Consider the following 288,358-nt stretch of genomic DNA (forward strand, 5'->3'; position numbering starts at 1 on the left):
TAATAGGAAGGTGAAACAAATTTATAAATAGGTACAATGAATGTCTTTTTGCTTAAGGGACCATATGCAAAATAAAACAAAGCAACAACAACAAAAAACACACAGTATAACGAGATTTTTCATGGGAAGTAAATGCCAAATCAGCTTCCTTTTGGGCTTGCATTCTTTCTGAAGTTCAAGTAAATCATGTTGTGTAATTTCAGGAAAAGAGGAAAGGAAGATTATTTTCATGGAAAAATGACATAAAGCAATATAAAACAAAATATTAAGGGAAATAATGTGTGTGGGGAGGAAACAGAAAAAAGTTGACATTCCAATCACTACTATGTAATCCAAGAGGTGGTGATGGCATCTTATTTGTAGTCACATACTTGATAAGTGCACAGTAAAGATGCAGACATTTTTATTCTGTTGAATTCTTCCATGAGAAAAGGTCCTGGCTTAATTAGTGCAGGGGATAATTACATTTTGGTTCTAGCATCTACTCTTCATGAAAGCGACAAACTTTTGGTAATTTACATTAATGTTAACCAATCTGAACTTATAAAAATTAGAATAATGAAGTGACATTTTTGGTTGTGTGATTTCTTCTTACTAGTTATTAGTTGTGATAATAGTGACAATCTGGCTTAGCTTTATTCACAGTGTGCAAATTATTTAACTTCAGCCTGGCAGGTGTAACTCAATGGTTAAGTGTCAGCCCATGCACCAAGAGGTCACTGGTTCAATTCCAGGTCAGAGCACATGCCCCGGTTGCAGGTTCAATCCCTGGTAGGGGGCATGCAGGAGGCAGCCAATCGATGTTTCTATCTTGCTCTCCCTCTCCCTTCCTCTCTCTCTAAAATCAGTAAAAACATATTTTAAAAAAATCATTTAACTTCAGTTTCCTCAGGATAGTGATATAAACGTCCACTTCCCAGTGTTGGTTTGGGCTATATATGTGAAGCAGCTAACATAGAATGAACACTAGTAGTGTTCTGTGTGTCAGCTCCAGGTCACACAGACCAAGTTTCACATCTTGCCTCCTTCATCACTACCTGAGTAAACTGGGAATGTTATTTAACCTCCCTGAGCCTTTCTCCCCCCCCTTAAAGTAAACATTAAAATGCTCCTTTTGTGATAGTTGTGGGATTATAAAAGATAATTCATTTAATGTGCTTATCATAAAACATGTTATATTTAAGCACTCAAATGGTAGCACCTGTCATCACTCTTCAGTGGATTAATAATGAGTTAGCATATGAAATAGAGGTGCCTAAATTTTAGCAGACAGGCTCTTAGAGGCCTGCTAGGAAACCTATCCAGTTAGTGCAATAAATCTACCATTTGGAGAATCATCAAACTCTACCCAACACTATAAGCATCCACTTGTATGATCCTACAGTGCTAGTTCTGGGGGATTTGACTGACTTCAAAGAAAAAAATAAAAAGAGCTAAAATGATTAAAGATTAAAGTATGTACAGAATTTTGAAGTACATTTCTCTGTTTTGATGTTTAAATAATTAATTAGAAAATACATTCAATGTAAAACAGAACAGAAGTTTTCCCACCATTGGACTCAATGTAATTTAGGTCATAAACTGATTCTTTATTAAATTGGAAGCAAAGTTGAAAAATTCCATCTGGGACAGAAAGTATTATTTTCTTTATTTGGAGATTTCTTCTTGTAAAGTCTTTAATGTATTAAAAGTAACTTTCATGAAATTTTTGTGACGATTAGATTATTTTTTTAACGCCATTGATGAGGGCTCTACCCTTATGAATAAAGTACTTCCCAAAGTACTTTAATACCATCAACTTCTAATACCAACTTCTAATACCATCAGCTTTGGGGATTAGAATTTCAACATATGAATGTTTTTTGGGGAGACACATATTGAGACAATAGCAATAAAGAACAAGTGTTGGATTGAATTCTACCTCTAACATTTAACCTCATAGCTATTTTAAATTACTTCATATAAATCTTAGTTTCTCTATCTCCAAAATGGAGTAAATAATATACACTTCATGATGGTATTGCCAGGATTGGATAGCACAATGCATGGGAAAGCAAGAAGCAAATACATAGTTTAAACATAAAAGGTCTTAATACAGGCAATGTGGTCTTCATTTTATTTAAATGCCAAAATCCAGTCAGATTTAAAGTAGATAAAGATACTTAACCCAACTGTCACAATTTTCAAAAAGAAAACATTGAAACTCTTTGTTCTTGAATTTTAGATTCTTCTTTGAATTTTATGATTCCTCAATCTTGAGAATATTTGTATAGCTCACTGATGTCCAAGACAGCAAAGCTCCTAAGTAAGATTTCTAAAGTTGGGAAAGAAACAAAATCCTAACTCTATCTGAAAGAAACCTAAAAATAAAACAAGAGAAGAAGAGGGAAAGCATATTTCCAGAATAGAAAGTACCCATAAAATTCACACGAATAAAATATATTTCAAAATATCAAGTCCAAGAATTCTGATTGGAATATATTCTTAGAAAATGGAAGTTGAGTTTTCAATTAGAGGAGCATGAGACTTTGCTATTAATTTAAAAAACAATAATTCTTTGCTATTTAATATGTACTAGCACTTTAATATTTATTAACACATTTAGTTCTCAGAAGAGGCTTAGGGGATAGTTGTTCCTAGGGGTGAGGAAACCTAAACCCAAAAGTTTAAGTGACTCACAAAAGGTAGACATAGGACACAGATACAAGACAGTCTGACCCTAGTATCCCTGTTCTTAGGTATAGAGTTTAATATATCCTGTTTATTATATTATCTCTTAGTTTATATTCTAGGGGTATATTAGAACCCTTTGAACCTACTCTCAGTCCTCAAACAGATGGAGCACATACCCTATTCATGGACATTTTCCCTTTGCCTGGAAGCTTTTTGCACCACATATCCACAAAGCACACCCCTTCTTGCCTTTGACTTCCCATGTAGACACCACCTCCCAAGAGCACTTCCTTGACCACCCTATTGCGCTACCTTTATACCTAATATGTGTGTGAGCTTTTAAATGATTCTTAATGTTCTTCATGTCATATTCTAGTTTTATTGGCTTTATTCTATCTTTCCCACTATTTTGATAAACAGTGCCTAAAGCAATGAGTGGTATATTGAAAACACTTAATAAATGTGTTGAATGAGTAGGTAGTCATGAGCCAAATGTTATGTATGCTAGCAGCTCTGAATATGTTATTTCATTTATTCTTAAAACCATCCTTCTAGGCATGGATATCATTATTCCACTGTCACACATGGGGAAACCAATTTAAATATGTCAAATAAATTTAACAGATGACTGTAAGTACTTAATATCTGAAATAGGATTGAACCCAGTTCCATGATTTCAGAGTTCCAACTTTTCCCATTACTCTGCTGCCTTTTTAATTACTTTAAATGAAAAGTCAGGAAAATGAAGGTTTTATCTCCACGGTAAGCCGTTATTTTATAGCATGACAGTATGTTTTTGTAGAAGATGTCCATTAAACTAAGTGTGTAGTTTTGCAACACTCTTTCTACATACTATCAGAATCAAAACAAAGCTCTGATTGTTTTCTTCTAACCCACTTTCATCTCTCTTAGTACCTTGACTGAGATATGCAATTTAAGATCTTCATTAAAAAATAATGTGCAATTTCTTGAACCTAGGGACTTGAAGGGGCACATTCATCCTTAACCCTATGAGCCCCAGGGCCAAGTCAACTGTGAAGCTTTTTATAACAATCAAAAGTCTATTTACAAGTGGCCAAAGTAATCTGCTCTATTTCAAGAAAAATAAATGTTTCCTTTTCTTTCGTTCTTGCAAAATTATTTTATGAAGCCTTTATATTCTTGAAAAATATAATCATGATATTATCCTGCTACTTTCTTATAAGTGCTTGACTGCTTGGCTCAGAACCCATTTTTAGGGACATGCATATAATCACCTTCCTGTATGAGAATGCATCTTTGGTTAAGGATGACAGTCGTGTGATGTGATAAGTGTAGAGGTGGTCTGACAAAAAGGATTTTTGTGGCTATAGTTCATCAGAGATGGAATGTGCAACTAGTGCATTCAAATAACTTTTCCATTATTTCTAATAAAACTTGTCCTAAATTGAATATTTTAACTCTATGTAGAGTTTTTAAAAATACATTGGTGTTTGAGATTGAATCCCATAGTGAATTTTCAGCAGCTCATTTAGAAATGCATATTTCCAGAGCTTGGAAATACACATTACTTATGTGAATGGTAACTGTAATAAAATTAGAACATTTTCCTCTATCAGTATTTGTTGCCTTTGGATGAAAATATATTTATTTAGATGTGTAATAAGTTTGATTGATTATAGGGTTTTGAGCAACTTTAATACAATGTGTGAACCTGTTATATGTGAGGTATTGTATAAAATGATGTCTTGGAAATGTCTTAAGTAGGTTAAGATCATTAATCAATAGACATAGGATCAAAAGCCATAATAAAATAACATTCAATAGAGCTAAAGTTGGGCACCAAGTAAAAGAAGTCTTTTAATCCTCACAGATTTTTTTCTTTCTTTCTGGCCATAAAGATACTAAAAGCCTCAGAATTCAAGCTGGAGTTTGCCTTGGTTTTTGTTTTCATAACTTATTCTGGAAGTTTAGGCAAATCAACAAACTTCACTGGAATTCGTTTATAGAAAAAAAAAAAAGAAAAGTTTGGATACATGACTTCTAAACTGCTTTTAAATTTTAAGTGGATTTTTTGGAGATAACCAATATAAAATCTTTAGAATCTTGTATCATAGCATCTTAAATAACTGATGGGCTCTTGGGAAATATCTAATCCACTGATTCCCAAATATGACTCATTACTGAGATTGATAGATGGCTGTTGAAACATGCAACTCCTCCAACTCCACGTCAGGGATTTCTGTTTCCATAAATCTGAGGTGTGGCCATGGAAAATGTATTAATACTTTATGGGTAAGTCCAATAAGCAATGCCAATGAGAAAACTGAGGTTAAATGTATGGTTTTTCTCAATAAGTAGAATTTCTCAGAGAAGTCTTAGAGAAATATGAAATTGCAAAAAGAAATGAAGAGCCAAGGACAGGGTAAATATTTTAGTAAAATCTAAGTGAAACCATGATAATTTTTCTTGTAAGGACTATATATATGTGTATATAGTCCTTACATATATATATAGTCCTTACAAGAATTATAACTCCAAAAGGCAGGAGACAGATAAAAGGAGCTAAATAGGGTTCTAAGGTCTATGCATTTTTCAAGAATTGACAAATACCAATTTATTTCACTTTTTAATTGAATTTTTTGGGGTGGCATTGGTTAACAAAAGACAAAGTACCAGTTTGTTAAACTCAGATAAGTGTGCTGTATTATGGTAGTCACTAAGCAGACTAAAGTATGCAAAATAACATTTCAGGGAAATAGGAATAAAGACAGTAAGTAAAAGATAACAGTCAATCTTCCTGGAAGGTGAGACTGATGGACACTTAGGTAGCTTGCCTGTGTTGGCTATTGTGAATACTGCTGCAGTGTTTATGGGGATGAAAATACCTGTGCAAGATAGTAATTTCATTTCATTTGGATTTGTATCCAGAAGTGGGCTTGCTGGGTCATATGCTAGTTCCGTGTTTAAGTCTTTGTGAAACCTCCACACTGTTTTCCATAGGGGCTGGACTAACTTATATTTCAATCAATAGCGCACTAGTGTCCACTTTTATCCGCATCCTTACCAACACTTGCTATTTCTTTTCTTTTTCTTTTTTTCCCATCACCTTACCCCAACACTCCCTTGGCAAACACCAGCTTGTCCTCTCTCTGTGGGTCTGTTTCTCTTATGTTTTGTTTATTCATTTGTTTTGTGCGTTTTTTAGGTTCCACATATAAGTGAAATTTTACAGTGTTTGTCTGTCTTTGACTTATTTCACTTAGCACAATACCATCCAGGTTCATCCATATGTTTGCAAAAAGCAAGATTTCATTCTTTTTTGTTGATAAGTAAAATACCATTGTATCTTTGTTTTCTTTACTCACTCACCTATTGATGGACATCTAGGCTGCTTCCAGATGTTGGCTATTGTAAGTAATGCTGCAGTGAACACGGGTGGATATACCTTTTTGAATTAGTATATTGCTGGGTTGCATGGCATCTCTATTTTTAATTCTATAAGGCATCTTCATTCTGTTTCCCACAGTGGCTGCACCAATTTACATTCCCACCAACAGTGCACGAGGATTCCTTTTTCTCCACCTCCTTACCAGGGCTTGTTATTTGTTGTTTTTTTGATGGTAGCCATTCTCACTGGTGTGAGGTGATATCTCATAATGGTTTTAATTTGCATTTCCCTGCTGATAAGTGACATTGAGCTTTTCATGTACCTGTTCACCATTTGTATGTCTTCTTCAGGGACATGCAGGTTGTTTGCTCATTATTTTTTACATATTTTGGATATTAACTCCGTATCAAATATATGATTTGCAAATATGTTTTTCCATTACATAGGTTCCCTTTTCATTCTGCTGGTTGTTTCTTTTGCTGTGCAGAAGTTTTTTAGTTTAATTCACCATTTAATCTCCACAATCATAGTCATTTTTCAATAAGCAATATTGCCACTGTCTCAAAATCCTGACCCAGAAAATATAATTTAGGATTAATTTGCTTCCAGATTAAAACATTCCTCTGATGCACTGCCCAGTGTAATAAAGTTGCATTCTCTGACAGTCTTTAGCCCCACCCAGCTGATCTTTTGTGTACAGGAATGTGAATGTGAACTTATAATACCAAGTTATTAAAGGCATCTCTCTGCGGCCTCTCTATGTCCTCACTTAGCCCATTTCACTTTTCACTGCAGCTTCTCTGAGATGGGGTTAGTGCTGCTCTCACTTAAAGACAGCAAGACATCTTCAAGAAAAACAACTCTAGAATTCTTCCACCCTATTGAAGTCAGTTGCCTCGGAGAGGCGTGAGTACGGAAAACTTCTGAGACCCAGCTCTGCATCTTTTATGTCTTTTGGATTTCCCAGTGAAAATAATTACTGGAAAGCCTGGAGTTATCACTGATTCTAATACAGTGATTTTGCTCCCTCCTCTGATTTGTTTAAATTTATCTTTATTGTTGAAAGTATTACAGAGCTGTCAATGAATTTTGCAATGTCAGCTGTGAAGTTTGAACTGGATTATCTTTCTTCTGAAGGCCTGAGACATGAACATGCTTCCAACTCAAATTTTACTTTAACCTCTTTGACGGAACCCTCTGGTGATTCCAGTCGGCTGGAACTTCAGCACTCCAGTTCTGTCCCCGCTGGTAAGCTCAGCTTTAGACTGATATTACTGAGTACCCTAACTTACATCTGCACTTCTCTAATGTCAGATATGTAAAAGAGAAATCTCCATGGCACTTACTTTGCAGTGGTAGAGCTGATGCTAATTTTAGCTTTTCGTGTTATTTTTTCTCAAAAATATATAAATCTTTCACAAAAGGAACAGAGGGTTTTGCCAATAGAGGGAAATGTCAGAAAAGAAATTCAGTGAACTAAGAAAAATATTAATAGGTAAGTAGGTTTTGTGTGTGTTTTTTAATGCTCAAGATTTTCAAGGCTTAGTTTTATTTGGGATGATTGATAAAACTGGGGATTTTATTCATAAACTGCAAAAAAGAAAGTTCTGCCATCTTCCATCTCTTGTATTTATGTTTTATTTTACGTAATTATATGAAAGACGATATGTTCTTTACCTTCTCGTTCAGAACAAGAGAATATTCCTGTTGGCTATGTTAATTTATGACTTGACTTAGATTCTACACGAGATGACAGTATTGATAGATTCAATGTGTAGAATTCCTAGTTTGACAACTATAGGTGTTCCTTATCGGAATTGCAGTTTTCATTCTCGTTCTGTGATTTTGAGTAAATAATGCTGTACACTAATAGTTTGCAGTTATCAAAAATTCTGAGGGTTTTGTTTATAATCAACAGCTATGATATGTCAATAATGAATTAATTGTGGTTTGTAGAAAAATTTTGTAAATAAATAAATATGTTAAAAGTCCAAAAGGAAAATTTCATTATGATTTGTTTATCTTTCCCCATTAAGAAAAGTCAGTGTAATGTGAATGTGAAAGCTAAGCAAAGACTTTGCAGCTCTAATGTTACTGGACATTAATCTTTGTCCAATAAAAAGTCCTTGTAGAAATAATGAATACTGTTTTACAACCAGAGAATTCTTCTAAGGGAATTCGGCACACGTTTATTTTTAAATGTTTGAAAAGAAGTTTTATGTGACTCACAACCAATCGCTGACTTGTAGTTTGTAGATTCTTTTGTTATTACATGACTTATTTTACAATATGGGCAGTTCTATAAACAGGAGGTCACAATCTTTTGTATATATTTCTTTCAACTGTAAGAAAAGAGATCTCCAGGTTATCTTTACTAATTTTTAAACCTACAGTTTTATTAAGTGGAAACATCAGTTCTTTATAAATTAACATAGCTTATTACAATATATTTGGATAGGAAAAGAAAGTTTATAAACAAAGTATTTGCCAATGCTATCATGATTTAAATTCCTATGTTCTTGATTTAAATTCCTGTGTTCTTTTTGCCATTTTTTGTCTTCTATTTATCTCTGTCTCTGCAAATCTATTTCAGTAGATTCAGGAGTTGTCTTTGTACAGTTCACCTTCACATCTATAGCTCAAGTATGAACTCCTCCCCACAGCCAGTAAGACACTTTTATCTCAGTATCCTGGCAGTGCCTCAGATTCAGCGCAAATAAGCTCCCTAGAAATGCCACTTCCTTCTTACATTCTTACTTTTGTCAATAACCCCTAAATCACCTCTAACATTCCTTAGCATTTATTGCAGTATAAATTTCATGTTCATTAGTATGCACATTAGTTTAATATTTGTCTTCTCTACCTTTGTTCACTGGTACAGCCCCATCACTCAGTAGGGTGCCTGGCAATAAAAGGTTCTTTATGTTTTGATTCATGACAGCCTGGCTAAGGGACTGAAAGATTAGCCCCCTTCATATTCTGTAGTGCATGCACTGAAGTTTGAGAACGATGTGTTTTGTCAGTGGTCGTGATAGGTTCATTGGCAAGGGCTCCCTACAGAGATTTTCCCATTACTACATTTTCAATTTTTGGTGATAGTAATCTATAATCAACTTTTTTGGTCTTTGGATTCTCCTCCTATTGAAAAAAGTTTAAGGTAAATGAACTCTACCTTATAGACAACTTGTGAGAACTATTGAGATTCCATAGGTATGAGTTATCTTCAAGGTAGTATATTAGTGAGAGGTGTAAAAACTGTTTTTGTAAACAATGGAACATGTTTCTCGAGGCTAATTGTTTGTGCCTGTGGGTAATCCGCATCTAATGCATGTGATTAACTAAATGACCAAATAATACAGTGTAGTTTATCTTTCAGTGAATTTTCTGTGATAGGGAATATTTGTTTAAATCAAGCTGTATATGTATTTTATCTGCCAAAATATTATGTTGAAATTATCACATAATTTGTTACCTGAGAGTACCATTGTATAGGAGAGTACCATTGTGGAAATTGTCCTTCATTTGAAACTTTTATGGACCATTGAAGAGTCTAGAATCTATTTTGTCTGATCGATCTTTTTGCCCTATTTCCAAGAGTCAAGTTGTATTAATTCAAAATATATTAACTAAATATTTGTGATTGAGAGTTAGAGCCTGGGCTCTATATGAAAATGAAAACAAGATGACAGTTGAAGTGGGGAAGGGGTTCTGTCCTTAAGTCTCAGTGGTGTGGCCATAGGTACTTAACATGCATATGCAAGATTCCTAGCATAAGAACATTAAACAAAACAGGTGAATGTTCCTCTTTTGGGGGAGTTCCTGTCAGTTCAGCTGTTCAGACAAAAGCAAATTTTCAGTAAGCTGATATGAAGCAGCCCCTAGGGACATAAAGGGCCAGGAGGTAGGACTGAACATAGATACTATCTAGGGGAAAACTGAGAAAAGAGAGAAGAGCCCTGGAAGGGTGAGTACAACAAATTAATTTAAATTGTTATTGGTCAAACAGAAGTAGGAAATAGCATGGGAAAATATAGAAGAGATTGTACATTTACAACAGAAAGTTTATATGAAGGGTGAGAAGGAGGGCTTTTTAGAAGGGTTTGACTGAAACCTATATAATTTTATTAACCAATGTAACCCCAATAAATTCAATAAAAAGAAAAAATATTCAAATAAAAAGAAGGGTTTGATTCTGAATTCATCTGGAGGTAATATGTAAATATAAGAAAAAATACGAAAACACTCTGCCAAGTAGGTAAATGGATCAGTAACCCCCCCAACACACACACACACACACACACACACACACACACACACACACACACACACACACTATATGCATGTGACTTTGTTCCAATAACCACTAGACAAAAGCCTTATGTTAGCAGACTTTTGTACCCAGTTAAGTGTTTTAGCTGTTAGATATTCGGTGTCGATTTCATTGAAATATTATCAAATAGAAAATAAACTCCCATAGCATAAGAGATATGTTGTATTTCTCTTCTATTCCCCAAAGAAGGACCAGTAGAGAGAGCTCCTTGAACAAGAGCTGAATTGCTTGTTCCTAATATGACTTTACAAAGATGGACCAATTGATAGAAACCTTTACTTCCTGTGTGGAATTTTTAAATATGACTCTGATCTCTTAATGGCTCTGCCTGGGGGCCTTCAACTCATTCTGTCTCAGGGAGAGCAATCTAGGTTCATATAATATGCATACGTTGACTGCCTTGGCAGAAGTGAAGAGTTAATGCTAATGTGATACTGTTAATGCTAATGTGATACTGTAACCTCAACAACTGTCATTTCGTTAAATGCCTGCTGAAAGTATTCTGTTAGACTTTGAGTATATAATCAAAATCGTGAATTAAAAAGTGGCCTTTCTGATAACATACAAGGGAGTGCTAATGGAAGTATTGATAAGTGGTCATTGCATTACTGCATAATACCTGATGGAGTTCACTAAGCTGGAGAGAGAGAGAGAGAGAGAGAGAGACAAGATAGATGATAGATAGATATCACTTCTCAAAGGTTTCCAGGTATCATGTCTTCCTGATACGAGATAAAAAAATTTACCCTATTTTTTTGGAATAGACATTAGTACCTTTGCTTATCCAATACTTTATATAAAAACAAGGCTCGTGATGAAATATTTATGAGATTCTCAGGTTGGCATGATGAAATATAGCCACAGTCTTTATTCATAAAGCTCCTTCTGGGAAGCACTTGACAAGGAGCTAAGCTCTCTTTTAAGTAGTGGGGGTGTTTTCATCTAAAGTACGAAATCAGGTATGCTACCAATAATTTATAGCCAATTATAAAATGTACCTTACTGTAGCTTACAATATTATTCTCTTTTAAAGTACAGTAGATTCAAGATTCTCTTGTACTTTAATCAGTCTCACTTTAAATCCAATGGTTTTTTAAAGTGGGAGACAAAATAGTGGGGTTCAGGTACATACTATGAAATTAGTCAAACCCTGCATGTATGAAGTATGTTCTTATGTAAAGGTAGAAACAAAATTGAAAACCGCTATTTAGTTATATAAACAAGAGCATAGAGGTTAGTGAAGAAGCTATTCTGGAAAGAAATTTGACATTATCTTTCAAATGGATTTTATATGATGCATAGCCTGGATTCAGAAACTGTAGTTCTAGGAATTTGTTTCAAATAAAATCAGGTAAGTATACAGAAATAATGGAGCAAAGATGCTTATTGCAGTGTTGCTTTTAATAGGCAAAATGGAAAACAAATTAAGAGTCCAGCAACATTGTATTTAGTAAATAATTAAACTATAGCATACCCCCAAGAAAGCATGTTTTAGACATTGATATTATAGAAAATGTTATTAGCATGGAAAATATTTAGGCCATGACATTGAGACAGAAAAACTACACGTAGATGTTTATAAGTGAGTGAGATTTGTGCAATAAAAAATACAAGAAAAACATACACCAAAATAGTAAAATCTATTAGTCCAAGGGATAGGACTACAATAAAACTTACCTTTTTTATTTTTGCTGTTTTCTACATTGATTGATCATGTATTAATTTTACCTTTTCATACAACTTGTATGAAGGTTCTGTAATATAGTTTGAACATGTTTATGTCAGTTTAGTCTTTTAGTTTCCTGAAAGTTAAGCGAGAGACGAGCCTCTTCCAGGGCTTACAGTCTACACTCCCGTGTCACAATCTCTCTTCATTCATGTGTCTCCCCTCCTGTTTCTTTCTAATGCATACCCCTCTGGACCCTGACTTGGTCCTGTTGTACCCTCGTCCACACTGGACTCCTCACACCCCACAAATATCACATTCTGTTCTGCATCCTCTGTCCCCTGCTGTCTCACTCAAGCTCACCTCTTGAGCACAACTCCAGCATCTGTATTGCTGAAGACCCTCGTGAGAATACGGGAGCCATCGCAAGTGATTGGGAATGAGCACCCCATTCTGCCCCCCGGGCCCAGCACTGTGAGAGGTGGAAGCAGTGTTCTTTCCTCTCCCAGCATAAGTGGCAGATGTTAAAAAATGGTAAGGGATTTGGCCTGGCTCTGAAAAGTCACATTAGAAGTGTAATATTATACCTCAGTCACATGATGACTTAATTAAATTTTGCCAAGCTATCCTGGAAAGCCAACACTGTGTGTTATATCGTTTCTTATGGGAAAGATTTTCTGTCTCCTGTACAGTGGGCTTTTGGATTAACTCTGACAGCAAACACATCTGCTTGGAAGTTGGGACTGATCACTCGAGGGAAACGTGAGGCAGCCATTCCTTGTAGTGTTTGCCAAAGGGAAAATCAGTGATAAAGAATATGTGTTCTGGATTTTCAGAAGACTAATCAGTATGTTCCAAAGAGAATAGAAAAGGAAAGAAATTTTAAAGGGGTACAGACTTTTGAAGAGAAAGGAATAGGTCATTCGTGGGTAACGTAGGTTGACCACAGAACAGGGCATCATGAAGTATTCATTTGTGTTCCTATGTGTGCATGTGTTGGCTAGTTATTGCCATCCCTGCATACTTACCTGTTGCTTCCAGTATGAATAGTCTGGATTCATTTTGGGGAATTAACTCCTTTCCTACTCTTTGAAGATAAAGTCCATGCCCTTAATTTAAGCTGTGGCTGAAGTTCTGCCTTCCTTCCAAGCATTTCAGTTATTGGCCCAATAGATTCCTTATTGGTTATTTCTCAGTTGAGTCTTCTGTTACTTACAACAGGAAGAGTTCAGTGGTAGACGTGGTGGTAAATTTCCAGTTTAGGGTAGAATAGTGACAACAGACTTGCCTGGCTGGAGTGGAAAAGCCATGTTGTAGGGTAGTGTAAGTCTGGATAGAAAAGCAGGCCTCAAATACTAAATTAACAGCACTGACCAATGCGGTTGACAGGCAGCTCGGTGTTTGTGGGAGCCCCATCTTAGCCTTGCTCTTTTTTTCTAGTCAGGGCCTGGTAACATCAGGCTGGGCCCACAGCCAAATCATCCTTCTTAACTCACGGAAGCCTAACAAACTCTGGCCTTAACCTCTGCTCTCAGGTTCCTGACTCTATATTCTTTTGCAGCTAAAACATGAAAACTAAGCCTCATATAAAAGTTTAATGTGTCCCCAAGGCAACATTGAGATGTTCTCTTCCTCCCGCTAAAGAGAGATTTTTATTTAATTTATAGGGGCAGAAGGAGGAAACGGCTAATCTTAGGCTGTTTACAGAAACTCCTCCAGGGGCCTCCCACTGGCCTAGCCTGTCTGATTCCGTTCTATTTCAGGGTGGAGTCCGTGAGGGCTCTCCATGTGCCTGGTCTTTATTTCATGCAGGGATGTGTACTTGCATAGCCACTAAGAGATGTCATATTTAACCATCTGGGTAGGAACTGGGCCACAGATTCTCCCCATCTGAGAGCCTGTGGCCGCAGAGTTGCTGATATTAAGGACTTCCTGTGTTTCTATATTTTCAGGTTAACTTGGGGGCAAATCTTTCTTATATGGGGAAACGGATTTTTCTTTTCAGTAAGTGGTTTTAGGACTAAATACATGTCTTGGCAGTTGTGGTGATAATGGTTGTAGCAGTGAACATCTACCCTTCTTTATGAAAACTGTTAGCCAGGCTTCAAGAATCCTTCCTTTGCCCATTCCAGTCCCGATGTTAGTGGATAAAGCCGTATTCTCTATGAGTTTGTCTAACCATGGCATATCTTACTGTTTAGAAGGAAGACTTAAGATTGCCCAATCCGCCCAGCCGGGCGTGGCTCAGCGGTTAAACATCGACCTAGGATCCAGGCAATCAGGGTTCGATTCCTGGTCAGGGCACATGCCCGGGTTGCGGGCTGCAGCCGATCAATGACTCCCTCATCATTGATGTTTCTGTCTCTCTCTCTCCCTCTCCTTTCCTCTCTCTGAAATCAATAAAGATATATTAAAAAAAAAAAAAGATTGCCCAATCCGAGTGGACTTTAGGACTCTGGTTAGGAATGCTGGGCTTACCTTCTGGACTAGGGGAGAAGATGAGAGAGCCTGGTGTCAGAAGTGTCCGTGTAGCCTCATGATAGAGAAAAACTGGTAGAGGAAGCTGAGCCAAGAGATAGATGCCACTGAAACGGTTGGGTACAAACAAAGCTCTAACTGAAGCTAGACTGAACCCAGACTTAGTTCAGTTAAGTCCATTTTATTTTCTTAAAAGAGTTCATATCAGGATTGATGCTATTTATTTTTTGGTACTATAAAAAATGTGTTTCCCTCTGCCTCTTCCCTTGGAAAACTCCTTTTTCTCAAAATTCCTCCCCGTATTTTTTCCTCTGTGAAGATTTTTTTTGACACAGCTTGGTAGTCAGTCAGTCAATTAAAATCTCAATCATAGAACACAATGATAAGTGTACTTCTCTGCCTTCCTCACATTGTAGATCACTGTAATTCATGTTATAGTATTTATTTAGCGCCTATTCTGTGCCATACTGTGTTAAGTTTTGGGGATCTGGTGCCAAACAAGGCCAACATTGTTTGTGCTATGTGTGAATTTTTGAGCCGAGAGGCAATGTGTTTTAGCCAAAGGAAGAACTAGGGAAATGGCTAGTAACAAATGATTACACATGTTATATATTTTTTGTAGTCACACTAAAGGGGAAAACATAGTGCCAATTATTATGATCCATAGGCACCAGGATTGGCCTCTGTGTTGTAGTGTTTTGTTTTGTTTTAAATCAGTAGGAGCTGTTTCAGTTCTTGTAAACAACAGAAACATGAATTTACTGAATTAATACATGGTTCAAAACAGTCATCTCTGAAACTTTCCTGACCAACACCACCCCACAAAGATCTTAAATCTTTATTTAATATACACCTTTACCTTAATATATTTCTTAATTTTTGAGAGTTGATGCTTGGCTCTCATAAGCTGTACATCTTAGGTCTTGAAAGATTTCACAAATTGAAATTGCAGAAATATTTACTAAAGTAGATAAACTCTCCTTGAATTATAATGTCACCAAAAGTCACATATATACCACCATGCTTGACATCGTAGACTCTGGACTCAGACATCTTGGTTAGAATCCCATGTCTATCTTTTACCAGCTAGTTGACCTTGGACATGTTTTAAATAGCTTCTTGTATCTCGGTTTCCCCATCTGTATAAGAATAATGGTAGTACCTATTCATAGGGATGATATAAAGTCAAATCGGTTAATATTTGTTAAGTGATTAGAATAAAACCTGGGACACGGTACACGCTATAAAAGTATTTGAGATATACATGCAAATTTAAACTCAGATTATCACTAGATATTTGTTACTGTGCTTTTAAATTTTTAAACTTTTTAAAATTCCTTAATCATTTAGGGTGTTTGTTTTTTGGGTGCATGTATGTGTGTCTGTTCCTGTCTGAAGGAGCTGGGAAAGGAGGGGTGTCTGTGTCCATGCATGGACCAAAATGTTTAGTGGAGAGGGTCATCTCCTTTGTGACCAGTGTGATAATTAATGGACATTGAATTGCGAGCAGGAGAATCTGGGCACAGCCATGGCTGTATGCTTCGGCTATCCTAGGTTTTAAGAAACACTTTTGTTTACTTTCATAAAGTGAGGCAGCAGTCTTTATGGAGCCTATTTACAGAAATAGTTTCTTGAGGAACAGTGGATCTGGCCCTTTATGCCAAACACATCAGACCAAGACTGGCTGTTGCAGCCAATTCCAAACACTGACTGGAATGAATGGCCAGAGGAAGGACACTGTGGTGCACCTAGTAGTATCAATAATAAGCTGGCCTTTTCCTGGAGCCATTTGGAACCCTTGACAGACTGATTTTTCTCCCACTTTCTTTTTTCACATTCTGATTTTAATTTTTAAAAAATATATATATCTTTATTGATTTCAGAAGAAAGGAGAGGGAGAGAGAGAGAGAAACATCAGTGATGAGAGAGTCATTAATCAGCTGCCTCCTGCACGCCCCCAACTGGGGATCGAGCCTGCAACCCGAGCATGTGCCCTGACCAGGAATCGAACCCCAATCTCCTGGATCCTAGGTCGATGCTCAACTGCTGAGCCACGCCAGGCCGGGCTGAGTTTAGTTTTTTAAATTTTTATTGAATTTATTTAGGCGACATTGGTTAGTAAAATTATATAGGTTTCATGTGTACAGTTCTCTAATACATCATCTGTATGTTGTATTGTGTGTTCACCACCCAAAGTCAAGTCTCCTTCCATCACCATTTATCCCCCCTTTACCCTCTTCTACCTGCCCCCACCTCCTTTCTACTTTCCGTTTTAAATGTACAATCTCTTGAATTTTTCTCTTCTATATTTTCCCATGCTACTTCCTACTTTGTTTGACCAACAACAATTTAAATTAATTTGTTGCACTCACCCTCTCAGGGCTCTTCTGTTTTCTCACTTTTCCCCTAGAAAGTATCTATGTTCACTCCTACCTCTTGGTCTTTTATGTCCCTAGGGGCTGCTTCATATCAGCTTACTGCAAATTTGCTTCTGTCAAACAGTTGAACTGATGGGAACTCCCCCAAAGGGCAGTATTTTTTTAGAAAGTAACTAAATGTGCAAAGCTCTTAAGAGAACTCGATGTAAATAAACCTCCAATGTCAGGAACCGGCCTGAGAAATGAACAAACCTGAGTTCGATTGGTGGGAATGAAAGAGACAGACAAAGTTATGGGATCAGGAGGACTGTGCTCTAATGAGGAGCAGCCCCAAATGGCTTCAGTGCCTTTATTATATAGTAACAAACAAGTGATAATGTGGTGAGGGTGATGCAAAGTAGTTCCTTCAAGGCGGCATGAACACTCTTTCAGAGTAAACATCCTGCCTCCTGCGTAAGTCCAGACCATAGTAATATCTTTATCTCAGCTCCTCATGGGAACTTGTGGGGAGGGTCAAGTCCTTGGCTCCAGACCCTCAGGTGACGTGGACCATGTCCAAACAGTCACTGGCTCCCAACATTCCAATCTATTAAAGATAATTTTTTTCAGAAGAAAAATATTTAAACCCATAGCCCCATACCATGGCACATGTTTATTTTTATGTATAAACAAAACTGAGGAGAAGAGGGGAGAGCTGGTGTCCTGCATCATTGGAAAACTTGCTTCTAAGTTGTCACTTTTCGTTCCAGCTTGTGTGTTTGCCATCTGCTAGATCAGTGTTTCTGTCTTGGTACCATTGATATTTCTGGCCAGAAAAATTCTTTGTTGCAAAAATCTATCCTGCTCATTGTAGGGTGTTTAACAGCATCCCAGGCCTCAACAATGACAGTAGGATCCCCTATCCCCTGCCCAGTTCTGACAAAGTGTCGCTAGGCAGTGCCAGATGTCCCTGGTGGAGGATGCACCACTGCACATCTAAAAAATTCTTTTCCAGGAGCTGCTTAAACCTCTGGGGAAAAGAGATGGTGAGATGGGGAGCTTTAAGATAAATATGAGTTAGAAACTTGGGTAGAACTTCAAAGAGTTATACTCAAGGTTTTGTGTGATCTGAGCCTGCTTAATCATTCCATTTTTGTGGGTGGTGTTTGTTTTATTTGAGTAGAAATCTGCAATGACCAGCAGTGCAAAAGGAAGTCATATCTTGTTTTTATTATGGCAAAATAAACAAAACTCTGCCTTGGAATCTCTCAGTTTTTTTCAGGATTAATGTCAAATTTGGAAGTACCTCTCGCTTTTTATTTATAAGATTTGGTCTAATATGAGAAGCACAGGAAGCAGTAGTGCAGTTTGTGGATGTGACCTAATCAATAGGCTGCCCTGAGATAGTGACTCCTGAAAGTAGTTGGAGCAATGGCTATTGTGCTAGCTCAAATGGGGACAAGTGTGCTAGGCTTCATGAGTAGAGTATGCAGAATGAAAGAGGCCAGAAGACAACCAAAGAACCAAACCAAATGCTAGCCATAGGGTATACTATGTAAACCACGAGAGGGAAAAACAGCAAGAAATAATGAGCTCAGAGACTGTAATTTTCCTAAGGATACAGTCTGCAGCGAACCCCTGGTACCTCACAGATGGCATGTAGCATGTACTTTGAAATGTTTGGCGAATGGTAATGGCCAATGAATGAATAGCTGCTATTGTTTAGGGCCCAGGGCCCAATGAAAGGATCAGAGAAATAAACAGGGAGAACTGGGTGTGATTGAAACTCAAGAGGGACATGCATAAAACAACCTGGAAGCCACGTAGCAGGACTACTGAACCATCCTCTACAGCAGGGGTGGGGAATGTCTGGCCTGTGGGCCATATGGGGCCCAATAAATCATTTGGTCCGGCCCTGCCAAGGCACCCGCAGATGGGACTCAAAATTCAATAAATCTAGGAACTTTTTTCTTAGTTAATTTTTAAGGTGATAATTTTGTCTGGTCCTCGAATGATGTTATAAATATCCAAATGGCCCTTGGCAGAAAAAAAGTTCCCCACCCTCGATCTAGAGTAAAGAAAGCTTTTGACAGGGATGAAATCTGAGAGATCTGAAGTATGAGAAGGAATGAGCCTGCAAAGAAGAAGGCTGTGCATCCAGTTGGACAGCACAATAAATGATAAATGAGGAAGGAGGCATTGAAAAAATCGATGTGTACAAGGCACCGAAAATAATACTCCACATCTGGAGCATGGGATACACGTGGGACAATAGCAAACGATAAAGCAGGAGACATGGGCAAGAACCAGACACCTAAAGTACTTAAATTCATAATACATACTAACTTATACATTAATAAAAGCCTTTGGATGATTTTAAGCAGAGACATGACAAATCCAATTTCTTCTGTGCGGTAACTGTTTCTCACCTCTTGGCTCAAGTGCCCCTAGGAGCAGTTTTTGCTTAGGTCACCTTAGTATGTACAATCCGTTTAAGACTCTTTTAACCCCTATGTTCATATTGGGTCTTTTAATAAAACGATGCAAAATTGTTCCCTGCTACAATTTTATTTTCATATATTGAACACTTCTTGATCAGATGAAGTTTTCTTTAAGTCATATGAACAAATATGGCAGTTCACCTTTTAATAAAAGGCAAAAAGACCAGCATGGCATATCTTATTTTAGTTAAATGAATTTTACAACTAACTTAAATATATCATCCTTAAATCTCAATATATAAAAATTCAGACTAAACTCTGAAAAAAAGATGAAAATTTATACTCCTGAAAATTTTAATTACTGCCTCATGCATTTACTATCATTTTATGACTAATTATTTTCATCAGACACCTGCCTGGGTTTAGAAGCATATTTCTTTGGGAAACTGCTTTATTATGTGAGGTCATGGCTGGCTCATCTGTCTACTACTGCCATCTGCTGGTAATGGTTGAGAACACATGTTTACATCTTTTAGGTTCAGGAGATGTTTAAGGTGTTGATAAATAATAGTATTGTAAAATTAAATCCATTTGTAGAAAACAGAAATGAAGTAATCAGTGATTCATCTGATTACTTTCCCTTGAGTAGAGGGGAAGTAATCAACTTTCATTTATATACCCTGAGCCTTGTGAGGAAGAAGACAGAGTCTTTATTTGCGTGATTCTCCTCATATTTCCCATGTGCTTCTGGCAAACAGCTGTCTGCAACCATACCACCCCCTTCCTCTAGTACCTTATAGTCCTTGTCAGCATAGCAGTTCAAACAGCTACTTCCACTTGTGTGCAGTCAATAAGTTGAAAAGTTTTGGTTTTGAGTTTTAAATTTTTAAAGCAATAAAATATTTTAAAAGGAAATATGTGTGTATTTTTCATACCTGTGAGAGTTGATGGTGTGAGATACTTAGGAGTCAAAAATCCCAAATCATCATAAGTATTAGGTTCATTTATTCTGTGCCCCTTATCAAGTCAGAAATAGGGATACAAACGGTTCTAAAAGACTTTTTAATTTGGGAAAAACATATATGTTAGCCTAAGTCCAGTTATTCATATTTCAGTTTTAATTATTGAAGATTTTCTCTCTCTCATTGATCCCTTCCTCCCCCACTATTTCAAACATGGTAAGTTAGAATGATTAAGATATCTGGCAAAACTGGATGTGAATTACAGTGTTCACTCATGTGATATTGACAGTGGGCTTATCATATCTAAAATCCAGGTTTTTCATTCTATAGAATTCTCTTTAATTATATTAACTTTGAGTATATTGTTAGGATTTAATGTAATAAACTATGAAACCTTTAAGTAGAGCATCTGGAATAGGGTAAGTTTCAAATTATATTTTTCCCTTCTTTAAAGCATTTGGGTAATTGAGGTTCAAATAAATTTTAATTTTTAAATGGTTTGCTTATTTTCTTTTTATCAATGAGTATCATGTAAAATTTTATTTATTATATGATTTTTAGTTATACTTATGCCTTTGTCAAAATGTTCCCTGTTGCAATACATTTTATTTAATTTTACTTCAAAATTTTGAAAATAAAACAAAGTCAAGATATGTCATAATACATAGATCTTAAGAAATTACTATATTTAAAAAATGATTCTAAAATATATTTGAATTTTTTCTCTTTCTAAAAAGTCACAAGTCATAGAATAATTTAAAAATATATTTGTCTCTTTTCTTATAATAACAGTGAAGAGCTTTATTCTTTATATCATTCAGTGTAGGTACAAGGTTTTATCATAGGTATTTATTTTCTTTGTGAACTGACAAGAATTAATAATAGAAAAGCTATACATGCCCAAATGCATGTGTTAAAATTTAGATGTCAGTCTCTCACTCTAACAAGTGTTCTGTACTTTATAACTTAACACTTTGCATGCCATTGTTTAAACCTTCTACCTTGTACTATGCTTAAATGAAGGTGTTTATAAATGTCTTAAATTAGTGTGACTAGTAATTTTATATTTCTATCTATATTATAGTCAATGAGAGCACCCAAGATATAAAGTCAATGAAAACACTTTAAAATTTTAAAACACTGTAAAATGCAAGCTGCTATGCCTACTGATGGAGAGAGTCATCTAATCCCTGAGTATACTTGGGAGATTTCAGCTCTGTGTTGCTGGAACAATGTTCTGTTTGTTGTCCCATATAGAAAAAGAGCTAGATGAAAGTAAAAATTCTGTCCTATTGAGACCTAACTCTTGTTTGGATAAGTGATATTTCTGAGAACTCATTAACAATAGAAGGACAAAAAAATACCTCTAAGAATCCAGTGTTTCCTCCAGAAGTCCAACCTGCTGCATATATTGATGGGACTAGAGATGACTGAACTGAAACAGTTGATATTAGAGAAAAAGTTGGGTAGCTTGTTCACATAGCTTTACCACACAGCTTTATTTCATGTGTGTGTGCGTTTTGTGTTTGTTTTTTGTAAAAAGTAAGTCCAAGAACTATTCACAGATACTAAAACTCTCCTCACAGCGACAGATAAACGTGATTACTTTTAAAAAAGAGTACCCATTTCTATGAAGATTTCAGACTAATACTACAATATGTCACATAAAATTTCCCTATTAATGGTACATTTTACAGAGTAAAAATTGATGTTTTCTACAAGACTAAGTATATATTAACTAACCCTTTATGATTTTTTTCTTGACTAATGTTTCCATGGTGTAATATTTTTTCCCCTTATGTGGATCAGGACAAAACTCAGAAAGATGCTTCGCTTAACATTGTTATTGATCAGAATGTAATACAATGACACTACACATTTACTAAGCACTTAGATCGGGCAACTATTTAACACATGCTTATGAAATAAATGCTCATTACTGTGCAAGGTTACTTGGAAATAAAAAGAAAGTTCACTTTCTGAAAGTAAAATGGAAATAAATGATTTGATAATCTGTTATAGTTCTTCCAGGGAGCTCAGAGCCAATATTGAAGCTGGATTACTGCCGCTCTGTAGGTTTATGAGATCCTCATATGTGAGTTGTTTACTGAATGGTAACTGCCCCTTTTCTCTTTGTTCTCTGTTAGATTCTTGTGTTTCACTAACACTCCATGGGGATATATCTAATCTGTTAGGAGTCCATTCCTGTCAATTCTGAGTCTTGCAGTAGTATTCAGATGCAAGATTAAAACTGGATTCATATTAAACCTATACCACTGGGCCTGTAACCAGTGAATAGTCATGAAATCGCTGTCCATAGAAAGATCAAAAACTTCAGAGTTCCCCGTGTAAGATGACTAATCCTTTACAGACTGAAAGGTGATGTCAATAAGTTCAATATGAATATATAGAGATATTATTTGAGTGAATACCCACTATGGACATTGAAACTGTCTTGTCAACATCTGCCCCACTGCTCCTCCACAGTGACACCTCCATGGAGTTGGGTTGCAGTGACTTCAGGGTGAACCTTGACTGACCAAAAACTGGACCTTGATTGTCCATTCTTACACAGTGAAAGATTCAGGGAGCCCAGGCCTAATGTCCATACGTGGTGTTTCTCTGGCCACAGGACTTGAATCAGTGCAAACCCCAGAATTTTATATGGCCCTTGGGTGATAAACATGCTCTCTTCTGTCATTGAACACAGAAATATATTGACTTAGTTGTGTGTTTGTATATCTCTCTTATATATATGTATATGTCTGTATATACAAATACACATACAGAAAGGGAGGTGGGCGGAGAGAGGAATGGATAGAAGTACTCAGTAGCATCTAGTCATTCACAGAAAGGTACCACAATGTAAAATTTATTTTGTATCTCCATTTTACAAAGCACTTTCACAGGAATATTATCTAATCTCTGTAACACACCTATAAGGTGTAAGTATAAGTATTACCCCATTTTACGAATGAGCACATTGAGATGTCAAAGGTTTCGTGTTTCATCCCATGCCACAAATAGTAGGTCACTTGACTACTGCCCACCACGAGGTGATATATGAGAATAGACAGTGAATGAACAGAAACTCCAGAGAGGGAGAACCCAGCATACAACAGGTCTTAGGGGAGTCTGAGACTGTGAGAGAAACAGAATAACCCTTTAGATGGGGAACACTAAAAACAACCAGAAACTAGAAAGAGAGATGACACCCTGGAGCTGAACCAAGATCTGATTCCAGAATCCTTTACCCACTGAGGCACTGCCTTCATTAACCTCAAAATAAATGTCCCCAGTACCAAAGGAAGTAAGGATTAGAGACCACCCAAAATTAAATCCACTCAATCATTTTTGGTCTTTATTTGTTACATGGCTACAGACCACTTTCGTGCACATAATGCACAGATTTCCCTTGGTTATTTTCACTTTTGTGAGTTCTGCAGGTCCTTGGCAGAGCCTCCTTTTGGTGAGTGGATTTATGAGGCTGGGGATGCTCTTTGAAGTGTCTCAGGAGAAAATTACTAAGGTGCAGAAGCCCAAGAAGAGGGTGTGCCTTTCCAGAAAATAGGCTTTGAATAGAATAACATGTCAACGAAACAGCTAATCTTACACATCACATAATTTATCACCAGCCCCTCTTAGATTCTCTATGTGCCAGAAAAGAGCCTTCCATAGAGAGCAAACATGAACAAAATAAGAGAACTTATCTTTTAGTATGTTATGAGGGGCTGAAATACCCGTTAAAGGGCATGTCAAACTAGAACTATCAATTTACTTTTCAACCTGTCAGTGTGGGATGGCTTTTCACCATTTTCCTTTATCTTCATTGAAAAGACAACACTTCTATATGACTCCATTACTGATCTAGGTGCCTGTCTGTTGCACAGGTACCTAAAAATTAGCCTTTCATCTTTTCTTTTTCTGTCTTCTGCTCCATCAAAAAGTACCTAGTTTCTCTTCCTTACCTTTTTAAAATCAACCACACTATGAAAGGTTTTCTGATCATGACAAGAAGCACATTGAAGGAGACTCAAAAATATGTTTACTCAGTTGCAAAATAATTTCTTTATTATTCAGAGAGACACCCCTCTTTCCTTGCCCTTCTGGTCCCCCACATTTGAACTTTCCTCCTTCCCGGGTGTTTGTGTGTCTCGCCTGGTGCTCCCCACCTGTGGCAGCACTCTTCTCTGGTGGCGTGACCCTTAGCTGACCGTGCTGACTCCGAGCTACTCACTTTATTTCACCACCAGCAGCTACCAAGGCACCATGAAGACCAAATGTCCCAGTATAGATGGGCCTTAAGCTTTACTTCATCAGAAACTCCGTAGAAACCTTGGCATTTTGAAAGAAGAAGAGGGGATTTGTTTCTGGAAAATTAAGGGTAATACCTTAGCTTCATAAAGGGCGCTGAGAGCATGTTATCAAATAAGTTGTGCATTTAGTTGTATTCTGAAACTTTTAGGGTAGGATTCAGTAAGTGTTCATAGATCTTAGGATAGTGTGTGCTCTGCGTTACAAAGCTGACCAGAAGCACAGCTGTAGCAGAATGGTCAGGGCTATGAGGCCTTTGAGCGTGGAACTTTGAATCAAACGTTCAAGTCTAAGAACCAACGTGACCGTCCATGATGGCAGGTGCTACAAATCTGCAGTGACATAAAGGAGGAAGACAGCTGTGCAGGGCCTGTGCTGGCCTGAAGCAAAAGAATAGTAGAGGAATTTAGCCCCCAAGACCTTTCAGGACATGGCCCATCCTGACCTTTATAATATCATCGAAATGATAAGGATGTTTTCCTTTATTAATTCCCAACTTCTTATGATGCCGCGAAATTGCATTTTCTCACACTCCCATTTTTGTGCATGTTCTCTTTCTGATCAAAGCAATTCCCACTCTCTCAACACCCTTCTTCAGCCAGCTAAATTTCATGAAGACAAAAACCAAGTGGCCCATTTGACTTTTACTCCGTGGAGTTGCTGTTCCCCTGGGGCCCGGTAACCCACAGCGCTCGCTTGAGGAGCGTGCCTTGCAGTTGATGTGCAGTCAGTTTGTTACCCTGAGCACTGTGGGAACGCAGGGCTTGGTATTTTATTACATTTGCTTCCTTGAGTGACATGGTGCTGGAACTGTAACAGGCGCTGATGGGATGCTTGCTGAATAAGTAAGTGGCTGAATGAATGAGGTTCCTGAACTCTGCCTTTATTGTCACTGCAGTGTGATTTTCTTCTACCTGGTTCCCATCCTCTTCATGCCAACACCAGCTTTCTCTCAGCTAGTCCTTACTAACCCTCTGCCTCTTCCGTTGTTCACTCTGTTCCACGCTTACTCTCCAGCATCCAAAATATAACTTCGTTTCTTGAGATCTACCTTTTAAAAATACTAGTCAATTATGTAGTTGCGTCCAAACCCATCCCCCGTTCTGTTATGTATCACATGAACTCACCTCTCTCGCCAGGAAGCTTCTGCAGGCACTGGCTGAACACTAGGCGGCGTGAGGGAAGAGACCAGGGAATTTACTCCCCCCCCCTTCCCTGCATGGGCTGCACTCTTCCTTAGTTCCAGCTCCTGCCTGGCAAGCGTGTCATACTTCCAGCTTCTACTGGGCTGCCGCCTGCCTTGATGTCTAGTAACACTGTCGCTTCCTATTGTTGTTTTACTCCATGAAGCCTTTCCTTCCTAATGTTACTCATGTCTCGGTAACTTTATGCTCCCTTGTCTAGCTTCTGTGCTTTAACACAACCTGAGTATTTGGCTCACTGACTTAAATGTTCTTTATTTTTTAATTCTTAGAGTAGTGTTTTGTTGTGTTTTGTTTTCTGGGTGGACCTTGACTAATAAAGTGAATTTAGAGATATGGGAAGAAAGTGGCTAAATATTTTCTCAGTATACTTTTGAATTACAAAGAAAATGCCGTATTGAATGACTTCAGTGACCCTACATAATTCATTCCCATCATATTGATTTGCGTAGTTACTGGAAGTTCTGTGGAAATTGAAAAATAGAGTAAGTGGAAAGGAAAGTGACAATGGGCACATGATTATCATTTTATACTTACAGTAAATAACGTAACTTCCTTCTCCGTCAAAGACCTAAATTCCACCAGAACAAGTATTACTTCATGATTCTGTAATCCCAGGTTTATTTTGCTGAAAGTAAACCAGTCACATGTAGTTTCATGTAAAATAATTCACCTTCATTAAAAAGATTGGAATTAAAGACTATTGGTTCTGTGCTTTGAAATGCCAGATAATATATTTTCTTCAGCTGCACAGGGTCATGTGGGCTAAAGTGGTAAAAATAGATTTCCTGGAAGATTCTGCAAGTTATTCAAAGGAAAAAAATATACAGCCCAGTAGATTTTGTAATATTTCCAAGAAATGAAACTAGGGCACTTAGCTCTGACTTAACTAGCAGCCCAGTTTATTCACTAATTTTAATTAAATGAATCAAATCACTTTGAAGCTTTATCAGGTATCCTGGCATGGAAATGATGATAGCAATAATACTCTCGTGTACCTAGGTAAAAATTTGGCACCATATAATCCTTGAAAGAAGTTCAAGGAAACACACAAAAAAATAAAGTGAACACTACAATACCCAGACCCAGGTGGAAATGTGCCAACTGCTCTAGTTCCATTGTTATAATACAAATGAAGGACCTTTGTTTTTATACTTTTTGCATGAGAATCTTTACCTTTGTATCAGTAGAAGAGGGACACTCGTACTATTGTTCATTGTATTAGCATGCTAGGGCTGCCATAGCAAAGTGCCACAGACTGGTGCTTTAAACAACAGAAATGTATTTTTTCACAGTTCTAGAGGCTGCAAGTCGAAGATTAAGATGTCAGCAGGATTGGTTTCCTCACAGTGTTTCTCTCTTTGGGTTGTAGAAAGCCATTTTCCCCCTGTGTCTTAAAACAATCATTCTTTTGTATGTGTCTGCCCTAATTTTCTCTTTGTATAAGGACAATAGTCATATTGGATTAGATCCCATCCAAATTACCTCCTTTTAAGATAATTATTTCTTGAAAAGTCCTAACTCAAAATAGTCACATTCTTAGTTACTGGGGATAAAGTCTTCAACATATGAATCATGGGGGAGACAATGCAGCCTATAGCACTCATATAGTAATTGAATTTCTTTTTTGGAGATCATGTATGTTGGACTTAGTGGTTCTGGTACTAAGTACGAAATAAAGAAAATAGGAGACAATACAAAAGAATAAAAAAGTAGAATTGCTTCTCACTATGCTATACTCAGATATGTACTAATGTGACTTTTTCCCCACATTTTTGTACATTTTCTGTCAATAATAATTTCTTCTTTGATATTCTACTTTTGTTGATCTGAATCCAGTGGTTTCCTTTGTGTTGCTTTAGCACCTAGATGTTTATCAGCACTGATAGGCTGTCATCTTGTACAATAATTATATATAGATGCTCTTTGGATTAGGATGGGATTATGTCCTAATGAACCTGTCATAAATTGAAAATATTATAGTAAGTTGAAAATGCATTTCATATACCTAACCTAACATACCGAACATCATAGCTTAGCCTGGCCTACCTTAAATCTGCTCAGAATGCTACAGATGGGCAAAATTATCTCACTGTCACTGCCCAGCTTCACGAGAGAGTGTTACCATGTATCCCTAACCTGGGAAAACATCAGAGTTCAAATACTGAAGCACAGCTCCTACTGAATACATATTGTTTCCACACCATCATGAAGTTGAACCATCGTAAGTCAGGGATTGTCTATACATCTACTCCTACATTAAACTGAGGGTTCCTTGAGGACAGGGATGAGTTGTTTCATCCGTATGTCATCATTGCTTGGGTTGGCACGAAGTAGGTCCTACGTTAACACAATTTCTTGACCCAGCAAGTATAGTTTAGCATCCTCTTTATGGGAGTCATAGAGGACACTGATGAGAAACATCAGACAGTCCCTGCTCTACTGAAATAGTTTAATAAAAATCTCAGAGCAGTAAACACTGCACACATCCCTACCGGTAGCAACACCACTACCCATAATCAGGAAAAGATATCCTTTATATTTTCTCTTCTAGACATGTAAAATTTTATGATGAGCATTGCATTCTTTAGGCATGGATTTTCTTCCATCTTAGTAATCCTGTATAGTACAAGTAATTGTGAGTTCAAGACTTGAATTTTGTAGTGAGTCAAATACTTTAAAATGTAGGGCCAATTCTCAAAGTTCAGGTGGGTATAAATTCATCCTGAGAAGGATGCATGACAAGTTTTAAATCCAAAAACCTAGAGATGAAATGGTTACAATTCAAAGGATGGCAATGATGAATGAACTAAATGTCAAGTAAACCTTTAATTCCAACTGAGTGGCCTACTTCACAAGCTACACCATGGAGGGGGCATCCTGTCATGTCAGCCCATATTTACTAGAATCCTTCTGGGCAATAAAGAAAGTATTTCAAAAACACTCTTTGCCTCTCATCTTTGGGATAAAATTTATGATCCAATACAATTTTGTATCTAGATGTTTACACTGGGATTCATCAAATCCCTCTATGAATGATCTAGGAGGATTTTTTAGTTTACTCGTGTAAAGTTGCTCAATTGCAGAAATGAAATACTTTCATATTTGTTCATACCTAGCACTTTATTACTCTGAAATCTCTCCATTTCTCTTTCATCACTTCCCCTTTCCCTATGGTTTAGATTTTAAATGTTTATTAATTAGAATTTATTCATTAATTTATTTTACCACTATTCCCGGCACCTATTATATGCCAGACAGTGCATGTAATTCCTACTCCTTTGGAGCTTGAATCCAAGCAATTAAAAATTAATTCAAACAACAAGTGTAAATATTTCTAAGTAAAGAGTATTCAGTGGTATTCTAAGATGACTTTCATGTTTAAAGTCCAACTTGAGTATATATAGAAGTCACCTTCATGCACACACCCAAATCTGCAATGGCTTAAACTAAATTTACCTGGGATTTTCCCATCACTCTCCAAAGCCACCAAAAGCTTTTTCTTTGAGAACGTGTCGAGGCGACACTCTAAAATCCTAAATGCTTGATGTTACCTAAAATATTATGCCAGAAATTCATCACTGATCATTTATATCACAGGGCAAGTATTTCAGTCATAGAAAATTCACATGCAGAGACCCTTGTATTTTCATATGGATATGAAAAAAATCATATCTTAAAATATTATTTTTCTACCTTATCAGTTTCCTTCATCTATGTTTCACCAGGTAATTTTGCAAAATTCCTTTGCTTATGTTTTATAAATGTCTTAAAAACATTACTATCAGCGAAATGTATAAAACAATTATTGGATACAATCACAATTGTTTCTATATTTTTTTCTTCTTTTGAAAGTAAGGACCAGAAATCCCTTTTCAAATTCGGCAGTAGATACGTCATTCTAATGGGATTGATAGTATCAATGTCCAGTCTCTGGCAGTTTCAACATTTACAAAGTGGAGGCAACATTATCTATCCATGTGATTTTTGTGAGCATTGTAGGAAATAATGTATTCAAAGCTCCAAGGATGGTGCCTTGCAGATAATCCAAAAAATGTGCTCCTTCCAGAGACCTCCGGCTAACAGGTTCTTCTTAGAGGCAGAAAGACTGTGTGTGAGGATGCTGAAGGCCATTTTCACCTGAAAAATTGTATCTACTGGAGTGTTAAGCCAAAGGTGCCAGCCTTGACATATTTATATAATACTGCCTATTGGCACTTTAAATTATCATCTAAATTAAGAGGAGATTGCTAGAACTAATGATCTGAGGGTCTTGTTTGCCATCTCTGTTGGCTGCCAAAAGAGTTACAAATCTCCTAGTTCCAGATCAGTGCAGCCACAAGCACTACATTATGCTAAGCAGATCCCTTCCCTAAATGATTTCACCAACAGCGTGATTTTCTCCACAGTCCCACTCATCACCGTAGAGCTTTAATGGGAGTGGAAGGGAGTAAGAACAGCCATGGCAGTAATGCGACGAGTATAAATGACATGGTGATGGTCAGAGCACCTCAGAGGAAAAACTACTCCACAGGCATACATAGGGGTCCCCACAACTAACAAGCTCAGAGTCGTGGGGGAGGCCCCTCAACTCGTAAGCGCTCAGCTATTAAGTAGTGTGGATCCTGGCCAAAAACTTCTGTGTGATCTCTCGGCCCAACCATAGACAACGCGAGCAGCTTTACCCAGCAGGCCTCACGAGGGGCAGCTGCCCTTCTCACACAAGGTTTGGTGCCTTGTAGTCGCTGAAGGAAGGGGCACTCGGCTTAGGTCCCTCACCCTCCGGGCCCGCCATGCTCTTACACACAGTCTGCTTTCCTAGAGGAGGCACTTCTGTTCCAGGGCCTCTGGATCAGGGACCCCGAAGATACTTTCTGCCCTCTCCGGTTCAGGGGTCAGGGGTCAGTAGTTGGCCGCTCTCAGCCTTTCCCCACCTTCCCTCGCCCTTCCCCTGTGGGCTCTCAGCAGCGAGGTGACCAGGCATGTCTGCGGTCCCGCCAGTCCTATCGCAGCGCTCTCCCCGGGGAAATGCGGAACGGGCCCAGGGGCAGCGTTTCCTCTGGTTCGCGTCTCCCGTATACTATGGCAGTAGAGGGTTGAAGCCTTGCGTGTCGCTTTCATTTTGGCTTGTTGTCTTAATTGGCGACTCCAGTACCTGGCAGCTCAGCGTTCCAGCCCCTGCCAGTCGTCATCCTGCCCCAGGGCCTGGAGGAACCAGGTGTTGCCCAGAGCAGGCGCAGGATCCAGGGTCAGCTGATGGATTCAAATTCACGCTCTGCCACACTGTAGTGTTGACAGCTGTTGTGCGCTGAAGTGTGCCCTTCCCCTCCCAGGACTTCAGAATGTGCCCTTATTTGGAGATAAGGCCTTTAACGTGGTAATTAAATGAAATAAGGTCATTAGGATGGGCCCTAATCCAATATGCCTGTTGTCCTTATAAGAAGACTACATTAGGACAGACACACACGGAGAAGACTGCGAGGACACGGAGAAAACAGCCATCTACAAGCCAAGGAGAGGCCTCAGAGAAATCAACCCTGCAGACATCTTGATCTCAGACTTGTAGCCTCCAGAACTGTGAGAAAGTAGATTTCTGTTGTTAAATTTATTTCTGGATAAATTATAAAAATAGAAATCCCATAATATACAAGGCTTCGCAGTCCATTGGAAAGTAGAATTACTAAGTGAAGATCTGTTCTGCACAAAGAATTCATATTTGATGAGAATACAATCTAAAACATATACCTGAAATTAAACTGATACTGCCCCTGAGAACCATCACTACCAGCCTCTCCCCAGAGCATCCTTCAGTAAGAGATGGCTTGAGAATGTTCATCTCTTACTGATATTCTTGATTACACATTTTTTATACTTCTGTACTCATATTCTTGTGCAAAAAGCCTAAAGTCAGTTTATTTCTAAGTTTGTAATTATCATGATCTACCTTTCTGTCTGTCTGTCAGTTTTTGCAGCCATTCATAAGAATCTCTCTTTATCCTTAAAATACAGACACTTAAGCTGTTTTAAGTCTTATTCTTGATAATCTAGCATGTTCCCTTGGGACACCATTGCTTTTTCATAGTACATATCTTAGGTTTTTCTTTCTCTCATCTTCCCCTCCAAAAGAAAACACTTCTTTCTCATAAACCTTTAAATATCTTTGTTCCATATTTTTCTAATTTCTACTAAGAGCAAGACTCTAGATGTTTTGAAGACTTCATCTTTGTAGTCACGTTTCATTTCTAGTTGTTCATTGCCTGTGTCTTCTCTACATGTTTCTCCTTTTAATGTGTCTCCTTTTTCTTTGTTGTTTAATTACATGTTACCAGATTTCTTGGTCTCTGCTGAATTTATAGCACACAATACAATGCCTGCCACCTAGTGGGCTTAAATATAGATATCCATTGACCGTGTGTGTGTATACTCATTAATTTATTATGTATAAAAATAGTAGCATAGATTGTGGCGATGGTTTTGCCAATGCACAGTTATCTTCAAACTCATCAGGTTGTATATATTAATTATGCATAGCTTTTTGTATGTCAAAAAATAAAAATCAGAGGAAAAAATGCTAAATATATAATTTAAACAATTTTTTAGAGTTAGCTGAAAATGCTATAATTTATATTTACCCCCATAAATATCATCATGGATTCCAGAGGTATTTTTTAAGTCACTTGATTTTTAAAGGTTATTTGTGTGTGTGTGTGTGTGTGTGTGTGTGCGCGGCTTTAGTCACATTTTTGTGAGGCTGACCAATATTGTACATAAAAAAAGAGAAGGAAATCTTTACTTGATCTCTTAGCCGACATGCTACTAAATGACAATTTCCAAAAAAAAAAAAAAAAAAAGCTTTCAATTTAATAACAATGGCCAAATCCACTAAAAAGAAGAGAAAATAAGTCATATTTCATTTTTATGCTACAGTATTTCATGACTAAACTCTGACTAGAGTAAAATATGATTCTTTAGAGAAGCCTAAAAAATCTAGAAACTTTTCCAGGATTTTTATTTATTTTTCATAATGATGAAATTCCTGACCTTCTTTTGACTTTAAATGCTGAGGCCCATAATTTATAAAATCCTACAAACATACCTGTAAAAATGAATTTACAATGGATTCCCTTAAAGGAGAAACTATTAGGAAGTCTTCCCTACCTCCTCTCCCAGGACAGAAGCAATCTTTTTCTCAAAAGTCATATTATAGGTTGGAGATGAGTTTTTCCCCCATGGAACTCTGACAGTCAGGCCTCAGGATACCGGAGGAATGTTCTAGCATGGCTGGTTTCAGCTTAATACAGGGGGCTTTCTGACCTCTAGTCCAGTAACTGAGGAATAAGAAATAGTGAGGGAATTAACAGATTCTAATAAACCTTTACATGCTCCCCTCCTCTTCTTAGCTAAAGAACCTCAGAGTTAAACATATCTTGATTTTAATCCTGACTTGACTGTTTTCTAAATGCATGATCTCGGATGAGTCGATTGACCTCTCTGAAGCTGTGTTCTGTCTGATTTGTAAAAGGAAATGACAATATCTTCCTTACCGGTTTGAGGGAGATTAAAATATAGTAATGTGCATATAATGCTTAGCAGAGTTTGTGACCAAATACGAGTGTTCCACGCAAGGGAGACTTTGCCTGCTTTGGGAAAATGCGTATTTGTATGTGAGCAAGCAGATGACCCTTTTAGTCCGCTGCACATAGGAGCCGGACCGACCAATGCGCCCACACAGGCATCACCCAGGTATCCCAAGTGATGCCACACGCTTTGCCCTGTCCTCAAATGTCACTGCAAATGAAAAGAACCTCCTAAGGACTTTGTCAACCATGCAGATACCTAGAGTCCACCTCAGAAATTCTTAGATCTGGAGGGGAACCTTGGAATTAAAATTTTAGCGACTATCCCCAGGCGAGTCTGAGGCAGGTGGCCCGTCAGTCCCCTTTCAAGAAACTCAAGCCTCGTTTTTATAGGCGAACTTGATGTTTGTGTAAAGTTTTAGCTCTTTCCAAAAAGAATCCAAAGTTTTCATCCAAAATGAGGCTGTCTGCGTATAGACTATCTTATTTCAGTCATGCTTATATTCAAATGGGGATTCAATTTCCCAACACGTAAGTTCCCATAAGGTGGCCACCCCTCCGTGGTCATATTTTAGCCGCTATTTTCTGTTACAAGCACTTCCCACTCTGTGCTATTTCTGTTAGAATTACACCAGGTTAGAACATGTTTTCACAGTCAATTTAACATGTTTGAAAATGCCTCCGCTTGTCCTATATAAAGGCAAAATTGGTTAACCTAACTCACCACCCTCTTGAGGTCACCTCCCTCAGAATGACACCCTTTGCTTCTCTGGTTTTCACTATCTTTGGGTTTTGATGGGTATAATTGGTCAGCTTGGCTTCAGAGTCACTCAAATGACATTTCATCTCTGGCATTTGATAGACTGACCTGTCCTTTTACAGTAATGGGGTCTCCATGACCTCTGCCTGGGTCAAGGTCACCTTTGTTGCTCTGTCCTGCCCTGAGTGAAAGCAGATTGCTAGCTGGTCACAGTATGAGGTAAGCTTGCCCTCTAGTGGTCGCCATTCAAATTGCACTGCAGGGGTTTGGTTCTGCCTATATTAATGGGTTGGAGGACAATTTAAGTGAGAAATAAATGCATCCACACACAAAATAGATATTTCTCAGTTTCACCAAATAATAATTTATTGGTGTGAGGATTTTTCTCATAGTATTGTTTTGGATGAGATGTCACAGACTGTTTCAATAAAAATAAGCAGTTAACAAATGTCGTAAGAGTGCATATGAGTGTTTAATAAAAGGGCATTTCCATTATATAGATGAAGGGAGCAACTTTAAAGGAGAGAGAATTATCAATGATATATTGAGCATTTAGTGTAGATAGATTCTATTGTAATATATCTCATTTTTATTGATATTAAGGAATCGATTTTGATTCCCAGAATGTCTGAATTCTCATCTTGTCATCTAACCCCTTTGTTAAAAACCCTCATTAGATCCTTATTGCCAACAAGTGAACGTATAAACCTCTTATGACAACATAAATAAGACTGTCACAATTTGGGTCTAAACAGTCCTCTTAATCTTTTCCTACTCCTTCATTTTGGATTCTGAGATCTTAGCCAAATCAAACTACATGTATCTAGACAACTTATCTCCAATCATACTTCTGTGCTTTTCCACATTCTGTTCTCTCTACTTTTCCCCTTTTTTCTTCCTTCCCTCCTCCAGATATTTGTACAAACAGAGGATTCCTTCTTCTTGATTTAAATATCATCTCTGTAAAACTTTCCTGAGTCTTCCTTTCCCAATATGTCTTAAGTATCCACTACATCATCAGTTAGGACAGTAGACTGAGTTTTTGAGGATCTTCTTAAAGCCTGGTGGTGTGTGCATGTGATTAAAACATAGGTAAGATTTCTAGGAGTAAAAGATTGATTTAATATGTAAATTAGCTCTGTTGTATCTCCAAATATAAACTCGTGGGTGTACTCTGAACGTAATTCTACCTATGGTCTTCCTTCTAAGACATTGTTGGTGTTCTCTGTCATTATTACAGCCCAGCATCCATTTTCATTATTTGACCAATGGCTCCCAGTCCCATTGTTGTAGTAATGACTCCAAGATTCTCTTTCTGGACTTCCATAAACTCCAGTAATGTGCTTTAGATATGACTGATGAAAGCATCACACTCTTCTGGCCTTTGTATTGACTCAAGAATGGACAAAATTGAGAGCTTCCAAGTCTTCTGGAAAAGAGACTTGTTTTTCACCACCTATGAATCCTGAAAGATGTGAGGAGTGGAACTTGACCACTCTTGCTACCACAAGAAGCCAGCATTGTGATAATAGAGCAGAGAGGCAGACAAATGAAGGTGTTGCTGATGTTGTTGAGAGTATAAATTAAGGCATGACTCAATAGGACATACTTTGGAATGTGATCCAAAGAGTCTTTTGGAGTCCAAAGAGTCATAATTGATTATAAACATTTTATTATTTATCCTTACTCAGACCTTACTATTTATTTTTACTTAACTGTGCTCAAACAGCAAAAAAGCAAGCAGCCACCAATAGTTGGCATAAACGTACCATGGCTGGTTTGGACCTCAGTGTCCTGATTCTGAGATGATTGAATTTTGCACTGGTGTCTCCAAGTTCCCCAGTGAATTAAACTTCAATTACCCATAGTAGTAACTTTCTAGTTGATATGTTCTTTATTATCTGCCTTCCCTATGTCACTTCCCCACTTCTCTATTAATGTTCTCTATACCTTCCAAGCAAACTACTTACATTTGAAATTTTGTCTCAGGAACTTCTTTTGGGGGAACCCAAACGAAGACCAAGACTGCGGGGGGACATGTAATGTCTGTACTAAATCCTAGGATTTGTACATTGGGACCCTTTTATCACATAAGTTGCTATGTAGACATGTCTACTTTCCTATGTTTATGCTCTAGTTCTTGGAGATCTTCACATGGCACCCAAGGGTTAGTTCAGGGGAGTCCCAGTGTCCTGGAAAGAGGTAGCTTTGTGTGTAGGGAGCTGGGAGAAATTGAAGGCATGAAAGTGTGTCTGGTGGCCAAACAATAATCCAGGAGAGAGAAAATAAATGACTCATCGCTTTAGCCTCTAAAGCTGTTTGCTTATGGATTCCTATCTCAGCTAGTTCCCTCCAAGTGGTGAGAGCTATCAGGCCTGATAAGAGAGAAATTAAAGGTGCTTCACAATTATGACTAAGTCAGATGTATTATTGTATAACATTGGAAATTATGTTGTTACACAAACAGACTGATACCTCTCTCAATTGCTTTTTTTTTGTTCAAAGTCCTGGAATTTAAAAAGGTGCTCTGAAGATACACAACTGTAAGGATCTTTGCAAATCATATGTTTAAAAAGGATTTTATACCTAGAATATATAAATAACAACTACAATGTGACAAAAAAGGGCAAACAACCTAATTTTAAAAATGGGCAAAGGACTTAAATAGGCATTTCTCCAAAGAAAACATACAGATGTGCAATAAGCACATGAAAACATACTCTGTATTGTTAGTCTTTTTGCAGTGTGCAAGCTCTGAGTCAAGTGCAATCCAGAGAGCGTGCGAGTGGGGTCTTCCAGGAATCCACCAGACAGGTCAGATGGCGACACTTGTAAGGGAAGGAGTCCTTGAAGGGGATCCAGCCCTATTCTGCCCTCCTCCAGTGGCTGCCAGGCTTCTGACTTTCACTGTGATTTGGGGCCGTTGTGTTTTTTTAAGATGTTCAAATAAAATGTATTTAGTTACCCATTCCTTTTTATTTTTCAATCACAGTTTCTATTCCATGTTACTGTGCATTAGTTTCAGGTGTACGGCATAGTGGTTAGACAGTCATATACTTAACAAAGTGTCCCCTCTGATAGTTCCAGGGCCCACCTAGCGCCGTCCGTAGTCATTACAATATTATTGACTATATTCCCTATGCTGTACTTCGCATCCCTGTGACTATATGGGCTGTTGTATTTTAAGGTTACCCTGGAGCTGGAGGATTGGATAGGACTAGAGTAAGTTAAAACCCCTAAAGCTTACTGTTCTTAATGAGATTTGGCCACTTCTCTTGAGTAAACTCTTCTTGGATTTCTGTAAATCTTTGGTTCGTGTCCAAAGTTCTGAAAAAGTTAATTCTGACAGTGTTTGCCAGTTTTCTCATCGCTTTTTATAAAGGAGGGATTTTTCAAGGGATCTGCACTCTGTCATTTTTATGACCATCTTCCCCAAGTGTTACGTCATGTAGAGTTAGAGCATAATATCAACATCAGGAAACTGACACTGGGACAGCGTGTGTGTATAGTTTTGTGTCATGTTATTACATGTTTAACGTTGTGTAGTCACTATTGAAATTAAGGCACAGAACTATTATGTCACACAAAGATTTCTACCTTTTTATAGTCACATCCACCCCTGACCCCCCACCTCCCGTCACTCCTAAACCCGGCTGACTGCTAATCCGTCCTGGAATCAACATCACCTGTCAGGGCAGGTCTCCATTTCCCAGGGACGGTGCCTCCATGACATCCCTGCTCCACTCAATTATTGTCAGGGAGCAGCTGACAAGCCTCTTCACACAAAAAGTGACAGATTTTAGAGCACAGCAACGGGGCAGCCAGTCTTTCATGCTCCCCGGAGTCAGAGATCTGACCAGCTAATTTCCACAGCTGCCCAAATCCGTCAGAACATGTGTAGTATCTGTCTCTGTCATTGTTTTATCCCCAGCACTTGCCACATCATAGTGAAGTATTAACTTCACTGTGTACCAAACACTGTTCCAAGTACTTTTTGTGTAGTGACTCACTTAATTCTTACCATAAACTTATGAAGTAATTAACATTATTATCTCTGTTTTACAGATGAAGAAGTAAACATATAAAAAGTCTGAGTAACTTGTCCAAGGTCATACAGCTTATAAATGACAGGCAGACTGTCTTCAGTGCCTTCAGATCTATATAATACTACAGCAGGCACTCAATTTCTGTTATAAAAAATGAATGACTGAGTGAATGAACAGGAAATAATTATTTTCTCATATTTATCATTGAAACAGCATTTCCAGTCCAATCTGAACTCCTGGTGAGATTAATAAAAGCAAATAATTGAAGCAGATCTAAAAGAACTCTATTCTCAGATTGTTATTACCTTCAGCTCTGTCCAAACTCCTCAGATGACTTCAGAGAGATTCCTCTTCACATTTAGTTTATAAAAAGTTATGGAAAACTAAGCTTTAGACACTAACATTTGGCAAAGATATTCTAGACGAGTAAATAGGTGTCATAACTTTTTACTCCTCTATAGTTATGTTTACTTGGGTCAACAAGGGTCAGCAAAAACATTTATAGGAGATTTTATCAAAATGTTTTGGCAAGAAAAGTATGAAACACTTATGTTTATGAAAAAAGTACATGGAATTACAGAGCCCAAGTACTAGGCTATGTGCTGATAGGTTCCTGCAGCTACTGTTGAAGAGACATATCCTTGCCTTTGTCCTTCTGTGCCCTTCCTACCGCTAGAGCGAGGCAGGCTTAACAGCAGCCAGGTGGCTGCCTCAGGATCCTCGTGGCTGTCGGAAGGCCTGCCCCAGCCCAGCATGTGCGTCTGAAAACAATAGCTCAGCAGTGAGGAAACCACCTACATCAGCCCTAATTCATTAGCAGCCACAGAAAAAATGCAGAAACCGTTATTCTGTTACATTGTCTTTAGTGAATTATTTAAAGCATTTAACAACTAGTCCAACATAAAGAGTAGCTCATAAATGCTACTGCAGATGAAAACTAAAGAGCCACATCTTTGTGGGAGAAAAGGCGTGACATTTTGAGAGGGCCTACTCAGCGGCCTGTGCTGAATAAGCTTTAAAGCACAGCTCCGTCTTTGAACCTATTCAGTAAATACTTAAAAGCAACAATTCTGCCGGATACTAGAAATCTATCATCAGAAAGACAGACCTGGTACCCTACAGTCTAATAGGGGATAATAAACAAATAAACATAATTGGTTAAAATCAGTGAACATAATACACAATTAAACTAATAATAACTACACATTGTAATGAGTGCTCTGAAGGAAACAGGGTGCTATGAGAAAAAAACTGAGGGATTGGAGACCAAACCTAGATACAGAAATCTCTAAAACATTACGTAAGCTCAGACCTGCAAGATGAGAGGGAACCAGACATAAGAAAAACGGGAGAAGTGTGGTCAGGGGGTGGGGATTCATTTGTGCAAAGACTTTGAGACACAAAATACCATAACCAGCCTGCGCCACTTGCAGAAAAGCACTGTGCTGAGTGGAGTGGATGGGTGGGTGGTAGGAGGCAGTGTGGGCGGCACAGGCCACTCCAGATCGCTGCAGCCCGGGGGGCCAGGGCAGGGAGGGCTCTACCTGCAGTGGGAGCAGCTCACGGTTGGACCTGTGGCTGACGTGACATCCTCGCCATTCAGTCTGCAAGGCTGAATGTCGTGTGCCCAGCATGGACCATATGAACGCAGTAGAGGGAAGCGGGAGGGCAGTTAGCAGGCTGCCCCGTCAGTGCGGGCAGGCGGTGCTGCTGGCTTGCACTGGGTAATAGGTGGCAGGGGGCGCGGAGGGGCATGAAATAAATGGCAATGCCTGGTGAGTAGAAGGTGAGTCAAAGAGCAGGAGAAAGCACATTCAGACTCGACCTAGAGAAATACTGAGGGAGAAACAGATTTTGTTTAATCCTTAAAGCAACCCTGTGAGTGTTTCTGTGCTCATTGCCTGTGTATGAAAGTGCATCGTAACGAGAGAGCTTTGACTCGTCTCCTATCCTTCATTTGAGAAGTGGAAAAAATATGACTCAGTTTCTTACTGGATATAGTGCCTTAAGAAATGCACATTTTGAATACTGATCTTCCTTCCTCCCACTTAGTTTTTGGATGGTTGAACTAGTCGGTCTCAAAATTTTCGGTATTGAAGCCTATGAAATGCAGAGCTATTGTTAGAGCCTCCTTGCCTCCAGAATATCCACTAGGGGGCGCTACCACAATGCGTTTTATTTTCTCTTTACTAAAGCGCTCAGGTTTTGATAACTATGGTAAAGTTAGTACCAACTAGTAACCCACAGACTTAATTAAACTTCATTCACTTTGTAGTCTTTTAGAAAATTGTATGTGCATTTTGCACAAGAGACTAGCGTCTTGATCAAAACCTTTTGGAAGGAAGAAATGTAGGAAACAAAGGAAAATGTGGGAAATGAAGGGGGAAAAAGAAACTTCTTATTTACATCTTTGGCAACAAAGTATCTAAGTTAAACTGTAGTGGAGGAAGACTCTAAAAATATTTTAGTAGTAAGGTACATGAGATTATATAAAATTTAATTAAAAATGTGGTTATTACCTTAAGATGTATAAAACCATATTGGTCTACCTTATTCAGTCTGCTGTCTTTATTGTTTATTCTATGTGAATATCTAATAAATAATTAAGAACAATTAAAGGGTCCTTTTAAACATGACCCCCAAATCTGTTTTTTCTATAAGGGCTTACATTACTGAGCATAATTTTTTTTTTTTACCATAGCAAGTTTTTGAAACACTTGAGTCATAGAGGATATCTCCAATTTAATAAATAGCACAAAATAAGCATAAACATAACAATAATAGTAGCAACCATTTGGGTGCCAGTTGACCTGCTAGTCATTTTACATGTAGAATCTTATTTAATAATTTCTGTTAGATCTGGAGAGTTGATTTCATATGCAGGACAGAGCAACCCTGGGGTGTCCCTGCCTTTGTCATGGACTGAATCCTGAAATGCTGCATGAGGACGGTAGTGGCAGAGCAGTGGCCCATGGAAGGGCAGGAGTGATAAAGGCATCACTCAAAGTGGAGTCCCTACAGCGCCAGCAGATGAGCCCTTCCAGTGAAGAGAGTGTTTCTAATTTTGGGGTTGCCTTCCTCCCAGGGATCTGACCCATAAGGTGTTGTGAGCTCCGACAGGCCCTTGGATTTCATTTGTTGCCTCCTGATATCAGATAAAGTGGCAAACACCATTTTTCGAGTGGGCCCTGTTCCATCCTAACAGATGGCTGTTAGCTCAGCCTGCTGGGAAATCAGCCTTTTGTAGCCCATCTGAAACTAAGCAGGTCAGTTCTCCACATCCTGACATTACGATGGGAGAAATAACCCAGGGGGCTCTGAAAACAGAATGGGAATATACAACCCGGGGAAGAAAACTTTCTTAACCACAAAAGATGTGTATTTGATCTTAACATTTTTGTATTCGGAGCAGATGAAAGAAATCACTATATATATATATTTTTTCTTTTTTTATATCTTTATTGATTTCAGAGAGAAAGGGGGAGGGAGAGAGAGAGATAGAAACACCAATGATGAGAGAGGGTCATGGATTGGCTGCCTCCTGCACACCCCCAACCGGGGATTGAACCCTAACCCAGGCATGTGCCCCGACCCGGAATTGAACCTCAGTCTCCTGGATCCTAAGCTGAAGCTCAACCACTGAGCCACGCCTGGCCGGGCTGAAATCACTATATTTTGGTTTTAAGGCCTGGCAAATGTCAGTATTTAGCTAAGGTTGTGAATTATGGCTACACACTGAAATCATTTGGGAAAATGTTAGTAGTCTCAGATGCCCAGACAATATTTCATACTAATTAAATCAGTATTGTTGGGATTAAAACCCAGGCATCAGTCATTGTTTAAGTTTTCCAGGGGATCCCAATGTGCAGCCAATTCTGAAACTCGTTGGTGTAGTGAGGTGTTCCCCAAACATTTATGTTATAAGAATCACCCCAGGTTCTTGTTCATAACTTACATATAAACAAAGGAGACAGGTTTCACTATGAAAAATATTATTAGCTTCCAAGGCACGTAAGTATGGTTTTTCTCTTGGCCCTTGATTATCAAGACCTGGGAGCTGGAACACTTGTAAAGATCATCTAGAATTCCTAATGTTATACATGAACCCTCTCTAGGGCTACTATAGTTCATGACTGTTCAAAATATACTTAGGGCGCTCTAGAGATAGGAAGCCACAATAAAGACAGCTCATTCCATATATATAACTAAAAATTGTATTGGTCCACATATTTACAAGGTATACTTTAGGAGTTGTTTCTGAGATTACTTCCTATAAATTAAAGTTAGCAACCACTGGCTGTTTATGTTCTTTCTTCTGGCCAACTACACCCCCTGACTTCAACTATTCCACATGTGAATTCCTTCTTAGCCCCTGGTATTTATGTATTTCCTTTTGTTACCTTCGGATATTCTTGGGTATTCCCTTTTTACCCAAGCGACGTCTATCAGGAACATTTTACATTTGCTTTCATAAAGAGGATATTTTTTAGTAGTGAGTGTTTCTGTCAATATCAGGAGTAACCAGTGAGTGTCACTGTTCTAACACAGACAGCTGCGAATTGGTTTGTTGTCGTGTAATGATCAACAGCAGCCTTGCAGAAACTCTAAAAACATGAAATTATGAAGAACGGAGGCAGTGGGCTGGATGAATCAAGGGCCCTTTTATTCTGCCCACATCAGCTATTGTAGATTTGGACAGATTTATGATGCCCTTTTTTTTTCTTCACTAGTTAACTCCAGTTTTGCAAAAAGACCCTTTATTTTGCTTTCCCTTCAAAATGAAAGACTGGTCATTTCCCCCAAAATGCTGCTATAGTTCATTTATTTTTTTATTGTCATAAACTTTCACATGACTACTGGTAGATATTATTTCTGACTTTATTGCAATCATTAATTAAATTGACTATATATATTAGGGAAGGATGATAATTCTGAGTATACATTTGTACCAGGTTTCCTGCCAGGGCCTCCGTGTTTATTATTATTTTTTTAGTTCCACAACAATGCAGTGAGGAAGCTGTTATCCATGCCATTGTGTAGAACATGAAAAAGGGGTTGAGGAGCATGAATAAGTGGACTTACGGTGATACAGTAACACATCTGACATTACAAGCCAAGACTGACACCAGACCCCCATTTTTCCCACTACACCCTCCTGCTCTCAGACTCTACATGCCAAAATGGGAAGCTTGGAAACTAGGATCGCAGTCCTTGAACATGTTGGCATTTTAATGGACTCCATCGATATCACCTCTGTCTTCCCTGCCTGAATTCTGAAACAGTTGAGAAACAGAGCACTAGAGACCAACAGATGGATCTGCAAAGGTCAGTTATATAATTTATGAAAGCTTGGAGACTGGGACTTTGATGTGAGGCCAAATGAGCTTGCCCAGTTTCCTCTCCTTCTGAATCTGACACCTAGCCCTCAAGTAACCGACATAGCTGGGAAACCTCAGGCAACCCCCGTATGTCAGATAACAAGCTTTGTGCCAGGAGAGGGGAGAACAGACAAAACTGAAGAAGAAAGAAGAAGTTGCTGAACCAAGCATTCCTAGCTCCTTTTCGTCCCAAACTTGTAAATCTTAGAACTCAGATAAATTAAAAATTTCCCAAGGGAAGAGAGGTCAGAAGAGTACTCTACTGAAATCTCTACACATGGAAATAGGAGGCTATGGAAAAGCCGTTCCCTGAAGCAGATGTGTTTTTATATCTGCAGTGCTGAGCAAGGTTATTTCAGGCTTTGTCGCGCTTGCTGTCATATAGTAAGTTCAAGGACTTGGACTTCTTCTCTGACCGAAGTGGGAGTTCACCGAGTGAAGGGTTTCAAGCAAAGGAGTCATGTTAGCTGGGTTTCACTTTTTTTTTTCCTATTTTTTTTTTAAATTTTATTATTGTTTAAACTATTACAGATGTCCCTTTTTCTCCCCAATGACCCATTGCCCCCCGTTCCTTCCCCCTCCCCAGTCCCTCTCCCCACCATTGTCCATGTCCTTGGGTTGTGAATATATGCACATAAATTCTTTGGTTACTCTCTCCCCCTCCACCCACCCGCCCTCCTCCATCCCTCTGACATTCATCAGTCTCATCTATGCTTCCATGTCATTGAATCTATTCTGCTCATCAGTTTATTAAGTTCTTTAGATTCCATGTATAAGCGAGATCATGTGATATTTGTCTTTCGCTGCCTGGCTTATTTCACTTAGCATAATATTCTCCAGGTCCATCCATACTGTCCCAAAGGGTGTGAGATTCTTCTTCTTTACAGCTGCGTAGTATTCCATGTATCCTAAGAATCCTGAAACACTAATCAGAAAGGATATATGCACCCCGATGTTCATAGCAGCACAGTTTACAATAGCTAAGATCTGGAAACAGCCCAAGTGCCCATCAGTAGCTGAGTGGATAAAAAAGCTGGGTTTCACTTGAACTTCGTCTGTCTCATGCCTGTTCACTCTCCACCCCAAACCTACCTTCAACGGAGGTGGGAGAACTGTGGGCAAATATGGTCTGAGGGCAGTAGCAGAAAGTTCATCTGGGAACGTTTAGTGTGAACGTGATTCTTCCAACCAAGTGGAATGTGAAAAAGACAGACGTGACATATGCTGGGGTTAAGGAGAGCCATCTGGACTGGAGGTGTGCATTTCAGAGGTAGGTATGGATGGATAATATTTAAAGGCATGAGAGGATGAGATCACCAAGGGTAGGAAAGAAAGAGAAAGAAGAGAAGGCAACGAAGATTGATCCATGGGCCTTTCCAGAGTTAACATGCCCGGAGATGAGAGGCATGCACAAAGGAGCCTGAAAAGGAGCACGTAGTGGTGCGAGAAGAGCCCAGACAATGTGGGGCCCCGGAGGCCAAGTGAGGAAAGTGCAGCAGGTAGGAAGTGACAAGAAATTATGTCAGATGCCCCATAATATATCAATGAGCTGGAGGCTAAGAATTGACGCCATTGACTGACAACGAAGAGGTCACTGGGGACTTTGGTAGTCTTAGCTGAGTTATAGGACAAAAAAGAATTATTGTAGAACATTTAAGAAGAGGAATTAGAAATAGTGACTGTTGACTACTTTTGTGGAATTTTGGAGCAAATGAAAACATGCAAATTGAGGAAAAGCCACCAGGAAAACTAGAATGAAGAGGTTACTTGTTTTGCTTGCTTTTGGTGTTTTCAGGAATGGAAACAGCAGGCTTGTATATTGATGAGACTTACCAGCTAGAGGGAGAAGCAGAGACTGGGTTTGATTCTGTAAGGAGAGACCACGGGCAATTATTGGGTTGACGTCCTGAGGTCGCCGAGAGGGATGGCAGCTACTGCGTCAGTAGAGGAGATGGGCTTACTTGGAAGGAAGTTCAGTGAGTGTATCTGAGTGTCAGACACGACGTCAGAATATACGAGTACAGCTGCTGCTAGGTGGTGGGAGCTGTGGAAGTTTTCTTCAGATTGCTTAATCTTCTCAGTGAAATAGGAAGCCAAATCATCAGCTAAGAGTTAGGGTTGGAGGAGGTGTTGAAAGGCAGAGTTTAAAGTGAGGGAATAAAATATGAAATAGTTTTGTAAGAGAATGGGAAAACAAGAGAACCGGGGAAATATATTCTGACTGTTAGGCAGCATTACGTACCCACTGAGGTTATTGTTATGAATTTGAAGGAGATCAGTTCCCATTTTTGGCATGATTTTACCTCCAGTTGTGGTTTAGCTGCCCAGGTATATGCATGGAGCATGGAGTAGGTGTGATAAACACGCACACACGCACACCCCTCATATTTTAAAAGAATTTTTTTCATCTCCCCTATTCTATTCAAAAGAAAATTTTAATACTTATGGTTATGTTACATCTCTATCAGAGATGGTATTTTTAAAAATAAGAATTTAAAGGCTTGATACCATGTCTCTGAGGCAATTGCTAATATTTTTCTTTCTCTTGGCTTTTTCCTTTCAATATTGATCCTGATTTTTAAAACAAAAATATGAACAAAAAAATAGCACACTCAACTAACATAACCAAGTACATAAAAATTGAAAATGATTTTAGTGATCAGTCCCATCTCTCTATTGCACATAGGGAAGCTAAAGCCCAGAGGAGAGAGGTTGGTTGATGGTACACAAGATTCTGTACAATTCTACCCATGGAATTTTCTGATTGAACTTTACCTTATTTGTTTGCTTTAGAGCCAGATCACATCAGACTCTGCCTTATGTTATGATAGGACCAGGTTGTATTACTTGTCCTGATCTTGGCAGTCATGCAGGAACAAACAGCTAGGAGCTTTCATTATAGATATTCTTCTGCAGAACAGGTGTGTTGGAAAAGTTTTGTGATAATTCCCAGCAGATGCTCAACCTGTCTTTTCTTACATACTCAAGAGCCCAGCTGAGCAAAAATAACTTATCCTTGCATAATATCCCTCCTATCGTTGTTAGGAAAATGGCACTACTGTTGCCTAGTTACCTGTTTATTTTCTTAATTACCGCTTCATAATGTTGAGTTTCATAAGATACAGCAAGTCAATAGAAAATCCAGAATTACCCCTGTGATTAACTTTCTAATTTGCATTTGGAATTTTAAAAATCTAGGTACATGGATTCTTGTCCTATCTCATTCATAGCCTTGTAACCTTGGTTGAGTAACTGAGCTTTCTGGGCCTCCAGTTTCTTAACCTAGTAAGTGAATAAAATGGACTTGATCGGTGGTTTAAACATTTTAAAAATAGCAGCATTCAGGCTGAGAAATAAAAGTAAAGTGAATTTTGTTTTTATTTAAACCGGAGAATCAGAGCCAGAATGGCTCAGTTGGCCACTCCCCGAATACCCTCCCACCTTCCTAAGTTTCCTTGAGAAAGCAGCACAAACCCAAGTGCCCCAAGGATCATCATTTTGAAACTGCTAGACTAGGTGATCTAATATCTCTTTGAGTTTGTTATACTAAAAACATATGGAATGTTAGATGAGAGAGACGGAGACAGAGAGAGACAGAGAGAGATGAAAGTTTTAAAAGATGTCTGTGCACCTATAGATACAGAGACCCTTCAGTACCTTATGTCATAGACTGTTTTACCCCCCCTCCCCCCAAAGAGAAAGAAGCTCGCAGGGAGGTTGAGGTAGACCTTTGCCTTCTCTTCTCATTTTTAAGCCCCATAAAATGAATCTGTTAGGAGAATCGAATTTTCAAGGTAAAAAGTGGTGTAGAGTGATTAATATCACAGCTCTAATGTGGGGAAGAGAGTGATGATTCAGCCCCGCTAAGCTCCAGGTACTGGGCAGAGGCTGCGAAGGCACCTGCCAAGACCCAGACAGTATGCCAGTCCTCACATGGCATCTGTCCCCCCCAGTTCCTTGCATGCAAACTGAATATTAATCTGATCCTTGGGAAAGTGAGGAGAAAGGGTCCTTCATATAGAAGTGGTAGAGGCACAAAAGTTCATTAAAAAATAAAAGGAATGGAAAAAGCCAAAATATCTCTGATTATTCCAATGGATAAGCAAAGGCCCTTAAACAAATACTACTTTCAAAAATTTTTAAATACTTATCTCGCTATACAAATAACAATGTACAAATGCCAGAATGTATTTTAAATCATAAAATAACAAGTTTAAAATATAGCTATCTATTTGGAGATTAGCAGTTTTAATATTCTGTAATATTTACTTTCAGCTTCTGTATGAACATAGGTATATATCAATAAGATTATGACGATACCATGCAAAAAATTACCACCAGCAGTATGTAAAAATGTCTTATGATCAAACCCTCACAAGTATTAGTCATTAAAGATTTTACAAAATGTTGGTTGAATGATACCATATGCTTGTTTTTATTTCTTTGATTACTACTGAGGATTAATAATTTTTAGCATTTACATAATTTTTAATATCTTCATATTTTAAGATTGCTTTTAGAAAAGCAAGCTTTCTGTTTAGCTTTTTTTGGTGACTTAAGCTAATTGCTTTTTACATAGTTTACCTGAGTACACACAGCCATGGCCAGTGTAGCTGAACCTCTCTATGGTACTGTAGAGTTAAGGATTCACATGTAGCGTAATTAGTTCCTGTTGAGGAGCAATAATGTAGCATTACCTTTTACCCATTAAATTCATGTTATTTTATTATTTAAAATAAATTTCTCCAAACTGTGGACATTCATTATAAAAGTTAAATGTAAACATATGTATTTAATAAAATGTAAAATTTCCTGTTACCTTCCAAAGCTCCTTATCACAAGTAACCAGTATTACTGTGCAACGCATAGAAGTTCCTTAGTCTTTCCAATTCATATAATACAATAAATGTATACAACAGGGAGGATTACAAATGGGTCATAGTGTAATCATTATTGAAACTTACTTTTTCACTTAAGATTATGTAATAATTTCTTTCCATATTAGTACATGTAGATCCACCTCATTCATTTTACTGGCTTTAGAGGATTATGAAATGGTGACATACAATTTCTCTTAGGATTTGTTTTCAATTTTCTAGTGTTATAGAGAGTGTGACAATAAATATCCTTGTGCATCTCTCTCTTGGCTTTGTGAATGCATTTCAGTAAAGAAGAATTGTGGAAGGAGAATTACAGAGTTACAGTGGATATGTGTTGTATGTTTTTAAATTACTGCTAGATTTCTCCCCTAATGGGATTTGCCAGTTTAAAGTCATAGAAGAGTATATGACAGCACCTGTCCTTTGTATATAGTTAATGATTTCGTGTAAAAGACAAGATAGTTCAGTTTTGTTGACTATCACATGATTGGATTGGACACATTTTTCTCAGCTTCCTTGTAATTATGCCATTCTCTGCATTTGTTTTTCTGGAGTTCTGTAAACAGGATTATCCAACCCCAATTTCCTTTTCTTTCTCTCACAAAGCCTTTGTCTATTTTGTTTCCACATTATCAATCCATATTTCTCACACCCGAAGTAACCTTGTAATATACTTGTTCTATCAGAATCCTTTATACAACAAATCTTCAGATAATATTGTGTCATTCAACGTCATTCCGTTGATGAGATGCCACAGGAGCTTCACTTTTGTAAGTTCTATCCTTTGTAAAATTGGTTTCATTATATGTTCTTTTACTAAAAGTCTCAGAACCCATTGATGATGTTAAGTAAGGACTTACTGTACTTTTGAAGTTCAACTTAAATCCTATCTTTACCTGAACATATTTAGCTCAAGATTATTTTGGCCATTCTGAAAAAAATATGACATTTGTCTCCCCAAAATATTTTTATCTGTTTTATCATATTAATAGCACAATTGGCAAATATAACTTTCCTTCCATGAAGACCCAGAAGTGCTAGGTAAGAAAGAATAATAAAGAAACCTGGTTTTGGGTCTCAGCTCTGTGACTTCCAAACTGCATATCTTTTAACAAGCCCCTCACACGTAATGTCTGTTTGTTCCTCTGTGAAATAAGTAGGGTTGGATTAGATAGTTTTGAAGTTTTTTTCACTTTATGATCTATAAACTGATATTTAAAGACACTTTATACAACATAGTATAACATATATTCTACAATAATACAGGCTCTACTATTATAACATAGACTTGATTATGTGTTTATCTGGTGTATCAAGCCTATGCCTTATAAGAATAGTCTTATAAGACTATTTAAACCTCAGAATCAAAATAATAGACAAATTACAGAATGGTGTTTTTATTTCTGTTACTGTATAAAACCAAGTTTATTTATTTGGCATGTTGGTAAAATGAGGGGTCACCTACATAATATAATAACTGAATAATGTTAGGCAACTTTTACTGAAGTGAAAAGTAAAAAGCTTGCTAAGCACAAGGCACTGTGCCAAACATTAGTAGACTGGGATTGGGAATGAGGGTACAGAGGTGAATCCAGAGGCCCAGTATCTCCCTTCAAGGAAACAGTTGTCTAATGAAGGAGGCATACTTAATATGAATTAAGACTTATGCCAGGGACTTAACATATACAATTGCTAATTAACATGAACAAATTCTAATTTTTACAACAACATTGCAAGGTGGTTATTATTATTCTTACAGAAGAAAAAAAAAAAGTGAGGTCAGAAATCTTAATCTCCCCAAGATCACATAGCTAGAGAGATGGGAATGTATTATCCATTACATCTTACTAGGTTTCTTTTGAAGCTTGAAAACATTTCTGTAGGAATGCTTATTTAAAAGGAATGATTGTCTCTAAATGGAGGTGAAAATTGCCTTTGAAGGTAGTCTTAGAGCTCTATATTAAAAAAGAAATTGCTTTTCCGTTCACTTGGTCAGTAGACAAGGTGTTCTGAGTACAAACTGACCAAAATTCCAGAGGCAAGGAAGAGGTTCAGGGAATTCTGGTGATTTTGTATGGATACAAAGAAGGGCAGGGGGTGAGAAAAGGGAAAGATACAGCTTTTAAGGTTGGGTAAGAGGGATATTAAAAGAGTGTGTTACTCACCGAGGGAAAACGTGGTTGGAAAATCTAGCCATCCTAAGCTCTGTCAAAAATGACAACTAAATCAGCTTGCAGAACAGCACGTAGAACCTACCCACCTGCTTAGTTTCTATGCAATTAACTGAAAGTTGTCTTCCTACATACTTTTTCATAACTAATTTGACCTGTACCACATAGCAGTTGTACAGCAGCTGTAGTCAACATGCAAAGCTCTTTCCAATGATAATTTTCTACTGTCTTTCTGGTCTACTGAGTTTCTAAGCACATTTTTTCTTGTTCTTTTGTTCCCTCTCACAGGCTTGCAAAAATACTCATCTCATCGTGGGCTTGAGAAGAGTGTGTGGGCTGACAATGGCATATATAATGAAGGTGAGGTCTGTGGATGGACTTTCAGGCAATCCTACCACCTTTGCTCGTTAGTATAATGGAGTAGCAATTTCAATCTTTGTGGGTTGTGAAAATTTAACATAAATTTGCAGTATCATATTATTAATTATCGATGTAGCTCATCATGTAGTTTGCAAAGCACATTCGCATCTGAAATTTATTTTGTTTCATCCTGAGCTTCTAGTGAAATTGCTTTTTCTTACAAATGTCTAATACAAGATCTTACACACAAAAATCTCACCAATTGTTTTAAGAAATGTATTTACATTATAAAATAATAGCGTGGCAATCTCATAGTAAGTATTAATAAATTATACAGCAAAAGACCACTGTGCAAATTATTTAATATATATTACCTATAACTTTTAATATAAGATATTTAATGTAGATTTTATATGTTAACTGTTTAACTTATATAGATATGAGCACACGCATATGTATATATAAAACAGAAAAATGCCCTAAAAACCTTTAGAAGTTAATAATAAACACACACAAAATAATAATAGTAATAATAATAAACCCACAAAATAGATGAAATCAGATAAATGCGAAATATACTTAACAATCAACTACTTTTTGAGGTGGCCCAGTCATCAAGAGAACAAGGCTGTCGGTTTACCAATTGATTGGTTATTGGTTAATAAGCAATTAAAATTTTAAGGTTAGACAGAGACTAGATCATTCAAAAGGTAGATAGTTCAAGGAAGAAAACATAAAAATGGAGAGGCAAACATTGGCAATACTTGTTAGAGCACTGTTCATGGAAGAATTAACTCTGGCCCAAGAGGTACCTCTGTCCCAACACCAAACTGAGATGAGTACACTGGCCCATCATAGCCTAATGCTATTAACCTTTCAGATCATCCCCTTGCCTTGTTCTAGGTTTGACAGAATCTGTTTTCCAGTGTGTGTGGTGTACAAGTGTGTGTTTTGTAAAATGTATGTACTGAATGTATGCTATGACTGCTAGTCCCCAGAGCAGTACTATTTTCCCTAATATAAACATAATTTTATTAATATTTCATTGGTATTATTTTATTACAGGTTTATTGAGATATTACTGACATATAATATATGTAAGTTTAAAGTACACAATGTGATGATTTAATACATGTATATAATGTGACATGTAATATACACATGTATTAAATAAGGTTATATAATAAGATTAGTTAACACCCTCATCCTCTCCCATAATTACCTTTTTTAGTGACGATGACCTTTATGATTTATTCTCTTAACAACTTTCAAGTATATAATACAGTTTTGTTAACTATAGTCACCATGCTGTACATTAGGGCCCCAGAACTCACTCATCTTATAGCTGGAAGTTTGTACCCTTTGACCAGCATCTCCCCCTTTCCTCCCCACCAGCCCCCGGTAACCACTATTTTACTCTGTCTCACTGAGTTTGGCTTTTTTAGATTACACGTATAAGGGAAAACATAAAGAATTTGTCTTTCTTTCTCTGACTCATTTCACTTAGTGTAATGTCCTCAAGGTCCATCGTGTTGTCACAAAGTGTAGGATTTTTGGCTTTTTTGTGATTGAATAATATTGTATTGTACATTTGTATACATACTTTATCCCTTCATCCACTGATGGGAACTTAAGTGTTTCCGTGGCTGGGCTATTGCGATAATGCTGCATTGAATATGGAGTTCAGGTATGTCTTTGATAACCTGTTCCTATTCCATTTTGATATATACCCGAAAGTGGGATTGCTGGATCATATGGTAGCTCTATTTTTTTTAAGTCTTAGGAACCTTTGTACTTTTCCCAATAGCAATTGTGTCAATTTACATTCCCACCAATGTGCACAAGGGTTTCCTTTTCTCTACAGCCTCTTAAATATTTTTTGTCCCTTGTCTTTTTACTAATAGCCATTCTGACAGATGTAAGGTGATACCTCACTGTGATTTTGATTTGCATTTCCCTGATGATTAGTGATGTTGAGCATCTTTTAATGTTGCTGTTGGCCACTTGTAAGCCTTTGGAATAATGTTTATTCAGTTGCTTGCCCTTATTTTAATTGTATTATTTGTTCATTTGTTTTGCTATTGAGTTGTATTAATTTTTTATATATTTTTTATATTAAACCCTTATCAGATAGATTGTTTGAAATCTCCCATTTTACAGGTTGTCTTTTTATTTTGCCGATTTTTTTGCTGTGCAGAAGCTTTTTAGTTTGATGAAGTTCCATTTGCTTATTTTTGCTTTTGTTGCTTTCACTTGTTGCAATTTTTTGTCCTATCCAGAAAAACGTTGTCAAGACCAACGTGAAGGAGCTTTTTCTTTATGTTTTCTTCTAGTAGTGTTACACTTTCAAGTCTTCTGTTTAAGTCTTAATTCATTTTGAGTTAATTGTTGTGAGTAGTGTGAGATAAGGGTCCAGTTTCACTCATCTGCATGGAGTTAGTCATTCCCAACACTGTATGAGGATTATTAACCTAGCCTGTGAACTTGGTTACCAGTTACCAGGGGTCTACATTTGAAAAAGTTTCTACTTTCTTCTGACAAAGTGAGATTTCTGAAAATCAGTCTCTCACCACATGTAAGTAAAACCCACCATGCCTCTTGGCAACCAGTAGGCCAGCTTTCCTCTGGTATAAAATTTGCTGTTATTTTCTTTCTTTACTATATAATGTTACTCACCATTTTGCCTCTAAATGGCTTTCTTATATTTAGTGGTATATAAAGAATTTATCAGAAGTTTTCACATACCCAAAGAAAAGATGATGAAATGGAAATTAGCAAGGAGAAATGGTAAAGCGATGAAGACTCACATGAATAAAAACAGGCTCTTGGATAATATTAATGACAGTAAGCATATTAGGAAGAACTGGTATTTACTGAGTTATTTTTATGTGCCAAGTGCTGCATTAGGATTTTTGTCTGGGTTCACTGATTCCTCCCAGCAAATCTGTGAGGCCAGGACTATTATCGTGTATAGATAAGGGAATGAAAATTATACGTGTGATGTAACTTGTCTCTGGTCTCGCTACTTCTGCCCTCATAGGGGCCTGAACCAGGACTTCAAACCAGATCTGTCTCCTGAAAAGACAGAGCTCTTGACTGTTCACAGATATTGGCTTGATCCTAAAAACTAGTGACACAAAATTTCTACTTACTGTAGAAATCAGAATTAGAAGTATTCTGATTACCAGGTGCTGTATGAGATACACTGTTAACAGTATCCATCCACATTCAAGGCCAGGTTTGGTGACTCTAAAGTTGGCACTCTTTCCACAATTCTGGCTCTTTTAAAGTACTACTGCATTAAACATCAGACACCTATAACTAAGGCTCAGAGGAATAAAATGTATTCAGGCTCATCCCTTAGGAAGTAATAGAACAGAAATTCTAACTGAGATCTTCTGAGCTGAAGACTGCGTACTTTCCTAGCTGTCTCCGTTTGGAAACCAAAGACCAAGCATCATGCTATGCGTAATCGTCACCACACTAAAGGTACAATTTGGTGATGCATCTGTTAAAAATAATAGAAAACTTAGAATAGGGCCAGTAATTGGGGAGACATAACTAACTGGCATAAGATAACCAGAGGACAACTCATGGTTCTATATAATTAAGTGCTGAATGATTTAGTAAGGATGAAGCAGCTCAGAAGAGACTTCGTGGGATGAAGCAGCTCAGAAGAGACAAGGGGCTCCTGTGTTCAGGGACCAGGTGGCATGTCACCTAGGCTTCAGAGGACTTGGATGATCAACAGCAGGTGGAGAACAGTCCTAAAAGCAGTAACAGAGAGAAGTATTTTCAGTTATTTTTGTGAGGCAGGTAGAGGAATGTATCCTGAGCCAAGCTGAGAGATCGTACTGGGGAATAGAGAGAAATCTGGTAGATCAATTAGTTTTGGCAAGATTGTGAGACTTCTTTAAATGTTTAATTTTGTTTTACCCATACATCTACATAAGTTTATAAATGCAGAAATGTGTGCTTTGGAATGTATAGTGGTTTCCTTTTTCCCTCTCTTGGCTCCCTTCCCTTCCTTTCCTGTTCTATGCAGCCGCGTGAGCCCCCCCCCCCCCATGTCAGCAGCCTGGCCTGTAACTTCCTATGTATGTTTTTCCCTGTGAAAGGAATCAGACTTCATAGTAGGATAAATCATGATTTACCATATTGTTAGGTATGAGGTTTGTTTCCAGCGTTTTGATACCAAGAGCAATGAGGCAGTAAACACCCTGACATATAAGGCCTTGTTTATGGCTGCGTTGCTTGGACAGACTTGCAGGAGATGGGTTATTAGTTAAAATAGGCTCTCATGCTTTACAGCTCCAAAGCCACGCATGAAAGAATGCTTTTCCCTGACCCCTGTGAAATGGGCACCATGGCTCCTTTCCTTTTGCTAATGTGAAAAGCTTACATGTACACCTTGTCATTTTAATTTAGGTATCCATGGCTACCAGAGAAAGTATTTTTCCTGTTTTAAATAATTTATTTATTAGATTAGGATCTAATGTTGTGGTCTATAAATACTCTACATTTCTCTCTTTCTTTGTTTTTATTCCCTTTTCCTCTTTTCTCCTTTTTGGTCAGTCAGGAAAGCAGAGTGCGAGATTCACTAAGCACTGTGGAGGACGGGTTTGTTATAGGAGGAAGAACTTACTGAGCTAGCTATAAGAGTTTCGATTGTTTTAACTTTCCACTTTCCCTTTCTCATTCTCACAGCCCTCATATCCTCCTGTGACATTGTTCCTCCCCCCACTTCCAACTACCTGGACTTGTTGAGAGAATTGACAACTAGTAAGAATTAATTTTATACCGTTTCCTTCCTTTTCAATATCTTTTTAGAGTTCTTATAATAAGTATCCCTGGAAAAAGTATATTATTATACGCTTGAGTTTAATCAGATAAATAATAGACAAACATTTTATATCACTATATTTTACTCTTAGGTCTCTCTCCTGATTCATCTTTTTTTTTTTTTTTTTTTTTAGTTGAGTCTTTTCTTAAGTGTTTAATCAAACAGAATATGTAAATTATGTATTTCTCAAATTATTGCAGATCCTCAGATGTATTCCTGTACTTGAGAATAAGTTATATCTTGCCTAGGTATGTGATTCTGGGATGAAGTCACTTTTATCAATCTGAAAAAGCTGTTCTAGATTCCAGCATTACATATTAAAAACTCTCATGTCAGTCTCTTCTGTTTTCCTTCATCAACATTTTACTAATTCCCAAGTGACAAAGTACAATTTGGGGATTGGAAAATATAGTCATTAGAGTTAACAGGCAAAATTCCCTGAAAAGGACCATATGCAAATCTTGTTTTTATAGTGTAAAATGTAATGCTATAAAATTTTTTTCAAATGTTCAACCATTGTTTTACAATAAAGCACCACAAACTTGGAAGACTTAGAGCTGGGCTAATACAACCATCTGCTTTCTGTTCTTAAGTGATTACAAAGATACACTGTTTCTTCTGGTATAAAGCTTGCAAAGACTATATCTATCCTGGCTGAACTTGGCACATAGATTCTAAGTATATATGAAGAGAGGAAGAATTATATTATACAAGGTGGGGCAGAAGTGGGTTTACAGTTATTCGTATGGAAAATAATACAATCATTAATAAGTAATAATACAAGAATAAACTCTGTTTTTCTTGTACTTACAGCTCTAAACCTACGTTTGCCCCACCCTGTATGCTATAAAGTATGATTTTCTGAAAGATTTTCAAGTCCACATGACGTGATCAATTACTCAGTGAGGCTGACCTAGGTATTTTAGATTTACTTTAATGAATGCAAAGGCTATATTGTATATTGTAATTGACAAATTGATTATTGATTCATAAATCATTTCAAGTTGCCAGTATTGATTTTTACAGTAAATGTAATGCTGTCTTATTAGTTAAATCATTAATTCAATAATGCTTTCACCCTGTAACTTTTGTTTTGGCAAGCTTTTTTTCTCTTTAACACATTAAAGCATCTAACTTCAGACTCCACTCAAGTTCAGATTCCCACAAAGCTTCTCTTTGTAGCTGGAACCAAGGGTGTTTTCTGTACTGTTTCCATTTTTTTCCGTCGGAAGAGAAAGTGTAATAACCCTGGTGAGACCAGCCATAGGATCGTATTTATGAAGTGAGAGTACGTGACCCTCTCTCCAGCAGACAAGGATCCTAGAATCTGAGGGGCGGGACAGGCCTTAAGGACCATCTAGTCCATGGCTGACGGCGTGCCAGTGTATACACTGGGCTAAGTGTGTAGGCTCTAGACTCCCCAAACAATGCCCTCCTTCTGCATTTCTCTGCTGGGTTGAAAAGGGAGCCTCCATGACTAAGTGCTGATTTTTTCCCCAACTTTAAATCTGAGCTATCATTTGGATTAAAATGGCATAATGATATTTTGTATCCAGATCATTTTTTAATACTTGCCATCATTTTGCATTTTTTGTGTGTGTGTGTGTTTTTAAAATATATCTATATTGATTTCAGAGAGAGGAAGGGGGGAGAGAGTTGAAACATCAATGATGAGAGAGTCATTGATCAGCTGCCTCCTGCACGCCCCCAACTGGGGATGGAGCCTGCAACCCGGGCATGTGCCCTGACTGGGAATGAAACTGTGACCTCCCAGATCCTAGGTCGATGCTCAACCACTGAGCCACGTCCAGTGGGGCTTGCATTTTGTTTTTTTACATTTATTTTTCTAACATAAGTAGTACTGTACGTATTTTATGGTTCCTGTGAACACAAAACTTCTTATCCAAACCAGGACACTTTTTAATGTTCCAGGCTATTAATTACACTGTGACAAAAGACAGCCTAGAATCCAAGGGCCCTTTAGGAGTGAATGCAGAGTAAGGTTAAAGTATGGGTAAGCAAAATGAAAACAAATCAATATCTACGCCATGCACACTTAGCTGTATTTTGAGTTTTATCATTATAGATATAGCTATGCTATATAATATTTTGCAAAAACTGATCGTACACTGCAATATTTTTTGCAATCTGCTTTTATTACTAAACAATGCATAAGGAACCCTTATTCCAGTAAACACAATCCATGCACACTATCTTTCTAAAGCATTGCTCAGTTTTACATTGTGAACCTCTTTGGAAGAATGACAAGCCAGCAAACACATTCCCTGCTCCATCTGCACTGGCTATGTTCAAATGGAGACCACAATATATTCACAACTGGTCACTCCAGCTTCTCAGGAGTCAAGAACATATTATTTCTGAAAAGTAAATAGGTTACTACAAAAGCTACCTTCATCTCCACCTTCCTGTTGGCAAACACCCAAACAATCAGTACAGCACAGTCCGAGACCAGTCAGCCAGAGACGTCGAGCTATCAGAAGACATTGGCCATGAACAGCTAGCAGTGCCCCACCCAGAGCTCCAGCTGAGCACCAGCTTTGCTCAAAAGCATGGCAGTTCTCCCAAATGTGGTATAGTGTTGGTATGACCAGAGGATCAGTTTAAGTGCTTACTTTTCCCACTCTCAACTGAGCAGACATGGAAAATAAATCAATAATTATTACATTCTTAATTTTCAAAAAAAAATCACAGCAAAAGCAGTCTTTATGTAATTATCTGCCTGGAAGAAATAAAATCACAAAGCAATGCAAAGCCACAGTCTTGCATGTAAACCTTGAAAGGCAATTAATATATTGGACTTCTGTTTGGAACGTCCCATTATTAGACTCCTTTGACAGATAAAAATCAGTAATCAAGGATCATGGGAAACCCTTTATTCAGTAAATGTCTATATGAATAGCTTTTATGTGTCAAACCACCTTCCAGTGACTGAGAAATAGAAAAGTGGGTTTCTGGTTGTGAGCACATGAAACACAGAGTTTACTCTTCTATTATTATTTATTAACTATTGTATTATTTTCCATACGAACAACTGTAAACCTACTTTTGCCCCACCCTGTATATATAAGACATAGTAGAAACGTGGTAAAAATGGCCATGAAGTGGGGTTATTCATAATCTGTAGGAATTAGAGGAGGTTAATTCCCCATCTAACTGACTTTATAGTGGGTGGGTGTGGATCAGCAAGCCTTCATCCTGGAGAGGGCATTGCTCTGGGGCCTTGAAGGAGGGCAGGGATTGAGAAAAACTCTGTGCAGGATAAAAGTTTTAGGATGGGGATTCCAAGTGGCAGAAACAGCAGTGGAGAAGCCTATGAGGAAGAAAAACATTGTCAAATCAGAAGTTTGTAGCGAGTCGTAGAGACAAGATTGAAAGATGCTGCGAGCAGGTCCTGGAGCTCCCGACTGGTAGAACAACGCGAATGGCCTTGATTCGAGGGCAACTGGAAGAAGTCACTGTCAGCTTGCAGCAGGGGGTAGATTAAGCTGTTGTTTAGCCCGCCATTGGCTACTTAGTCCTGCCCGTCGGTCTCTCCCGATGCCCTCTTCTGAAGCAAATCCTTTAGTGTTCCTGTCTATTCAAACTACTATGGGATAAGACCACAGCAGACCGGCTCCGAAGACGGTACAGGCCGCTGTTTTACTCCACTGCTTTCCTGAGTTTTGTATCCATCAGGAATGCCATTTGCGAAGACTTCTCTGAGCATAGGGTCTGGATTTCTGCAGGACTAACCTGCTTAATTCTATTGTTGTACTGTCACAAGTGGCCAGGAAAACAGACTTTTTGGGAAGCAATTGGTAAATTCTTCTCCACCTTCCCATTTATCACAACTTTTTTTTTTCTCAGAGCTTGTATTTAATATGGTATGGCTAGCAACTAGAACCAAGAAAGTACTTAATATATTGATATAAAAATATAAATAAATTTTAAACATATAAAATATTTTAATATATTTTTCTTGGCTTTACAGAAGAAAGAAGACAACTGCTATGGGCATTAAACAAGCATTTCTCTGGAAGTCATTTAAAAATTTTAACTTCATTCCTTTCTTTACTTAATCATCAGTAAGCATCTATTAAGCTTGTGTGGCAGGAACTATACTGGTTTCTGAAGAAACAGATACTCTATATTTAATATTCTCTCAAGAAGACCATAGCCCCCCTTAATAATACCTCCCAGGGAGATCTCTCTCTCCTCTGTTCCTTACTCTTTGCGGATAAACCCATTACTAATATGACTTGGCTCTTTCATTTCACCCATTAATACGTTACGTAACTGGGTTCTAAAAATGAAATAACTGCAAAGAGAATTTCTATCTTTGTTTCTGTCTCCACTTAGGCAATGAGAAGCAGACACAGCAATTTCAATTTCAATTAAGTCAGAGATTCAAGGTGCAAAGAGGTTCTGACAGAACTCTCAGTACCTATGTTAGAACACAATGCAGGGAAACTCACAATTGCCTAAGCTGAGGGTCCTATCAGAATTCATTTTTAAAAATTACATATATATGTATGTGTGTGTGTGTATGTATGTGTGTGTATATATATATATATATATATATACACACACACACGTATATGTAATTTAAGTGTAGTTGGTCTACAATATTATATTAGTTTCAGGTGTTCAATATAGTGATTCGATGTTTATATACCTTACTTACAATGTGATCACCACACTAAGTCTAGTAATCATGTTACCTTGCAAAGTTATCACACTATTATTGACTATATTCTGTTTCACCTTTTCATGTAAAAAACAGAGTCCTTACCTCTCTGGGAAGCAAAAGTTAGTGTGGAGCCTGATAAGTTAATTACTTAGGAGGACAGGAGACAGGTGTTGAGCTGTGGGAGGGCGAATGCAGCAGAAAGCTCAAGAAAATAAAAAGCCAGGGTTCAAAACTGAAAAGGAAAGAAAATTTGGAATTGTAGAAAGATAGATATGGAGGTACTTTAAAAATATGTAGATAATAAATATAAAGCCAATATATATCATTTATACAAAGTATGAAAATGATGAAAAAATATAGAGGTATTAAAAAAAATCAACCTTAATCTTAATTTGCAAAAGTAATTTTTCTGGGCATTTTGATGTTTCTTTACATTCTTATTTTTTCTATTTTACAAAGCAGTCAAGATCATATTATATATGATACTAATTATGCTCCCTCACTGAAAATTATAAAAAATAAATGTTTTCTCATCATTAAAATTTAAAGATGTTTGAAACCAAAAAATAGTAATAAAAAAGCAAAACAACTCAACAATCAGTTTCGCCTTCCTTAGTGAGGTTATTTAACATTCATTCCTAATCTTTCCACAATGGAGATGTTAGTATCCAAATATTTACTTTTATCAGATCAGAGGAAGATTTAATTTTCAGGAAGGTCTTTGCTCAGATCTCTTTCTGCACTTTCTGTTTCCAAAACATACACACTCTCTCTCTTCACACACACACACACACACACACACACACACACATTTCCCCTCATCTTTGCATTGCCTTTCCTGTAAAGCAGATGGTGCTTGAAATTCCTAGGCCCCTCCCAAAGCTGTTCCTCTCGCAACCTTCCCTAAAACACTGATTTTAAGACAAGCAAAGATGTTCTTTGATTCCCCTGCTAGTCAATCTGTCAGTCTAGCCTAAAACATGTCTAATTAACAGTAATCAACTTTATGGGAAGATAATGTAATCATAAGTGCAGAGGTTAGGGTGCATTAGTAATAATACAAAACTACTTTTGAGGGGGAGGGATTAATTTCTAAAGTGGTTCAAATTCTTAACTCACTTCCAGCTCCAGCACATGCATCCCTGCCTCCTGCGGGGTTATGGGTAAGGGAGATGGTTGGAGAAAATCAGACATCTGCAGAAAGAAGAGATTTAAAAACCTTCTGAGATGGTTCCTCTTCCTGGAAGTGTAGAGTAGAATTAGAGCCTTTTAATTCTTTCAGCTGTTCCTCCTGATCAAGAATTGAATTAATGCTCACGTTTCAAAAATATTTATTCTAATCCCAGTGATTTAAAGGGTTTTAAAAAGATCAGATCCTGAGAGGTCATAATTATAATACATAACATTTATTGGGCATTAATTTTCTGCCATGAACTACACCTTAAATACATAATCTAATCCTCACCTACAAGGATTGGGTTGTGTTAGAATCTAATGAGTTGTTGAGTTGTATGAGAATTTTATTAACTGCAAATGAACAAAACATAACAAAAACACCCTCAGGCAAGTTATTTATTGCTCTGGGTTTCAGTGGCCTCTCCTATAAATTATCTGTAAAATGAACCATTGTGGAGATAGTCTCTGAGGTTTGTTGTAGATGTTCAGTTGGAGATAAACTTGCATGGAGTTTGTTCTTCATAGCCAAGTATTTTTGTGGTGCCTGCATACTGTGCTCTTACTGATTTTTCAATATTTTCCTTCTGGAGGGACCATTATCATTCATTAAAGAAGGCTGCACATTCTCTGCTACACTTCCCACTGAGAGTGGGATCCATTTTCTCTCTTCTTGCTTCAGATGACTTCAGGCCCAGCTACAGAAAACCCAAGAGAGACTCTGAGTCACAGCCCTCACAGTGGGCCTAGTCAACATGTGGAGCACCAGGAGAGATCATTTCCTGTAGATCTGAGCCTCTAGTTTCGTAGTGGTTTGTTACGCAGCCATGTAAAACTGGAACATCTGCTTGTTCAAAGCTGTATTTCCTCTGCTGCCCTTGTGTCGTGTACCGCAGGTGAAATCAAAGCCCATCCCATAGTAGATTAACAGCCTATTTGAGGTTCTGAAAGGCTTGAATCTCTGCATCTTTCTCTTCTGCCTTTATTTGGATCCTTCACCGGATTCTGAGTTGATCTCTCAAACTTTCAAAACTCAGGAAACCATAGACCATTTTGCCGTGTGTCTGTTCAGTAATAGGTTACATTTCCGGGAAGGACTTAGGGGGTTTGAGTGAGGCGGCAGTGACGAGGGGAAAAGAGACTGTCCTGAAAATGTGTTGAGCAGACTCCTAATCCTGTATTGGCTGCTGAGGTCTGGCCTTCGCGCTTTGGCTCTCAAGTGCCTTCTCTTTCGAATAAGGGGTTGGTTTATGTGATCTTCAGAATTCTTTGTTGCCCTGGGCTTCAGCTGCTTTTATAATATTAGAATGATGGTATTCTACCTACTTTATAGTTCTTCCATGAAGATTAATGAGGTATACTGAACTGCGGGTTTTTCCCCAGCATCTGTAATAAATGGTCCATCCAGTGTCACTGTCATGTATGATTCAAGGTCTCTACAGCTGAAGCCCAAGGGGAAACTCAAGTGTAACGTCCTAGACATTCAACATCGCGCATCTAGTAAAACTGTTCTTCTGGAGGAGTGGAGGCTGTCCTTTTCCGTATTGAAGTTTGAGGGAAAGGCGCCAGCCGTCCCTGCACCTGCGGCTGCCCCCGCAAAGAGCCCCGCTTTGCCCCTCCGTAAGCGCCAGTGTGGACGGACCCACGTGTAGGAAATCGGCGCTCGCGTCCCGACCCAAACCGGCCTCCAGGCTTGGAGGAGGCAGTGGCGAGCGGCCCTGCAGGGCGCCGGGGCGGGCCGCCAGTCGCCGCGCAGGGCCCTCCCCCGCGCGTCCGCGCGCCCCCTGCGCAGCGCCCCCACGCTGCGGCGCCGCGGCCGCGCGGGCCTGTTCGCGGGGAGCCGCGGGGAGCCGCCGCCCGCCCCCGTCGCCGAGACTCGCGGCGCGGCCGGGACTGACGCGCGGCCGGAGCAGGTGCGGGACTGCGGCGCGCGCCCGCCGCTCGGGGCCGCGCGGAGCCCGGGAGCCTCGGCGGGTCCGGCCGCTCGTCTGCGCGTCCGTCGGACGGCGCCCCAGCCCGGGGGGACGCCCCGCGGGACAATGGTCCACCACTCGGGCTCCATTCAGTCCTTTAAACAGCACAAAGGTCAGTTGGCGTCGGTCGCGCGCCGGTGACTCGCGCCCCGCTCGGCGTGCCCTTGCAGGCGTGTGGGAGCATCCTTCGCAGGCAGGCGCTGCGCAGGGCTGGCCAACTCCGCGAAGTTTTTTTTTTTTTAATCGTTCTTTGTTTTAATGCCTCTTCGCGCAGCATCGCAGATGAGGCTGAATCGCGAGCCTCCGCACGGTCCGGGGGAGAAGTGAATTCGTCATGCCGGGGACTTGATTTCAGGGGAATTTCTGCTGAAACCGGGGCCGCGCGGCGCCGGGGCTCCTACCTGCGCGGGTGAGGCTGGCGGGCGGAGGGCCGGGCGGCGTTGGCCGGCCCGTGGCTCAAAGGCTGCCGGGCTCCCGCCAGCTCGTCTCCCGCGAGGCTTTCACGCAGCCCCAGGGAAAAGAATTTTTGCAGAGTTCGGGAAGTTGGCCTGCTGAAGGGGCTCAGAAACTTCCTTGGGAAACTTTCTTTGTCCATGCCCTGTGCTTGGTTCTGGGCTTCAGGGTCTGGCACTGTGCAGGTTCTGTTTCTAGGAGCTTTGTGTTTTCTCTCCGCTTCCAGCTCCTTTTCTCCCTGAGTGCAGTGATGCGAATCTGGATGTTCATAGTCCAATCAGGTTTTCCAAGTTACCCTCCTTACTCTTCGCTCCTTGGCCCTTATTTTGTTTAAAAGGAATTTATAGAGTGCATTCATATTGAGGCATATTCCCAGTTTTCTGGAGTTTGTCTGAAAACATTTATTAAACGGCAACGTTGTCATTTTATCATATTATTGCATTAATAATGGTTATTATGCCATAGTTGACCATATGCTATCTGAGATATGTAAATTCTGGAATGGTAAATTTGCTGATTCACAGTGAAGTAATTATTTACTTAAGTATTTCTATTCTTTCTTCCTAAATGCCATATATATATATATATATATATATATATATATATATATAACTTTGCAGGGTGACATGATTACTAGACTCAGTGTAGTGATCACATCCTAAGGTATATAAATGTTGAATCACTATATTGTACGCCTGAAACTAATATAATTTGTATACTAACCATACTTAATTAAATAAGTAAATAAATAATTATATATGTCAACAGTTGTTTCTATGTAGATATTTGACTTTTTTAGAAAGCAACACTGGATGGACACACCAGGGATAATTAGTAGGGATTTCTGTGTTAGGCAGAATAGTAGACTGAGTGAACTTTGAATTCCATAATTTTATACTCTGTTTGAGATCTCCTAGGCTCTTTCAAAAATATGTTGAAGTTGATAGTGGATGAGAGTGAAGTGAGAGACTGTCCAGGTAGACAAAAACTTCAGCTCATGTACAATTCCACTTCAAATCTAAAAGTTTCAAAGAAAATTAAATTGCTTCAAAAAGTTGTGTTTTCTTTAATCATTATTTTAAACCCATAGAAAATTTCAAAATGAAGACAAAGATGATAGGAATTTGGCTCCAGCTTCATACAATTACTGTCTTCCTCTAACACATGACTATGGGTGATTCATTTCTGGGACCTGGAACCTTGAAAAGGCCCCCACATAATTTATTATGTATGGATACATATTATGTTTTTAAAAGCAAATAATTGCCAACTTTAGGACCAACTGTTATTGCTCAATGTGAGTGATAAAAAAATTTGCTACTCCTGGCACTTCATATTGTTTCCTTTATGATGCATGATGAGCCATTTATTTTCAAGTCTTTCTTTACTTTTTGGCACAAAAGGCAACTTTAGCAGAAGGATAAATATGGAGAGGAGGAGGGATAGGAAAGATATACCATTAAAGTGGTTCTGCTTAATTCCTTTTTAACTCTGGATGGGCATTTGAAAACGACATGCCTGAGGATTAGACCAGACTGAGGATTACCTATTTTAATTTTTCAAAGAGAAAGAAACAATAGTCTAAATACTTTCTGACCCAGGAGACTTGAGACAAAACATTTCTTATTTCACCATAACATTGACCTGAAAACTACACACTAAAGGTGGAGAAAATTTTCTGTTGAAACTCTCGAATCCTGATTTTTAAGCTTGCCTTTATAATTAGCTTAAAAGTGCTTAACTTCTTTGGGCTTTGGTTCATATCTAATATGAAAAGGTTTAACTACTGACCCTTTTGGCCTTTTCTGTGTCTCTTCCTCTGTCCTATGGGGAAGGGCAGGTGGCAGTGTGACCGTGGAGATGATTTCATCCTGGGCCAGATAAACAGGAAAGCACTGCTTTTAGTTCACTTTTAGGAAATAATTGAGCTGAGTAACCCAGTTTATGGAGATTATTTTTGCTTTAATCAAGTGAAGTCAATGTATTTTTTTAATCCTCACTGGAAGATATGGTTTTTACTGATTTTAGAGAGAGGAAGGGGGGAGATAGAGAGAGAGGTAGAGAGAGAGAAAGAAACATTGATGTGAGAGAGAAACACACCCTGACCAGGGATTAAACCGGCAGCCTAGGTATGTGCCCTGGCTGGGAATTGAACCCACAACCTTTTGGTGCACAGGACGACGCTCCAACCAATTCAGCCGCCTGACCAGGGCTCAGTGTATTTTTTTAAATTTTTATTTTAAATTTATAATACCTAGAAATAGCCTGATATAGCCAAAAGCATCCTTATTATAAGACTTCAAAAAAACAGACACACTGTATTTAATCTCACTGAAGGCACGGAGATTTACAGATATATGTGTGGGTGCAGTAATCCAACCCTGATCCACACTCTGTCACTGATACTACTCAGTCTTTTTCAACAAATCGGTATAGATGCCAGAATAGTTATCTGCAAAATGAAATACTATATATAAAGCCAAATCAGCCCATTCGTTTAATCCATGGTCTTCCTTTTCAGCCCTGGAATTTAATCCTCCATATTCTATTTACAGATTATGTTCTTTAATATTTCTCAGCCTCAGTTGCCATTTCTGTGAAATGAAGATTATATTTACATTGCAGATTTGTAATGTACTTCGTAGTTGCCTGGCACACAACTGGGACTCAAAACATTGAGATAATTCTTCTTCTTTCTCCCCCCCCTTCCCTCTCCCCCCCTCCCCCTCCCCTGCTCCTCCCCTCCTCCCCTCCCCCTCTCCTCTCCTCCCCTCTTGTCCTCCTCCCCCCTCCTCTCCCTTCTCCCCTTCTTCCCCTCCTCCCCTCCCCCTCTCCTCTCCTCCCCTCTTGTCCTCCTCCCCCCTCCTCTCCCTTTTCCCCTTCTTCCCCTCCTCCCCTCCTCCCTCTCCTCCCTTCCTTCCCCTTCTCCCTCCTCCCCCCTCCCCTCCTCCCCCCTCCCCGCCTCCCCACCTCCCCTCCTCCCCCTCCTCCCCCTCCTCCTCCTCCTCTTCTCAGGCTCATTCATGTTTATTGACTCCTTAGGAGGAAAATAAATCCTTAGTAGTTTCCTTGTGATTTTCTGCCTTGTATTTACTTTTTTCTCACTCAGTTTTATTTCTTTGGGGTTTAGCTTAAGGAAAACAGTGGACTACAGATCATCAAAAGATAGTCACACACAATAACCTTGAGTTAGCATCACAAACTGCACAAATTATATGCCCATTCCGCAGGAAAACTCCCAAAATTCCCATAGAGTAAATTTATATATTGAATTCATTTTATAATTTTAAACTTTCATTGCAAATAAGCGGTGTGTATTCACTGTCCACTCCGCCCAATCTGCCAGGCTCTTGCTGTGTGGCAGGCACTGTACTTAGTGGTGGCATTATCAAGAACCCTTCCATTCCTGGACCTGTTGCTGCCAAACCTTCTTCAGAGAACTTAGCAAAGCAGGAAGCCTGAGAGCTTTGCTAAACGCAGCCTTTATGAGAATTGTAGGCAACTCTACATTTTTCTAGAAAGATGTTGAGATTCTGTTTCTTGGCACTGCCAGTTAAGTTGTTTTTTCTAAAGAGGACATCTACGTACAGAGAGGGGCAAAAGTAAGTTTACAGTTGTTCTTTTGGACAATACACAATAATTAATAAATAATAACACAAGAATAAAATCTGTTTCTCATACTCACAACTGTAAGCCTACTTTTGTCCCACCCTGTACATTTTTGTATTTTTATCACACTTTAATTAAATTCTAGATTGTTTTCATAAGAGGCTCAGTAATCCAGGAATTAAAAAGTGAGAATCTTTGGTGGGTGGGTGGGCAGGGGGCAGACAGAGGAGTATTGGGAGGCATGGAGGGGATTATGCTTAGAGACTGGGGGTGTGTTTGCCTTCGCCTCAGCACATTGGAGGAACACATTAGCTGGCAAGGCAGCAGGGATTTCTGGTGAAAGTCCAACTGTGCTTCCCAGCCTGGCTTGCTCTGTTTCACTTGATTTATGATGGATTCATGCGTCATACACAAGCGAGCGAGAAAAGGACAATACTAGTTCTGGCTCCTGGTAGCTCTTATTTACCAATACATCTAGCAAGAGTTTCAGTGAAGTCAGAGGTCTCATCAACACAGCCTGTCCCAAGGCTTGGGCTTAATGGGATCAGCTGAAGCTGTCAGATGATTCATCATTATCCTGAGGGACATTTGTTTAAATGTGAAAAGAGTGCTTTTTAATAATTCGACAGAATCAAACACTTCCTGCTCGAATAAGTTGTTTAATAATAATAATCTTTACACTTACATGAGGTGTACAGATCATAAAGTGTCTTCATTCCCTTTTTCTCAAAATAAATAGTTTTCTATTGCAGGTACTCACCTGTAAAGTGTTTTAACAACCATCCTGCTCTGTGTCCAGTTCCTACTTCTTAATACCCGGGGACTGTGTTGGGAGAAAGACCTAGTTTCAGGATCTCTGATACTCACTTTTTCAGCCTCCTTTGCCTCCTCAGTGATATCTTCAGGATCTAGAGCCTTCATATACTCTTACCCTGGTGAAACCAGAAAAAAATCTGAAGCCATTACAGAAATTCATTCACACATGTGTATTAACTCTCTGGTATTTTGACAGTTTGTTCTTGTATTTGACTAATGAAGAGAAGGCATTGTTTCTTGTTATAATATTACCACCTGTATAGGGAAAAAAAAGTTGGGGAAGAGATTTTAGGATCAGAAATTATATTTCTCTTAGGCTATTACTGACTAGCAGCCTGGATTATTAGAAAGTATCCAGTGTCTCATTTAGAGCCTGCAAGCCATCTGCCCTATCCTTCATTTCTACCCTTTCCTTCCACAGGAGATTTCCTAGGTATTTAAAATTCTAATTCCCCACTGATAATCTCTCAGTAAGGACAAGCCAAACTATGGAAATAATGTAGAGATACTTCAATCTCCAAAGAAAATACATATATCTGGGTCCATTTCTTAAAATATCCTGTATATCTCAAATGGCTCAGAGGACATAATATATTTTTTCTAAGTAAGAACATTGATGTTTGAAAGAATGACTTTGAATTAGCAGAAGTAGTATTTATTAAGCTATAAATATATACTCTCTACTTAGGAATGAAGAGAAATGGTCAAGTTTGAAAGAAATTCCATCCCAAGTAATTATAATGTAAAAATGTGAGTATTTTTAAGCTACCTAGAAGTTCAGTTATCTAAATCATCACAGTTCTTGAGGGTTCTAGGGAGCTGAAGATTTCATTGAATCTAGAATTTAAAATTATACTCTGCACATGGATGTTAATGGAAAAAAAATCTGGGGCGAGATGATTATATAAATCATGTTACCACAACAAATCCAAATCTTTAAAAAAGCACAAAAAATTCAACCGTTTTCTGTTTATTATTTTAGTGTTTTATAATTGTGCAAATGTTTAAAAACTATTGATGTAAAATTAGTGGATTAGTGTCAATTGTTGGACCTTGATGAAAAGAGCATTGACTCAAAGTTCCCTGTGATTGAGCCCTGTAGCTTTGGGCATTTACCTTTACTGAACCATAGGTTTCTCGTCCAAAATTTTGAAATTATAATCCCCTTCACGTTCAGGATTATAGTGAAGAAATAATAATAATCACAACAACAAAAACAACAGCAGCAGCTAATACTGTGTGAACACAACCTACTACCAACTGTAATAAAAGCTTAAAAGTGCACTGCATAATTTCTTACTCACTAAAGCTTTAGTAGTTAAGTATATTATTTTTCCTTTGGAGTTTGAATACAGCCCTTCCTGACTCCAAAATCCACCTTTCTACCTGCTCTACATGCCATAAAGAAGCCTAGTTGCTGCAGGTTCTTTGGAGGAAAACAAAATGTAAATCTCACTTCATCTGATTCCCACCACAGCTGTCTTTATTGTTTTACTTCTCTCCAAAAATATCAGAGCTCAAGGCAGAGTTCTGTGATTTCCAAGCTTGATCGTGGGTAGTTGCTCAGTGTCCCTCCTGTGGCCTCACTAAAATGAAAACTTCAGATGGGATAACCCCACACTCCCTTCTGACTCTGTGGTTCATCAGAGGGTACAGAAGTGTGAAGTCATATTCTAAACCTGGCCATGCATTGGTACAACCAACCCAGCTGTTTCTTCAGTTATTGCCTTTCCTCCTGAATTGCACTGTATAACTTTTTGCAAAGCGGCGATTACTTTATATTCTGTTTGGTTTCAACCCAACCAGCATGTAAGACGCCTGCACCAGCTGGAGGATCCAAGTTCACCAAAACATGAGTCACTATATTCACATCCTCACTATAACTGAGATGCAGTTGGCCGTAGAGGAGAGGACTTCCCATGGGTGCAAGTGGGTGGATGTGAAAGTGTATTGCTGAAAGTATTTTGCAAATGCACTGCATTAGTTGTGATACAAAGTTAATGGGCTACTCAAAAGGCACTTCCAAACTTGTACATACAGTATTTTATATCTGGCCTTGAAGCACTATTACCAGCACTTCAGAGGCGGGGGGTGGCTACTCTGCAAATGCATGCACAGGGCCTGCTTTAAACACAGCTTCCATCACTGCCTGGTATCTTGAGTAAGTTGTTTCATTTACCTTAGCTCATTTCCTTCAACTATAAGATCAAGGTTTTCCAAATCTACAAGATCTAAAGAATCACCTGGAGTTCCTGTTAAAATACAAAATGTTCAGTCCCTCCTGACATAAAATCTCATCTCCAAGGGAGACAAGGAATCTGCTTTCTTAACAAAACTTCATCCTGTTGGATTCTTACAATTGAGACCATTTAAAAAACAATTTTGTAAAATAACGTAACTATGTAAACTCTGAGTGAGATAATGATTTTAAGTGAGTAGAATAGAGTAAGTTGTAAATAAATGTTCTGTTTTATTAGTAGAGGCGAACTATATAGATGCCAGAGACACTGAGCTATGTACATGCATGGAGTACTATGAAAATATAATTTCAGTGTGTTTCCCATACTCGCTGTAATACCCCAATCCTTCCTTTTTAAGGACTGATGAGGTTCCTCAGTGGGAGTTTTTGTCTTGCCTCATTTACTGGACATTTCAGTAAAGGAGTTATGAAACTTGTGACCAACTCTCAGACTTTGTCTTCAGTGGCTCTATTGTGACCCTTGTAAATAACCCCAAACACTGTCAATTCTTTATCTTCGCTCTAAGTATTTTAGTTCCTATTTTTTACTATATAACTTTTTGCAAAACAAGGGGCTTTGGTGAATTCTCTTTCATAACAAAATATCTCAGAATGTCTTTTTTAAATGAAATACCTCTTAAAAATTTTATAGCTCTCCTTGATTTATGTAAAGAGAAGATATACTTGAGGTTTGTATTGTCTTATAATTCATTGTTATAATGTAAAGTCATTCTGAGAAAGGCAACCTGTGAAATATGAAGCAGGGATATGGAATCACATAAAATTAATTGCGTTTGAATCCTAAAACTATTACATAGTGAGTGATCTTGGCAAGCTAATTTCAGTGAATTTCAGTTTCCTTATGTTTAAGATCAGAATAATGTTATTAAATGCTCCTTCTTTGCCAGACTCTGTTTAAACTCTTTTCTTTGTAGTAACCCACTTAATCTTCATGAGAAGAAATTTCTACTTATTTCATAGATGAGGAAACTGAAGGACAGAAAAGTAAAGCAAATGGTCAAGGTCACAGGGAGGAGTAGTGGAGCTAAGATACCTGTCAGGTAGTAATGTTATGAGTTAGCAATTGTGTATGGTAAGTTCCTCCTACAGAGATTGCTATATAGTAGGTTCAATACTTGATAACTAGTGTTTTTTATAAAACACCAATACTCTTATCTACCCCAACTCAAAATCAATGAGATTAAAGATTGTCCATTACTCAGCACACAGTTTTTGCTTTTTGCCTATATAATCCCAACTTATCCTCTTGGTTACACCAACATTTCCCAATTTATTTTTCAAATAATTCCACCAAAGTTTAGCTGATTTCAACAGCTCAACTTCTTTTTCTGTTTAGGTAAAGTGAGTTGAATTTACTAGCATTGGCTCAAAATTAGACCTATTCAAAAGACATAAAAATGTATTTTAGCTGTGAAGTGGTAGTTCTCACAGATATACACTTGTAGCCAGTGGTATTCAAGGATTTGTTAGTCTACTTGCCTAAAATATCCTTGAGTACAGAATAAACATATAAAGATAAGACTTAGCATAAGAGAGACAGATATGGTTAAGAACTCGAGTGCAGGTGTCAAACAGCTTGGGTTCAAATGATACTTCTATATGATTTGCTATGTATGTATGATTGTATGATCTTTGCCATAGTTCTTCTCTAAGTTTTACTTTTTCTCCCATATAAATTGGGGCTAATAGTGTTGATTTGAGGATGGCTTTTTATAGTGTACTAAAAAAAAGACATTTACCAGTCTACCTCTCCCCCTTTCTGCTATTTTTTATCTTAAGAAGTTCTAAGATCCAGTTCAATATATGCTTACAGTGTTAATATTTCTATAAAACATTGGTCAGGAAAAGTCAGATTGAACACACTTTTCTTACAGTTTAGTACTTAGACAGATTTCTGTTAAATCATGGCATATCTATGAATTTTAACATAGCAAGTATTTAAATTTAGGAAACAAAATTATCTAAAAATAATCCCCACATGTTAATCTCTCAATTCACATTTATTTCTGATGTAACACTAGTAACTTCTGATTATTTATGACCTATTATTATGCCTATAAAAATTATAGAGCAGTATTATTCATGGACTCATGGACCGTGAGTGTGGAAAATAGCAACTAAAAAGAATTTTACTCAGGTAGGGTTCAAATTACATCTTTCTCTTCATTGTACTTTATTCCTGTTATAATATGAAATAAAAAGTTTTAAGATGTCAGTCACTGAAAGCAGACAAAAATTAGAGGTAAAACAGTCAATTCCAACCTCCCCACCGAGGAGAAAGCCGTTTTTGAGCACACTGCCTTTGGTATAATGCCTCCATCGGACCCTGTGTTTTGAAAGCTCCTTCTCCCTTTCTCCCACATTGCTCCAAAATGAGTGAGTTGGTGGTTCAGACCACATCGAACAGCTTGCAGTTAGTCATAACTCTCACCAGATGTGAAGAAATCACCCACTCAGAGTCCCTTATGCCCATTTAGACAACAGTACTCTAGAATTCAAACCAGGGCCAGCAGTTACTTTTGTATATACTCCATATAAATTCATGTTTTGCTAAACTCATTTTTATTTTTATTTTTCATATGCTCTAAAACCACTAAATAATAATATAATTGAACAACAAATTATACACAAGGATATTCTGTCTATATATAATGTTCAAGACATAATTTTTATAATTTTCCTCATATAATCGGAGACCTGCATGGTCCTTGAGTTCCCCATTGTCTAGAAAGGCATGATTTGATATTAAAAAGTGAAAAGGGGTGGGGGGACTCTGTCTTTCTATGCTTCAAAGCTAGTCTTGAAAATACTTTCCATAACCACTGGAAATGTAACAAACAAGGCTTCCTATGAAATGACCTAATATTCATTCCTTCTACCAAGATAAAAATCCTTGATGTGAATGGTTCCCAACAAATATAAAGCTTATATTTGAGTTTTATTTCTGCTGTGAATTTTTTGTCAGATTTAAGTATTTTCTTCAGCTCAGTAAATGAAAAGATGTTATCAAGTGTTTATTGAGCACTGTTAAAAATACCTGTCTTAAAGCCACGGAGGGCTGGTAATGAATTTGCTGTGAACCATTCATCACTGTGCACTTGGTGTGCATTAACTCCTCTAATTCCCTCTCTCAAGAAAAAAAGATAGGAAGGTACTATTGGCTCTATTTTACAAATTAGGAAATTGAGACACAGTGTGACCAGTAGGTTACCCAGGAACATAGATAATGTTTAACAGCTGGAATTTAAACCAACAGTAGAGCTGTAAGACTTGTTTTCTGAAGCAGTATAAAAGGCTTGTCAGGGTGGTTGAAAGGAGCTGGTGATTATAGTTCTGGGCCTACAGTGTGTCTATTAATGTACTGTCCATTGTTTTATCACGATAGTTCTTATACTAACACTTCAAGGCGGAAATCTGTTTTACAAATAAAGGCAGCAGACTGAGAAGTAAGTTGCACCCAGTCACATTGCTAATATGTGACAAACCTGGGAGTAAAGCTCATGGATGTGCACCGTGAGGCACATTATGTTTAAGAAGAGTAGTTCCTTCCTTCCTTATGTTACCCTGAAAACATTGGATTAGGAAAAATAGTTTATTGGTAAATAGTCATGATGGACACTCCAGGATATGCTCTTTGTATGTCATACAAAGTGGAAAGGTTATGGGCCTTTGTGAAATTCGGTCAGTTACAAGATACAACAGCGATACCAACAAAGAATCTTTCAGAATTTATGTTGCATCTTATATCTCACTTTTTATAAGATGACCACAGTCTGTGCAGATGGTCTTAGCATCTCAGAAAGATTCTTTTCCAATCTCGTGCTATTCTAAGCCACCTCCTCCCAGAATCCCCGGGTGCCTTTAGTCGCATAGCCTTCGCCCTACACTTTCACATCTGCGCTTGGTATTTGTTATGCTCCTTCCTTGGATATGGATACTGAGCGTGAAATTTATGGGTACTGGGATATGGGTACTGGGATATGGGTACTGGGATGGGAAATGACAGGGCGCCAGAAATGATGCGGCTCATCCTACACCCCAGGGCTGTGTGTTTCTGCAAATACTTATTGAATATTACTGCATTCCAAGCACTGAGCTAGATATTGAAAGTACAAGAGTATATAAAATTTGACATCTGCTAAAATGTCTGTCCTTCTCCATCAGGACTCATGGTGTTTTAACATAGGTCTCTCTCTTAGTGGATTATTTTTATTGAAGAAATAGCTGTCTTCAGCTTTAGTCATAAAAGTGCTCTGTGGTCAAGGAATTACTTAACATTTTGAAAGCAAGCAAAACCGCTTTAAGAACACGTAAGTCATCCTTACCCTTGAAGTAAACTCCTGAGAGCAGATCCAGTATTGAAATTTAAAAAAATGTGCTGCCCATATTAATAGTTTGGAAGTATTTTTAATAACATTTCACAATACCTAATTAGTATAAGGAGGTAGTATAAGATGGTAGTTGCATACAAATTCTTGATCTATTGTATTACCTACTAGCTGTGTCATCTGACAGCTTCAAAAAATATATGGTAGTTGACTCTTTCATCTATAAAATAATAGTTACTTCATATAGTTGCTGTATTAAGTATGGCGATTTATGTAAAGCAATTAGGAATCCAGTGATGATGAATGAACAGCAGATGTTTATTAGGTATCTAGCAAGTGCAATGTCATATTGATGCTGTAGAACAGGAAAAGCAAATATCTGTATATTCCAAATGATCTCGACTCTCTTTTGTCCAATCAAGGTCAGACTTCAAAGTACTTCATATGGCATTCTCGGGACAGAGTTCACGGGGAAATGAAACCTCTCTGTGAAGCTTTTTATAGCGTCACTAATTCACCTGTGCCTGTTCCACGGTGAAAACTTCTCAATATCACATCTTCCCGTATGCTCTCCTGCTGGAATATGGCCTGCCCTTATCAATCCCTTAACGATAGATAGCATATTTTTCTGCTTATTATTAGTACTTGCGAGAGGAAGAAGGTAAAGACAAAAGGGTGGGGGGAAGAGGCATCAGAGCAAAGCAAAAATGTTTGGGATTGTATTTTATGAAGCAGTTGTAAAAATAATCCAGGAATGTCCTGTTTTGCATGTTGGAGGTCCAGGAATTGTTTGCTTTTCTTGAAAACTAGTGGATTGTACAATACCTTCTACAAAACCAAGTGTTCTACAGGGAGCAAGAAGTGGGTCTTGGGCCAAAAGACTGTGGGTATGATTAATCAGTAATCCTCTGTGGCCTGCTTATTGGGTACCGTTTACAGAGATGGAGTGGAGACAGAGGTTGATAGACTTTGAAAGAAGCCATGAGCTTAGTATTATAGTGGATTCTTGTATTAATAAATATTGTTTAGTTGATGAACTTAGACACATTAACAACTCCCAACTCAGAGGAGATACTTTATTTTATTCATAGCATTCACTTTATCCTTCATCTGTGCATCATGTTGGTACCACAGGTACAAATCACTTTAACATAGCTTAGAGTTTGACCTTGAAACTGAGCTTTAAAATAACATTTCAAAATTTAAAATCCATGTTTAAATTCCTTCTGTAGCCACCTTATTAAAATGAAAATGGTAATATATAGTTGATTTAATAGTATATTATACTCGTACAACCGTTTATGGTGTATAACATCTCAAAAATACAAGGATCATGCAGTATCACACACACCTCAAGGACATGGAATCATTATTATTTTTAACTAGCATTTTCCACTTTGCTTTAGTAGATGGTACTATTTTATAGGAACACCTACTCACTGATATAAACCATGTCATAATGAGAATTGTTTTAAAGAAACTAGTGAGTCAGTGAAGAAATAATCCTCCAGTCCAGTCCAAATAATGAAGCAAGTCCAGCGTTAGGAAAATCTCTGATATTAGCAAAAACTAATGGTTCAGCACAGTGACCTCCTTTCTTAGTGGAGCAGAGTGCTCCTCTGGCAATACCACTTCATCATAGAGCTTCATTAATCTGAAAGAAAGATGAGAAGAGTGATGTGGGGAAGGCAGAGAGGAAAGGTAGAGAGAGAAACAAAAAATAAACTGCTTTATGGGCAGAAACCTGAAAAACAAACCAACGTTTGAAGCCAGTCCACTGTTGATACTAAGAACCCAATTTTCAAAAATATTTTAGAAGGACTGTGGGTAAGAGTAAAAGCCATGTTTATTCTCCTTTGGAAAGCGTGAGTGAGACACGTCAACATGGGATGACCCATCAAGCATCGGATGTGGTGGGGCCTGCATGAGTGTTGACTTGTGACCTGCTGGTCTATGACCTGTTATCAATCACAGCCACTCACCAAGTTTAAATGGGCTGCCTAGCGGGAACTTTATTTGTGCAGTTTTATTTGCGCATGGCCTAAATTTAAAAATAATATTTTTTGTTTCTGAATTTCAAATAATCCATGATCATTGTAGAAAATTTGACAAAGAAAAATTACCTTTTATAATTGTGCCTGTTAAAACATTCTACATTTTAAAATTATAATTAGATTCTGATTTTCTAGTTTATCAGTATTTAGGCTTAATTTATTTATTATTTTTCTAGTTTATTATTGTTTAAGCTTAACTTTATTTTTAGATGCATCCATTTAAATATTTTCTATAAATTTCACATTTTTAGTTCTATATATTTTGATGGCTCTCTCAGTTGAAAAGAGTACAAGTTTGTGAATTTTTTGCAGAAAATACACAGATATATCTGATAGAATACATTTTCTTCATACCTTCATATGTGAATGAAAACTTTTTGACTTATAGAATACTTAAGACAGGAATGATGTCCTCTAATTTTTGTAATTTCTCCATAATCTAATCTAATTCAGTGCTATGACTTAGATTCATAGCCAATGAATTCAGGCCAATGTTTTCTTTATTTGGGGTAAGCTGCTTAAATTCTTATAGATTTTCTCATTATCAATAAAATCGAAATTTCCGACAATTATGTCTGAATATTGAATCTCTTTCTGTTGTTTTTGTCTGATGTGTAGGGAGCCCTTTTGAGCTGAAGAATGTTTCTTTTTCAGGCCCCGGAATTTATTGTAGCAATGCTCTTATGATTATTTATGATTCTTTCATTCTTGCCTCTGTTCAACCATCAAAATTAATTGTATAAACTCGGGGTTATACTCCTTCCAAATTTATCTTCTCTCTTGGTATTCTCATCTTTTTTGTCTTTTTTCCCCTACATTCTGGTAGTGCTGCTTAAGATTGTTATTCTCCATCAATGATTCATTTTTTTCTATCAGTAGATTCTGTTCTTTATTTCTCCTGAAAGCATTTTAAATCTCTACCAATAAATCATTAGTGACTTTAAATTATTTCATCAGTTTACCTAGCTTTGTTTTCATTTTAATGTGTTGTGACAATATTTTTTGAGAATGCTGTTTTTATTTAAGGAGGAATTGCAGGTGTTGTCTATATTCTGTTTATTGTAGCATGTCTTGTTCAAAGTTTTACTCTTCTGCAACTTTTGGGACATATTAGTCTCTCTTCTACTGAAAAAAAAAAGGGTCCTTATACAAAGCAGGTGTTTGACCTAAAGCATTTTGAGAGAATTCTCTCTATTACACCTTACATTCAGATCTTAAGGTGGCTGACTGTTTGCTCTCGGTTCATTTGTCAGTTCAGTGACCTAGAATCATGAGATGACTTGGGAACCTGGGTCTTTGCGCAGTCTCTCTAGGTGCCATTTTTTTTCTTTTAAGTGTTTGTTCAGTCACCTATGCCTCGGGCCACATTGACTAATGAAAAATTCTTTTGACCTTGTTTCTACTTCAGGCAAATTGTGTGTTTCTGTCTAATTTTTTTCTGTTTCCTACTGTATCATGGTAAACCCAGTAGGACCAATGAAAAACGCCACTTCCAGTGTTTTTCTGTTTGGGATGGACGTACTAGCCCTGGGCTGTTGCTTCTGATACCTAGAGATCAAGGGATGGCAAAAGTCTCACAATCTGCCCTGTCCACTTCTCCTTGCCTTTCCACTCAAGGGATATTAGTCAGCTCTAGCCAGAATCCCTTCATCTTTCTTCCAGCAATACACCACCAAAGATCTTTATTTAATAATCTGGCTTTGTCTATTCCAAACCTCTGTCCTAGTTTCTAGCCTTGAGGTAGGAGTGAAGACTTACCTTCTACTTCCTCTTTCCCTCTCCCTCTCCCTCCCTCTCATCTCTTTGGTCATTGCATTTGGAATTTCTGGTAGAAGGAATTAGATGCCTTTCCTTAACCAGTGACTTCCCCTGAATTCTCGTTTTATAAATTTAACTGAAGAACTTTACCAATATTGAATTACATTTGTCAAAATGGATGTGCCTTGCCATTTTAAATTTTGTTTTAATGCTTCCTGGATTTTAACATTCTTTACTATTTACTTTGTTTTCTGTCTTCGATATATTAAACTTCAGTTTGCTTGTTTTCAACTTTTTCAGTGATTTGGAAGGTATGCATATTGTTTCAAATTCTACTAATGGTCTGGCCTGTGCCTGCTGTTCAATAAATATATCATTCACACCTCTCTCTCTTAATTATCTTGATTACATTTGTCCATCCAAGAAGTTTTTCTGTAAACTTGGAAACTACCCCAGTTTTCACATTTCTTCATAATTAAACCCAGCTACTTTCCCTCTTCCTTGAGCATAATCGCAGTGAGTTCTAATTGCATGTTTACTTCCACTACAACCCACAAATAAACTGTAATCTGTTGAGATCAGGTTCTTAATTAATTTTTATCACCAAAATTAAATAATTGCATAACAGTAAATATTAATTTAATTTTACTTTTGAAAAATGGTTTTGCAATGGTGATGGAATCCAGGTTTCTATTAAAAATACATTATTCAGTTATTTTTTCTTTTGACCATAATGCATTAAAATAAACGATTCAGCATGTGAATAGAAGCTTATGCAGAACTGCACTAATTAGGAGGTTTTGCTAAGACTACAGTTGCTGGTTTCTCATGACACACTTTTAAAAAATTAAAGTTAATATATATACAGGTTTTGTCCTGCAAATCAGCAGAACAAATGGAAACTGTACTTGGAAGGGATTTATCCTTTATTGCAGCAGTTTTCTACTAGTGTGCCACAAGAATTTTTAAAACATGTAATACCTGACTCTTTAGTCAGGGGCACTGACTTCTTTTCCCTTAGATTGTCAAATAAAAAAATAAAAAAAGACAGTGGCCAACACAGTAGCCAGCAGATGTGAATGCCCTGTCTTGAACCATAAATATATGTCATATACTAGAGTTGCATCTTATTGGTCACATCACATAATAAGGTTGTAGCTGATTGGTTAACTCTTGGTACCAGAAATCTTTATGTACAAGTATAGGCACCTGATTTTTTAAAAAGTTACTTTGAAGCAAAAAAGGTAGGTAATTACTATTATTACTTTTTTTTGTAAATCAATCAAAAGTATACCTATTTTTTTTTGTCAGATTGGCAAGAAATATATTTTTGGGTATGCCACAAGAGTTTTAGTAATTAGTTTATTAGCCATGAGATGAAAAAGGTTGAAAATTGCTGCTTTATTGTAATACTTGCAATAAAACATAATTGCACTTAACACAGACATGTCACCTAGCTGCCTTTAAAATATAACTGATGGTAGAATTGTAATGATTTAGTTGAACCATTGCTGTTTGTGCTTCTCCCTTATGGTTGCCAGGCAAAAAGATTAGAGAACATTTGCAATAAACATATCTATTCTGAAGGAAAGCAAAGGCATGGTAATTAGGCTTCTGGTGTCAGCTGCCAACTTTGGTGCTTGCTGCCCTGGTGATTGAGAATGTGTTATTTCTGAAAATACTGTTCCTACTACTCTAAGCATGCCCCAGGTAGTACAGTGGAAAGGACTTACATAATTGTCAGTAACCATTCTTCTTTCATCCTTTAAAACTTTGATTTCTTTTTGCAGTACCCCGTTTCTTTAAGATTTTCATCTCCTCTCCTTAGCTAGTTGTTGTTCGGCTCTGCCTGTGGGTGGTGAATCCTGTTCCAGATTTTTTGTAAAATAACTCCCACCCCTCTCTACATGTATCCATTAGAATTTAGCAGAACAGTAGCTAATTCTTGGACCTAGTGCTTGATTCAAGGGGCAGGAGAGTTATTGGAACTGGACATTGCTGTCTCATTTACCATTCCCTCTTTCAAATAGGAGTTTTTAATATGAGGATAACAATTAAATGTGACCAGATTGAAGCTTCTGTCACTGATGTCCATGGCAGAAATTTCTCATTGACCATGGCCATGGATCTTGAATCAAATCTACTCATATTATTCTCATGGTAGTGCTCCAAGAAACCACAATTAATCATTAAAAAATACGTTGTAATTTTTGCTTTGAAAGAAAATAATAATGATAAACACTTTGCCTACTGTATGTCAAATAGTTTACTTGGAGTTTTGTGTATATTATCTCTAATTCTCACAGCTATACAAGGTGGATTGTGTCTTTCCATCATTCAGTCATAGATATTGAAGCTTTGAAAGTTTAAGTAACTTAAATTTAGATTTCTTTATGAACTCTAGGACAGCTATATCTGACCCCAAAATACCTCTTGTTCCATTAAGCAAGACAATTTATCTTAACTGAGTGGCTGGTGGCAAGCAAAGGCTGCAGATTTTTGAGCAGCTGGCCTTGTGGCAATTATGAAATGCTAGCTAGGGCTGACCTATCCAGAGGAATTCCACTATTGATTTTAAACGCATGAACAAATTGTGCTTCTGGTGTATGCCTCAGATTATCAGTCCATCTAAATTAATTTTATCTTTGGGAGAAGGAATTACCTTCCTGTGAATTCCAGTATAACATTACACTGTTTTTATTTTTGGGGGGGCTGCAAATATTTATTAAGCAAATATTAGTAGATTGCTATAGCAACTAATAACATATTTTTACAGATTAACTTGCATAATTTTGCTTGTTAGTTCTCCCATGAGGGAAGGTCTCATGTGCATCCTCTTTTTAATTTTATTATCAGCATTGATGGATATGTTTAATAAATATTTCTTAATATTTAGACTAGATAAATGTATGATCTGGAATCTTCCCTGAAGACCCTTACAGCTCAGTTGGTGGAACTAAAATATGCATGTATCAATCAAGAAAAAATAATATAACCAGTATTTGTTCTACAGTGAGTAATGCTAACTGTTAAATGCATTTGTCAAGAGAATGGGAAGCCTAGGTGGGGTGGCATAATCTTAGAGATCAAGTTCTGTCATCATCCAGATATGGAAGCTGTGACCTAGAGAGATTCAATAACTTTCCATAAATCATCCTATTAGTTAATGGCAAGACACTAACTCATCAGGTAATCCATGTGCAAATATTAATTGATTGATTCCCACTTTTAGGGCCTGTATTAGTCAGGGTTCTTTTCAGCACTGATGTAACAAAAAAGCACAGGCTAGATGGCATGAACAAAAGAAACTGAGTTATCATAGTTCTGGAGGCTGGAAGTCCAAGATCAAGGTATTACAGGTTTGGTTTCTCATGAGGCCTCTCTCCCGGGCTTGCAGATGGCCATCTTGCAATGTCTTCACGTGGACTCTTTTCCTGTGTGCATGCGTCCTTAGTCTCTCTTCCTCTTCTTGGAAGGACACTGCTCATACTGGATGAGGGCCCCTTCCATAGGACCTTACTGAACCTCAGTTACATCGTTCTAGGCTTTATCTCCAAGTACAGTCACATCGGGCTTAAGAATTTCTCACCGAAGTTTCGGGGGACACAATCCTGTCCACTGTGATGTCCAAGTCTGTGTTTTCTGAGGACATGTCCTTGATTTGTTTTCCCATTCTTGAGGCAACCTACACCCTTTCCTAATGAATTTATCTTTTCTCTAAGTCTCCTGTCAGCTTCAGTTCTTACCGATAACTGTATTTTCTCATGTTCCTTAATGTAAGTTGAAACAAGAAAGAGAGAGAGCTGAAACCAGTTGCCCTACCCTGTCCCTCAAAGGAAGAAGACACAGGCCTCTGAGAAGAAAAGAGATTGTCTTTTCAAATTTCAAGCACCTCCTTTAGGTCCATTCAGCGACCAGGGCAGGCCTCAAAGGACTGCTTCTAGAGCAGGGTGTAGCGTGTATTAGTTTGTATTGTGCCCTAGAAGAGGGGGGCTAGTGGAAACTAATTAATATCTGCAGTGCACATGTTTTAACCACATCCTTTTGCACAGTTTCAGCATGACAGCAGGTGTCATGTGCCACCTTATGTGAGTCCACATAGCCCCAGGGTCCTGGGTACGGTTCCAAATCCAGCAAGCTGAGGAGAGGAGATTTTCATTTGTTGCCCTCCACACACAGCGGGTCTGTGGGCAAACAGTGCCATTTCTGCGTGTCTGGCCCCTGTTTGCTTTGAGGACCTTCCAGAATCATGGGACTAGCTCCTACTCCTGGCGTCTGACAACCTCTCTCGTTCAACAGTGCACCCCTGCCAGTATTTTCAGTAATCTCTGCAGTAATTCTAAAACGCCGTTGCCATCTGTCTAAAAAGGCCCATCTTTCTGAATCTTCCCATTCGTGCCTGCAAGGCCATCATTTAGAGACAGAAAAACCTCTGTACTGATCCTCTCTCCAGTTGAAATCCTGAACTCTACAAGTATTAAATTCCACCTGAGTGGCAAGAAATCCTGGTGACAGAGAACTCTTGTCCAAAGGTGCTGAGAGAGCTCTCTGTGCCCCATCACTGTGAGCACAAATATTAATGACAGAAAGCTTGCGGGTTTGATAAAGCGAGCCAGAAGGATCTAAGGGCTGTGACTTTGCTACAGGAATTGGAAAGTAACTCTAACATCGGTTTCTGAATGATCTCTGTATCAAAGTTTATGTCAAGAACCTCAATATGTGTAAACTTAATTTAAAATGAAAATTATATATTTTCTGGAAATACAGTTGGCGATGTTTGATTATCTTTATTCTTTCCTAGCTTTGTATAAAAAGTTACCATTGGTCAGTGCCCTATGGGAAAGGAAGGAAGGACAGGCAGAAGGTGGAAAGGGGGGACAGAGGAAGAAGAGAGGGAGAGACAGGGAGAGAAGAGTAATCCTTTTGTGTGCCTTTGTGTATAATACTTTATGATTCGAAAAAGCACAAAGATCTACAGTCATGGATTAGGTAAGTTTTCCTTTCTGTTCATACAAAGTAAGGTCTTGTTTATTTTTCTATTTTAAATCAGATAAGTATGATTCTAAAGTAACAGAATTTTTTTCAAATGGTGTGTGTGTGTGTTTGCGCACTCGTGCATGTGTGTTGGAAGTGTGGAGGTGAGTAGTGACAGTAAAGGTGGCAAAGAAGCCGAAGCTTAATCTGAAATATCAGATTTCAGAAACGAATCTAGGAAATCTTTCAACATCTGTGCTATCCGGATACATGTGAATCTCAAAGAAGCTATACCATTTCTCTGACATTTTCTAATTTTTTTATTCCTCCTTTAAAAAATGCTTCAATTTGAGAGCTCTGAGGCTAACAGGTATAACATAAAGCTGATTTATTTCAGGGTTTGGTGTTTTAAATAGGAAGCAAGAACACATTGTCAATTACCAGTTGTTGCGTTTGTTTATTTTTCCTAAACAGTTGTTCAAATGCCCTTGGCAACCTTTAAGATACTCCTCCAATTGGAGCTCTTATTTTCGACAGGGTCTGTTTTGTTTCTTAACAATCTTAATATACATACTCAACGCAATTTCTTTCTCTAACTTTATCCTTATTTTCTCTACTGCATCTCTGTGTAGAGAAACCATCATCTTCCATTTTCTCTTCAGACAGTAGTGCCTGCTTGCCTGCTTGCTGCTGTTTTCTAGACTGCACTCCTAGTTTGGGGTATCACTGAACCATATGTGGGAGTTCGCCTTTCCTGTGCCCTGCTGATTGACCAAGAGGGAGAGTGAAACTGAACAGATGACTACCCGCCTCATCTTCTCTCTGGCTCTGTGTACTCAGGCTACTTTTTAAAATTTTATTAATATATCTTTATTGATTTCAGAGAGGAAGGGAGAGAGAAAGAGAGATAGAAACGTCAATGATGAGAGAGTCATTGATCGGCTGCCTCCTGCACGCCCCCGACTGGGGATCGAGCCCGCAACCCGGGCATGTGCCCTGACCAGGAATCGAACCCCGATCTCCCGGATCCTGGGTTGATGCTCAACCCCTGAGCCAATGCTCAACCCCTGAGCCACGCCCAACCAGGCACTCAGGCTACTTTTTGATGTAAGGGATACGTCTATTTGTGGATGAATATTAACTTGCACTACTTATAAGAGCATATACACTGGAAATAACTGAAACCCTTAAAAATGGATTGATTGCTAGCCTTTTTGTTTTCTTCATATGAACAGTCAGACCTAAAGAAATGAAATTAAACAAATAAATGTTCTTTTTGTAAAAAAGGTTACTGTGCATTTATAGTGTCCTCAATGGCCCTGGCTGGTGTGACTCAGTTGAGGGTCGACCCGTGCGTTTCAATTTATTATCTATATCCACAGCAACAAGATTAAGCCATTGTCAGAGAGATACCAGCACTACTCCAAATACAGCCTCTCCCCTTTATTAGGAAAAACAAAGCATAGAAACAGAACGGTACAGTAAGATACAAAAGCATGTACTGAGACAACCCGGGTTCAAATCCCAGCTCTACCACTTACCCTGTGGTTTTGGGCTAACTTAACCTCTCAGTGCCTCTGACTATAATGTGAATATTAAAAGTACCTATCTTATACAGATTTTGTGAAGTTTAAAGGTGAGTAAATACAGCTATGTGTGTGAATGAATGGGTCTGGGGTCTAACACGTAATTAGCACAATGTATTTTTTTTAATTATATTTCTCCAACCTTATCCAAGCTGGCCTGCTCATTTTCAAATGGGCATTCTATAAATTGATCATTATAGATACCATTCTTTAGAGACCTTATGAACTTTGAGTAACATTTGAAAATAATTTTCTGATTCTCATGAACAGTTTTACTTTGTAATCACAAATATGTATTAAGTACCACATGTTTGCTAATTTTGTCTAAAAGATGAACATTTTGAGATGCTTTGTATAGTGCTTTCTCTTTTCATTATGCCTACTGAAAAGGAATTAATTTTTCTTGAATAAAAGACTCTGAGGAACATTGAAATTCTAATTTTGTATGTACTCTGCAACATTCTAGAATTTAAAAGACATTTATAATAAACTTTATGTGCCTTTGAAATATTATAAAGAAAAGGCACTGTACACTTCTGCTGCCTAACTCAAGAAGTACGTACTGAGCTGTTTGGGAAGCTCAGTATGTGTGTAATGGTCTGCATTAAGAGGTAACACTTGAAAGCAGACATAAAAGTTAAATAAGAAGGAAAAAAGAAGACAATCAATAATCAATAAGCCACTCACTGTTTCCTGCCTTAGGATGGTTTTGTTAAGTGTCCTCAAACTGTTCAGATCCATAGGAAGTAGTTTCGTGGTTCACAGAGAGTAGTCTGCCAAGCTCTTGGAATATCACCAGGAGTGTCTTTCAAACTCTTCTTAGTGACGCTTTACAGAAATAGGCACTCAAATTAGGCTTTAAGTATTTCTTTAGTACTGGATGGACATTAAGGTCTGGGTAATTCAAAAGAGGATTTTTTTGTGGTTGTGTACAGTGTGAATTACAGGTGGGAGGGAACAGACACAGAGAAGTGAGAGACACATTGAGGAGGTCATTACAATAAGGTTATAAAAGTGTTATTTAATAAGAGAAGAAAGAGACCCAAAGCCCTGCTGCAAAACTGTCTTTATCTTGAATTTTGTAAGAATTGGCATTTAAGCTGTGAACTGGTTTAATGGTTTTGTCCTGGGCTCAAGGCTTAGCTGTGTTACACGCTAGCTGTATAACCTTAGGTGAGGAAGACTCTACCTCATCATTAAAACAAGAATCAGAATACTGAACCAAATGGATTACTGTGCAGTTTCAGAGCATGCGAAGCGCCTTGTAAATTCTGAAACTGTGCAGCTGAAGTGAAGGGATCCAGTGCCCATACCTGTCTTTTAGGAATCATGAAAGTTTGCCTTAGAACTCCACTGAAAGCACTTGAAATTTATTTTCTATATCTTCCCTTCAGTCATTTAGTTAGGATTAATTCCTAGTACAAAACACATAAAGATAAACATCAGTTCATTCTTACTTTGTTTGGCCATATTATTTTCCACAGTGATTGGACAAGTTTTTGAGGCTAAAAGTGGTATGTAATTTTACCAGTTTCTCAACTACCTCATTAGACTTGGGTTTTAGTGTTTTTGAATGTTTCTTTGATTTTCTTATTATTAAAGAGCCTTCAGTGTGCTTTAGTTTGTATGCTTTTGATTAAACCATTTTTGCAACTCTTTTAAAAAAATATTTGTATTTTCTTCTTTTTGAATGACCTTTCCAATTACTTTTTAATTGATCTTATTTACTGGGAACTTGATGTCATTCATGTACATTATTAAATATTAATAACAAGTTAATTATGTATGTTAATGTTTTGCTAAAAATTTATTAATAATGATTATTTTACATTAATAAATAAAATAATTAAAATATTGACATTTTGCCAATCACATTTGGTATTAATATTTTCCTAGTGTGTAATTTTCTTTTTCACTTATTTTGTTACTTTTATACATATATTTAATTTATATATATAATTTTTATTTGTGATTTTTGTCTTCTTCAAAGTTAATATCACATGTCTTCACAAAGCTGGTATATATTTTCTTCTTTCACCTGTTATTTTTTTCTATAGGTTGTGTTTTATCAATATTTATCTTTTTAAATCATCTGGAGTTTATTCTGAAATGTGATAGAAAGATATGATTCTGACTTAATTGACCCCCAGACTTCCCTGACCTCTCATCTTTCTCAGCTTCTGTGACTCACTTTTTCCTGGTTGTCTTTTTCATAATCTAACTTCCTTTCTTTCTTCTCCCCTCTTTTTATTTTAAATTGACTTTTAGGGAGAGAGGGAGAGAGAGAAACATTGATCGGCTGCCTTCTGCATGCCCCCTACCAGGGATCAAGCTGGCAACCCGGGCATGTGCCCTGCTGGGAATCGAACCGGGAGCCTTTCAGTGCTACGGATGATGCCCAACCAAATGAGTCCCAGCAACCTGGGCTCTTCGCCCCTTTTCCTTCCTTTTTCCCATCCTTTTTCCTTCCTTGTTTCCTCTTCCTAGTTTCCTCTCCCTCCTCTTGTTCCATAAATATGAGCCATTATCTTAAATCATTTTTCAACTGGTCTTTCTAAAGCATGGAATGTTTTCGCCAATTTGACACACAAACCTGATCTAGCTTTTAGGGTGCCAGATGTTCATTTTAATTGCCAAAATTTCACCATTTCATTGTGAAGGTTCTTTCATATGCACTTGCTTTTGTTTATTTTCCCAAACCACTTGCAAGGCCTATAATTTTCAATACCTGGGTAAAATTCTAATGATATTTTCCAGTGATAAAATATTTTCTACAATGATTTCTAGATCCACTCACACATGGCTTGAAAATCCTTAGCAGAATGAGAATTAGAAGTCATAAAATCAGGGAATGTTAAAGATGATCTGGTCCTGACATTATTATAATAATGGGGAAACAGGCTCAAAGATATATCACCTATTTGGCTCATAACAGAGACTAGAAACCAGACCTTTTGACTCAATTGATTTTTTTCATCATGTAATACCCATAAAATCCATTCTCTAGACATTTCATTATGTTATGTATACTTACATATTATACTACTTCCTAAAAATCTCTGTTTGTAAAATTACTTATCTTTCTAGCTGATTTAGAATAGTAAATATTTTGTATATTACACTTAGGTTTAGAAAGTCAGAAAAACCACAAAACTTATGGGGTTAGAATGCTATCAATGATAACTTTGGCCAAATAGCAAAAGTGGTCAAAACTCTAAATCTCTCCTCAAAAACAGTACTGATTAATGTCTCCAGTAGTAAGAGCTGGATTGGGAAAGAAATTAATTGATATCTGTGTATTTTCACAATTTTTCACAGTTGTCAATCTGATAGGTAGTAATAAGTAAATAAATACCTTTAGTTTCTCATTCTCAGTTCATAGGACATTTAGGTGCAGCTACTGTCCTCATGTTATAGATGAAGAAGCTTGTATTCTGCCTCACACTCATCATAAGGACTGAGGAAATTTCCAATGTACGGACAATCCAGATTGTTCGATTCAGTCAATTAACCCAGAGAAAAATATTGAAGACCAAAGACAAAGTGATACGGGTATTTGTCAGACAGACCTGGGTCCCAATCTTGACCTGAATATCTGTGATCTTAGAAAAGATACGCATTTACTCCAAACCTGAATTTCCTCAGTGGTAAAATGATGTTATGAATATTTTTATTCTAAAGTATGTGATGAGTAAGATCTAGCTTAACAGCATAACCTTTAGAAGTTTGCATCGACATCATAACATGTCATATTTTTAGCCTGTTTCCTTTTCGTAAAAACAAAAGATACCTGGACTTGAAAAAAAACACTGAAATACCAAAGGACCTCAAGATTACCCTAAGAAAGCTATTTGTTTCAAACACTGGAACCAAAGTCCTCTGAAGACACATTGTAAAATGTTAAGATGATTTCTTTGTTCATTCCCTTGTGAGTTGTAATGCCTTTGGCTTATCTCTTACAACCTCTAGTCCTTGGTTTGTTTCAGCCCCAAAATGGTGAAGAAAACCTGTTCTCTTTTATTTTTCCAATCGTTATAAGGATGGGTGAAAAAAGCCCTTGAAAATAAAAGGTGCTGTATAACGGTATTGTATTACACAAGAAACGTGTGGTAAAAGTCTGCAAAGCTCAATAAATATTTAAGAAAAGAGCACTCTAAAAATACCCTGGTGCAGTGCCAAGTGGAAGCTCTGACCTACAATCCACTAAGGGAGAGTGTACCCAGAATCACATACTATTCAGGGTTCTGGGCACACTAAATTTTTGAAAAGCCACATGGTGTTAAGTCATGTATAAAGCAATCTAGAGTGAGTTTTGCAGGAAATAAAGAACTCTCAGCCAGTGTATAATCAAGGGGAACAGGCTTTGCATTTTCTAAAGACCCCTGTGAGTTTGGAGAGGAATGAAGAGAAAGGCTGGAAAGAGGTAAAAAGTAAATTCCATATATATGGGCAATGTTTTATGACTTAAAAAGTATGATCCAATATTAACAAAATGTTAATATTTGTCAAATATGAAATTTTATTTGATGGATGTATTTTCACTTCATTATGCTCTATCCCTCTTGTATATCTGATATAATTTAAAATTTTAAATTGATTTTCAAGTAAGGTCATGTGGTGTCGTGCAACATGGATGAATTATTAGGACTAAGTGAAAGTGAATGGGTAGGCATGATAAAACATAAGCAAAGCTTTCATTATCTGGTAGAGAGAGAGGCCTTCCTCACAGAGCCAAGCAGGATGTGCCCTGCAAAACCCAGAGATTTTCTTCATGTAGTTATCCTGAGACTTGTGTGCCTGGTACTGTCCACTCATCTGCCTTAACACCTGGTCCATGTTGCTCCTTATTAACCTCTAATGTCAGAAATAGTGTCAGAAAAATCTCCCTATATTTCTGAAAATGAATGTTGTAGATAGTCACTGTTGTTCCAGATGCCATGAGAGAGAGGATCACAAATAACCAAATTGTCGTTAAGTAATTGAAGTGAACTAACCAATTCACTAAGTCATGAATGTGGTGACTTTTGAACTCAGTCTAGAAAGATGACTAGAATTTGGTAGGTGGTGGGAACAAGAGGGAGATAGGCCATTCCGGGCAGATGGACTGGTAAAGGCAAAGTCATGGAGTTGAGAATATAGGGCATTTGTACATTTCTCCAGCTCAGATGTGTCCAACCCAGTTACCTGGAGAAACTCAAACTATGGAGAGAAAACTGTCTCCGGACATCCTTTATGCTCTCCTCTGGAGCCCAGTTCCACCTTCTTTATCTACCAGTCTCTTCCCGAGAGTTTCAACGAGTCTTTTTGCACTAAAGTCTTCAGAACTGTAGGTATTACTTCTCTTAGGGCTATTTTTCTTTGAAAACAGGACCGTGGTGAAGGATAGTGCTTTCAAGGATAGAGCACACTCAGCAGAATAACCTTTCTAAAACAATGCTCCCCTTCATTTAAGAGTGTTCAGGGTAATTGTTATATTTAAATGAAGTAGTGCTTAGAAGACTTTCTAGAGACATCAGACTCTCAACATGGTTAGTTCCTTTTATTTTCATTCATCTTTGAATGGACCCCTCTACTTTTGTTCATTTTCGAAAGGACTCATTCCTTCCCCTTTCTCCCCTGCCCCCGTGGCCCCAAACACACAAATATATAATTACACTTAGTGGGGCGACATTGGTTAAGTCAATTATATAAGTTTCAAGTGTACAATTGTATGATACATCATCTGTATATTGCCTTTGTGCCCACCACCCAGAGCCTAGTCTTGTTCCATCCCCAAATATTTGACCCCTGTTCTTAATGGGTTTGGCCCGGCACATTTTATCCTGTCCTTAGCACACTGGAGGGTAAGGCATTCGCCTCTTCTTTCGTGTTTCTCCTCTTCATGGTATCAGCTGCATTCCTGCAATCTGAGAGATGTTATATTGGCTTCTGGATTTAAAGTATTTACTTTCTGCAGCCTGCAAAGACTAAACTCATGATGAAACCTGATATTCCATGATTTTATGTCTCTGGGTCTATTTTGTTCATCAGTTTATTTTGTTCATTAGATTCCATATATGAGTGAGATCATGTGGTATTTGTCCTTCTCTGTCTGGCTTATTTCACTTAGTATAATACTCTCCAGGTCCCTCCATGCTGTCAAAAAGGGTAAGATTTCCTTCTTTTTTATGGCCCAATAGTACTTCATTGTGTAAATGTACATCTTTTTTATCCACTCATATACTGATGGGCACTTGGGCTGTTTCCAGATCTTAGCTATTGTAAATAGTGCTGTCAGAGGGAAGGTGGGGGTGGGAATAGATTACCCAAAGAATTTATCTGCATATATGCATAACCCATGGACACAGACAGTAGTGCAGTGAAGGTTTGGGGGAGGGGGGAGGGAGGTATGGGGGGAGTGGGCCAATGGGGAAAAAAGGGGGTCATCTGTAATGCTTTCAACAATAGAGATAAGTTAAGAAACACACACAGAATTTAGGAAGGCTTAAAAAAATGTGTACAGTTCTGCTGACCACACAGAGATGGAATCACTTCCTTGGAAGTTAAAATTCAGAAGAAAGAGACTTTATTTTAAGGGAGATTGTATACACATGTGGATGTTTACAGATGCATTATTGGGTATATCAACCTGCAGGGAAGGTGGTGGCCCAGAGCCACACTCTCCTTTAGTCTGAACCTACTACCTGGTCCATGTTGCTCCCCATTCACCGCTGATATCATAAACGGTGTCAGAAAAATCTCCCAGAAGCCAGGAGTTCTTTTTAAAGAGATTCACAGGACAGAATATTTTACTTGTGTGCGTTACAGTGAGAATGGCAAGGACGCTCAGCTCATCCTGCAGCCCCAAGGCAGCCATGAGCTACATTTACTCTTCAGCGATGAATCCTGCTCCGGCGCTGTGCTGCCCATGGTGCTCATAAAAGCAGTGCAGTGGGAGTAAAAGAAATTGTGCCGGGTTCAGTCACACATATTTTCAGATTGTCATCATATCATCCCTGACTGCTTTTGCCATAGGTACTTCATTGAAGAAATCACTTTATTTTTTAACTAGAGATAATCATTAGATTGTCTGAATGGTGTATTTTTTTTAAATCCCTAAATAAGACGATTTCAAGGCAAATATGACATTCATTTGGGGAAGACTGTTATCTGAAGATGGCTTAAATGTGTTTCCTTGAATTTGTCTAGTTTTTCAATTTCAGTATTATTACTGTCTCTATTTTTGTAGAAAAATATATATTATTTTAACCAGTTTAAATTTTGTTTAAAATAAATATAATATGAAATTAATTTCTTACTTTAGGAAGAAACACTAATGTCATAATCTATATTTATGTACCCCTTTCGCTGATTTAATCTTTGAGATGTTATTGTTGTAATTTCCTTTAAAAACAGAACAAAGGGATTGAGTTGGTGGAGAGAATTTACCCACAATGGCTCCTCCCAAGTCCACTTGCATTTACTGGCAGCTTTACAGTGGAAGGCTTAAATTGGAAAGACATTAACGTGGAGGACAAAATAAGTAGAAAATTTTGAAATAAAGGCTTGAGACTTCTTTTAGAAATAGCATGACAAAAGTTAACTACTGAAAACCATAGAATATTAACGTATTAGAATTGAAATGGCCCAGAATTTGGAAATTAATCGAAATTTAATGTTGGAGTAATCCCATGATTTGGGATTTTTTTTTCCTTTTTAATAATATTCAGTACTTCTCTTCAGAATTGTTGATGACCATTATGGTCCAGAGAATTTATTTGTTTTGTTTTTGGGAAAATTTGTTTATGACTTAGAGGAGTGATTTCTCTTATCCTGAAACCACATTTCTAATCCCACCACACACATTTGTGGCACTAAAGAAGTAGCCATGGTTACCAAGGCAGAGCCAGACTGACCCAGTGTTATTTGGGTAAGTATGAGAGAGAGAGGAATATTGTGTGTGTGTGTGTGTGTGTCTGTCTGTCTGTCTGTTTTGAAGTCATGCGAGCCACTTTAAGGCCTTTACATTTCCAGGTCTACCTCGAATATCTTTAGAAGTTCCTGAATATTCTTAGAACTGCTCTAAGGCCACTGTACCAATTGGCATATGGAAACATACCATACGCTAGACCTGCTAGGAATTTCTAGAAGGTGGTATTCCTTCTGAACTTATTCATTTACATGCAGTGTGTACTCAGAAAGGCCTTGTCAAACCTACCTGAAGATGCTACACTCAAGAGTTTCTGTGCTGTGTCTTGAACTGTGTGACCTGCCCGATTCCAGAGTCATCTGTCTGCCCACTGCTGCCTCTTTGACTGCAAAGGGCCTATAATCCAGTCACTAAGCTAAAAAGAGAGAAAGCAACTTTCACTAAAAACGTGTATCTGAATCAGGAATGATGGATATAGTTTCTGCTAAAAGAGACAAAACAGCTAGTGGGTGCCTATCTTTTGAATCTGTTTGACTTTGCATTTGTTTGCTTTTTCATTGTTCTCGCTGCAGAAATGGCACTCCTTTATCCCTCAACTCATTTTCTTTTCAAGGAATAGGGAAGAACATTCTAGAGCATTTTCTTGTTATTTTGTGTGGCTTTGGAAGAAACCTATCAAAGACTAGAAATTCCTTGAAAATCAGTGAAAAAAAGGCATGTTCCCTTTATCTTTAGACTGGGCATTAAATCTCGGCAGGACATGAGTGATTTTGAAAGCCTATAATGTCATTCTGTCAATTTTAAATACATTATTCATTCTATGATGACAAGATTAGAACATTTATTCAGATAGCTTTTAAAAGGAAATTAGGAGGTGATGAAATTCCCTTGAGGTTTTTGACATTAGACTTTGACTGAATCAAATTAATTATTCTTAAATTTCTAACTATTATAAGGATTGAAGTGCTCAGCCTTGATTTTGTGTAGGTTGGTGATTATTTTCTTACTAATTTCCATTTTACATAACAAGTAGCCTTGTTCTAGATACTAAAATCATATTCTTGATAAGATTATTCAAACTATTTTTCTTCTCTAAAAAATATAGAGGGATATATAATTTTTTGCTGTTCCTTAGACATTATTTGAATGATCTTATTTCTCTTCAGTAGGTAAGTTCCAATAATGCTGCTGAACTAGACAAATAATGTGAGCACAGAATTCCTGAGGCTTTATAAGCATTTTTTGTGTTAAAACAAAGGTTTAGTTGAGACCCAGGAGTTTATGTTTAAATCTTAAAATAGATTCATGAGAAAGAAATGCAGAGGAGATACATTCTGGCCAAACAGCAATGTTTTGTTTTGTTTTTGTTTTTCCTAACTAGGGCCTTGGCCTAAAAATTCTAGATAAAGTTATTGGCTCTGCTGAACTGGGCTCTGCTTGAAGATATAAAACAACAGCAGACTTACTGGCCTCCTAGGTTTCTTTCTTCAAGGCCTGTATCTCATTTTGAACCTTACTATTACATCCTTTCAAAGCCTTGGAAACACAAAGAAATCTCGAGGGAAAATGAAAATATATCCCTAAGGTATAGTCTAAACTGGTTCAGCTGCCTTCAAAAAGGTTAGCTGCCTAAGCTGTATGCTGTTTTTGCTTCAGTTTCACAAGTCCTAGCATATTGGAGAGAAATACAACAAAAAGGCAAGACCAAGAAAGACTGTACGTGCCAGAGTTTATAATCTTTGTCAGTGTCCCCATTGGCTTCACTGTTAAGAACCCTGGAACAAAAGTATCCATTTCCTAAAAGCCTACCAGGAACTCTGCCTTGGAAGTGGGGTATAAGAAGGGGAAGGCTTTGTGGTTGCCCTGGAGACCATCATTAATACTCCTCCCATATCTGTGAAAGGTGCTATAGTAAGAGGAACATAGCTTGGAGATCCCATGATCTTGAGTGGAGTTAATTGGTTTGTCAGTAATGAGACTGAATGTCCTTAAGTTAGTTAACTTTACTTTTCTTTCTGTTAAATATTTGTAATTAAAGCTTTGTTTTAGGATTATTGTGAGAATTAAATATATCAAATATCACCTAGGAATGCAAGGTTGGTTCAACACTCAAAAATCAATTATGATAATTTACCACACTTAACAGACTTGGTAAAAAAACTACGTGATATATCAAGAGATGCAGAAAAAAAAACAAAACATTCAACATCCATCATGATAAAACCTTCAGCAATCTAAGGATAGAAAGAAATTTCCTCCATATGACATAGGGCATTTGTAAAACACAGATAACATTATACTTCATCATGAAAGAATGTTTGTTTTCCCCCTAAAATCAGGAACTGAGCAAGATTGTCTGATTCCACCACTCCCACTCAACATTGTATTGGAAGTCCTAGAAAATTAAATAAGGATAGAAAAAGAAATTAAAGATACTCAGTTGGACAGTAAGAAATTATGCCACCTTTCTGTGCAGACTATATGATAGTTTATGTAGAAATTTTCAAAGAACCTACCTGTTCCTGGAACTGATAATCGAGTTTGCAAGTTGACAGGATACAATATCAATCAACAAAAATAACTTCATTTGTAAAGGTTTATTTGCATACTGTATGTGCACACCCTGTGCCAGGTGTTTGAAGCTGTTCCTGTGAACAAGACAAGCATGGTCCTTGCCCCTCACGAAACTGTCCTTATAGCTAGAGAGACTGTATGTTGAATAATAATCTAATAAATGAAAAATGCAAACATGATAAGTGCTATTAAAGCAAAGTACATGTTTCTAAGGGGACATGTAGCAAGGGAAATTAACATGTTTGGAGTGGACTGTGTGCCTTGGAAATTAGAGAATAGGACACAAAGGTAAAAGTAAAAATGAGAGCATTCATTTCACCTTCAGGACTTTTAAAATATATTTTCTCCAATTTACAAACCCCTTCATAACTTTGTGCCTTTCTTGCAGTATTCCGTCTTGCATTAAACTTAGAGAGCTTTTCTTGTTTATCCTAATATATTTTAATTATATGAGATAAATTTTGATTTTGCTAGTTACTCTTATTTAAAGGTTGCCTTTTATTTACCTTTGTCTCCTGCATAGAGGCTTGCACATAGAAAGCAAATGCAAAAGTATTTTAAAGTCAAGTGTTGCTTTTCCCATGTTAATTTATAAGCATCTTCAAATACTTAGTTTATGACCAAATAATGTTAATTTTCTTCTCTAGTGGTAAAAAAAAAAAGTGCATATGTTGCTTTCTGCACACAAAGGTTATGCTGAAAGCTCCTTTGAAGTTATATGTCTGTTCACGTGTAGTAGAGAATCTCTGTTCATCTCTCCAGTTCCATCCTGCACCATTTTCTCCCTGCCCAGTGCCCCAGGAAGCAGGTTTCTATGGAAGACAACAACCAGGGGTTCACAGGACCTCTAGCCACTGTTTAAATGTAACCAGTGGGAGGCAGCAGCAGACCAGAAGTTGACAAAAGAGAGGTTGGGGTATTGTAGTTCTCTGGCTGCATTCCTCTATCTAAAGCACATAGGTGCTCTAATTGTCTTTTGTTTCCCTTGCCCAAGGGGATATATCAGAAAAAAATATTGCTACAAGAAATGTCTGAGATTTTACTGTCTATGTTTTCTTCTAGAATTTTTATGGTTTTTGAGTCTAACATTAAGTCTTTAATCCATTTTGAGTTTGTTCTTGTGTATGGTATAAGAAGGTGGTCTAGTTTCATTTTTTTTTTAACGTATCTCCAATTTTCCCGGCACCATGTATTGAATAGACTATCTTTACCCCATTATATGTTCTTGCCTCCTTTGTCAAATGTTAATTAACCATACAGGCGTGGGGTTTTTTCTGGTCTTTCCATTCTGTTCCATTGATCTATATGTCTGTTTTTATGCAACAATAATGCTGTTTTGATTCCTATGGCCTTGTAGTATATTTTTATATCAGGTAGGTTGATTCCTCCAATTTTGTTCTTCTGTCTCAAGATTGCTGTGACTATTCTGGATCTTTTGTGGTTTCATATAAATTTTTGGAATATTCTAGTTCTGTAATATATGCTATGGGTATCTTGGTATTAATTTTGTTGAATCTACAGATTGCTTTGGGTAGTATGGACATTTTAATGATGTTGTTCTTCCTATTCATGAACATGGTATATGCTTCCACTTATTTGTATCTTTTTCATTTTTTTTTCACTGACATAATTTTCTGAGTACAGGTCTTGTACATCCTTGGTTAAACTTATTCCAAGCTTTTTTTTTTTTTTATGCATTTGTAAATGGGATTGTTTTTTTAGTTTCTCTTTCTGATAGCTTATTATTGGCGTATAAAAATGCAACTGACTTCTGAATATTTATTTTGTATCCTGCTGCATTACTGAATTCATTTATCAGTTCTAGTAGTTTTTTGATGGCATCTTTAGGGTTCTCTATAATATCACGAATAGCAGCTTTTTCTCTTTTGATGTCTGATGTTTTATGTGAATGCATTTTTAGAAAATATCTTTTTGTAATTATACCTCTTAGGTCTTTTTGTATACCCAAGTGAAGTTGTCATTTTATTAGATCCGTTTAAATATGTAAGCATTTATGAAGTGCTCTTAGAACAGTTGGAAGTGGTTATAATTGTTGCTTTAGAAAAATCTGTTCTAATATAGGAAATGACACATTTTCTACAGTTCTACAGGTTTAGCCTTGAACTCGAGAGCTGCGTATGCTTACTAAAACTGACATGTGACTGTGGTCTTTTTTCTAGTTATTAGCTTTAAATGGGTAGTTATCAAATATTATTTAATGGTACCATGTAAAGCCACGTAAGAAGAGAAATGGAACTTGGGCACGTAGTAGAAAAAAATGCCTAAATTTGCTCTGGGTGCACTTAATCACACCAAACAAAGATCAGAACTGATGATTATGTCAAGCTGAATGTGATGGCAGTTGATGAGGAACTTGGAAAAGAAACTTTGTACTCTTTCAAACACAGGATATCTGACTTTCAGTTTAGATTATATTGGTTGCTAGCAAAGATGATCGGTATATCTTTAGAAGCAGTAGTTCAGAAGATGAGAAAACTTCATTTACATTAAAGATATAGGGAAAAGGAAATGTAGAGCTACAGGAAGTCATTTGTTTCATCTTCAACATTTTTCTCAATTTTCTTTAAGTGTTCATTTGACAAATATTTTCAGCAGTTATGCACTTATGGAGAGTTTTCTACAGATTTTCTTACCTATGTACACATTCCTTTGAAAAAAATGTGTTAAACCTAAAAATTAGAATAAAAACGTAGGAGAAGGAATATACCGAAAACAATCAGTTCAGATGACATTCACAGGTAAGACTATACTGACACCACCGTCTGGACTAGGAGTTCCTCTTGAGTGGTTTTATAATGGCCTATGTATATATATATTTTTACTGGTTTTTGTAATATAAAGATCTGCTTTTATATATCTGTTTCCCTTGTGAGTGAGCACTGTTTTACACCCAACACTAAGTTAAGGCCTGGCTCAGAGAAAGAACTCAAAATTGTTTGAAATTATTAAATAAATGATGGAAAACTGAATGAATAAAAATTAAGATTAAAACATTTATTCTCATTTTGTGTAACTCAGTTACACACATTGTTAACTCATAGCAGATTATTATTCATATTTTTATAGGACAGTCTGAAATAAAAGAAATACAGTTTGGTAGGTAGTAGGTAGACATTTCCTATTGATACGTACCAAGCAGCACATGTTCCTTTTTCATCAAAGTATATCCCATAGTTCACTAAGACTGCGGATATAGAATTATCAGAGTTCCTGAGGACATTCAGAGCACTCTGCTTAAAATTTGTGTGATACTTATACCAAGCCAAACAACCGTAACAAACTATCTGGGATTAGGGCTCATGGGGAGCCATGGAGCGTTGTGGAAAATTCATAGGCTTTGGAATCCAATACATATAGCTTTAACATTCACTTCTGCCAGTTGCTGGATTCATGACCTTAAGTAAGTCAATTCTGAATCATTCCCTGTTTCCTTTCCCATCTCAGCATTCCTTGCTGTAGCATACAGTTACTGGCATACACTTTTGGAATCAGTCCTGTTGAATGGCATTCTTCTAGCAAATCAGCCTTCTCTACATGAGGGGCAGGACTGTCACACTGAGCACTGAAATTCTCCCTCTTGACCCCTACCTACTGGCCAGTTTTTGTACTACCCTGTGCTGTCTCTGTGCAGCCTTTTGGTCATTATTAATACAGTATGCATGTGTTTAAGGGAGGCGAGGATATAGAAAGAAGGGCTCCATTTTTTAATAGTAATTTGAATGTTTGTGAATTAGGCTTTATTTTTCTGCTTGAAAACCTAAGTGGTCCAAATCATTGTTCTCATAAGTCCCTAAGTGAACTTAAACATTCATTTCTTTTATACGGAACCTTTAAAAAAAATGGTGAAAGGCCAGACTGAAAGAGGAGCTGTTGATTTCTCAGAAATATTTGACAAAAGTCTCTAAACATGTTGCCTGAAAAATACAACAAAACTAATTCAATTAGTTCTTATTCCTGAAGCGTTCTACTTAAGAGTAGTTTCCAGAAGCAGCCGTCACAAGGATTAAAATTATTTGTTGATTTCTGCCAGTTATTTCTTATTCCAAACACTCACTTCACCTATTTGGATTTTTAGGTATGAATATAAGCAAGAGTGAGATAGCAAAAGAAACTTCCTTAAAACCGTCTCGGCGATCCCTGCCTTGCCTGGCCCAGAGCTATGTTTACTCCAAGAGCCTGAGCCAGTCTACCTCGCTCTTTCAGTCCATTGAGAGTGAATCTCAGGCCCCCACTTCTGTGACCTCAATCTCTGCTGACAAAGCAGAGCAAGGTGAGCTCTCTTTTTTTGTTCATTCCTTCATCCATTTCACTAGTATTTATGAAGCTCTTTAGGAAGGAAGCTGGCATAGGAAGAACAGTACCTGAGCCAGTTAGATGAAAGGCTATTTGTTGGCCAGATGTGTTTTCACTTCTGTCTTGCCTTGAAGGTACTCAGCCCCACCCGAAACTAGTCTATTCCATGCTGTTTGCAGAGGAAAACAGACCAGCTTACCTGAATTGTTGGCTCACTACCATTCCTGGTGAAAATGCATAAAAAAGTAATTGAGTAGAGTATGTCATCAATAATAAACTCAGTTTCCTAAAAAACCCCAAGACTTTAAATAATATTGACAATAAGCAATGAAGATTTGGTTGCATGAACATGTGGTTGGATAAGTGTTGCCAACCTAATGTTGGCACTGAAACCTAACTTAATACAAGGGCTGAAATACAGGGAAGTGCCAACCAGATGCCACATTAAAGAGACTTTGTGGCTGCCCTGAGGCACCCTCCTCCTCACAGATCTGTCTGAGACACACCATTATGTTCCCAGGAGTCAGGAGTCAAAATACAACCAGGCCACCAAGTCCAGTAGATAGGGTGTGGTTTTATTTTCCCACCCCTTTCTACTGAAAGGCTTGTGTCTTATTAGAATGTATTTTCTTACAGTTTCTTAGGGTTGCTTCTTCCTTTGGTTAACCTGAAACTACCAAGATTATCTTTTCAATAGTATTGTGAAACCACTGCCTATTATAAATAGTCTTCTTATGATCCATGTCTAATAAGGAAAGTGCCTAATTCTTCAAGAGGATGAAGGTATTATAAAATACAGTACAGACTCTTCTTTCCCTTACTTTGTGAAATTTTAAATAACTAATTTCAACTCCTTAACTTAAAAATTATTTATGTTTGGCCAGCGTTCAAATAGCGGTCACTAAGGTCCCTTTTCCAACTGTTACTATGTTTTCATTTTTCAAATCTACTAATTGTTGTGTGTTTTTTTCCAGTTAACGGCGAGAATAAAAAAGACTCTCTACTCAAATGCTCCTTTGCTGACCTCAGTGATTTTTGCTTAGGTGAGTTGCTTGCTAATATTTTCTTCACCTTTTCCCCCCTCTCTGAAGGTAAGCCGTAATCTTCAAACCTGGAACATTTAAAAAAATATGTATTCGTGTTTGGTCCTTAATGTTTATTGGGTAAATATAATATGAGATTAAATTACTGAGGTATTTTATATACAATTTGACATTCCAAAAATATTTGAAAACTTGTAATGAACAACAATCCTATAACTAAAAAAGAAGAAGAATTTCTGCCATTATTCATCTGGAAATTTCTTGCAACTCTCTTTGAATTAGTACATTTATATCACTATGTCTAGATTTACCAAATTTCAGCATTATCTGTTGTTGGCTTCCTGTTGTGCTAGATGAAGGTTTAGCTCACTTGTATAACCTTTCAATTTTTTATAGTTATATTACCGTTTTAAATTTAAAATTCTCAACTGACTAAATTTGTAACTTTAAATAGTATATTCGCACCTTTGTATCATGTTCTATCACATTTCAACAATATATCTTGATTTTTCACTTGGCATATATATTACAGCTGGGAAAATGATGCTTTCTGCAGATGGAGTTTCACTTCCTTTGCTACAGTTCCAGGTTGGCATCACCTATGTCCTCTTTTGACTATCCCTAGAGTCAAGGTCAATTGATTCCCCTTTCCAACTGTCCATCAAATAGTCAGAGTCATACAACAATATACTTACTTCATTGTTTATACCACAAACTTTTCTTAATTTTATTTTCCTAGATTATCTGATTTTTTTCCTTCTTGAGAAAACAAAAATATCTCTTTTTCTAAACATTTTATCACATTTCACTTTCTTATCTTTATGGCCTTCATCTCTTTCTTCTTCTCTAGGAAGTTCTTGGTTCCACTGACTTTTCGTTGGATTACTGGGTAATTCCAATTTCTAATGTCACAGTTACTCTTTGTTAGGTTTTCATTCTTGTATTTGTTTGTTTTTCCAGAGTATCTCCTTAAGCAACTATCTCTGCAAGTTGATGTAATGTGTGAACTTTCTAAGTTATTGTATATCTGAAATGACTTCATTTTGCTCTTACTATTGATTGGTATTTGCTTGGTTATAAAATTCTAGATTAAAAATCAGTTTTCTTTAATTTGGAGACTAATTCACTGTCATCTAGCATCAGTTGTTGCTGCTGTCTGGTTCATATTCCTTTGCAATTGTTTCTTTTTCTCTCTGTACAATTTTATTATCTTTACTTTTTGTGTTATAAAACTCTACAACCTAATGTTTAAGTGTATGTGTGCACACATCTGTGTTTTAATCCATCCTGCTCTAGAGATTGTATTCCTTTTAGTTTGTCTCCTGCCTCCTTTTCACTTCTCTATAATTTTCCTACAATTTATGCCCTTTTATTTTTTCCTTCCTCTCTTTCTGGAGGTCCAATTAAAAGGAAACATTTTTTGTATCTTGTTGGTTTTACTTTCTGTCTTGGTTCTGGGAGATTCCCTGAATTTTTTTCCCCAGATGTCTTTTCATTTGTGTGTGTGTGTGTGTGTGTGTGTGTCAGGGGGCAAATCATATATGTCATTTAATTTCCAAGGCTTTTTTGATTCTTAGAATGTAACTTTTTCAGAGCATGCTATCTTATTTTATGAATACAGCTCTAATCTCTCTAGTACCATTTGTGATTGTCTTAAGTTTTTCTTTGCTCTTTAAATTTAGTCTCTTTTTCTACTTTTTAAATTAGTCATTCTCTTTAAGGCTGTAGAATTTCCTAAAATTTCTGGTCTTTGATTGCCTATTTGCATTTAAGAATAAAAGAACAGGAAGGCTGACTCAGAGTTCTGGATACATGGAGATGACTTGGAAACTGAGAGACTGCACTTTGAAGTGACTGGCTAAGAAGCCACTACATAGATGACCCACCGAAGTCAGACTGAGAACCTTAGCCTAAAGTGGCAGTTCCCACCTTAACTGTTCTCTCACTTTTGAATTTCTGTTGTCAGACCTTCAGTGCTCTTCACCCTTGGTTCTCACTCCTGTCCTCTGTATATGTTGCCAATTTGAGACCAGACATCTCTAGGATTTGGCAAAAGAGGCTTACTCTCCATGTCTCTGCGCACATTCTAGGCTAAGTTACTCCATCAGTCAACTCTCCCATCAGAATTGTGCCTCCAGAAAAGTGTTGTAGGCTTTTACTTTTTGAAAACGATTTTAATATCATGTTAATGAAGTCTTTGGAGGAAGGAACAGCAAACAAACAAACTTGAGATGTATTCAGCCATTTTAAACTCTGCTGCTTTATAACAAGTTGATAAACTGCTCTTTGATGAGGTATTTTACCTATGGACAAAATGAGGAAACCTGTGTGGTAGAACATGTATTTTAGGGACATTTATTTTTACATCAAAAAATCTATTCCAAGAAAAATAACATCAAAAACCTAAAACATACCTGTTTCCTCACAGCTTTGTTTACAGTAATTATCAACGTTAGAAATGGTTTATTCTAGGAATAGAGGAGTAGTTAAAATAATTGTAAAACATCTACATGGTAGAATATCACAGGGTGTTAATAAATTTGTGGAACATTTAGTGCATGTTGCTAAGTGGAGGAAAAGAGCTTAAATATAAATATAAATCTCTTCTCACTTTAATTATTAATTTAAAATGTATTAGAAAAGAGCTAGCTAATAGTATCTCATGTAGCTATTTTATTCTTCTTGCTGTCTGTTTTTTTCCTTATTTTTCTCTAAACAAAATATACAACTATTATGGAATAAGAATGTCTAAAGCAAAATGTTCACATCAGAATTTTTTGGTAAGTAGGAAAAATGCTGGTATTTCAAGCAAAATAGCACACATTTCTATGCAGTTTTCAAAAGCTGAAACTTGAAACTAGTTGATAGTCACCCAGTATTTGTAGTAATATCGATACTGAAGGGTTCTATCCTGACCCTCCATTAGTAGACTATGTGATTTTTTATTTACCTTTTCTATGACAGTGACAATTTACCTGGCTTCCTTTGGCCTTTCTCTGTCATCATGCCAGGTTTTCTTTAGTTGAGCAAAATTTACATTTAAATCTGTTGCTTGCTGGACTTGCCTCTGATCTAGGCCTTTGAACTGGGGCTTTTCCTAGTCATGAACTGAATACAAATAAAATACAGCCAGGATTTATCAAAAGTGATAACATTGCGCCCTGGCACTTATTTTACAACTTCGGAGTCAGTTTATTTATAACCTGCAGAAATTAAGCTCTGAGCTCTCATCAGGGAGCCCGCCAGTGTCCGGCCCCCTTTGCCTGCATCAGCGGTTCTCAGCCCCGGCTCTGCATTCAAGCCACGCGGGAGCTTTTAAACCTCCCTGGGTCCCAACTCCAGAGAATCGGTTTTAAATGGTTTGGGAAGTACAGTTGGTATCCATACTCTTAACTATCCCCCAGGTAAATATTAAGTGTAGCCAGTTTAAAAATATGTAGCCTAAAACTTCATTCTTGGTTTCTCTCTGGGAACGCCGTTAAGGTACTTTTTTCTGATTGTTTAATGCTGAGCTGTGCTACTCACAACAGCATTCCGAATGGCTGCAAATTCATCATGTTGCTTATAAGACTGTTTTTGTGTGTGTGGCCTAGGAACAGTGCTGGCTTGTTCAGTTTCCTACTTAAAGGGAGACAGCCACAGGCAGGTTCATTTCCTATATAATGTAAAAAAAGAACATTCCATCAGAACAAACACATTCACAGCACTAAGGTCTTCCCTATGGTAATTGGTTCTGAAAGAGGTTACTATGGTTAGTTGTTTTCTGAGAAGAAAACAAAAACCTTGTCCAGAACATTCATTCAGGTGGTGGGGTTTACAGGTCACCTATCCCTAATAATTCTCCCTAATTTGTACTGATTAATGGCCTGACAGTCACTCTAGTCATGCAAACCTGTCTGTTCAGTTCCATGCTTCTTGTTTATGACAGCTCATCACAAATATTAAAATTTTATTTAAACGCTTAATATAATTATATCCCCTATCTCCATATTTTCTCCTCATTGCTCTATTATATCTCAATTATTTGACACACTTGACTTGTATTTATATCTCTCCAGACATTGTACTTTAGACTCAATACTTGAGCATTTCCCAGCATCATTCTATCATTTATTCAATTTAGAGAAACATTACAGCTCCTTATGGGTTTAAAACATGTACTCATAGGTGTTTGCCTTTATAATGAAGGTGAGAATGAAGCTCTAGCTGACTCTAGTATCACTAAGTATTCTAGGAATCCATCCGGATGTAGCATCTGGCTGGGAAATACTATTTTAGAGTCATATCTATAATGTATATTTTTAAGTCATCTTTAAGAAGAGGTCAAGCAAAATGACATCAAGTATAATAGGAGTGTAATTTAATAAAACATGAGTGTTTTAGGAATACACGGTCTCTTTCAAATTCAACAAAGTTACATTCTCTAATTTTTCATTTAGAGTTGAGACTACCAGGTTCTATCATGGGTTGGTTAATGCATGGGGATTTCCACATATCAACAGACTCTGATATAATTTTTGGAACCTGACTGATCCATCTAATTAATGGCTTTTCTTTTTTTACAGTGAACTACTTTGAACTGCCCCATGAGAATATTCATGCTGTGGCAGAGTGAACTGCATGTGGTCACTGAGGATTGATATTTCTCATTGTTCAAAATTAGAGCTATAGAGGAAGGAATATTCACAGTTTATTGGTCCAGAGCTGGAAATTTCCACTTAGATTGTCCACCAGGATTTGTATTATAATATGAATGAAATGCTATTTTCCCAGCCAGGCATTGGCCAAATCTCCATTCTAGTACCTACTAGCTGTGTAACTGTGGCATATTATTGACCTTTCTGGGCATCAGTAATTTTCATTTGAAAATTGAAATTATCCATAGTTTGCAAGGCTATTGAATTAAATAAAGAGGCGTAGCTTAATCACAGCTCCTAGCACATCATCATAGAGGTTTAACAAATATCTGTTCATTGCTTTATGTAGTAACTAAGCTTGTCTTTCAACAGCAAATTCTGCTGAGCTTAGAGATATCTTCACTAGCCAGCTGTCCCTATTATTACCAAAATGTGATTCTTATGGCAGAGAGGAACATCAATAATTTACTGAACCCCTACTGCACAACTCTCTACTTGCATTATCTCAATTCCCATAACAATCTTTTTGATCAGGTACTATAATCAGTCTTTTTTTACAAATGAGAAACCTGATTCTTTAAGAGATGAAATAATTTGCCAAATGCCATATAGCTAACCAATGGAGAACTGAGATTCCACCTCAGGAAGTCTTAGTCCCTTGCCTTCTCTCTTAATCACAATAGGAACAAAGGACTCTATGGTGAAAAGTGGTTAGTGATGTCCATACAACACTAGCTCTACAAGATGTAATACATATCAGGATGGCAGCAGCCAAAAGACAGAATGGGGGTAACATTTCATGGTAAATATATTTTGGAGATAAATGATTAAAGAAAGCTAATCAGGTTGATAGGTTTAGAATTTTTTTTTTTTTTTAATATATCTTTATTTCAAAGATAATATATCTTTATTTATTTCAAAGAGAGGAAGGGAGAGAGCAAGAGAGATAGAAACATCAATGATGAGAGAGTCATTGATCGGCTGCCTCCTGCACTCCCCTGACCAGGGACCAAGCCCGCCACCCGGGCATGTGCCCTGACTGGGAATCGAATCCCTATCACCTGGATCCCAGGTCGATGCTCAACTGCTGAGCCACGCCCGGCCGGGCTAGGTTTAGAATTTTTGTTGTTTTTTTCATTCTTTGGTTTTCTTTTCTCATTCCTTTAATTATACTTTTCATAGAGTAGCTCACAAAGCCAGGGCACCATTTTACCCCATGCCCCCAGCCACACAGACACACAGACACACACAGACACACACACACGCAATCATTCTGGAAAGTGCTGATCCATGTGACAATAAATTTGAAATCCTGATGAGACAATAATCTTGTCCATCAATCTTAGAAGCCCTGCTACTATTACCACCCTTTTTTCTTGTTAGTATGCAGGCCAGAGAAATCTGTATTAACAGGTAACCAGTGCTTGATTCTTCCCATACCCATGGTGCTGTAAAATCAAGTAACTCAAGTAACTGAAATGAAATAAATAGGGCTCATTAAGATTAACATAATTAGAGTCCAACCAACCAAAATATACATCTGTGTAATCTTGTGAAATCAACTTTTTGCTAATGTTATGAAACAGAACTCCCTAGGGAAGTGGTTTATATTAGATAGTTAAGGCATCTGTTTGCTTTCTATAAGTGCAATAGTGTAGCTTGGTGGAGTACTCATTGGTTTTACTTCTTAAAACAGTTATGGTCAAATGAGTACATGGTGATTTTGCTTTTCTGTAATATTAGATAATTTCCACCAATTTTCATGATTTTTTTCCAACAGTGTTTCTTATTAATATGGTATAAAAAAGAACTTTCAACTAATGTTGCCAGTCTATTTAAGATCATAGAAATAAGGGAATTGCACAGAAAGAGCATATTGTTCCCAGTTGTGACAGCCTTACAGTCACTGTAAATCTTTTCAATTGTGTATTAAACACATTAAATAAGTTATCTGGGTTTAATTCTGGAATTATATTCAGAACCTGACATTGTGCACCACTTTCTGCTACAAGAGCTACACCCACCGCTACACTGCGGTCCAGTCTGCCACCATCTCTTGGTAGACTAGTGCAATAACTCCTAATTGGTCTCTGCTCCAACTCTTGCCTCCTGATAGCAGTTACAGGAAACTCCAATAAAAGAAAAATTAAATCTCATCATTTCTCTACTCAAATCCCTCCACATTTCCCATTACATTTAAAATGCACTCTCTCTACTGTGGCTTCCGAGGCCTTATAAGATATCTGGGCCTGGTCTCTCTAAGCCATCCCTGATTTCCTTTTACTTACAGTGCTGCAGCCAACCCAAATTTCTTTTGTCCCTTGTTCATAATAAGCTTTCTCTTATCCTAGGGCCCTACACTGATAGAAGGAGGAATCACACAAGCTTCACTTTGTGTCTCCTAACCTTGATTTATTTTTATTTGTAGTACTTAAGTATTACCTGCAATTATGTGGATTACTTTTCTCCCTCTTTCTGTTTCCAAAGGACGTAGACTTTGTCAATCTTGTTGATACCTGTAGCCCAGAATCAAGAAGAGTACCTGCTCAGAGAATATTTTAGGATCAGTGAAAGGACAGATGAATGGATGAAAGACAAAGAGGATATTGACCACTCACATCTTTGGAGAGTCCACTGTAGAATTCACTCATTACCTTGAGATCCATGATGTCATTCATCACTGAGATGTTTTTTACTTGCTTGGAATCAGTACTTTGTTATTTTTCTCACTGACTACCTAATCTAATTATGTCGTTTTTTAAATTGTGTTGAAAAACGTTTTTGTAGAGCATGTAAAGACCCAGTAATCATCACTGTTTTTAATGAGTAGGGGAATGGTTTTTTAGCATTGCTGTTATGCACAGTCCTCCCTGACACTCAAAGTCATTTAGATGTTTCCTCTTTTCTATTATCATAGCACTTTGGATATGACTGTTTACACTCAGTTTGCTGGGTGGTGATTATTGCTGTTTGTATCTGTCTTACTCATATTGCCTAGCAGATACAATCTACTCAGTGATGGATAATAGTGATTGGGTGAATGTGTGGGAGAAGGGAGGTAGATAGATTAAACACTGACACAGTGGAAAGCAGTTTCTCTGCAGGATTTGTTTAATGGTGGGGTCACCAAGTACCACTCCTCCCTATAACTGGCCAGTGTCAGGACTTTAGAACAATGATAGTGTTATGGAGAACATAGAACCTACAAACAATAAGCCTGGACCTTCATTATCACCATGTTTTAACCACTGAGTAAAAACCACATATAGACCATTACAGGAAATTTTGGTAGAATAATAATTTTAAACACCATGGAATTTATTAGCAGTCAGAACATACAATTTCAGGTACTATCTCTATTACTAACTACTCACCATCTGTGCCTCAGTTTGCTGACTTGTGATATTAACATTATGGTTCGGTTCCTTTTCATAATGTAAATAGAGGTTGAGCTGAATTGAATTAAGAGCTTGTGTTAGAGGCAAGTAAGAGAATATATATGTTGAAGGTGATATATAAATTACAAAGTATGATAAAACTCTTAGGCCATTATGACTATTATTTTAATCTTCAGCCTCCACTACTCTGGCAGCCATGACATGCGTTATCATTAGCAACGGGAAGGTTGCAGAAGTGCAAGAAAGTGAAGTCAACTAATAAAATTACTCATGCATAGTTAACATTGTCCAAAAGTCACTTCATCCATTTCCAGATGCTCCAGCAGTTATAATATAATCTAACAGAGTAACAACATAAAAATGGCAGTGTAATAAAGAAGAATGATTGAGCTGGAGTACTCTGGCTATTAAAATTGCACTTCCAGAGATGGCTCTGAGGTTTATGTTGCAAACATAATGGCCGGCTATACTGATTCGTCCACTCAAGCTTTAAGCTGAGTTTACAAAGAAAATCTAGAAGACCTAATGGATTTCCAATCAACTCAATAAAAGTTTTAGCATAAATCATATTATTGATGAGTGTAAAAGAGATTTATAATTAAATTCTAAGTTGTTTGTTGGCATACTCAAGGTAATTGCATTGTGTCCTATCCACTTAGGCTTTACAATGGAAGATAGGGCTTTTTTGATAGCCCCAATTTACATAACTTGTTTTGTAGATTCCTAAATACTCAAATAGTGAATTTAAGGAAAGGCCAAAGAAAAGGAATATATATTTCTTCAGTACCTGGTGTTTTCAAGTCACATATATTATCCTACTTACTCCTTGGAATTGGAGGATTTTATTATTTCAAATTTTCAACTTAAGAAAATACAAATGACCCACTGCCATTAAGTTAATAAGTGACATAACCAGGGTTTTAACTTGGGTTTGCTGAAACCAATATTAGTTCTAATTCTACTACATCAGGCTCCTTACTTCAACATATTAAATGATTTTCTTAAGCTTTGAGACTCTTTTTTTTTTTAAATATAACATCTTTCTTGAGAAAATAATTCACATACCATACAATTTACCCATGCAGAGTGTACACCTCAGTAGGTTTTAGTATGTTCAAAGAGATTTGCACCCATCCCTATAATTAATTTTAGAACATTTCATCACCTCAAAAAGAAACCCCATACCTATTTGCAGCCACCTGTTATTGCCCCAATTCCACAAGCCATAGGCAACCACTAATTTACTTTCTGTCTCTAGGTTATTCTGGAGTTCATGTAAATGGAATCATACAATATTTAGTCTTTTGTGACTGATTTTTTTTTCACTTAGTATAGTGTTTCCAGGGTTCATCCAGCTTTTAGCATTATTCAGTACTTGATTCCTTTTTATTGCTGAGTAGCTTTCCATACATTGTATGGACAAACTGTACTTAATTCATCAGTTGATGGACATTTGGATGTTTTCACTTTTTTGGTTATTATGAATAATGCTGCTATAAGCAATTGTGTACAAATTTACTTGTGTGTGTTAACTTACAGTTTTATTTCTCTTGAGTATATACCCAGAAGTAGAATGTGGGGTCATATGGTAGCTCTGTGTTAAAACTCCTGAAAATCTTCCAGACCTTTTCCACAGCAGCTGCACCATTTTTCATTCCCACTGGCAGTATAGCCATCCTAGTGGGTGTGAAGGTGTCTCATTGTGGCTTTAATAGGGATTTCCCTGATAGCTAATGGTGTTGAGCATCTTTTCAAGTGTTTGTTGGCCACTTGTGTATCTTCTGTGGAGAAATGTCTATTCAGATCCTTTGTCCATCTCTAACCTGGGTTGTCTATTTATTAGTGAGTTGTAAGATCACACACATACACACACACACACACGCACGCACACACACACACACACACACACATATACCTTATCAGAGATAAGATTTGTAAACATTTTCCCCGTTCTGTGGATGGTCTTTACACTTTCTGAATGGTGCCCTTTGAAGCACAGAGCTCTTAATTTTGATGAAATCCAATTTGTCTCTTCCTTTTTAAGGGGCTATGTCTTTTTTTTTTTTAATATATCTTTATTAATTTCAGAGAGAGGAAAGGAGAGGGAGAGAGAGAGACAGAAACATCAATGATGAGAGAGTCATTGATCGAGCCCGCAACCCAGGCATGTGCCCTGACCAGGAATCGAACCCTGATCACCTGGATCCTAGGTCGATGCTCAACCGCTGAGCCACGCCCGGCAGGGCTAAGGGGATATGTCTTCCTTGCTACTGAGAACAGCAACAGTTTCATTTCTCATAAACAAATTATCCTGTTGTCTACTCCAGCAGAAAGTTGTTAAATGTTTTTGTTTTTTGTCTATATTTCTTAATAATTGCATTCCCTGGATTTTTAGACACTATCAATTCCAAGAAACATTGATGTGAGAGAGACCCATCAATTGGTTGCTTCCTGCACACACCCCAACCAGGGATCGAACCTGCACCCCAGGTCTATGTGCCTTTGACTGGGAATCAAACCCATGAACCTTTAGTGTACAGACTGATGCTCTAACCACTGAGCAACACCGGCCAGGGCATCAAACAAACAGTTTTTAATTAAGCAAATAAATGCTTAGGAATCTTGAATTCTTACAAATATCTCTACCTTCAAGTTCAGAAGAGGAGATGTCCAATAAAATTTGCAAAATTCTAATTTTATTTTCAAAAAGCTTAAGTACATTAAGTATCAGAGTTGCATTTAATTCTTATGAAAGTTACTTTAGTGTCAGTATTCATCCACTAACAGGCAAGGTCTCATGTTGGTAAATTTTTTTGGCTTACTTGTTGGATGGGTGGGTCATAAGAAAATTATACTTGTCTGAGCCTTGGAAAAACTTGGAAAAAAGAAAAATTAATATGTGTAAAGAGAGAGAAAAGGAAAAAGGATAAGAGTAGATTTAGTTGTCGTTTGTCTCCTTTTAGCCCTAGGAGAAGATAAGGATGACTTGGAGGGGTCAGAGCACGCCAGCTATGACCGATCCCGGCTAATCAAAGATTCTGTTCCCAAAGAGAATTCTGAATCCAAGAAGAGATTGCCTAAGGTAATGTCAATTAAACTATCAGTACCCATTTAAAGACTGTAACTTATAGAACCTTTCAATTTTCTCAATAGTAATCTGTATTGTGTTGGGGAGTGTAAGAGGGCACACAGTTTAATACACGTCTATGGACTCAAAGTTGAAAAGTAATGTGTAGACACCACATTTATTTTTATTATCCAACAGAATTTTTAGAAACAATCTGAAATGTAAAATTATGCAGTAATCCTTTATTTAGGGGGTTATTCCATCACTTTTAGTGTTTTTTTGAAAGGCGGTATGGTTTAGTGAATAAATGAATTTTAGTATCAAATAAACCAAGATTTGAATTTCATTTCCACTGTTTACTAATTGTGTTAACTTGAGCAGGTTAAACTCACTTAGCCTTGGTTATGTGTAAGCTGCTATGTACAAACCTCGGTGCTATAGGACAGAGAAAGATGGCAGACACAGGCAGGTTTTGCTGTCCAGGTGCTGGGATGCAGTTCAGAATGCATGCGTGTAAGTGGAGGAAGCCAAGAGCTCTGGAAATTAGAGATGACACTACATGTGGGGTAAGTCAAGATTTAGCTAGCCTGAAGCTTTATAATAGAAACCATATTTAAATATCTCAGAGGCATTGTGGTAGATAGAAAACTGATCATAATACCCTGAGATAGACCAAAAAAAAAAAAAAAAATCAGTAACATGAAGCTGAAAACCATCAAACAGCTGAATGAACAAGCGGCAACTGGAAAAACACTAGAAAAAAATCAGTTGGAGAAAATTCAGAAAGAGAAAGCCCTTCTCCAAGAGCAGGAAGATTTGGAATTGGATATTTGAAGATTCACAGAAAGAAAATTGATGACTAGAAATCAGCACAAACATATTTTCTGTTGAGTTCATTGGTGTATATGAATATCTATGTGCTCACACCTAATATTCATCTGTAATTTAACCATTTATCCAAGATTCCACATCTGTGTGAAATTATTTAATAATACCTATTAAATTGATTTTTGCATCCTGCATACTACATCGTGTCAATGTATGATATCAAAAAGGACATGAATTTTCTAGTTATGCTTGAAAGACAGATTGAAAGATAAATGTCATTGTTTTTTAGATGAGGACAGTATTCATCATATAAATAAAGACAACTTAAATTTATAAAGAAAAATTGGCCACAGTTCTTTTTTTTCTGTATCCAGTCTATTTTCAATGAGACTTTTCAGGTCCTCCCATCAAAAGGTGGAAAACTCTTGGCCTGGCCCTGGGTCTTGTTTTGGCCAATAGACTGCTACAGAAGTGAAAATGTGCCAGCGCTGAACTTTATACTCTAAAGATCTTGCACTACCATTCTTTCTGTTGGGACTCGGCCTCTACCAGGTGAACAAGTCAGAGCTGGTCTGCCAGAAGATGAGACTATGTGGTCCAGAACCTAGTGAGCTCAGTTGCCCAACTGAGCCAGAGATATGAGAAATTCAGTGGCAGAGACCAGGAAACACAGACTCATGAAAAAGTCCAGCTGAAACCAGAAGAACTAACTACCAGGCTTGGCCCAATCTACCCACAGAATCATGAGCTAAATAAAATGTGGTTTTGTGTGGTTGTTTCTTAGCAATAGCTAATGGAGACACCCATAACGTTAAAAGGTAGCCTGTTGGCTGGTATCAATGACTGCTAATAAAAAGTGATATTTTTATCAGTTACTGGGAATATTTGCAAAATTGTCCCTGAGTTTTTCACATCATGCTCATTCTATCCACTTAACCTAAATCGTGTGGTAACTAGGCGACCTATCTAAAACTTTCTGAAAATTACCTTTTTTTAAAATGCTGCTTACAAGAGTGCTTTCTTTGTGATAACATTAAATTAGGGCAAAATTCCAAGGTTACTTTCAATTGAACTATATTTGTATAGTTAGCAGCAATCACAAACACCCAATAAAAGTAGTGAACTAATTTTTTAAAAGCAAGTTCATTTCATTTCAACATTTTTGCAAAAATGTTCCATCACAGTTGTGTGGATAAGAAATCCAGGAAGCAGATCTGTAATGTAAGAAAAGCGACAATTTTATAAATTCATAGACTGGAGTACCTGAGCTGTCTGCAAGCAAAGTTCTTGAGTAGAGAAGGATTTTTTTTAAATAGTTTGGGTAAGTATCACCTTTCTCTGTCATGTTAACATAGAGAGCACTGTGAATAACACTTGAAGATAAGGTCCTGTAGCCAACTGGATGATCTTCAGAAGCAAAATCCTCCTCTGTCAAAGAGCCAATCCTCATATACCAGCTGAGGCCTCTAGATGCGAACAATGTATAAGGAATGTCTACAGTTAATCTGGGTTAGAAAGAATAAACTTGTGAAGCAGAATCCATGATTTCTGTTGTAGCCATTAGTGAAGAGTTTACTGCTGCAACTATCTCTTGGGATGCCAACAATGACTACAGATGTTGCTAGTAATGAGTGTAGGAGTATGAATCTATATTCCAAATGACAGTGGTGCATCCTGTTACAGAATGTTGGATATCAAATTAGACAGAAAAGGGGTTATGGACCAGGAAAACCTTGGCATGAATATTTTAGCAGTTCATTAAATTTAAATCACAAGGCCATTCAGTTTGACTATCAACTGGCATTGGCAGATGGTGTTCATCTTTAACTCAATTGATAATAGGAATAACTTTCTGTTAAGAGTGGACACACTGATCATTGGGCGGAGAAGGTGAGAGGGAGATGGCCTCTGTGGTCTTTTATACTGTACCTTTCATGTGTGCATTGGCTACTATTTCACTTGCCTTCGTGGCTCTTTGCCTCTAAATCATATATAGGGATTAATATTCTGAACTTGCATATTTTTCCCAGCAATTGGGGGATAATGATGACAAACTACAAGTTAAAGGACCGAACTTGACCTTATATGACTGCTTTAACTGACAAAATTATACATCAAATTAAATGTTGGTTATTTGCACTTATTGTGGTAGTTATTTTCTAAGGAAAATGTTAATACTTCACTAACTTTAGGACTTGAAATCACATTTCTTATGTCTAATAATAGCATTATGGGAAATGATACCCTAATATTTAATTTTCATATAAAATATGGACATAGAGCAAATCATCTTGGTTTATTCATCTCTCTGGCCAGTGTTTTAAGTTTATCTTCTTGCCTAGTATTGAGAAAACTCCTTTTCCAACAGCCCAAAGGATACCTGGTCTTTCTGCAGAGTCTTTGATACTGAGGAGGGTATTATCCTCCCTGTGATCATTGGAGGCATCTCCCTCCTTTATGCCATTTAAATGCTTACTTTAACCCTCAGAAGCCCATCCTAGAAATTGGTGAGAATATGTTCTACACTAGCTGACTGCTAGTGCATATTTTCCAGAAAATTTAGTATAAGATTTTCCAGAATTCTTCCACATTATCTGTGGATTGCTTAAATCCAAAAGTGTGTGTTATGATAGAGGTAACTCAGTAAAGAAATATCAATCCTTCAAAAAATGTGCAGATGTTCTCAGAAGAACTAGTCGATTATTCAGAGGGAATTAAAATATTTTTAGATACCTCCCTCACATCTTACACCAAAAAGAATTGAAGGGCTAAATAGTTAATAAATTCTAAATTAATATATAAAAATAAAATATGCATATTTTTAAGTCACATAATTTAAAAAATCACCCTTCTAAATGGCTTCTGTAAACCAGCAATAAAATTAATCATGGAAAGCTTGATAGATTTGACTATTTAGATACTAATCAGTATTAAAATTACAATAAAATTTAAAAGTAAGATATAAGCTTTTACACATGGTAATAAGCTGACATACTGGGATATACATGTATATAAGGATGGCTAATTTTCCTAATCTGCAAAGATGTCATAATTACAGAACTAATAAGAGCAAGAGAAAAAATTATTGAAAAACAATATAATTTTATTATGTCAAATGATTAGCAGTACTGATAACTGCAGAAATAAAAAGGTAAGCAATGTTCTTTTAAACCAAATTAGAAAACATTTTAAAACAAGATAAAACCCAGAATTGAAATATAAACTTTCAATTTTATTTCTTGCTGGTAGGTGTGTATATTGACCCAAATTTTCTGGAATACAATTTGACAACAAGCATTAAAAGCCTTAAAATAATCTTGCTCTTTGACCCACTCTAGGAATTTATCCAGAGAATGTAATTAAATGTTAACCCAAATAATTATGTTTAAGGATGTTTCTCACACTGTAATTTGTGAGGAATGGAAGGGAATAAAGCACTTAAATGTTCAAGAATAAAAGATGAAATTAAAAATAGAAATGCCTTCAAACAAGACAGTTGAAAGATACTCTCTTCCCCCAGTGTGGTTATATAAGGTGGTTACAAAAAACAATATATGAAGTTTCATACCAATTATATAAAAATGTCTAGCTCTTTTTCATTGAGAAAATGCTTAGAATTATGTACAGCACATTTTTATAGTGTTTATAACTGGATGGCAAAATTCAAATGGCATAAAGTTTATTTCACATTACTTCATATTTACTTCAGTTATTCTTAATTTTAAGCCACAAGTATTATATTATCTTTTCTATTTTTACATTTTACATGGATAGTAAATGACTGAGCTAAGATTTAAAATAAGATGGTTCTGTTTCCCAAGCATGTTTGTCTACTTTGCTACACTGGCTAGACAAGAGCAGTTCAGGACTTTACCTGTTTAGCCTGGTAACCGTCATAGGTAGCATTTCAGTTAGTCCCCCTAATATGCATTGATCACTTACAAACCAAAAGCTGTTTAAAGGTCTTTGTATCCCACATCTCATGTAATTCTCATAGTAACTTAATGAAAGTAGATAAGTAATAGTCTCATTTTACCAGTGGAGAAAATAAGGTTAAAGAGGTAAGTTTCTAGCCCAGTTTCTGAGCCAGGCAGGAACAGAGCTGCATTGTAGCATGTATGTCTCTTTGACTCCAGAACCCTGTGCTTCTCTGACTCCAGTTCAGCAGTTAACTGTGAGAAATACACACACATGTATTAATCATACCTTTCTAAGCCCTAAAACATTGCTCTGCAGTAGGCAGCTCTTCATTCTAATAATTGTGTGGCTAACTCACAACATCCCAGTAGTGGGTTTACCTGTTTGTAATTCACTCTTGTATTAACAAATAAGAATAGACAGGAGGTCTGTTATAAACTTAATATTAAACCTCAGCAAAAATAGGGAAAAGGTGTATATTGTTTGGGATTACATAACAATCAGTGTACTAAATATTGTCAGCTGCATCTGCTACACAGTATGGTAACTCCCCTTGTCAATCAGAAAAAATAAAAATAAAAACAGCCTACGTACCTCTTCCACAAAAGTTCCCACAGCTGCCAACAGCTGCGTCTAGGGCATATAACAGGATATCCAGGCTCGGAGATATTTTAATTATTGGAGTAGATTGGCACAAGGGATGGATCTGCAGGGACAGATCTTTAGTTCCCTCAAAAACTATACAGGAAAAAGTGTGTCTGTTTATTTAGGGAGTCTTATTTCATAACAAATACAGAAAACAAACAAGATGCCATACATGTTTTCTCTCTCCTGAAACTAATATCTTGGTAATTAGACACACAGCAGGATCCCCCAATCACCAACTTATGGGTTTTCCCCATGAGTGCTTAAGAGCTCATTTGGGAAATGTATCTCCTAAGCATCCCTGGGAAACTTTAGCTCTAAAATGAGAGCTGCAGTAACTTGTCTGCAGAAATTTTACATGTTTACAGGATGTGAAAGTAAATTCAATATATTATTAGGGTGTGAGCATACCAATTAAATTGTACAGATAATTGTTCTACTTGATGTGTAGACATTTGATCAATGATAGATTCATAGTCAACTAATTTTCTAACTGTTTAGACATGAAGGCAGCTAGAGAAGTCAGATCAAAACTAATGTCATTTGAAGACATTAAAAGTCAAAGCTACCTCATTACTCTCCCACCTCCCGGATATGGAGGTAACCAGGTTATCAGGCCCTTCAGGTTATGTGTATATCAGAAGGACCACAGAACTGAGAGTTGGACCATTAATCATGATAAGATTAAATAGTTAAACAGCTAGCATTTATTAAGGACCTTTCAGGGATTCTGTTGAAGACCTATATTCTTTTGACCTCACAACAACTCTAAAAACATATTATCTATTTTCACCCCCATTTCATAGGTGAGGAAATGGAGGCTTATAATGGAAAAGTGGCCTCCCTGTTATCATACAGTTGGGTAAGTGGTAGCAGGAGTTATACAGAAGCCACCACAGAGTTAAGTACTGTGCTGTGCTGTATATAGGTGCACAAAGGGCCATAGAAGCTACAAACCAGGTATATCAAGTGGTTAGAGAACATGTTTGCATGACTGCGGATTGATCATGTACAGTAGGGACTATGCATATTGTGCTTTCCTTGATGTTTTCTGCTCAAGAGAAAATATAATAAGATTAAGACTCCTGTGCTCAGATCCTGATAAACTGTAAAGTGCCCCTTCCCGCTCCTTGTCGCTCTTCCCCTGCCTATGTCCTTCCATTCACCTTGGCAGGCAGACATCTTACTCTTACCACATGAGTCCATCAAAGTATGAGTATTTTGAGCAGCTATCACTAATCTCAACGGAAAACAATGTCAACAAAAATCAGCCTTTTATTTATTAAATAATTTCTGATGCCTGTGGAATTAAAAAGATTTTTTTGTTGTTGCTGTTGAGGTCTTTGCAAGTTACAAATTAAGATTCCAGATGAGGGTCCCTGTCATGGGCACGATATGGTTTTACTCATCCCTTGATGCCACAGGCAATTTAAACACAGGGATCACAGTCATCTACCATTTGTTGTTTAAAAGTTTCAGACTGTTGCATGAAAAACTTTTCTATTTTGTAAGCTTACTGGAAAATCGTTGTTTAAGTCCATCGATGAGCTCAAGGCCATATCCAGTAAGTGCCTTTTCGGTGCCTATTTCAAGTTGTCCTTTGGAGGCTTTCTTGACAGAAATCAGTGTAATCCTCCATTGCATCTCATCAAGTGAATGTTAACCAAGAGGGGTCGGGCAGGGGCAAAAGATTCAGTTTCATTTATTGATTGATTTTTTTCATATTACAGTCACTTCATTATATTCAGCCCAGAGCCAATATAATGCAGTGTCAGGTTTGACAGACGCAGGACTTTTCAGAAATTACAAAGGTTTCTATTGTACCTTTCTATACTGAACAAGAAAATGAGGCAATTTCCATGAAAAGCTGAAAATTACCTAGGAATTCCTAGTGTACCCCACTCAGCTATCATAAAGCATTATGTGGCTCACCAATAAAAAAAGTCTCGTTTGCCAGGCCTCTGTTATTCAGACTGAAAGATACCTCCTACCTTTTATGCCAACCTGCGCAGCTCATTCAAATAACATAGAAAGTGCAATAAATTATTAAAAATTGACAATAAAATTATCAAAATGTCACTGACATTATAGGGCTAAATGTCACTTAGGTGAATCATAGGTAGACACTATTAACCAATGACACATGAAGGCAGCTCCCTCCGGCACCCCATAACCAACCTTCTTAAAATAAAGTAATAAACAATAGAGATATTCTTCTAAAGAGCTGAGTTGTCTTTTTTTAAAAAATCACTATTCAGACTCAGGCATTTAAAGAGTTGTCTAAAAACCCTCCAGTCACAAGCTTTGTGCGGCATTCAGTATATAACCCTGTAGCTAACGGAAAAAGCAGGCGTGGAGAGAACTTTCTGTTGTGGGGCTGAACAGTGCTTGGAAGGAGATTGTCGTTGGAGACTGTTTCCAGCAATGAAGGATTCCAAAGGCAGCTGAGCCCAGAATTTTGCTGTGGTATGTTTAAAAGTACATCAGTCTGGGAATTCTGTATTATGTTTCTGTTTTCTTAAAAATAGGTAGAGAAGCCAATTAAGAATAATTGAGATTGATTTCAGAATCGGTGATGAGAGAGTATCTGTTATTTCAAAATTTTAGAAATTTATTTTTAAGAATATGAAATACATGATCTATATTGTTATATCTTAAGCATCAGTTTGTCTTGCATGTGAAACAAATGCGGCCTCTTAAGTTTGGGCTATTTTTAAATTCACTTGAATGTTAGTTTCATTGAAATAGTTATTCACAAATTCTACTCTAAAATTAGTTCTTGATTCAAATATATATGAAGTAGAATTGCTTATAAAAGTACTTAGTTTTAAATGTTTTTAAGAAATTATTCTTATGCAGGATGTTTTAGTCAAAGTAGAAAATAAGAAAAAAATCTGAACTTGAAGCATATCCCATACCATTATGGAATTAACTGTAACTTAAGCTAGGGAACAAAAGATTCTCAACCTGGCTTCTTTATTTTCTCATGGTGTTAAAGGTAATAAGGAAATTAATTTTTTCCCATTCTGAAAGCTTTATTTTTTTTAAAGTGTCAACTGCTTCCCTTTAGAAATGAAAGGTTCAGTTTCTAAATATGCATCCAAGGTTCTATCACTTAGAATGGATAATTATTGGTATGGAAATGTGTTCTTTTCTTTAAGAAAGATTAGTATTTAAAAGATTCCTTGCATAGTTCTTAAAATATAAAAATCAGTGAGTAGGAAAGATATACTCAAATTTATTCTCTGTAAATTACTTCCACTAAGAGGATATGTAAAGTTCACATATTTTTAAAAAATGTTTATTTCAGTGAGAACCCAATAGAAAGCCACGGTCTGTGCTCCCCATAGACTGTTCTATGAAAGGCTCGACTGGTTTTCATTAGGTGAACCAGAAACCCTGTGCTTTAGAGTAAATAAAAATGGATGGAGAGACATTAATATGTTTAAGATGCAGCACTTGTACAATGCTTGTTGCATTATAGAAATTCAGCAGCATTGTTTCTTTAGTTCTCACTTAACTTTCTGGAAGCCTGATTCTGCCCGTGGGTGCCCGCTTTGTTAGGCGGTCTTCCCAGTCACACTCGACCCAGTGGGATCAGGCAACTCAGGTGTTCTGCATCCAGTCTGAGCTCTTATCTTCAACGGTGAATTTTCCATCTTTGCTGTAACCCCATTGATAGTGCTGCCCAGTGAACTAGCTCTTTCCATAGGATACTCCACATGTGGAAAGCAAACGATTCCCCTTAAAGAAAACAACTAAAAGCACTATTCGCCTCAAAGGCAAAGTGCCTGATAAATCATCCAGAGGCATTCAGTGTTTGAACCATCTTGAGAGAAGTAGGAAACAGTGTTTTCATAGTTCTACCCGATTTTAACTGAATTAATACTCAACCATTGGTATGAAAGCAGCTTTACATTTGAGGACTCTTTTCAGGGAAGACTTTGTGCTGCATAATTGTATTTAATGTTCATAAGAAATGTGCATGTTTTATAATCTTAAAAGCAAGCAGATAAACAGAACTATCACTAATTGTTAGATTTAAATATTTTAAAAAATATTTTGAACAACTTTTTTAGTCAATAAAATAGTAGATTACTTTCAGTGATATTTAAGGTTCAAATCTCACATTCTAAGAAATTTTGGCTGTGGCAGTTTTTAAACAAAGTATATATATGGTTCCATTTCTAAATAGATACTTTACAACAGTTGTTGTCAAACTGGGACTATCAGAATCACTGTAGGGCTTATTTCACTTAGCATAATACTCTCCAGGTCCATCCATGCTGTTGTAAAAGGTAAAATTTCCTTCTTTTTTATGGTCAAGTAGTATTCCATTGTGCAAATGTACTACAAAAGCTGTGGTACATTTACACAATGGAATTTGCATTTCTAACAAATTCTCCGATGATGTGATGATTGATGCTTCTGGTGCTGGTACCCCATGAGAACCGTTGCCTTAAAACTCCCCTTAATATCTCCAGTGTACTTCGGATTTTGAGAGACTTACCATGTGACCAAACCTATACTCAGTCTCAATATTTATTGATGAATAAATTAGGCAACATCTCTATTCTTGCTAAGCTTGTAGTCCAGCAGATGAGGCATAAAATAAATAAGTAAACCCACACATAAATATCTGTTTACCAGTTGTCATTAAGTGGGTCATTAAGTAGCCAAGAGGAGCTACTCAGGGTGATCAGGGAAGCAGCCTCTGAAAGATGAGAAGTCAGCCGAGGGACAAGTGGGAGAAGGAGGCATTCTAGGCATGGAGTTTGCCCTATGAGGGCCCTGGGCTGGAAGGAGCTTGGCGTATTTGAGAAACTGATATGTGGCCCGTGTGGCAGGAACACAGAGGCTGACCACCAGGATGGCCCAGAGGAGAGGAGAGAGCGAGGTAAGCAAGCACAGTGTGGCAGAGGGACTGTGCTGGGGGGCTTGTGTTTAAGAGGAGCTCTGTACATGAGGGTGCAGAAACAGTGGTGGAATCGGAATGACTGTACAGCAGTTTAGCTGAAAAATAACAGTGGGTTAGCCAGAAGTGGTTGCCGTTGAGTTGGATACATCAGTTCCCAACGTCACAGTGTGGAAACCACTTGGCTAACTAACCAAAGAGGTAGCAGTTATTTAAAAATCACAGTGGGGTTGATTATAATGATGTGGGAATATGTCAGGGAAAAAAGCAAGGAGATAGCCCCACTATAATTTCACCTGTGTATGTGTGTGTGTGAGAGAGAGATGCCAATTATAATAGTGGTATTATAGGTGATTTTTATTCCCTTTTACATGCAATTAAAAAATGTACATTATTATAAAATTCCTAAATTGAAATATTCATTAAAAAGAAAAAACTGACTCTGAGAAGATAATCATAATGGGGATGTCATTCACCTGTGAGTATGTGTGTGTGAATGTGTGAGTGTGTGTGTGTGTGTGTGTGAGTGTGAGTGTGTGTGTGAGTGTGTGAGTGTGTGTGTGAGTGAGTGTGAGTGTGTGCGCTCACACGCAGCTGCATATTCATTTCAGGGACTACAAAGGCTAGGAGGTGCCTGACGAATAAAATATAGCTCCTGCCCCTCCCCGACCTGCAGCCCGTTGAGCTGGATGGGAAGCGGGCAGGGGAGCAGTGGGCCTCGGACGTCCACGGTAACCTTCGTGCTGTCGGGCGCCTTCCAGGCGCCAGCCGCCGCCCAGCCTGCCCTAATCCGCCTTGAGCGCGCGCCCTCTCCCTGCAGTGCCGCCTCTGCTTAGGGGTGCTCAGACTCCCCTCCTTTCATTCACTTTTTCCAGAAATCAAATCACATACCACTTTTTAATGACCATTTTTAGAGCAGTTTTAGGATTACAGTTAAATTGAGAAGGAGGTACAGAGATTTTCCGTATACCCCTCCTGCCCTGCACATGCACAACCTCCCCTGTTATCAGCATCACTTACCAGAGTGGTACTTTTTTAATACCAGTGATGAGTCGACCAAAATCCCTAGTTTATCTTAGGTTTCACTGTCGGTATTGTACATTCTGTGGGTTTGAATAAATGTATAGTGACATACCATCATTATAGTGTCATACGGGGAATTTCACGGTCTTAAAAATCCTTTATGCTCTGCCTGTTTATTGCTTGACCCCCTGCTGCCACCCCCTTTCAGCAACCACTGATCTTTTTATTAGTGTTCTTACTCTCTCATATAGGAAGATGTCAAGGAAGTGAAAAAAGAAAGTAGATAGAAAGCACAATTATAATTTTGTGTGTGTGTGAGAGAAAGACTTTTCCAGAGTGTCATATAGTTGGAATCATACAGTATGTAGCCTTTCAAATCGGCTTCTTTCACTTAGTAATATGCATTTAAGGTGCCTCCATGTCTTTACATGGCTTAACACTCATTTATTTTTAGTGCTGAATAATATTCCACTGTTTGGATGTACCACAGTTTATGCATTCATATACTGAAGGATATTTTGATTGATCCAAAGTTTTGTCAGTTATGAGTAAAGCTCCTGTCAACATCCATGTGTAGGTTTTCATGGGGACATGGCTTTTTGATTCCTTTGGGTAAACACCAAGGATCGTGATTGTTAGATCATATGGTACGAATATGTTTAGTTTTTAAGAGACTCCCAGACTGTCTTACAGAGTAGCTGTACCATTTTTTTTAATTTGCACCAGCAATGTGTGAGAGCTCCACATCCTCACCAGCATTGGGTGGTGTGAATGGTCCAGATTTTGGCCACTCTAATAGATGTGTAGTGGTATCCTATTGTTGTTTTAATTTATATTTCTCTGATGACATAGGGTGGGCCATCTTTTCATATCTTTATTTTTAATATGTATGTCTTCTTTGGTGAAGTGTCTATTAAGGCCTTAGACCGCATCTTTAATCAAGTTGTTTGGTATTTTTTTTTTATTTCTCAGTGTTAAGAGTTCTTTATATATGTTGAATAACAGTCCTTTAGCAGATGTGTGTTTTGCAAATATTTTCCCCAGTTTGTGGTTAGTTTCTAATTCTCTTGATATTGTTCACAGAGTAAGATTTTAAGGAAGTCCAGATCATGACTTATTTCTTTCATGGCCCATGTCTTTGGTGTTGTATCTTAAAAGGTATTACCATACCCAAGGTCATCTAGGTTTCCTCCTGTTATTTTATAGGAGTTTTGTAGTTTTGCATTTTACATATAAGTCTGTGATCCATTTTGTATTATTTTTTGTGAAATGTAAAGCCTAGACTCATTTTTTGCATTTGGATGTCCAATTCTATCACCATTTGTTGAAGAGAACATATCACTTCCAAATGAAGACTTCTCTCTCTCTGGACAGTCGGTATACCTTTGTTCTCAAAATACCTGCACTCACTCCTCCGATGGTATAAATCACACCAAACTGTAATTTACTTGTCCTCCTATCTTTCTGACTAAATTACTCTCTCTTAAAAGATGAAGGCCATGGATTATTTTTCTTTGTAATTACATTAGTGCCCTGCACAAAACCTTACTCATAAGAGGGACTCACAGTGAACTTGTGAAATGAATAAACATGCAAGAGAAAATTAGGAAAACATTACAACTTTAGTTATGTGTGTGACCTTAAAGAGTTAAGGTAATGAAGCTTGTGTTTAAAGGAATAAAAATTTAGAGTAACTTTATTTCTAGGAATTTGTATTAATAAAATAATCAGAGAGGTTAACAGAGATATATAAACAAAGGTATCAATTACATTATGAATCATAGCAAAGAATAATTTAGCAAAACAAACCTAAATATCCTTCAGTAGAAGGTAAATAAAAAGAATGGTGTTCAGCTATTTCACAGTGCAATAGGACAGAGCTAACCTGCACCACTAATCCTCTTGTGGGCTGATAGCACAACAATAAATAAAATATGGGAATATAAAGTTGTGGTATTTTCCGCCCTGGTTCTGGGATACCCTGACCCAGCAGATCTCTTCCACTTGAGCTGCTGAGACCATCAGGCCTCAGACACCCTCCCCAAAAAGCAAGTAAAAGTTTTGGGAACCCCAGTGTTATGGATCCTTGATCTCATATGTATTTCTTGCACTTAAACAAGATGAAAATAACTCATCACCCTCCCTTGGAACAGCTTCTGTTTTCTGCCTAACTGAAGTGAAATTAGAGAAAACTTTATGGGCTTTTCCTGTTGTTTTACCCAAATATCACTTTCTTTGGGGTTCAGGTGGAACTGACCATCTTTACGTACCTAAGATAGCCAATAGAATTCTCCATCTGTAATGACAGATTACAGTTTTGGACAAGGTGTCTAAGCTGAATTCCTCTCTGGGGTGTTCTCCCAGAACTATGGGGAAAGATGCCCCCTCCATCTTTCCCCATAGAAAGGCAAACAGAAAAGCAAACAAACAAAAACAGAATTAAGAGAGAGAGTAGAGATCTGATAGTAGAGATAATGAGAATCCTGACAGCTGCATTTGAATAATCTCCAAAACCTGCTGTTCTAGAAGCTATCCAGTCTATTTCTGGACTTCTTAGAGGTAGAGAGCTAAATAATTTTTACTGTATGAAAAGTAAAAGCCTTCTGGGGTCGGGGGGAAGTTATGATTGTCTGGCTTGTATTGGATTTCTGTCATTTGGAACTGAAGGAGTTCTGGTTAATATAGATATTCATAGCATACAGTTGAATAAGAACAGATTTCGTACCGGTATGTATAAAATTCCATGTGAGTCTGCATTATGCATTGCATATTCTATATAATACATAATATATACGCACACTCATACATTTGCACCTATGTTTTGGGGAGAGAGAAGAGAATGGGAGAAAGAAAACTCTGAACTTGTGATAGCAATGATCTCTGAGCTGTTATCTCTAGAAGTACTTTCACTTTATTTTGTGTTGATTTTTGGGAAAACAAAGGCAGAGTGGGGAAAATAATAAGAGTTGAAAATGCCATTATTGAGAGCAGAGGAAGGGTTGGGACAATTGGAGGAGCAGCATGAACAAAAGTCGAGTCTGGGCTACATCATGTGTGTGCAGCAGCCAAGGCGCTTAGAAGTAAGCGGAATACATATTTTATATGTGTGTCTAGGAAAACTTCCTACTGAGAAGTTATCTGACTTCAAATGCCTTTATATCTCTATATAAGGAAAGTTTATATAACCATATGAAGGTCCATTTGTATTTATCGCTTGTATTGTCTAAAATATGTTGAATATGTTTTAAAAGACGTGTATGCATCAATAAAGCAAGTATTATTTAGAAAATTTATTTATCAAAAAATCACAAGGGGGATTGAGTGGTTAGAAGAGAGTGTTTTTAGGATTCCTAAATAGAAGCCTCTGGACTGACATTATTTAGAATTATGTTTATGGGGTTTTGTTTTTTTGTGATGTCACTGCATTGGAAAGCAGTATTTTCAAAACTGCAAATGCTTGCCAGAGTGATCAAGGTGTTTATGGGTTTGTAAATTTTCATCTTAGTCCTTAGGTAAGCTGTTCTTCCTTTGGTAACAAGAAGGTATTCAGGGTGCTGCCTTCAAGAGACTTCTCTGGCGTGAGATCTTGGAGTTGAGCAGAGGCTGCTGGCGTTTCTGACACTTAGTAAAATGTGTTTCATTAATGAACGTAAAGCAGCCATTTGTGAAAGGGAAAGGGATTCTGGGCCAGGGACAAGATTAGAGAAACGACTGCTCTTGATGAACTTGGACCTTGGAACCTGTCATCTCTGCTTGATAGGGTCTTTTTGCTTGTTTGTTTGTTTAAATATTGTTGAAAATATTACAGATGTCCCCTTTTTACCCCCATTGATCCCCTCCACCCTGCATCCACCCCGCCCCCAGGCCTTCCCCAGACCAGTGTCTGCGTCCATGGGTTATGCTTATAAACATATAAGTTCTTTGATTAAGGTCTTAAAGTGGTGCTGGGTCCAAACAGGCCAACAGGAAAGGAGGCTTTTAGTGGCAAAGTGGCATTAACTAAATAGATGTTGCATACTGTTATCAAGAATCCTCTCTAATGCTGTGTGCTCTTACTTCACCGCTACTTGATGTGGCTACCACGGCCCTGTACGCCCCATCCTGATTTGCAAGGGCTCTTTGGTGACTTATATTTGTTTGGCTTCCAAAGCCTCCAAGAAGTCAGTCACAGCAATCTTTCAGCACAAACACCAGTGCCTTTATTTCTACACCACGGTGTTTCTTAATAGCTGGAGATTAAAGAGCAACTTTAAAACTATAGCTGCCCAAAACTCTTCTTGGAAAACAGATTGCTTGTCCTATTTAAACTCGTCCACTGTGAGCTAGATATCCTGCCTTGCAATGGACCGGGTTCCCAGAGACTGTTTACAAAATCCATGTTGTGTTCTCCCTTCACCCATGCATGTAATTTATCCCCATGCATCTCCTCCATATCCTAAGGGGATTATGGAAATGGTGGAACTAGCCTGTTAGGGATTTTTTTATGAGGCTCAGTCATTATGATTTTGAGGGTCATATAAACGTTTTGAGAATGAGTTACTGAATGTGTTTGTTAACCTTCCTGTTGATTTAATTCATACACCCACCATATAGCACACTAGACTACACACCCCAAAAACTTGTAACCAACAAAGATGTGGTCTCTGTCTCCATGGGCCTCACATGTATAAGTAGTGGTGGTAAAAGGACTGAAAAAACAAGTATTTGCTGATTTCCATGATGTAAATACTCCCTTTGCCCTATTTACACTACCCATGTGAGGTCAGCTGGTTCACAGAATTTCTGAAAATTTAAAAAATTGGCTCTCATGAGCAGGTGCAAGTTGGCTCTAAATGGAAGATCCCAATGTACAGAGGCTATTGAGAAAATGGAAGCAGGGCCTCAGACTTCTTCATCATTGGGAGACCCCAAGAAGTCCCAGAAATAAGGAAAAGCTATATTTCTTTTATAATTTATTTTTATTGTTGAATGTATTACGAATGTCCCCCATCTCCCGCCTTTGCCTCCCTCTGCCCGGCTCCTGCCCCGCCCCGGCCTTCCCCACATTATTGTTGTGTCCATGGGCTGTGCATATATGCATATAAATTCTTTGGTTAATCTCTTCCAGCCCCTTTTCCCTGCTTCTTTCTGAGATTCGGCAGTCTGTTCCATGCTTCCATGCCTCTGGTACTATTTTGTTTGTTTATTTTGTTCATTAGATTCCACATATAAGTAAGATCATGTGGTATTTGTCTTTCTCTTCCTGGCTTATTTCACTCCAGCTGTCCCAAAGGGTACGAGATCCTTCATTTTTATAGCTGCATAGTAGTCCATGGTGTAAATGTACCATGGCTTTTTTATCAGAATCTATATTAACTTCTGCGGCAGCAGTTGTGCCATGTTTACTGTTTTTTCTCCATGCCTAACAAGGACAGAAGAACACTATATCAGTACTTGTGAGTACTTAATTCTATGTTGTAGGAATATTTGTCTCCCACTTTATGAATGAGGAAACCAGTGAGCACAGAGGTTGGCAAAATCCAGGCCCATGTAAGCAGTTAAGAGACAGATCCAGAATTCAAATCCGGATCTGTCTACCTGCAAAAAATAAACATTTCATTCTAGGCTGCACTGACTCCCAAAGGATGGGAAGGGAAAACTAAGATAAAGAGCAAGGCACAATTTGCAGCACACAGTAGATAAATAAACTTGTTTTATTCAAACTGTAGCATACAGGCCTTCACTTTCTTATTCATTTTATTTTTCTAATTGCTGTTCACTTCTCTGTCCCCAATCACCTGAACAAATATCTGGGGGAAGTAGGCACACACAAAAAATGATCTATAGCTCAAAGTAGCTAAGGTTTAATGATTTCTTATAGCCACGTGTTTGCCAAAACCTGGTTTTCAAAATATTTTTTTAAGCTACACAGTAACAATTGAAACAGTTTTTCATAAAGGTGACCTTACTTGAATGTGTATTAGAAAAACATAACAACCACACAAAACAGGTTCTTTTTAAGTTAACATTATTTTGGCCAAGGCTATTTTTTAAAGGAAGAGCGCAATCTAAAGAAAAAAATATTAAGTACATGGTCTGTGGCTATGGCAAAATATACACATATGTTAAATTTTGAGAAACAATGCCATATTGTGCCTTGTCTAATCACCTCCCAGATGACAGTTGTCATTTAGCTAGAGCCTAAGAAGTCTGGCACTCATGCCACTTAGTTTACACACATCAGCCACCACTTTCACAATTTTTAGGGAAGTAAATAGGCCTATTTATTACCATTTTATAAGTAAAGATGTTGAAACACTAAGTATTTATGCATAGTAACACGAGATAAGAAGTGGGAGTGGATCCTCAACTCTGGTACCCAACTACAAGTCATGTTGTTTTCAGAAAATTAAAGAAATATGCATGCTTCTACTTAACTCAGTTTCGAACATGTGGCTATGTGTGCTGGTTGTTCATAGTCTCCGAAAAGGAAAGATTAACAAGTAAAAAGGAAATGTTGGTTACCTTCACTGGTGCCCCTTTTTCGTACAAATTCAAATGGCTACACTGTTAGTTTAGCTGTGGGGCTTCCAAAGTGTTAAGAGGGTCTGCTGTGTAAGAGATTCAGGGCCTGGCTGCCAAGGCTCGCTGAGGGAGCCACAGAGGCAGGTGTTCTCAGGATGGGGAGGATCCTGGGCGCTCAGATCTGGGAGTTCTTAGCCCGCTGTCCAGGAAGCTCTCCAGGGCTCCCGCATGAGCTCCAGGGGATCCATAAACTCTCTGAAATTGTATGCATGGTGATACGAATATGTACGTCTGGGGGGGGTTTTTTGGAATATCGCCTATTACCAAAGCAGGATTAAAAACCACTGGCTTTGTCTTGACTTACTCCGCCACAGTTTAGGAGTTTAAACGATCACCAGTGGAGAAGCCTATACAAGTCCAAGTAGCCAGGGCCAGTATCTTCAGTGATACCCACGAGGACCTCATCGCGTTCATCTTTCTCTCTGTCTCTTTATGAAATATGTAACTTGGAGCAACCAGATTCATTTTGGTACTGGAAAGAACTAAGCTTCTTCTAAAACAGACATTAATGCTGCATTGTACATTTTCAGTGCCAGCTTTTCAAAGTTTCCGACGTGACCTGATGTGTTTTTCGGATGAGTAGACTGTTCGTAGCCAATGTGACAAGGTCCTCTGCTTTATGATTTTAGCAAAAGTAGTTGTCACCCTCTTCCCCTTGCTTGATCTCAAGAGTTTCTGGTCTTATTGGTGGAGCTTTAGAGAAGGAAAGAGGAACACAGGACTGCTGGGTCATGGAAATTTTCCGCAGATGTAAGGAACACAGCCTAGGGTACATCTTTTCTGCAGAAGCCAATACATTTCTCATCAGATCAGATCCATCTTGGTGTGAAGGTTATGGGAAACTTTATTCTCTGCTTTCTTAGAATATGTGATTAGTGACAAGAGTTTAAAATAGTTTGGAGCATACGTGGATTATCCCAATTTCCACATATGGTCAGGTACACAAATGATACTACTAGCAGCAAGCTGTCCAGTGCCAGGAACTTTGATCTCTAATCTGAAGGTCTGCCGTTTCAAGTTAAATATTCTAGTGAAACAGTAGCCTTTGACAGGAGTAAGGTTCTGGGCCATTCCTCTGTTTTCAGAGACACTTTTTCCCCTGTCCTATATTTTTGACTTGACAATTTTATTTGCATTTGCCGAAATGCAAATGAATTTAACCTGCCCTTGTAGAATCTGACCTTCCTGTGTTGTGCTTCCTCCCCTTTTCCTACCTGCCATTCGCCTGTTATTGAATCTAGAGCCAAAAGAAGGGAGTATCTTAATATTTCAAGTACACTTATTACTGAGTTATCCTAAAAATATATTGGGCAGACTTAAGCTGTTTGGCTTACTCACCATTTGTATTCCTGGCACCCAGCCCCCAGAAAGGTGCTTATAGAGAAGCCTACATTCGCAGGATGTGCCTTAGGGGTAAAAGCTACCTAAGTGCTCACGTATGCAGTTTACCTTTCCATTTCTGATTTCTGCTGTGCCCTGGACTTGATCTAGCAATTCCTAACTATCTTGTGAGTTCTTTGATAATTTTTAAGATTTTTCTTTGCATAAATTTTCCTGTTCATGGGAAAGATTGATCTGAATAACTAGAAATAGTGCTTCATTTTTCAGGAATATAGTCATTGGATTTGTGAGGTTACCAGTATTTTAAATTAGTGTCCTAACCACATGCTAGAAATCATCAAGTGCACCTTTATTTATAAACACTCTTTTGTTTTGTTTTGAGAGCTCTGTAAAAGAGAGTGTAGCATTCATGTGTTGATGTTGCAAGTAATTACACTGATGTTACAAGTTATTGACATGGTATTTAAGTAGTGTTATTGATTTTTTCAAACTCTGTTACAAGGTTCATTTTCTCAAACTGCTTTACAATAAAATGTCATTTAATTTTGTTTTGCATTTAAAATTTGATCTTCTAGTCTAAAAATTTTCATTTGCAGAATTTCATTGACTTCTTAGGTATATTTACTTGGTAATTCGAACTGAACACAGCAGAATTGCTGAATAAGTTCAGGCTGGGTTTAAGTAGAGTTTATGTGAAAAGTTGTCTTATGTGGTTGATGTGGAACTTGACATTGTTCACATCTCTTCAGCACATGAGCCCCGGGGTGATCATTTGTTACTAATGATGCCCCTTAGACCTCATGGAATGCTTTTTACCATATTTTATCTTGTGTTGTATCTGAAATCATGACCTAACCCAAGGTCCCAAATATTTACTTAAGATGTTATCATTTTGTAGTTTTTCCTATTACATTTAGGTCTGTTTTGAGTAAACTTTCGTGTGTGGTTTAAGTGGGGGTCCAACTTCTTTTGCACATGGATATACAGTTTGCACCATTTTGTTGAAAAGACCGTTTTCCTATTGAATTTCCTTAGCAATGTTGTGGAAAGTCAATTGGCCATAAATTTATAGGTTTATGTCTGGACCAGAACTGATGTTTGAATCAAGTCTAAAGGAGTCTAACTATTTTTTTTAAATCTGGATATCTAGTTCACCAGAATCAGCATAATTTAGTAAAGAGACCATATTTTAGCTTTCACTATTGTTATTTTTTGTTACTGAATTTTAGGCCCTATGCAGACCATTATCAACTTGCTTGTATGTTTTATGGTTTTCTACCTCTTTCTTTTATACCTGGAAACCAGAGTTTTACATACCTTCCTGCTAATTTCTCTGTGAGTTTCAAAATATGTGTGTCTTATTTGATCAACCATTTCTCGGTATTTCACTGCAGGAGGGTTTTGAAATGTCGTTTGCCATGTTGCTGGGGCCCCAGCCCTGCTGCTGTGGGTTGTGCCTCTCAAACCTGGTGCTCAATTTCACTAGGAGGATTTTCTGTCTCTGCATTTTCCCCTTCAAACTTTCAGTGGTCAAAAAAGTGCCACATTCCAAAAAGTATGTGCTTTGTAATCCAGTTGATTTGTGAAATCTGATGACACTGAATTAACGCAGAGACTGCTTCTCATTTTGGAATAAGAGAAGCCCTTGTCGCTTGTTTTCTCCTTCATGATGCTAAAGGTGCTTACTCGGGCAGAAGTAAAACAATCTCAAATGTCATCTACAGTTTTCCCCGAGAAGACCTCTGAAGCACTGCAGAGAGTGAATTCAGCTGCTGGGTATCTATGTGAGCATCATTCTTTGCAGAAATATAAACTCTAGCCAGAGTCCATTGAAAGATCTGAGAGATCTTAGAAAAGAGGCTCTTGGAGAAACATTTGGGGGGAAAAATGAGCATCATGGAATGTCAGGCCTAAAGGGCCTTTACTTGTGATAACACCCACACTTTGTCTCGTGGTAGGGGAACTGAGCCACGGGAGGAAGTCAGTTTTCTAAAGACGTTTCAGCAGGGGTAGAACCCGGGGTAAAACCCAGACTGCTTCTTTTTCTTCTTTTTTTCTTTTTTCTTTCCCCTGTTGTGACATTTTCCAGACTGATAATTTATCTATCCCCCAGTAGTTCTATTGAGGGTTTTGTGAATGAGACCATAGGCCTTCCTTCTCTCATATGGTATTTCGTAAGATTTCTTTCTTGAATCAACCTTTTAATCCTTTATTTTATTTTATTATATTTTACTTTATTTTTTATTGACTGCTTTTAGAGAGAGCCAGAGAGAGGAAGGGAGTGACAGAGAGAGAGAGAGAGAGAGAGACAGAGAGAGAGAGAGAGAGAGAGACAGAGGGAGACCCAGAGGGAGACCCAGAGGGAGGAACATGGATTTGTTGTTCCCCTATCTGTGCATTCATTGGTTGCTTCTTGTATGTGTCCTGACCAGATCGAAACCACAACCTTGGCATGTCTGGACTGTGCTCTAACAGACTGGGCTAACCTTTTACTCTTTTAAACCAGTTCTTTAAATATTCTCTAATGCATAAACCTGTGACAGACAGACTCTAGGATGGCCTAAGGGATCCCTGCCTCCTGGTCTTCAGACTGGCTTCCTTCACTTAGCAGCTCAGTCATTTTTAAAGCTCTTAAAATGTTAATGTGATTTAAAAATAAACCATGAAGCTCTAAATGCTGTGAAGTTATCAAGCACTAGGAAGAACAGGCATCTTAAGTCCTGCTCATTCCCAGGTGTCTCTCTTCCTCTCAAAGTCTTCCTGGGGGTCTGAAACTCGAGAAGTACATGAAGGTCAAGATCCGCTCGGGGTCTGGAATGTCTGCAGTTTCAATATCTATGCAATTTTGAAGCTACCACTTGGAGCAAACAGTCTTGCCCTTCAGCTACATACCCTGTGGGCAGGTGGGGCTGCAGAACCCGTTCGCACCTGCCTCCAGGGCAGGCAGGGGCCGTGGTTTGTCCCCCCGCGCTCCCCAAGAGCACATGCAGTGAGAGAGGAGGCACAGCCTGCTTCTCCAGGAGCCTCACTCCTTCATCCGGGGCTTGCAAGCTTGCACTTCCTCTGAGTATCAAGCGAAAGGGAGGGGAAGCAGGTCCCTATGGAAACCCCAGAGGGGACGAGTTGCTCTTAGGCCCCTACCGCGGAGAAGCTTTATGTTGGGTCTGGGAGCTCTGCGTCCCGCCCACCTCTCCTGCCGCTGAAAGAGCAAACAGCGCTTCTCTCTCCTCTGTGCCCTAAGCCCGCGTGCACCGTTATCCTGCTGGGCCTCGGAGACAGCCTCCGGGGGGTCTGTGACAGGCGCTGTTTGGGTTCCTCTGGTGACGCACTATTTTGTGAATCTGAAAACATTTTTATTTTTCAAAGTCAAAAAGTCAGTGTGGCATTGCCTGCCGGACTAGTAGGCCAGTCACGTTATGGGGGACCTGTTGCCAAGATATCACAAGCTGTCTCTGGGAGAAAATGAAATCAGTACCTTATTAGTTGTAAACTGATTGACTCCATGTCAGTAATGACTTTTAATCGGTAGCGCCACGCTTAGGAAATACACACATGTAATACAGAGCAGGAGTCGGGTGCAGACAGTAAGGTGAACATGGTAATAGCCTCTCATTGAATACAGGCTGTAAAACACACAAGGCAGAAATTGGGTAGAAAATTGGGCGGAGTCTGAAAAACAACTGGAGAGGGTGGGCACAGCAGGTGAGGGCTTTCATGCAGTGTCCATACGTCAGCTAATTTAGTTGGATCGCAGTCTTATCTCCTGGGAGCAGGTATTTCTTGGAGCAAGCAGCTTGGGAATTACTGTTTGGTTTAGTGTTGCTGAACATAGGTTTGGGAAGAGCCTGGTCTGAATATTGTTTAATAAAGGAAATAATACTGGTTTCAATTCTTGTACCTATGTTTTTTTAAGCCATAGCGTCTTTATCTTTGAAATGGAAGTTGAATTAAATAAGATCATATAAGGCTGTATTGAACAAAACACATGCATTTTGATGTCAACATCAGAGAAACCATGTTCAGATATTAGAATGCCTCACTTCAAATCCTACCCCATTACTTTCTAGCTTATTTCCTAGAGTAGATTGCAAATGTTTAAAGTCATCTTTCCCTATCTTATAATAGGAATGTAAAAACATATTTTTTCACATTGGATTGCCAGTATCCAAAGAAAAGTAACTAAGACCAAAATGTGTGTGCTCGTCTAACCCACACTACTAACAGTCATTGTTTCGTTTGCAGAATGACATGAATTACATAGCATCCAGTGGACTGCTATTCAAAGATGGCAAAAAGCGGATCGATTACATCCTGGTTTATAGAAAGTCAAATATACAATATGACAAAAGAAACACATTTGAAAAGAACCTCAGGGCAGAAGGCTTGATGTTGGAAAAGGAGGTAGGTGTTTTAGTAATATTAATTATGTCATATAATATGCTGGAAGAGAGATGTTTTTATGTTTCGGTGTGGAAAGTGTGTGGCATATGGCTTTATAAAATGTATAGTTATTTTCTCCCAAGTGTAAAAGAAATACATACTCTGTATAGCCCCACTTAAATATGTATTCCTTCCGTACTCTATATATTTCTGTCAATTTAAATATTTTTTAAAGTGCATAACTATTTTTACAGTTTTAAAAATTGAAGAAGGAATAATTATACCTATGCAAAGTACAAAACCCTATGAAAAGAAACGCAAAATGTTGAAAGAAGAGAGTTTGCCAAACTGTTAATGTCTGGGTTTTCATATCGGAACTATGGGTGATTTTCTTCCCAGTCCTTTTTCTCTTATGCTATTTTTGAAGACTATTTTTAGGATCGCAGTACAGTTGAGATGAAGGTACAGAGATTTCCTATATACCCCCTTCCCCTACACATGGGTAGCTTCCCCCATTATCAACATCTCCTACCAAAGTGGTACGTTTGTGACCATTGATAAACCTACGACACATCGTTTCACTCAGAGTCCATAGTTTACATTAATGTTCCCTTCTGATGTTGTACATACTATGGGTTTGGACAAATTTGCAAAATGTATTTACATTATAGCATCATACATAGTATTTTCCTGCTCTAAAAATCAGCTGTGCTCCACCTATGCATCTCTCCTACACTCCCAACCTTTGATTTTTTTTTACTCTCTGCATAGTTTTGTCTGTTCCAGAATGTCATATAGTGGAATCAAGTGTGTAGCCTTCTCAGATGGGCACTTTTCACAGAGTAGTATGCAGTTAAGTTTCCTCCATTTCTTTTCATGGCTTTATAGCTCCTTTCTTTTTAGGGTGGAATACTGTTCCATTGTCTTCCATGGCCTGGGAGGCAGGAAGAAAAAGGAAGGGAGAGAAAGATTGAAGAAATAGGAGACAGATGAGATTGAAAAAAAAATGTCAAGGCCTTTGGGTAAGGGTATAAGGGAAGAGCCAGTAAATAGTTAAAATATCAAGCATAATACAACAAAAATCAAGATTCCTGAATTATATTTAAAGTTAATTTTCTACAATTAAATTTTTACTTGTCAAAGATATTTTTACAACAGGCTTATCTTTACTTATGTTTCTAATTCTAAAAGTAATGACAATGATTTTTTAATGGTTGAGTTAATTAGGACTAGATTAATTATCCCAGTGCTAGTGTGTAAAATCAACCTGCTATGACAAACGCAGTTTGAGTGAACAAAAACATGTTTCTATAAAAAGCATTTTAACATTATGTCATAAAAATGATTGCCTTAAAGTTTCAAATTAAGACTTTTTTAACACTGTTTGTATTGAGTTTCTATTGCTGCTTAGCAAATTACCACACATTTGGCAGCTTAAAACAAAAGTCATTTGTTAACACACACAGTTCTGCTGGCCAGAGGTTTGAGCATGACCTTGGCTGGGCTCTTTGCTCAGTCTCTCATAAGACTTAAGTTGCTACATTGGGCAGGCTTTATTCACACCTGGGGGCTCCAGGTACTCTCAAGCTTATGTGGTTGTGGCAGGATTTAATTCCTTGTGGTTGCAGGACTGAGGTTCCCATTTCCTTGCTGGCTATCAGCTAGGGATGGTTCTCGGCTCCTAGGGGCCATTCTCCTTCCTTTCTACATGGCCCCCCACCTCCATTTTCAAAACCAATGATGGAGAACCTTCCTTGTGTCCCTCTGCTATTTTGAATCTTTCTTGCCAGGAAGAGTCCAGTTTCTTTTAGGGGCTCATCTGCCATGGAGGATAATCTCCTTTTCTTAACAGCCAATGTGACATATAACAAACCTAATTATGGGAGTGAATATTGTATCCTATTCACATGTCCCCAGGGTTGTACAGGAGTACAGGACGAGGACAACAGCAGAGCACGAGGGTCTTGGAGAACGTTTTAGAATTCTGCCAGTCACACTATTAAAAAATATCAGCATCATGAAGTTACTGCCCTTCTAAGCAAACAGCTTTAGAAAGAAACGTACCTCTATGATGACAAGATAGAATCCAAGTACATTTTTAGTTTAAATCTTATATTCACTGATAACTAACTGGTATGTAAATATTTATAGTTATCAGAACTATCAAATTCAGCATTTTGCATTATCACAAACATTTTCTGTCAAAGTTTCTACTATTAAAGGCCGTGGCCTTTGGTGGCAGCTTAATTCTAATCAACATTAGTTGATAATAGTTAGGGTCTATGACAGGCGGAAAGGGGACATTGAAATTGTGAAAATGTCAGCAAGACTGGATTTTTAGCTGAAAAATTGGAGTATTTCTCAGTGGACGATCCTCATTTTTTACATTTACATTTACCAGAGCTCAGCATTGAATCTGGCACATAGTAGGTCTCAAATCCTCATTAAATTGCACATTGATGTGAACAATTTTCAGATGGTCACATCATCCGCAGATAATGGTGCATATTTTAAGCCCATATCAATGAATAGGTAGACACTCTGTAACTGTCAGGGCAGTGCTTTGTTATCCAAATACATTTCCACATCATATCAGCAATTTGTCTTTACCTTAGAGTTAATACCATGAGCTGCCACATTCTATTTTCTTTCAGTTCTCTGCCACCAACTTGCAGAGTGACTTTGTAAAAACAGTTTTCAAATTTCCTCTTCTCTCGAGTGAATGTTCTACCTCTTGGGAATTTTAGGTGGAATAATTAAATAATAATGTGAAGTGCGAAGGCAGTGGGTGTTTTGTTCCCTCAGAAAAGCCTGCCTTCACAGAGCTAAAACGATTGGTGCCAGATTGGGAGCTTTTGATTGCAAGGGAGAAAGTAATGTTTCCCCCTGCCAACACCATCCCCTGCTCAGTAGCTACAAGAAAATGGCACTACTTTTCTTTTTTTAAAAATAAAGGTATAAAAAAAGAGAAGTTATGTTGAGGGAATTACAAAAGAAGACAGTTCATGCTTGAAAAGATCTATGTATGTTTAAAGTTAAAACATACAAAATTAGAAATGTTCTAGCCATGTGTGCACTTAGCCTGACATTTTACTCATTGATGATAGAGTTAATGTGGCAACATCCTTCTAAGCAACCCTTTTATTTAAGAGCATTAGATTATTTCACACTTAGAGGTTGATAGGAGTGAATTAACAGTCAGGGCTAAGCCATCTATTCATGATACTAATTTGATTCCTCATATAGCACCTCTTCTAAAATAATTCTGACTTAATTGCTTTCTTATCTCCACTATCTCTTGATTAGGTAGAAATTACACAGGATTTACTCAAAATAAGTTACATTCATTTATTCATTAAATACTTGTCAATTTTTATTTTCATCATTCTTTATCTTTATATTTAAAATAAACATATTCCAAGTAGAGAAGGTTTTTGGAAATTATACTGATGTGAAAGTACTTCTTGCTATTTTTCTCATGGTGGTTTGCAAAACGCTAGTATGTCAGTAAGCTATGAGAAAAAACAAGCAATCCGTGATCCAGAATTTTGGACATTCAGAATTACTTTTTTCACCTTCTTGTATATTTTTAGAAAGTACATACATATTAACGTGTCTCACAAGTTTTCTAGTGAGAAACCCAAAACTAACTTGACCACAGAATATGCCCCTCACTCCTTACTGCCCCCCCACACACCTCTTTTTTCATAATACTGTGGAACGAACCTTGGCAAATGCTAGTCTGTGAGAGTGCCTGCCCTATGCCGTCGGTGTGAGGCTGCCTTCTGCATCAGAGTGTTAGTCCAGTGAATGTCTCATGGTTCTCTGATAATCCTGTTTAAAAATATTGCTAGCACAACTTTGAAATATTGTCTGGCAAACTTGTGAAATTAACCATATCTAAAAGAGGGGGCCTTATGAATATCTGAATATAACATTTTACAGTTTTTAATTTTAAAAGATACATGATTTTAAGCTAAACTGATAAACTTCTTGCATACTTTTCAGTTTTTAAGACTGGAATGTTTTTGAGACGTTCCGTCTAGTAGCAGTTTACATGAACAAGGTGGCCGATGGAGCGCAGCTGCGTCTCGCCGGCAGGGTGTCTAACGGGGGCAGACCGCGGCTCTCCCTTTCTAGGTGTTCAGCTCCTCTAATCACATGAGGGAGAAGTTCTGTGGGATTCACGGCTCACAGGGCCACTAACAGCTTCTTAGCCCCATGGGCCTCAGCTATTGTGGGAGCTTCAGAATATAACTGGACTTTTTTTAAGAAGTAGAATATAATGTGAATACTATGTAACACCAAAGTAGCCAATTATTTATGGACTTATTTTAGCCTATTGGAGCACATCTAAGAATCTCCATCATTGTTTGGCTCAAAGAGGCACCTGATTCTCTGTTAATGATGTGAGTAAAGTATTCAGAACAATGGGATCCAATCTGAGATTTCTTAAGAGTTAGACCAAGGTATACAGTTTCATTTAAAGCTCCTTGGATAATTCTGATACGTGTCTGACTCTGCTTTAAAAATCTCTTGTTGAATCAAAGACACTAAAATTCTTGTGATCTCTTGATACGGAAAAAAAGTGGGCTAAAAGGTTAGAGTAAATGTGTAAATTTGACAGCTTTGTAAGATAATGGACTTGTGTGATTTATACTCCACCCCCCCCCCCCACGATTTCCATAGTACCTAGCAAGTAGTAATTATTCAATAAAACATGCTAAAAGAATAAGCGAATGAATTAATGAGTGACTAGTGGCAACTATCTATCCCTCTGAGCAAGAATGAGGGGAACTTAATAAAGTATCCTCAAGGATAACTTTAGATTCCTAATTGGCTCCTAATTTTTCTCATTGGGGATTCTGAACCTTGACACTAATCTATATAAGAAAATGCACTGACTCATACCAGTGATTATTTCTTGTATATGATGTCATTATTAAATTTTTATTTAAGATTTTTATATATTAAGCATTTTTATTCATATAAACTACTTTTAAATTAGTGACAATGATACATGTGTAGACAAAAGGACAATGTTACTTTCTCTCAAATCAAATTACCCCACATTATCATCAGCTCTGATTCTAAATAATGGTGCCTATCTGCTGTCTTTGCAGCCAGCTGTTGCAAACGCTGATATCATGTTTATTAAAATTCACATTCCGTGGGACACGCTGTGCAAGTATGCAGAGAGGCTGAATATCAGGATGCCCTTCAGGTACTTTCAAATTTTATTTCATTCTCTCTGAATGTATATTAAGATTAGTCTGGAGTTTGTGTTTTTTTGCAAAATCTTAGGGCAATAAATGTAATCATTTCAACAAGGGAAATGCTTTTCCTTCTGAAGGCTGGGAAATCTTGGACACTTCCCCCCAACCCCCTTGGCAAGCAAATATTGAGTAGACATGTCTTCCTATATTGCATATCTTGTATTATATATAAAGTGTTTCACTTTCCTCCATCATTCCTCAAAATAAAATTTAGGGGTGTTCCTACTATGTGCAAAGTGTTAACTTGCATTGAAGATGTGGACATTTATACTTATTTGGAGCTCAATGTGCTTTTTTTTAAAAATTTTATTTTTGTTTAAAATGTTACAGATGTCCCTTTTTCTCCCCATTCCACCCTGTTCCATCCCCCTCCCCAGTCCCTTTCCCCACCATTGTCCTTTATTAGCTGCTAAGAATGTTTTAAAAGGTTCAGGGTAACAACATACCAATAAAAAAGGCCTCTAGACAACGAATATGAATGAACAATAAGAGTGCAATTCATAAATATGGAGAAATTTCTCATACCTGGTAGCATGAAACAGGCTGACTCTGATAAGAGTGCAGACATCCTTAATAAGTCTTAGGATATTCATTTTTAAAAATATCAATTTTTTTACTTGCTGGTAAGGCTGCATTTGAAAGAAGACTTCTGATACATCTGAAGAAAGTAATATAAAAACCATGAAACCTATGCACTTTACCATCTCTACTTATTGATGTTGTGGCTGAAATTTCATCTTTATAATATGTTTTTTCCAAATAGTGTATACAGCTGCTGCATTATGAAACTTTTGGAAAGTTCCATTGAAATTCTCATGATTTAATAATAATATATTAGAAAATATGCAACATTTTCCAAAGTGTACCAAAGGAATTCTGGCTCCACAGGCTTAGTAGAAAAATGTCCTGTGACCAAATATGCTTCTGAATTTCTGAGTTACACAATGTTTCTTCACTGTAGGAATTTTTAGAGAAGTGGTTCTCATTCTGAGTCTTTAGAGTGCCTCAAAATGACCTGGGAAACTTTGTAAAAATGAAGGTTCCTGGAACGTACACCCAGAGATTCTGGCTAGTAAGTCTAGGATAGGATTGAGCATATACATTTGTAATAAACATTCCAAATGATTCTGATGCAGATGAGAAAGAAATATTGTCTCGGAGATTGTAAAATTTTAACAATTATATGATTTTTTATAAAACTCAAGAGGCAGTTATACAGAGCAATCTTTCCCAAATTTCCATCTGATAAAGGATTTTTTTAAAATTTGAATATGATGATGTTCTCGGGAAAATAATTTGAGATGTGCTAGAACACAGAGTTCTTTGGGAACATCTTTCCAGATCCGCTCAAATAACAGGTACAACATTAACTAACTCCTTAGTAACTAACTCCTCATTTATTTATGATGCTCCTGAAATTTGGGATACTTCTCAGCTCATAAGAGAATGTTATTCAAGCACAAACTGTGTGGCCAAGTGTTTTTATGATGGATGGCCAGTTCAGTTTCCAGCTGCCCAGTGTTCTCACAGTTAAGAACATATATATTGTCTTAAAATGAAAACATACAAGAACAACCAAGAACTTATATAGGAAAGATGCATGTCTCTTTTTAAAGATTGATGCATAAAAATGTTATCCATGTTTGGCTAATCTATGTATTTATTCAGTATTGTGATGTACATATTAACATTCCACTAAGAAAAAGTGCAGATTTATTCAGAAAAAAATATCAGAGTTGTAACCCTGCCTGCAAAAGTTTTCAGCTAACTTATTGTATAAACATGAATTTTGAGCAATGTGCCTACATTTTCTGCTTCAATACCTGTGTAGAATTGTATACGCCTATATTTTTAGCTATTTCTTGGTCTGAGTCTTCTTCCAAAGTCAATATGGCCTATATATGGGGCTTGACGTTTCAACACTACCAAGAAAATTTCAGAGAATAGTCTGCATTTTCTAGATATTATACTATCAGGGAGGACTTAACCTGTCCTCTCTACATTCCAGAAATATCAAGCCCCACTTTTGCTGTTTTTCTTTTGCTTCAGAGGCATTTCCTGGTTTCATGTCAGTCTGAAGCATGTGGAAGTTGGAATGTTGAAATGCTCCATGTGATTGAATGTTGTCACTCCCTGGTTTCACATGCACATGTGACTCTCCCAGCTGATTTCTGTTATTTTTCAGGAAAAGATCCTATTACACAGACCAGAGGAGCAAATCAACGGGCAGGTTGGTGGGTGATGTGTAATTTGTTTATGACTAATCTGTCATTTGCGGGGGAGGGAATAGAAAGACATTAGATTACCCTTAGCGGTAGTTGTAAATTTTAGGAAAAAAACACTTTGTTGATTTATTCAAGAGATTTTGAAAATGACTTGTGCCAAATTTAACAATGTTTAAAAACAGATACACCTCCTTTTTTTATGTACCATCGGCATTCCTGCAATCCTCACTTGATAGCACGGCAAGTTAGCATTTTAGGAGATTTTGATTTTAAAAATAGTTATAAAAAAACAGATAGATAGGTAAATACTGACCCATCAGAGTAATAGAACATCAGACCCAACAGAGACCTTCTGGATCATTTGATCCACACCTCTTCTTTGACAGAGGCGGTAAAGGAAAGACTAGCATTCAGCACCTTTTGAATCAAAGACCTGCTCCTATTCCACTTTCTTACCCATTTTTAATAGTGGGAAAAAATGTTCTTTTTAAAAATATTTTGGTCAAATGTAAAAGTAAACTAGAAAAATGAACACTGTACTGTGTGTCCTATGCTTTATTATCTTTTGTATTATTATTTTTTTAATTTCATGAAATGAAAATTCAGTTATCAGTTATTTCAACTGACTATTAAAGTCTCTTAAACTATAGTCAAACCTCTTTACAATTTACTTTTTTAAAAAAAAATATATCTTTATTGATTTCAGAGAGAGGAAAGGAGGGAAAGAGAGAGAGAAACGTCAGTGATGAGAGAGTCACTGATCGGCTGCCCCCTGCACGCCCCCTGCTGGGCATCGAGCCCGCAACCCGGGTCTGTGCCCTGACCGGGAATCGAACCCCGATCTCCTGGATCCCAGGTCAATGCACAACTGCTGAGCCACGCCCGGCCGGGCTACAATTTACTTTTTACAAATATTCTCTTTGTTCCCTGACTTTGCGGATGCATATGGGGAGGGTAGCAAACAAATAGGAAAGGTGGTTATGAAAGTATATTACATATTAAACTGGAAAAAAAAAAGAATATCATGTTATTTTTCTTAATTTACACTTTCAATTAAGAAAATGGATGATCTTGATTTTTTTTTAATTACCTTTGGAGAAGAAAATTATGTTCTGTGTGTGTGTGTGTTTGTGTGATCATCGTTGTTATAAAATTACAAAACCCAATTTGTGGATAATTGGAAAGAGGGAAACAAAATCAGTTATGTGCATCCCGTCTCCATTGTGCGTACTCTTCCCGGAGGTGGGAAAGGTGTTCTGTGCAGGGCTGTGTTGGCCCGTCAGCATGAGGGGGAGTTAAGGCACAGGCAGTTACCGGGCGCTTGAAGTCGTCATTTCCGCAGGCAGGTCGATAGACCAGGTCAGAGTTTTCTTACCGCTGCTGTCTGTCCTTTGACAGTGCGCTTTCGCATTCAGCTACCAGAGCATCTTCCAGATGACCCGTCAGGGCGGCAGGACACATTGTAACTGGTTTCAAAAATCGGGAAAAACCAGCGGCTCCTCCCTTCGCGGCTGCTGCCCGCCGCCCGGGGCTCACCCCCAGCCTTCGCAGCTGGCGTGGCACGGCTGGGCTCCGACCGGGTGCCTTTGACCTCTGAATTCAGATTTCTTTTCGGTTCCTCCTGAGAGCAGGAGGAATGTGTGCGTGTGGCTGCGTTTATGTCCTCTGGGAACTCTCTTTCTGGAATGGCAGTGGAAGGTAGGCATTGCTCTGCAGTGCAACCTAATCTGATTCTAAAATGTGACTTTGTTCCAGTGTACACAACTATTTTAGAAGACTCAAAAAATGGATGTCTCAGAACCCGATGGTTCTCGACAAGTCGGCTTTCCCACACCTGGAGGAGTCAGATTGCTACACGGGCCCCTTCAGCCGCGCACGGATTCACCAGTGAGTCCCCTCCTGTTTCTCCCACCACCTGCCTTAGTGTCCGTCATTATCTGCGAGTTGTCGATAGAATAAAAATAGCTGGGGCCAGCTCCATTGTTTGCCAGATAAGTCAGAGGATGTATCATTTTATTAAAATGTACACTTAGAACAGTGCTCAGTGAACATTATTAATTATCACCTATGATTTAGAGACAGTCTAGTAATGCATAATTAATTGTAACTCATGGAGTGATAGTCTAGTTCCCAATTATTTCAAAATAATTACTGTGGTAGTAAATCACTCAGTTAAAGTAACAAAAATGATGATAATAATAGAATTGCTGTTAAGTAACATGCTTGAGTAATGGATTGTTCTAATTAATAAATTATATTTAAAATTATATTTAAGTAATTGGTATATATTAGTTTAATACATTGTAGTTTAATCTTATTAAACTAAGGTGAATAAGCTTTTTTTTAGCGATTTGTTACATGCCTATCTATCTACGAACATATCTCTACTCATATATTCAGTTACTATTTATTATTAAGTTTCTACATGGTACAGAATGAAGTTGACACAGTCCCTGCTTTCACAGCTCTCCCAGTCTACTGGGTCAGACAAAAATGATAAGTTAATCATTAAACACAATAGGGTAAACATAAAGATGGAGAAATGCACAGGATATAGTATGTCTGTAGCTGCAAGATCAATTTGCTATATACGATTTTGGATTGACTTACCTTCTGGGATGTAGGAAGTTGAGAGGTGAGATGAAACAGAATTCCTGACCACCAAACATGGAACAGAGCCAGTAATCAATGGGAAGCCCTCTCCTTCCAGATAGTTTATTTATGCGATTATTTACTCTTAGAGGCGGGTCTAGAAGCATTCTTTTTAATTCCAGCTATGGCAAGTGGAGGGAAGAGTGGAAATCCAAATGACTTCCAGATTTAGAGAGAGGTTGCAGTTTCATGGAAGCTTCTTTAAAAGCTTTTTGTTATACTTTTTCAGGCTATGTGATATACCAAATTAAAAAAAAAAATCTGCTACTTCTCTTTGAATCCTAGAAACTAGGGTGATCTTTGAAAACTCTCAATCAGATCATGAAACTGTATTGCTTAAATCACCCCAATGGCCTCCCATTTACACACGATTTACTTACTTCAGGAACACTGCTTCAGTTCCACACATCGAAATCTCAAGCTTAATTCCATCTGAGTCTGTTCTTGCTGTTCTCTTTGCTAACGTGCTCGTCCCCAGATCCTCACGTGGAATATCCCTTCTTGCCATTCAGCGCCCACTCAAAACCCACCAGCTCAGAGAGAACTCTGGAAACCTTACCTCTAGTCCCTTTGCCCCAGTTACTCTCTATGACATTATGCAGTTTCATTTTTCTTTATAGCAATTTCTGAAATTATGTAACTGATTTCTTTACTTATATATTATCTGTTTTCTTTCTTTGTAATGTAACACCATAGAAAAGGAATTTATCTGCTAAAGAAATGTTTGTTCAGAGAATTCTGAATCAGTCTGATGGTAAGATAATTGGTGGAGATTCGATCTGATTCTTATAATTAACAGGACACAGAACTGTTAACTCGGTGAATCTAAGCACAAAAATGAAAAGCACAATAGCAGCATATTGGATGGGCTCTGAGTCTAATAAAATGGACAGGTATACAGATTACCATAACACAAGGCAGAGTAAAATTAATGTGTTAGGAAAGGCACAAATAAAATGCTCATTTTTATAAGAAAAGAAGCTACACCCAGAGGAGAAGATCCCGGAAACTTTTATGGCAAAAGCTAGTTCTTTTCAGCTGGTAAAAATGTGAAGGGAGGTGGTGAGAGGTAGGGGATCAGATATCAGAAACAGCAAAATCTCCAAGTAACAAAGGATGGGATTCCAAGGTGATCATAAGTTCTACAATTTGACAGACTAACAGATACATGAAGCCAGAGCTATAAGAAGTAAGACCAGCGGGGAAGTTGAAATGCAAGAATCAAGAGCCTTAGAGGAAAATAAGAAATTTATTTGCGCAGGTTGGAGAGCTGCTGGCCGGTTAACAGTAGGAGCCCCCTAGGGGTCGGAGCTGTGCACTAACGGTCAGTGGGAAATTGCAGGGCCAGTTGGGAGGACATTTCTTTGCCCAACCTAGACAAGAGGCACTGAGACCCAGAACAAGATGGATACAAGAAAGCCAGAGAGAGGCAGTTTAGTTATACAAGTTACTTTGTTTAGCAACTGTTTGAATATGGATAATGAAGAAAAAAGTAAGGATCACAGAAGACCCAGTACTTCAGGACTAAGGGTGTGAGACATGGTGGTTTATCTGGTTTATCGTTCACAAGCATAAAGCAACTGGCAACAGGAATTGTCAGCAGTTGAGTGAGGGCCAGGACGCTTCCATTTTTTTGAGACTCCCAGCATGTCATAAAGTAAATGCGAAAACAGACCCTTCCTTTCCTCTTGGGATCACCCTTCTGCTCTTTACATCACTGTCTGTCATGTGGCTTCTCCTTGCAACTCCTCCTTTGTACAGACAGAACAGGGCGTGGAGGGGAAGGGGAGAGCTATTGCTTGTTGCTGAAGTTCTGCAAGCAAGACAAGCTAGCTCGGAAAGTGTGGCCTGGGGGATTACATCAATTTTTGATGTGTTCTGTTTGGAGCTACATTGCATAATTAAAATGTGTGGGAGCCCATGGAAACTCTTCTCTCCTCGTTCAATGCCAAACAAAAAATAGAGGACACCCAGGCTTTCTTAGAAACCGAAAGGCATTAAAATGAATATTTGATAATGCCCTGTATGATTTATGTTTATTATTTCTCCACCAATTGATTTTTTTTTTTTAAAAAAAGGATGGTTTCTCTACTGATTTACTGTACTTCACATGTGTCCATTTAAAGGAGAAAACAGATGGATGACTTCCCTGGAAGTTGTTACTGTTGCCGGAGCCTGTGCTCTGCTCTGAATAGTAAGACTCCTCCCCTTATCTTCACAGTTTCATAATAAACAACAAGGACACCTTCTTCAGCAACGCCACTCGGAGCAGGATAGTCTACCACATGCTGCAGCACACCAAATATGAAAATGGGATATCAAAAGTGGGTAAGAACGCAAATTAAAAATGCAGAGAAAGTAGGATGTGCGGTTCCTGATGTTACCCAGAAATATTTTAACAACTGAAGCTTTGCCTTCACGCATCAATATGAACATATAACACCCTGAGCACAAACTCGAAACATTCTGTTTCCCAGCCTGTCAATAAAACAAACTCTTTTAAGAACACTTGGCCATATGCATCAGAATGCAAAATGTGCAAACACTTTAGAACAGAAATTTTATTCTTGAAATTGATCACAAAGAAATAATCAGACTTTGAATAACGATATACGTAGACATTTGTTCATTGTGGCTTTGTAATAGAATAAAACGAAATATTTTAACTGTCCATCCTTAGGAAATAACATATAACTTAGACTACATCCACATAATACATTTATTAAAAATGAAATAATTCAAAGATTTCTCAACAACAAATCCTTCTGAGATATTTTGAGGGGTGGGGACTTCCTTTGCTTCCTTAACTAATTTTTTTTTCTTAATAAAAAGAAAAGTTGCTCTAGGTTCATATGATCCTAAATGAGTGTTCATTAACATGTCCCCCATTTCATGGTGTGGCAAAGTATAATCATGCCGGCACCTTGCAACTCTCCATTTATTAAAGTTGTAAGGACAGAATTAGACTCTCAGCATCAGTCTCTTTCACAGCCTCACTGTCCCCCAGGTGATATGGTTATGGAAGTTATTTTGGTTATTTCAAGTTTTTAAATTAATTTATTGTTCAGAGTGTATATATGTTGCTTCAGAAGGAAGTCCTCATTTAAACTAATTCAAGAACTGTTCTTTTCTTCTCATTTTAGGTATCTGTAAACTGATAAACAATGGCTCGTATATAGCAGCTTTTCCCCCACATGAGGTAATTTTGAAATAAAATTTCTATTAAAAATACGGTTATCATGCTCAATACTTGATCTCATTTTTTAAATTTTTAAAAAATTTATCTTTATTATTGAAAGTATTATAGATGCGCCCCCCCCCCCCATTTTCTTTGGCTTTTCTCTCCCAGAAGGGTTCAATCAGCAGCTGGCCCTGGGCTTTCCTGAGACCCCCATTATTTTCTGTCACTGTACACTGGCTCCCCTGCTCCCAGACCCTCCTGCAATTTGCCCAACAGAGATCCCAGCTTTGGAGGCAACACATGGACCTTGCTCAGTCACTCTGGCCGCTGCCCTCTACTCCAACACCATTCCCAAACAGGGCAGGTTCCTGGTTTGTGCATACTGCTTTGGAATACCTGAAAATCAAACACAAACCCACATAAAACCTACAGCCCCCAAACTGTTCATTCTTCTATGTATAAAGGCTGAGTGCTCACAGGACATAATCCCTGTACTTGAATTCACAGGACCCCAGGACTCACAACAGATAAAATGTGTTGAGCACTTACTACTTGGCACTGAGCTAAATGTTTTAATGGATCATCACATTCACTCCGTGCAGAAACTCTTTGAAGTAGACAATGGTATTAACTTCATTTTATAAGTAAGCCATTGAGGCACAGAACTGTTAAGTGTCAAAGGTACCATTCTGAGCCCAGGAAGCCAGACACCAGCTCCTCTCAATGATGGTAAAGTTATTGTGTTTATTAGTAGACCTTAGGTTCCAAACAGTAAAGCCTAGTTTACTTTAAGTGAAAGGAATCACATCGTTTTTAAAAATAAGAATTTAAGCAAGTATTTTTAAGGAACTATCAGAATATTTTCAATGAATGAGAGATACGTAAAGACATTGTCACTCCAGAGATGAGCTTCACTTTATAATTAATGAAGCTCTCAGTAAATTGTTAAATTATTCTGTAAGGGGAAAAAAAAAGCCAAAGCAATTCCTGTGTAGTTCAAGTTCCAGTAAGAGAATGGCTATCAATGTGTGTTGCTGTGTCTCTTCCAGGGAGCCTACAAGAGCAGCCAGCCCAGCAGAACGCACGGGCCTCAGAATAACAGGCGCCTGCTGTATGAGCGCTGGGCACGCTGGGGCATGTGGTACAAGCACCAGCCCCTGGACTTAATCAGGTGCCGCGGGGGACGGGTAACGGAAGGCCCAGGCCGTTTCATTGTCATTTCCTTAGATTTGGGATTTTTTCACTTATTCATCAAATTATCTGAATCGGGATGCAATCAGGAAAAAAATAAGCCACTACGGGTCTTTTTAATAAAAGGGATTTAATTTGGGAAACTGGGTACACAAGGGATGGGAAAGCTGAGCAATCACACAGGGATAGTGAGACAGCCAGAGATTAGCAACAGCCGAAAATTGCTGAATATCCTAAGGCTGAAGGGAAAGTGGAATGACGTGTATTTCCGTGCCCATACCTGGCCCATTCAGTCCATGACTAGACTACACGCCGAGCAGTGAAAGTGCAGGGAGCAGAGCTGCGGGAAGCCGTGGCTGCTCTGGAGATGGCCCCGAGGACAACCAAGAGAGGAGAGAATTCCCTTCTCCCGCCTTTGAGTGTCCTAGTGTCTCCTCACCCAGCCTGACCAGGAGCAATTTACAAGGGAACCTGTGTAACCTACTTCCCTGTGAAAACAAATCCAAACAAAGAAAGCAGAAAATGGATCTGAGAGCAAAAAGGAAAACGACCGACAAAGCATCCAAGCGTGTATTTATCTTTCAGCAAAGATTCAGTGAGTGTCTGTTCTATCCCAGGAAGTACATTCCATTGAGTAACTACCCTCAGCTTTAATTAGCCTTGACATACTGCTATATTCATGGTTTATTTTATTTTGATGTAACTCCCGTCAAATAATAGTATTACTTCTCTTATTTAACCTTTAACAATGTGTAATTAGAAATTCCTTATACTGTCTGTATAAGGGATCTGTCTATCTGTGTAGTCTTCTATAAATACCCTAAAGACATCCTGACATATTAGTAATATATTAGGTAATACTCCAACCTTCAGAGGAACACTTGTTTAAAGGCACAAAGACTTTGCTGCAATACCTGTTATTAAAATAATCTTCTGTTTCAAAGTAGAACATAATACTGTATAAAAAGGAATAGACTAGTGATCCACATCTCCTAGGAGAAATAAATGAGGAAAAAAACAAAATATTAGATAAATGATGCTTAATGGAGGCTGCCTTTATGTCTACAACCTGGTAAAATATAACAAATTTTAGTTGGCACAATACAGAAAGTAAAGTAGAAAAGGAATAATTTTCAGAAAGACAAGTCTCGTTAAGGAAAAAAATACCGAGAATTTTCTTGCCAGCAAGAATCACCGCCTGGTACCATATTCCCAAATAAACTCTGAAACGCCGGTCTTTAAAACTAGTGCTGGGCAACACTGTGTGTTAAGTAACCATTTTTAGAAAATGGAGACCTAACAGCGGGAGAGAATTCAAGAAATTATGATGTCTCGCCAGGTCTTTAAACAGTGTGACAGCTAATAGTGCCCGTGACTTGGTGCAGAAGGAGCGGCTGAGTGGTCTTTAGGCGACTTTATTCTCCTGCCAGGCCCATGTCAACTGTCCCCTCAGCTGAAGGGCAATGACATGCACTCGTCCCCTGAGCTCCATTCGCTACCGCCCGTGGCGGGAGCCGGTAACCAGGGTGCGGCCCGCTGCGCCCCAGCAGCCGGCGGGCGGGGGAGAGGAACGCGGGGTGCCGGCGCCTGGGCTCCCAAGCGCGGGCGAGGGCGGGACTGCCAGCCCAGGGCTGGAGTGAATCAGGAAAGGCTTCCTGGGAGAAGTGGCATAAAGTGAAGGGTAAATGGAAGCCAGGCGTGGGAAGACGGTGAAGTGTGATGCTCCAAAGCATGAACCGAGGAAAGAACCCTGCGCTCCGGGGAGCTGCAGTTGAACTTGGTTGAGGAAGATGCGGCCCCTGTGCAGACTGTGTCCAGCATGAGGGGATTGGGCCGAGGGAGCCCACGGACACCGACCCTGAATCTGCTCTCCCCATCTGCCTGGAGAGGAGACTTTGTTCTGACTTACGCAAAAGTGATGTGGTGTGTGGAAAACAAAAGGGGATTCTGCCAGGAGGGTGGAAAAAAGCAAGAATTAGCTTGTGAATAGCTTTATGAACCATACTAAGAAGTTTGTCACAGAAATAAACATGTTTTATAAAATTGTTCCTATGAGGACAATGTTTAAAGACAAATAATGCCACCACTATTAGAATCATTAACAACCATGAATATTAAGATAAGCCAGATGGAGCTGCCAAGGGACTGAGCTGGTAGCCACAAGTGTGCATCTGAAATTCTGACTAAGTGTGGCATCAATATTTGCAGGGTCACTCATGTTGCCTTAGCTAACAGTTTGCTTTCTCATGCAGGCTCTATTTTGGTGAGAAGATCGGGCTATACTTCGCGTGGCTGGGGTGGTATACTGGAATGCTGATTCCGGCAGCACTGGTTGGCTTGTGTGTTTTCTTCTATGGAATATTTACAATGAATACAAGCCAAGTAAGGTAAGCCGCTTACAGACCTATGAAAAATTGTTGGCTTTTCTTCTGATTGGACAAGAGCTTTGTGATAATGCTGACTGTAAAAACAAGTGATGGTACTAGAATTTACTTGTTTTTTTGTAGGGGAGCATCACATAAAAAAAAAAAAAAAGGTCATTTCTCTATTATTGTTATCGGCAGGGTGGCCTCTGTGTCCCCACCTGTGGTTGGTGGAAGTGGAGTTCTTGGGGTGCCACAGGGAAAAGAATTTCCTGAGGCCCCCATGGGAGGAGGAAGTATTGTGGAAAGCACTATTGGTGATGTAAAATTAATGGGATTCCCTTCCAAGGTGCTATCTCCCTCGATCTCACCATCGAAAAAGGCCAGCCTTGTCTTCAGCAGAGCTAGGATTAAAGCCACTGCCCAGGGTCTTGGCTCCATATTAAAGCACAATCCAGTCCAGCATCAGGCTAAGTTAGCTTGTGTTCCCAGCTTCAGTCCATTGTGTATGGGGTCCCCATGGCCATGGGCCATGCAGCTGCTAAGGGTTTGCGCATGGGCCAGTGCAGGTCACGGAGCAAGGGAGCAAGGGCACAAGAAAGCAAGAGCAGAACAAGAAACAGAATTCTTTTCTGGGGATTTGAGCCTTCTAAGATTTTTCATGCTTGCAGTGGCTCTACCCCCTAGCCAGTTATCTTTTTCCCAGGTTAGACTGACAGACAAGCACCTTCCCTACGTCACCCCAACTTATTGCCTGTGCCCATTTCCCCCCTTTGTTTGATTCCTTCCCTCGGTGATCTGCAGGGAATGGACAGGTGGTTCCCTGGGGAGCATGAAGTTGCAGCTTCTTGGTGAAGCTGCCCAGGTGACCATGCTTATAATGTCTGGCCTCCCCTTTGCTCTCTTCCTATTACTAATGTTAGCTAGCTAATTACAACAATAACACTATTATATGCAAATTCTCTTGCATAAGTCCTAAAATTGTTTCTATATTTGCCAAATTTCTCTTTCTAGTATATGCCACATAATAATTCAATAATGCAATAGATAGTTTTATATAATTTACATCTGCATAGCATTTGGAAGTCTAGAATGCCCTCTCAATACATTAGTTCAAATAACTATATAGTTTACAATTCTTTTAATACTTCCAGCATACAAAGACCTTCCACATATGTTGTTTCATTTAATATACCCTTTGCTACCACCTTTGGGGCGAGTATTCCTCTTTGCTGATGAGGGAAACTTACATGGTTAAAGGTATCTAACCCAAATACTCATCCCACGTAGACCTTGCTCTAAGCAGCCTGCTCTCCTGAGAACAGAAAATCACTTTCTACTATCTGCTTACTCTATAGGAACAGATACTGTAATAATTTTTTGCATCAACTTAAGAAACCAAGATGGTAGTGAAATAAGGTTCAACAAAAATCACACATTTATCAGAATAGTGAGTCTTCTGTTAAAGTTGAGTGACTCAAGATCAGGATATGGGAACAATACATTATCATTCAGCAGAGCCAACACTCACCGTGGCACTAAAGACTTTTAACAGCATGTTCTACTTGATATATCACAAGGATGTCATTAGGTTCAGCCTTGCCTGATAAAATTCAAAATATGAAAACACCTCTCCCCTCCTTCAAAGCTCAGCATTTTTTTCTCTTTCATTCTAACTTTTAATCTTGGCGTTGCCACTGGGTGTAGTAATCATGACAGTTAAAGGAACTGTGAAAATTTTTCTTGAATTTTTAAAAATATGTATATAATATTCATATGCATATGTATGTATATGTGCAACAGTTTTCCCTAAAAACAAACTACTTTCATTGTCCCAGAGATGAATCCTGCTCCACAACCAACTTCCTTGATTTGGTATCTCAGCATGAAGTCCAAGTGATAATTAGCATGAAAACATAAAAATCACCTACTGTTCAAAAACATTTCATCTAGTCACAGGCTTATTTCAGAGTTTGGCAAAGTCACTACCACTCTGGAAGGCAGCCTCTTCCTGTCCTTCAGTTTATTTAATCACTGTCTTATAGTTTTCAGTGTATAGATCTTTCATCTCCTAGGTTAAGCTTATTCCTAAGTATTTTATTATTTTTGATGCAATTGTAAATGGGATTGTTTACTCAGTTTCTTTTTTTGACAGTTTGTTGTTAGTGTATAGAAGCACAAGCGATATTTGTATATTGATTTTGTATCCTGCAACTTTACTGAACATGTTTATTAGTTCTAACGGTTCTCTGGAGGAGTCTTGAGGGTGTTAGAAAAACACTCTTTAAAATGAATTAACACAGACAGAAAATGATTCTTGGACAGTTACCTACAGTTCAAGTTGGTTTCATGGGTACATATTCACAAGGTTTTATTATGTTGTGTAGACTCCCCCTTCAGCCCTACAAAGCTGAAAATGAACAAAAGGCAATGAAAGGAATAGATTTGCTATTCCTGTTGATTTATGTTCCGATGGGGTAAATTAGGCCTCTTTTGTATGAGATAAGTATTCTTGAACCTTTAGTACAAGGAGTGTTAAAAGGCGTTAGCAAACTCTATTCTTCAGTGCTTTATGGTATTATATTACTGCTACTTCTGTCACTATAATTAAGAGCTTGTCAGTCAGACTTTCTATTCTAAATCAAGATAAGCTTCACTGAATATCTTGACTTTCAAAATTTCATGGAGCTGAAATTTTCCATTCAAGGTGTCAGACGTAGTTAAGTTGTAGGTGTTATCACTGCTGGTGGGGAAGGACACAGGGCTTTTATTTTGTGTTGCTTTGTTTTAGTATAATTTTATTAAGCTCTTTATGTTTATTGCAAAGAAACCAAATGTTCCAAAACTGAGTGTTGGGCTGTACTTATTATGTTTCTATTAGCTATGTTCACATAAGTTAAAGTCGTATTTCTTAATTGCCCTGCAGTGGAATTATGTAACAATCAAGTTGTAGATTATTTATTGTATGTATATGTACACGTATATTTACATGCATTCATTGGTCTTACATAATCAAATGTGGTCGGATTTGTGCATGAGAAAGGATATATCATAAGAATATGAAAATGAACAAGCAGGTAGATATGACCTGCTTCTCAGGCCCTGGGTTTCAGGTCCAGAGCAAAGAACAGACACCCCAACTTTCTAGTCCATTCTTTCTCTTTGGCATTAGAATTCATCAAGAAATGTATGTGGTCCTCAGTATTGACCAGCTTTTCAAAAGCAGTTGAGTCCTCAAGGACCTCGCATATTGCCCCCTGACAACATCCTTAGCAACAAGGGTTTCTTTCATTTATTAACTGCCTGTGATGTGTCAGGTGCATTATCAGCACCCCTTATGTAATATCCCAACTAGATATTGTCTCTATCTAGAGATAAAGAAATTAATCCTGAGAGAGGTATATCACTTGGGTCAGGGGGGACAGCAGTCACCCTGGCACTAAAGGCTCTTAACAGCATGTTCTATTTCAAAAGGTCAGCTAATTTTCAAACCTGTATCTTAATATATTTTTTAAATTGTGGTAAGAACACTTGACATGAGATCTACCCTCTTCAAAAATGTTTAACTGCAGCCCTGGCCGGCTGGCTCAGTTGGACGGAGCATTGTCCCATACACCAAAAGGTCCTGGGTTTGATCCCCAGTCAGGGCACATACCTAGGTTGCAGGTCGATCCCAGGTCAGAGTTCATAGGAGAGACAACCGATCAATGTCCCCGCTCCCGCCCCGAAAGCAATTAAAAAAAGTGTTTACGTGCATACTACAGTGTTGTTAACTATGGGCAGAGCATTGTAGAGCAGATTTCTAGAACTTACTATCTTGCTTAACTGAAACTTTATACCTCTTGAACAGCAACTCCGTTTCCCTCCCCCCTGACCCCTGGCAGGCAGCCTTCTGCTCTGTTCCTAGGCGTCTGGCTGCTTTAGGCCCTAATGTAAGTGGAATCATGCAGCATTTGTCCTTCTGTTACTGGTTTATTCTCTTCGTGCGATATCCTTCAGGTTCATCTAGGTTGTTGCATATGGCAGGATTTCCTCCTTTTTTATGGCTGATAATTCGTTGTATGTTTACACCACATTTTTTTATCCCTTCATCTGTGGGTGGATATTTGGGTTATTTCCATATCTTGGCTGTTGTGAATAATGCTGCAGTAAATATGGGAGTGTTAGATATCACTCCAGGATCCTGATTTCAGTTCCATTAGCTATATGTGATTATTGAATTATTTGATTGTTCTATTTTATTTTTTGAGGAAACTCCGTATTGTTTTCCATAATGGTTATACCATTTTACAGAAAATGTATAGGTGTTCCAAATTCTCCATATCCTTGCCAACATTTATGATTTTTTGTTTGTCTGTTTGATAATAGAAATCCTAACAGGGATGAGTTAATATCTCAAGCTTTGGTTTCCTTTTCCCTGATGATTATATCTGATTCTAAAATTCGTGCTTTGCTCATGTTTCTGTTGTACTGCCTTCTTTTAAACCTACTTAAACATTTTCACAATTCCCCAAAATGGACATTACCAAGCATCTTACTCTGCACTTTGTGGCAGAAAGCAAGACTCTGCAGCGGGTCCGGACATCCACCCACAAATGGACAATTTGCTTCCTCCTCCCCTTAAGTGGTGGTAAATAGTATTTCCTTTAAATCAGCCCCGTAATGTGTATATCTGACAATAAATATAACACAAAAGAAAGCCACATTTCAAGGGGCGGTTTATATTATCCTGCTCAGCAAAAAAAATTCAGAAACGCTCATGCTGGGCACCCTCCCTCCCTCTAGTGGTGAAGTAAAATAAATTTCTGATAGTCTCAAATTGCTTATTTCAGGCTAAAAAAGAGTCAGAAATTGTTTAATTTTTTTATTGCATATCAAGTTAAACTTTGATCACATTATAGAAAATGAGGTTAATGATTCTGGAATTCAAAATAGGATTTAGTGTGATGGCTGGGATTCTAGACTAGGGGCTTTTGTACGACCATTTGGAAAATGACGAAGATGATATAGTATAAACCGACTTTATAATACCATGTTAGTACAAGATTTCAATGCAGGACACATCGTGTCATTTTTGAAACACAATGATTTATGGTAGCAAGCCCATTTTAATCGAAATTTCCTTCAAGATGTATGTCAATTCTTCTTGTTTGTACAAATGAGTAGTATTACTAAGAGAAGATATAACCCTCTGGTTCTTTGGGACTTTGAAAATGTATGTTTTGCCCATTTCCTCCTCCATATAGATGTTCTGATTACTATAAATATGATGTGAGTGAAAGCAGGAGGGTTATAGTATATATAAGACCCATTGCATCATCATCATCACTAGTAAATTAGTTTTTGGTCGGAAAGTTTCTTTTAATATGAAACAAACATACCCTTCTTTTAGATATATTGTAGTTGATGGAGAATTGGACCCAGAATCAGAAAAACCTACATTCAGTTCCCTGAAGTACCTGTTATTAGCTGTCTGGCCTTGAGCAGCTCATTTAGATTAAGCATCAGTTTCCTCTCAGTTGTGGAGATAATTACCATTGCAGGAGACTGCAGTGGGGACCAAATTTAATGGACATGAACTCATCTCTGCTCACTGCAAAGCACTGTATTACTACATTTTTACTTGCTATTTATTCTGAGTATGGCTTGAGATTATACATATCCAGCCCTTGAAATGCACATGAATTCTGTTTTGCTTCATTTGAGTGTAGACATTTTAGAAAACTGCAATTCTTGCTGCAAACACCACTAATTAAACTTTTATGTTCAGACATTTATTCAAAGCCTTGAAATTACTTTCATCATTTCCAGAGCAGATTTCCTTAAAGACAATTTATTCCTGGGATACTCAGTGAGAAAGAACCCTGTATGACAGATAAAGGCACAAAGCATCTTAAAAATAAGCTGCTGTAAACTCTCAGGCTGTGAGGCCTTTGAGAAGTTATTCTTGATGCTCTACTCCTGTCACAAAGTCATCTATTAGGTATGCTGAGGTGTTTTAAAAAGTAGTGGCATAGAACTGGAGAGAAAGATATTAGGTGCATTCTAACAGAGAATATAACATATTTCAGTAATTTAAAACTACGTCATGTCAGCATGACAGTATGTGTCAAGGTACAGCAAAGAGAGAGAGAAAAGAGGGAGGGGGGAGAAGGGAGGGAGGGAGGGAGGGAGGGAGGGAGGGAGGGAGGGAGGGAGGGAGGGAGGGAGGATGGATCAGCTCCCTCAAATTTCCAATGGACATGATGTACTGATTTACTGCCCTGGGGGTGATGAAATTGTGTGAATTATGGATGCTGTTCATTTTGGTGATTCTAAGGCAGTGAGATCCAGGGGAAAGATCGATGGACTTGAGAAATGAGAACAGATTGGATTCCAGCTCAGCACTTCCAAGCCTGTGAGCTTGGTTGAAATTCCCTTGGGTGTTCCTCACAAAAGGATCCCATGTGCCATGAAATCATGTGTAAAACTGTCTGTAACCAAGCCCCACAAGTGTCTCCCAAGTATAAAAATATGGCCTATGGCCTATGACCATGACATTATCTGGATGGATATTTCTAAAAACAAAGAAGCAAACAGGAACCTCTGTATCACAAATATCCTAAAAATTCACGTTGGAGTGCAGTTTTAAGTTCTTCCTCGCCTGTCTACCACACCCCACTCTTTCCATTTCCCCTTTGCCTCTGTGTTGCTGTTTCCCACAGGATTGACCATAGGAGCTAAGCACCTTCCTAAACATAAGCTTTATGCTTTCTTATTTCTTCTTTGATTTCTCAAGCCAAGAAATTTGCAAGGCCACTGAAGTCTTTATGTGCCCTCTCTGTGAAAAGAACTGCTCACTTCAGAGACTCAACGAAAGCTGTATCTATGCCAAGGTGAGTGTGGACCCTCAGTTCTCCCTCCTGAACTCTAGGTAGTAGAAAATCCCCCAGTAAATTGCTTTTTACCAAAGTTAAATGTTCCCAGGAGTTTCAACAGTCCATATCATTGAAAATGGAATAATGTCACCTGTGGCAATTATAAAAAGAGAATATATTTAAATATTGTCTTTCTTTGTTTTTATAATTGATTTTTTGCCATCAGAAACACAAAATTTCTCTTGGAATGATGTCTAGGTTCTTTTTAGGAAAAGATGATTCTTTTTATTGCTAATGATTACATTTGAATCTTCCATGAAGACTCATGAAATTAAAATACTTCTAATCTTACAGAGGAAAAAAATAACATACCCAGAGTTCTCAAATTGCTGCCTCTTAGAGTCACCTGAAGGTGCTTTAAAACTTATGAAGGCCAAGGAACACCCAGAGCAATTAAATCAGAATCTTTGTTTGGAACCTGGACATCAGCATATTTTGAAACTTCCCAGGTGATTCTACTGTGCATACAAGTTTGAGAAACTGAACTTCACAGTTATTATTTATAAAAGTTTTATTAAATTATAATTAACATAAAATAAAATGTACATATTTGTAGTGTATAAATTGATAACATTTTGATTATATAGGGTTTCCCCAAAAAATATGTACACACTTTAGCAGTTAATAACTCAGTTTTGAAAATGAAATGTATTTTAAGAAACACTGCCTTTATAATTATTCAAAGCGTGTGTATACATTTTGGGGGGACACCTTATACATATGCACCTGTGAAATCACCACCACAGCCAGAATAATGAACATATCCATCACTTCCAAAAGTTTCTTCAGGCACTCTCATAATCCCTGCCTCCCAACTCCACCCCTGTACTCAGGCGGCCAACTGTTTTCTGTCATTATAGATATTTGTATTCTTTAGACTTTTATGTAGATGGAATCATACGGTGTGTGACTTTTTTCTGCCTTCTTTCACACAGCACAGTCATTTTGAGGTTTATCCATGTCGTAACATTTATCAGTAGATTATTCCTCTTTACTCCTGAGTAGTATTGCATTATTTGGCCATACCAGAGTTGGTTTATCCATTCATCTATTAACGGACTGTGGAATTGTTTTAAGTTATTGCCATTTTAAATAAAGTTGCTATAAACATTCATCTACAAATCTTCCTATAGATAAGTACTATTATTTCTCTTGGGTAAATACTTCAGAGTAAAATAGCTGGATTATATGATAGGTGGATATTTAACTCTCTAAAAACTGCCAAACTATTTTCCAAAGTGTTCATACCATTTCACATTTTTGCCAACAGTGTATGAGAGTTCCAATTTTCTATGTGGTCACTAACCCTTAGGATGGTCAGTCTTTTTAACTATTCTAATAGATATGTAGAGATATCTTATTGTAGTTTAGTCACTTGAAAATAATTTGAGCTTTTTGGGTCTTGATTTTAAGATTTGTGACATGGGCACACAGCAGTGCTCTATCTAGCATAATTCCCACCAGAAAACCAAACTCTTTCTGTGGACTCTACTCAGTGCACTGTGAGTAATGATGACTTCCAGTCTGGCAGTGGAAGTAGGCACCAGTCCATCTCTGTTTGAGCTCCTGGCACTGTTACCTCAAATCTTTTCAGATGTTTCTTTCCTCATGTCGTTTCCTCATGTATATGCTCTCTGGACATTGTCTGGGTTGCCCCTCTCCGCACCTCGGTAACGCTTTCAGTGCAGTAACCGGAAGTAGTCATAGTGCTCATTTCATTTGTTTCCTACCTCTCAGGGATCATCACCATTCATTGCCTAACATTCACTATCTCAAAATCTGTTGTTTGTATATTATGTGCATTCTTTGGTTGTTTCTAGAATGAGGGTAAAATTAATTAGTCATTCCATCTTGTTCAGAAATAGAAGTCTCTATACAATTAATTTTGACAAGGCTGGATATAAAATCAAAGCCACTCAATATCCTACTACAAGACCAAGCAGTAAAATTCGCTTCTGAATTACTTATCTTGAATGCACGGCATGGGAAGTCTGTTTTATTTATAATTTTTATAACTTATTTTCTAAAATACTTAGTTTTAATTATTTTGAATGTTCCACAAAGATGTCTCATTTTGGGAAGCATTTTCTGAACATTGTTTTCAAAAACCAAGTGTATTAGAGTTATTAGATGTATACACACGTGCCCCTCTCCTAGCCCATGAGTTTCAAAGACATATGACAGCTTTAGGGACACCAACAAATTCATACATATATTACTTATACTTTTACTTGAACAGAACTAATGAAACACACCAGCTTTACCTGAGTACTGAATACAAAAAATATGGCAAAGTGATAAAGTGAAGAAACTTTCCAAAGACTGGGGGCTTTTGTCATCACGCAGTGTCTACAGCCCTCCTTTCCCTGGTGGAAAAGAGTATATTTGGGGACAAGTGTGACTCATAAGGCATTCGCTTAATAACTATTGTAAGAAAGGTGGAAAAGGTAGCTTACAGAGGAGAATATTGCCTCATAGAACCATACAAGAAATAAAACCCATTAGGATGAAACATTTGTCTTGTATTTGTTTCTCTGGCTAAGATAAAATATAGCGATTTGTTTCATACCTTAAAAATCGGAATTACACTTCCTTCACTGGATGCAAATAAACATTTTTTTTTTGAGAGTTGAACGTTTATTTATAACATACAGCCTATACAAGAAATCTCTAGAGCTGGGGCTGTGGGTCCGAATGAACCCCTGAACCTGTCAGCAGCTCTACCTTCCAGGCCCCGCCTGCTGCCTCCACAGCCCAGAGTTTGCTTCGGCAGGCAGCATAGCGAACGTGGGTACAGGCTCCATCTCAGGGTTGGATGAAGCTCTTCTACCTGGAATGATCAAAAGTTGGCCTAGTGGTTAGTCTATCCCTCAACTTCCTGGGAAGTTCTGCCTCCACTACAGTTAAGAACACCAAGATGAAAGCAGGGTCAGGGCTGCAGACCTGTTGGAGCCTTGAGAAGCATGAGGGGGGAGGGTAAGAGGGCCTGGAAGGATAGACATTGCGGGGGCTGATTACAAACTGATGATCTTGGTTCAGCACTCCCAAAATAAGGGCAAGGTGACTGCATCAACCATAGAACTTCCCAGAAGAGGAGGACTGGGACTCCTGACGCCCTACCCCCCAATAAGAGGATACAAGCCCTTAGCACAAGAGCCAGACCAAAGAGCCCAGGGAACTCCACAGGAGGGGAAACCCTGCCCAGGCTTGGAGGGCAGTGGGTGAAGATTCTCCCTGGGCTCCAAGACCCAGCCTCAGAGCAAGGGACTGGGGACCTGGCCCATCCCTGGTCCTCATTTGTGGGTGTATAAGCAGGTAGTGAGCCTCCTCTTTCATGGGAGGTCACAGCCTAGGGAATTTCCCCCCTAGGACTGGGGTGACCCTGTGGAGACAGAGAAGGGTTGGGGCCAGCTTCCAGGAAGTTCAGTTGGATGCTCTGGGTCCTTTAGGTATATCATAGCAGATCTTTCCTGCAGGGCAGGTGTCTCATCTCTCACTAGGGAAAAGGTAGAACTGAGCTTGGCTGATCCCACTCTCACTAGCATGCACTGGGGACCTCTAACAGTAAATGGGGAGGAGCTGGGCCTACAGGGTCCAGAACAGAAGGTGGGGAGGGACTGGGGACACAGCACCCAGGGTCCATGGGTGTTCCAAAGTCCCGAGTTACAGGTTCAGCTTATATAGACACGGTGGAAGTCATGGGCACCAAAGGCCACATTGCACTTGGGGCACTTCCTCTGGCGGGCCTCGTATCGGCCCCGCACACACTCAAAGCAGAAAACATGGAAGCACTTGGTAAGGACTGCATCCTTCTTGCGGGTGTTACAGCAGGGGCAGGTCAACCGCGCCTTGTACTCCTTGATCTCCTCCTGGAGGATTTCGTCAGCATCTGCATAAACCTCCACCTTCCTCTGCTTCTCCAGCTTGCGCCGCAGCCGTGAGATGTCCTCCTGAGCCCTCTTGAGGTTGAAGCTCTCTTTCTCTCGAGCAGCACGGCTCTCTGCCAGGCAAGGCTGGATTTCTCGCAGCCGCGTCTGCACGTGCTCCAGCTGCACCTTCAGGTCCTCAGCCAGCTGGGCTGCTTCCACAGCCTTCCTCTTATTGAGCTCCAGGGCCTGGCTGCACAACATCAGCTCCTTCTCCACACCTCCAAGGCTGCCCTGCAAGACCTGCTCTCTCTCCTCCAGCTTCTGCACGGTCAGCAGCTGGGCATCCACCTGAGACTTGAGGCCAAGAACCTGCTCGCCCAGCTCCTCCTTCTCCTCCCGCAGCAGCTTGTGAATCTGGTTGGCCTTGATCCGCTCCGACATCAGCTTAAAGTTGGCGTCGTCCTTCTCCCGCAGCTGCTGTAGCAGCCGCCCGTTTTGCTCCTGCATGTCCTCAAAAGCCTGGCCTGTCACATCCATCTCCGACAGCAGAGCCTCCTCCTCCTGCTTGGTGGCACCCAGCTTGCGCTGCAGGTGCTCTATCTGCTCCTCTGCCTGCTGAGCGCGCCGCAAGGCATCCTCACCCGCAATCTTCTTCCTCTCCCTCTGATCCCTCTCCTCCAGTTCCCGCATACGACTCCGGAGCTCACTCACCTCGGCCTTAGTCTTGCGTTCAGCTGCCATGAGCTGCACCTTATCCCGCTGCTCCTTGGGTGCTGATTTGTACATGTCCAGTAGCAGCTTCATCTCCTTCTGGCTCTCCTGGGCCTTTTTGAGCTCCGCTCGCAGACCTCTGAGGAATTCTGATTCCTTCCTCTTGGCCTCCTCCACCATGGCCTTCTCCCGATAAGCTCTTGAAAGTGCCGAGGCCATACATTGGGGTCCCAGGCCAGGCTCTTCCCACTCCCAAAGCTCTGGTTTGGGCCTAGCCTCAGGTTCCTGGCCCCAGGAGGAGGTGCCCTGGGACCCAGGAGTTAGGGCCTGGGCATCTTCCTCAGAGGGGACCAGCTCCTCCTTTGCTGAGGAGGTAGTCATGGGGGCACCAGGCACTGAAGCCATCTCCTTTCTGCCTTCATGGTCACCAAGAGCACCTGGCCCACCCTCATCTTGCCCTGGGTCTGGGGCACTGAGGCCAGAGTCTTCCGAATGACCCAGGTTGGGAATAGAGTGCATAGAGCCACTGGCCTGGGCCCGGAACTTGCCAATTTCAGCCTGCACTTCCCGCAGCTTCCGCTTGTATCGCTGGGCATCCCCCTTTAGCTGGTGGTTGTGACTCTGAAGGCTGCTGATCAGGTGGCGCATCTCATGGTTGATGGGCCCTGCCTGCTCGTTGGCTGCCAGGTTCTGTTCAAACTCAATGCGCAGCATCTCGTACTCCTTGCGTACCTGGGCCAGTGTGTCCTCCAGCTGGATAACCTCTGCCCGCAGCTGCTTCTGCAGCCCCAATTCATCACTCTCCATGTGCTCAATCTGTCTCAGGTGTGAGTTCTTGGTGGCCAGCAGCAGCCCCCGGGCCTCCTCCAGCTGGGTCTTCACTTGCAGAGACTCACTGTAGAGCAGTGAGAACTGGGCCTGCAACATTCGGTACTCCTCTGTCTCCTGTACCACTTCCTCAGGGAGGCTCCGGACGGCCACCTTGAGGCGCTCATTGGTCCGCACAGACTCCTGAAGGTCAGCCTGTAGCTTCTCCAGCTCTGCCATGCGGCTGCTGGCCAGTAACTGGTTTTCCTCTAACTCCGCATTCAGCATCTCAAACTTCTGCAGGCTGAGTGTGATCTGGCCCCCCTGGAAGCCTGAGGAGATACCAGACACATAGTAGCCAGAGTTGAGCTGCTCCAAGGCCTCTGCCAGGTGCTTATTGAGCTTTTGCTCACGCTTGTGCAGCTTCTCAATGTCCCACTGCAGGTCCTCTACTGTCGTCTCCATCTCCAGCACTTTGGTCTCTGATGATGTCACTTTATCCTGGAGCTCAGAGTACTGCAACGAGATGCAGTGGTGCTTCTCCTGTAGCTGGGTGGCCAAGTTGTGAAGTCGCCGGTTCTCACGGCCCAGCTCCCGGGTGCGTGCCCGAGCCGCCTCAGTGCGGGGCTCGCAGTCCCCTCGGCTGTATGCTCGCTGGCAGAGTTCCTCCAGCTGGCGCTGTAGGCGCTCTGAGGCCTCCACGACACGGGACACGGCTGCCTTGGAGAACTCCATCCGGCCCTGCAGCTGCAGCTCCTCCTCCTCACTGCTGCTGGTGCCCGGTTTCACCCCGAGCGCCACGGCCGGCTCGGCGAGTCGGGGCCACAGCTGCCCTGGCAGGGTCTGCCTCGGTTCCCACGCCCTCGGCTCCGTGAGGAGGCTCTCATCGCGGGTCGGCCCCTCCGGGGTGCCCGGCGCCTCTGTCCCTGAAGGCAGCTCCCCCTGGTTCTCATGCTGTCGGAGAAGGGCTTCCACAGTGACGCCCAGCCGGGCCCAGTAGCGATTGACAATGCGGAGCGTGGCGTCGTCTGTGGCCTGCCGCTTTTCCAGCTTCTCAATTCGTTCTCGGAGTTCATCTTCACACGCCTGGCGCTGTTCCAGCCGCTCTGCTAGTTTCTTATTCTTGAACCGCAAAACCTTCAGATCCATGTCCTCCGCGGGAGAGAGGTCCCCAAGACCAACGGGCTCTGTAAGCGCGGTTGCGCCGTTCTCTCCGCTCAACTTCTCCGCAGGCCCCGAAATCCCGTTGCCGGTAGCTCGTTCGTTGCCCTGACAACAACGTCCGGCAGGAGACCGTGCCACTTCCGGTCACCCGCAGCACTTCCGGCACTTCCGGTTCTCCATGGCAACTCCGGCACCGGCTGCAGCATCAGCGCTGCGCCGCCATGTTAGACTTCCCTGGACAACACCGCCCTAAACGAGCTCTTTTTAGGTCAGTTTATATACTTAAACTTCCAGAAGTTACTTTATAGGCAGCGTCAGATATAAGGAAACATTTTTACCAAAGAAAGAAGCCAACCAGTGTGGGGTCATGTGGCTGCATGACCTAGCCGTGTCATCTAGGAACTTAATTCCTCATGGCATCAGTCGCCACCTGTGGTGAGTAATAGGAAATTAAACCTGCCATATTTATGTGTCGGAGAGAGTGTATATACATGTAATTATTCCCTCCGTTATTTCAAGGATGTGCTTCATGGAAAATTGGTCCCTTCATGTGATGGAAGTGAAATACATTAACGTTTTTTTGATGACTTTTCATTTTTAACACTTAAAAGTACGGGAATTGAGAAATTTTGGCAGTTAAGTGATATTTGCACACTTATTTAAAAGCACCCACCCGACACCACACTGTCAATTCCCGTTGTGCTAGGATGTTAAAGTGAAATCATTAGATAGAAGGGTTCTGCATTGTTTTTTCATATAATCCTAGACATGACCCAATCTTTGAAACTAGCTTTATTCATAATAGCTCTTAGTTTCTGCTTGTTTGTTTTTTTAACTTGTGCCACAAACATTGATTCGATACCTCGTATGAGCCTCAGACCATATATGGACAGTGAAGCTACAACAGAAATAGCACAGGGGTGTTTCTTCTTCAAGAACCTTTATGGAAGAGTCGGTATAAGACTCTACATCAGAATCACCTAGAACATTTGTTAAAAAGCACATTTCCGAGCTTCAAGGGTAAGGCTTAGAAATACGCATGTTAACAAGCAATCCAGGTGATTCTGATTCCTGGGAGCACGTTTTAAAAAGATACTGCCCTACATAACTAATGGGTTGGGGGAGGGGGAACGGGGGAGCTGATCTGTATGATGTGGCTTGTGGGTGGTTACACAGGTTTTGCCCTAGGAATTAAGGGCTGAGGAAGTAAGAGAAGCCTGAACTCCAGCCTAAATTCTGACTCCCTGCCCCCAGCCCCCTCTCCTGCAATAACCTGGCCCACAGGGTGGAATCTGCCCAGGAGGCACCCTGTTCTCTTTAGCCCAGAAGACCTTTAATGGAGAGTAAGTGGCAGTTTCCAGAGCCTTATGTTATTCTGAACCCATCAAACAATTTTTAGAGAGAAGTCTAGCAATTACAGTAGAGGAGGCACAGACTTTAAGCTTCCAACCTAATAAGAAATTTATCTCCTTAAACAATACCTACATTTATTGATTTCTAGCCACACTCAGCTCTCCAAGAGAAATAAGATGTCAAAGATAATGGAGGATTTGTGCTTCAACACAGCTTTGTTTGAGGCTCTGTTTGCTTGGGTCCTCATGTATTATGTCCACTCACAACACTGTTGAGTAAAACGTTTGTCCATAGTCCCTCTGTGCATAAAGGCAAGCTATTTTTCTAATAAAATAATCCATTGCAAATATACATTTGTAGATAGGACAAGCTTAATTTTGCTTTTAGAAAAGCGTGTTGTGTTGCTTTGGGAATTTTCTTTTGATTTCCTCTAGAATGTTATTTTATGGAGAAAGTATTCCTGTTCTATTAGGCAGAATGCCTCTTCCCCCTTATTCTCCTACCAAACACCCATGATCTAACCTTGAGCCATCCACACTAGACTTCACTCTTCCTTCCCCCCTCCCTCATTTTCATTCATCAGCTCTTATGTGAGTATCCTAAATAAAACCATTAGCGCCTCAAGCTATAACCTCAGGCTTCAAATTGCTTCTTGTCTCCAGTGTCTCCCATATCATAATACATCTTGCATGTAATAGCTTAGTGGCTCTAACACAGTGATTTTACACTTTTACAGTCCTCTTTGGAGCAAGTTCTGAAGTCTTTCTTAACTTCCATTCTAACTTTACCTCCCATTACATGTATGCACTCTGGCATTCTACGAATATTACATGTATACCATGCTTTGTCTCATGGATGTATTTGTAAATAGTTAATATTTTAATTTATTGAGTTAAAAATACCTGGGATGTGTAAACAGACTTATCAAGAAAAAATTGAAAAGCTTTTTCAAGAAAATATTGCATAAACTATAACACGTCATGTCCATGCAACCCATTTGTTGCCAAGTATGTATGACTTTTTATTTGCGAATTCTCTGAAAGTATGGCTGCTTCTGGAGGAGGGGAGAGCCAGTATTTCTTAGTGCCTTGTAAGCCCCCATTTGTAAAGCCTCTGTTCTAACACTCTTTAAGAGGCCAGTCCCTTCAGTAGGTCTGTTTATAAAGGAAAGCGGACAGCTGTTGAGCTGCAGGGCAGCAGCAGGTGTCTCTGTGGGATGCCTCTGGAAACAAAAAAGCTGGATTCCCCCACTGGGTGTAATTTTATGAGCTCTGCAGGAGAATTTACTTATGGTCCTTTTCTCTCCTGTACATAATATGTACTGATGATTGTTACGAAAACCGATTTTAGTAACATTTTTAGAAATTTCAAGCCTTAAAAATCAAAGACATTTAGAGCTATTAAGACATCTTGCACCTATCCACAAACCATCAAAGTGAGCACATCTTTTGTATAATGATATTTTCAATGATGCTACATTGCAGGAAAATACATCCTATCTTTATCTATTTTACTTGTTGTTTGCAGTGTGTTCCAGGTGTTACAAATAAAATACACATTTAATGCCCCCATTGAACAGCCTCTGAGCTGTAGACTGAGCAAAGAAGACAACATTTTACTCCAACTTCCCTTATAATAATGTTATTTAGTCCCTAACTGGTCTCTCTCTCCCGTGAAGTTAGTGTCCCTATTTTCTCTATAGTTTCTATGGTATGTATTTGACTGCCAGACATGTATTGTTTTGACTGTATCCATTTAATCTTTTTCACAAACTTATATAGTGGGGGCATTATGCAAATGAAAACAAGGAAAAGTAAATTGAATTTACACTTTATTAAAATCAAACAATTCTTGCAACCCTGAAAATTGTACTCAATAACATTATCTCACTGTACATTGTTCTTTATAGAACTTCGGGTAATGTCTGATTCAGAAACACTTGGACTAGATGCTACATGTCAGTGATTTATGAAATTTCTGAAAAATGACTTAAGGTGGAATTCATTGCCTGTTATAGCCACTAGTGGGCCATGGTCAATTCTGAAAGACGTCAGAGAGTAGGGATGGCACTGTGATTGGAGTTTGGCCTCACTAGTGAAATTCTGTGTTTTGCAACAACTTCCCCAGTCCTGGATGTTTTGCTGACGGGAAGTCCAACTATGTGTGCCTCAACTGCAAAGCTGACTTCTTCCAGCTCACACTGCAGTTTGACTCTCTGTGGCCCACAAATACTTCTTCGAGGTGCTAGAACCATTTCTAAGCAGAAATGAAGATGGAGTTTAAAAGGAATAAAAGAGAATAGCGAAGAAAAGGGGGGGAAATGCTGATCCTTTACATCTCCCCATGAGAAAGTCACAGGAAACAGTTGTAGGAACCATGAGATGATTTCCTGTCTTACATTTACAAACTACAAAATAATGTGACTCCATTGGGGGAAAAAACTGTAAGACCTAAATGCAAACCGCGGTCACTGGATTATTATAACCAACAGTGTGACTAATAGTTTTGTTTGTTTTCCATTAAGGTGACATACTTGTTTGATAATGGAGGGACAGTCTTCTTTGCTATTTTTATGGCAATATGGGGTAAGTATGTTTTTCTATTACTTCCTAGCCCTCACTCTCTGAGGCTATTGCTCTCTCTCTTCATAAACACACACGCGCGCACACGCACCCACGCTCACACATGCGCACCATGTATCAGTTCAACATAGTCTCTTTGTCCTCTTCACACATTCACTGCTCCTCTGGGAATGCACCTCTTGACCTAATTCTCTAATCCCTAAAGCCTTGACCTTCCTGAACTAAAGAACATTTTTTTCTGCCAGAAGCAGATGGTGATTAAAAGCAAACTGAAACATGCTATAACTCAAGTTAAGCTTCTGGTATTTTCTCTCTTGAAACTGATGCTCAGAAAATTTTTTGTTTGCTTAACATTTCCATTTTGTATTTTTAATATATTTAGAGATGCAGAATCTATTCCATATATGATTGATCAGTAATGTCTAATACATAATAAATTCTGTTCCTGTCTAACATCTTAAAACTGGAAAAATTATGTGCAGGTACACAACTTTGGCTGACTTTTTTCACCATGTTTCTCATTGAGTTTTTAAAGTACCCAATTAATTGAGGCTTAAAGTAAATCAGACAGGTTGGAATCCTCTATCCTTTGAAGAAAAACAATTGCTTTCCTGGTTAGGGTCAGCTTTCCTAGCAGCCCTGTTGAATGCAAAGTCATTGTTAACTTGGCAGTTGAAGGGACTGACCATGTAAGTGCTAATGCAGAAAAGTAAACTGTACTAGAAGACAGGCCTCTAACTCCCATTCCCTACATTTCTCAGAAACAGAAGTTTTGTGCCATACTCTGTAGCTTTAAGTAAAAAAAAAATTGAAAAAAATTACTTCCAGTGTTCCTTCAACAGAAATCCAACTGTGATGCATAGCATTAGGATCATAGGGGGAGCAGTAAAGAGTCAATCCACTGATTTTTGTCCAAAAAAAGTAAAAATGTAGTTTTGGCTCCCTGTTTTCATTGAAGGATTTTTTAAATTAAATTACCAAGCAGGGCAATCAAGATGAAATCTTTTAGTCTTATGTGAGTCCACAAACAATTCTTACTAAAAAAAAAAAATGGACCAAAATACAAATGAAGGTTACCCCATAGATGCTTCAACACAGCCAAAAATGGCAAAAAAGGAAACCTTTTGGATGATTTATCCTTTATGTTTTTGCTACTAGGCTCAGGCTTTTACAGTTCTTCTTGGCACAAGCCACATGACTGTGATCTTGCTTCAGCATTTGGAGGATGGGTTGGTGAAAAGGCCAGGATGTAGGTAAAAACTTGCCATCAGGAGCCTTTTTTCCCTTAGTTTTATACTGAGGTACGAAGTGGAGGTATGTCATCCATAGGAATGCCATCACGTGCATTTTCTCGACCTGCTGGCATGGATGAATCATTCACAGTTGAGTTGTTGAAGTAACTAGCATTCCCAAAACTCACATCATAAGGTTCCGGTGCATTGTCTAATCGCAGAACTAAAAAAGCAACCAAAAAAAGGTGTTTTATAGTGACAGTCTGAAAGATGCGTACCTGCTCAGGCATCTGCCAGACTGTAGGGATTGTTCTAGATGTACATCTATCCTTTATATGGGCTTTTCAGACATTAGTTTTGAAATTTTAAATTAGTAGATATTTTTCAAGCCACATTTCTTTCTAAAACTAAGAGAGCAGTTTAACTTCCAAATTTTCCCTGCTGGTGGACCAAAGCTAAAGGAGCTAAGGAAGAGATCACAACAAAAGTGTAGTAATACTTTGTATAAAGGAGTATAGACAGGTATCTCATTGACCTGAATATCTTGATTTCAGAGTCTTGTCAATAAGTTCAGAATTTTTACTTCTGGCAGAAAAACACAAAACTTTTTAATAAAGGAAGAACATTAATTTTAAAATCAATAATAGTTATTCTACCAAGTGTTTCCATATCTTTATGGTTGAGGCACTGAACATGGAGACTGGAGAAAACTATTTGTAAAAGTTTGTGTTTCCTGCCATTAGATTCCACTTATCATGTACTTGAGGTTTTATGACTGATGATGAAGTGTTTGTTCATTGTCAACAAACAGTCAATTATTATTTCTTTAATGAGCTTGAACTTATTTTCAAAGAAAACCTGGCATGCAGGAAATGCTTTTAAATACTGAAGCAGTAGCTAATTACTAATTAGATTAGTAATCTAATTATTCAGTGAGGTATTTTGATATCCTGTCAATTTCATTAGCCATCTCTTCACAAACTAGACTCCCAAGAAACTTAGGGACTTGGGAGAGGTGTCCTTAAATTATATCAGTTCAATAGACTGAACTTTTGTATGTGATTACAGATAAAGAAAAAATTCTGAGGTTTAAAAAGTTTAGAAACCCCTGTTGTTCAAAATCTTATCCTTTATTTTGAAAAATGCCACTTTTTATTTTATATGGGTTACTAGGAACTCATAGACAGAATTCAGTTAAATTTTTAAGTAGTGGATTTGCTTCTGAAAAGGAGCATATGTCACTCATGACCTGAAGTTCTCAAAAATCAACAAGACTTTATCAATGGGACCTACCAGGGTATTTAACTATTTTTTTTATGGTAGCAAGTGTCCCTTGTGTAAACCAGAAAACAGTTGTGATTTTTTTCTTGAAGTTTAAAAAAAAGGTGAGTCAAGCAGTTGAAGTGACTTCATTTGTGTTCTAAACATTATATTAAGAGCAAACTCAGTGCTTTATTCTTAGCAGTTACATTTTTTATTCATAGACATTATGATTCTCTTTCATCACATGAGTGAGAAAATTGTGACTTTATGTAGCTTTTTAGAGACTAATTAAAATAATTAATATAGGACTACTATATCTGTAAAACTTTTGAAGAGCTAATTAGAATATGTCTTTGCTCAAATTACTGCTACTTAAAAAAAAAATCCAACAATTGCAAGGTATGGCTTTGCAATCACTTGCTAACTAAATTGCTCATATTTTTCTTAATATCATGCCATTATCTTCTAATTTTATAGATGTGTTCTAGGTTCTAGGGTTATTATTTAAAACCAGTTGTAATGCAATGAGCAACAGTTTCAAATATTTAAAATTTTTTTCACAGATCCATTATTTTGGTCATGTGATTTGAGAAACAGAGAGTAGATCAGAGTAAATTTTTGGTTCTGTTTATGTCACGTGAATCTCTGAACCCCTTGTAGATAACGTAGTGACCATTAGCAATCCTCACTGAATTAAAACCACTGTGTGCGGGTGAAGTTCTGAAAATTGTTTTTACCTGGTTCGTTTCTATCATCATAAAGTCGCCGATGGGAAAATGAATTCGTTTTCCTTTTTCCACACAACAGGTAGCCAACCAGACTAAGCAGGAAAGCACCCAGAATAGCGCCTAAAATGGCCCCAAATACTACTCCTGTGTTTCTATTCTCTAGAGAAAAAAAGAAGAAATAATTTACAAACAAGAAATAAAAATAATTGTTGAAAGTACAGTTATATGTACACGTGGACTTCCTATGTACCACAAAGAATATTTAACAGTTTTTTAAAATTTAGATAATGGTGATTGTGTGTGTTATAAAGTACTGAGTGTTTGGGATATATTGGCAAAATATGCTTTCTGATAAAACCAAACTTTACATTTTGAATTACCTTGAATTCTAAGTCCTACTTTTATAACTGCCTCATTACTCAACACCAGTAGTACTAAAATATCGTGTGTGTGCTCCATTAGGACATAATTTCTATGTTGACTGCTATATTGTTTCTAGTCAACTCTGAATCTCTGATGAATTTTAATGATGAAATGAACTTTGAGCTTGCCTCTATAATAATAATTCTAAAGTAAAAAGCTAATAGGAGTAAGTGGGTAGTAGAAAATGAATCCACAAAGCTCCAAATGAAAAGGCACTGTAAGGAAAAAGCAGAATATCCTGATAAGGATATTTCCAAGTAGAACAAATGACAAAAGCAAGATGCTGTCAATGCCTTCATGTAGGGAACAGATGTGTAGGTCTGAGTTTAAGAGAACCCAAAATTTCACTCTATCACCCCTTTTACCAAGTACCTTATTTGAAGACTATCATCAATAAACTACTTACTGCTCCATGAACTCAAATTTAGTGTATTTTTTCATGGTGTCTGTTTTTTATTTCTTGAGAAGCTTATTAATTAGGTAGGTAAGGTGGTCTTACAGAGTCTCTGATTTTATATGAAACCCTATTTATTTAAAAAATAAACCTTCACAGTGGAAGATTAACAGAAAATTATTACAAAAATAAAAGTGAAGCAAAGTTAACTTTTATTAAAAGAGCAATGGTAGGAGTAAGTATTCAGTGTTCTCAATATGCATTTTGAGTTTAGAGAGACAAAAGAGATAGTATTTTTAAAAAATATATTTCTGATGGAATATTAGAGTATGTATGAATGGAGTGGATGTGTTAAAATTAATGCTAAAGTGAAAATATATGTACATATAATACATTGGTCGCAGAGCTATAGTGAAACCCAGATTTCAGAATTTAAAACCTTTCTTGTACACTAGGAACAACTTTAAAATAAGAATTCATATATATGATTTGACGTTTACATCATTAATATAATCTGTAAATAAGTTATGTGGAAATCGGTGAGTTCTTAAGGGGAAAATAGCATTTTTTTTTTTAAGTTTCAGGGAAACAGAAACATGGTTAGACCTGAAAAAATAAAACATAATGAATTTTCATTAAATATTAGAGATTTTTTTTCACTTCATGCTTTAAAGCAAGATATAATCCCTAAAAATGAAACATAAAAGTGTCTCATATTAAAATTTTCTTGTGATACAGCTAAATTCCATTTTTATGGTGTTCATTAGGTACTAAACTAAAAATTAAGGAGGCTTTCCTTTTGTTGAGCTATTTACTTTTTAAAAAATATCAGTGTTCTATTTTCCTGTGATTGCTGTGTGGTATTAGATAACTTATAAATTCATTTACTTCAACTTTTAAAACCCACATTCATATATTCTTAAAGTTCAGTTGTACAGCATTCCTAAAAGCATATGAAATGTCAAGTAGTCTTTCTAAAATTCAGTGAAAATTGTTACACAGTATTTCAAAACTGTACCACTACCTCAGTCTCTGTTTCTCTTCAGCCTAACCTACTTCTCATTTTGTCCCACTGCCTCATCATGTTTCTATATAGTAATGACTAGTATATGCTGACTTAAGTTCTAAAATCCCTTCACTATTTCCAGGGAATATCATGGTTACCCCTAAAAGTGAGAACCACCTGTGCTACTGTAGTCTCCTCCTTTTCTCTCGTATGACACATTCTATAGATATAATCTACATGACTGACTTGGAGGTCATTTCACACCAAAGGAAAGTTAAATTTGTTTATATTTACCTTCTTGGGGGTCTGATGTATTTGGAAAGATTTTTGAATTATTGGTGAATTTTAAGGTGGGCTGTAGAGTCGCTTCCTGATAGGGGGTAAACCCCACAAAGCTGTCATTGGTAGGGATAAGCCATCCATCTGGTTCCGTTGTCATGGGGCTCATAGATATGGTGGTTGGTGCCGAAGGGAGGGTGCTAACTGTAATGGAACTGTTGTCAGTTTTCATGGTATCATTGGCCAAAGACCAAGTGAACTTTTCTGAAGATACAGCAGATGTAGCATTGGGAGGTGCTGAGACGGACAGAGAATTTTCACCTGCTGCAGATGAGTTCTGAGGCAGCTTAGAAGTATGGCTGTGGATCAAGGGAGGGCTTTTGGAAAATGCGAGCGTGGGTCTTGGATTCCTGGGAAAGTTCGTGATCAAATTATCCACCAAATCTGTTGTTCCGTCACTTTTATTTGATGGATCCCAGAGAGAGGAATTACTTGCTTTGGGATTGGAGGTTTCTGTATTTTCTCTACCTAAGTTGAAATCTGCTGCACTTTTCCAAGGAACATATTCTTTTGCCATATTTTTTAAATCTTCTGCAATGTTTTGTGTTGTGTTTACTTTCAGACTTTCTTTCCCATGGCTCACAAACAGTAGTAAACTAAACAAGGTTGAAATCAACAGAATTTGGGCTGAGGTCAACATTGTAGCCTTCTTTGGTATTGGTGTTACTCAGGAAATCTGAAAGAAAATAACAACCTTTTAAATTATTAAATGAAGATCTACATTTTTAAGTGGTAAAATCTAGAAACATAATGCTGAGATGATAATATGATAGTCTTAATTCCAAAAGTTTGTTTTCTTTGAACTATGTACTAAAACTAAAATAACTGAGTTCTATATTCCGGGTAACACTTTTTTCCTTCCTCTAGGGAAATGCCATGCAGAAACGTTATCACCACTATTCCACTATTTAAAGGATTATTTAGCTTGGGACAAGTTAAACACACACACACACACACACACACACGCACACACACATGCACATACACACACACTATATGTACTGCTAAGTAAAATTTTTTAAAATATTGTAAATATAGTGTATGTAGACCTGGCTGATTTCTTCAACCTATTTAGGAAAACATGTTCTTTATAAAGATGTCATTTGGAATATTATGAAAATGATGTTACTGAATGTCTACTCAATGTACCAGTTTAAACTGGGTCAGTCAGGGGCCCCACTTGAAAGATTTTATTACACCTAATTTGAGTTATTTGAATTTGAAATGAACATCCATTTTTTCAAAATACTTTTCATGATGCCCTCCATTCTATTAATTTCAAATTAGGGGAAATCAGAAAGACTTTTAGATTTTAGGATATTCTTTAATTATTTTTCCTTATGGTATTAATGAAGAGTCTGGTTGGGAGTGTGTATGAAATAAATTACTTAGCTAGATTTAGTGGCCAAGTTGGGATTTGAAACCATGGTCCTGACTTCCCGTCCAGGCACATCATTTTGCTTGTAAGTGTGAAAATGCTACAAATTCACAGATAAGCGTGATATGGGGGAGAAGTTTTTGAAATTAGATTTATATTAAAATTCTGGCTTCTGTTACAAATAATCTTTGAAAAACAATCATAATAAGCAGTTGCTTTATCATCATCATCATAACTACACTGACTTCACATTGTTCTGAAGACTAAACGAAATGATTTAAGTAGAAGTACTCTGAACAATTTCTGGCCTAAAGTAAGCAGTTAATAGACATTAACTTCCATTTCTCATTATTAAAATAAAATATTTCTGTACGTGTCTTGCACTTTACAAAGTTTACAGTAACATCTTCCTTGATCATCACAATGACCACTTAAGACAGAAAGAATGGCTTATATTATCCCCATTTTGCAAATGAAGAAGTAAAGTTCAGAGTGGCTAGTAATGGAAGCTAGTACTGTACATGGAAGAGGTAACACTGAAAGGCAAGTCTACTGGCTCCAACCTAATTAGATGTTAGAATTTAAAGAGTTTTTCACTGAAACAATTATTCTTAAAAATATATATATTTGACTATTTCTTCTCAAACAATGAAGTCTGAAAACTGACTTTATATTCTTTGAATTGAACCTTAGAGCTTATTTTTCACTAAAAGCCTCCAGGATGACTGAGATAATAGAAGAGAGGAGGTGCTACTGCTATTATTTGAGTCCAGTATTACCAGAAATTTTTAAAAAGATTTCCCAGAAATATTTAGAAATATTTTCAACTTTAATGATTTTTCATTAGGGTCTGAGGAGCTTCTAAGCAACCCCTCTGATTATCTTTTGGTTTCAGTTGTCACCCTCTTTGCTTAATGATTTCTTACATAGTGGTACAACTCAAATATATCTATAATACATCCTGATATGCTTTTCTTTCCCAAAAGTTCTTAGCAAGCAGTCTATACTTTTGGATTCCTTAGGTTTTAGGACATAATATCTCTCATGCTCTATACTTAGCACTTCATAAAAACCTCCTTAAAAAGCAAGGCAGGCAGACATACGAGAACATTCACACTGGCATTATTTATAAGTTCTCCAATCTGAACATCCATCAGTAACAGACTGGTTAATACATTATGTAGATTCATGTGTGGAAATTAACACACTGGAGCTATATACAGAAATAAGGGTGATTATCACAAATATAATAGAGCTTAAAATACCAGTTGTACTGGTGATTCCATGTATACAAAGTTCAAAAACAGGCAAAAAACTAGAATGTTAGAAGTCAGGAAAGTGGTCACTTGTGGGGAGGAAGGAAACAGTCTTGATTGGGTGGGCATGGGAAGGGCTTCTCTTTGCTTACGATACTCTGTTTCTTGACCTGTTAGGGGTGAAATAGGTGTCTGTATCTGTGATGATTTTGTTTATGTTTCATTTATTTTATTGTTATAGTCAAGAAAATTGGCTTCCTAAAAACTGTTAACATAACTGGAAAACACATTACTATTTAGCATTTATTATAACAGATGTTTTGCATGTTTTCTTATTTAATTCTTAACTAAAAACAAACAATGAGAAAGGGATTATTAATCCTATTTAACAGATTATTAAATGGGGCATAAAAATGTAAATAATGTGTCCAAGGACACACAACTATAGACACACACTACAGAGACAGGATTAGGATTCAAACCTTGGCATTAAAGCTAGTAATCGCTCATCTATGTAACAAAAGTTACAAAGGAATATACAGTTTGGTAGACAGCTGCCTTTTAGAACTTTGCCCATCAACATTGTCTTAGCACAGCCTCTGCAAATTTTATTTTAATCAGAGCAAGTCATAATCCCATTTTTTAAACACTGGAAAAAGTCGGCCTTCTACCCTAAGTACCTCTCAAAAACCCTAAAGACACTTTTATCCTACGTGAAGAAAATCCTAACGGTTGTCTCTATGATTTCTAAATGGACACCTTTCCCATGTAGCTGACAGATTAACATTAACAAACACATGTGGTTTCCCCAGGACCTGTATTAGCTCACCAACATTTCATTAAGCTGAGGCCTCACCGAGCACATTTAAAATGCGATTCCATTTAGTTTAAAAGTACTCACAGGTACCTTTTCAGAACCACCTTTGTCCTGTGACTTCTGTCAGGTTCGGGCACACATTACAGCCTTTTCCTTATCTGCTGCCGTGATCTGATTAGCTTATGTACTGTACTTTGCTGCCAGTCATGGTTCTTACGCACATTGACCAGCCTTCCCCCTGCCTACGCTCTCTGGTCGGTTTTCTTCCTGTTGAAGTGGGCACCAGAGGGGGAACTGTCTCTCAGCTGTTCCTCTGACTTCTCATAATGCTGCCCGAGGAGCGTGGCATTGAGCTTTCTCGTTCCCTCCCCGTAATGAGAATCCATGTATCAAGAGCGAACAAACTGAGTGTTGTTGTTCCTGTTTCCCTTTGCCTGTAACAGTGAACCACCTAGGGGCTCCCTCTACCCTTCACCCAGCTTTTGATGGCAGCGTGAAAACCTTAAGTATGAACACCCCAAAGGAGCCAAGCATTTTGTTACTACCTATAATTTATCTCCGGGGAAAAGAAGGGCAGAGAGGGAGAAGATGGAAATCTGTGAATACTGTTTGCAGTTCATTCCTAATTAGCAGAATTATAGGGAAGGCTCTAGTGAGTATCGACTTATTCCTGTTGTCCGGGCATCGCCGTGGGGGACAACTTTGATTCTGTCCCCTGGCTTCCTTAGTGCCTTCGTCTTAAAGGAATAGAAGCACCCAGGAATGGAAACCATCAGCTATTCAGAATCCCAGCCCTGGACTTTTGCTGGAGCAAAGACTAAGCAGTTTTAGTTAAGCTCAATCCATTCTGAATGAATAAAGCGTGTTGTAAGCAGCACAGGCTAATGGAGGTGGTACAAGAGCTCCAGAGGGCAATGACATAGAAGTGTACTCTTTCCTCTTTGCACTTTTCTCTCGGCTTATCCCCATCTCTCAAGTTCAGATACTAAGATGATGTGTACTTGTTATGCAAAAAACTAAGTTATGCTGGATGATGGATGGCGTGCTGTGTGTGCTCATGTTTATCTGTCAGCCAGGTGCAGCATAGAGGGAGACAGAAGGTGGGATGAAAGAAAGTGAAGTTGTCGTGGGAGAGAAATTTAGGATAACCACCAGATAGCAGCATTTCCCCTCCTGTTCTTTGCCCCTTCTTGCCCCTAGGTGGAAACTCCCAAGAGGAATTTTGAGGGTGTAACATAGGAACAAAGTTGAGATCATTACAAACATGAAAAATTCTAAGATGAGAATGATCAGTCATAAAGGGAACAGAAAAAGGGAAGAGAATTTCCATTTGTTTTGTGATAGCTTGAACACGGATTCTAAAACTTTCTACATATATTGAAATGTTTGTATTGTTTCTAATACTTGTAAAATATACTTCCAGAGAGTATGAGTTTTCCTGTTCTTAAAATAATTCCTTCACATGGAGAAAATGAACACTATTTTCTCCCTTTCTTTCTTGTTGGCACTAAAAAGTGGTTTCACATTACTACTTTTGTATGGAGGGCTTTGGGAGGTGGTGAGAAAGAGAGATGGGGAGAGAAACTGTAGCCATTATGGGAAGCAAATCTACACTCTTTGCACATAATTTTGCTTCTCCTTAAATGCATAAAGTTGTTATTCTGCCTGGCTTCCCTGTTCTGAATCATGCTCATTTTATACCAAGCTTTGAAAATAAGGAAGCATCCTGCTGTGTGTCAGGTAATCAACCCTGGCAAGGGAAGAGAAATGCTAGTCATCCTAAAATTTCTGCATCAAAACTAGAAATTTTAAATAAAATCATTAATTCAGGTACACTGGGGATAATATGAAAACATGTTTCTATAGTGAAATAACTAAAGAGCATATACTGTGCTACTTCTCTCTCAGTTGCTTTTGATCATTTCTTGTTATAGCTTTCAGGCTACAAAATAAGACAGATGGGTTTTGTTTGTCTTTGTTATGGGAAACTCAGTCTGACACGTAGCCAGTGTCCCAGGTAGACCTTGAGTGTTACTATGAGTGGCTTTTCCAGCCTTGGGCTGTATTTCGCTGTCCCTAAATGAAAGAGCCACAATAAATGAGGACATAAGGAATTATGCCTCTGTAAATGCCTCTTTTATGAGGGTTTTGAAAGGGTGAGAAGACTGAACTCTAATCATAAAGTAGGACTGTACCTGAGAACCATAGGCATATCATTTTACTTTTATTTGCTTCAAAAGAAAGAAAAAAGAAAAAGAAAACCATGACTTCCCTTCAGAAAAAGAACAAGTTTCAAAAGTTTATGAACATCATCTAATTAAAAGACTAGGTATGCATAAATCCAGGAAAAATACATAGAACATCATAGCCCCTGCTAAGTTGGGCGTTCTGTCATAAACTTCAGTACTCAAATAATTAGGTGAAAGAGTGTCATGCCTAGGAAGAAAGAAAGACTGTGTCTCCAAAAGAAATGGCATGGGCTTTTCAGCCTTCTGTCGTTTCACTCCCTGTAGAAACAGCCTCTATGGATCAAATAGAAGGTGGGTGAATGGTAAGCCAACATCCTTGTATAGGAGCCTTACACAGCCAAAAACTGAAAATAATTTTAAGAAACTATATTTACATCTTTGTTTCATGGGATGCCTTCTGAGGCAACTGACTTAGCCTTTAGATTTCAAATGAGTAGTGGACATGTGTACACACCATGCTAAGTAAAATTATATACACAAGATTTTGCCGTTTTTTAAAAGTCTTTGGGAACATAATTCATTGTATTAGAAGATTGTTTTGTTTTGTTTTTTTAGAAACTATCATATTCTAATACTTTAGCAACAACCTTGAAGCCCAAATGCATAATTTAAATCTAAATATTCAATTTATATTCATGCTACAATCTCCACTTTAAGTGTTTTAAAACTTTTACTAAGATATGACCTAAAAACTCTCTCTCCTAGTCATGTGTGTTTTAAGTAAGGTTTTTATATTAGCTTTTCAGCTGGTTTCATCATCTGGCAAATTTGGCTGTAATTCTTATAGTTAACTCACTTAACAGTACAAATGCTCATTTGGAAGATAATTACTTAATGAAATAACTACCTGTCCTTACAAGGGTCTTCGTAGCTACTTCCCAGACTGTTCTGACAGAGGTCGAGCACACTTTGATTCTCTTTGGAAAATCAATGAAAGAGAGAGAGGCAGACAGACACAGGGTTGGGGGAAGAGGGATCCTGTGTAACCCAGCACCCAGCACACGCTTACCTTCAAGTCCAGGAGGTATTTACAAACAGGAATTCAAATATCACAGCTGTCCCAGCTAAAATGCTTCTGCTGTGCATTAGAGAAAGCAGATGGGTTAAGCGTGACGACGTCCCACTAAGCAGGAGGGTGCCAGAGAAACAAAATTAGGTGGAGCTGGCTGTACCTTGCTTGTGTAATGCAGCACCCAGAACCTGACTGACCTGCTTCTCAGCTGTCAGCATGAAGATACCACCTCATTCAGGCCTTTAAAAAAAATAAGTCCAACCCTCCAGCTTTCATAGGTCGCTTGTTTTGACTTCAGGGCAGGCTAGTTGTCTTAAGCGGTGGCAGAACAAGGGGCATTTATTTCCTGCCCTAAGTGAAAAAAGGGCAAAGACTTTGGTAACATCCCTGGCGTATCAGGAGTTTCTGACACATGCTGGGTTCCCACTTCTCAGGTGAGGAAACCAGAACGAGTCACACCCTGCACCTGTGGCTGTGTGCTGGCCGAATGTTGTTCTCTTGACTCAGAAACAAATCATTCTTTCCCATAGTAGGATGTTCTATTTGTGTACTTGAAACCTGAACAGAGAAAATGTAGTGTAGTCAGTAGTAAGTGCACTGAAATCAGTTTCATAGAAAGTTACACTTCACACAGTGAATCGATGTGTGTTGGGATCCTTGAGAAAACGGTAAGCTTTAAGTTAGAAATAATCACCAGGACTGAGATGGGGCTTGTTGATGACTTTCAGAAGTTAGGGGAGTGAATGGGGCCTGTTTTAAAACAGCCACACGATCCTGAGTAATCCTGGGAGCTTTCTCGATTAAGTAGTTTCCATCCTGTTCTCTTTGCTTTTACTCTCAATTGAGAAGCTGGAGAGTTTCAGAAGCGCCCAGGTAATGCCTGATTAAATGGGAGAGTTGAATAACAACCTGGCACACTTCCTTCACTTCCTTTCACGGCTTATGAAAGGGAGAAGAGTGAAACTGCACTTTCTGGGATATTCTGCACATCAATATTTGGGGGCTGGCGCCACAGTCTGCTCAGCTCCGTATGCCCGAGGTTCATGCTTGCTTTCTGTTGTGCAAGGAGACAGGTTTCCAATTGCTGAGAGAGAAAATGAAACTTTAGCTAAGGTTCAGGAGCTTCAAATTGAATGCAAAGAATCTGCCCAGTTAATTGGCCCCAGGAAAGAACAAGGTAATTCTATAGTTTTCAATTTTCTGAAGCCCAAAGGCCCCTTTAGAGTTTGATTATAAATTAAGCCAACCCCTTAAAAAAGTTCACTCAAAGGATATTTAAGCTGTAGCTGCACTGGTATGAAGAAAAGCAAGTTAAGTTTAATCAAACATCTGGTTACTAAGCAATGGCTTAATAGAATTTAATTGGTTATTTTCAGATTAGTCAGTACCTAGGGGGAAAAAAAATCCAGTTGAAAAAATATTTTATGTCCGTACTTAGAGAACTGAACATGACTTGGCAGGATTGGGTGTACTGCACCCTTAGGAATTTTTCTAGATACATGTATGAATATTGTTACTCTTTTCTGACCATTAATTATGATCTATACTAAGCATGAAAATTACAAGCACTTTTGCTGCAGTTTTCTGCCTTCACTGCCACAAGAGCCAAAGCTTATCTTCCGTGACCTCCTTTTCTGAAGACCCGATGGCCTCAGAATCCTTCTCATCATTGCCCTCCTGACAATCATAACCAAATGATTAGAACTGACCCTAGAGATAGACCACATTTACCTTCCCTGTCATGAGCTCACCGGAAGTAAGTTATAAATGAAAACTATGCACACATTTAATGCCTTAGTTATTACTTTACTCACTTAGCTGTGATCAGAAACCTGTGTGAAATCACCTGAGTTGGAGTGAAAAAGTAGTTTCTTGGCAAACAAGTCTCACTGAGATACATTTCCAGGTATATGCCATCTTCTAGGAAAAACCAATCCCATGTTGGACTTGTTTCACCAGAGTAACTGAACAATAAGTCAAGCCAGCTGAAATGACAATGACTTGTGGTGCAATTCTTATATATACATATTTTTGTCCTTACCTACTGTGGTGCTTTTCATCTGGCACTCAGCTGCTTTACACCCACTAATTAAGTCTCAGTACATATTGAAAGAAGAAACACCTCTTTGTCTGAGATGGTGGAACTACTCACAAGTGGATTTTCTATAACCTGAAATCACATATTGTCACTGCTGGACCTGAAAATAGAACCAGAGTAGCTTAGGACTATGTCTCAAAATCAAAACATTGTTCTAGATTCAAGCTGGTATTTTTTACATGTCCTATAGGATAGCCTGCCTGATGCTGATATCTATCACACAAAGGGAATTTGTTCCCATAGGTTAGATTATTAATAGCAGGTTATGATTTTGAAATAGAATATAAACTGAACTCATATTTTTTTTCATATAGAAGCATGAGCACTTTAAGCAACAAAGAAATATTTGATCAATAATAAAATAACGTGATGCTTATATTTTTTTAAGGCTAGTTCAATGATATTCATTATAAATACAATGGAAAATGAGGACTGGAAAGTTTCTCTAGGGATGATAATTGTTTCGGTCTTTGGTTAGAAGATAAATAGAGGGGTCATTCTTATGATAACAGTTGTTTAACATACAAGCTTATTTTTTCCTATTAAGTCACATGGTGTTATAATATGGTCTTCATTTAACTATAACTTTATGGAAAGGTTAAAAACTCCATTTTGGTGCTAAGGGCTTTCTAGAACTATGCCCTTTGTTAGATAGAAGTTGTTCCATAGTATATAGATACATGCATGGGTGCAAAGGGGGAGCTAACGGAGCTTGTAAAGCTGATAAATCACATACAAACTTTAATTCAGCCATGGTTCAAGGAAGAGAATGACATAATTATAACAAAACCTGTTGCATTCCTATTAACACATTTATATCAACATGTTTTCTCAGTAAATGTCTTCATAAAGACAAGAAACTGAAATAGAGTTGATGCTGAAACCTACCTCGTTACAGCAAGAACTAGTAGGTATCCAAGGATTTCTGAATCAGCTGCAAAATGAACATGATGTCCTTAAGGGATGTTTTTATGATAAAATCTTAGATCTTATGTTTAATATTCATTAAATTTTCAAATAAATTCTATTGTTTTATTATTAATTGTAATGATAAGTCAATCCAAATTGTTTTTTAAGGAACCTCATATTTCACGAGAGATTTTTAAAAATAATTTTATAAAAAAATAAAAATTTTAATTTATATCTATATTCTTTGCTGTTTCAGAGAAGTATGACAAGATGATCAATAAACACTTTCAGTCATAAATAAAGGGATAGAATTCTGAGGTAGAAATAGAATGGAAATAAATTTAAAGACTTTGTCTTATCTCTTTTCCCTGCATTAATTTCCTTACAGCACTTAACTGCCAGCTAGCATACTCTCTATTTATTTTTGTTGTTTATTGTTCCTGTCCTAGAAAGCTCATGAAAGCAAGCATTTTTGTTTGCTCTCTTCATTACTTTATCCACAGAGCTAGAATAATTCCTGGCAAAGAATAAATGTTCAATAAATGTATAAATTAATGAATAAATGAGTGAATGTATATGAACAAATAAATACGTTTAACAATAATACCAAAAAAGTGATTATCTGCTAGCTCACTTTTCTTCTACCTAGAATATTCTTCTAATTGTTGGCTCATGCAGATCTGAAATCTGCTTTTTTTTTTTTTTTTTCACTTAAAGCTATTCCTTAGACATATTTATATGATTGTACATATAGGTCCTTGACCAGTTTCCTTGAGCAGGTGATAAGAGAGGGACTCTAGTTTGTTAAGAAGACCTGATTTTAGCTAGGGATGCATAAATCTTCTGTTATAGCAGGTGAGAATAGAGAGGCAGTGGGGACAAGTGTAGATAAGTGGGTAGATATAATTTGGGTGGATAATTCTTTAAATACTTTATTTTTAATGATGAGATGGACAGCAGAATTGCAACTGAAAGTGATAAGATTGTAGGTGCTTGATGTTAAGAGAGAAGAGAAAAGATGACAGCATGACAGACTCAAAGATTCACTCATATCAATTTAAAATAAGACAAGTCACGCATCATAGCTGTGATTTTCTCCAGCAGTGTTCATGTTCATTGTAGTTAGAGTGTTGTTTTTAACTAGCGTCATGCCCAAACTGTGGGTTCATGACAAACTGAGACAAGCTACAGAGTTGAGGGAATATGCAAGTGAGTGAATATAAGATTGAGCATTAAGATACATAAAGAAGGAAGTGAGGCTTTGAGGAGAGGAAAGGACAGGGAAAAGATGATGGGTCAATGGACTGAAAATCTAGGTCAGGGGAGTACTGAAATTGGAGTTTAGAGGAAGTGAGCTAGAAGGATAGAGGTGATAAGATAATTGGAGATTGTGGGAGGTTTGCAGTTATTGATCAGAAGTATGCCGTGGAAGTACATGAGCCATGTAGAGTAAGAGAAACTAACTTTGAGGGTAGAAATCAAAGAACTGAGAAGCCAAGGTCCTTGAAAAATTATCTGTGTATATTGTAATTTCCAAGAATGACTTTGGGGGTCATGCTGGTAAGAGTTACAGTAAGCCAGGAGTTTAAAAATCTTCAGAGAAGTTTGGGGAAGTGTCCCCAGAAAGTGTTAGATGACTTCCACAGAAAGAGATAGTAGGAAGTGTGGACTGAAAATGTGAGACTCGAATCTGTGGATCTTTAAGGAGGAGAGAGAAAAATGGTCTTGAGGGACCAACGATGAGTAAATTCACTCCCTCAGCTTCAGTGCCTGTTAGTGTGGGAGACGAGTCACTGCCTGCTAAGAGCGCCGCACGGGAATTGGGGTTTGGGCCCCCTCGGCCTCAGAGCAAGCAGGGGGCCATACAGGACTTCGCTGTTGATGACCGAGAAAAAGAGGGCATAGTGAAAGTATCTCAAGGAGTTGGGAAGGAATGCGAGATGTTCACAGAGGCAGTCCCCGTTTCCCAGAGCTAGAGGGTTAAAATCGGAGGGTTCACGGATACTGTGAAAATGTCTTCTTGAGGTAACTGATAGTACAGCTAAAGAGACAGTGCCTTAATCCTGGCGGACCCAAGTGTGAGTGAGGCAGGACAGGAAGGTGTGTGTGTAGAATATGGGTATGGTGACACCTTGCCAAGGTGGAGAGCCCCAGGCTTCCTCCGGGCTCCTGCATAGACGAGGTCCGAGGTGAAGCCTCTTATTCCTCGCGCCTAAAACAACTTTTCAACTCTTCAAGTAGTAGCCTGGGGGAAATAATATCACTCTCTTTAGCAAATACAGGATATTTCATTGTGTGGGAATACCACAGGACTGGTTCATTCTTGTATGATGTAGTATACTGTTACGCATTTCCTTATTTTAGAACTCTCATTTAATTATAGAGTCTAACCTCTTTAGATTACGCTTGCCCAGTTTATCAGTTATGTAATCCATTTTATATAGACTTAAGTAAAGATAAAACTAGGCATACATATAATAAAATGGCAAAATTAGCAGATTGACAATATTAACTTATTTTGCCACCTTTAGGAAAAAATCCAAGTGATTTATTAATGCTTTCTAAAAATTTATATCAAGTCAGATAATTAGAAAATCCTAGCATCTTTAATTTGTTTCTTTCTGGTTGGAAAAGTTATAATAATTAAACCACCACCTCAGCAACAACGGCGTTTATTTGCTAAGTGTTCTGAGTACTGAGCCATGACCTGGAGAGGGGCAGAGTGGGGGAACGACGCGCCTACAGTAGGTCTCTGCACTCTGAAGAAGAGTCTGAATTTGTGTCTTGGCTCAAAAGCTTCGTCTGGTTTTGCCAATTTCCTGGACGTGTAGCTGAAACACAGCTGAGGCCTAGATGTTATCTCTAGTTTGACGGAAACTCTGTCACTAGGGTCATTAGATATGATGCTTTATTCTTAAGATTATTTGATGTTGATCAGAATCTCATTGTCCTCAGGGTTTCATGATTAAGGGAGTGGGCATGCAAAGGAGAAGGAGGCAGGTGAGTTAGGGTGCTGGATGAAGCCAGTTTGAATCAAAAGGAAAGAAAGGAGCAAATGAAGTTTTCTGCATGAGTACAAACAGAGGAGTTAGCTCTAGAGAAATTCTTTATATAAAAGTCGAGTCTCCTCTGGTCAAGATTGTGCTGAGCATTCTCATTGTTTTAATATAACATGATGCTGTTTGCATGTAGCTTGTTATTTCTAAATGAATTTTATTAAGGAGGGAAAATGTCAAGTCTGATTTTAGGAATTGGTGAAGATTTTCAGTGCTTTAGATTCAAATGCTGCCCCATACCATGTTCTTAGAACCTAGTTATTTGTTGTTTCTTATTTAATGTTAGAGAGGAAGAAAGAGGGGAAGGGAATTGGAAGTAAAGTTAGAGAGAGATCCCATATTCTTAGACAAAGAGGAAATTAAGAGATGAAGGACTTGGTTACTAATGACTTCTAGGTGTGTCTGTGTCAAGTACAGTTCAGCTCAGCATTCGAAATCTGCTACCTCACAAATATTTATAAGCTCCTTATATTGACTAGCTTACTCTACATTCATGTACAGAACTCCATTAATTTCATATTTGTAAGGTGTTAACCAAAAGAAAAAACAGAAAAAACTGCAGTAACATTCCCCAGGCATGAAGATTTAAATATTGCAGTTTCAGAGCCTCTCTGCTGATGATAGAACCTGTTTAGTGAGAGTTCTATTTTTACCTCGGGTATGGTGATGTTGCAATACCACGTGGGGAAAGCACAAGTATGCTTGAGGATGTTGCTGAAAATTAATCTGGGAAACGGAGGTGAACCTAGGTGTTATCCAGATTGGCAGTCTCCGAGGTGTTGCGCTGATAAACTGTTGTTTCAGCTGGGTCTTGTTTTGGGAAGTCCTTAAATCTTTATCTCATCTGATGAAAACAATACTTGCAATTCCTTTTTGTTCTCCATATTCAGACATACTCAAATTCACTTGTGTTTGGAATTGACCTCTTTACCCTGCACCCTCCCACCCTCCATGACACCCCCAAACCCCTACCGAAGTATAGGGAAGTCATTTTCAAACTTTTAAATCAAATAATTGTTTTTCCAAGTAAAATTGAACTTTATCAATGTATAAAACAGCTAAAAATGGGGCTTCTATGGTGAGAGCACCTTGGTATATCTCCAGTGAAATTCCATGGAGTGTAATTTGAAAAGCTCTGGAAAATGGAAAGAACACTTGACCAGGAGTTAGAGTTACAATCACTGGATTCCATTCAGTCAGTTCAATTTAGCAGACATTTATTGAGCATTTTCAGAGTGCCAAGCACTTAAAATACTAAGGGGTGAAAAGGCACTTTGGAGACATTCCTTCCAGTGTAAGAAAGAGTGGGTGTGGGAGCAAGTGTAGTAAGGTGTTGCAGATGCTTCGGCAGGTTTCTGGACAAGGTCAGTGATACATGTCAACCGCTCGGCCTTGGGTTTCTGTAGATTTAAACTAAACAAATTGGAAAAAACTACATATAGAATCTAACCTCTTTTACATGCATGACCATATGATTCTGTTGCTCTGTGCCACTGACTTTGGGCCACAAAGGAAATGGACATGGACATGGAAATGGACATGGAAGTACAAGGACAGGATGCAGCATGTGCATCTCTGAAGTTTTTTTAAAGTTGAGGAAAGTTTGTCATTTCTAGTCAGAAAGGCAGGAATAAAAAAATAAATACAATGTATGGTTGCTAAGGAACATAACTATGCAGTATCATCTTCAGCCGTTCCATAATATTCCTTCTACCTCCATGACTCATGTGAAACCTGGCTTTCCCCTAATAATAAAATGGAGGCCTCTTATCCTCCAACTCCACCCTCAACCCAGTTTCATGAGACCAACAGAAAGAGTTGATAAACTAGGCAGTAGGTACTGCACAGACAGTGTATACTTTGTATGGAGTGCTCCGTAATTCACTTCCCACAGATAATTACTATGAACACTTTAGTATATATATTTTGGGCATTATGTATCTATAACAATATATCTAATCTATCTACATATTTTATATATGTTATATATATCTATATATTATATATGTATTTCTGTTACTTTATCTACATCTATATCTGTACTGACACTTCATTCTTTGTAAGTGAAATGTCTTTCACTTTATATATTTTATTTTTAAAGCATTTTTATTTTAATATTAAGTAAGTTTAATATGCTTCTTTTCTTCACCATCCCACAGTCTCTGCCACCATGCTCATTCTGAGCCATTGTTCTTTGCCCTGCCATATTGTAGTTCCTTCCTTTGGACTCTATGCTCTTTAATTTCTACTGATCTTTCTCCATTTCATATCTGCCTTTTCCAGGATACTTCTTTCTTGAAGACTTTCCCAGCTTGCTCTCAAATTCCCATTCCCACCTGTTAGCATCTCCAATATCAGCTCTATCCATTAATATCCAGGGAGGAACTGTGGTATGGTAGAAAGAATATGAATTTTTTGAGTTAAAATGACTTAGGTTCCAATCAGCTGTGTGACTTTAACAAGTCACTTAACCTCTCAAGATCCCAAATTTCTAATCTTAAAAAAATGAGAGTAATAACAATAGCCATTTTATGACGTATACCATATATATCTGGTACATGTAGTTGCCATTCCTATTTTTAACTATTGAGAATGTTTGTGATAGAGATTAGAAGTAACGTATCTAAAATGATTGTTAAAATGCTTTGTAAATAGTTGGAAATCAAAACAAAGCAACAGCCAGTATTTCTGACAGCTTGACCTTAAACAATTCTAGTGTTAACGATCTACTGCCTCAGTAACCATGACTGATTCTCATTTCACCTCTTTCATGAGCATAACTGCCTTTCCTCTAGGAGGTGGGGATCAACGTTGGCAGCACATTAGAAGTCTTTGGGAGCTTTAAAAATATACTGATGCTGGGTTTTGTCCTGCGATTTTGATTTAATTGCTCTGAAGTGTAGCATGGGCATTGGGATATTTTTAAAGCTCTAAAATGTTAAACTATATAAATCTTGCTTCACTTCTCCAGCTCTTCCACTCTCCCCACATTCTCATCCTTGCTAAAACCTATCTGGGTCTCTGTCATTAATGCTCCCATATTCTTTCAGTTTGCTGCTTGCTTCAGAGACCACCTTGTCCAGCCAGGATCCCAGAGCCAACTGTGCATACAAAACTTGTCACCACCAATGATAAGAAAGGGCTAGTTTGCTTGCCACTTTCATGGTTTATAGATACTTTTTTTAAGTCGCAGACTCATGGAGTCCTTGACAGATTCCAGTTTCTTCTTGAAATTTCCAAGACCATTAGTCATCTTCAACTCGAGACCAGTTCAACACATTTTCATGCCCTCTTCTGTCAAGAATGGGGTTAAATCACTAATGCTCATTTGGGAAGATGAAATGACTGAGTTAAGCCTTAAAATTTCAGCCCCCCGTCACACATCGAGAACCTGTAACTTACTTTTTAGAATCTCTTCAATGCAGGGGGCAAAATGTGAGCCAGGGGACAGGTCTTGCTGATGACTTAAGGCAGTGTGGTGCTTTATTTCATTACGCATCATTGGAATTTGAGTATATTTAGATGGGCCAATAACTTTCTAGTTGAGGGTAGGCTCCAGCTTTTGTTACTGTATTTATAGTAGACCATATGCATTTGCCTACCAGAGAGGTTTGAGAATAAAGAAGGATTTTAAATTTGGTGTTATTTCCAATTAGGTTTTGTAAGCTTTCAAGGCTTAAGGGCCAACCCATTAATCTGGTTTATCATGAGTATGGTTAGCTTGGGTGCATATCCAGCAGTGAGTTAAATTGGCACTGTTGGACAATTATTGGACGGGACCAAAAGATGTTGAAGGGCAAATAGGATAGTCATTGCAGTAAGCAGACATAAGAATCTGAGTATGTTCATCTTGAAATCAGACTAAAAAACTATGAAAAGGAAGACTGTCTTCTCAGGAGTTCAGGCAAAAATATGATGGCCATATAATTAGTAAATGAAGCAAAGGTGATAAAAAGGAGGACCAAAGGTAAGAGTTGCTGGATGGAATGATGCATGACTGGCCTGGCCTGGGGTCTTAGGAGAACCGTCTATATCAGATGCCATCTGCTTTGATCCTGGATCAAGAATTCTAGTGGTGGTCTTGGGTTATTTAGAGATACTCAGTTTAAGATCTCCATTAGGCTGAGATGACCACTCAGCTATAGGGGTCCTTTTTAAATAAGAAACGTGAATCCTTGAGTCAGTACCCCTAAGTTTAGTAGCACAAGGGTTAGTTATTAATACCTGATATGGCCCTCTTCATCAGGGCTGAAGATCATGATGTAGATCATATTGGAGATCATGATGTAGATCTCCATCTCCCAGAAGTGTGAAATGGAAATACTGCTGTAGGAGCTGTGAGTGAGTTCCTTACAGTAAATCAGGAGGTCTCCTTTCAGCAGTGCAAGTTCATACATTCCTTCATCTAATCTCATAGGTCTGCTGGTAATACTTTCAACAGGAGACAGTCTATGTTTGCTGAAAAGAGATCATAGGTTGAACAATATCAAAGGAAAAGCCTTAGGCCAAGGCAGATTAAGACTCCACCAGTTTTGCCAGTTGAGTTTTGATTGCCCTTTTAGTCTGTTCTATGAGACTGGAGGACTGGGGATGATATGCACAATGGAAATGTTGCAAAATCAGCCAGATCTTACAAACAGATTGTATAATGTGTTCTGTGGTATGAGTTCCCCAGTCACTGTGGAGCTCTGATGGGATTCAAGTTAGGAAAGCTTTTCTAGAAATTATTTTACTTACTACTGAGGCTATGGCTCTGTGGCTTGATTAAAGTTCACATACCAGTCCTCAAAGTGGCCTAAATGCGAGGGGAAATGCCCCATACAGGTATGAATGGGCTTTCCAGAGTGGTACTCTGCCCAGTTTTGGCTTTTTTGTATACCTGGGAAGCTATCTTGAAGATGTCTTACAGCAGTATTGTTTCCCTTTGAAACCATTTTGTCAGTGAGTTAAGTCATGTACATATTGTAACATATGATACTGTATACAATCAGGGAGGAATGGTCAGTCATGTGTACCTACCATAAGTTTCTTTTAGGGCCAGATTTACAGCCTTTTTCTCACCCTTTCTATTTTGTTGAACAGCTAAATGCCCTGCTTCCATAACATTATCTTTTATATCCCCGATTGCTTCAGCTGGTAGCATACATGTCTCCATTAGGGGCTGTGATTGTTTTAATGCTGCTAACTTAGCAGCAATGTCAGCCAAGTGATTATCTCTACTTTGAATGTCCAGGGATTTTTATGTTTAATAAATTTGTAGTTAATTGGGTGACTTTTAAGAGTTCTAAAACATAAGAACTGTTTATCTTTTTTCTGGAAGAAGTCAAGAATTTCTCTGTTTCCAGAGCATACCAGTGTCATGGTCACACCAAAGATGTACCTGCTGTCAGTATAAATGTCAGCCATTATACCTTTGGCCAAATTGCAAGCTCAGCTTAATGCATAGGACCCTGCTTGTTGAGCAAAAGTTGCCTGAGGCATGACAGCCCTGCTCTTTTCCTCTCTCTCTCCCACCTTACCCTTCTCTGAATCCTGAAGAAGAAGCATCTGACCTTTAATGTCATTCCTGGAGAAGGCTTTATTAGGTCTTTTAGATAATTTTGAATAAGCATGTACAAGTCAAAAGGAACAATAAATATTTCTCTCAGGAATATTGACCTCTTGTAGCATCACTTTGCTGGGTCATGCTAACAAAAGTCTCTGCTTAGTTAATCCAATGAAAAATTACTTCTTCTCTAAGAATGCATTGTACAGAGACAGGAGCAGCAGGGTGAGAAAAAACTAAAGTTTAATTGTATGAACTTAATGAATTCTAATAATTCAGTAATATGGTAAAAATGCATCAATCCAAAGAAGAAATGCAATGATGAAAGAACATAATGTGGTTGGATAATAATTATAATAATAATAATATTTTTACAGCCACAGTCTTCCTGGAGTTCTGGAAAAGGAGAAGAAGTACACTGACCTATACTTGGGACCTTATTGAATGGGAAGAAGAGGAGGTAAGATGTTAGGAAACAGGAGATAAGGAAATTTGGATGACAGATGTTGCAGAAAGGTGTTCACTGCCCTTGACATCTAAATCGGAAGCAGCTAAACACTATTAGATTTTTCCCTTGATTTGTTTTACTAATAAGATTTCTTATCTAATGACAATAAAAAAGATCAATGATGAGGTAATGTAATTATTTTCAAAACATTTCTATGAGTTTTCTTAAACTACATTGGTGGAAAATTGGGCTAATTAAAATATAGTTAGGGTTTATTTGGAAGGTAATTTGCATCTTATTTTTAAAAGGTTGCTTCTTTGCCAAGACTTGATACAAAAGTAGACCAAAATGCAGGAATTTTGTATCAACTCTTAGATAAATTTTTAAAAAATGTTTTACTTTGATATTTAGTTAACTAAGTTTCTCTCATAGGAAACACTTCGTCCCCAGTTTGAAGCAAAGTATTATAAGATGGAGAGAGTGAATCCCATCAGTGGAAAACCCGAGCCGCATCAGCCTTCTTCAGACAAAGTCAGTCGTCTCCTTGTTTCTATCTCAGGAATATTCTTCATGGTAAAGTATAACCCTTAATATCGGAATGTTGTGGGTTCCAGGGTTAGAAGGAAGTTCTAAGAAACCAACTCATTTTGTGACCCTGATAATGTAAGAAATCACATCCTGTTCAATACTTTGGCAATGCATACTATTAAACAAAATAAAAACCACAGCAGGCCATGGAGTGGTTACAAGGGGAATATGTACATATCCTTAAGATTACTTGGAGTACACTCTATGGGAGAAACAGAGATCATCTAAGGTAAAATGGAAATTGTGTGAGTTGCCCTGATGAATTAGTTATCTTGTTTTAAAACCAGGCATTCCATTTAAAAGTGGAATTTTCAACAAAATTTTAATTTTAGTGTGATAGCTTTATCATACTACACCAACTTAAATCCTATACTATTTATTTTGACACTAATGTAACTTGGTTCCTTAAAGGAAGAAATTAAATTAATGTATACTTTCTTAGAAAAATAAATTTCTTTAGCTCTTGGGGCCAGCATATTGAATCTGTGTTTTTGCTTTTGTTTTGTTAATGATGCAAAGCCTGCTTGTCTCCCCTGGTCTCCTACGCTGTAGATATCTTTGGTGATCACTGCAGTGTTTGCAGTTGTGGTGTATCGCCTGGTGGTTATGGAACAGTTTGCATCATTCAAGTGGAATTTCATCAAACAGCACTGGCAGTTTGCAACATCTGCTGCTGCTGTCTGTATCAATTTTGTAATCATCATGGCCCTGAATCTTGTAAGTGTTTACAACTTTTCAATATGTAGAGAAGGATAGAGGTTTATGTTTCCTTTACACTTAGATTGTCTTTACAGGAAGCCAAAGTAAGACCAAGCCACATCTCTGGCAAAGACAGTTCAGTTTAGCAGAAAATATTTTATCTATGTGGTTCAGATGATAGATGCCCTTAAATTAAACTACATGATAGTTGTACTGTCAAAATTTCTTTCCCTTTGAGTTTATAGTTTGATTAGTGATACCCTCATAAGTGTCTAGCATGTGCTAGAAAGGTGCTATATTCCATTCATTCAAGTAAGGGATTATTTGGATTAGAAAACCATGCCAACAAACTCAGACTCAGAGGAGAATTTGCTGGAAAGACAAAGGAAAATCTGTTTGAAAGTAAAAGCTTATTACCTCCAAGGCCTCATGTGAAGTAGAATATAGTCAGACAGCTACTCCTTTTTTCTTTCTCTGGGACTAAGCATTTCCCTTTCCCTTTCCCTTTTCCCTTTTCCCTTTTCCCTTTCCCTTTCCCTTCCCTCTCTCTTTCTTTCTTCTGTTGTCAGTGCTTCTATTTGTGTGTCTACTCTGTTCTGTCAGGAAGATAACTACCTTTGCCTAACCATGCCCTGTCTTTCGCTCAAAGTCCAGTGTGCTATGGCATTGTTATACTTGTGTTATCTATCTTCTTTGGCTCTATATACATGACCATGTTGGTCAGCTTTCTGTAGTTTATTTAACATGGATCATCCAGTTATTTCAATGTGCAAATTTCTCAAAGACAACATCTGATTGGTTTAACATCACATATACTGACTTGTGAACCAATGTCTAGGGCAACATTAGGCCTAGGCCTACCTTTTCAGCAAGGTCTGTGAATGGGGTTCTATTTTCTCTGTGCCTGAAGACAGGAGACACTGATTGACACGTTTAAGATAATATCTTTAATTCTTCCAAAAACACAATGCCAATATTCTCTCCATTAGGTAGATGAGGAAACTGAGATTCGGAAAGCTTAAATAACTTTCCCCAAATCATACATAGAGTAAGATAGTGTTAGTGCTAGTATATTGACATCGTGAGATAGTACCTGTCGATAGATTAGCAATACTCCAATAATGATGTTGATGTTATGTACAAGTAATAAGCACTTAGTTCCAAGTGTGGAATGACACTGATGTTACATACTTGCTTGAAGAAATTTAAGGCCATTTGGTATTTAACTTTAAAATAATCAGAGAAGGGCTTGAGAAAAAAGTGAACAGTCACTGTAATCAATGAGTAACTTTTAATACAAAGATGATAGTTAATATCTTCCACTGGAGTCTGCTTTCTTCAGGTTCATTTTAGTTTGTAGAAGGAGAATATTGTTTAGTGTATCTTCAAACAGACCATACAATATTTTAATTTATGCCCTTGGTTTAGAGATTAAAGGGAATAATAAACACTGAAAAGAAGTGCAATGCTAGTACTGGGAGGCTTATATGTTAGCATAGGTTGTTCATTGCTCAAAGCCACCACATTGAAGAGGACCATTCATCGCATAACATTGTAGATTTTATACTTATGATAATACTCTTATGGTGGATAGTGAAAGATCTCATTTCTAACAAAATCAGTATATCATAAGAGTTTTCCCATTGACTGAGGTTATTGTGGTTAGCCCCATTATCTGAGGAAAAGGTGGCTAAATAGCTGATGTGTTTAATTCTAGCTAACACTAGCAGTCAGCCAGCCTGATCTGATAGAATCCATTTCTTATCCTTAGTAAGTTGGTTGACATAAAAATGACTGGTCATAGTGCTGCTGTCCGTTATCCTACTGCCTAGAGGAGGAATAGGACCCCAGGCACAGTGAGGACTGCCTCATGGTTCAAGCACAGAAGCCCTGAGAGAAGCCATCAACTGCATCTGAAATGAAATGGGGGGCAGGGGCTGTGATAGTGGATCAGAGACTCAAAGGGAAGAAGAGAGGGGTGCTTACTCTAATGAGCCAAGAAAGAGCAGAAAGTGGGTTGTCATTTTAAGAAATTCAACCCACACGTGTACAGAAGCACAATTTCCACCTGAGGAAATTGTAAGAAGTGTCTGTGAAACATACATTTATGGAAGATTGAAGAAAATGCGGTTAGAAGAGTAGATGAGTGCCTAGCTGTGGAGCTCTCGAGTGGCATGTAATGAATTTAGACATCGTCTTTCCCCGCTGTGGGCAGTGGGAGCCATCCATGTGCGTGCTCCATTAGCCACCAGTCAACATATCAGATACGCTTATAGATGTAAAGGCATTAAAATATTAGACTTATTACAATGTAATTGCTATACTAATATATTTTCAAACTCTCAAGGGAAAAAAAAATAATCTCCCTGGGGAGAAATGTGACTGATCAAAACTGCTAAAGTAAAAGAAGATATCCTGAGTAGATCATCAACCAAGAGGGAAATTGAGAAATAAACATTACAAACTAGTGATAGTATCTCATCTAAGGCCGGTATTAAAAAGACCTTCTTTTCCCTTTTAAATAAAAGATGATTTCCTGTTGTGTAAAGTAATTCAGAATTTAGACAAGGATATAATGCTTTCTGAGCAAACATAAACCTGATTTTAAAGTTATATGTGGCAAAGATAGTATCAGAAATCAAAGTAAAGAGCAGTTATAGCTACACAGATAAAAAATTGCAAGTATATATCGAAGTGTTACCAGGAGTTACCTCTGAAAAGTACAATTACAGGTGAATTTTATTTTCTTTACATCTTGTCTAATGTTAAATGTATTTGCATTTTCTAGATTTTCTACAATAAGCTTATGTTCCATTTAAAACTAGGAAAGGACAGTATTTGAAATTAATTTCTAATACTCCATTTTAAAGAAATCATCAATAATGGTAGTCCAGGATTTATGTAGAGGATTCTTATGTTATTATTTAGAGTAGCAAAAATAGGAAAGAGACTCCTTAAATGACCAGAAAATAAGGAACTATTTATTCAAATTCTGTGGAGTATCATATAACCAACTAAAATGCCACTTTTAACATTTTTTAAGGACATGCAATTACATAAGATTAGATACAATTTCACTTGATTCCTATTGGAACACACCTGCATTTTGAAACTATAAGGAATGACAATAAAATGTTAACAATGTTTATCATCTCTCAGTAGTGGGATAATATTTGATTTAACATAACATTTTCTGTTTATTCAAATATTTATCCCTATATGTAGGTTTTGATTTACAGTTAGAAATGTTGATGATCTTTTCTTTGGTCTTTTAAAATTCTTCAGACCACATCTGCATTTATATAAAGTCCTCACTCTTATTTCTTTAAATGTTATTTATTATGCATTCATAAATTTTTAAGCACTCAGAGTTATCTGTGAAAAGAGAAGCACACATATAAGTTGTCATATTATATCTTTTTATCAAATAAATGTTTAAAATATAAAAAAATTTTTGACATTTTAATCAGCTCATATAGAAATCATAACCACTATGCTAATTTTTACTGTTCTTATTTGTTCCTCTTTAATATCTTAATTTTCTTTTCTTTTTAAAGTCTGTGGTTTTTTTATCTTTTCCTAACTTTGACTTATACATTGTTATTGACATACAAAAACATTAAAAATATTAAGGAAAGTCACTTAACCCAAAATGTCACTCACCTCCCTTCCTACCATAAACTAATTGTGCCCATTGAAGGTAATCACTGTAAATGGTTTCATGTCTGCTTATTCCCCACCTGCCTTCAAAAGAGTACCCTGTGTTCCTGGGTTTGACAGTTTGTTCCAAAGACCTGCTGATCTTCAAAAACATCTTGAGTGAATTAATGAACTGGCCTGATATTTTCGAAGACGGAAAATATTTCACAGACAAGGAAGACGAAGAAGCCAAATGTGGTTAATTAACCTTTGCTTGGGCAGGCAAGCAAGCATGACCACTCCGGGAACAGAACCTCCAGGTCCAGGCGCAAGCCTTAGATCCCACCCAGGTTCTTTTTAGTAAAGTGAAGAACTTGTCATGATCAGATCTGCATTTGAAAAATATGGGCGCTTTTATCCTCAAACAGTTTCCATATAAAAGGCACTCATATTGCAAAAATTGAAACTTGGCTGAAGTTTCCATTGCTGTAGCAGACTCTAGTTTTATATTATTCCAGTTGCTTCTTAATCACCAGTCCCTTAATCGCCGACTCTCTCCACTTCTAATCCCTAGCCTCAGGCACCCCCTTCTCTTGAATCACAGTTGACCCTCATATATGTAGTCCTCCTGGCATAGGGTTCACATACTGCTTGTTCTCACTAAGTCTCTACGTGTGATGAGGCTTAATGTATTCTTTCTTCCAAAGTAATGCACTTTACAAATAACGAAGACTGAACTGAATGGAGTGTATCTCTACTTACAGAAATAAGACCTACATAGAGAGGTGATGATAGCATTATTTTTGTCATAAAAACAAATCTTTTGAGACCCTCAAAATTCCACTAGTTCTACTTAATTAAAGACAAGGGCCCATGTAACTGCCTAGTGCTAAAACAATCATCCATCGTTGCTGGGAGCGTACAGGACTGACTTCCTTTTCTTTTTTAATTGAACTTATTGGAGTGACATTGGTTAATAAATTTATATATGTTTTAGGTACACAGTTCTACAGTACACCATCTGTATGTTGTATTTGTGTGTTTGCCACCCCAAATCAAGTCTCTTTCCATCACTATCCCCCCTTTATGCTCTCCTACCTCCTGCCACCCCCTTTCCTCTGGCAGTCACCGTACTGTTGTCATGAGGGTTTTTTCCCCCCTAAAAGTTTATTTCTACTTGTTGGGCATTTTGGCACAAAGATTAAGGGATTATTGGAAGTGGCATAGACCATTAATACTTCTCTTTACTCTTGCAACTAAGAAGGTTTTAAAATGGATTTCGCATAAAGGAAGTGAACTACAAAGCCAACTCAAAAATATGAAAAGAATGTTATATTCTTGAGATCTATCTCATCTGTGTCAAACAATAACGCCCATCTGAATTCATGCATTCCCTCCCTACTCAGGATGTTAAGACACTTCACAGATTACTAGACAGCCCTTCTGATTCACCTGAGCATGCAGGATTAATGTAAGGGCTTAAATGTGTATAGATTAAAATAATTAATATCAAAATGCCAGACTCTTTAAAAAACTTATACCACCAAAATGATTCACCTGGAAAACCAAATAGTCCTTGTCAGTTTCAAATCAACACTAAATGTACAGCTTTTTGTTTCTTAATATCCCCTTTGTGATCCTTATGCTCCCGTATTCCTTGAATAAGGGACTTGTCCTCAGTAAAAGTATTCTATTAATCTAATACACTCTCCAGCTATAAGTCATGAAATTATGACATGTAGGCATGGCAAAATAGTTTAAATCAGTCAAGTGATTTTTTCAAAATAAGGAACTTTCGATGTTTAACAGACACAGCCAGGAACCTTCTGTCATTCTTCATGCATTTCTCTCGTCACTTTCATCATACCAGTGATTGTCGTAAATCCTGCTTCTGTAGCACCTCTCTTCACTACTGCCTGCTCACCATCCTGACTACTGCTTGAGTCATTTCTAGCTTGGACTGGTGCAGCAGCCTTGTCTCCATTTTTTAACTCTTTTTTCTTCTTAGCACACTACTGTTGGAAGGATCTTTCTAAATTGCAATTGATCATTTTATTTTGTACTTGAAACTGCTCCACGGGTTCCCATTGCCTCTGATATAAATTGTAGATTCATTATAAGGGAACGCGAGGCCCTCCATTACTGAAAGCCAGCCTCCCTTTATCTTCTTGTCTAAAATGCTGTCTCTCCCTCCTTTTCACGGGCTGCACGACAGCCACAAAACCACTCTGCCTGCTCCCTGGCATCCTGCTATTTCACAACACTGCCTCTGAGTTCACAGTGTTTCCTCTATCTTCTGTTTTTTTCTTTTATCTCCTTGAAGAATATCTCTTCATCTTTGAAGATTCCAGTTAAAGATCACTTCCTCCATAAAGTTTTCTTTCAATCCTGTAGGTAGAATTGAATAATCTCTTCTTTGTGTCCATTTTCCTCACAAGGTGTGTGGGCCTGTCTGTTCTCCCTCCTCATCAGATTCTCCTGGTGGAATGAAGCAGTCCCCCTTGTGCATACTTTTCTGTTACAGACATGCCTCTTCTGCCACTGTCCAGGCGTAAGCTCCTTATGAGCAGGAGCTGTAGCTTCCTCATGTTTGTATCTCCAGGTCTTTGCCTACTGCCTAGGCAATTCAAATTTAAAATATATTCTTTAAATAAATTTTAATTCTGTTATTCTCCAAATATCCTAGCATCTTGAATATTGCATGTGTTCAGAATTATTTGTTATTGGAATTATATTTTCAGTGTCTTCCAAGTTTGCAGCACTTGTTATTTTCATTCAAACTAATAACCAAAGACTATATATTCTCTTAATCTTTAAAAACAGATACATCATGGTATCCCTAAATTAATATTCAAATTGGGAGAAAAATAGGGGCTAAGATAATAAAAATTTGATTACAAGTTCATCTTAAAGATCATGAAAGTAACTTAATGATTGTTTTCTGTTCTTAGTATGCTTGAAATCACCTTTATCACTTGTAAAACTACAGATTCCAAGTTCCATTCAGGATCTTCTTTGTGGACTTAGGCAATCTACATTTAAAAAAATACAAGTGATTCTGACTCATTCAGTCCCTACAATAGCATTAGGAAATCATTGATTCAAGGGATCTAAGGTAATTTTGATACATAGCCAAGAACAGATACCACATTTCCAAAGATAATTGAAAATAATTTAATCATAACCAAAACACTATTATTTTTAACATTCCTTTATGCATATAGCTAAAACCCCACAAAGCCAGAATTTGAAACCACAAGTTGCTCTTTGCTAATTCCATCCTTTCTCTTCTTTATTTTGACCAGAGGATTGTTATCTCAGGCAAGGTACCTGACAGTCTAAACCGTAGTTTCCTCTCTTGTAAAATGGGGATCATTAGACCTGTTTGATGGACTAACTTAAGTAATAGTATATATAAAACACTGCTTGGTACTGGCCAAATACTATGAATGGCACATATTTAAATAAATTTTTCTTTCAAACCCAGGGAGGGCAATCATATCAGTACTAGAGGCACAGCACCACTTAAGTATCATTTACTGATTGACAAGTCTATCATACTTTTTGGAGACCCTTCTGTAATCATTTGACTTGATAAATGGGTCAGGGCAAAGAATATTTTACAATCAGGATAATATTGGTGCTCATGAATTCAAGCTAATCTTGTCCTAAAATTTACTTGTGTGTATAGTTAAAAAAAAAAAAAACCTGCACGGGAGATGGAATGAGACTATTATAATCAATGTAATCTTTCTCAAGATAATACTGTAGACCTTAGGAATAGATAGGTTTGAATCATAGGTAGGATAAATAATCACAGTAGTCCTATTGAAAGGACAGGCAGGAGAGATAAACAACATTTAGTGTCCAGCTACGTACCTTTTAATTTTGCATGCCAAAAAGCAAGATTATTAAAATCTAAAGAATAATTTGTAGAATCATAGGGTTATGTAGTAATATTTACATGCACACACATATACCCACAAACACATATCACCCTTCTGTCTGTAGCAAATATAATTTCCCAACTATATGTACTTGGAATATTATATGATATGTTTCTTTCCTTGAGTCTGCATGAGTCATGGACAGAGCATGTTGGGGCAGGGAGAAGGTGGCAGAAGATGAAAAACGTCATAAAAATCTATTGTGCATGTGCCTTGCTTGCTTATAGATTCAACAGATTTGACTTATGAGTCGTTTCAAATAACTACCAAACCAGCTTTGTTCTTTAGGAGTGCAAATTTGCACAGTCTTTGTCATAGTTTGGAAAATGTTTTATCAATAGTAAAGTCAAGCTTCCATTTAGCCCCCCAGTATAGTTAAAAAAAAAAAAAAAAAAGTGTATACTTTGGTAATTAGATCCCAGGTCAGCCATCGATTAGTTAAATGACTTTGGGAGTTTTCTCAGTCTCATTTCCTTTATTTATAAAATGTAAATAAAGATAGCTACCAAAAAAGACTTTGTTATTACAGAAATCAAATGTGACTGTATATATACACATATTTACAACACTTTCATATTGCTTGCATTGTGTATATATATGTAAAGCACTACATAGTTAAGTACATGCTTCTACTTAATTAAAAATGTAGCTACTTTGTGGAATACACTTTAGATGTTTCTTTGAATTTGTAAACAGCCTTTTCTAAAGAAAAGAATAATAGTAATACTTGTTCTCTTACACTACAGGCTTATGAAAAAATTGCTTACCTTCTCACTAATTTAGGTAAGTCTATTTTTCTTTATTTCTTAGTAAGAGAATATTTTAGTAGGGCCTATCAGTCTATAGTTGATTTATGTACTTTAGTATTTTTAGTATCAACTTCAGTTATATACTTGTGGATAAAAATGAAAGAAGTGGGATAGGATGTTGGACTACATCACATAGCTATAGTCAATGATGTAGTTATAAAATCTACTTACTAGAAATCAGCAAACCTGGTTCTTCCTACATTGGAGTGCTTTCCCCCCTACCTTTTCAGCTCTTTGGCTTTTTCCCTCCGATATTTTTTTTTTTTCTAAGTATTTTACAGCATGTATACTATTTATTTGCTTGTTTTTTTATTTATGTTTGTTTATTTTTCATGTATACAACTGAAAGGCAAAATAGTATTAAGAGACTTATAATGAAAACCTGTCCTTTACCACATTACCCATTCTTATTTTTTATGTCGTCAAGAGACTACATTTTGCCAATTTTATCAATTTATTTTGTATTTCATATTCTGTTTCTAAATAACATGGTTCTACTGCCATTCTTTCAGCTTTAGGAAGCTATTGCCTTCCCATCAAGAGGACAACTTAAGCCATAATGTTCCCTGCAGTGTCCTGTCCTGCACATACTTCCCCATCTGTCACCTGTATACACAATTGTTATTTCTTCTCCTTTCCAAAGGAGGTGTATCAGCATTTTTAGCTAAATTAGTAATTAGTGTTCACATCATTGTGTCTATATAGCTGTTTTCCTACCTAAGGCACAGCTTGCACTATCATTGTTTCCTTTCTCTTTTTTTTACAGAGGAAAGGAGATGGGGAGAGAGAGAGAGAAACATCAATAATGAAAGAGTCGTCATTGATCGGTTGCCTCGGAGCCCGCAACCCGGGCATGTGCCCTGATCGGGAATTGAACCGTGATCTCCTGGATCCTAGGTCCACGCTCAACCTCTGAGCCACGCCTGGCCGGGCTCATTGTTTCCTTTCTTATACAACCTATATATTTTCATGAAGCACATTTTACCTAATTTTCTACATACTTTTCTTAATTTGTTCCAAACTTTCTGTCTCAACTCTAAATTCTCTCGAAATACATTAAAAACTATCAAGAATTCTACTCATTTTATTTTCTTCTTAGAGTCATCCTCCCTTAACCCACTGTGTACTCATCTCAGTGGGTTGCCCTCTAGGCTTGGGGTCAGCCACATCCACACTTGCTTTCACCAGGGCTCTGGGAATTCCTTTGCCTTTATTTCTCAGTTGGATGCTGCTTTTGGGATCCTATGCTGCCATCTGTCTTGGCTTAATTCCTTGTCTTACTCTCTGGAAAGTGAATTTCTTGAGACCTTGTATGTCAGAAAATGTTTTGGTTTTTTTTCCTATATTTTAACTTGATATTTGGTCCCCCAGTTTTGGGGACAGAATTTTTACTACAGAACTGTTTGAGCAGCATTCTGTTATTGTTTGAAGACTCACCAGATCCTAGGCATTGTACTAAACACTTCTCATTCATCATTTTGTTTTATTGTGATCACAATTCTGTGACAGTAGGATCCTTATTTTATGGATTAGAAAATGAGATTGTTAAATAAGTAGAATTTAAACACCACTTAACTATGGTGGGGTAACTCTGTTACTCCACTGTAACATACTACTTCTCCTATAGTGTAGTTACAAGGACAAGTGATAATAGAAGGGACAATGTATACAGGGGACACCCAGGCCCTACTTCATGGTCTGGAGCTAAATGGTTCTATCTCTTGGACATCGTGTGACTACGGCAAGTTTTTGCCTGTCCCCATTCTTTCTCCTCCTCCTGCCCCCCTTCTTTCCTCTGGTCGTCCTCCTCTTTTTAAGCCTCAGTTTCCTTACCAGGAAGTTGAGAATGATAATAGTTCCCATTTCATCATTGTTGTAGGTTGGCTGCCTGACACATGACAAGTGCTCAATAAATGGGAATAATGTTTCGCTGACCTGAGCTAAAGCATCTTCGATGAGTAATGGAGCACTTGAACTGGGTTGTCTCAAAGCATTCTTCTAGCGCTGATTACCTATATTCATTTTCTTTTAAAGTAATTTATACCAGATGACTACAAATCTAAGAAAGTGATAATTAATAGTAGGAAGCAGAACAGTTTTTTGTGCTAAGTACCAGGCGTACCAAAGTACTCCTGTGAGGAAATGTCTGCTCTCCTGAGTGCTCTCACTGGTGCCCACGAACAAGTCACTCTGCGGATGCCCCACAGACCCTCCTGTTTCTGGAACCTATCCTCTTTGGGCTTAAAGTTCCCTAGGACTTATGCCCTCTTTATTCTGTGATTGGTTTCTGCCTGTATTTTGGCCTAATTTTTTCTTAAATTGGATCCCATTTCATTTTTTATCTTTCTTAAATTCTTCAATCATATTACAATATGTTAGATGTACATATATATGTTTCTGTCATTTATTTGGGTACTGGGTAGGAACAGAGGCTTCAGTTCATGCTGCCATCTTTATTCCATCTCTCTCATCATTTTTTGTTTGGTATTGTTTTGCTTTGTTTTGCTTTAAGAGTCCTGGAACCACACCATGTGAGAGTTGACAGGGTTCTTAAAATCGTCTCATCTAAATTCCTCATTGCATAGATGATAAAACTTATTGCAGAAAATGTGAAGAGACCTGCCTGAGATGACCAGCAGTTGGGTGTAAAGCTGAGATAAGAACTTAGCCCTTCTGAGTGATGCAGCCCTCTTTTCTCTAAACCCGTTCACTTAGATCTGCACACAAAATAGTCATCCTTCAAAGAACTCTGTGGATAATTCAAGCCCTTATATTGAACATAGCCAGATCGGGTGAAAGATTGATTTAATATTTATGGTTATTTCTAAATGACCGTAACAGAAAGAATCCTGAAAACCTTTATATATTAATAACAGGCATCGTATTTTCGTAGCTGTGGGGAAAATCTGCAGATTGACCCATTGGATCTTTACATCAGTGCTATACAGCAGATAGTATCATTCACATTTTACAGGCATTTTACTGAGTGCCTCACAGAACTAGTAAACGACTGAACCAGAACTTGAACATGGGTGTCTGATTCTGTACCTACATCTTTCCTCATCCACCTCATCTATGTAAACACACCCTATGTTCCTTTTAGAATATCCTCGAACAGAGTCTGAGTGGGAAAACAGCTTTGCCCTGAAGATGTTCCTCTTCCAGTTTGTCAATTTGAACAGTTCTATCTTCTATATCGCTTTCTTTTTGGGGAGGTAAGTCAGCTTTGTACACATCATGTTTATATACTGAAAAGATTGTCAACAGTTCCATTTCCAATTTGTGAACAAAGGTGGCACTTTCTTATTCCCAGCCTTGGAAAACTGGGCTAATCTGTCTTCACATATCTCAATCAAGAGATTTCAGTATAGTACTTTAGGCTACCACTACCAATTAAAGTTGACATAAAAGAATAAAACCTATATTCCATACGTGGGTTGAATTAAGACTGTCCTGTCATCAGTAATGGTTTTGTTAAATAAGAAAATAATTTCTGACTAACCCTAGGTTACAGTTCTTTAGTGATGAAGCTTCTACCGATCATGTTCATGTTTTTTTCGTATTTTGGCTGCAAAATACGGAAACAAATCAAATTACTCGTTCTGGTTTGCCATATGATTAACACTCCAGCCAGTGCCATGGAAACATTTTAAATTAAATTACTTAGCCCATTATGTTAATATTCTTTAACTAGGTTAACCAGACATTAAAACTCTACAGGTAAAAGTGGAAAAATCCATTCAGTTGGTTTGTCTGTACTTTCTCAACCCAGTGGCATTGAATTCCCACATTACTTTTTCCTTTTTACGTCAGGTGCTCTGATGTGTAAGCTTGGCCTAAGTCAACCATTTAGGAACAAGTTGCACCAATGAACATTCATGTCTACCCACACATGCACTTGTGATGTGTTAGATGTTCTTCAGTCAACCCACATAAATGCTAATGAATTAAAATGGTTTTTTACAGATTCGTAGGCCACCCAGGAAATTACAATAAACTTTTTAACCGGTGGAGACTGGAGGAAGTAAGTAATCTTGTCAGGGTGGATTTGGGGATATGCAAGGATGTGGGCTAATGACTATGGGAGGAAAGGGGGAGGGAAGAGGGAGAATGAAGTTAGGTACAGGGAATTTCAGGCCTGCTGAAGAGCTTACATTGAGAAAGCTTAAAACTTTCTAAGGACATAAGCTTTATATTATAGAAAACTGGACTCATATGCTAACCTTGCTACTTATTAATTATTTGCCCTTCATTTAACCTCTCTGAATATCTTTCTCATCAGTAAACTGGCAGTAGTAATACTTAGGTTGCAAAGCTATTTACAGATAAGAAATAATTTCCATAACAGATTTAGTACAATGCCTGGCCTGTGGCAGGAACTCTATAAATTGTAGTTGATACTTAATGCTTTGTCTCCACAGCTACCCAGGTCTGTTGGCCGTAGACACACTCAGGTCATTCAAAATCCCATGTTTTCAGGAAGTCTCCAGATCAAACCTGCAGTTTTCTCTCATAGCCCAAAAGAATGACTAAATCTACTAAAATGCTTTTCATCTACCCTATTTGGGAACCAATGCTTACTTTTTCCAGGAGTGTCCAGCTGGAGTTAACAAGGGCAGTGTGGGGAATGAAGTTGCTACAGCAGGTAGATCTATATCTTGATGCCACCAGTAATTTTGTTTAATTGGATATTCCTGGGAAATTATTGGATGTCATGATTCTTCTTTGAAAGTCCCAAGGAAATAATTATAATACTGGTGTCAGGAAAAATGTTTTATAACCATCCTAGGCATTTCCCACGATACACATGACACAGATAGAGGCCATATTTTCAACAAAGGATTATTTATTTTGAGAAAAATCAGTGAAATGAAAAATGTAGATTTGTGATAGGCCCTAAAATCCTAGAAGTGTAGATATAAAAAGTATATATAATGGAAGATAAGAATTGCCCTCTGAATTCAGTCATACAACAAGCATTAACACATTTCTATTCTAGGCCTCTGCTAGGTATTGTGGGGCATACAAATGAAGTCTCTTTCCTTTCTTTGATGTTAATAGTCTTGAAGAAAAGAACATAACCATGATATGTAACAAATATTTTGTCTTTTGAGTCTGATAGTCTACATCCTAATTCTGTCCTACCCAAATACCTGATCTTAACTATCTCTAAGTGTCAGGTTCTTTTCTTTTGTAAATTGTGATATGAATGGCTATTTCAGTAATATTGGTGATAAGTGGACTAAATTGGATCATGCATGTAAAACCCTTGGCACAAATAATGGTAGCCATTATAAAGACAGGGAAAAAGTACTGTACTTAAATTTAGAACATTTATAAACAGCTATCCTGAACTTTCCTCATTCCATGCTGTATAATATCTCACATAAGATTTTATCTAAATCTACATACAACGTTAATCATAGCTAATTTTTAATGAGGACTTACTGTATGCCAGCATATTCCAGCAGTCGTTTCTAAGTGTTCTACATACATTAATGCATCTAATTCTCACAAAAATTCTGCTATTACACTCATTTTACAGATGAGGAAACAGAAGCTTAAAGAAGTTATATAATTTGCCTCCAATTACAGAAACATACATTGATGAAGTCAACCATTTGATACCAGTTTGATCCAGACAGCCTCACTTCAGAGTCTGTGCTCTGAACACACTTTGCTTTCCAGCCACCACTGGGACAGTGTACAGGCCCAATCGAGAACTTAATGGAAACTGATTTTCATGAGAGATTGCTGAATGACTGTTGGCTCACACATGTAAATTGGATTTAGAATAAACATACTAAAGTGGGTAAAGTGAAAGGAACATGAGTATTGGAGTCTGATAGTCCTGTCCGCTACTCAGCTTCATCATCTACACCATGAAAGTGCCAACACCCACCTCACCAGGTCTTCCTGAGGTGAAAATGAGAAACTTACATGGAGGCACCCAGCTTTGGGTGGTCCATGGTCATAGGATTTTGAGTGATGCAGTGGGGATGAAAACCTGGGCCTCCTACATGCTCATTCATGCCCTTTTACTCATTCTGAGTATAGGCCCTTTTAACCAAATGAATTTTGGTGTATAGAGGGCTAGATTTAGCTCAAGGGAATCATTATTTGAGGGAAGCATACCCACAAAAACTGTTGGATAACTTTCTCTGCCCTATAAATCACAAAGTCATCAAGGCTCAATTTCAACAAAGTTATAAACGGTCTGTCACCCAGCCTTCCTACTTAGCTTACTGTTGATTCAATCATAGCAAACACATTTTGTAAATAGAATTTATCTTTAGCATTATGTGAAAAAGCAGTGGATTAGGGTGCAATGAGACTTAAGGCTTTTATTCCCACACCACTAGCCAACATTGCAGGACCTTATACAAGTTAATTTGCCTCTTCAAGGCAGAAATGAAGAGTTTCAGCTTGCAGCTGTGATCTGTGATCTGCTTCTGTAGCTTAGTAATTATTCTGCCTCAGACATTCTACCCACCCACTTATCGCATATATGTGGCAGAGTTCAGAAGGTCCTAAATTCATCCTGGAAAGAAGGGGCATGCTTGGATGGGTGTGTTGAGACTTCTCCACACAATAAAAAATACCGCTGACAAACCCTCTCTCTGGCTCAGATTAGGGAGTTTTAAATTACTGGGCTGAAACTGGAAAATCAGGCTCTTCGTGTCCTAATTATTTGTTCTCTTTGAAGTCCCACTGGTACTGATTTGATAGAAATAGAAACTGTGGATCAAAGCTGTAGAGTCTGTCATCTTTATGAGCAGGACATGAACCCATTTCCGAAGAAACAGACCCATGTTTTTCTACCAAAATGTCTTCTATAGTGCATAGTTTTCAAGCAAAACACATTGATTGCAGTTTTCATTGTAATCACATTTTTGTTTGTGTGTGTTTCTAATGCTAACTTTTTTTAAGAGATTTTTTTTCTTAATTTTTATTGAATTTATTGGGGTGACATTGGTTAATAAAATTATAGAGGTTTCAAGTGTGCAATTCTGTAATACCTCATCCATATATTGTGTGTTCACCACCCAGAGTCAAGTCTCCTTCCATCACCATTTATTTCCCCTTTACCTTCTTTGACATACCCTCACCTGCTTTCCTTCTGGTAATCATCATACTGTAGTCTGTGTCTGTGAGTTTTGGGGGTTTTTGTTTCTTAAGCCCTTCACCTTTTTCACCCAGCCCCCCAACCGTTTTCCCCTCTGACAGCTGTCAGTCTGTTCTCTGTATCTATGAGTCTGTTTCTGTTTTGTTAACGGTCATACCACCCTGAACGCCCTCAGTGTCATCTGATGCTAACTTTTATTGAACATCTAAAAATGCAAAGGATCACAGAGAAGGCAAATTTAGATCATAATGACAAACTATTTTTAGGACATATTTTCATCACTTAAAAAGATGTAATATCTTTAGGTACTCCCTCACCAGGAGGTAGAACTTAACACCTGCTGCCATCTTGAGAATGGGCTAGACTTAGCAACTTACTTCTAAAGAAAAGTCTAGGGAAAAGGAAACATGAGTAACTTTACATTAGAAACATCTGGAAAACACTACGTCAACCACAAGTGATAAAAGTTCATATCAGTAGTGATGTCTTACGAACATCATGCAGCCCCTGATGGGATGGGATGAAAATGACACTTTACTTCTGTGTTCTGCCTCCATCCCCAAAACACATAATACCAGTCTAAACATGTGAAAACATTAGAAAAGCCCAGATTGGAGATTTTTTCACAGGATACTTGTCTAGCAGACCTTAAATCTATCAAGAATATGGAAAACTCAGAAACTGTCTAGATAGAAGAGACTGGGGAGACATAACAAATAAATGCAATGGGATATCCTGGGTTGAGAGGATATAAATGAAAAAAACTGAAATCTAAATAAAGTCTAGAGTTTAATTAATAGCAATGCACTAATGTTGGTGTCTTACCTTTGACAAATATACCTTGATAGTGTTAGGGGCAATGGAGGGAATTGGGTACGAGGTATATGGCAACTCTTCGTATTATCTTTACAAATGTTCTACAGATTTAAAATTTTCTAACATAAAAAGCTTATTTTTAAAGACTATGTTATAAACTTTTTGCCACAGAATTAAGTATTTGTCTGTCTCCTGTTAATAGATATGTAGTATTCCAGGACATTCATTAAAGGTGATCATGCCTAACACCAAACTTGACAGATAGTAAGCTCTCATTAAAAGCTAGATTTGTTGTCATTGCTGTTATAATTTGGATTAAAATTCAATATAAATCCTGAAAACTCCCCTATCAAGTGTCCTCATCGATGCTATTTCTTTGTTTTTATTCTCTGTATGCACTGAGATAGTACGACCTGGCTTTAGAATTTGCTTTACAATTTGAAGGTGGGGATGTTCCAGCCAACTGAGAAGAGCAAGGTCATTACTATCCTTGTTCTGTTTCAGTGTCATCCTAGTGGCTGCTTGATAGACCTCTGCCTCCAGATGGGAGTGATCATGTTTCTGAAGCAAATATGGAACAACTTCATGGAACTGGGTTACCCGTGAGCACTTTATTTTTAAAATTGCCTTATATATAATCACAAAGAAGACAGATGGAGGTAGTGTGAATAGTTCTTAAGAATTTGGACTTGGTAGTCAGACATATGTGGGTACAGTTCTCACTGTTGCTCTTCACTGAATGCGTGACTGTGTGTATGTTAGTAAAATTTTCTAAGCCTCCGTTTTTACATTTCTACAAGGGGATCAACAGCTGTATCTACCTCAAGAACAGTTGTAAGGACTAAAGGAAATAATAGATGTAGAGTAACTGGTATTCTGTTCAACACATTAAGATCCTTGTTATTCTTAAAACATTATTGATAGTACACGTTCTTGAGGATAAAAATAACTCTGATTTATTTTGGCTATCAAAAGACAAAGAGCATTGTTGTGTGTTAGAGAGTCCACTTCCACACCTCCTTCCCCACACAAAAGAAGAAAGCAAAGCCAAATTCATGGATGGATGAGGTTTGTACTCTTTGTTACACACACACACACACATACACACACACACACAATCATTAGAAAAAGATTAATTGTGATAACACCAAATCAATGCCTGTCTTTTGTCCCTGTAGATACGTTTTAACTGTGTGTGAAATGCTGACCAACAAGGACGCTCTATCCCCACTTTTATATCTGTTAACCAGGTTACCCTGCAGAATACCGTAAAATACAATATATTTTAGACATCTTGGTATAGAAGGTTTAGAGCCCAATCAAGGTTAAAAACATGACTATTCCTCAGAATTTCCTGACTAAGGGGAAATAACTGGTTAGTTGATAAATGATACAAATAGTTTAGTATTAGTCATCAAATTGTACCATGATTCTTTCTCCCTACTGGCCCACAAATTATATCAGGACATTTCTCAGCAAAGTCCTTGGGGCTGGAAAGGTGATACCCTGAAATTTTCCATAAAGTATTGTATTAAATTACAAGCAGTCTTAGAGCACAGAGTATGAAATTATCGAGACTGTTCAAATTCCTTCTCTGCCCCTTGCTAAAGATGCTTATAATTTACTTGACGTCACTGAGATGTTATTTTTATTTGTAAAATAAGGGATTTACAAAGATTAATTGAGATGACCCAATGCTCATTAACCAATAAATGACAGAACCCTTTTGTGAAGAGATTTTTATACAGATCCTCAATATTCATAACAGATTAAAATGAATCTCTTCTAAATGAAGAGAGAATGGGGGATGGAGGGTTGGGGAGCCTATTCTATTCTTCATATCCCTTTCTGTCCTGGCTCATCTCTTTGAAACATAGGGTTTTGGAAATATCATTGAAAAAATACCTGAGAAAATTAGGGATTAAGTGCCTAGCACAGGATCTGACATGCTATGAGCACTTCACAAGCACTATCAAGATGGTGTAGTAACTCATGTGAAGAATGAGTCTATTGTAATCATTATCCTGGACTTCTTTACAAACTGTGCACTTTGGACAGCACATTTTTACCTTGGCCTTGCCCAGTGGTCAACCTGGATTATGCATATCAAATACCAATGGTACCATGGCAAGGAGCATCCTATTACTATTTGTCCAACAGTTGGGTTTAAACTTTTGAACCATAATTCTCTTTCTTCAAATAAAATCTTAAGCAGAACTGAAATACATCAAAGAAACAGGCAGATCTGCCTCAGTTCCAACCTCCATCCCCTTTCTCATTCTCCTGGGGCCCCAGAGGCACCCTCCATGGGGTGTGCATTGAAGCATGCCTGATGTCCTGGTCTGCCTCCAGTTCTTCCAACCCCCACTGAAGTGCTGGGTCCACAATTAATGAAAATTAAGAGTTGTCTACTGTTCACTGAGTCCTGTGAAATTTGCCTCATCTTAGAGATAATTTTCATCTAACTGAAAATAATGCATTACCCAAAAGTCCAAAATATATACATACTGGGATATTTCTGGGTCACAAAATTTCAAGACCACCTCTGGGCTTGGGAAAGAGTGTCTTTACTTTCTTTTCAAATCTGAAAAATCAAACTCAGACACACATCCATTGCCTGTAAATTATTGTTCCCTGGTAACAGAATGTAATCACTGATGCCCAAACCCTTTGCTTTATGAACTCAAAGAAGTGATTTGCCAAAACTCACACACCTGATGCATTCCAGGGTGGGGACTGGAACCTACATGTCTTGAAACCCTATCTAGGTCTCATTTTTTTAAATGTGGAACTTGCTTTTACTCATGTTCAGAAAGCGTAGCTCAGAAGATTTGGAGTTATGAGAAATGAAGGGCTCAGATGCAATCAAAGCAGGTGGACAGGAGTTTTAAGTATTTATATAGATAGCATGTGGGAAACAGTCATAAAAACAGATGTTTGTCTAATCAATATCAGGAAGCATCTAAGTGTGTGGGAGGATCAATATAAATATGTAGATGTTGATAGGGTCCAGGAGAGTTCTGGAAGACTGAGGCCTCTTATCCCATGCTAAATCTGAACGATGAGACCATACAAGTATCTTCAGTTCCCATGAATGCTTAGTGTAATCCCAGGGCCTACATTAAGTTGATGTTAATACACAATAAATTGCTCACCAAATATTTAAATAAGAGCTCAGAAGCTCTTTTGTCTGTTCTGTGGTGTAGGCTGATCCAGAACTGGTGGTCACGACATAAAATCAGGAGGGGAATCCAAGATGCTTCTATACCTCAGTGGGAAAATGACTGGAATCTGCAGCCCATGAATATTCACGGACTGATGGATGAATACTTAGAAATGGGTAAGGAGAGAACCTTCTGCAGGGCTCTCTGGCTTCCTGATACTATTTTTCTATTTCACATATACTTTTATTCAAGAGAGAAAGCCATCTCTCTCCTTTCTAACCCATGCAATCTGAAACACATCTGTACTTTTCTCCCAACGGAACTAGATAAGATATGAGAACAGTGCCCTTGAATGTCTACCACATTTTGTCCTCATAATATTTGTCAGCCATAATATTTAACCAAAGTGAAGATCCATCGTAAATCACCTAGCTTTTTTTTCTTAATATCTTTATTGACTTCAGAGAGAAGGGAGAGAGAGAGACATCAGTGATGAGAGAATCATTTATCGGCTGCCTCCTGCATGCCCCCCACTGAGGATCAAGCCTGTAACCGGGGCATGTGCCCTGACTGAGAATCAAACCATGATCTCCTGGATCCTAGGTCGATGCTCAACTGCTGAGCCACACCCAGTCGGTCCAATCACCTAGCTTTTGAGCAAATATTTTAAAGAATAAAATAGAACAGAAGCAATTTTTATGTTAAGAAATGTACTATCCCAACCAAATAAAGTAATAATCCTTTCTCACAATAAACTTTTGCACAGACCAAGTCCGAGTCTTTGCTTCTTCGAGAATCATACTTATATTAAGAAAATAGAGATTCCCATTCTAACTGTTACTGTGTGTTATCTGGACATTTGCTTTTTCTCTGACCTTCAGTTTTCTCATCTATTAAAAGGGCAAGATTCTGTCTCTTGGGTCCCTGTTAGAGCTAAGCATTTTCCAAGGCCTCCTCTTTGATTTCTTTTTTTGTCTTTACTCTTTCATACTGCATGATATAGAGGTGAAAAGAACGTAGACTTTCAATCTACTGAGATCTGAGTTTGAGTGTTGGGTTTAACTTTTTAGCTGTCTACCCTTTAGCAAGTTTACTTAACACGTATGAATTTTCTCAACTCTAAAGTGGGATATTTACTTTCGTAAGGATGTTGAAAAGATTAAGGGCAATTTACATAAATCACTTAATATTGCACAATGAAGGCATTCAATAAATGATACTGTTTATTTTACTAATTTTCTAATATTCTCCCTTTACAGTTTTGCAATTTGGTTTTACCACCATATTTGTTGCGGCTTTTCCTCTGGCGCCTCTTTTGGCTTTGTTAAACAACATCATTGAAATCAGGCTGGATGCATACAAATTTGTCACCCAGTGGCGGAGGCCTCTGCCGGCCCGAGCAACTGACATAGGTAAGATTCAGGAATTAAGTGTTCTTGGCATTGCTAAGGCCAAGAGGTGGCTAGATCTTACTTAGCACCAGGAAGATTTCTAATGCTGGGATCCTTTCCAGCCCTAACAAAACTGATACCAAACTAGGTTTACTTTCTTGTATTTTTACTTTTAAAAGGTACTTGACAAAGATAAAGGCAAACCCCAGAGCAAATACATGTATTTCAGACTTTACCCAGTGATGTAGAACTTGAAGATAATTTTGTTATTTTTATTATCTCAGTAAGTTCTAATTAGGCTTTAAAGCAACTGTGTCATGTCTCATTATTACAGACATGATCTAATTCCTAATGATATTTTAATTTTCAAATCTTTCAAGATAGAGGCCTACCTTCCCTCTGTGGAAAGCATTCAACAGCTATTTTATCTGTAGTGAAGTACTAGACCCAGAAATTAAATAAGAGAGCTGTGGTTCCGACATAAATTAAACATTCTTTTATTTTTATTTGTTTATTTTATTCACTATCTTTCATATTTTTCCTACTAGGTATCTGGTATGGAATTCTTGAAGGAATTGGTATATTGGCCGTGATCACCAATGCGTTTGTAATTGCTATCACGTCTGATTACATCCCACGTTTTGTCTATGAATACAAATATGGCCCCTGTGCAAGTCATTTCAGATATGGTGAAAAGTAAGTTTGAAATTTACACATTCTTCTGATATATTTTATGTTTGCAAGTAAAATGGGAACTTATTGGGAAGTTTTGTTCTGTGACCATTAAAGGCAGTGTTTCTGACCATTGCACTTATAATGTGTTTATTGGATGAAATCAAGCGAGATAAAAAGAACAACTGTTTTTCAGCAAATAATTTTAGAGTCTCTCTATGTTTTCACTTGGAAATGCATCACTGACCTCAAAATGTTTTTTAAAATGTTATAATGTATTTAGAAGTCAAATTTAGAACTGGAAGAGACCTTAGAAATCATTACAATCTTTTGACTTTGTAGACTGGGAAATTGAGGCCCACACTGGTTAATGAAATTGCTGAAGGGAATAAAGCTAGTTGGTGGGGACATAGACCATCTGAAGGAACTGTCAGCTATTTGACTAGAGATTTTTTGAAAGGAATTTATAGGGAGCTGTCCTGTGCATAATGGGATGTTTAGCAGCAGCCTTGGCCCTAACTCAGTAGATACCAGTAGCAACCTCTCTAATCCCCAAAATGTCTCCAGATATTGTCAGATATCCCCTGGGGAACAAAATCACCCAGTTTAGCTCCAGTGCTTCTGGGGCTATGGGTTGTTCAGATCTTTCCTCCTTGAGTGCAGGTATTAGGGGAGAAGGCAAGAGACTGGACTTGGGGAACAGAGAGAAATTGGAGTTTTAGCAGGGTATTAGCCTTAGGTATGGAAGTAGTGATAGGAAACAAAGTAGTGATAGGAGAAGCTGTTTCTACTTCTTCCTTCAGGTGGAGTTTGGGCACACGTCTAATCTAGAGGCAGGACGTGTGCCCCACCAGGCTGAGCCCTGGTTTAGGACGAAACCAGACCTTAGATCTGCTGAGGAACTGACATTTCTCAGAACCCTAAAATGCCTTTCTGAACATAAACATTTCTATTTTTCAAAGAGACATAATAAAGGCATGAGATTTTATTTAATATTTCAGAGTATTTTCAAGGGATTTTAACTTGAAGTCAAACACACTAGGTTCAAGTTCTGACTTTGCCTCTTACTCAAAGGTACATCATCAATCTGGTCCTATGATTAAGAAATGATGTCTGAGGTAACATTTTATGCACTGTAAAACACCATGTAAATATAAAGTGGCTCTTGTATTAACAGTGAAAAATAAAAAAATATTTTTCTTAATTCAGAATGCTCTAGAAGCAGATTTTAAGGCTTTAAAATATGTAGACATATTTAACAGCCCTCTTCCTTAGAAGCATTATTTGCTGGCGTCTTTACTGCCACCTAGAGGTAAAAGAAAATGAGTTTAGTTGGTACTTTCAGGTATTTAGCAGACACTCTTTTATAAGATGCACAAAACTATCATCATTTTAAGGAAAATAATTGACAGTATTTGTTACCATTAAGGAAGTTCAAGTTTTGAAGTGAAAATTAGAATTTTGAATAACTTTTATCTACCACTGTGAGCTTGAAAGCTTTCCAGAACTTGTAGATTATTTTTTCTAATAAAAATCAGTGATGAACTTCTCCCCACCCCCCCAACCCCCCCACCTTCCCTCTAAGATTCATCAGTCTGATCCCAGCTTCCATGTCACTGAACCTATTTTGTTCATCAGTTTATTAAGTTCTTTAGATTCCACATATAAGTGATCATGTGATGTTTATCTTTCTCTGCCTGGCGTATTTTGCTTAGCATAATATTCTCCAGGTCCATCCATATTAACCAAAGAATTTATATGCATAAACCAAGGACACAGACAGGAGTGTGGTGAGGGACTGGGGAGGGGGGTGACTAGGAGGTGGAAGGGGTCAATGGGGAGAAAAGGAGACATCTGTAATATTTTGAACAATAAAAAAAAAATCAATGGTGATGTTAATATTCCAAATATCAACATTTGGAAGATCTGTATTTTTGAGGGAACAGATATTTTCCAATGACCCATATTTGATGTTATGAAATCACTTACGGGCAAAAAGTACATTAAAAGTTCAAAGTAGACCTATAGATTTTAATATAAATTACATATGAAAACTTGATTGATACGTTTAGATTCCACACTGCAGTTAAACTGGGAAACAACCAGATGTAGAGCTTTGGTGTATTATCAAAGAAAAATGTCAACAATTATCTGAAATAGTATTAAAATAGTCCTCATTTCCCCAACCATTTATATTTTTGAGGACAGATTTTCTACTTACTCTCCATCCAAACATGTTGCAACAGATTTAATGCAGAAACAGATATGGCAATCTAGCTGTCTTCTATTAAGATAGGTATTAAAGGAATTTGCAAGCATGTAAAACAATGGCATTTTTTTCACTACATTTTTTCTGTTGGAAAATATAGCTATTTTTTTCTTTTAAAATGTGTTATTTCTATTTATAATGGACTTGATAGTTATTTAAAATTAATTATTAGAAAAATATTGTCTAAATTTCTCACTTTTAATTTCTAATGTGTTAAATATCAGTAGATATACCCCTAAGAATAAAGGTCTTTGAGATTGCATGTTTAAAAATATAAAGGGTACCTGAGACCAAAGATTTTGAGAATTATAGGCCGAGAGAAAGTTATTTAGTCTCTATAAACCTTAGTTCTTTAATTTACATGATGGAGATTAAGAATATATATGCCTAAGGTTATTGTAAAAACCCTGACCACAATTTAATATCTAAACCCCCGGGGTAGGGATTTTTGCCTGTTTGCGCACTGTTGAATACCAAGCATCTAGAATTTTTCTAACAAAATGAGGTTTTTAATAAATATATATTGAATGAGTTAATAAGTAAATCACAAATAAACATGTTTATTTATTGGCCACTTAATTATAATTAACTAAATAGTATTATATCCATATTTATAAAACATTTATAGAGTTTTATTCCATAGGAAGTAGTTACCCCAATGCCTAGTGCATAGTAAACAGTTAGTAAATGTAAGCCAAATGAAAGTGTAAGATAGAAATATTGGGGAAAAATGTCATGCAAGAGTCTGTTTCTTTAATGACAGATGTAATGGGAGTGAGGGAATAGAATCAGAGAGCTGAGAGGCTAGGAATTTGTAATTAGAATGAAAAGAAGGTTGGCACTTATTAAATCCTGTCATTTATAATGAAGACATTGGACTAGAAATTTATGAATCTCTGAATCACATGATGCTTTTCTTTTCTCCCAGTTGTCTAAAGGGATATGTCAACAATAGCCTATCCTTCTTTGACCTGAGTGAGCTTGGTATGGGAAAATCTGGTTATTGCAGGTACTGAGTTATAAATTACAGTTACCTCTTCTTCTTGCTTTCACCATTCCATCTCTTCCCTCTACATGTTCATGAGATCATTTAAACTGTCATTTTGGAGTTTTGACAAATCAAGAACATTTGGGGCCTCCACAATTTGATCTCTATTCTTCAATTTTTATTTTATTTTTTGTGGATTTTAGATACCGAGACTACAGAGGGCCCCCTTGGAGTTCCAGACCCTATGAGTTCACCTTACAATACTGGCACATCCTCGCTGCTCGGTTGGCCTTCATTATCGTGTTTGAGGTTAGTCACAAACTGATAAAATAATTATAGGTAAACGCTTTTCTAATTGAAATATTAGTTGCTTCTTTGAAGTTAAGTTCCCCACTGACTTCCAAGAAAGGACTTGAGTGTGTCCCAGTAAAAGGTTCAGACACAATGAAACCACTGTAACAAGTACAAAACAAGAGCTGAATAGTGTAAGAAGGTAGGTTAATGGGTATTTATACCAGAAAACTAGGATAAAGGAAGCTACTCACAGTTAAACTGAAAACTTCGTTTTGTGCCTCCTAGCAACCAATTTAAAAAGAGAAGGATGGTTTCATCATCTGATAAAATAGTTCATATCTATTCATCAGGGTGGAGAAACTTGCTTTCTGAACAGTCACCTCTAATCACAGTTGATCATACGTATTTGTACAAGGGACACTGCATAACTTAGTATGCCTGAGAACACTTTTATAGCAAGTGCATAGATTCTGATGATCAGAGTCATGCAATAATGTTAGACTGTAGTCTCATGAAGAAATTTTGGAGAAGCTACAGAATTACTGCCTTAAACCAGCAGCCAGCTTGATATAGTGAAGAGCTTAGCACTGGAATGTATTATCTATTGTCTGAGGTACCACTGAGGGCTGTCGACAAACTTTTCATGCATCTGTTTCTATGGCCAAAATTATATAGAGAAAAAGATAGCGAGGAAATAAACTCCTGACCTGCTTTTCTGTGGGAAAATCGGACCTGCTTACTGTGACCGACTGGGCAGCGACATTTCCTGGGGCACACAGAGCAAGCTCAGTTAAAGTGCCTTGCATTCTTCCTTCCCACATAGAGAGACTGTTGTCACAAAGCCCTCTAGGTAAAAGGGTTATTTTCCATAGATCATCATAACTCTATCAGTATCAGACTTTTTTCTTTTCTGAGAAACTGAAAGATCTACACTTCTTCACGGGAAAAAAAATAGGTTGCATTTATGATTATAGTAGGTAATAAGTAGTGCTGACACTCATGTAACCCTCATACATGCCTCTAAGAGGTACTGTTGTTACCCCTGTTTTAAAGGTGACACACAGAGAACCTGGGGGATTTGCATAAGGTTACACGGCCGTGTCAGAGAAGGGCGCAGACACAGGCAGTCTCGTTCAGCACCTGTACTTTAACCTCAGACATACTGCCTTTTGATTTTTGTTCCTGATTTTTATATATAATACTTTTGTCGGTCAATTTTATATATATATATATTTTAATTGATTTTAGAGACAGAGGAAGGGAGAGGGAAAGAGAGATAGAAACATCAATGATGAGAGAGTCATTGATCGGCTGCCTCCTGCAGCCCCCCACTGGGGATCAAGCCCACAGCCCGGGCATGTGCCCTGACCAAGAATCGAACCACAATCTTCTGGATCCTAGGTCAGTGCTCAACCGCTGAGCCACACTGGCTGGGTTGTCGGTCTGTTTTTTAAAATAGAATAATTGTGTAACAGACATAAAACTTAAAAAAAAATTTTTTTTTAAATCCTCACCCGGTGATATTTTTTCCATTGTGTCCAAGAGAGCGGAAGGGAGAGAGAGAAAGAGAAACATCCATGTGAGAAAGACCCATAGGTCGGTTGCCTCCCACACTCACCACGGCCAGGGCAGGGGGTCAGGCCTGCAACCAAGGTACGTGCCCATGGCCAAATCAAACCTGGGACCCTTCAGTCCACGGGATGACGCTCTGTCCACTGAGCCAGACCGGTTAGGGCCAGACATAAAAATTTCAACATGGTTATGATACAGAACTTAGTAGAGCAGAAGTTCTGAAAAATGCTCCTGCTGGACGTTGAGTCTAATCCCAGCATCACAAGCAGACTGTATCCTATCTAGTCTGTAGGCTGTGTGATTACCATCCATCAGACATGGGTTTTCCCTGGCTGTCATCTTTCTCATCAGCGTATGACAATTCTTAGTTTCCTCCTAATACTTATGTGATATAAGGCAACGATAGTATTCCCAAATATAATTTTTGAAAATATTAATATTCTAGATGATACACACTGAGTTCTGATGCTTGTTTGTAAGGCAAATGCAACATTGTTCATGATCGGTTTATAACTGGCATTTCAAAACCTTCTAAAAGTGTACTTTCCCTTCTTAAATTTGCAGCACCTTGTCTTTGGGATCAAGTCATTCATCGCATACCTGATTCCAGATGTACCAAAGAACCTTTATGACCGAATACGACGGGAGAAGTACTTAGTCCAAGAAATGATGTATGAGGCTGAGCTAGAGCATTTGCAACAACAACGGAGAAAAAGTGGTCATCCTGTTCACCATGAATGGCCTTAGTAGATACCTGTTGCCCAGTTGGGGCAATACTGTTAGTGGGAATGATAGCACCTTCAAAGTCTAGGTGGGATCTAGGCAAACTGTATGTATAATATTCTACTTGGAAAAGTATCACAGCCATCTCTTGGATTTAGAACATCCAAGCTTCCAGGGAAAAGAAAAAGATGACTCATGATGTTAAAAAATATTAGGTTGACATTGCAGGAAGCCAGAATCTAATTCTCAGAGGAAGCCTTAAGGAGTTGTGTGTTTGGAGACCCCCATCTTCCACCAGCTGTAGCATAATAGGAAGGTGATAGTGAGGTTTCTAAAGACAGATTTCTATGTTCACAATCCAGGCATGACTTAAAGTATTGTGTGGTTTTTACTCACATACTAATCTGACTTTGGAACCTTAGGTTGAGTTGAGATACTCATAAGAAATGACTGAAGTCAGTTATTGCCTTTGCTGTGAGAAATCCATGTCCCTTCAGCTTACAGGTTCATAAGAACGTCCCTTGATACTTGCTGAGGTTATGGATCTGTGCCATGGGATTTATGCTGCTCTACATTGACTATGCAGTTGAAGAGTTGCACATCAGCTTTAGTTGTCAAAGCAAAAACTTGAGATTCTAAAAAGAATACCATTCATTGAAATAACATTCTATTGTATTCTATTCAAATTTGTTATATCACTGGCAGAACCAGTTGCACTGGATTTTTTTTTCATAAAATGCCAGTTAGAGCCGCATACTTATAAAATGTGTTTATTCTCATATCTTTTAGAACACTACTAATTCATATTTAACCATGGAAAGTTGTCTTATCGTGTACTTAATTTTTCCTTTGTTGATTTATTGCATCACCTTTTACAGAATCATTAGAAAAGCTGTAAATATTTTGGTTTTCCTTGTACCTTTGCACCTTGACAATATGTAATGCAAGTTACAGTTTATGCAACTCTGAGACCAGTGACACCGTACACCATTGTGACATGTTTATTCAGGAACACAGAAGCCAGATGCTTTGCAACTCTTACGCTTTTCCCACAATGTGCACTCTTGCTCATGAGCTAATGAACAGTGCATGAATATCAATTTATATTATTTGTAAAAATGACACACATATTTTCAAGTTTTACTTTTTTTCATTACTGAAGGGAGTTTTCTGTTATTTCTTTGGTAGATTGATTTGGTTTATTTTTGAAAACTAGAAACAGGCAAATGAATTGTGAAAGATCTGCTTTGTTGTGGAGTTGCTGTTTGTGTGTCAACTCTGTATCTGTGAGTGTGACTGCTCACAGATGGCTGGGGTGGGAAGGATGGGATGTTGAACTGCAGAACGGCTGGTGAAGGCATAAGCTATGGGGGCAGAAAGGGAAGAAAGAGTTGAATCAAAGAAATGTGGGGTAGAATTCAAGACACTTCTTGCAAAACAGTCAAAGCTAATCTCAGTTTTCCTTCCCTGGAATAACACATACTCACACTTTTATACACAGTTTTGATTATTATATGCCCAATTAATTTTTGTCCAATTAAACAAAGCACAGTTATTTCCAAAATTCATAAAGACCAAATTAAACACAATGGAAATAAAGCTCCATTGTATATATGCTAGGTTTTCTCTAGTAAGAAAATTACAAAGTTCTCTTACTAGAAAACTACTTTTATAATTCTCACACTGAAAATGTTTTGACATTTCCTTCTTTCCTTCTAAGGAAAAGCTTATAGATAATAGTTGCTGGTTGGTTGGTTGGTTGGTTGGTTGGTTGGTTGGTTGGTTGGTTTTGACAAAAACATTCACTTCCTTCCTTGTCTTCTGATTTGGAGCAAGAGGAATGACCCCAGATTCCAAATGTCCTTCACATGCCCTTGCAACTGGGTCTCTTCGATTCAGATTCCACAGAGGTTCTGTTTCTGCTGCCTGGTTATCATAGCAACTAACTTCACTAACTACACAAAGGAGTTTTAAACTACTTCATTTTCATAACACCTGTATTTCCTCTTCTTTCTTAGTTAAATGTGTGAACATGCCTATGAATAAATACTTTCCTTGCCTATTGAAGACATAAATGTGAGTCGGGTTCATAGCCTGACATTTGTATCTTTTCCAAATTAGGGACACAAGACATTTGTCTTCCGGTAGAGGAAAGAATAATGATAGCAGTGCCCTTGAGAATTCTTCTCTTTCTGAGTTATTTTTATAAATCCACCATAAAGATTTAAAATCAGAGATTGCCTAGAGAGAGAAATATGAAAGTAAAAAGATATATTTGATAAACTATAGTACATTGATTTAGAAAATGCCTTCTTTGATTTTTTGAAATGTTTTTTTATTGATTTTAGAGAGAGAGGAAGGGAGAGGGCTAGAGAGATAGAAACATCTATCGACTGCCTCCTACACGCCCCATACTGGGGATTGAACCTACGACCCAGGCATGTGCCCTGACCAGGAATCATAACAGTGGCCTCTTGCCTGGCCGGGCGTGGCTCAGCGGTTGAGCGTCGACCTAGGATCCAGGCGATCGGGGTTCGATTCCTGGTCAGGGCACATGCCCGGGTTGCGGGCTCGATCAATGACTCTCTCATCATTGATGTTTCTCTCTCTCTATCCCTCTCCTTTCCTCTCTCTGAAATCAATAAAAATATATTTAAAAAACAAACAAACAAACAGTGGCCTCTTGGTTCATGGGTCAAAGCTCAACCACTGGGCAACACTGGCCAGGCCCATCTCTGATATTTCTTAAAATGGTGGAAAATTGGAGAAACAATGAAAAAGTATCTGAAATTTTCTTTCTGTGAAACAACAGTTAGAATCTAGCTATGCCTTCATCATGATTGATAACAGATATTGACAGCCCTTTCCAGTATGTTAGTATAAGATCACTCTGCTTTAGTTGAGAGGAATGTTTTATATCATGGTTTTCATATGAATACAAATTATTTCTCAAAGATTTATATACACACACTCTTCTCAGGAATTCTGTATTACATGAATGCTGCTGATATATTTTCATATTCTAACTTGTTGTCTTTTCCAGCAAATTGTTACATATGTGCATGTAATCAACCCTGACAAGTTGTTCAAAGCTGAAGTGCTTTCACAGTGTAGTGTGTGGAAAATGGCTTGAGACTGTAACAGAAATCGTTTGTAACTGTCTGAGTCCGTGCATGCACTTTTAGACAAAACCCTGCTGAGTGACTGCATGAGGCACAACTGCCAAGTGCTGCACATTCTTCCAACCCGACTCTTAGCACACTCTGTTGTAGAATGGAATGAAAAGGAGCCTTTCTCACTCAATAAATTATCATGTGATATTTTTTCCTATAATTTGCATGTTCAGTTTAATCCTGCTTGATTTTTTAAATATGAGGTTGGGATTTGTTAAGTGTGCTTGGGGAGAGGGGATTGCTCATTCTTTAGCTCTGCAAGGCAGTAGCTTCCTGTTATTGCAAGCCCTTTATTCCACTCTTAAAACTTTCAACTCTTTGTCTTCTGATAAATTCAGTGTCATCATCAAAGCATTTGCACATGAAGTGCAGTGGAGCATCATATCGATCCCAGTAATGCTTTGTGCTTAAAAGCAGATGGGAGAGGAAGCTTGCTTTGTTCTTAAAAGGGTGATAATGCTGCTTTTTCACACTTGTGCTGGCTCTGCTGATTATCATCAGAATCTCTCTAGGACAGGAATTTTAGCACAGATATAGTTCGTAAGGAGGAAGGAAGGCATCTGAGGGCATCATAGCCAGCTGTCAACAACAGGCTAACAAACTGATCATTGTTCTCTTTAGTGTTCAAACTTGAAGCATCAGGTTGCCTGATGAGTTACTTGACTGATCTGTTTGATTAGTCTGTCAATTTGGGGCAATTTTTATCATTTAACATTCAAAAGAAATAGTTTTTTTCCTCATTCATTGTCTATTTTAAGATTTGCCAAGCCAAATATAGTAAGCTTAGATTTTAGTAAAAACTCCAGCTAAAGAATGTGTCCATTTTTAATATTAAAGATGAAAATGCACTTAAAAATATAAGCAATGTTTTCTTTCTAGTATGTGTGGCTGTTGGCCGCTACACTGTACTTTCCAAGTAGAAGAGATGTTAGAGTCCTGTATTTGAAGAGGGGACATGGGGAAGGCCAGAGGAGGTAGTGGATGGAGCCATTTTTATTCTCAAAAGGAGAAATTATGTTGCAGCCATATATTAGTCAGATGGTTTTTTTTTTCTTTCTGTGTATCTATAGATAGATATATAGATATTGATATATAGATACAGGTATATATTGTTAATCATTAAACATTCCTTCCAAACTCTCATACGAAATTTGAAAGCCAATTTAAGGAATCTTTGCTCTGTTGAAATAAACTGAATCAGTTTTTAAGCTTGTGTCTTCAGGTCAGCGTTCTTGAAAATAGTAAACAGTAAGGGTACATAAACCTCAATAATTCTGATTCCAGCTTAGTCAGTACCACCGCCTGATTGCTCAGTTCTCTACACGTTCTGCCTGACTATATTTTAGTGTTACAAGTAAGCAGTTTAGAAATTGCTCATGTATTTTTTTTACATGGCAGTTACATTAGGACATTAAATCAATACACTGTGCGTATTCTTAGCTTTTTAACATGTCAAAGCAGATTCTGTAATTGAGAATTAACTGAATGTTCTGAACAGCTATGTACACATTTGCTTTAACATTAAAACAAAACAAAACAAAAAACATATAGCTTGCTGTTCTGGAAATTCCTGAGAACCAAAAGGTCAAGGTAACTTAAGTCATAAAGTTCTCTTGATGGTAACTTCTGTTTCATGCCTGTGTGTGTGCGCACACACTTGTCCTAAACCCTGGGTAGCCCCCATATTGCCGGCACTATTCAAAACACTAAAAAAGTTATGTTATAAAATGCGTCAAACCTCATTTTGACATGTTTCCTTGGCCACTTGGTAGACCTGCCTTAATCTGTTAAGTTAATATAAAATATTTTAGGGTAGATAACTATTTTGCATCCTACTTCCAATCCTGTAGATCAAGGGTAGGGAATGTCCGGCGCGCTGACCATATACTCCCGTTGAAATCATTTGGTCTGGCCCTGCCAAGGCCTCACCAAAGAGAGGCAATTCCAGCCAGCTCATTAGGGGTGAGTTAGTGAAATATTTGACCAAATATAGCAGCCTAATTTTTAAGTTGATAATTTTGTATGGCCCCCGAATGATGGTATAAACATCCAAGTGGCCCTTGTCAGAGAAAAGGTTCCCCATCCCTGCTATAGAGAATATTCACATTGATCATTTGCATTTCAATCTGAATTTACTTTTAAAAGAAATCATTTAAATAATGTTGTACCTTAATTATATATGTATGCTCATTCTACAGGTAATTTTCCTAAAATTGACTACTTGTATAAATATAGCATTAAATTTAGAAGTATTCCAGTGCTCTATGAAAAAGCTACATAAAATTTTGGAAATATAAAAATATCTTATTTCCTCTTAATATCCAGAAATATCATTATCAATATTTTCTGCCATAGGGCAGGATTGTTTTTCTAATTTGTCCTAAGAGTCCAATGAGAAAATCACTGATACACTCACTGTCACCCCAGTAAGGACCGTGTTATGATTAAGTAGCCAAATGTTTATAAGCTTGACTATGTCTTCTGAAGACAGCTGATGTTTCAAACACAGCAAGTGAAGTAGAACAGCGGGCTTAGGTTTGCTGTTCACACAGGTGTTTGCAGACCTAGATTTGGTCGGGAGGTTGGAGTGGTGGAGAGAACAATGGCCTTGATGCTTTCCAAGAATTAAAATAATGAAAGCCATTAGGAGATTTTCTATCAATTATGGGTTACACTTGATTAATTTGAAATTTCCTATCACTTTAATATCTGTCATTGGTAATTTCAATTACAAATTAAGTTGTTTGGAAATAGATTACACTTCAAGGTTAGTACTGCCGGACAAAAGAGGCTAACGCTTCAGTGAACCCGACTACCTTGCAATGTTGAGATGGAGCACGTGTGCTTTCTGAGTATACAAATGTATATGAAAGCTAAAATTTCTGTAATGTTTTAAAACAATTGATTTCTAAGATAACAAAGGTAGACTCCTCTAATTTTTCTATTTATCAATCTGGTCTTTGTAACACTGTTTGATTAAGATTGTAAAACCATAAAATATTTTAGTAATATTCTCTTTGAAATACTGTTTTGCTAGCTCCTTTGCCTGTCTTTTTTCTCTCTCTCTTTATAATGGAATGACCTAACCCCATAAAGTTGCAAAATAGTAAAATTTATATTCAAGAAGTATTATTTAAATTGAACAAAGGGGAAAGACCTGCCCCTTCCACTACAGTTTAGAGAATCACAGCTGCTTTTCACTGTGCAGCGTCATAAGCTTGGGTTAAGATGCTGTCTCCTTATGAAGGTTCACATTTAAAATGTAATACTTAACAACCCCTGGCCATGAATATTGCATTTTTCAGTAACAAACTTGTCTATCTTTATAACAGTATTTTTTTTCTTTTTTTAAAGAATTTAGGACTCTGGAAAATCATATTTAAATTTGGCATTAACAAGGCTACTGTTTGGAAATTGATGGTGTTACTTTAATTTATACCGTATGTTTCCCTTGTTTCTAATTCTCAAACTACTTCAGTAATACAGGAACTAAACCAGTGTCTTAAATAAACCCCAAAGAGAAACAGCACAGTAACGGGCACCGTTTTCCTTCCTCCTCCGCATCCTGCAGAGTAACAAGCACTGAATGAGCGCGCCCTGCGGCCGTCACCGCCCTCGCTACTCTGTGATTTGCCTCTAAATTCTCCTCGCAACCCTATAAGCAGGTTCCGTCTTTTTAAGTTAGAATTCATAGGAATGTTCTAGCTACGAAGTCTTTTGGAAAAGAATTGCAACTCTCAGTTTGCAAGTGTTTAGATCAACACCGTCGTTAGCCTGCTGGACCTCAGAATGCTAGGAATTCTGCTCCTCAGTGTCGGGATTTTCCCGAACACACCCCGTTTCTCCCCACTGCCCTTCCCAAGTGCGTCTTCTCATCTCTCAGGAGCCACGCCCGGCGCTCTCTCTGCCGCGAGGGTGGAGGCAGAGCAGGCAGGCAGGGCCGGGGCTCAGGAACGCCAGCTGTCTTGAATTCCTCTCCATTTTTTCCCTTGTCTGTCTTCTAAACACTGGTTACATAATTTCCTCTATCTCATGCTGCTTTTAAGGTTTTCCTCTCCTAGGTAACATTTATTTTTATAATTTTTTTTCTCACCAGAGGATATTTTTCCATCGCTTTTCAGAGAGAGCGGGAGGGAGAGAGAAACATCGATTGCCTCCCGCGCACCCTGACCGGGGCAACCGAGATGCGTGCCCTTGGCCGGAATCGAACCCGGGGCCCTTCCGTCCGCGGGCCTGCGCTCTAACCACGGAGCCACCGGCCGGGGCTCTCCTAGGAGGCATGTAGGCCACGAAGCCTTTGGGAGTCTCATCATTGCCCATTTGGACCATTTTTTCTTACTTTGCTGACATACTGTTTCTAAGCCTCTTGTGCTCACCTGGCCACCAAAATAAATTCCCGGCACCTGCCCTCACCTCACACAGATTTGTTTCCTGCTGTCTTTCCTCTGGCCTAACCCCTGTGACACTGGTTCTTTTTTCACCTTTTAAGGATTTTCCTGCTTCTAAAAAGCTCTCACTGTATCTCCACGTGTGTTAGCTCATCTTTTGATTTGTAGTCCCCTCTTACTCCAGAACTTTAAAAATCATTTATCAGAGTTCGGCTTTTAAAATCTTCTACTGCTTTCGCCTGGCGGAACACAGCTCGCATGTGTGAGCGGAATGAGCGGAACGTAAATCCTGTGGACAAGGGATTTTGCATCAAAGAAATAACCTGTGGCTCGTGAAAGCCCCTGCGGGCCGGTAAACTGTTTGCAAGGTCTTTTTGTACAGTGCTGTCCTGGCAGCCTCCTCCAGGACATCCCTTTCTTCTTTACCCAACTTCTTGTTGAGCACAGGCAATTTTTCACTGTAAGGTTGAAGAAAAAAACAAATACTACACTGAACAGCCATTTAGGTATAATTGCTTTCACTAACCGGGCGCCCGGCCTCCCTGCTGTGCCGAGCAGTTATGTTTAGGGCTTGGACAGGACAGCTGCGGTGGCAGGGATGACTGGCGGAGGGCCCGGGGCGGGAGAGCGGCAGCTCTGGGTGCCACCTGGAGCCGGGATGCGGGATGTGCAAAGTGTGCACGTGTGTGAGGCATGGGGGTGGGGTGGGCGCCGTTGCCTTGTTTTATCAGCAGAGACAGAGAAGCGTTTAACATGCTTATCCCCTGCCGCCTCCTGCCTGTAAACTCCAAGATATTTGCTGGTGAAAGAAACTACCAATAAAAGGAAGTTTAATACGACACAAGGCAAAGAGGCTGACTCCTCGTACTATGATGAAACCCAGTCGGAATTTATTCAAGAAGGAAGTCGCCAGGGCACTTACGGCTCGGCTCTTTTTTCTCACCTGAAAGTTTGGGTCTTCCAAAGAATATCCTGGGGAGCAGTCATTTTATTTCTAGTTATAAATAAGTATAAATAGACATTAGACACTTGTCTTCTAACAACGGCAACTACACAAGCCTACTGACCAATAGGCAAGAAGTATGTGGCCTCTCTGTGTGTGCATGTGTGTGCGTGTGTGTGTGCGTGTGCGTGCATGTGCTGCCTTAGAAACGCGTGATCCTCTCAAATGCCATGTTGTCGTGGCCTTTGTCCTTGGGATCGCAGCCTGACACGTGGGCCCGGCTTCCTCTCCTGAGCCCGTTCTGTAAGACGGGTTCGGTCCCCTGCTTCCAGGCGCCGCCGTTCTCAAGGTTGTCCTGAGGAAAATGGAAAGACACGTGTTAGAGAGATGGCCCTGATGCAATCCGAAACCAACCCAGGGACGAAGAAACGACACAAATATTTCCAGTTGGTAACCCGGGTGCCTCAGTCCGTGCAGGTACCATTTCTAATGTGATAAGACCAGAGAGTAACCCAGTGGGCATGCACAGCGCGCCGGGTGTTGCTGGAGGTTTGCTCAGTGAGTCTGGCAGCGGGGCCCGCGGGGACACCTCCACCTCCCTCCCGGCTCAGCCCTGAGGGCAGGGGCCGCCCGCAGCCGCAGGCGGGGTGCATCCTTTACTTCAGGAAGCTCCCGCCCAGGAAGCTCAACATGTCAACTAGTAAGGAACTTGGTTCTTCTAGAACGTACTCAGGACGAGAAGTCCCTGTCCTAGGGTACTGAAAGAATAGTAAGTCCCATCTAAAACAGAAAAAAAGAAAGAACAAAAAAAACAAAACACGCCTGCCATCAGCCAAGCCGAGAGGACAGACAGACACAGGCCAGCTGCAGACAACAGGAAGCACTGCCGCCCCCAGGCCCTGCGGCCTCCGAGCACCCGACGGCGCTGGGAGAGCGACGCCCTTCCCGCACTGATGGACGGAGCGGCCCGCTTCCACCCGCTTCCCTCCCACCCCCAGAAGGCTCCGGCGGGAACGCGCCCCAATGCATGCCATCCTCTCTGAGGGGGGCAGTCCCCGGTGCCCGCAGTGCCCCGCCCCTGCTGCATCGGGGCAGTGAGCCCCATGTGGTCTGCCCACAGTCTGGTCGTTGGATGAAGTGACCCCACTTGCTCCTGGACAGGTCCCCAGCCCCGCCCGGCCAGAGCAGTTCTCCTGGTTATGGAGGGGGGGGGTTCCTGCTGCTTCTGTTCCTATTTTTTCTAGAATTCACCCTCAGAGGGGTTAAAAGGAACTTTGGAAATTGATCACTTGCAAAGACAACTTAGCCCAAAGGCACGTTTAGCTACCACATAATGACTTGCTTAAAAGCTAATTAGCTGAGATAACTGGAGTTGCAACCCAGATTCTTTCAGTTCTAATATTCACTCCTTCCCTCCCCACGCCCACCCTTACAGATGGCTTCATGGGCGAAGGGGAACCCCCGAGCCAGTGCCTGCTTCTGAGAAGCTCGGGCATCAGCTCACCTGCTCCGTCCCACGGTCGTGCTGAACTCCACACCAGCACAGGGTTTTATATTTCTTAGACCAAAAGCAAAACAGATTGCACACTGGTCTAATTAGCATCGGCTGGATCTCCTTGCCACTTTGGTGACCTGTTAATGAAAGAGCAGGTGGGTTAGGGGGTCACACACTCCCAGGACTTCCTTTGAGGACTGAGGCATCGTCAACTTGAGAAGTCAGTCGCTTCTTAGAATAAGGGTAGAAACAGTCCTGAAGGGTTAATAGACAGAAATTAGTAACCTCTCGGAGGGGTGGGAGTTTTTAAATGTCTACAAGGGAGTAAGGAGGTCATGCACAAAATCCCTGCCTCCTACTGGGATGAAGGGAAAAAGAATCACTCCTAATACTTAACCTTCCTTACTAATTGTTATATTGTGAAGGGTTTTTCATACTCAGGCCTCTGGAGGCCATTGTCTAAACATCCCCCACCCCCATAATATATGGGAGATATTTAAAAACATGTTATGGATTATTAATCATATATGTTATATATATATTAATCATGTATTGCTCATATGCATTAGATATATATATGAATAATATAGATAACAAGGGGTGTTTTTGCATGTCAGTTTGGAGAGTAGATACATCTCTCTGGGAAGAGGGGATTTTTGTGGTGGACCCAAATCACCCCAGTAAGACAGGCACCTCGTCCACCAATGCATGAAACTAGCCCTGTCTTCCTTGGCCCCAAAGAGAAGGTCCATGTAGCCAACCTGTGATGAAGCTGATGACTATCCCGGCGGCAACGCATCCCAGGCAGCCCACCGCGCTGTAGTAGAGGTAGGAGATGGAGTACCAGCTGTCGGCGATCGGAGGCCTGTGGAGGACAGCGCACGTCGCCAGTTCTGTGGGTTCTGGTGTCACCATTCACAGGGATTTAGAGACCTGCCGAGGGTTCCCTTTAAGGCCTGGCATCGCTCAAAATCCCGAAGCGTAACTTTCGCCATTTGATTAGTTTTTGAAGACTCAAAGGTAGACTGTGTCTTGTATGCCACTCTGTCCCGTCCATTCCCGAATTACAAACATTGCTACTGAATCATGATTTCAATGAGAACCGTGCCTTCCATTTCTTTTGTATTATTTATTCTTCAGACGTTTATTAAGCCCAGATTTAGTGCCAGAAATTGTGGCATGCATGGAGGAGTAAAAGATGAGCAGGCCACAAAGTCTGCATGTAGGAGCTGACAGAACGGACTGGCACTACCTCGGTGTCACAGAAACAGAGGCTTCTGGGGTATTAGCGAGGGTATCAGACCCAAGCTGATGTGTGAAATGACACCTCAGTTTATTTTAAAGCAACGGTTAGGAGTGAACCAAGCAAAGAAAAGGGTACTATAAGCAAAGGCAAGAAGGGGAAACAACATGATAGACCCGGGGACTATAAACAGGTTGATGTTGTTTGTCCATAAGATTTTGGAGAGGAATGACTCTAAATTAGATGAAACTCAAGGCAAATCAAAGCAAGATAATGGAGCGCTCATACATTATATAGAAAGGGCCACCTACTCAGGAGCAGTTATATGTGAAAATGCACACTCACGTCAGGTATAGCGCACCTGGCTCGCCCTCTCTCTCCCCCTCTCCCTCATTTCTCTCTCTGGCTCTGGCTCTTTATATAGAGAGATAGATGATGGATGGGTAGATAGTTAGAATTTAATATATAGATATATAGATAAAATTTAATATAGAGATATAAATAATATAATTTAATGCCTCTCAAAGTCTCAGTAAAGAATTATTACCTTCCCCAAGGACTGTGAGAAATCAAAAAGTGACAAGGTACTAACTTGTGCAAAGATGTAGCATGGATAAATCATAAAACCAAAATCCAAACCCAGGTATTTCTGATCGCAGCTGATGGTCTTCCCCCTGTACCGCATTACCTCCTGTATTTTGTTATCTTAAATTACTTATCCCAGCCAGAAACAGACAGGGAAACCCTTGCTAAGCCCTGTCCAGATGAGATAGAAACTAAATTCACAGCAGTGCTCCTGCCTCAGTGTGTCCACAGTCACTCTCCACACTGCTCACAAACCTATTCTACTCAGAGCCTTTATCTGTTAAAAACACTATGATCTTCATATCCTGTTTTCACACTTTTCACTATGTTTTCTGTTTTGCACTCATACCTCCAGCTAACCTTTCTGCCGCGTTTACTCCCCCACTGGCTTGCAGAGGAGTGGATGTCCCCAGAAAGCAGGAGCCCTGCGGGGCACCGGGCAACGCCGGGTGCCGCCCGGAGGGAGTCTCCCAGGAAAGCAGCATCGGTCTTTTCAGACAGATCGCTGAAGAGCGCACTTTCCTCTATCTTGGGGACCCACTCTCTGGGACTTACCACCATCTGTGGAGTCACCATACCTGCTGGACAGCACCGGGGGCACTAATTCCGTCACGTTTAATGGGACACACTGGTTGGTCGATAAAGGCAAGGGCCATGTCTTGGAGGCTGGTGCAGGATAAATGAAGCCCCCGATGGCCACCCAAAATGCCAAGATGATTCCCGTCAGAAGGCCTCCTAGTGCACCCTTGATGAAGGAAAGGAAGAGTTAATGAGAGATTGGACAAAGCCATTGAAAGCGTATTGAGGTGAGTACTGTGCCTTGGAGATTCTGGCTTTCCACCCCAAATTTTAGCCACTATTCTGGAAACAGTGCACTCAAACTGCCTTCCTTCCGACTCTCACAACGCTGCTTTCCTTAGAAATAACTTGTTCCTTAAATGGAAACATGGGATAGTTTTACAGTGATCACCATATTTAGATTCCTAGCAGGAATTTTTTTCTCTCCATTTGGCTTCTTCCTCCCGCTTATCCCTTAGAAAGCTGTTGAAACCTCAGTTCCCAGCAGCCGAGTTTCAGATGTTTTGGAAAACCTCGGATAAGGGGGACAGCGTAGTCACTTTTCATTGATGGTTATGATAAGCTAGGATACAGACGCTCTATGCTTTTCTGAGCGATCCTGGCAGAGTGTCTGACTCCCAGGTGCGGAGTGTTGAGTCTAAATTCTAGCATATGTATTTACTAGTCTTTTCCTTAAGGGTTATATCTCCTGATAAACAGTGAAAAGTCACTTTCCCTGTAAAGGAGGCAGCCAGTTTAGCAAAGACCAGCACCACTGGAAAATAAAACCTGGATGCTCCTGGTGTCTCCTGGATAGCTGAGCCTTCTCTGCGAGAGAAAGCAACCCGTTGGTTTCTCTATCACCATAAAGACTCTCCAGTAACAGCACCGGAATGCTCTGTTCATTGTTATTTGAGAAAACTAAAGCAATGCGCATAATTTGAATAGTTGTACCTTGATGTAAACTAGAGGTCTGCAAACCGCTATTATAAACAGCCAGCTAATAAACATTTTAGGCTTCGTAGCCCTGCGGGGCTGTCACAGCTACTCAGTTCTGCCATCGCAGCACAAAAACAGCCATAGACAATAAACAAAGGAGAGTAGCTGTGTCCCAGTAAAGTGTATGGGCACTGAAACATGAATTTATATACTATTCATGTGTCATGAGACAGTATTTATTATTCTGATTTCCCTCCAACAGCTTTTAAGAACGTCAGATCGGTTTTAGCTTGCAGGCCATACCAGAAACGGGAAGATGGCTGGCTTTGGTGGGAAAGGTGCGGTGTGCTGACCGCTAGCCCACCGTGCAAGGCGAGTGGGTCGCAATAGGTTCAACCCCTGCCGACTCAGAGGAGCAGCCTTGAGAGCCTTGCTGAGAATTATGAGGCTGCACCCCCATTCTGTGGAAGGAGAGCGGGACTGATTAGTAAGATCAGCCACCACGGCCGATGACAAGGGGAGAGGTGATACACATTTGCAATGCTTACTATCTTTCATCCAGAACGAGGTGGTTTCCCTGACTAAATGGAAGGACCGTAATTCACTCACATACATAAATTAATGTTCAGAATACACTAAGATGTCATGTAGCTAGCTGTTAGTTCTTTTGTGACTAAGAAATTGCCTTCCCTCATACTACCTCTCCAAGGACAACATGACCCTTGTCAACCTCAATATCAGAAGAGCTGATTAAAACAAAATGTCTTCTAATAGGACTGCAGGGAAGCACTGCGGATTCCTAAGTGTTCCCTGTCTATCCGCTCTCTTTACCTAGCCCTGTAAGATTTATCGAGAATAGAGGCCAGTAATGGTCAGGAAGCCGCAGGGACCTCATTAGGTACACCATTTCCTCAGGCTTTCTCGAGCACCCCATAGTATATTAAAAATATGCAGAGTCAGGTTTTCTGCAGTCGAAGACTTTCTAAAACTTCATGCATATAAGTGAATAAATTGAAATAATGTTAAAAAGCAACATGCTAGGCTGAAAACATTATGATATTTAAAATATAAGTATTTTTAAAATTTTTAAATATTATTTTATTTTTCCAAATAATGTTCATTTCGATTTATACTTACTACAGTCATCCAATCAACATGTACTTAAAAACAAACTATTAGTTTGTCAGCCAGCAAACCAAGAGGATCCAGCTCTCAGAGTACACAGGGCATGTCTCCTCTTCCTCCTTAAATTAGTTCATTAACTAAATTAGTTATAATTTAGGTAAAAATATAAAAGAAATTTACATATATTTTTTTAAGTTTTAAAAACTGTGTTTTAACAAACCTACTTCTGAATTCACCATCCATTTTCAATTTCATCCTGTGGGCCCTTACTTTAGGGAAGACAATTGAAGCCCTAAAGAATCAGCCTTGATGCCATGACATTTGGTGTCTCAGGAGCACCCCTTTCTCTGCCTTCTGCTTCTGAAACAGCTTCACTGAAGTCAGAGAGGAGGGCTCGGGTTTTGTTTAGTTCTATGCAAAGAGGCCACTGCTTTTTGCCTGGCAAGGACACATCGCCTTTCCATGGAGGAATGAGAGCTGAGAGAGGAAAGAGGTGCGGGATCCTTACCTTCCAGTTCACGAAAGGAAACACGATTCCCAGCGTGAACAAGCCCAGCATCGGCCCCCCACACATGCCGTGGATGCTGAGGGCAGCCTGCGGAGAAAGCAGATCAGAATCATGGCTTCGTGACCCACGGGGACCACCTCTTTCTTGGACTTGGGATAAAATTCAGTCCTAGTCCTGACTGTGCCATTAATCGTGCTTTCTGGAAACCACTTCTCCCTCTGGGATCAATGATGAACAGTGTGCAAAAAAATAAAAATACATACAAACAGACTTCTGTGTGTGTGTACACACAGGTAACTGATTTGGTAGAAGTAGTTTTCCCTCAAGCTGGAACTCATTGATTTGTTTATATTTTCTATCTTATCAAAAAGTTTTTATATAATGTACCATCTATACTTATATTTCATATCTTACATAGTTGATCAGCTGTTTGAGCAATTGTATTATGTTGACAATAATTGTCTGTTACCCCACCGCTGACATCTCATCCAGAACACAAGGGTGTTGAAGCGTTGAGGTCAGGCGGGAGGCCACTGGACATTCATATCCCATATCCCACTTTTATGGCTCTCGTTTGGAAACTAAGGGGATTCGACAAATGCATTTCCACACCTCTTAGCCTCTAAGCCATTAAGCCCGGTGAACTGCAAGGGGTTTTCATTAAACCAGTTTGCTTCAACCCATAGCCTTGTTCCATGTCCTTCTGGAACATACACAGGCACTGCCGTGCAGGCAAGTGAGCACGTGCCCACGCACAGCTGTGTACCTTGCTACTGAGTCCCGTTATTACTTTTTTTTATATATAGTTTCTCCTGAAAGTGATTTTGGTGGAAGTTTACGTGGATGTCTATTTTGGACCTGGCCTTAAAGAGCGGCTTGGAAGAATAGTCAAAACGTTAGGGAAAAAACGTTGCTGTGAAATCAAAAGCGCCTTCTCCCTCTTTCATTACCTGCACAACGCTACCCATGAGAGATGCAGCCACAGCCATGGAGGTGCACATCACGCCAAATAAGATACCTGAAAAGGAAACACCTCATTACATCACCCAAGCTGGCTTTGAGGGGTCCCTTTAGCCCCTGCCCAGGAGGCCTCTGATGCAAGCCCCGTCGGAAGGGCTGTCAGTGAGGACTGTCCTCCCTACTGGGCATCGCACGCCCGGAGAGGGGCAGTTCGGGGATTTTCTCCCCAGAACTCGCTCTCCTAGGTCCGGCAGAGTGAGCTGGAATCTAGCATCAAGTAGTTCCCTATCCAGGACTCAGGAAGAAAGCTGTCATGTGAAAGCAACATGAAACTGTGGCTAACCAGGAACTCACTCAAAATTAAATCGGGTTAGCAACTTTTATGCTGTATTTTCCAACTTCTCAGTAAAACACACAAAAAACTAAGGAAACTCACGACACTAAAAGCCAAGTTTGATCAATAAACACTATTCAGAATTCTAAAATTGTTCCCATTACCTTTAAAGATAATAGACCAGATTGCAGAAAACAGTGTTTGCCCTGGTTCTGCGTCGCTTTCCGGCGGAGGGCAACCTCCCCTTCCTGGAGAAATTAACAAAGGACATGCTGCCTCTCTGGAGCTGATGGCCCTCTTGCTGGACCAACAGTTACGTGTTCAAGTGAGATTCTAGGCAGCCATCCCCCGGTCCAGGGCTTCTACAATTTTGTGCTGACTAGAGAATTCATTCAGCCTCCCTCTCCCCAAATCTTTATACTTCCACCGGATTGCAATCGATAGCAACCTGCAAGGCAGGAAGTTTAGGGAAGTTGGTGGGGGTTGTATAGAGACCTGGAGTCTAAGGACCCACAGACAGAGCAATAAATGTGAGAGGGAAAGAAAGCTCCACAGTTGCAGCAAATGCTGTGGATTTTGCCCATGTTACATCGGCCCAGAGGACCAGACAATAGGCCATGGGCATGAAAGAAACTTGTATCTCAATGTAGCATATTCATAAATATCTGCTAGAAATTGGGAATTGTACTGGGAGTAATGCCCACCCACCTGCTATAAGCTCTAACTCATTATGCAAGATAATAAAGAGATCCAGGCAATTTGACTAACCAGTTAACAAACATCTGGTCAGCACTGATCTCTCCTTGTTCAAGCATAAGTAAAAGGAAACAAACTATATGGAATTCATGGCAAAAGTCATCAAACAAGGGAATAAATACATTCACCTAAAAGCTCAAGTAAACAGTATGCTTTTTGGAAATAATTTACCTTAAGAACCAGAAAAAAAACATACTCAGAAACTGTTTGGCAATCTCAATATGATGTAAAAATATATAAATTCAATGAAGCACACAAGAGAAAGGCCACGAGGAAACAAACGAGATGGAGAATTCAGGTGGCATATTCATGGGAATTCATGGTAAAAGTCCTTAAACCTTGCTTGCATGATTTAATTTTTATAATAAAATGTAAAGGATAAGACACAATAGCAGAATTAAAATTCTTATTATTAAAACTTTGTGGAGAACTCAATTAACTGAAGAAAAAAACCTTGATTTCTTCAAGTAAGCAGAGGAAAAGAACAGAGTTGGGAACCGGAAAAAAGCTGAAGGAAGCAGAGGACGAGCAGCCCACAGAGAACAGCCGAGAGAAGCCGCTGATGAAACTGCCAGTAGGAGCAGGCAATGCCACACTTTCTAGAAAACCAATTAGGATTTTGAAAATCAATAGTAGTTGGGGAAGTGGCAATATATATGCTTTATATAACAAAAACAGATAGCTTTTCCACATTGATCATAAACTGTTTTGGAGATACGGGGAAAGCATCTCCTTCACAACATCAAAGAAAAAGGGGGAGGGGAGGGGAGGGAGAACATGGGGGGGCAAACGGGAGGAAAAGAGAGACATGAGTATAATTAATATCTAGAATCGAAATTTTTATATCATTAAATTTTTTAAAATAGTGTTTTTTTAAGATGTAAATCTTATGAAGATGTCAGTCCTTCCCAAATAAATTTTCAGGTTTAATGTAGTCCCGTGGAGGTGAGGGTAATTAGGTGACACGCAATATATTATTTTGAAGTCAATCTGAAAGAAAAACTACACACGAATAGCCAATGTTTTTTGCTAAAAATAAAAAGGTAACAATAGAAACATTTTTAAATTTTAAACTAAAGAAAGGCGACAGGATTAGATAGCTATAATTTTATTTTAAAAGTTTGTGTATTTTTCTAAATTACATTTTCTATAATAAGTAAATAAGCATATAATTTGTGTATACTTAGGAGTGAGCTGTGTAAAACTATAATTCAAGATAATAAGCATTATAGTGATTAAACATGTAATAGGCAATTGTATGATCAACCAAAGAGAAATTAGTGTTTGAGGTGAGGTTACTGGAAGTTTGGTAATAAAGTATTTGGCTTTATAAAGTGCCTGTGAGCAGAATATCTTCCCATGTAGAGGACCTAACATGAGCAATACATAGCATAACCAAAAGACGCTCATGTGATGAATCCGGAATGTAGGGTGAGCGCAAAAAGAGTGTCAAAAATAGGGGAGGCGAAAGGTAAGCTAGCTGGTCATTCGTTCCCGGGCCCTGCTGGCATCTTTGCAAGTGTAAGAACCTGTACGTGATTCCTCAGGCATCTCACGTGCCCTGGTGCCTGTGTGTCCTGAAGAGCAGGTGCAGGGGTTTGACATGTACCACATGTGCATTTCACGACATGGAATGGAGATCCACTGGCTATACCTACATAAGCCTTTACTGATCCAGGTGCTCAGCTTGTCGGAGAGATGGGGAAAACAGCTCTTGACAAAATCCTCAAAGGTCACCGTTGCTAAGGCATTGATGCTGGCAGCCACGGTGCTACAGGGAGAGAAAAGGGAGAACACAGTCCGAGCTAGACGAGGCCCAGCCGCCGGCCTGCCTGGCTCCCTGGGACAGTGGACAAGGCCGGGCACTGGGAGAACAGCTGCGGGAACCACGCCGCCCGTCTGCTCTTCTGTTCTTCAAAGCTGCTTCTGTTCAATGCACTTTCGGCGCTTCCACAAAGTCCGCCGAGGAAGCTGGGTTTTCACGTTCTAACTCCCACTAATTTATCTTCACAGGATGCTAAATGGGCTAGCAGAGAGTAGCGGAGAGGTTGTGTGCGCGTGTGCCTGGGTGTGGCGTGGGGGGGACGGCTTGGGTTGGGCTTGAAGCATGAAGTAGCGACTGTCCTAGCCCAGGCGCCAGTTCACTTTGCCGTTCATTAATAATTCACTAATTCATTAATAGCATTCAGGCACCTGTTTACTCATCTGGGTACTAGGCATACAGTGTTGAACGAGAAAGACAAAGACCCTCCCGCTTCATTTGGCGACAGGGACGTTTAACAGCCAATTATGTGATGGGCAATAACTGTAAAAACGGTTACGCAGGAAAATAACAAAGTGCTACGAGAGCGCGTCCCTCAGAGGCCTGAACCAGTGTGAAGTCAGGAGAGCCTCTCCTCTGGAAGTGACGGTTAGGTAGGCACTGAAAACACCCACGCAAGTCGGGGAAAGATGTTCTAGAACAAAAGGAAAATTACATTTAAATTCCTGAAAGCTTGTTGACAACAGCCTGGAGCCACCAGAGTGGCTACCATGCAATTAGTAAAGGGGTAAAATACGAAAGATAAGACTGGGAAGGGGGCAAAGACCTAAACTCATAAAAGCTCTGACTTTCCCATCAGAGTTCGGTTCTATGGCCCTGAAATTCCCTTAGGTGACAGAGGACCTGACAGTTGTGGTTTTCTTTGCAGACTAACATGAAATCTTAATGAATTCCTTCTAGAGACCAGGGATATTTCAGCTAGTAGAATAGATAACTATTTTAAATTCACAAACAAAAGTTCTGGAAAAGAAACAAGCTGATGGGCAAAGCCTAAAGCCTGGTCAGCTATTTTAAGTTCCCCACTGATATTCATTATTAGCTATTTTGTTACCCTCCAATGCGCCCTTGAGCACTTGCTATAGCCGTGCCAAAGGTGTGCATTCTCTTCTTGACAATGCAGAAAAATAGTACCATTCATTTCAGCTGGAATAGTTTTAGGTCCATCTCATGCAAAATTTAATAGCTCCATCCCTAAATGACAGATATAGCAAGTACAAACTTTCTAAGACTCACGTCTGGGGATTGAAACTGTAAGTACACACCATTCTCAGTTTCCTGAGAATCAAGGCCTCATATATTCCCTGTAAGACTGCCATCTGCAGCTCCATGGAAGTCAAATAAGAAATGACACTATCTTCCTGTTTCAGTGCATCCTCCTTACACTGTAGGCCCTACCCTTCTCCAAGTCACTCTCATCTCTCGCCTGGATTATGACAAATGCCTCCTAACAGGTCACTCACTTTCACCACTCATGCTTTTATTATAGTCCCTTCCCCACACAGAAGACTGAGTCTTAATCGTATGAGGTCACTCACTCCCTTGCTGCAAACCTTCTAATGCTCCCCATTTCATTTGAAATGCACACTCTTTACCATTTCGCGAAGGCTTTCCATGACCCGATGCCTGCTCCCCTCTTCAATCTCATCCCCATCTGCTCTCCTTCCAGTTCCTTATGCTTTAACTCTTCTCTTTGTTCCGAAAATATTCCATACAGTTTCTCTTCTGGGGGCTTGGGGATTTGCTCTTCCCTCTGCCTATAAAGGTTTCTTCCTGTGCTTTTCGATAGCTGGCTTTTTTGGATGCTTTAGATCTCAACACAAAAGTCACAGACTCAAAGAGGAGGTCCCTAAGGACCTCATTAAAAATAGAACCCTAGGCCTCACCTCTCCAGATATCACTCTGTTATTTTCTTTATATTGTTTGTCATTATCAAACTATCTCTTATTTATTTTGTTTACTTATATATTGTCCATGTTTCATGTCAATTAGAATGCAAACTCTATATGAGAGCAATGTCAGTCTGGTTTCTGTGCAAGAAAACCAATGTCACCCCTACATCCCCACTGCCACCAGCTGCACCTGGCATAATATAAACCTTCTAAAATATTTGTCAGAATAAATGTATGCATAATTTTGTATTTAGAATAATGTCTACCTGTGGAGGGTGGAAGTTATTACCTGCCTGAGTGTGCTATTAAATATGGGGAGAATGGATTGCAAAAGATAGATCTACAGAAATATATTGTGGCTGATGATAAATGCCACCAGAGTAACAGTGATGTGAAATTGTGGGGGCAGGTGGCATCAGACAAGGCTGAGAAAATAAACAGAGAGGTCTAGTGTAGGCTCAGACTAGGCTTACATCCTGTCCCTGCAGTTTATGTCACCATGGGTAAGTTTTATCTACCTTGCTAAATTTCAGTCTTCCTATCTATAAAGTGACAATAATATGAGTAAAGTTTCAGTTCATATATAGTGTGGCAACTAATGAGCAAATATGAATAACATTTAGCAGGGCAGCTGGCACACAGCAAGTAGTCAGGAAATGCTCGTGATTACTGCCACCATCACCTTATCGCCCTTGTCACCATCATTATCATCGCAACAGAGTGTTGTCAGGACACTAACCTCAGAGTTCCACTGAAGGCACAAGCCACAAAAAGTCCCGGTAGTCCAGGCATGGTGGCAAATATCTCCATGACAAAGTACGGCATCAGCTGAAAAGGAGACAAGATAGGATGAGTGGTCTCATCAGCACTGCCTGAAATGTGGGAATGTAGCTTTTTAGCAAAAGGAGGTGAAAAAAAAGACAAAATTAATAATAGAGGAGTTTGCATGGACTGAGGTAGTTACATGCTAGCCAGTGAGGCTCTGATCAATCCGATCCCATGGGCCTGAGGTCCAGCTCTAGGGGAGGGGAAGGGGGAGAAAAGAGACAGTCAGTGTGGAAAAGGGGCTGGATGAACTTTAGAAGGTTCAGAAAGTTTTAAAATTTTTCTTTTGTTTGCAATATATTATTTTCTTGCTCGTCTCCCCTTAAAGTTAGCAGTCGGAACCTAAAACCAAATGCTTAAAACAGGCCCCTAGAGAAGCTAGATGTTATGGTTCTGCTCTGTGGCTGGATTTGAGAGAGAAGTTCCCATGAGACAGAGTAAGACAGCTGAATATGTAGGGAAAGAGGGAAGACTGCTCCTCCTGATCATATTGTCCACAAAGGGAGTTGGTTTTCTCATTTTGTTTTGTTTTTTAATAATTTTATTAATCGTCACCTAAGGGTATGTTTGTTGATTTTAGAGAGAGGAAAATGGGTCAGAGAGAGAGAAACATCCGTTTGTTGTCTCCCTCCCACACCCCAACGAGGGACCAAACCCACCACCCAGGCATGTGCCCTGTCCAGGAATCGAACCCATGAACTTTTTGGTGTCTGGGACAGTGCTCCAACCAACTGAGCCACACCAGCCAGGGCCACAAAGGGAGTTTTTAAGAGAATAGTTAATGGAGTACATCAAGTTGTTGTTGTTTAAACTATGATGAGAAGATATGAGCATTATAGAAATAAGGGTCATTTTGTTCAATTTGGGATGAAAGCATCATTAATCAACCTTGAGATGTATAGAAAAAGAGTTGAAAGGTAGCACTGACAACCAAACCTTTAGTTAACCCCACCTTCCTCTCTCAGCCTTGCCCTAGTTCCTGGCCTTGTCTTCAATGGCAAGGTGCGGCAACTTCTTTTTACATGTTTTCTCCCTCATATTAGAGCCTACTGTGTGGTGATATCACCCAAGAGGAGAGGAAAGCAATCTAGTCTTTGGGGTGTGGAGAGTGGCTATAGGTCCAGATGAAAAAGAGAAAGACCCCACATTACCCATCAATGGCTAGAAACACCCTCATTTCAGCCATTCCCACAGGCCCCAGGGGAACGCGTACCTGGTCTGGTGCTGAGATAATGCCAGAAGTCCAAGGGTCACAGTCTTTGAAGTAGGAGTACATGATTAAGCCAGAGAAGACAGCGCACACCAGAATGATCCAGAGACCCAACAAGTTGAAGTACAAGGCTCTAGAAAAGAACACAAGGGTCTATTGGCCACCTCTAGGCTAAGATCTGGGAAGGTCATCACCAAAGACTCGAGGTAAAATGTTTTGGGGCTGTTTTGCTTTAAAATAAAATTCTTCAGCCTTCAAGAATCATTACATTTTATCCTTTTGCTTTTTTTTTTTTTTTTTTTGCTTTTTGTTTTAGAACATTACATATTTAGACTGATTATGAAAGTTGAATTGGATAGATTTTTGATGGATTTTCTTTTGAAATTGAGAGTTTTTCTGCAAAGCCTCAATGTGTGGTGTGAGACCTATTTTTTCAGATGAAGTTTCACACAACTCACTCCTATATAATTTCAAGTGATGTTCTTCCGACGCAATTCATGAAACTGTCAAAAAGCCAACTTACATTTTAACGGATTTTCTTCCAGAAGGATAAGATAAACCATAGAAATGTTTCTTTATTAATAACTCACAGCTTGGCATGCTTTTCTGTTTTGCAAGAAATGCATCGCTGGATGGTTGACTGATTAACTCCGTAGATCCCGAGCCATGTAAAAGTTCCTCCCACTGAGATTGTCCAGAAAGTGTGCCGCCTGAGAGGATCTACATCAAAGCTGGAGGCAGAGAGAAGTGAGTGAATAAAGATTTTTTTTTTTTTAGGGGATTAGGTCATGCGGCTGAATATTTATAAGACATGAAAAAGTAGCAATGGACGTACTCAAATATATTTAGTCGAGATCCATTTGTTGATTGCTCTAATACTTTGTGAAATCCACCAGCTTGAGCTGATCCTTGAATGAGAACTGTTAAGAAGCCCACAACCATGACAACCATCTGAAATGCATCTGTCCACACCACTGCTTTCAGGCCTCCCTGAAATGGAGAGAATGGTGTGAGTTCTAAAATCAGGCTGCAATCTTCCAACTCTGCAAATATGATCCTTCCCTTCCCTTCCCTTCCCTTCCCTTCCCTTCCCTTCCCTTCCCTTCCCTTCCCTTCCCTTCCCTTCCCTTCCCTTCCCTTCCCTTCCCTTCCCTTCCCTTCCCTTCCCTTCCCTTCCCTTCCCTCCCCTCCCCTCCCCTCCCCTCCCCTCCCCTCCCCTCCCCTCCCCTCCCCTCCAGCACAGTTGCTGAGCCCTTTGTGTGCCAAGCATGATGTTAAGCGTGGGACTAAAGGAGACAGATTCCTTCCTTAACTTCTGAGTTTATCATCCAGTGGGAGAAGCAGATACTAGACAGTAATAGAGCTTTTTACTTACAACTGTGGAAAGTGCAATTAAAAGGCCGGGTTTCTATTGAAGCACAGAGCAGGGAGTCCTGACCCTGTCTTGAGAAAGTGTCATTGGAGCTAAGCCCCGACGAGTGAGCAGGGATTTACCAGGTACAGAGGACAGGGATTGGGGAGCGGCGTGCGTGGAGCCTGAGGAGCGAAGGACAGCTGGACTGCACAGACTGAGGACTGTACAGCGTGCCCGAAGGGAGGCTGCTGAATTTGCTGGGGGCCAGGACACAGATTTTGACAAGGCCACTTAAAGGACTTCTCAAGAGCAGTAAGAGAGCATGAAACAGATTTATATAATGAAAGCTCTTGTTGGTTTCACAGTAGTTTCAGTGGTGGCTGTGTGGACAATAGATCGCAAGGACCACAGAAGAAAAGGAGTTGAGAGACCAACTCAGAGTTATTTCAGTGTCCATGTGCAAAAGGAGGGAGGCAGAGAGAGAGAGAAGTTGATGCAGGCTCCATGGACACAGACAATAGTGTGGTGAAGGCCTGGGGCGGAGGGGCGGGTGCGGGCTACAAGGGTTCAGTGGAGAAACAAGAGGACATCTGTAACAATAAAGAAAATTAAAAAAAAAGATATTTGGGAGGTAAAACCAGCAAAAGTTGTGATTAATTGCATGCATGCGAGGAGCAAGTGAGGCAACTGAGGATGGTCACCCAGGTCTGGCTTGTGCAACCTGAGGTTTCCTTTTGTAAAACTAGTGACAGTGAATAACTTATGGAAAGCTAAGATGGTAGGCTACTTAGAAAGAAGAGAGGAACTAGGGAGGGATGATAGAATCTGGATATTCGTGGAGAAAGGAGTTTTAAGAGCTGGGGGGCTGTCAAATAGTGAGGTGAGCAAACCAGAGTTTCAGCAGGATGGATCTAACAGCACAGCACAGGATAGTGTGATCGGGCAAGAGGTTAGGGAGGTGGTTATCAAACCGGGCTCCTCTTTAGAGTCACTTGGAGAAACTGGAAACAAACCCCCAAAATGTCTGAGTCCCAGCCCCAGGTATTCTGAATAAACTGAGGTCTGTTTTTTGAAAGTTCCCCAAATGATGCTATGTACAGTTCTAGTTGAGAGCATGTGGACAAGAGGAAAAGAGGAAGGAGAGAGGCGGCTGGAATAATCTAGGTATAAAATTCCTCAGAACCATGGTCAAGGGTAAAACCAGAAAATTAGGAAAGATTGAATGAAGTGATGTGTTTAAAATTGCTTTGAAAAGGAACAGCACTATGAGAATGAAAGGACACGGTATTTTTAACAATAAAAAATAGAATTATCTTCCCCTGTTACTCCTCCAGAGTGTCAAGAACTTCTGTGAAAAGATGACAGGCTTCATCTTCATCTTGAGAAGAAAAATGATATTGGGGTGTTCCCATCATTTCTTTTGAAATTAAAATTAAAATGCAATTTAAAAAACATACCCTAAAGTTCCTGCCAGAGTCATCATATTTGTAGATTTAGTGATACGAATACCAAATGTCACAGACCTCAGTTTTCAGAGACCCTTTCACATTGGTTACGCAAAAAAATGCATAAACCTGCACTTCAGCTAGACGTGAGGCAAGAGGACAAACCACTTTATCAAATTCCCATGAGAAGACAAATTATAGCCACTATGGAAACTGCTCTGACTCTATGACTCCTTCATACAGCAAGATACACGCCCAAGTGGCTCATAGGCGCGTGCACACACACACACACACAACCCCTGATCAGGATTATGCCATGAGTGTCACTTAAATATATAACCAGTCTGTGTCGTTTACTCTTCTACTTGGCATTTACTAGACTGCAACCAGTGCTTACTTTACCAGGCTGCATACCCCTGGGTGGCAGGAATCCCTTATTTTTTTAATCTCTTTCTGCTGGCTGTCTTAGGCTGTACAGTCACAGGATTATCAGTGTAAGGAGACGGTAATATGTATGAGCAAAAGTGTTCAATAAGTAAGGCACGATTTTGGTGAGGCATGGGAGCACGTAACCTGGCTAGAGAGTGGAGAAGGGACAGAGGTGTGGTGGGAAGAGATTAGATGGGCGGATTTATTCACATAGTGAAAGAGTCCAACCCTGGGCTAAGAAGCTTATGCTTTATCCTGTAGACAATGGGAAGCAAGGAGAGAGTTAAGCCAGTCAAGTGGCATGAAGGCCTGGATGTTTTAAGGTTAATCTGACAGAAGCACGCAGGGTGGAGGGAAGCACTGAAACCGATTAAGACAGTACATTTGGTTCATTTTAGCTTATGGTGATGATTAAAATATCCGGACTTGTTTCTGACATCTTACTTTTGGTTTCTATTTGTTCTATACTTTCTATGCTTTTTTTCCCTCTTCTCTTCTCCTTCTTAAATCAGTTGAGGTTTTGTTTTGTTTTAATTCCATTTTTCCACTTTGATCTTTTTTTTTTGAATGAGTCCCCTTGAAATTTTGCCATGAAAATTTTAATTTAGAGTCTAAATTTAAGAAATGTCAATTCAAAGATTATAAAAATCTTTAAGTCAGATTATTCTCTTCCTGATTTTACATACTATTATTGTGCAATGGGGGATTATTCTTTTTCTTAATCCCCAAATTATATATAATAATTATTATATTTTATAATATAATAAATTGTGATATGTAATCTATAATTATAAATTATATAAATTACAGTATTCTCTAAAATTATCATCATTAAGTACCAAAAGTTATTTGACTAGACTTCCTAAATGTTTACTATTTTATTATCTTATTACTTCTTTTATCTAACACTGGGTAAGTTTTTCTTTTCCCACAGCACTTCCTCTAGGCTTTCCTCAGGGGAAGATGTATTAGTGGAAAATTCTCTTGGTTTTTGATAGTCAGCTCCTGAAATATCGTTTGCTAAATACACAATAATAGGCTGACAGTTGCTTTACTTCAGTGCTTTGAAAATGTTATTTCACTGATCCACTATTGTTGCTAAGAATTCAGCCTTTAGCATCCCTAACACTAAATCTCAACATTGCAGGGGCAGGTACCTCAGATAAGGCCAGCGCTGAAGGAGCAGGGGCCTATTCTTAACCTGGGGAGATGTGTGTCTGGAATGGAAGGGTCGGGTACTGAGAATGGAATGGAAACAAACTAAGATAAAACTCTGTAGTGTAAACTAATAGTGGGCTTTGCAAGTATGAAAAAGAGAGATAAGGGCATTTTTACATTGTATATTCTCATGATATATGTTAAAAGAGTATGTGGTATGCCCATAAGGCCAAAATACGTGTAGGTCTGCTATGTGATAATATACCAAGTACTTTATTTCTCTCTGTATAAAGGAGGAGAGAGAATCCAGCTACCAGGAGCCACTGCCGCATTCTCATCAGGATACAGAGAGCTTCTGTGTATGATGCCGAGGACTCGGAAGAATAAAGGTTCCCATGGCAGGGCATGGCAGATAATAGGTGCTCATGAGTGTTTGTCCAACTAAACGAATTGTAGCAAATACATAAATATGTCGCCAATACCACCCAGGCTTCTTGGTTAAAGACTGAGCATGACTAAAGCCAAGTGTTAAATGGAATCATAGCATTTCCATGAAAAAGATACAAAAGTAAGCTATGGAATGAATGCTCAGATTTACAAAATACCAGCCATCTCTGATTGCTCATATGTGCACTTTGTGTTTCTCAACCATTAGATAGTGAATTCTAAACTCTACTCATGGTTTATAATCACGACAACTGAGCAACTTACTTTTTCCTCAGAAATTGCATGTGGCCACCTAATCCTCTGATCAAGGAGGTACTTTAGTCATTAAATCTTCTCTCAGCCGTGGCCTCCTCGAATGAGCTCAGAGCTTAAATTCCAGTAATGGTGGATACCAAAAATAATTTTTAAATAAAACATCAGCACTTTCCTCAGGAAACTGTAACAGATAAGCCAGCGTCCTTCTGTTTAATTTTAGAATAGCAACTTCTGCTATATTTAGACGCCCTGCCGCTGGAGCTTTGCCCTTATCCTGTGCTGAGATGGCGCGAAACCCCCTCCACAGCTACATACGTACCAGGGTGCAGTAGAACGTGCACACGATTCCTGTGGCAAACACAGAGCCCCAGAGGTCAAACCCAGTCACTACAAAGGGAGAACAAATGTCGAAAGAAGTTCCTCTGAGAAAAGCAAAAAAAGAGCTTTACCAGGAAAAAGTCACAGCGTTCTTGTCATTGTTCTTTGTGGGCAAATGGAAATCAAATTAGAGTTTTCTCTTCGGTTTTCTCACCTCTGATAAAGATTATTTCCTTACGTTATTCTACCTCAACCCAGACCATAAATTTCATGTAATTTGTTAAAGGCCAACTTTTTCCTCCTAAAATTCCGGAGCTTCCGATCTGCACCAATTATTTGCGTTTTGTTGATCTTTTTAACAAAGCTAGTCTGAGGACTTTGAAAACAATTAAACATGAGCCATGAACTGATATTTCTGAATATAAGTAGGTAGCATGATTAAATTGAATACTGAGAACTTCCAATATTATGTATATCATTCTAAAATTTATTTCACTTTTTTCCTGTTTCGTTTCCAGGATTCTGTTCTCTCCAAAGGGTCAAGTGTACATCTTGAAGTAATTACTACAAGCACCTTTCATTATACTCAGATTATCTACTTCATGAAATCACTGAGAAATCACTGAGAAATCACCATATATTACTTAGTGGTTGTGAGTCTAATATACCCAAACTCCCATCATTATTGTGATTAAAAAAACAAAATAGACAAGCAAACAACAATTAAACTGTGTTTGGAACCATGTGGGCAACATCAGGTAACTCACTGCGTGCAATCCTTTTGATGTTCAATTTTTAGAGCTTTATCTTGTTACTCCTACAATAATTCAGAGCACCCTAAACACAGGAATGTCTCCCCGAGGTGTTTGATGTGTATTTGTCAGGGTGAGAATGCAGGTGTAAGCACGGTGGAATGGACCAAGGAAATGTTGATAACTCACCTTGATTGAGCGCCAGAGCCGGAGCATACACCACCACCCCTGTGTAGAGAATCTGGTAGAGAAAAGAATGAACACTGAGAAAAGTGACATGGGAGCGAGAGCTGCCTAGAAAGTTCTTTATTGACCTGAGAGATGTATTTCCTTCAACTTGTTCACCAAATGTTTCATTCCCATCCACTCTAATTTGGAAGTTGTTGACCACTGTAACTAGTTTTCAAAAGAGATGTAAGTGTTAGATGGAGGAATACTAGGGTTGGGCATTTTAAGATTGCTGCAAATTTTGAGATTTTTTTAAGCTAGATTTGGTGTAGGTCTGAAGAATAGAAAAATGGGCTTTAAGTTAAGCTTTTCAGTCACTCTCTCTCTTCCCCTCTCACCCCATGCACATATCACAATGACACAAATATGTTTCAGCAGTTTGTAAAATATGGATTTTAGAGTGAAGGTGGAAGCATCAGTGAGGAGGGAGTACTGTGCAGAGAAGATTAACAACATGGGTCATCGACAAGAGTTACCTTCTAACTCCCAGAACTGCAACCTGACGGCAGTGGGTGAGGTCCCATTTTATTTTAAATGAAATTTCACCATTTAGAGATTTATGTGAGGGTTTTAAAAGGCAAATACCTATGAACAGGTCAAGGATCATAGTTTCCCTCCTTTTATCTCTCTCAAATCTTCAGTCTGTGTGAGCAAGAGTTTTGATTAAGAAACAGGAAGAAGGTTATCTTTTCGCAGAAAGTGTTTGGTGAGTAGTAGGAAACACACCAAAGATGTGTCACAGGCAAGTCTGAGGCTGCCTGAAGGCATCCCAGGGCCTGGGAGGTAGGAGAGGAGTCCAAAAGGGGGAAGACGGAGTAATGGTTTGGAAATACTGTCTTCAAATGATTTTTAACAAAACAAGTATTTCTGGTTCAACTCAGTTAATTAGATTTTTTTTTCAAAAAATCAGTTAACAGACCTTTTCATATCTTCATATCCAAAGCAACCTGTACAGATTGAATAAGAGTTGAAATAAATTTTAAGAAAATGCTTTCTTTTTCTTCATGGTTTATGATATACACTGGTTTATTATTATTGGTACCTATACGTGGGGTATATGCAATGGACAACTCTTGATGTAATCACATAGCTTGAAAGTGCTTTCCTTCAAAGAAAGTCCTTTCTTCTTAGTATTGAGTTACTCTTTTCATGGATTTTACTACTCCCTGAAATAAACCAACCCGTATCTCGTCGCCCCTCAGTTCCGCATCTGCAGTCGCCCCCATCCTTACCGTCTGCACAATGTAGATGACCGTTGCTGCGTAGCGAACTGGTTTGTTGAATCGTAGTTGTAAGTACTGGAAAGAGTAGAGAACATGCAAAGAGTCAGCAAGTTTCACGTAGAGCTACAGAGGTTTCATTTATTTGGTATTCCTTTGACTTTAGTGCTTTGGGTTTATCATGTGATTTTATGCTATATACCTGGCAGAACAAGACAAAAATCTGGATTGTTTAAAGTCAAAAATATTTTAAGCTCAGTTCTTAAGTTTCTCCTGGTGGTCAGGGAAGATAAATACATTGTTTGGGGGGAAAATCCAGGTATTTTGGCTTCTTCCTCAGGGTTTTCCTACTGGATATACTGATCATTTATGTTCCCACTGTTCCAAAATTCACTGCATGCTTTTATTTCATTTTTCCCAGGTTCTGCAGTAGCTCCCTAAGTGATCTCCTGAACTCCAGTCCTTCCCACCCATTGTGTCAACCATGCATAAGGCTGCATCACTTCTCCTAAATGGAACTCTAATCATGTCCTTCTTTTTCTCAGAATCTTTATTCTGTATCATGGACGATTCATATTCTAAACCCTCTATTGTCTGATTCATACTTTTCCTATCTTAAGTCGAGCTAAGAAAATAGTATGGAGAAAAAGATATGTGAAAAGAAAAAGAAAAAGAAAAAAAAACTGGATCAGAAATAAAACTCCTTGAATTCTAGTTTGAGCTTTGCCACTATCTCACTCTTTGATCTAAGCCTCTGGTTTCTCATCCATGAAATAAGAAAGACTATTCCAACTGCATAATTTTACATCTGAAAGAATTATTAACTCATTCAGTGCATTCGATGGTCATCTTAGGTGCGTCTATAGCTATTACCACAGTCAAAACCAAAATGAAAGTTCAACAGAAAAGTTGCATGTTTCTGGCCTGCACAGGTAACGTTTACCATTATTATGTTCCATTATGTTCAAAACTCCAAACCTGATCTAGTCACATTCTTTCCCGTCTCAGGAAATAATAAGTCAATTTTTCATGTTGGTTCGAGCCCAAATAACATGGAGCCTCCTTTAATCCTCACTTTCCCCCATTGCTCACATCCAGTTCATAAAATAATCCTGATCCCTAACCCCCACTTTCAAAACACACTTACTTGCATCACCTCCTCTGTTGCCACTATAACACCATCATCTCTAGCCTAGATTATAGCAACAGACTCCTAATTAGACTCCCTGCTCCAGCAGTCAAAACCCTAGAATCATTTTCAATATCCCGGTGGTATAGTACTCAGAATACCAATGACATTGTGTCACTCCTCTTCCCAAACATGGTAATGACCCATATCACAGAAAGTAAAAGCCAATCCTTACAATGACCTAAAAAGCTTCATAACATTGGTTCAGACCCTACCAGATCCTAAGTATCTATTTCACAACAAACATCATTTACTACACTAAAGTGAGAGTCAATAATGATATCATATACCTATAAATCTAATTTCTCAAAATTTAAATATAACTGCTATGATACAACAAATGTAATTTAAAGGAGAAACAAAAGAAAAGAAATTTACCAAAAAAAGTAATCTATAATGCTTAAAACCACTATAAAAGAGATATACAGAAGTAATATCTTCTGCATTATTACAGTAAAAAAAGTTTGACTTGCCCAGCCGGGCGTGGCTCAGCAGTTGAGCGTCGACCTAGGATCCAGGAGATCAAGTTTCAATTCCGGGTCAGGGCACAGGCCCGGGTTGCGGGCTCGATCCCCAGTCGGGGGCGTGCAGGAGGCAGCCGATCAATGACTCTCATCATTGATGTTTCTATCTCCCTCGCTCCCTCTCCCTTTCTCTCTCTGAAATCAATAAAGATATATTTATAAAAATTTTTTTAAAAGTTTGACTTGAAGAGATGTAAGGAGTTTAGAAGCCATTGACTTTGATGAGTCCAAGAAAAATGAAAGAGCAGGCAGACCTCACACCAGCTTCTAAACTAGTATTAAGTGTAAATAATAACAAAGTGGATTTATTAGTGTATGATAAGAGAAAGAAGAAAACATCATTAACTAAAGCAGAGACAGCACGATGAGACGAATTATAAACTAAGTGGAGATCATGAAAATGTATGATATTGCGAATGAGCAGAGCCTAACATAGAACTTGAGAGTGAGAACAATTCCTCATGTTTTGACAGGGGCAGGACAGTGATAAAGCAGCACAAATGGCATATCTTAGTCTTGAAATCCCGCAGCACATCAGAGCATTTAAATCAGTCAGCAATTGCTGTGTAAAACCCACCCCAAAACCCATGGGCTTAAAAATCGAGAGTTTGTTATTTCTCCTAATGTTGAAGATGGGCTGACTGATTCCTCTACTTAGTTTCCCCTGGGCTCTCGTGGAGTTGAAGTCAACTGGAGATCCGCCGGGTGGGAAAGTCCAAGAGGCCTCGCTAAAGCCTCTGGGAGGGAGTTGGCGCTGGCTGTGAGCGAGGCCGTCTCTGATTCCCCGTGTCTGCCCCGTGCTCCAGAAGCCAGAGCAGCTGCAACAGCTGCCCGATGTGGCAATATCGAGACACGCTCCAGGAGAGCAGGGCGGAGCGCGGAGCCTGGCGAGGCCTGGCGCCACACTGTTTCTGCCACATCCTGTTGGTCAAAACAAATCACACGGCCAGGCCAGGCTCAAAGTCTGGGGAAGCAGACTCTCCCCCTTTCCATCTTTAGTACTTAAAAAGATCCCAGAAAGAATATTTATGGGTAAGGAACAGAAAGTGGAAGATGAAAAAAGAAACAAATTAAAGCTTCAACAGACAGACTGAATTGTAATAGAAATTTGGGGACAGTAACAACAACAATAATAATATGTCTTAACATACTCTAAGATGTCTGGGTTCCTTGTCCCTGCTTCCTAAAATCCAGTCGTGCTCTCCAATCTTTATGACAGATTGCTCCACAAATATCCAAAGCGCTTCCTCTGTCTGACGTCTCACCCACTGGAATTGCTACCCGGTGTCACCGGGCCTTCCAGCTCTTTGATCTCCTCTCTCACCATTCTCCCCTTGACTCTCTCTTCTCCAAGCGCCCTGATGCCTTCAACATGACAGTTACATTCCTCTCTTAGAGCCCTTGCCTCTGTGGCTACGTCAGCCCGGGATGTTCTTCCCTTTTACGGTCCAATCTCTTGCTTTCTCCAGGTTTCCACTTAACTGCCGTACCATCACTGAAGTCTTACTTAAGCGCCCTACATGACTTCTCTGCCCAAATCGGCACTCCTGCCCTCTACCTACGCTATTTACTTTTCCTCTCTTGTATTTAGTAGGGCAGGACAGCACTAACGATTGAGTATACGATCTCTAATCTTAGACTGCCCAGGTTTGAAATACTGCCATTAGCTAGCTCTGTGACACGGAGCAGGTGACTTACCTCTCTGTGCCACAGTTTTCTAGCCTGCTAAATGGGGATGATAATAGTACCTATCTAAAAAGATTATTTTAAGGCCAAATGGGTTAATACATGTAAAATACTTAGAGCAGTGCTCAGCACACAGTTAAATAGCATATAAATTTCTTTTTTTGTTGTTTTATCTTTATTGTTGAAAGTATTACAGATGTCCCCTTTTTTCCCTCATTGATCCCCTCCACCTCACATTCACCCCACCCCCAGGCCTTCCCCATACCAATGTCTGTGTCCATGGGTTATACTTATAAACATATAAGTTCTTTGGTTAATCTCTCCCCACCCACCCACCCCCGCCTTCCCTCTGAGATCCCTCAGTCTGTTCCATGCTTCTATGTCTCTGGATCTCTTTTGTTCATCAGTTTATTTTGTTTATTACATTCCACATATGAGTGAGATCATGTGATACTTGTCTTTCTCTGACTGGCTTATTTCACTTAGTATAATACTCTCCAGTTCCCTCCATGCTGTCCCAAAGGGTAAGAGATCCTTCTTTTTTTACAGCTGCATAGTATTCCATGGTGTAAATGTACCACATTTACAGCATATAAATTTCTATTACTGTCTTACTACATAGTATATTTATTGACTGCCCTTATCTGCCATAAAGTAAGCTCCATCAGGGCAAAGATTTGGTTCAATGCTTTATCTCCAGAGGTGTGCCTAGAACATAGTAGATGTTTAATGAATATTTGTTGAAGGAATGGTTAGTGGTAAAAATGATGTTTCACATTTGGTGATTTTTTTTTTAATAATTAAAAAGCTTTTTTACACTTAAAACTTTCATGAAAGATGGCAGTTATTTTCTATGTGAAACTAGAGTTGTTACTTAGATCCTAACACACAAAGTCATTCTGCTGTTAAGCAATGGACTTAGATATTGAACTTGTGTTTTCTAACTCTAAGTTCTCTCTCTCTCTCTCTCTTTCTCTTTGTCTTACTTAGGTAATTTTTTTAAGATGCTAGCAATGCCTTTGGGAGTCAAAATTTAATAGGTGAATGGAAAAAATACCTAGAATATATTTATTTTTTCAGAAGTACACTAATGAACAATGGGGCTATCTGTACATATATTTTAGAACTAAGCATAAATTCAGCCATTTTCTCTTGAATCTATATCCTAGGTAGTAGCTGTTGTATGACCCAATCCTAACTGCCTTCTTTTGGGGAAAGAGGAGGTTAACATTGGATATTAGGGATAAAATCATTTGTGGAATCAAAGTTTTAAAACCTCCTAGAAAGTGTACAATTACCTGAATCACTTTTGAGGTCTAGAGTAACACTTTATAATCACTTATCTTACAGAATTAAAAACAAACAAACAAAAAACACGTCTGTTAAGAGTCCTCTGCTGTGACTTAGTATGGACATTTGATAAGGAAAACAAAAAATTTCTCATAGAAACTGATGTTTATCACACTTAAACATTGGACATGCAAATTCAATTTTTAACTTGATATTTTTCTTGAGCAATTCTTGCCCATTAAAATATGTTCTAATTTTTAATAAACATTACCATTTCCCCGTTGAAAACTGGAGCACAGTAATAATTTGTATTAGAGCACTCAGCCCTACAATCTGATGGAAAGAGGTACAGACAAAAGGGGTTCTCAGTAAGCTTTACTCACTATACAATCCCGACTAAGTCATTCATCTGTACTATCTTTGTTTTCTTACCTAGAAAATTATAATATTCATAGTATATGTCCTGCATACTTTTCAGAATACGTTAATAATAATATAAATAATAAAGTTAGCTCTCCTTCATTGATAATCTTTTACAAGTTAGGCAATGCATTAGGTGTTTACGTCCAGGTTCTCATTTAATCATTGAAATAGCCACATGGAATTGATTTTGTTCTACAGATAAAAGAACAGGTGTGTCTCTATTCAAAGCTTAAGCTTTTCCCAATAACACTGTAATATGTTTTTTCCTGAAAATAAGTGAGTATTCCTCAATTACCACGTGTTACCATCAAGAGGATGTGTATTGTTAGAGAGGATGTGTATTGTTAGAGAAAAAAGCAAAAACAACAAAAATTGTTCAAGTGGAGAGAAAATAGCAACTCCTCCCCAAAGGAAGACTAAGGGAAGAGCCACCTTACCTCGTAAGTGCTGGTGATGCCAGACCTGTAGAAGACGGGCAGGAAGAGCTCGGAGGTGAAGATGATGACAAAAGTGTAGACAATGAAGAAGAGCGTGAAGGAGGCCCCAAAGCGGTAGACCTCAGAAGGGGTCCCCAGGACAGTGACAGCTGACATGAAGCTGGCTGTCAGAGACAGCGCCACGGGACCAAAGCTCATTTGTCTTCCCCCGACCAGGAACTCCCTGGAAGTCGCCTTCTTTCTCTCCTTAATAGCAAAGAACACCCCGATTCCAGAAGAGATGATAAAGAGGGCTGCAAAAACGACATAATCCCAGACTGCAAAATTCTTCGCCTCCATGCTGGGAAATATGGCACCAGAGAATTGCTTCCACCAGATCTCAGGGAAAAGCTGCTTCCGAGCGCAAAGCTCAGTAGAGCAGATGCTTTGCTGAGAGAGCAGGCTGTGGCCTGCGGAGAGGAGGGTGACCAGAGACACCTCTGTGGGTCTTCCGACACCACGTTGTACTCAGGGACGATCTCAAAAGTTGACCACTGAGAGGAATTTGGTAACGATGTGGTACCAACAGATGAGAACTTGAAATCTGCCCCTGCCCAGGAGCTGTCTGTTCCCCTACTCAAGCATATGCCACAGAGAAGGAATTCAGATGTGTTCTGAAATTAATAACCAAGCGGGAGGTGAGGGTGGGGGTGGGGGGGATGGACTTGCCAGATAGCATGCTCTTTTATCTCCTAGATTCTTTTCTAAACTCAAGATTAAACATTACTGGGAAACAGAGGTGATCCAGGTTGACCACCTCAGCATTTTAAATGAGTGAAATGGAATCTGTAAAATGCAAACACAACCCCCTCAGGAGTCTTTCTCCAGAGTGAGGAAGGGTGGAGGGTGTGAGCCTGCAGTTGCCCGAGGCAGTGAGTGTGGGGGGAAAGGAGCAAAGAACCAGACCTTTGCTCAGGTTGGCTCAAGCTTCAGTGAGCTGTGATGCTGTTAACAAATCAGTTAACCTTTCTGAGATTCATAGGAACAAGGGAACAATGATCCGACAGGGTTATTATGAGTCTTTAAGTGTCTCAAACTTCCTGACCCTGTTTTCTCTGGTCTTTAACATGAAAGATAATAATACTTACCTTATTGGCTATTATTTGTGCTGACAGGGGAGCACATTGAACTTAACAGTTGATTCTCTCTTAAGTCTAGATCTCAAAAATGGAGCTACCAAAAAAATTAATAAATTGTTTTTATTCCTCAGCTTTATCTTCTCCAATTCTCATTTATTTTTACTAATTTACAATACTTGTACCCAGAGGCTTAGTTAGAATTAGGATCAGGACAAATGAGAGAAGAAAGGTGAAAACCCAGTTGTAGATTCTTGTTTTTGCTCTTGTTAGGCTCTGCCGATTGCTCTGGAGTAACCCCAGCAAGCCTTTGGTGGCAATTTCTCAGTTGTTTACGCTTCTTTTTCCTTCTCAGTGGTCTTCCCCAGCCCCACCTCAACAAAGCCTGTCTGTTCCACAAGATCTAGTTCATGTCTCCTGTGCTCCCTGAAGCCTTTCCTGACTCATATTTCTTGCTCTCCAACACCCCCCCAACTCCTGTAGGATGCAGCCTCCCTTGGTCCTCACTTTGTAACCTGCAAGCACCCTCACCTGTTTTAAAGAACCTCTATGTGCATGTCTGTGTGAGTTGGTCAGCTGTTGTAGATAATCAACTCATTGAAAACAGAGACACAAGTCCTGGTCGATAGAGCCCAATGAATAGCAGCCATTGTAGAAAAAATTAATCATTTAAAAAGCAAAAGAAGAAAACAAAAATTATCCATAATGCCCGAGGCCAGAAACGTTTCCTATCAAATATAAGAAACTCTAATTTTGCTTTCGGCATTCAGGTAACTGAATAAATCTTTGATTATTTGTTTAGTCTAGATACTGTCTTCACTCCTTACTTTGCTCCATGAATTTGAATTAGGCCACAGAAAGCTTTGATGGCTGAAATATGCTTTAAGTTACAAATAAACATGCAGAACTCTGCCAGGAGCTGTCTGTGACCTGTTGTTTAAATCCCTCCTCTAAGTTCCAGAGTTGATACGATCAGTGTTAATGAAAAAGTAGGTCTTTAGTATTTTTACCTTAACCTAAAGTTTTTAATTATTTTAATCATGAAGTATTCTAATTATATAACAGGTTTTGGTTTGTAATGATCTCAGCAGAAAATCAGAGCTCTGGCTTTCAGAGGCTTGACTACTTTATACAGCTCCTAAGCATTAGCATTAAATCCACAAGACACATAAACAGCTTGTACAAGTCAGGTGAATGCTAATTCAGAACACTACTATTACATCAGTGATGTTCCAAGGTTAAATTCCAGAAGCTTGTGGCTGCAGAATCGATGAGTACTGCTAGTTTTAATTAACCTGCATCTACTTGAATTCCATTAATCTTGGATTTCAAAACACTGGGGAAGTAGAGCAGCCAATGGTTTGGGATGTGAAGAAAACTTCATGGCTCTCATAAAGTATTCCTTACTTGCGACATTTTGCACAGCATCAATGCATTAATTTAATTCTCTGTTATTTCCTATTTTTTACCCTTTGAGGTAAGGGTATAAAAGAGAGACTTTAGTAATATTCCATGTCTTCAAACTCTCTTTTTCTTTCCCATTAAAACTCGCTCTGCACAAGGTTTTTTGCTGATTATAAGGAATAGCATCAATTTATTAATGACTTTTCAGGGAAAGCAAATGAACCAATACATTCAATTGCTACATCAACTAGAAAGTGCATCCCTATATCAGAAATATTAACATGGAGGGAAAAGAAGGAAAAACGTTCCTTTTCAACCTGAAGAAACCCCAATATTTCCTACACCCTCTTGCAGTTGCCTCAAATGCCACTGTCAATATTACACTTTATTCCTTTCGTGTAAGGTTGTTAGAATGTAAACACCATCATGTGCCCCACGCACGCACTCACACACACACACATGCTCCCCCAACAAGTAGCTTAGATTTGTCATTGTCATCATGAGTAGTTTCCGCAGTGTAAAATAGTCCTACGCCTCGCATAGAGCAAGTAAATAATAACAGAAAAGGGGAGAGAGCGTGATGACACTGAATGCTCTCAGTGCGAGGAACGGGTAAAGGGCTGGAGAGAGATACCCTCCAAAGAAAAGCTACAGTAGTTGCAGTGTCACTAATGCCACTTGTGTACGCCTGTTACTCTGGCCTGGGCCAGAGGGGAGGGAAGTGTCCGCGGGCGCCTTGGCCAGTGTGAGAGTGGACTGTCACACGGTGAGCGGGGACAGAGTAGCAGGATCGATGGCTGTTATGTGGTTTGGTTTTGATTTTAAACAAGGAAGCACAGGATCAGAACTGTGCCTAGAAAGGTTAATCTACGCTCCTACTTGCACATGATGAACTGCTTCGATCCAGTGGACATCACCAAGGATGGCTCAGGGAACCCCCACGCTGTGAGCGAGCTGCTTACGCCTGGGCAAGCTGTCCCCCCACAGTCCTCTCGGCGAGCAGGCCTGCTTAGCGGGAAGCATTGCTGTTTGTCAAACAGCAAAGGGACTGTAGCCATTTCTGCCTTCCTAGGTATATTGACTGATTCCTATTTTGAAGACGATAATTTGGTATAATGCTTACTTGTGCTTATGAAGACTGATGAGAAATGGACCGTATCCAAGAATTTTATCATGAAAGCAAAAAACTGCAAATCTAGGGTTTCTGCTCCTTCTTTGAGTTGCAAGGGACATGACCCCCAGTAGAGGTCTCTTGACTGGCTGGTGCTTTTACGAATATAGAAAGGGTCAAGGGTATAGACTAGGTCTAGAACGAAGTGGCAAAGAAAACAGAACTCTGCTTGCCGGTTAACAGGCTTTTTTTTTTTTTTTTGGAATGATGTTGGAAACTTGACATAAGAGTGAAGACAAGGAAATGGTACAAGAATCTGGCTGGTGGCAGAAACATTTCTCAAAACCAGTGAAAATGCCCCAGTAGAAGAGAGAACCAAAGGGACTAGAATAATTAATATTAAATGTTAACTTTTTTCCAGCTTTATTGAGATATTAATGACATACTACATTGTGTAAGTTTAAGGTGCACACATGATGATTTCATATATGTAGACATTACAAAATGATCACCACAGCAGGGTTAGTGAACACTTCCATCACTTTACAGAATTCCTTTGGGAGAGCAGGAGGTGAGAATATTTAAGGTCTGCACTTAGCAACTTGCAAGTAGTATATAATGCAGAATTCTTAACTATAGCTATCAGGCTGTATATCAGATCCCCAGACAAATGTCAAATTTTTGTCATGTGCTGGACTGTAATTCTCTTCTTTACCCAAACCCTAGGGAAAACCTGCTACATTATTGGGGATGGCATTTGTATTTCATTATTAAATTAAAGGGAAAGAAAGTGTTTATCTTTGTGTTTAAAATGGCAGATGACGAAGGAAAACTGTTAGAGGAAGTAACACACAGGACAGGTTGAGAGCCGAGAAGAAACAAAAGTTGGAGGAAGAATCTTTATGATTCTTGAGAATCTTTATGATCTTTGAAGTGGGGAAGGAGACCACTGGTATCTTATTCTACCAAAGTCAGGAGATTGAGCTTTCTTGCCTTTCTTGTTTTGTTTTGCTTTGTCTTGTCTTTTTTGTCTCTGTTCTCTCCCTCCTCCCCCCTCTCCCTCCTCCCCCCTCCCTCCCTCCCTCCCTCCCTCCTCCCTCCCCTCCCTCCCTCCTTCCCTCCTCCTTCCCCTCCCCCTCCCTCCCTCCCTCCCCTCCCTCCCTCCCCTCCCTCCCTCCCTCCCTCCCTCCTTCCCTCCTCCTTCCCCTCCCCCTCCCTCCCTCCCTCCCCTCACTCCCTCCCTCCCCTCCCTCCCTCCTCCTTCCCCTCCCCCTCCCTCCCTCCCTCCCTCCCTCCCTCCCTCCCTCCTTCCCTCCTCCTTCCCCTCCCCCTCCCTCCCTCCCTCCTTCCCTCCTCCTTCCCCTCCCCCTCCCTCCCTCCCTCCCTCCTTCCCTCCTCCTTCCCCTCCCCCTCCCTCCCTCCCTCCCTCCTTCCCTCCTCCTTCCCCTCCCCCTCCCTCCCTCCTCCCTCCCCTCCCTCCCTCCTTCCCTCCTCCTTCCCCTCCCCCTCCCTCCCTCCCTCCCCTCCCTCCCTCCCTCCCTCCTTCCCTCCTCCTTCCCCTCCCCCTCCCTCCCTCCCTCCCTCCCTCCTTCCCTCCTCCTTCCCCTCCCCCTCCCTCCCTCCCTCCCTCCCTCCCTCCCCCTCCCTCCCTCCCTCCCTCCCTCCCTCCCTCCCTCCTTCCTTCCTTCCTTCCTTCCTTCCTTCCTTCCTTCCTTCCTTCCTTCCTTCCTTCCTTCCTTCCTCTCTCGCTCTCTGTTTCTCTTTCTAATATTAAAAGAAAGGGTTGCCTTGGTGGGGTGGCCCTGTTGGAGCATCATCCATACATCAAAAAAAGGTTGTGGGTTTGTCCCGGTCAGGGCACACGTCTAGGCTGCGGGTTCAATCCCGGTCAGGGCATGTATGGGGCAGGGCAACTGATGGATGTGTCTCTCACATTGATGTTTCTCTCTCTCCCCCTCTCTCTAAAAATCAACAAAAACATATCCTTGGCTGAGGAATGAATGAATAAATAAATAAATACATACAAGGGTTATCTGGGAGGTCTGGAGGATTTGGAGCATCCAGGAGTTGACACTTGAATTTCACTCACATACTTGGAAAATATTTGTTCCCCAAGTCTTAGTGTGACATAGTGGAAAATATCCTTTATCTGCAACAAAAGGCCAAATCTTTGTCTACCTTCTCACTAAGCCATCTTATGATTTTGGATATTTTACTAATTTCTCTAGTTTTTAGTTGCCACATTTTTTAGAAATTATGGTATATCATATTAATAATTACATAATTGGACCAATGTAGGTAACTAAGTCACCTTTTCAAGTCTGCTCAGATGTGACCTTCCTTGACAAACCTATTTAAATTACAAACAACCACATTCCAAATCTTCCTTTCTCCTCTGTTTTTCCTTGAGAAACGTCTTCCCTACTAATATACTACATGATATTTTAAATCTTAACATCCCTCCACAAGAACATAAGCTCCCTAACAGCTTTGTCTATTTTTTCTCTAAGGTACTCTCAGTACCAAGAAGTTTCTCAATAAATTAAACAAAATTATATAAATTCAAGTGGTGGCTTCCACCTTTGTAACCTATGTTCAATTCTTATTTTACTGGGGGAAAAAGAATAAGAAACATTTTTCTAAGCTTTTTTAAAAAGCTGAAACATTTATCTATCTCCAAACATCTTCCCATCTAAATACAACCTGAGGTATAGATTCCATCCTATCAGACCCCCAGGTTTATTCTAGCCACAGGAGACTGCAGTTACAACTTTATTTACTCAGTCCACATATACTTAACAAATGTGGAGAAATGGTGACTTACAGCTTTAAACGGCAAATCTCAGAGTCCAGCAGAGAACATTATTTAATATTAAAACAGACTAATGGAGGCAAAGGTCTACAGCGAACAAGTAGAACATTTAAAGCAAATACCTAATTGGGAGGGCAATTGAGCATGATGGGTAAAGTCCTTTGCTAATTGTCGTAGGTACCAAGCAATTCCGCTCTTACAGCGTGATTGACTAGGGGCTCGGTTTTGCTAAATAAGCATAAAGGGAGAGGATTTTTTATTTGACTCAGGCTTCTAAGCATTAAAATAAAATTTTTGAATAAACTTCAAAAGGGGACAGAATCCACGATGTGTCTGACACTTTTATATATTATATTATTTTGACTTTATATGGCAATAAGAGTCTATAAAAATGTGTTGATAGACCCATTTCTCAAATGGAAAAAAAAATGCACATCAAAGTGCTTTGTCCAAGGTCAAGATCAAGGTCATACAGCTGCTAAGTGGTGGTTTTCGTCTTAAGTCTAGCCTGGGTGACTCCAAATTAATGTTTTTTTGTACTGAGTATTTTGTACAAAGATAATTTCAGCTCACGCACTTTTCTAGCTTTGATGGGAGGCCTTTCAAATTGTATTAGAGAAAAATCTGGGTCTGTCAAGCTGAACCTGATAATCAACACATTTTCAGTGAAACAGAGCAGTGATAACCAAGGCCTCTCATGTCCATCCTATGATATCATCATATTCTCAAGTACCTTATAAAGAAATAAAATTTCAATTGAAATAGTTTCAATTTTGAGTGACTTTTAGTATTCAGATTCTCTTGAAATGCATTTCAACATCTAATATAGTTGGCAAGCCCAGACCCAGTTTTATTAGTTTTCACAAAAATAATTTAGTCCCTCATTTCCTATCATTTTCATTGTTCATCACAACACTCCTGCCATCACTACATGCCACTATTAATGAAAAACTTCTGCATATTTCTTAAACTAAAATTTACTGAATAGTTGTCGTCACTGGAGATATACAAATAAACATATCCCAGGCTCAAAGGCAATATCAAAAGAAAACTGCAAAAGTGTGTTGTGCATGGTAACTGCAATGTATAGTTTTTCCATGGTGACTCATCTGAAGACAGGATTTGGGTGATTATGTTCTCAGCTAGTTAGTGACATCAAAGACACCATTGTTTTTCCTCAGAAGAAATTAAGTGGTAATCATGGAGGCCCACCCTCACAGGTCACTCCCTCTTCTCTAAGTGCTCAGTTTCTCGTAATATTTGTTTGCCTGTCTCTTGGAATTCTAATCTAAAAATAATTTTTTGGAATTCTATTATAATTCCATGCTTTCTAATTCTATTTTAAGACTTGGCTTCCTTACTAGCTTAAGTTGCCAAGGCCCTGGATGGTATTTTATGTTGGTTCATGATACATAGAAATTTCTTCATAAAAATAATTCCCATGAGGATTCAGTTTTTCAGGTGCCTGATTAGAAATTATTTAAATTAATGAGAAATGCTTAGTCTTACATTAAAAGCAAAAAAAAGAATCACACCCTAAATTCAAATCTCCTATTAGTCATCTACCAACTTTTTTACCTTGGGAGATTTATTTTATGTCTTTCTTTCTTTATCATGAAACTCAGGATAATATCTGCCATACACAAGGCATGCAGGTCATTGGGGGTGGGGGGTGGGGGTTACAATAAGTTGTTAGTACAATTTAACACTATAGGTTTCTACATGGGCTCTAGAATCATACCCATACAAATTCCATATAAAGACTTTAGCCTCCCTGGCTGGGGACCTTGAATTTATTTTATGTCATACACATACAAACACATACGCAAACACATATGTATAATTAAAGCTGGCTCTGCTTATGATTTTGGAATAATTTAACCAACTTAAGTGTGATAATCCAGTGATTGATGCGTACTTAAGTATCAACAAGTGGAAGCCCTTATTATTAATAATGAGGACTGGAAGATTTGAGTCAGAGCTAAGCTCAGATTTTTACTTGGCTGTTTACTAATTTTTTCACCTTAATCAAGTTATTTGGTTTCTTTGATACTCAATTACTCATCTTTAAAACAGACATAATCCCTTTTCACTACATTGTTGTGAGTGTTAGAGACATGAGTCACAACTTACACAGCATAGGAACTTCATAAATGGTATCTATCATATCCCTATTAGTTACAGCTGTCATATTTCAACATTTGCACCAGGAACTTTCAACACTATTTTGGAAAGAACAAAGACTATATAGAAAAATAACATATTATCACCTGTAAATATTTACCTCCCAATCCAGGGAGACAAAAGTCAGATTTCTGATGTGGAGTTCCCTTTGTTTTTTGCTCTGTTCTATTTGTAATGTCTAGATGGTGGAAGTCCTCCCGATTTCATTGCAGTTATGTAATTTTTTTTTTTTTTTTTTTGCATTTTACATAACTTTTTTCATTCTTTTTACATGAGCTCTTATATATTGGGATTGGAATGTCCTTATAAATGTACTAAAAATTCTAGCTTGGATGAAATCTGTCAGGCAAGCCTAGAGCTGACTCGGTCTTGTGACACTGCAGGTACCTGCAGCCATTATAATTTCTAAGTAATTTCTTGTCTTTTTTTACTCTAGAAAAGCAAGTGGATGGCCCATTTTGCAAATGCGTTAAGCTTTCCAAAAAATAGTGTTATTTCAGTCTCCCATGAAGAAAAAACATTACAGAACATCATAGCAATCAGAGCTTAGAGAAGACTGTGTAAGGAAACATATTTGCAAATAATCTTGCTTTGTACTATATTTTAAATTTCTAGAGCATTATAAAGAAAGATTTATAAAAGTTTTTTATACTATCAGTGCCTCCATGGAACGAACATGGGTTGAAGAAGGTAATTTCCTCTAGTTTTAAAATATATCTATGTAGGGGATTGGCTATATAGATGAGATTATAATATGTGTTTACCTACTACATTTCAACTTCAAAGCCTACTCCCTACCAAGTATCTTTTTAACTTATTAGACTTTGTTTCAGGTCTGTGAGGTATGTCTGGGATAGCTGATGGTTTTCTATTGGGAAAGCATGGATTAGTAGCAAAAATTATCAAATGGGAAAGATATACTGTGAAATTTTTAATTATAAGCACTTTTGAGAACAATTTTAGGAAAACATATTGAAAGCCAGGCCAATGCACTATTTTTGTTTTAAGAATTCATCATCTGTATTAATGGGAAGGCTGTGTCTAGTATTCCTGATGAAGGCCGGTTGGGATGGAGCGGGAGGGTATGATTAATCCTAAAATGCTGAGGATATCACCAGGTGAGCTATTTCCCAATTTTCAATATTTTTAAAAATATTGAATCAAAGGAATTTTGGATTTGAAGTGAAAGCGACTGAGTTTGGGCCTAGTTCTACTGCTAATCTGCAGTGTGACCTTGAGTAAAACCAAACACACACCTTTGTTAAAATGAAGATAATTCAACTTATCTCAAAAGGCTGTTTTGCGGTTTTCATACTACTATGTACTAAAAACTGTAAAAGCATCATACAAGGATACTGGCATATGCAGCCAGGAGGAAACAGAATGAGAAAAGAATCTTGAGCTTGGACATAAAATGAAACTCAATTGCAGTTTGCTATATTATTTACTAAGTACCCAACTTAGTCTGATTCCTTACTCTGAGTTTCCCCTTCCCTAAACTAGGAACAGCTAGCAGGGTAGTAATGAGCACCAAAAGAGGTAATATAACTCAGTGTCTGGGACGATGCCTATTGTATGCTAGTTCTTCTACAAATATTTGTTGCTTTCATTTTTTTTAACTATGGGGGTATTAATATGGGAGTCAATTTAATAAGACAATCATTTGTTAATTATGAGCTATGAAAAAGCTTCAAAGCTAAGTGCTGAGGACATACCCAAGAGCAAATGAAACCTGGTTCATACTCCCAATTCATCTATAATCTAGTAGGGTAGCAGAGATGGAAAGGTAGGAGAGTCATCTGTAACTAAAGACATCATGTAATTTATAACTCATCATTTTGATTGGGAACACTGCAATGAAAAGGGTAGTGCTATGATCCTGGGGCTGAGATAGAAATTAAGGCTGAGCCAAGCAAACCAAGATACATGGTGACCCTGGCTACAAGGCGTACTACAGGCACTGGAAAGAGAGAATAAATTCAGCCAACTCCTTGCAATTGCCTCAGGCCAACTCTTAGGACAGTGATTTGTACTTTTTTTCTGATCACAGGAGGTTCCAGAATGTTCTGCTTTGTAGGCCCCACTCCCTGGTAACATGTCCATTGGGGAAAGGCTTGCAGTCAAGAAGGGGCGCATCCGCCAACATCTCCCACACGTACACAGCATTCCCACGCAGGTGGAGGGAAACCTACACACTGCAGCTGCTAGGCTTTGATGTCCCGATTTCTGCCACCACGTCTGCCTTTATAATGTGTTTATTTTTAGTCACCAAAGAATAAAAATACCCCCAATGCCCAGGGGATTAAAGTCAACCTCACTGTCAAAGGAGGAAAAACAGAAGTAAGTAGACCTTATAATACCTAAAAATAGAAACATTTATGGCTGATTTGGTCTGTGTGTTAAATTTAGGAATGGCTATGTAATTTATTCATAAGCATCAACGGACAATGATCCCACTAAAGAACAATTCAGGTTTCACCTCTTAGGAAGTGTGGCTCTCCCTGCCCTTTTATTATATGCCTGACATTCCCTTTCCCTCAGAGAGGACTTATTACACTTGATTAAAGGGTTTTGTTCTTTTTGGTCTTGAGTAACCAACTGAACTTGCAAATCTGGCATGAAATACAAAAAAACAAGAAGGGAGGTGGCTTTTAAAAATCAACTAGTGACCTTGTAAAGCAGAAGTAAACATTTAGTTTTAAGAAGACGGTATCATGGCTTTGGTCAAGTCTGGATTCTTTTCCAAGGTCTGCTCCACAATGTTTGAGAAAAGTTACGAAAACATTGAAACTGAGCTTCCTCAGATGTAAAATGGGAATTACATTATGAAGGGTAGTTGTGAGGATTAATAAAATAATGTTTTTAAAGTAGTTAAGATAATTAATGTAGTACCGGGCATTAATTTGGTTCAGTAAGTGATAATTCAATAAATGGTCTTACTACAAAGGAGAAGAAGTTTATAAATACACAACTTATAAGAAAATCTTACATCATTAAAATTTAAAAATCATTGCTTAAAAGTTTATACAGAAACGGGCCTATTTTTTCTTCAGTTAAACATTTATTTTTGCACTTTGGCTTTTGTTAGTCATTGTTTTGTCTAGTAATAAGATACTGCTGTCCATCTACACCAAAGGTCGTGAATAGTAAAGTTTCAACCCAGGGAAGAGTCATTCAGTGCAAAGAAAAATTAGCATTTATTCTTAGAATAAAAGAGACATCTTTGTAATTTTTAGGATCTGAACCGTCTTGGAAGAAATCCTTCTATAAGTTGATTTTATGTTCCATCTTTCCACAAAACAGAAGACGCAATCGGCGATCACTGGGGAACCTTGTCCCCAGCTCATGGGAAGAACCTACAGAAAGGAAAAGAGAAGAAAAGGCATGCGCCTTTGTGGGCCACCTTTTTACTACTTTCCAGTCACAGGGCTATGTTCAGCAGGAAGGACCCAAATATCATCTGAGGCCCTTTTGCTTCCTGAAATGGAATATTTTTTTTTCCCCAGAGTCCCACTAATTATCTATGGATATCAAGATAAACTTTTGCAATTATGTTAATTCTCAAGAGTCTGTCTTTTCTGTGATCACCAATACTACCTGCCAGAACACCAGACTAGCTAAAGGAGAGTTTAATGACCTGCGGACACTTTCTTGGGATACGATATTCCAACACCTTGGCCAGGACCCTAGGGAATGGTCCAAATTCACTACTAGAATGGCTCCTGGAAGACTGAAGAAACTAATGGCTGTGATGAGAGAAGTTGAAGCGTCTGAGTTGCCATCGCAGATGGTGGAGAAAGGGGCTAAAGTGGCTCAGGACCCCAGTCTAACCATGATAAAAATGTCAGATATAAAATGAGGGACATTCTACAAAACACGTGCTCTTCAAACCTGTCAAGGTTATCAGAACAAGGTAAGTCTGAGGAAATGTCACTGTCTAGAGCAGCCTAAAGAGCCATGATGACTTCATGTCATGTGGTATTCTGGATGAGATCCTGACAGAGACAAAGGACATTCGGTAACAACTAAGGAAATGTAAATAAAGGATGGATGTTATTCAATAATGATGTTAGTTAATTAGTGTGATCATTGTGGATAGTAAGGTAAGGGGTTAACGACAGGAGTATATGAGAGCTCTGTGTACTATCCTTGCACCTTTGCCCAATATCTAAAACTATTTTAAAGTTAAAAGTTGATTACAGAAAAAAGTATGCTCAGGGAAGTGAGAAAGTTTTATGGATATATTTTGGAAGGCTAGAAGACCCAGAAGAGAATTGAACTTAACCAGAAATAGGGATGTGATTGGGAAAGAGGCACCAACATCTCTGAGCCCAGGTGGTTGCAGAGGCTGTCACAGATCTTGGCTCCCTGATAACAATGAGGATCATGAGGCTCTCCAGCAATAGAAGCTACATGGCAGAATTAACTGGGATTGTCGCCTTTGTTATACCTAATGGCAAGGTCAGAATGGCAGTCAAGGGGGCTTAAATAAATGAGAGCCCTGGAGATCGTAAATAAAACAAATGCCTCTAAGGACACCAATACCTGGAGATCTGAGGCATCAACATGTTTCCTAAAGTCTGAATTATAGTGAGTCCACTGGATCCATGAATTCACCTGGTGGTTATTTCCTCAGTCCATGAGTATATACTTGTGACTGATACCCTTTGCAATTAGAGGAACCCTCACTTCAGGTCCTTGGCCTGTGGGATAATAACTAGTAGAACTGGGAAGCCAAGTGGAAACCGCTGAGATTGCATCCCACGCCTGGCCAAAATAGTAAATCAAAAACAGCATCACATCCCAAGGGAGATGGCAGAGAGATGAAAACATTACAAGATTTGAAGAAAGCTGTTTTACTGCATTTGCTAGTTGGGGCTCCTGTAAAAAGCAGATGGATCCTGGAGGAGGGTGTAGACCATCAAAAGCTCAACCAAGGAGCATCCACAATCACAGTGTCTTGTCAAACAAGATATTTTTCGCTAGCTTAGAGTGATATAATGTGGCTTCAGGTACAGGATACATGACCATTAATTTGGCGAATATATTCCTTTGCATCCCATTGGGTTGAGGATCAGAAACAGCTGACATTCACAATAAGAGAACAACATATTCACAATTTTACCCCAGGGTTATGGTAACTCTCCCCTCTGTCATTATATGGGGAAGAGAGCTGGACTGTCCTGACATCCTACAGAATATCACACTGATCTAACACTGCATCACACTGACTGACCAGAATAAGTGAGAGATGACTAACATGCAAAAGCCTTTAAGGCACAAGTGTTGCTGAAGCTGGTAGATAAACCCTATGCATAGTTGGAGACCTGCCACTTGAATGCAACACTTCTGGGGGCCAGACATCAGGGATGTGTCAGGACTTTCCCTTAAAGTAAAGAACAAATTGTGCCAACTGCCTTCTTTTTCCACAAATAAATCTAATTCCTGAAAACCTCTTTTCTCTGAGGGCAACTCATTTCACACCTAGGAATACCGCTCTGGCCCGTGGGTTAGATGCTGTGACAGGATGTCAGCTCTGATTGAGGCCCAGAGAAAGAAAGGGTTCTGCAGCAAATCTAAGCTGCAGTACCTGTGGCTCACAGTATTTCCATTGGTGGAAAAAGAGGCACTGAGGAATTTGTGAGGCCTCAGCAGAATCAGTGGGTACTGCTGGGTCCTGGACTCTGGTAGAAATAGAAAGCTTGGCTGTAGAGACCAGCGACCACATTTTTGAAACTTCCCATCATGAACTGGGTTCTGTTGGCCTGACCACATCATAAATCTGGGCAGTAGTTCCAGCAGAAATCCATTATAAGGTAGAAATTTCAGGATTGAGCACAAACAGGACCAAGAGTGTTTTAAGGATGGATCAACTCGGTGAGCACGTGGAAGACAAAACTGAACAGCAGCTGGGATACAGCCACACCCAGAGTGGCCTCTGGAAGAGTATTGCTGCTCAGATACATCAATAAGCCACTTGGTGGCACGTTGATTACTTTGGGCCACTTTCAAACTTGGAAGGCCCAGCGGTTCGTTCTCAGAAAAATGAATATTTAATCCAAGTGTGGGTTTTTCTTTCCTGTCCACAGAACCTCAGACAGCACCACCCAAAAAAAGAATCACTTCCCTCTTTTCTTAATTTACACACACAAACACTTGATGAGGGCCTGTCATGTGCAGCAGAATTTACTAAAACTTTGGGGGAGGGGGTGGGGGTGGGAGGACTGTGTACATCACCACAATGCAAACAGCTTGAAACTGAATACCAGCCATCCCTGTTCTTAAAGTTGTTAGTTTGTTGCCATTTTATATTTTGGTTAGTCATCCCCTCTCTTTGTTTTCCTTCCTCTCCTCTCTCCTTTTCTCTTCAAGAGCAAAATTCATCAGCCAACTAACCAAATAAAAATCTTCCTATTGCTCTCTTCAGAGTAACGCAGCTCCGGGAAGTTCCTACCCCTAACTCAGTTGTGGGCCTCTCTTTGACCAACTAAAAAATGTAAAGAAAACTGAATTAATGCTGTAAGAGCCTAGTCCTTGTTTGATATGAGAACAAGAGTGTTTGCTCTTCCAGATACAGAATGTTTGAACCCCATTTGTTGGGAAAAACAAATTATTATAAATTTTAATTATATGCTACTATGATTCCAGATTTAGGTGTACCTGTTATCTATATTGCCTAAAAAATAGCACTGTAAAATCTAAGAGTACGTTCGAGTGATGGGGAAAATTTGTTGTAATTGATACATTTCAAACCACCCAGAGGTAAACAACAGCCCCAGAGGTAAACAACAGCCTGTGGTTGGGGTTGGGATACCTGGTTCAAATTCTACTAATTGGCTAATAATTTCATCTTCTACAAAATGAAAGCATGGAAATAATGCCTACCCTACCTGCCTCATGAAATTGATACGACACTTAAATGAGAATTAATTTGAAAATAAGAAATAATTTAGAAGGATTCAGTTTACTAAATTAAACTTGAATAAGACTTTCATCAACAGAGATATCATTATAGGTTTACCTGTTTTTGCTAACAGAAATCCAAAGAGGATTTTTGTTTTTATGGAAAACAAACAACAAACAAAAAAACCCTGTTACTTTCTAATATACATATGTCTTTTGTAAAAATGAAGCAGTGTAACACTAACTTTTGGAAAGCAGGGGATACTTTTCTCTTTATTCCATTTCGGTTTCTGAAAGGTTTCATAGAGACTCCACATTTTGGATAGCAGGGGAAACCTATATATACATGCACACATAACATATGAACATGTCATATATATATATACACATATATATACTCTATATTCAAAATTATTTGTGGTGAAGGTTTTTTGGAGCCAGAAGTTCTAGATCAGGAATGGGCAAACTATATAGTTCTCAGGTCAAATTCAGACCTTGTTTAATTTGCCTGTCCTTATAAAGTATTATTGAAACGCCGCCCTGAACATCCATTTACTGTGTTTATAGCTGCTTTCCTGATGCGATGATAGAGTTAATTAGGGCAACAGAGACCTTATGGCCCACCTTATGTCTCTCTGTTGCCAGTGGAAACGGGTCCTTTCACTAAGTCACAAAGAAAGCATTGCGGGGACCCACGTCCCGGAGGGTAAGGTAAGATTTATTGCAGAAGCAAAACCAAAGGCCTGCCGGAGTTCGGCTTTGTCCTGCTGTGAAAGAAGGCCAGCCGTGTCTTCATCAAGCCCAGAAGCCTGTCACGTTCATAACTTCTGTGCCGCTGGTCCAGTCCAGTTCGGGCCCCGTCACCCAGCCAGCTTAGTCTGCGTGCCGGGCCGCGCGCTGGCTGACACTGCGCCCAGGCTCACACCCCGAGCCCCGCACCTGCTGCAGGCCCCGGGCAGCTGCTAGGTCTGCGTGGCTGCTGTGGAGAGAGCTCGGGTGAATGGGCGAGTGCCTGTTGCCGAGCAAGAGACAGAGCTTCCTTACGCTTGAGCTATGTTACTTCGGGCTTGGGAAGGACCAGAAGCTTCTTCCAGCTAACCACTCTGCTTCCCAATCCTTCACAGGCTGGTGGTGGATGCTCCCTTACTGATCCATTTCCTGGATCTTCTGGGGTTTAGGTCCCTTCTGATCCTTTCCCCAGGCTGGACGAACAGGCCTGCGTGGTTGGCATCTTGGCTCCCACTGCGCCTGCCTCGCAGTGGAAGGCCTCCCCCTGGCTCATCTTGGCTCCTACTGGGCATGCGCCCTGGTAACCCCCGACCAGCAGCAATCCTTCCCGCCGGCTTGCAGGGTTAGGTCTGGGGGCAGACGCTGCAGCGGTCTCCCGGGGAGGCCATGAATGCTGCAACTCCCTAGGGACGGGGGCTTATGCTCCCTAGCTGAGGATGCTTAATAATCTCTGACTCCCTTTGTTTCTTTCCTTTTATTAATATCTAGCTTACTACCTGCGCTAACATGTTCATTTATGTAAAAAGTTTGCCAGCCCCTGATCTAAATACTAGAATGGTAAAGCATATGGTATAAAAAATATATTTATGTGTGTTGTGAAATGGAATATTCATGCAGTTTTTCTGATCATTCAAGAATGGCAAGACATATGGTATAAAAATATATTCATATGCATTGTGGAGTATTCATGCAATTTTTCTGATCATTCGAGCCAAAGCCAAGTTATTTTCATCATGTCATTATTTTGGATGGAAGAGTTTACGGCCTGAGTGAACTAGACCATCATCCTTCGCTCCACTTTACTTCTGTTGTTCATGAAACTTTAAGGAATTTTAAAAAATCTTTTATAATTCTCTCTCTCTCTCCAGGTCTTTATCAGAAATTACAGAAAGCACAAGGATGCATTCTTTCCTCTTCTGCTTCCTACTTAAGAGCAAATATTTAATGTGAAATATTAGCAAGATAAATATGTATGTCAGTACTCACTATCACACATTTATTTATAAGATGACTCTGTCTCTTTGCAGTGAATGTGCCTATTAAGGAAGCTGTAAAAACAAACTTGTGTTTTTGCTGGAGCTTAAAAGTGAATGAGGGTATTAGTCAGCAAAGTACAGTGAATCCACCCCCTGCTCATGCTTTTCGAAAAAGGAGTTATTTGTTAGTTGTTTCTTTATCCAACATGTTATAACTTGATGCAAGGACTTTAGTGGCCATTGACAGAAGAAAGGGAATTTAAACTTCCCAAGTAATTTGAAGTTGTGTAATTCATAGATTTTAGACTTCATTAAAAAATAATGTTTGATCAGATATAAAAGATACAACAGACACACTCACATTGGCATTTGGAAATTAACGTGTAAGCATCAAACAATTATATCAATTATCTGATGTTTCAACTCTGCCAGAATGCAGGCTTTCACAGAGAGCAATAGTTACACTATACAAGAGAAAAGATTGTGCAGAGTCTGCAGACTAGTGCTCTAGCAAGCCCCTGCCCTGGACACATCAATTTCTATGAAATGATGCTATCCATCAAAGGGGTTAATTATAACTCAAAGATTTGCTGTGAGGCTCAAATAAGAATGGGCCCATGAACAGATTTTAAAAATTGGATTCGGCCAAGTGTGACGGTGAATTGCTAGAACAAGACTGTCTCATGCACTCTAATGCGTGGGGTGGCCAGACCTCATGAGTACAAACCCTGACTTTCCTACTTTATAGTTCTGTGACTTGGCAAAAATTACTTTGCCTCATCTGTAAAATACAAACTCTAATAGCAACCACAGGTGTGTTTGGGTGGTTTAAATGAGATAATATATGCTAAGTGCTTAGCTCAACATCTGATGCATGATAAGCACTTAATAAATATTAGTTGTTATAATAATTATTATTATACAAGCCCTCCCTTATGTTCATGCTATGACTATCCTGTACCAAATATTTGGCTAAAGCCGGGCAAATTAGTATCTTGAAGCAAATTAAATGTTATTGTGCCAAGAAAGTTGTAAATTGATTTCCAAACTTTATTTTTAATTTCAGGCTTCAACACTAAAAAATTTTCATCACACTTCTAGTATAGATATGCACTGTCTAGTTATCAATTATTTACATGTACTAATATATTATGCACATTTTAAAGTATATTTAAATATAGGCATTTAAGAGAAGATAGAAGATATATATTAGGGTGTATACTATACTTGTATAATATGCATTAGAATAATGGAAATAAGATATATAGATAGTAAAAACAGTATAAATTATATATAACATTTACATATTATTAGGGCATATGTATATGTATATGTGTGTGTGTGTGTGTGTACATATATGTGTATATATATATATATATATATATATATATATATATTCCCTAATATATATTTTCCCTGTAACCTGAAAGATCTATTCATGAAAAGACTCCCCTTTGGAGACGATTGTACCAGACATTCAGAAGTAGGTTGGGAAATAAAATCATGGGTACACCTGATTATGTTTCAAAGTGTGTTTAATGAACTAGTATGTACTTCGTGAGTAATAATCATAATTAACATTATGTGAATCAATAAATTACATAGTTGGAGTTCAACTTCCTGTCACTTACAGTTAACACTCCTCAGCTGACCTTGGGCACTTTCCCTCTGAGGAGTCAACTCCACTGTTCTATGTACAATTATGAAGCTTCTCGGAGGTCTCCCAGGCTAAATAAGAAGACACAGGCCGAATTAAATAAAATAGTGTAGTAAAGCTCTGAGCATCATGCCTAACAGTCGGTACTCAGTGCGGGGCGGCCACCGCTGTTAAGTTACTTACACTTGCTCACCTCTGGTCCCCGTCTGACCCCGAGCTCCAGGCCCGGGCAGCTCTCTATCACCCGGGCCATCAGCGGGGGTCCACATGAGCCCGTCCAAGATGAAATTCTGCACTGTGAGCACAGCCGCTCCTCCTCGTCTGACAGTGACGATTATGCCCGCAGCGCCTCTTGGACAAGTCATCAAAACATCGTCTCTTTGTTCTTCACTATCCGGCCATTACCCAGCTCTACTCATCCATCTTTGAAAAGTCCTTGGAGAACCAGCTCCCCCTTCCACTCTCATCACCGTTACCTTGGTCCAGGCACTTATTTTTCACATAGACTATGGCAATGGCCAATTTATCTTCTGTCTCAGTCTCTAAATTCTCTAGTTCTTCCGAAGAGTTGTCAGAGTTCCTTCTAAAACAGATTGGACCAGTCATTCCTTTGCTTAAAATTGATAAAAACCATCCACAGTTCTCACTGCCTAAAGACAAATTCTGCATCCTTAGAAAAATATATCTTGCCTTTCAAATTCTAACTCCAACCTAATTCTGTCTTTTGTTTTTTTTTGTTTGTTTTTTACCTTGTGCACATTCACTACTTACTCTCGGGTTTTCATGTATTCTTATCTTTGTTCAGGGTGAAAAATTGAAAAATTGTTACTCATCAAGACAGGCTCAAGTGTCATTTCCTCCAGGAAACCTTCCCCAACTATCCAGTACAAAATTAATCACTGTTTAGCCTGTGCCCCTTTAGAACATTATACATGTTGCTACTATAATATTTATCACATTAGTTCTTAATTTTTTATTTATCTGCATGACTCCTCTTTTAAACTCTGCATTCCTGAGACTAAGAACTGTCTTTATACTCCAAGAATCTCCAAAAATACCTTGAAATGAGCATAGTTGTCATCCTGTATTGATTACCTCCTAAGTACCTGGCTTTATATGAGGTGTGTTAAGTAGTGTATCTTCCCATTTCTTCCATCAACCCTGAGAACTAGGTACCACTATTCCCATTTTATAGATGAGGAAATTGAGATTGAAAAAGTTGTTTGACTCTCCCAAGGTCATATTATTAGTAAGTGCCAGAGCCAGAAGACAAATCCAGTCCTGTAGAGTTCTGTTCTTTGCACTATGACTTATTGCTTTCTTACACATGAGCTTTCTTTTAGTTTTCAAATAATGAATATGTTTGGATGTTACCCAATGTGTGTATTTGTTTCTTCATTCAATTTCAAACCTTAATCATGGTCATTTTTCTGCCCCCTTTTTGCTCATTAAGGATATTCTTGAATAACTGCCATAAAACTCCCCCTTGCTAAAATAAAACATTCTCTCTCTACTGTAATTTTAGTTTCCCCAGCTAGAAATACAGAGTCCTTTGGGATTAGTAGCTGGGATGTAACAAAAATGAAAACATCCCACGGCTTTGTAGTGGCCTTGCCTATAAAAGCAGGAATCTACCACAGCCTTGCTGGGAAGTACCTGATTATCATTATGACAAAACTACGAAGCAGGAACATTATAATGAGCCCTTTCTTATTTGGGGAACTCACTTTGGCTTGGGGTTTGCACATAAATTCTTCACTCTCCTAAGACCACAGCACCAAATCAAGCAGTCATTGTACTTTACTACAAATAACATTGCGTTCCTATTTCTCACTGCTTTTTCAACTGGTACTTAATCTTCATCTTTGACCTGCATGGGTTTTCTAATCTTTCCTTTGGTATGCAGCATTATCTGCCTGCCAAATTTAGATAACTTCTTGGAATAGATTCAGTTAAATTCCATGCTGTAGCCCTATTGCAATCAAGGTCAAATATTGGCTTATGATTAAGTGTTTATATCATAGGACAAATCTAGAAGAAAATCCCAGTTTCCTTCTTTCTTACTTCTTTCCTTACCCATCCTCTCTCCCTGTAAATTCTTAATTTTATCAAGTCCACCGCAAGACATAAGATTATAATAACCAATTCTATATTATTACCTAAAGGGAGTATTTTATGAGATTTTGTGTGTGTGTGTGAGAAGGAGTGTTGAATTATCCATCAAAACTAGACAATATGGCCAAAGTTAGACATTTGCTATACTTTAAATATTACTAGCTCTAGTAATTTTCTTTGTGTGTAGAGTGTGTATATGTGTGTATAGGAGTGGAGGGTGTAGAGAAAGAAAGAGACTGAGAGAAACAAAGACAGAGAGAGTTTTGTTGCCAAGAAAAATAACTTTCACCTGAAATATGCATAATGGGAGACTATCTTACTAAATTTAGATTACTTAAACCAAGATTACTAAACCACGGTTACTTAAAATTCCATCTAATAATTCATATGGTTTTTATCTGATAAGTTTATTTAATTGCCAAGTTTTTCCCTTTTGACAATAGTTGCCAGAAAGTTTAGAGCCAAATTACCAGGCTCACACCCATATTAAATGTATGGCTTCTTCTAGTTTGAATGAATAGCCCTACTTATGGTTCCATCTTATATCCAGTCTTCTATAATTTTTTCTGTATTTTTTTTTTTGCTCACTTTTAACCCAGGTTAATTTATCATATTTCATTCTACTCTACAACTCATTTCTAAGCCTTCTGAAATAGTAAATAGGTATCAATAGAAGGTCTTTAAATTGTGAATTAACTGAATACCTTATATATTAATTTCATATATATATTTTTTAAAGACATAAGTTTTGTGTGTGCTCACTGTCCGCCAGGAGCCAGAAACAGATTGGATGTGGAACTTAGCTGTTAGTCTGAGAGATGCCTCTAACCTACCTGGATTCTTCCTCTAAATTCTCGTAAACAAACTCTGCCTTTTGCATTCCAAGGGATTTTAGTCTATTTCTGGTTCTCCTTCACACTTACATGCCTTTGAACCATGCATTCTGGTTTACGAAATATTTTACATTGCTTGTTCAACAATGTTCCTACCTGGTGCCTCCACCCACTCTAAACCATCCTGCAAATCTATACAAGGTAGTTTTCTTGAAATGCTATTTTTATCTTTCTCAAGAACCCCTATTTGTCATCTTAAGGTGAAACTCTTTTGCCTAGACTCCAATAATTCTAATTAGCTAATCCCATCTTACTTCTACAAACCATTCCTCTCTTTGCCCTCCAACATGAACCTTCCTCTTCTGTTGCTGTTCTAATATTTCCACAGCAGTGCCATCTTCATTCCTGCTTCCTACATGCTCTTCATGCAGTTTCCATGACCTAGAACACCTTTCCTGCTCCTCTCCTCCAATTCAAATTCAACTTTTAACACATTGTTTACGGGTAGTTTTTATCGCGCACTCTACTACCAGTCAACGTAAAACGTATAAATACATTTCCTGCATACAATGGTTCCTTCACAGAGGTCCTGGGTCTCAGAGGTAACAACCCATTAAATTATGTTTTTCCCACTTTTTCCAACTGAATTTGTGTTTCTTGCTGGCAGACATACTCTTGTATCATTCTCTTGGGTCATGTCACTAAGCATAGCATTGAGGGTTAGTATCAAATTAGCTGAGACTTAGCGAGCTTTGGTCACTTCACGCCATAATCAAGTACTCAGCCAGGGCTAACTATTCTAGAATCAGAGTCTCCAACATGATGTAGATGAAAGTGCCCATGGCCTGTTTGGTTGCTATGAACTATGATTGAATATGCTTATGGCAAAATATCTCTATAAAGAACTGTCAAAAAGAATGAATTTGGATTTTCTTTTCATGAACAAGAGACTCATGTTGCTTAGACTGCTGTTGTTGGTACTCAGTGACACCGACCTCTCTTGATTCTTTCATCTTTTGGCCCCTCTCCAAATTTAAGAGTGTATTATATACACTTTTCTGTGTCAAATATGTATTCCCACACCATACATTTTAAAGGTTACATAGTATTCCATTGCATTGATACACTATAGCATGTTCAATTAATCCTCTGCAACAAATGTGTTTTTAAAACTACTACAATTCTACAAAATGAACAGCCGAGGAGAGTAAGAAAAGGTAGGAAAGAAAAATGCGAGCAAGGAAAGAAAAGGTGAGGGGGAAACACAGAAGAAAGAGACAACCCAGAAAGCAGAGACGACATCACAGGGAAGTGAGGGGTGTGTGAAAATGAAAGGTAGAAGGCATTGGGGGAACGGAGACCAAACACCACCAACAACAGAACTGATTCTCAGTAAACCGTATCTTTCATTGGGTTTAGATGTTTCGAATAATCAGGCTTTATCTTTTCTCTTTGAAAATATTAAGTTGCCAACAGACAAGTGCTCCGTGGTTGTGCTTCATCTTAAATACCAGTACTCATTGAGGCACACGGTATAGAGATTAGAGCAGACGTTAATATGGAAGTCATTCTCTGCTTGCAGCTCAGGAACAGAACAAGGGCCCGTGGTTTGGATTAAACAGAGGGCCAAATCTCCAGGGCGAAGAAAAAGGCGAAAGTATTTCTACTTATAGTTCATTTCACCAAGATTGTGAAAACAACATTCATCCCTGACATGATAATTAATATGAAATGATGTGAAATAGATTTATATGATATTTTAAATTTAAAAACTGCAGGTAAAACCGCATGTGCATACACATTTTAGTACATGCAGACAAAAAGAGGTACAAGGATGCATACTGCATTGGGGGTGGCTGTAGAGCTGGAGTTTAAGGGCGTGGTAAAAAAATAGACTTTGTACTTGATACTTTGATAGTTTTTGAATTTTTATAACATGCTATATTGTTCTTATAAGTGAAAAGAAATGAATACAAAGAGAAAATGCCAGGTCACTGAGCACAGATTATTCACGAGCAGAAGGGAAGGGAGATGATTCTGCGAAAAGGCTCAATCACAGCTGACAGGAACAGCCCTCCGGTCTCACTGCACCCAGCGCTTTCCCCAGCAGCCTGGAAAGGCCGTATTCCCGGTTGGTGTCGTGTGTCTCTCCTGTCACACTGTGCATGCTAAGCCTCCCGAGAAGAACATTTTTTGGAGGGCTTGGATCTGAATCTCTCTGTCTTCAAACAGTTGCAGATGTCAGCATGAGGTTTCATGAAGGAAGAGGGTGGGTTACAGACCTGAGGCATTAACATATGGGTGGCTTCAGACGGAAGAGAGGATTTTAAAATGAAGACCTACTCTGGGAATAAAGCAATAAGATAAGAGAGCAAAGCTAAGGGAAATATTAAGTTTCTATGTTGCAAAAGTAAAGGTTTAAAATAAAGAGGACTGATCCACTCTAATGATTTCTCCAAATTTAGACCACAGGCTCTTAGGGATCCACAAAGATTATAATAGGGGTCTGCAAGCCATTTTCAACATTTCTTAAAATCTGATGGTAATCATATATTTTACCACAATAAGGCTGCATCATAGAGCTAAATGCCAAGAGTTCTCCCTTCTCTGGAACCATCTCAGCTCACATAGATACATCATTCTACAGCCTGACTGAAATCCTTAGGTTTCTTATAACAATGGGAAAATGATTAACAATTACTTAAGAAATGGAACCTTGAGGAAACAAGACGGCGGCATAGGTCACAGCTGCGCCCGCCGCCTCCCGCAACCACATCAACATCACAACTAAAACACAGAACCACCAGCACTCAGAGCCTCCTGACACCCGGCTGCACAGAAGCCCCACGACCAGGGAGCTGAAGCAGCACCGAGACCAGGAGGAGGGGCGGAGACGCGGGCGGGTCCGGGCTGGATCCCTAGACGCAGCCACGGGCCCACACCCGGTGCCGCAGGTTAAACCCGGGAGGGAATCTCGGCGGTGGGGGTTTCCGCAAGGAGAGGGGGTCCCAGCCCCACAGCAGGCCCCCAGCCCAGGGCTCCAGGGTCGGGAAGAGAAGTCCCCACAGCTTCGGGCTGTGAAACCAGCGGGGACTGTCCCTGAGGGTCACGGAGGCTGCGGGAGCCCCAGGCTTTCCTCTTAAAGGGCCCGGCACGGACTCACTCAGACGTTCTCCCTCTGAGCCCAGCGCCAGGCAGCGGCCTGAAAGGACCCGGGACACTCGGGAGGAACTAACCTGCCTGAAGTTGGGGCGGGAGCTGGAGGGCGGCTTCCTCCCAGGCAGAAGGGCTGGCGGAGGCCATGGCTCCTGTGGCGAGTCCTCCCCGCACACAGCCGGCAGGCAGGCGCCATGTTTGAGTCGCCAGCACCTGACTCGCACCTTTGGCCCCGCCCCGTGGTTCCCGGAGGCCCCGCCCCTCCCCACCTGCAGCTCATCCAGGCCATTTCCAGGGGCTTTTCTGTGAAAGTGGCCTCTTGAGCCTCCTGCTTAGGACTTTCCTAAAATCTCTCAAACAGGCAGCAGCTGCCCCATACGGCTTGATAAGGGGCCCCAGGCCTGGCACTAGCGGCAGCTGCATTGGCTCATAGCGTGGCCTCTCCTGGGCACCGCCAAGCCCAGCACAAGTAGCAGCCAACTACGGTTTGCTGTGTAGCTCATGCTGGGTGTCCCTGGGCAAGGCACTGGCACAGGCTGACTTTGCACCTCCCGGGAGGCCCCAGAGACAGTGCACCTGGTGGCCAGATTCGACCACGCTGGATTACAGCCCTACCACATCCACGAGTGACACACTCAAGGGGAGCAGTTGGTGAACACCAAAGCCCCACTGAAGTAAATCCTGCTCCATAGGGGTGTCTCCAGCACAGCAGCTCTTTGGCTGTAGTTGCAGCTGGTCCTCACAGCCCATTGGCCTGGGGGTCAATTCCTCCCAGTGACGCCGACAGCAACCAAGGCTCAGCTACAATGGGGCAGTGCACACAGTCTACACAGGGGAGCACCTAGAAGGCCCAGCTCAGGTGACTGGGGAGGTTGAGCCACTGGACCCTACAGGACACCTACTACACAGAGCCACTCTACCAATTACAGGAGACATAGCAGCTCTACCTAATACATAGAAACAAACACCTGGAAGCAGCCAAAATGTGGAGGCAAAGAAACATGTTACAAAGGAAAGAAGAGAAGAAATCTCTAGAAGAGGAACAAAATGAAATAGATCCAAGAAAGCTAACAGATACAGAGTTCAGAATTTTGTTTATAAGGATGCTCAACCATATTTGTAAGAGTTTCACGAAAATAACTGAGAAAATCGATGACATAATAAAGTACCAATTTGAAATGAAGGCTACATGAACTGAAATGAAGAATAATTTACAGGGAATCAACAGTAGAGTAGAGGACACTGAGAATCAAATCAACAATCTGGAACATAAGGAAACAAAAAACACCCAACCAGAAGAGCAAAAAGAATCCAGAAATATGAAGATAGTATAAGGAGCCTCTGGGACAACTTCAAGAGGCCCAACATTCATATTTCTGGGATACCATAAGGAGAAGAAAGAGAGCAAGAAATTGAAAACCTATTTGAAAAAATAATGACAGAAAACTTCCCCTACCTGGGGAAAGAAATCGACTTACAAGTCCAGGAAGCACAGAGGGTCCCAAACAAGAGGAACCCAAAGAGGCCCACAGCAAGTCACATCATAATTAAAATGCCAAAGGTTAAAGACAAGGAGAGAATCTTAAAAGCAGCAAGAGAAGAGCAGTTGGTTACCTACAAGGGAGCACCCATGCAACTGTCAGCTGATTTTTCAATAGAAACCTTGCAGGCTAGAAGGGAGTAGCAAGAAATATTCAAAGTGATGAAAAACATGGAACTACAACCAAGATTGCTCTACCCAGCAAAGCTATCATTTAGAACTGAAGGTCAGATAAAGAGCTTCACAGATAAGAAAAAGCTAAAGGAGTTCATCACCACCAGACCAGCACTACAGGAAATGTTGAAGGGTCTTCTCTAAGAAGAAGCTAATGACCAAAAGAATCTGAGGAACTAAGTAGATCCAGAGACACTGATGCATGCAACAGATGATCATATTTCATAGGGAAGGGGGAGTGTAGGGTGGGAAGAGATTAACCAAAGAAGTTATATGCATATATGCATAACCCATGGACACAGTCAATAACGAGGTGAACGCCTGGGGAGGGGGTGGGAGAGAGGTGGAGGGAGTCAATTGGGGGAGAAAATGGGACACCTGTAATACTTTCAACAATAAAGATAAATTTAAAAAAAGAAAAAGAAATGGAACCTTTACCCTACTTTTGACAATAGGTCTCATTTATTTCTTGAACTCTGCCCTGTGTTTAAGTGTCCAGCTTGTTTCCCTTCCTTTATCCCACCTGGTAACTGATCACATTGGCTTCTCTTCAGGACCCTTCTCTGTACCTGTCTCCTCTAAGCAGCTCTGGTAGGATCTACCCACAATTCCAGGCTTCTCTTCCCTGTCTCTTATAGAAGTTCAATGGAATCTGCTTGTTCTTAGTTGGGAGCATGCTCTTCCCTGCAGTCAGGCAGAATCTTTGCTCAGGATCCTCTGCAATATCTGGTGTGGGGGTGATTTTCCGTCAGCAGGCCCCAGGTACCCAGGCTCTTGATCTGGAAAAAATAAAATAAGAGACCTTTTTAGAACTTGGTAAGGCTAAGATGGCTGAGAAAAGCTTTTAATAAAGATTGTTGGGGCTTATCTTAAACAGGAACATTTTGAATAAAGTCTCACCTTTTAGTTCTAAAGTAACTAGAAGATATTTCTTATTTTTTACACAGTCATTGTATCATTTTAGGAGAAGTTTTAGAGGATAATTTAGCAGTTGACCACTTTGGAGGCAACAAATAAATTATTTTAGAGACTCTGTTAAGGCCTTGCAGAGATTCAAGAAGAAGCAACTAAATTCTTGATCTCTAGCAGTTAACAGGTGTGACAAGCAGGTCTGTATAATACAACATGAGGTTGAGTAAATTATGTGCTAAGTTCTATAGAAGTACAGAGGCAGAACTGCTGAAAACATTTTATGTTTCTTAGAGAAATATTTATGCTGGTTCACAGATAGTTAATAATTTATTTTAAAGAACTGAAAAGAAGATAATTCCAGCTACAGGAAACAGAGTGAGCAAAGGCTTGGAGGTACGAAAATGCATGGCAAACAGAGTACGTTAAGCACAGTATTACTGCTGAATTTAAAAGTGGAGAGGATCATAATGGGAAGAAAGTCTGAAATGAATTTCAAAGGTCAATATGTATTTCATTGCCCTGAATCCCAGGCTAAGGAGGTTTAATTTCTTTCTATATTCAGCAAGGACTATTGGAGGATTTTGAGCAAGAAGTTTTTCTGAACTGCGCCTTAGAAAGATTTATCTGGCAGCAACACTAAGATAGTAAGGTGGAGGCCAGGAAACCAATTATTAAAATAATACCAAAGCAGATGTTGAAGACCTAAAATAGTACATTATGGAAAGAAAGGGACTGTGCTTTGGCCACAAAAACATCTGTAGTTTGAGAAGGTGGGCACTGAGATTTTTCCTGTGGTTGTCAATTCCATCTCTGTCACTACCCAGAAGGAAGATGGAAGTAAATATTTCTTTTTAAAAAAAAGCTTTACAAAAGAAACATAAAGAAAAAGTTTCTTGGTGTGCTTAAGAACATCAATACTGCCCCCCAGAGACGGAAAGCCGGGGCCAAGTGAAGGCCTGGTGTTCGCATTTCCCAAGGCTTTTATTCTTTCAAGTGTACGTACCATGCAGTCAAAGAAGGAGAACTGAAAACTTACTGCTTCTGCAGCAAAATATGCCACCCATTGGCCTCTTCAGGGGAGGGTGAGTTTCAAAAGTTTATCCTGGGAAATTAATTTTGAATAAACAATTTAAAATATGAACGTGGAGAATTTAGGCCACAGAAATCAGAAACCTTAAAACTAAAGAATGTGAGGACTGGAGGGACAGTTACACATCACCTGCTCAGGAGTTTCCTTTTTTCATGAGTGAGGATTCATTTTATCGATTTTTTCACTTAATAGATAGCTTCACTCTTCCGTCAAGACCAAGGTGACTATGTTTTGTTACCAATATCTGGTCCACCAATCACTTCCCAGAAACTCTTATAAA

The 288,358-nt window shown here is 38.7% G+C and overlaps 3 protein-coding genes and 1 pseudogene across 7 annotated transcripts; 1 reads left to right on the forward strand and 3 right to left on the reverse strand.

Annotated features, from left to right (window-relative positions):
* Positions 1 to 7,125: 7,125 nt before the first annotated feature.
* ANO3 (anoctamin 3) lies at positions 7,126 to 225,244 on the forward strand (the record flags this gene model as incomplete). 4 transcript variants are annotated; one of them, XM_081154128.1, is made up of 28 exons in its annotated part: positions 7,126 to 7,291; positions 50,894 to 50,965; positions 100,062 to 100,256; positions 101,254 to 101,322; positions 112,321 to 112,439; positions 135,901 to 136,059; positions 141,162 to 141,262; positions 143,500 to 143,544; positions 145,295 to 145,426; positions 148,413 to 148,519; positions 149,335 to 149,390; positions 150,422 to 150,543; positions 152,816 to 152,950; positions 159,705 to 159,801; positions 170,272 to 170,332; positions 194,412 to 194,494; positions 194,915 to 195,055; positions 195,623 to 195,787; positions 204,102 to 204,138; positions 207,268 to 207,379; positions 208,131 to 208,188; positions 212,611 to 212,708; positions 215,313 to 215,446; positions 216,530 to 216,682; positions 217,210 to 217,357; positions 220,531 to 220,611; positions 220,794 to 220,899; positions 223,021 to 224,435. In XM_081154128.1, the coding sequence occupies 28 exons, from the start codon at positions 7,126 to 7,128 to the stop codon at positions 223,201 to 223,203; spliced, it is 3,135 nt and encodes a 1,044-aa protein (XP_081010254.1). In that variant the 3' UTR covers positions 223,204 to 224,435. The 4 variants fall into 4 exon arrangements, with proteins under 4 accessions (XP_081010254.1, XP_081010251.1, XP_081010253.1 ...); XM_081154125.1 differs by lacking the exons at positions 7,126 to 7,291; positions 50,894 to 50,965 and adding an exon at positions 63,543 to 63,756; XM_081154127.1 differs by lacking the exons at positions 7,126 to 7,291; positions 50,894 to 50,965; positions 100,062 to 100,256; positions 112,321 to 112,439 and having other exon boundaries at positions 101,264 to 101,322.
* LOC308565219 (E3 ubiquitin-protein ligase BRE1B pseudogene) lies at positions 163,515 to 166,532 on the reverse strand (annotated as a pseudogene). The gene has a single exon. The product of its transcript is annotated as an E3 ubiquitin-protein ligase BRE1B pseudogene (transcript).
* Positions 169,568 to 182,510, reverse strand: MUC15 (mucin 15, cell surface associated). The gene is made up of 4 exons (XM_081154130.1): positions 182,424 to 182,510; positions 175,670 to 176,390; positions 173,562 to 173,711; positions 169,568 to 171,784 (listed from the first exon to the last, which is right to left on the reverse strand). The coding sequence occupies exons 2-4, from the start codon at positions 176,352 to 176,354 to the stop codon at positions 171,621 to 171,623; spliced, it is 999 nt and encodes a 332-aa protein (XP_081010256.1). The 5' UTR covers positions 176,355 to 176,390; positions 182,424 to 182,510; the 3' UTR covers positions 169,568 to 171,620.
* Positions 225,245 to 231,228: 5,984 nt separating the features above from the next.
* On the reverse strand, positions 231,229 to 259,723 carry SLC5A12 (solute carrier family 5 member 12). Its single transcript, XM_081154129.1, has 15 exons — positions 259,088 to 259,723; positions 253,551 to 253,616; positions 252,280 to 252,331; positions 251,340 to 251,407; positions 246,768 to 246,922; positions 246,523 to 246,663; positions 245,936 to 246,065; positions 244,637 to 244,725; positions 241,845 to 241,957; positions 239,087 to 239,154; positions 238,137 to 238,223; positions 235,585 to 235,751; positions 233,940 to 234,043; positions 233,188 to 233,315; positions 231,229 to 232,038 (listed from the first exon to the last, which is right to left on the reverse strand). Exons 1-15 carry the CDS (start codon positions 259,424 to 259,426, stop codon positions 231,886 to 231,888), a joined length of 1,860 nt encoding a protein of 619 aa, XP_081010255.1. The 5' UTR covers positions 259,427 to 259,723; the 3' UTR covers positions 231,229 to 231,885.
* Between the last annotated feature and the right edge of the window lie 28,635 nt (positions 259,724 to 288,358).

Source organism: Miniopterus schreibersii, assembly GCF_964146895.1.
Source record: "Miniopterus schreibersii genome assembly, chromosome: 12".
Classification (NCBI taxonomy): Eukaryota; Metazoa; Chordata; class Mammalia; order Chiroptera; family Miniopteridae; genus Miniopterus; species Miniopterus schreibersii.

Excerpts from the sequence above, each read along its gene's own strand:
- MUC15 (XM_081154130.1), bottom strand. The coding sequence starts at position 176,354 with ATGTTGACCTCAGCCCAAATTCTGTTGATTTCAACCTTGTTTAGTTTA. Across the intron at positions 173,712-175,669 it reads TACATCAGACCCCCAAGAAG|AGAATAGAAACACAGGAGTA; the intron begins GTAAATATAAAC and ends TTTTTTCTCTAG. Across the intron at positions 171,785-173,561 it reads TGATGATAGAAACGAACCAG|TTCTGCGATTAGACAATGCA; the intron begins GTAAAAACAATT and ends TTGCTTTTTTAG.
- SLC5A12 (XM_081154129.1), bottom strand. The coding sequence starts at position 259,426 with ATGGAGGCGAAGAATTTTGCAGTCTGGGATTATGTCGTTTTTGCAGCC. Across the intron at positions 244,726-245,935 it reads TTATCTCAGCACCAGACCAG|CTGATGCCGTACTTTGTCAT; the intron begins GTACGCGTTCCC and ends TCTCCTTTTCAG. Across the intron at positions 241,958-244,636 it reads GCCTTCAGTGGAACTCTGAG|CACCGTGGCTGCCAGCATCA; the intron begins GTTAGTGTCCTG and ends CTCTCCCTGTAG.